The 288,358-nt window shown below is 38.2% G+C and overlaps 1 protein-coding gene and 1 long non-coding RNA gene across 2 annotated transcripts; both read right to left on the minus strand.

The window, feature by feature from the left end:
* Positions 1-63,965: 63,965 nt before the first annotated feature.
* LOC142108472 (uncharacterized) lies at positions 63,966-68,505 on the minus strand. The gene is made up of 5 exons (XM_075192156.1): positions 67,731-68,505; positions 67,323-67,467; positions 65,664-65,830; positions 64,822-65,028; positions 63,966-64,128 (listed from the first exon to the last, which is right to left on the minus strand). The coding sequence occupies exons 1-5, from the start codon at positions 67,745-67,747 to the stop codon at positions 64,023-64,025; spliced, it is 642 nt and encodes a 213-aa protein (XP_075048257.1). The 5' UTR covers positions 67,748-68,505; the 3' UTR covers positions 63,966-64,022.
* A 3,694-nt stretch (positions 68,506-72,199) lies between these two features.
* Positions 72,200-181,321, minus strand: LOC142108876 (uncharacterized). The gene is made up of 3 exons (XR_012680240.1): positions 181,127-181,321; positions 165,161-165,246; positions 72,200-72,357 (listed from the first exon to the last, which is right to left on the minus strand). It is a non-coding gene; the product is annotated as an uncharacterized LOC142108876 (long non-coding RNA).
* Between the last annotated feature and the right edge of the window lie 107,037 nt (positions 181,322-288,358).

Genomic DNA, 288,358 nt, shown 5'->3' on the forward strand with positions numbered 1-288,358 from the left:
AGCAGTCAGTGGAACTTCACACACACACACACACACACACACATGTATTCCAGGCCATTTATTCGAAATCAGTCAACATGCACCTGGTTGCCTTAATTTGAGAATTACGGTTCTAAAAAGATAAAACTTTTCTTGTAACTTAGATATAAGTGAAATTGTCAAACTCTTGCACAAAAGAATCCCCTCATTTCACATTTAGCCATCAAATGTAGCACATTGACATCAGAATTCGTGCTCAAGTGATGAAATTGCTGTTTTCATCCCAGCTTTTTTCACTCTATAGAGTTAGATTATAAGGGGTAGAATTATCAAACTTTCTAAAAAGGAAGAGTGAAGGAGTTGTCCATAGCACCCAATCAGATTCTAGCCAGTGGCGCAACTACCTTCGGTGCAGTAGGTGCGGGGATAATGGGGCCCGCTGCTCGGGGAACTAGCGAGCTGCGGGCCCCAGTTTCCTCCTCCCCACTTTCCTGCTCTGGGGCTCACAGCTCTCTAGTTCCGCCTCTAGCTATCATTTTCTAGTAGGTATCAGATGAATGCTAGCTAGAATCTGATTGATAGGAATAAATCTTCCCCTAAATTACATCAAATGTGAATTTACAGATACAGGGTGAAATGCTATTGCGCTGAATGGCGACGCCAAAGGTGGTTGTATCCACGGAATTTGGCGCCTTAGTGAAATAGTTTGTTCTGCAACAAAACTGATTTGAGCAAACTTTTGCCTCAATTTTGTTTATCGCTACAGTGACTTAAGTTTTAAGATGAACTTCATGGAGTTTTTTTTTTTATAAACAATCAGTCTATATATCAGGTCCATCTTTGAGCTGTTGAACCTTAATTTTGCTGAACAAAAGTAACAAAACATGAGGAAATCTGCCAAGAAACCCCATTCTTTCTTGTCCTCCATTATCCTTTAATTACAGAGCAAGAATTGAATCCTTTCATTGACAAGATAATTTTCCATTAAACCTAAAAATATTCTGCTATTTAGGGTACTGATTCTTCCCATTGTCTGTGTGATGAAAGACCATTTAAACACAATGTTTATGTAATGCTCACATTAATACAATACAATTCCTTGCGGGAAAATGATCAAAGTGCTTTTGGATGTGAAAAAAAAGTAAATGTAATGGCAATAACACAAGCATTATAGTGATGTAAAATATGAATAATAATGTTGTGAGAAAATTTCAGTCGTTTCCAGAGGAGCTTGACAGGTTTGCATTGATTTAACATATTCATTTTTTGTTTTAAACAATAAAAAACTAAAGGCACGCTGAATTTATCTATTAGATGAACTGAAACCCAATGATCTCTTTAAATGAATAGTCCACTTATGTAATTTTTTTAAAATAATGATAAACATTGAATACCGAAGAGTTCATTTTTTGCAAATAGAGCTCACTGCCTATCTTTTTTTAGATTCTTAGAGACACACTCTATATGTAAGATGAAGTTCTACCGGTGGATGGGCTCTGCCCAGTGTCAGCTGACTGGAATTCAATATCATGAAAACTTGAATGAATAAGAGTTTCTCTGGAGAACAATATATATCATATGTCACTGGCTGGCCAAAAAGGTTAGATATAGTTATCCAGTGTGGAAGTCAAATAATTGGATGAAGTAAACTAAATTGATTAATATTGTTTTACTTTGCGATTGTGATAAGTACGCCATGTGTAATGACGCAATCGCACGTCTTATTAACACACACATTTACATTCACACTTACACTTGTAAATAATACACATTTATTAAGGTTCCAATCCACATTTGTTTATTAGCAAAATGTATTAGAGATTATTTATACATAGATAAAACTATAGTAAAGGTATTTATGGTTTAGGTCCTCTAAAAGGTAAAGAGTTTGTCTCATATTAAAGCTTATTTCACCAGCATTAGCCCGATTTCGAAAGAGTAGCGATCGCATCTAGCAGTCACAAATTATAAGCAATATGAGATTAATACTCAAAAGTACTTTGTTTATGGGTCAGTTTAAACTGGTTATTCGGCGGGAAGACATGTGGGCAACTGTTGGAGTAAGTTGCCCCGCACCTTCGGAAACGATCAAATGAACTGACCTATGACCAGCAGTCTACTGGAACATTGTTAACACTGGACCAATGAAGACCTCTCTTAGTGTTATCTGTGTATATTCTGTGACATCATCACTGTTTATGCTAATTCAAACTGCATATAAGCTCCCTGGGCCAGTGTTTTCTTTCTCTCTTCCTGACAACAGCCAACATGACTGTATCTGAACCTGGGCCCAGGGGAAGCGCATGCATAATGTATTCAGTTTATAATTTCCTGCTTATTGTTATATTTTATTTGATTTATTGTCTATGCATTATCTTGCTTTGCTGTCATCCTGCTCTGTTTGGCTATTAAATCTATTTGTGCGGTGGAACCACAATAATCGCTTTGGACAATGTTTATTGGTAGAGGTAAAACAAACATTAAACCAGTTTGGCTGTTTTCAAACAAAATGTCCAAGGTTGCCATGTTTCTGAGATAAAAATGATGGAACTTAGACAGGGAAGTCTAAAAATCAGATATTTACATGTTCACTGGGTCTTTTGTCACCAACAATGAATGCAATATATATCTTTTAAATATTGTCCCCAATGAGAGGCCAAACTGGCCACTGATTTGCTAATTCCATGGTTATGGAATGCATGTGGTCAGTTTTGCTTTATTTCTGGGTATATATTGTTTAAAAACCTTTAATTAATGTAAGATAATTCAAGATAAACTGAACCTGACATTTAGTCAATCTCACAATTAACCAACCAATAAGATACGTAAGAAATGGTGCAAACATTGTCCCCCCATTTCCCACTAATTAGTTGCCTGCTTAATCAGGTTGATTTCTGAGGCTCCTGGTATCATTATTTTAGTGGTGGATGGTACTAGTGAGTACGTTCATGTGTGGGTGTTTTTTGTTTCTTTTTGTGGGGTATTACATCAGCAGATGATATTAGATGCTTATTTCTACATATTATTAACTTTTGCAGTACTTTAAACTAGAGATGTGCACAACCCTCATGTTTTGGTTTTAGTTTTGGTTTTAGTTTTTGGTTTGGGCTCTAAAACCATCTTTGTGTTTTGGTTGTGGTTTTTGGCCAAAAATCCTCATGTGTTTTGGTTTGGTTTTTGTAACAAAACAGGTACAATTGTGTAATTGTGAGTTGATTTTCTTCCTACATTAGTATTTATATAATTAACATTAATTTACAGCCATTTACATTTCTAATGACCACCTCACAACTGTCAAAAGTTTCACTAATATTGGCCAAAGGCTGCAGCGAGCTGGCTGGCTAAAAATAGTGGCAGAGCAACAACACAAACACGTGGCAGTTTAATAAAAGATATGATACCTATGAAACACAGTGGCAGAGAACTGGCTGATTGGATGGTCATTTTAGAAAAGTGGATAGACCAAGGTGGGTCTCACCCAGTAGTGAAATAGTGGGAGAAAGACCACGGACACAATATTTTCTCCGTTAGACAGCATGTGTGACACATTGTGGAGAGGTAGATAATAAAAAAAGCTCATTAGATGGATAGCAGCATCAATAGACAAGAGGTCCGCGAGTCACAGTCTAGTCAGGTCTAGTCCCACAGACCAATTCTGCTGTTCCATGACCATAGAAGGCAGCAACTAACACACAAGGATATTTGGACTGACAGTATTTTAGCTGTACTATTTATCATTTATGGTCAATCTTTTTCTTAGTTTCCTTCATTCATCGTTGCTGATTATTTGTGCTTTTAGCACAATTCTGAGTTCCCCGCTGATTCTTATTCAATTATTACTTGGCACAAATAGAGTTTGGAGTCAGCTTGGAATTTTCATTTCTATAAAATGTATTTCCTGTCATTTTTATTTTAACTATTAAATTTCAGAGCTCCATTGTCCCCATAAAATAATAAAAGTAAAAAAATTGGTTACATAATTCGTACATAGTGAGCAGAACGTACTGATGCGCCTGAATACTTGGATTTTTACATGACTAGTTTTATATGGGTGACAGCATGTGTCTGTTTTAAGATTTCTACAGTGACTGATTCATGTTTCCTGTCTCTTCCTTCTGCTGTCTCTTCTCTTTCAAACCATTCCACACCACCAGTAGCTGCACAGAAACGCCAGTTGCCAGTGGCTGCTTTTTTATTGGCGGTTGATAATGCTGCTACCTTACAGTAGTCACACACATTTCCCAGACCACCAATTACAATTGTTATTCCTCTACCTTATGTATCACATGTTCCCCTACACCTCTTAGAACGTAAGCGCATTTGGGCAGAACCATCTTTACCATTAAATTGGACTGGTAGGCCAAAACTTGGAATGACCTACTGAGCAGTTGTCCTGCCCAGAACTCGCTACTGGAATCCCTTTCCAGCTATTGCGCCAATCAAAATGAACAAGAAATACTTTTGTTGCTAAAAGAAAGCATATATCATGGAGTTCTATGAAACAGTAACAGAGGAATCTGGGACAAAATGACATTCCTTCTATCTCATTTACCAGTACCTTTCAAATAAATAAATCAGGCCCACAGTTTGATCAAGCTGATCGACACTCATGTCAACTGATGAGATCAATGTCCAATTTGGCAAAACACATAGGCTTCCATTGCCAGTTAGCCTTAGTTATATAATAAATTGCTGGGCTGAGTAGTAGATAGTAGATAGATAGATATGAGACAGATAGAGAGATAGATATGAGCTAGATAGATAGATAGATAGATGATAAATTAATAAATAGATAGATAGATAGATATGAGATAGATAGAGAGATAGATATGTGCTAGATAGATAGATAGATAGATAGATAAATAGATATGAGATAGATAGATAGATAGATAGATAGATATGAGATAGATAGATAGAAAGATAGAGAGATATGAGCTAGATAGATAGATACATAGATGGATAGATAGATAGATATAGGATAGATAGATAGATAGAAAGATACATATGAGCTAGTTAGATAGATAGATAGATAGATAGATATGAGATAGATAGAGAGATAGATATGTGCTAGATAGATAGATATGAGAAAGATAGATAGATATATAGATATGAGATAGATAGATAGAAAGATAGAGAGATATGAGCTAGATAGATAGATAGATAGATAGATACAGGATAGATATTAGATTGATAGATAGATAGATAGATAGATGTAAATGGCATATACACTATTTATAAACCTCCAACTGTATGAATGTAAAATAAATATAAGGATAACAATATTCTTATTGCATTTATTACTAAATACATTTGGATTTTCAGGCTATAGGTGTGACAATGGAATAAACATGTAGGTCCATCTGACACCTGAACTGATTCCTAACAGAGAAGTCAGAATCAGAATTACTAAGTTACAATATTTAATATATAAGTTATTTGTTCTCTGCCATTGAATCCATGTACTGTAACAATATCGTAATGGAAATATTTCAGAATAGACATTCCAGTCCTGGAACATTTGAAATGACATATAATAAGGAATGAAAGTCAGCCTATACAGAGGAGCATGACAGTCTACAAAAGAAGTCAAGTAGGTGAATGTCCGGAGGCTTTTCTTCCAACCAGCATGGGGCAGAGCTGCTTCCAATCTATATGTAGACATGTAGTCAATAATGTTATCTCTAAGTGTGTCAGTGACATGGTAATTATTTTTGTAGCTCAGCAGGGGTGTGAAAAAGCACTTCAATGATAAAACTCTGAGCACTCAATTCTCAGATGTTGGGGGTTGTAAACATTTTTTGAAGTCACTTGCTAACCATGGTGGACCCATGTATGACTGGTCTTTGGTCCTAACACTAAACAATATTTTTTTTTTTTCTTTTTCGAAAAATGCACGTTCGATGTTTACGTGCATTATAAAGCATTGTATCTGGGAAATAGTTAGATTTATGAATTGTGCACCATACGTAAATAAATGTAAGCCTTTTCCCATATGAGACAGCTACAGACATCAGAAATGTACATACACACACCCCAAAAAGAGTCGTAGTTTGAGGAACTATCGGCAGTTGGACATTGAATCGGTGGTGAATTCATCCACACTACTTGATTGGAAGGTGATTGGAATGAGATTATTAAACAGTACAATCAACCAAAAGAAACGACAATCGGCATTTTGGAACAATTTTCATCCATTGTGTGATTATACACACTAACACGACATCCTACCAAATGGTCCTATGTCTGCTGATAGGCCTGATTATTGGCTGAGAAAGCTCTATTGTGTACCTAGCCTAATGCTGGGTACACACTACAGGTTTTTCACCCGATTAATATGCCAATTACCCAGAAAATCAATGTAAGATCATAATTATCATCAGCTATATATATAGTGTCACTGATTCTGCAGCGCTGTAACAGAGAACTCACTCACATCAGTACCTGCCCCATTGGAGCTTACAGCCTAAAGTCCCTAACATACACACACACAGACCGAGAGAGACTAAGGTCAGTTTAATACCAGCCAATTAACCTACCAGTATGTTTTCAGAGTGTGGGAGGAAACCCACGCAAACAAGGGTAGAACATACAAACTCCTCACAGATAAGGCCATGGTCAGGAATCTAACTCATGACCCCAGTGCTGTGAGGCCGAAGTACTAACCACTGAGCCACTGTGCTGCCCCAAGGTCCATTGTTGTATTAGTTTGTACGCTCCAATGATCATATTTTATTATACCATTATTTTCAACCAATAGTTATGATAGATGAAGAGCACAGATCTGAAGGTAAATCTTGTAAAACGCGTATAGACTGTGCACATGAATCGGCTGCTGATCGGGACTTTCAGTCGTTGGTAAAATCATTAACGATATTGCATCGGGAGAATTTTTCTTTAGTGTGTACCCAGCTTAAAGTCTACCTCAATATGACAAAACGGTGATTACTGCTGCTGCTGCAGCTGCTGGGGTTACTGCAATCCAAAATTTTAGCACTCCAACAAGACAAGTGAATATAAAACAGCGCTAGAAATAGTATTGACAAATTACGAAGAAACTAAACATGAGTCAAAGTTAATCACAAAAACTATAATTTTTCTTTTTTTTTTGCGACTAACTTTGACTTATTTTAGTTATTTCTTCATTTCCTAGAGTTATTACTAGCAATGTTTATTTTTACTTGTCTATACATTATGAAATTTGCCCAGTGCTGAATTAATAATAAATGTATTTGATGCAATAATGTGCCTGATTCATCAAGGAAAGTTAAGTAAAAAAATTAAGTAAGTTTTCACCTGGACAAAACCTTGTTACAATGCAAGGGGTGCAAATTAGCTTTCTATTTTGCACATAAGTTAAATCATGTCTCTTTTTTCATGTAGCTCACAAATATCAACTTTAAATTTCAGTGTATAAATAAGTTATCAAGTATGTGTGTGCTACATGAAAAAACAGACAGTATTTAACTTATGTGCAAAATAGAAAACTAATTTGCACCCCTTGCATTGTAACATGGTTTTGTCCAGGAAACTACTTACTCAATTTTGTACTTAACTTTCCTTAATGAATCAGGCCCAATTGCTTTAGTATATATATATATATATATATATATAAAAATCTTCCTAAATTTCTCTTTAGAGCCCCAGTTGTTGAATCATGGAATAATATATTTACATACCATAAAATAATGTACATCATGTCCAATCCAGATTCTGCTTGATTTGTTCCTGGTGCCCATCTGCTGAAGCCTCGTTGAGATCATGGTCCACAGGCCGTACAGATTGCTGTCTGTTGAATTCAACGGTGCATGATCCTGCAACATAAAGATCAGCCGTACACTGTGGCTAAAGCTGACTTGACATCTGGATGGGATGACACTGGCACTGTTTTAAGCATACATATTCCATCCATGCAGGCATTAGATGTATTCAGCACAGGGAAAACCGAAATCCGACAAACAAAATTATAGTAATCAGCAATTAAAAATAAATTAAATATATTATTTTCTGCATAAGAGAGCTATCATCAAGATTATTGTTTTAAATGATAGCAAAATTAAATATGATTGCGCTCTCTGTTTTCAATAACCTGGAAAATTCACATATAGTTCTGCTGTCCAAGAAGTGGTTTATCCTGGTACCTTAAGCTCTCCACTGTGGATAAAGAAAGAATTTAGGGAAATGTAAGTTTCTTTTAAGCTAAGTGGTTAGTGGATAGTGAACCGGTTAATAACTCTTTTTTTTGTGCCAAACTTGAATTCACCTCTGATAGGGGTCCCGGTTCTTTCTGTTGCAGACAGGTAAAGGTATTAAAAACATTGGAAACAAAATCTAATCAAAGGTATACAGTCCCTCCCCCCCCCAAAAAAAAATAGCAGACTGACAAAAACAATAAGTGTTATGAAGGGGGGGGTGACTTCTACTCAATATTTATGTCTAGTACAAACTGCGGAAAAGCGTTATTAGTCCCTTTAAAATAACTCAAATAATCATTCTGGTAGCTCTTTTTTATTTAGACCTTCTAAGTTTGAGATCAGTAAAATTGCAGCACATATGTATGCAAATTAGGTTTCCACTGATTCGTGGAGAAAACATTTATTTGTAGTTCCACTTTTGCTTCATCATCGTAAATTCATACTATGTAGAATTTATAGGCTAGGAATAGAGGTGGGACAATAATGGTCAATTCATTCTGCGGTGTGATGTGGTTCAGGTAGGACTTGGGTTCACTTAAATTTCAATGCATGGCAAATGTGGACTTTCTTCCCCTGTCCTTCAGTGAAATATCAAATTGTAAATCTAGCTGACTTATTTGAAGGTCAACATTTACTGCCTTTTAATATCTTGAAAATTATGGATGACATTCCACAGGCAGGCTTTTATAAATGCATTATATTAACCACTGGCTGATATCCTTTCAGTTCCCTGTTAATTGGACTAACGCTACCTATGAGCAATGCCGCATACCGCAAGACTTAAGGAAAGGAAGCATCTCCATCTGTTATATGTTTTTACTGGTACCAGGACATTTTGAATAGTTAACTTTTATGGCTATATAGGGACAGTACTATATTTAGACTTACTGCTAAGACCTGTGAAGCAAGGTCACCTTTGAGCTAGCTGCTACATGCACAAATAATATAGAGAGCTGCAAAAAACCACTATGTATGACCTTTGTTGGAGAAACTGTGGTCAACCCTATTCCGCCATACTTGTCAGTGATGTATTAATAATAAGTTCTTTTTAGGTTAGGTTATTTTTTGGTGGATATGACATGAACATTCTGGGGCTGTTGCAAAGTTGGAGGCAAAATAGGAGTAAATTACTCTTAATAAAAAAAGAGCACAGAAAAATAAAGTATGTCCATCAGCATGCAGAGCTGTACACATCTTGAGATGCATCCGTCTCTGCAACATATGTGCCTGGTTTATGACAAGTCATCATCATCATCTCCTACAGCAGGTAAGATCATACTTGCCAAGTTTGGCAGCAGGTTCTACTGGAAGGGGGCTCCGTTCTGGGGGTGTGGCTATGTGAATCGCATCTTTAGGCCCAGCCCCTCTGCTAAACTTTACCAATTTTGGCCAATTACAGCAGGGGGCAGGGCCATTTAGACCCACTCACCCCCACTTCACCAATGAAAAGGGCAGGCTGCCCTGCTCTCCCAGGTGACCAGGAGAACTCCCAAAAATTGATGAGTCTCCCGCACATTTCAGGAGGGTAGGCAACTATGGGTTAGATATGTATCCTAACAGGCATCTATGTGTGTTTCTGCAGGCCTGCATGAGACGCATTTTCACAAATACGTCTTTACTGTAGTCGGCCAACGTTAGAATGTCCCTTCCCTCCCCCGTCCTACCTTTCCACGTGCAAACGGGAGTAAGTACCTGAATCATATAAGTCTGCATAGGTGCATATGCATTCTGGGCGTGCACAGACTAATTTCACGCAAGTTACGCTTTGCAAATTGACGTACGTCCCACTCTCCATCATTCCTTAAGTGCAACATACAATTATATTCATTCTCTTTAAACACTGTAGTTATGTATACTATTGAACCATTCTTATAAACTTCAAATATATTTAGTTTCCAGATTTTTTCTTTTCCCAATGCACACAGCTCAGTTTTCCCAGACGCTAATATCTTAAAAGTTAATGACTATTTTTTTGGCTCTGAATTTGCCACCCAAGCACTTTGCCATGGCATTTAAAAAGAAGCCATTTCTAATTGTATTTATTTAGGGGCCAATTGTTCTCTGATTTAGTCCAAATCTCTAAGCCTTTCATTAAGTTTTTGAGGATCGCTTGCCAAATTTATATTATGCGAGGAAGCAAGAGAATCTCTCTAATGTAATGACATTTTCTGCAGCTGCAGTTCAAAATAAAATGACAAAATACAGATTGCATCTAGCAGTTTGTTGCTTAACTAGAGATAAACGTATGAAAAATATAAAGTTGTTTATTAAAGTAATAGAAAGTTAATAACCATATTGATCACAAATTAAAACAGTGATTATTTCTCAAACTCTAGTCTAACTAAATGTGCTCTTTGTGTTTGAAACAGTTATTTTTAGCTCAGGCCTGTAAAGCCCCCTGTATTTTTAAGCATGGGACTTTTTGTCTATAGTGGCAGGAAGCTGCACTCTTTTACTTAACCCTTGCTATACCAGCAAGCAGCAATGGCTTTTATCCCACTCTACAAATACCCCCTGTCATAACAGCAATGAGTCCTGAATTGTTAGCACAAGGGGCTCAGTATATAAAGCATAGAGGGGGGCTACATAAGTTTTACATATTTATAACATCACACGTCTATTTTTCTTCTAACACAACCACTTTAAAAAGGAACTCAACCCAAAACTGAATATTTAGTATTTGATGAGATTCCCTATGCTAAGTTGACATTAGTCAATTGCTGCTTATCTATACATCTACTACCACTGGCCTCATAGGCAAACTGAGGGGGGGTTTCCTAGTGCCTGTAAACCCCCCTCCAAGCCTGGGGCACTGTATAATTGAGGTGGCTGGACCCTGCTCCGACTTTGCACGGCTCTGCTTGAAAAGGGAGAACTGAGTGCACCTAACAGTAGTGCACGCAGCATTGCCCATGTATATTATGGGATAGGAAGAGTTGGAGAGCATCCAAGCACTGTTTAAAATTATAGCCACGCCCCCATGCATGCTTGTCACGCCCACCGGCGGCATGGTGTGGAATAACCCCTCTACAAATCCTGCGTTTGCCCCTGGGCCTATTTCAATCAAGCAGCGATGTTGTCAATGCCCCTCCCATTTGAACTTCCGATTCATAGGCCATGGAAAGTTTACAAGGGAGGAGCATACACTTCTGCCTACTTGGAACAGGAAAACAATAGAATAAATAGAACATTGCATCATGCGTAAAGACTTCTGGAAATGGGAGATCAACACAACTCTAATTAGTATAATTCTACATTTTATCTTTACATAGTGAACATCACTCAATACAAACGTTTATGTTCTTTATTAATTATGATTAATACCGGGAAGTCATACTTTCTCTACTCTCCTTTTCTGACCACAGGTGATATAGGGGGTGCGGCCATATTTCCGACAAAGGAAATCTTCGGCAGTTATCCTGTCAACATGAAAATGTCGGCAAGCTAAATACCAACACTTGCAATCTGGTGACAGCTTCGAAACTGTGGACAGTGTCAACAATCACAATGTTGACAGTCACAATGCCGACAGTCACAATGCCGACAATAAAAGAACAATGCTGCCGGCACTTATCAGTTATAAAAAAAACCACATCCAAATCTGTGCTGATAGTGGGTTCAGCAGGCGCGTAGCCATCAGACCCACCGACATTGCTCTTTTAATGTTGACATTGTAACTGTGGACACTGTGAATGTCAACGATCACAATGTCGATATTTTGAAGCTGTCACCAGAATGGAAGTGTCGGCATTTAGCCTGTCGACATTTTGTACCCAACCCTGATATAGACAGTCATAATGGATCTGAAAACAACAATGTGATGCACAGTGCACGTATGTCTCTAAACAGTAAAGAGAATAAGATGACGCATTTCATTTGTCACATATGTGCATTGGAAAGTTTTAGTCATATTGGTTAATGTGTACAATTAAATGCACTTTCCCCCAAAAAGTCAAGATGAAATAAAAGAAAGACTACTGGCACCACTGATGTGTAAAAATGTCATCATTTTGAAGGCCTAGGTCATTTTTTTGGACCCTCAATAAATAAATAAAAGCCCCTCTATATATTCGCTATTCAACAGTGAAGCTCTTCCCAATTCACTCAGATTTTCCCATCAACAGGAGCTAAATTCTGCTTCCCTGAAGTCCCCACTACCTCTATGTGCTAAGTAATATTACTATTGATAATACTAAGCTAGCAATGGTACAAATGCTATAAAAATCGATATGTCATATATTTGGTTGTTACTGGAATGCAGATCTACTCCGTATGATAATTAGAGATGCTCAGGCTTGGTTTTCTGAAAACCGAATCCCACCCGAACTTAGGGGATCCGAGTAGGCTGGCGAGCTATCTCAGTACTTTCGCGCATCCTCGGATCTGAGCCAAGGCAAAACGTCATCATTGCATTTCGGATCTCGTTGGTTTTAGATTCCATAGGTACCTTCCTCCCCAGGAGATCCAGTGCCATTGCTCACACAGACACAAGAGTAGCAGTGTTCTTGCCACTCTCCAGTCTCCAGTGCCATTGCTCAGTGCCATTGCTCACACAGAAACAGGGGTAGGAGTGTTCTTGTCACTCTCCATTATCCAGTGACATTGCTCAGTGCCATTGCTCACACAGAAACAGGGGTATCAGTGTTTTTGTCACTCTCCAGTCTCCAGTGCCCTTGCTCAGTTCCATTGCTCATACAGAAACAGGAAGGGTAGCAGTGTTCTTGACACTTAACAAAAATTGACTGGGAATGACTGAAATTAATGTTATTGAGGTTAATGATAAAGTAGCAACAAAAAAAGAACCAAATTATGGGATTTTAGCAAAAAAAAAACATAGGGATTTCAGAAAAAAAATAGGGATCCAAAACCAAAACACGCGAGATCGGTTTTGCCAAAACCAAAACACGAAGTTAATCCAGATCCAAAACCAAAACCAAAACCAAAACACAGGGGACAGTGAACATCTCTAATGATAATTAGCTCTTTCTAGATGAAGTCACATGACATTTACATTAAATAATGTATATAATATAGTGTGTGTTTTTAAAAAACAGATAGAAGACACTGCAGAAATACATTTTTTACATATGTGCTTTGTTTTGTATTGTGTTGCTTTATCACATGAGTTATGTAATTGCATAATATACTATATGTACTGTAAAAGGATATAGATTTTTTTGAAAAAAAAATATACTGCTTTATCTCAAGAGGTTTAATCCATGCAGCTGCTTCCAAGTGAAAAACTGTAAAATATAAACAGGTCAATACTAACATGAATCACATACACGGAAGGTAAAACTCATGGGGCTGGAATCTATGTCAGTATTTATACAGAGAGAATGTAGACAGAATATTTCCCTTTAAAATTGATACCATATATTTATTAATCATATATGGTACCAATTTTAAAGTGACCTCTTCAGCTCTCCAGTAATCCTATGTTTATATGGATTAACATGTTTATGATTCTATTTTTGATTTATGTTTGAATGTAAGCATTGTTACATAAAATAATATCTAGTATACAATGGTTACTGTACAAATTACTAATTTGGTTATCCTAATGAAAGTTACCAGATATAAGCCGACAGTTAACAGGTCCTTTGGGTCTTTAATAATTGAAAACACACAATTGGATTACCAACTTTAAAACAAAAATAATGTTCTTCAGTTGAAAATAAGATTGTAGAGCATTCTGCTGCCATATGGTTGAAATACAGTATATTTTACTGCTGTTTTAACATATCTGCTGTCGGAAGTAGGAATAACAACTGACCTTTACCAAGTGAATTTTATATAGGAATCACACACAGATTAACACTGACTGAATTAAGCATATGGCTACAACATCTAGTCAGTGTTCCTAAAGGAAATAAGGTGCTTCAGGGCTTTGTTCTGATATGAGACTATATAGGACCTCCAAAATACAAATGCATTGCTAGCAATATAAAATATGCACCTACTTTGTCACAGCAACAGTGATATTCCCTAAATACAAATCACATCTTCACTTTTCACTTTTTTCCCACCGAATCCATTGTATAATACTTTTACTAACACACAAGGACAACAACAAAATTACACCAACATACATCTCTTCGCTTGCCTCAAAATATCTTCCAACTTGACCCCTCCATTCTGTGCAGATCACTGGGCTGCTGTTATAGCTCTATTGTTATCAAATAAATGTTTTATCTCTGGCTTCAATACAAAAGCTAATTTAAAAATACAGTTTGAATATAAGAAAAAACCCTATTAATGTACATTGTTCATTTTATTATTTCTCTTGTTTTTATAGATTTTTGTAAACCAACATTTAAATGACATTTTTTAGCAAACTTCACTTGTTACAATATCAGTGTGATTAGGGAGACTAAAGCTTTAAACTCTATACTCCATCATCTATTCTAAAAGAAGAAAGAAGAAGAAGAAAAAGAAGAGGAAGAAGAAGAAGAAGAAGAAGAAAGAAGAAAGAAGAAAGAAGAAAGAGGAAGAAAGAAGAAAGAAGAAGTAAGAAGAAAGAAGAATATGCAGAAAGAAGAAGAAGAAAAAGAATAAATTCTTACTGCAGTAATGATGCTTATCAGTATTAGTTCCTTGTTATTTTTACTTGTATGCATTCACTCTTTTGTTTTGTGTCACACTTATAAAACATTTCTTTATTTTATTCATTACTGTGTTTAAATTCCTGAATGGGTGAGTAAGACCTGTCTCTATGCTTAAACCTGGGATTCCACCACCCTTGCTCATCTCATGAAGAGGTTGTGACATTAATAATATCATAACTATAATTAGCATTCTACTTTGACACAACCTGCACTAACTATTGTCATGTGTCACCGATAGCTCTGTGTCCTTGTGTCCACCTATGGTCTAGTTGTTGACTTCATAACAATGCATCATGTGACATAACTCTTTTTGCCCTTACCTCCCTTGTTAGCCTATCTTTTCACATTATGTATAATTAATACGTGTTTACATCTTGATAACTTGCACCGTGACATGAAAAAATATTTTTGAATGAATTATCATTTTATGCAAAAATATTAAATTTTTATTTTTTTCCCAATACATCTCAGTTGGTTCTTTGATCTATAGCACAGGCACAAAATGGGCATTTTAAGTTGTGTCACATTAAAATCTTGTTTTATGTTATTGAAAGTGTCAGTGTGACTTCAGAGTATTGTTATCCTTAAAATAAGAAACAAATCTTTTCACACACCATGTTATAGCCCAAGGGATTGTTTGGAGCCTTCGAACCAGTAACGCTTATATGAATTCTAAGCCCCATTGTCCACTTCCTCTTCCCCAGTGGACACCCTTCAAAACTGTCTATATTCATACAGTGAAGTGTTAAACATATTTAGTATGCACAAACTATGACACAAAATGTGTATGTCAACTGGACATTTCTTCTACTGTGAGAATTGTCTTTTGTTTTTCATTTGTTTGACTGTTCGTTTAATGTTTTAAGAAGTCTAAAAAATGGGATTTTGTTGACAAAACATCACTGTTTTATCTGTTTTACTCTTGCCTTACATTTTCCCTAATGCTGTTTTATTTTTTTTTCATCTGGATAACAGAAGTGTGTAAAGTGTATCTCAATTAAAAAAGCAAAGAATAAGCCGATGGGACCATGCAAATTAGGGACAGCATGCTCACAATCATCTAAAATCTAATATTTCTCAGTGAGTACATTAAAATAATCTAGGTTTATATATTTACCAACCCAATTATAATTGTATTTTTTATTTTAATAAATACTTTAATAAATATGTTACAGTTTTGATATAACAAATTCTAATAGTATAAACACCATCATGAAACAATTATTGAGCTTGATGAATCCGATAGTACTTTGAGTGCCAGAGCTATATTTTATTTTATTTAAAAAAAAAAAACATAACTGGGAAAAAAGATTAAATTACAGTTTTAAAAGTTATACAAAAAACAGAGAGAGCAGAGGACAATTTAGTCAGCTTGCATTCTTGTCACATTCTGAAGCAGATACATCCAGCTTAAAGATTTATAGCAGTGCAGAGATTAATATACTCACTATCATTCTCTGCCAGAAAACTTGGACCCAGATCAGCAAACTAACAGTTGGTCTGTACCAGTCTTTAGAGGAGAGAATTGTAACATGATATATAATATTTTTTATTTAATATTATTTATTCAATATAATATTATCACTATCATTATTTTCCCATCATGCATTGTTACTCTGTCTCCTATCTTAACTCAAATGTATGTAAGGTAATTGCCAGGAAAAAAAAAGCAGAACAGATCACGGATGTGTGTCCTATGTGGAAATAAATGGTAAAAAATTAAATAAGGTAAAAATAAATATACTACTACTAATAATAATCATCATCACCATCAACACAACCACCATCATCATCCTTACCATCATGAGGTAATGAATTGTAAGGGTTCTTGAAAATTCTTTGTGTTAGAATATTTAATTTCAGTAGACCTACACTGGATCTAATGATGATAGATTGCAGATGACAAAATAAAGGGCCAAGGAGGAACACATGGGTCCTCTAAGTGTTGGCTTGGATTAGTGCCTTTGCAGGAAACATTTCCGTATTATTTTCTGAACGTTACTTCTGTGCAGCACATTTATTTGAGTGATAATTTGTCTAGGACAGTGATGGGCAAACATTTTCAGGAGCGGGCCAAATAAAAAAGAAAAACTTTAGGCGGGCCAATATAATTTATTAAAAAACGAAAATATCGAAATATATAATACAAATGTTTTGAATGGGACGGGAGGGTGTTATATAGCAGTGTTACCTCTATAAGTGCCACGATCGTACAGACACAGAACTTATTTCAGCCGGTTGTTGCAGATCCGTCTTTCTGGTGAGCCACTAACTGACAACACAGCAGCCAATCGAAATCCACCTTAGTGTATGGCCCAGCCCATCTCTTCTCACATGACTTTCAGCCATTAGGGGGCGGGCAGGTGTTTGAGTGATTGACATACGAAGTGTGCTTTTAGGAAGGAGGATGAAGTGTAATGGAGGAAATAGCTGGGAAGGCATAAAAATGAAGGTTCTGACACACAGGGTCGGCCCTAATAATTTTATGCATATTTTAATGAAATTTTTTAAAATATTGGCGGGCCGGATAGAACCTCTAAATGGGCCGAATCTGGCCCACGGGCCATAGTTTGCCCATCACTGGTCTAGAATATGAACCCACTCTGCTTCTAGAAACTGGTGCTGGTGAAATGTAAGGCGAGGAGTCTAATGTGAACCATCATTTTCTCCAGGGACTCTAGGAAGGGAGTTAAAGATTTTGCTGTGAGCAACCCTTAAGTCGTGGTCCCCAGGACTACTCTCACTAGGCAGCAGTTGACTATATAGAAAGAGGAAACAGAAAGGAGACAGGAATTGTAGTGGATATACTGGCCAAGGCTGGGCAGGGAGAAATCTTTCAGGAAAGTATACTTTTTGGGGTATTGTTTTAAGATCTTTTAGTGATTTTGTGTGGTCTTAGTAATGTAGCAACAATGAGAAATGTGGTGTTTGTAAGGGTGACTCTTTTAAATTTTTGATACCTCGCAATTAATAAATACACTTTTCAGATAACGATAGTTTCATGGGATCTGAATATTAAATGTAAAAACTAGCTTGGCATTGAAGAAGTCTTAGAAGGCCAAATGCATGATATTTTTACCTTATACTTTCTTTTCACTGGTGGGAAAATTATGTTTAAGTTTATCATATTATGTTTATTCACTTGTTTTGCCATTGCAGTACGTGGGAAAATAAAACATTATTAGTATAACTAACACTAGTTTTGTTCATTTCATTGAGAAAGTTGTGTCTGGTTTTTTTTCTGTATAATTGCCAGGGCAATTATAAAATGTATTACATTTCTGCTTTATTAGCTAACCTGAATTAAAATGAATTATATTATCATAAAACATGATTGGTGTGAATACATGTATAATCCATTGTGGAAGATCATAATTATTTTGTCAACCTCTGACATCAAAACATGACATCATAAAAGATAATATATTTCAATATGCTGTTCATTTTAAGGCATACATCATCCATGCCAGAGAGTGGCACAGATAAAATGTTTTACATTTCTCTCTAAACTGTGTTTGGACAATACTTACAACTTCCCTGCTTTGTTCGCTACTTCCTCCACCAAAGTGACCTCAGCAAGAGTTTGTATTGAGACTAATAGATCCTGTCCATTTGTTGGGCTTCTACTACAACTCCAGTAAATGAACCAGCCAAGCAATATCCAGCTCAGTTCACTTATTTTATAAATTGATAGCTTCTCTATTCTCTTTACTCACTTTTTTCAACTCAAAGAAAGTTAGCTTGGGGTGAGAAGTGGGATTAACATTAAATTCAGATGCAAGCGGGGTTATACAAATACTTTGTTTCTGGACCATGAATGTCCACATATTTTACAGGACCTTTGAAACACAAATGTTTAAACTTACGACTACTTACATATCTTACATGGATGTTTAAAAATGTACAGTAGTTTTCATGGATTGTACTTTTTAGTTCTGTGCTGCTTAGTGTCCTTTTTAGAACTGCACAGAATATGAGAATTGATCTCTAATTTCTTAACTTTTAATATAGTTTTATTTTGTTTAACTGTTTTTACGTTAATATCTACAGATCTACAGTTGAATTATGCAACAATACAACATTATAAATTAATAAATGATACACAACAACACAAGAAACCGCTATGGCTAGTAATGCATTCATCTTTACAAAAGATCAAGATAGGGAAGCATGACTTTAACTAGCAGATGCTTGCAACAAACAGTGGCAAACAATATGTAATATTGTAAAGATCGTGACCCTGAAAAGCATGAAGGTCAGTATAGGGGTCAGAAGTCTCTTGTAACTCAATTCCTGAAGCAATTATTTCTTGATTATATGTATAGCTGAGCGAATCTATACAAAAGAACAGAGATGACTTTCCTTGTTAAAAACTAAATGTGGATAAAAATGACAATAACAGCAAATGAAAATAAGTTTTTTTTTCTTCCTTTTTTTATTCTTCACAAAAGCAGAAACAACAACAAATAAGAAACTAAAGAAGGTGATTCAATAAAGCATATTCTAAAAAAACCATAGCAGACAATTAAGCTGGGTGCACACTACAGAAAATTACAGCAGATGCAATTATTTTTGCCAGTGTCTCATAATCCACTTTTCTCTTCCCAAATATATGTTTATTGTAGAGGAAGCAATAATCAGGGAATTTGGTTGTGTCTTGGTATGTAAATGTGATGTGGACTGGGCACACAATATTTAAAACTAAAACACTGCGCTGAAAAAATAGACAGTAGATATGGTAGAAATAACGATGCCTCAATACGGATGTACTAGCATTAATTAATGCCTTTAATAAGAACACATGCAGATACGATGCATACAAATAACTAAAACTTGCTAATTAGCCCTATTTCTTAAACCAGGCATTAATTAATAAGAGCAATATCAATATCCACCTGCCTAGATGGTAACACCGTATACGATGTAATAATCTGTACAATACTAGCAGAGAGGAAATTTTCCTGACTATATTCAAATGCAACTTCAAAGTGTGCAGTGCACTTTAGGAACATAGTCCCATAGAAAATAGCTGTTGTGTAGTACTGTAGTGCGCAGTAGGCCTTAATTCTGGAATGATCAGCTCGTTAGCAAACACCAGCACTGATAAACCTCTGTACGGTCCACAATTGGCATGCAGATAGTAACACAATACCTTCACTCGGTGGCTACCTTTCAATAACAGCTTCTGGTCGTACACTTCATAAGTTGTAGTATCAAAATATACGCTTCTCACACTAATTGGATGAAATCTTTTCTTCATGTCCAATTTCACAGACGCGTTTCACCTCTAAAGGAGACCTTTTCAAAGAGTACGTTTGAGGTCTTGCCAACATTCTATTATATATCAAAGTAACCAATAGGAATATGACTTAGCTGTTCGGAACAATTAGTTATCACCTGCAAAGCAAGTGGGTTTTTCTACTTTTGAAGGCTGACATCCTAATCGTATGTCATACAGCAAAATAATATGCTTCTGTATACCTACATAAAAATATCCACATATTAAAAACATAAAATAGTAGACACATAAAATTTAACATAGATATATTTATGTATAAATATGTGCAAATACTTTCCTGTTGTTGAAATATATACTTTAACATTAAGGGGGGTATTCAATTGTTTGCAAGATCGGGAAAATACTTGCGCTCTAAAAATATCACTGGTAATACGGTAATATTGCGCGTAAATACCGTTAATACAGTAATTTACTCGCTGGATTTCAGGGAGCTGCGAGCTGAAATCCAGCGAGATATTACCGTATTAACGGTATTAGTTTTAGAGTGCGAGTATTTTCCCGATCTCAGTAAACAATTGAATACCCCCCATAATGTATATATCAGATATATTTTTTTATCCATTCTGCAGGGTAATCAATAATAAAGCCTCTTAGGAGATAAATATTTTTAACTATCATGTATATAACAATTAATAAAACATATTGAAGGTAAAATATAAACCATTAGTCAAATAAATAACAATGAAAAGAAAATACTGCTATAAAAATATTTATAAACTTATATTGCTGCCATATCTCTACTGTCATTGAGCCTCCTCATACAACGACTGCAGGAGGAAGCACAAGGTGATTGGATTTTGTTCTCTGTATCTATCACAGACACTGTGCACTTCCTTCTTGGCTATCTGAGGAGACTTGAGGAGGTACGTGGTCTGTGACCTTATTCATAGAATAATTGCCAGTGTTCCTGCGTTAATATGAGTAAAATGTAAATTTTCATTTCATGGATATAAGTAGTGAACAGAAGGGCGTTGAAGAGTTATAGCGAGAGCTTGAAACAAAATCCTTTTTTCCACTCATCCCTTCACCCTAACCAGAGGAACCGCAGAGAATCCAAACCTCTGGAGATACTCTAAACTTAGCATTCTGGGAAATATTGGATATAGACAGCTGTGTGAGTTTGTCAAAGGACAGTTGATAGGATACCCTTTATCGCATTAACATTTTGCAGAAACAAGATTCAGAGCTAGTGTAATTTCTTCATTTTATATAGTTCTGGGAACTAAACTTTTCAGTTTACATGCCTCTATGTTTTTTTGTTTGTTTTTTATTAAGCAAGATTCAAGGACATTAATCATTGCAGCAGACTGCATTATCATTGGTAGTAGGATTATCTCTTTGATAACTGTGATACAGGGTTGTGAGATAACTAAAACATAACAAGATCAAATGTAGCCACCATAATGCAGTTATACTACAATGTACTGTGCTATGCCCCTCAAACACTTTCAAATCTTAATAAATTGTTTTGCAGATACTCTGGTTGTTTCAGGAATGTAGAGTTAGATTTAATAGTTAGTTGCTTTCTGATACTTCTGGATGATTTCAATTTTTAATATTATTCTATTGTTATTTTTTTATTATCCTTTATTGATAAAACACTAACATATTACACAGGGCTGTACATTGAGGGAATCATGATACAAACAGATTACATACAATGACATGAAACACAAGGTAAAGATGGTCCTACCCAAATGAGCTTACAATCTAAGGCTGGGTACATACTACAGTGTTTTCAGCCAAGTATCAGGCCAATCAAACAGTAAATGACCGTTCATTAGTGTGTATACTGCAACGATGAGAAATTATCGCTCCAAAACACATTGTATCGTTTCATTTGATTTTTAAACCGATCTATAAAATTTCATTCAACAATGGAACGATGTTGTTCCAATTCTGCAGTGTGTAAGCACCCAGGACCGGCAGTGTCCATAGATCTCTATGGAGTGTGTAGAGTCACCATCTTTTCAGCTGATGATCATGACTGATGAAGAGCACAGATCTGAAGGTCAACCGTGTAAAACGTGTTTAGTGTGTACACAGGAATCGGCTTGCGGGACTTTTTTTTTTCCAATCGTTGGAAAATCATTAAAGATGTTGCATCGGGAAAAAAATTGTATAGTGTGTACCCAGCCTATACTTAATAATGGTTACTTCTTGGACTGACCTGTGTTCACCCCTCACTCACCAGTATTATAAATATTTTGTAAAACATTTCCATACGGAATGTTGTTGAGACCCTCATGCCCACCCTGCTCTAGCCCTCTTTGTGTATATAGTACATGTTGTATTACATACTTTGAACTTAACACCATATAGTGTTTCTGGAATTTTTATATATTTTCAATTGTTTCATAATCCTTCTGAAAGTGAGGTACCCAGAAACACATAAAAAAATCTCCTAACTAGAACTCAATGGACCTGTCTCCCACCTATCCCTCTGTCTAGGTTTTCTGTATGCATGGTTTACTTTGTATAAAATTGTCTTAAGTAATCATATGTCGTCCTTCTCTGCTGTAGTTTTAGAAATTATATTTGCATCCATGCAATGCTCTGATTCAGAATTATTTCTTCCCAGATTCATTTTTTTTTAATTTTGTAGCAGTTACCACTGTTTGTCCATTCCTTAAATGGAATATTAAAGCTTTTATCATGTTATCTAACCATATCGGAATGTCAATCCTGTTACAAATCTTTCTGTCACCTTTAAAAAGGCTTCCTTTACCTATCAATTCACTGTGTCACTGCACACAGTTTGTTACTGGTCTCTACTAAGAAAGCAAACCAACAGCCTATCTTTCAGCCAATTACTAATGTTCACAATAGATTTAAAATTGACATAGTACTATTCCCATCAGAATTGTCTCCATGCCCTGAACTGCTTAAACACAAACTATCATGCTTACACTGTATTCACCAGAAGGATGTATACACTCTTAACCTTTATGGTACATGCTATTAAGTAGCCTGGCTGTTTCTGTCTATGCTATAGATAACACTATCAGCTAATTAATGATAATACTAAGTACTGTACCTTTTGTTTGCAGAATACTGTAAAGCGAAAGGCCATTGAGACCAAGTATAATACAGTAAACTGCAGTAAAAAAAGCTGAAGCATCAACATTAAAACAGAATTCTTTTTATTTTTTCCTGCAAAATGTTATCCACAAAAAATAGTCATCAGCTATACCACTGACAGGCCACCAGATACACTTTGGGGCTGCATGAGCAGCCCTCTAAATTAAAAAGGGCCGTACATTACCCCTATCTCTGTAATAAGTTAAAACAATAGATCTAATTAAATATATATATATATATATATATATATATATATCTAATATATAAATGCTTAGTGGCGTCTGTCTGTGTGTGTGTGGGAAAAAAAAAACCAAGTTGCAGCGCCACCTGCTGGGCAGAGTTATACACTCACCTACTAAATTCTTAGTGTGTGTGGGAAAAAAAAATCAAAAAGGGCTGAAATTTGGTAGGGCTCAAACTCATTTTCGTGAGGTAATTTTACCTCATGAACACACATGTGTAGAGGCGTGTGTTAGTGTGTGTGTGTGTGTGTGTGTGGAAAAAACTATTTTCTCAGAAAGGGCTCATCCAATTGACCTGAAATTTGGTATACTGACATTATTTGACAAAAAAATTAGAATAGTCAAGTCAGTTAACTTCCATCATCCCCCCTTCCCCCCGTGGGAGGGGTAGTAAAGGCTAAATTTACGAGTTGAGGGGTCAAACTCATTTTCGTGAGGTAATTTTACCTCATGAACACACATTAAAAAGGGCACTTGCGTCGGGAAGTAACGCTCTTCCCCTGAGGAGGCCTGGGCTAGGCCCAAATGCATGACAAGAACCTTTTTAAGACCTTAAGTATCTTGATTTGACTAGAATGCATGAGTATCATGCACGGGTTAACTTGTATATATATATATATATATATATATATTGTAGAAAGTGGAACCTTTTGTTGAAACACTTCTTCCTTTTACTTTGTTTTAATGGCAGGATGGCAATTTATCTGACACAATAGAGATTCCATGCAGATTCTTTTAAACACTAACTAAACAGAAACCAGCTCTCTAGACACCAGCCGACTTATTTAGCATCGGTCACCCTGAACAATGACACCAACAGGTGTTTCTACCTGACACTCCTCCCACTGCCTTAGCTTGATGGGCAGGTGGCACTCCTACCTTAAAGGGAGTTCTCATCAGCTGCTTCTCTTTGATTACTCCTACTGCAGACAGGCCCCGTAGTTGTATATATATGTTTGCATATTAAAATTATTATAATAATTATTATACTTATCTGCTGTAACATATCAGCAGGAATTTTAAACAAGAGTTTCAAGCTATAACAATCGAATTTGACAATAAAAGAAAAAGACGGTGGGGGTACAGGTGAAGGATTGGAGGTGATATGCGACTATCACTGATCTATACACTTCAAGAGCTTATGTTTAAATAAATGATACAATGTTGAGTGTATTGTCCCTTTAAGGATAGCATTTAATGCAACTTCAGCACTGGGCTTATTTCAATTCTCTTGTTATCTCATTGAGACAGTGGGCAAATTGTTCTGTCTTTTGGTATCTTGGAAACCAAAAACAGTTGGTGAAACTTTACCTTACCATTCTGTTTTTGTAAAGACAGGTTTGCACTTGTTCCAGGCTGATTGATTGGTCCATTGATTGATGACTTGTTTAAACCTAGGGCAGCCCCCAAATAATTCCCTCACTCAGGATTCCTGTGAAACCGAGAATAGATGTCCGACTTCAAAACAATGAAATATTGCCTACAAGACAAATAGTGGCATAAAAAAATAAGTTGGGGGATTAAATGTCACTGGCTGGCAGACAAATATTCCAAACAGAACATACTGGTAACCTTTTGATACATTTTATCTATGTTGTTTAAAAGGCTTACAGTGCCTAGACTTGGCTTTATGTGTCTGATGTATTTTATGCAGGGATGAATCTCTCATAAAAAATGATGGGTGTGCCACGGCAAATGTCATTGTTATAAGGACCGTGTCTAATCATAAAGCAGAGTCCTGCAGAGACAAGGATGGATAACTCAGATATTCTGGCAGCTTGTCAAATGATACTGACACCTGGGCTCCGATACACTTTCACAAAACATTATCAGCTTAAACAAGAGGGAAAATAAACATAATGTACTTATTGCCTATCATAAAATGCTTCTTTCTGTCACTATGTCACTTTTTACCATATCCACTATTTAAAGAATTGTACTTGTGAACCTGCATTCTGCACTTGTTACTTTGTATATTGTCCTTGTTTGCCTCCCAATACCCAGATTGTTAGCTCTTTGGGATGCAGGCATCAAACCAAATTATATTTATTTAAATAGAACTTGTTATTTCCATTATGTAGCGTTTATTTCTTGTAATTAAATAAATGTATGCATTTGTACATACAGTAGATGTTATAAAATTAGAAAAAAACACCTATATGGCCAACATGACAAGACACATTTTCTGCATTCTGTCGTACATTATATAAGATGAAAAAACTTACTCTGCCAATATGAATGAAGCGACTCAATTGTGCCCCCCTTATCAGTAGAGGCAATGTAGAGTATCTCATCTAGGAAGATAGGGTGGTGTTTACGGTATTTTACAGTTCTACAAGCCCCAGCATACCAATGTAGTTGACTAAGTGGTTAGTACTTCTGCCTCACAGCACTGGGGTCATGAGTTCGATTCCCCACCATGGCCTTATCTATGTCGAGTTTGTATGTTCTCCCCGTGTATGCGTGGGTTTCCTCCGGGTGCTCCGGTTCCCTCCCACACTCCAAAAAACATACTGGTAGGTTAATTGGCTGTTACAAATTATTGACCCTAGTCTGTCTGTCTGTCTGTCTGTGTGTGTGTGTGTTAGGGAATTTAGACTGTAAGCCCCAATGAGGCAGGGACTGATGTGAGTGAGTTCTCTGTACAGCGCTGCGGAATTAGTGGCGCTATATAAATAAATGATGATGATGATGATGTAGTTTATGGTTGCCAGGGCTTGCTGGGGTCAGTAGTGCCACAAGAAAAAATGCTGAAATATCTAATCTAACCATTTATCACCTGAACACTCACTGGTAAGAAGTTAGGAGGAGTCCCAATGCTTTCAGTATGGGGATGATTTTTGCTCAAATTCAAAGTTCCAATCATCGTCATCAACTTGACTATGATGACTGGTTTCTCTTCCTCATGATGATATGCGTAAAACATGTCTTCATACAATAAATACATTTAACTTAATGCATTTCACAACTGTGTGTTTGATGTAAAATGCGTCTATCTGTAGATGAAGCCCCCAATGAAGAGGATTAATATTGCCAACAAAGTATTGTGAAAGCATAGTGACACTAAAATATATACATTTGAAACCCTACCGTAAGGTGTGAGAAGATTTTTTTGTAGATTCTTAAGGTTGTAAATAACAAACTTGTCCCACGTATCAAAAGCAATACCTGGTCAGATGGATCAGAAGTTATTAAGTCTCCTAAGATTACCAAAATATCATGACCTGCTCCTTATCTTGTCTCTGGTAACCACCTCTCACTCGCGCCTACAAGACTTCTCTCGTGCTGCTGCCAACTTATGAAATTCCCTGTCATGCCCAATTAGACTTTCCCACAGCCTTCAAGCCTTTAGACATTCTCTAAAAACCCATCTCTTTTTTACAGGTGACCTTATCCCCTATAACACTATTCACACTAATGCACCCTCACAACTGTCTAGTGTCCACTCTGAGCCACACTCACTCCTCTTGTTTCAGCTGTGCCCTCTTCCACTTAGAATGTGAGCTGTCTAATGAGCAGGGTCCTCCATACCCTTTGTTTTCATGTCTGCGTTTATATTGTCTTCCTTGTGTGTCTTTGTTTTATATATGTTCTGTTTTCTCTACTATATGGCGCACTTCATAAATCTACAAAAATAATAATAATAATAATTACACAGAATGTTGAGCCTATAAATTACTCAGTACCTGCCAACAATGTCCATTTTACACAGGAAACATCATCATCATCACCATTTATTTATATAGCGCCACTGATTCTGCAGCGCTGTACAGAGAACTCATTCACATCAGTCTCTGCCCCATTGGAGCTTACAGTCTAAATTCGCTAACATACACACAGACAGACAGAGACTAGGGTCAATTTTTGATAGCAGCCAATTAACCTACTAGTATGTTTTTGGAGTGTGGGAGGAAACTGGAGCACCCGGAGGAAACCCACTCAAACACGGGGAGAACATACAAACTCCACACAGATAAGGCCATGGTCGGGAATTGAACTCATGACCCCAGTGCTGTGAGGCAGAAGTACTAACCACTTAGCCACATTGTTCTACTGCATTTTTCACTGTGTTTCTTCTCATCTGAATGAATCTATAGGAAATTAAATAATTGATTCTTGTTGCCTGATTAAATAAGTGAGGAAAAGAGTAGTAGGATATGAATAGATTGATCGTATAGACAGAAATTCATGGGTACCTGACAGACATTTACAGTTTTACATTGACATGTGGTTTTGAACTTTATCAAGTAATTGCAATATGAAAATATGTGTGAAATACAAGACCGGCCAATTACTGGATATACCTGGTCATGTGGAAGTTGACATATCTCAGCTCAGATTATTAAATGTAAGCATTTTCTTGCATCTTCTGGATTTCAGTAGGAATTGCTTGCTTTATTAACTTGCTGGAAAAGTGTTTTTTTTTTTTCAAATATAGGAACTACAACTGGAAATAAGACATTAGCATATGGAACAGCGCACACAGTGCACGAGCTTCAAGCACCAGGAATTACAGTCAGCTTCATTAACGATTTACAAAGTATGATACATTTGACGGATTTAATGTTAGTCAGTGGCAGAAACTTCTACAGTCTGCTGATTGCTTTCTGAAACATGTGCCTGCAGAATGAAGATCCCTGTTTCATCCTGTGTCATATAGAATCATTATGTATCTAGCAAACTATAGTACTTAAGATAGATCCAAAAATGATAGAAATATATATATATATATTTGTGCTTGTCATCTAAAACATGTGGAACTTCATGAATGTTTGATTCTTGTCCCTGTATCACTTCCAAAGTTACAGTAGCAAATAGCACCAAATATACATGCAAATACTAATGTTGTGTATTTAATCGCTTGTAATAAGTGTTTTGGCACAATTATGTATAGAATTCTTTCTGGAATTTCAGACTGAGCTGTGAGTGAGACAATGCAAGGAATGACTCTGATTTGCACCTCCGACCACTAGAGGTCTCTGTATTTATAAACTTGCCCTTAAATTTGCCTTTTTTTCAAGATGGCCAGTATGGAATTAATGAGAATCTAACTTGGATCCTGTTTCCTGCTTGGACTTAAATTAGGCATTTCCTGGATCAGACATCTGCATGCTCAGCACTTGCTACTTGCATCCATGACTACTCGCTTGTTTACCAACCCGACAAATATCTGACTACCAGCTTATGTACCGACACAGGAAATGTCTGGAAGAACGATTTGCAAGGAAAATCAATCTTTCCGCTACTTGCAAAATATATTGTAGGAGTTTGAGTCTGACTTTGGAAAAACCAGTAAGGAGGAAATTGCAATAGTCGATGCATGAGATGATGAGTGCATGAATTAAAGTTTTTGCAGTATCTTGTGTGAGATATGTGTGTATTCTGTAAATGTTTTTTAAGATGCATGTAACATGATTTAGATATAGAGTTGATTTGGGGAACAAAGGATTGTTGTGAGTCAAAGATCACACCTAGGCAGTTTCTGTTGGTGGGTGGGAATATTATTAATTCAGTTTTGGAAAGATTGAGTTGGTGAGAGAGGACATTTGAGGCAAAGTGATTGAAAGATAGTCAGTAACGCGAGACAACACAGATGGTGAGAGATCAGGAGAGGATACATAGATTTGTGTATCATCCACATAGAGATGATGCTGAAATGCAAAGGAGCTTATTAGTTTTCCGAGAGAAGTGGTGTAGATACAGGACCTAGTACTGAGCCTTGTGGTACTCCAACTGATAAAGGAAGCGGAGCAGAGGTGGATCCAAAGAAATTAGCACTGAACGAGCGATTAGATAGGTAGGATGAGAACCAGGATAGGACAGTGCCTTCAAGACCTAGGGATTGTAGTGTTTGTATGAGGAGAGAGTGGTCAACAGTGTCAAATGCAGCAGAGAGATCCTGGAGAATTAAAAGAGAGTAATGGCCTTTAGTTTTAGCTGTAATGAAATCATTGACAATCTTGGTCAGCGCAGTCTCTGTGGAGTGTTGAGAGCGAAAGCCTGACTAAAGAGGATCCAATGGGTTTTTTGCTATGTAAGTATGTGAACCTAACCCATCGAAACACAGGGAGAATATACAAACTCCACTCAGATAAGGCCATGGTTAGGAATAAAACTCATTACCCCTGTGCTGTGAGGCAGAAGTGCTAACCACTGAGCCACCGTGCTGCCTATTCAAACAGCTTAAAGAAGTTGATGATGATGATGACTGCCACATCTTTGCTCCAGAAGCATCTATCTATATGTCAGACATGCTGATAATGATGACTGCCATGTCAATGCCCCCAGCTGCTTCTTTTCACTCTTAAGATGAGTGCAACTCAAAGCACAAATGTAAAAACGGCAAGTGTGCAGACACATTTGACGTGTGCGCAAAAAGTGCATCTTTGCATCCGACTCTGACTGAGGTCCATAATGTTTTATACTACTTACGCCGAATCATTCCCAAGCACCAAAAAAAAAAAAAAATTACGAATGTGCCCTAATTTCATATCTGAGCTTTTGTTCTGTGGACAAAGGAAGTACCGAGTACCTGGAGAATCTGAGATACCACTTTCTTTTTATATTACTTACTTAATTTTAATGTAACTCAGTAAATCAGTGGGAAAACCAATCAGAGGAAGTTATGGATGCATGTCTTTATCAATGTAATTAGTATATACAATTGTATTAATATCATTTTTGCAAGTATCTCTTTGCTGATTACAGATTTGCAGCTTGATTGTTAGAGCACTTATATTGTTAGCTAGTTCTCTTGATTACGGGATAATCCTTAATTACATTCTGAACTGGGGCTTGTTACAAAAAGACCAACAAATAGAGGTCTGTTTGTGAGAGAACCAAAGACACTTTTCTTGCCTGTCACAATATTTCTCTGTGCTTGTTAAATTAAAGCCATTATATTTACTTTTGCATCTGTGTTGTTCCCCCCTGATGCAGTACCATTCCCCTCTGACGCTGCGCCATTCCCCACTGATGCTGCGCCATTCACCTTTGGCGCTGAGCCATTCCCCTCTGATGCTGCGTCATTCCCCACTGACGCTGCGCCATTCCCCACTGATGCTGCGCCATTCACCTCTGGCGCTGGGCCATTCCCCTCTGACGCTGCGTCATTCCCCACTGACACTGCGCCATTCCCCCCTGACGCAGCGCCATTCCCCCCTGACGCAGTGCCATTCCCCTATGATGCTGTGCTATTCACCTCTGGCACTGGGCCATTCCCTTCTGATGCTGCGTCATTCCCCTCTGACACTGCGCCATTCCCCACTGACGCTGCGCCATTCATCATCATCATCACCATTTATTTATATAGCGCCACTGATTCCGGAGCGCTGTACAGAGAACTCATTCACATCAGTCCCTGCCCCATTGGAGCTTACAGTCTAAATTCCCAAACATACACACAGACAGAAAGAGACTAGGATCAATTTTGATAGCAGCCAATTAACCTACTGGAATGTTTTTGGTGTGTGGGAGGTAACAGGAGCACCCGGAGGAAACCCCACGCAAACACAGGGAGAATATACAAACTCCACACAGATAAAGCCATGGACGGGAATTGAACTCATGACCCCAGCGCTGTAAGGCAGAAGTGATAACCACTGAGCCACCGTGCTGCCCATTCCCCCTGACCCTGCACAATCCCCCTCTGTCGCTGTGCCATTCATCTCTGTATCTGTAACATGTGCTCTAATTGGTTATATTAGCTATGGATGACAAAACTGACATTGTTACAACTTACATTGTTGATATCTGCAATAGATCCACTATACTGCTTAACTGAACTCTCCAAGATAAAATCTCTGTTGTAACCAGATTCTCAATCTTAAGAATCATCTCCTCCTCGCCCCTTTATTTGACACCTTAATTTATGACATCAGTTACTTAAATTGACGAACCAATTGAAAAGAGGGATGTTGTGAAATATCAAGGAATTAATTGAGCACAGGCAGCTGTCGTAATAGATTGAGAAAGTTTGGGAAAAGATCATTTTGTGCTGATTATAAATTGTCACTTTCCATATACCTTCAGTGGAAGAACAGAGACATTAAATAACAATTTGATAACATATAATGAAAAGTTGCTGAATTAAAATGTTAATGGGTTGACCGCTTAGTTGTTTTACAAGGGATACATGTGAATTTTACAGGATCCCAACTAAGATCAGTTGACGTTTTAAGTTGAAGTTCTTATCTCACTTCCCACCTGTGCAGCTGTCCCTCTAATTCTGCAGCTCTAGATCTGTTATTTGGCATTCCGGGACTCAACATAATTTACTACATTTAATTCAAAAACTTGTATGGATTCACAGATCAAAAAAGATGGAATATATCTATTTTGGACACCCATCATAATTGGGTGTGCCTCTAGCTGTAGTCTACAATGTAATTCGGTGTATAGTCGTCATTCAGACAAGTTTTAAAGAGTACCATTAGGCATAAACAAAAACCTCCATATATTGTATATACTATACAACAAGACATGGTTTCATTATATATCATACTGCAAACAAGAGCAATACAGCTTTACGAAACTAGTCTTAGTTTAGTAGTTGAATGATTTTTTAGCCTATACCAGTGGTTCCCAAACTGTGCGCCTAGGCTCCCTGGGGTGCCTCGGCCAGGGCCAGTGGTAAGCAAGGCGGGGGACTACTTGGTGAATATTTTGGCTTAGGGGTGCCTTGAAAAAAATTTGGAGACCCTAAGGGTGCCTTGAACTGAAAAAATTTGGAATCCACTGGCCTATACTCTTATCTGTTCATATCTGCTCATTCAAGTAAATACGACTATGAGGTTCTATATAAAAGAAAACTGCTCCAGCTTTATAAACTTACATAATTTCAACTATGCATGAAAAGGAACATTGCACTCATTTGCTGGGGCTGGCTGGGCTAAGGGGAGGCAAGGGGGCATCTGTCCTCGGGCTGGTACCATAGTGGGCTGCATTGGACTGCATTTTTTCTTTAAAAAAATGTTCCTAATAGGCTACTAAGTCGAGTCCCACCCCCCTGGGCTAAAATGTGCCACCCAGCCCTTGCTCCCTTGTCTGATCTTTTGGCGCTTGCTGGACATTTTGTCTTGTCAAATTAGAGATGGTGCATGCTTTGTTATACATCGCTCATTTATATTTAACAGTAAAATATGCATCAGCCATTATTATCAATTTTTTCCCGAGCCGTTCGTTCAGAGAAGAAGCTGATAATGATGACTGCTGCATATTTGGATATATCTATACATTAGGCATAAGGTGATAATGAGTTCTATTTTTGGAGCAACCTCCCTGGGAATTCCTTTGCCTGGCGTGACTGCGGCTGTGTTGCTTTGTATAAATCATCAGAAAAGACACAAAATTGTTGGCACTGGAAAATGCCTCAAGTTAGCAAACAGCTTAGTCAGTGTCATTAACATGTATGTTTCATTTGTAAATATGTCCTTTGAGAGATATAGGCATAAAAACATGCAGGCTGTTTCCAGCATCATGCAAGGCATGATCACTCTAAATAACAGCTGTGTGGATACTTATATACATTTTAAGCTTTGCAAATTCCCATTTTGTCAATTTACAATCTCCCTAAAATATATGCATAGCGTTTCCTGTGAGAACGCTGATGTTTAAATTTGTCTAATTGTTCATTTATATCACTACATAAATTCACACTCGAGACTTAAGATTGCATGATCAACACTTGGCCGATTTATATTTTACCAGCTCCCAGATCCTGCAACCCAGCAACTTAGAGATAAATGACTCTAATTCCCGGGGCATGTGTTCATGATCATTCAATGCACTCAAATGATCAGTGTTAGCTTGTGTTCTCCATAGATGCATCCTTTGCAGATTCTGTGATATTTTGTTGTATACAAACATGAACTTTTAAGATAAAGATGTAATTGTTATGTCTGATTTTCATTAAAGAGAAAGTAGTCAAAGGGCATTGCAACAGGATTAACACAGTTGGATCAAGGGTTGGAAGCCAAAATATTTTTCGAGCAATCACCACCACGTTATCTCCTTGTCAAAAAAACCATATAAACAAATAGATAATAATACATTTTTCCTATTTATTTCAGGTCTGAAAATATATTATACACCTACAAAAGAAAACTCACTGACGGTAATAACTATGGATAAAAGCTATACACACTACAGCCCTGATTTTAGAGATGGATGCAAGCATGTAAAAATGCAACTTGTGTAAATTTTGTTGCACTGCTCATGCACACAACTTGCATCTATAATTTGGGTTGCATGTATCCTGCTCTTGCAGCACCTTGTGCAAGGAGAATAGGATTAGGGGCATTCAGGTGTGACTTCAGTAGGGGAGCCCAGACTTAAGTCAACTTATGCCCCTTGGAGATATGTCCAATTCTGACTTAGAAGCATTTTTATAATATACCTTTTGTGACATGTATCTTTGTACAAACCATAGGCCTGGTGCAGGTTCGGAAGTTGATGATGATGACGATGGACGTCTTTTGCAACGGATGCATCCGTGCTCACACATTTTAAGTTGCGTGCCTCTCAATATACAGCTGCAGAAACTTTAGCGTGCGGATGCATTTTCGTGTCTAGGCAGGAGTTAAAATTTTATGTCAGTCTAAATCAGGCCCTTAAAACAATATCTTAATTTAGAATTGTTTGTCGGGAGTTAATAGGATTTGAGTCCACTCATAACTCTTCTTTACTATGTTGCCTTTTTCTTACCACCCTTTGACTTTTAGTGAAGTTAAATGACAACATTCTTCAGGAACTAAATTGAAAGATTTTATAAAAAGAGTATTGTGTTATATTAACAACAAACTACCAGTGATGCATCCACATTTATTATTACAAAGTATTCCCTACCTAAGTGCATGAAAGTTAGAGGAATGCAAACCCATGGGAAAGGAATTCCCAACACAGTAAGAGGTGAACTTTCTTTCACTAGTTCGTCTTTGCTCCTAGCTATCATCTACTTTGCCATTACTGCCTGGTGTAGAGCATGTCTGCAGTGTGAGATCAACTTTTAATTGGGTGATCAAAGTAAAGTTTTGGACAGCTGTAAATTTGGACATTAAAATGTGCAATAGGACATGAGAGTGCGTACCAGAGGGGGTGTGGTCAGCCCATGGAAGGGCGCTAGTTAAGTTGGAAAGGGGCCAAGCACTAGTGTGCCTCCACCCCCCATTCCTCCTTCTAATGCTGTGCACACCAATGCCCATGGCATGTGGCTCACCCTTCGTGCTGCCATGCATTGCCTGGTATACAATACAGAGTGCATTCTATTGACTTATACAGAATACAGAGTGCATTCTAGTGACCGATATACTGTAAAGTGAAAATCCTATTGACCTTTATACCATACAGAGAGAATTCTAGTAATATCTACAATATGGAAAGCATTCTGTTGACTGCTATACAATACAAGGAGCCTCATCTACTTTCCATCCTTTTTTCTCTCTTGGTCCATGTTTCCATAAAGCTCCTATCCACTCACTGTTGCACAGAGAAGTTACCCCCTTGATCCCATACCTTCCAACACCTGCCTTATAGAATGATTCCTCCACTTCATTCAGGAGTTTTAGGCTTCTGGGCCATGCAAAGATATGAGCGTTTGACATTACAGATATGCTCATAGTACCTTCAGCTTCCCAATGATCATAGGCATGCTCGTAGAGCTGAATAGGACTGTAACCTCCACAAACGTAAGTCCAGAGCAAAAGAGAAGGACAACGCACCAATGGAGATCTGTCTGCACAAGTAAAGGAAGTAAAAAGAGCCCAGGTATTGGTGGTGCAGTGTGCAATAGCATAAGTGCTCGGCACTAATGCCCCAGTTCTCAGGGTGTACTGGCACTTGGCGCAATCTCATCCTTTGCTGATGCCCTTTTTCAAAATATGTAGCATTGGATGCTTCATGATTTTCTTACATTTACTTACAACAGTCCCCTTTCTTTACCTTTCCTGACACTGAGATGAGAGTATGGAGGATATTATTATTTATTATTTTTATTTACATATTGCACAGTGCTTTATGGAGCATGCATAAGCAAATACATCAGAACTTGTCCTAAGAACACACATAGGGATAATTTCAATTGTCAGAGGAGAATTAATCTACTACTGTTTTTGGACTGTGGGAGGAAACCCACGCAAACACAACGCTATCTGTAAACACCCTACAGATAGCGCCCTGGCTTCAGCACAGTGAGGCAGCAATGCTGAACGTTGATGCCAAAAGATAATAGACTATACAAGTTGAAATAGAGATTAGCTAGAGTGCAGTGTAATTTTGCAGAAACCAAACTTAACTCTGTTTTTCAGGAGTGCAAAGTTTTGGTGATTACAATTTTCAAATTCGCCCTTTCTGTGGAACGACCATTCCGAACTATATTTGTAAATTCACATTTTGTGGAATCCAGGGTCCAATAATTCTCCTCGGTGGTTGAGTTTGAACTCCACACAAACACATATGATCAAGAAAATTCGCACAGAACACTTACATCCAAATTCTGCCATAGAAATGTGTAAAATTCTGCAATCAGAACCAGCCTAATATTCTTTGGACAGCTTTGAAAATTTTGCTCAACTCTATAAAGTATGAAGATCAATGAGCACAGGTAGGAACTTAACTCAGGTCTTGTCATGTAAGCCCCCTCCCACATGATAGGTGCTATTAATTAATCACTGTCTCGTTAAATCTAATTTAGTGAGAACTTCCCATCAATGAGCATGAAAGTGAATGAAAAAGAAAATTAAGCCACCACCAATGTGTACTTAATAGAAGGGAGTCTGAGATAAGAGAACTGGAGAAATAGAAGGGAACATCTGCAAGTTGACAAGGGGATTCCGAACGACTTCTTTGTTTTGAAAGAGATAAAAGTGACAATAAGTAGGGTTTATTGTGTCGTCTGAATTTTGTGCTTCTTTATTTATATTTTGGATTTGTCAGAAGGTATAAAAGTCATGTTTTTGTTCTAGGGCTACTTACACTTGGAGGCCCAGTGGTGGTGGTGATTAAGATGGGCACCTGGCCCCATCCATCCATAAATGGCCCCGGCTAAGATGGGTTATAGACTACTTGGACTAATAGCTTTCTATTGGTCCATGTGATCACACTATCTTTTTGTGAATCAGTGCACAGCCTGGGCAAGTGGTCCAAACAAGCACCACTTGGGCCACAAGAAGTGACTGCACTTGGGTCCAAGACTCCTCTCATCTGTCCTAATTATTAGTCCAGGTCATTACTGCCTACACATTCAGCACACAGATCTTCTGCTGCTAGTTGGCCATTCTGCTATCCTCTGATTGGCTAATAATCAGGGAACACATGAAAGAACAGGAGATGAAGATTGAATACAATAAAGTATTCAGACCAGAGACAGAACTAGCGAGCTGTGGACCCCGGTGCAGGGAGCCAGGGAGGAAGGAATTGGGTCCTCCGACTCTGCATCTGCCATGCAGCTGGCCCCATTTATCTTGATGGGCCCCCGTGCCCTGCACCTGCCGTACCAATGATAGTTCCGCCATTGATTTAGACCCCAGTCAAATGCACTGTTGAAATAATTTTATTAAATTACTTGCCCTTTTTCGACTTTAAATGATTTCAATGATAGTTATGAACTGGCTACCAAGATTGTACAGCATATTCAAGGCATTGTATTACTAACACTTTATAGTTACACTATCCTACATTTAGGGCTGGATTTACTAAGCTGCGGGTTTGAAAAAGTGGGGATGTTGCTTATGGCAACCAATAAGATTCTAGCTTTCATTTATTTAGTACATTCTACAAAATGACAGCTAGAATCTGATTGGTTGCTATAGGCAACATCCCCACTTTTTCAAACCCGCAGCTTAGTAAATCTAGCCCATAGTCTGTACTGATTTTAATAAAGGTTAAACTCTTGTCGGCAAATTAAATTTGCATACTTGTGTATAATAGTGTCCCCAGGTTCCTCTCAACCAAGGTTACATTCAATTACATTTTCCATGCTGTTGGTGTAACAAACTCATTTTTAAAAGGCAGGATGGTATTAATTCAATTTAAGTGGACTATAATTACTACTAACTATAAAAACAATGTAAACATACACATTATGCAATAATTAATAAAATGATCTGTTGTACACATATGGGTTCTCTCTTAGGAGATACACCACGAATATCATTTGACCTACATCTAAAATTGAATATCGTATACGTATAATTGCATATGACAGTGGAGAGAATTTGATATATTTATGTTTAGGTTGTGAAATAGTTAATGTAATAATGATATAATAAATCTATGTTCGAAAAACAAGTGTATTTTTCTACTTAAATAGCAACAGACATGTGGCGAAACAGAGATAGTTGATGGGAACATATGTTTTGTTCCTACTATATTGTTACAGAACGTTGTATCAGTGCGAGAGTTTTTAAACCTTTTATTTCTATGTGGATATTCTATAACAGAATCTTGAGAATGTCTTTGTTGGACCTACAATACAATTTTACAGTATACTTTATTAAAGTCTTTATGAGGGATGTAAACACATCCTTTTGTTAAATCTTTTTTGTGTGCTTTCGTAGGAAAATAGATATTTCTATAGACGTTGCCCACTCTTTTCAAACAAGATAATAAACTACTTTATTAATGTGGATTCTTGAAGAAATTGCATTTAAGGCTTTCGTTTAGAGAAGGCCACAGTTTTGCAGCCAGACTTTGAGTAATTGTGTCCTAGCGTGTATTTTGACTTAACGTGTAAAAAAATATATATATGTTAAAAAAGGGTGCCCTTCCTAAAAAGTAATAGGACAGCACTATGGCTTAGTGGTTAGCACTTCTGCCTCACAGCGCTGGGGTCATGAGTTCAATTCCTGACCATGGCCTTATCGGTGTGGAGTTTGTATGTTTTCCGCATGTTTGTGTGGGTTTCCTCCGGGTGCTCCAGTTTTCTCCCACACTCCAAAAACATACTAGTAGGTTAATTGGCTGCTATCAAAATTGACCCTAGTCTCTCTCTCTAATCGTCTAGTCTCTCTCCATAAAACGTGTCATTTTATTTTAGTGCCAAGTACACCATGCTCACATTTTGCTGATTAGCATAAGAGAAGTGGCAGAAAAAAAGGTGATATAATATAACATTCTAGAAGACTCAGTTCAATAAAGGATGATGCTGAAGACGAAAAATGGCAATTACCACTACTCCTACATCTCCCCTCTACACAAGGGCGTTACTAGACATTGGTGGGCCCCCAAGTACAGCCCAAGGGTGAAAGAAGCACATAGGGCTTTGAGAAATTGTATCACAACTTACCACTATGGTCAGCAGGAAACTCTGTTAATGTTTTGACCGTGGTTTGATGAGGAGGGAGATTATGTAAATCTAATCAGCCCCAGATTAACTCTCCCACAGTGCCTCTAGTGATAGAGCATGTGTTTGCATGCTCTTATCTATGCTTGGATGTCAATCAACGATACGTAAGCCTATAATATTACATTTCAACATATGCTATTCCAATGAAAAGAAAAAAGAAAAAGTGGGAAAACTTTTTATGGAAGGGGAGGTACTACAGCATCATTACAGAACACTTGTTTTAAAATTATAACCAGTATTGCTAGGATAGATGGGTTTGATGACACCTGTAACTCCTTATCTTCAAAAACAACATATAAAAGTTTATAAAGGGTTAATAAGTGAACCAGACCTGTAGTTGCCAATACCATCTGCAGGTTTCTGGAACAGCCACTGGTATAAATGTCTTTCTTCATTCATGTACAATATTAATGCTAATAGCACTGATGGTAGCAGTTGTTCCCATCATCATAATTTATTTATATAGCGCCACTAATTCCACAGCGCTGAACAGAGAACCACTCACATCAGTCCCTGCCCCATTGGAGCTTACAGTCTAAATTCCCTACTATAAACACACTCACACACAGACAGACAGACAGACAGACTAGGGTCAATTTTGATAGCAGCCAATTCACCTACCAGTATGTTTTCTTTGGAGTGTGGGAGGAAACCGGAGCACCCGGAGGTAACCCACGCAAACACAGGGAGAACATACAAACTCCACACAGATAAGGCCATGGTCGGGAATCGACCCCAGTGCTGTGAGGCAGAAGTGCTAACCTCTAGGCCACTGTGCTGCCATAAACTGCAGATAGTCAGTGAACAATGCAGGTGTTCCAGGGAAGTCAATTATCACAACATCCAGTTGGATCTCTCCTTACTCTGCTCCCCTCCTCCAGCAAATATGAAGCAAGAGACTGTTGCATCTGGGATTGGCAGCTGTGATTTGTGGAAGTGAGTCTGTGTGATCTGGTGAGGCAGGCGTTGAGTCTCTCTTGGAACTGAGCAAGGTCTCCTGGGGACCCTTGAAACATTGGCTATGGGTTCCAGTCATCCCACATTATACCCATGAAAAGATTAAACTAACATAGGAACTCTTAATTTTTTTTGCACAAACATGAACTATGTTATGTTGGCAATCTCTAAAGATTAATAAATGTAGTTAGTGGAAGTCAGTCCATGGAGAAATCAAGAAAACAGTCTCTATCCAGTTATCACTTCAGTTATAGCTCATCTAACATTACGAGGAGCAAATTGTGGCAAAGGAGAAGTTATTTTAATGGTGATCAAATGATGCAATAGGATTTGGAGATATTATTGGAAAATATTCTAAACAATCAGCTTCAGTAAGTGAGCATCAATGTCCTCAGGAGATGTTACATCTTCTATCACTGTAACAAGGTCAACAGCAAGTCAATGTTTTCTCAGATTCCTCTAAAATCATGGGTCAGGTCAATGTTCCTATGGTAACATTTGTGCTCAATTTTATTTAATGCTCTACTGTGGGTACATTTATTAAATTAAATTATTATTGTAAATCTTCATTGCATATTCATCCTCTACAAATACACATTATTTACATGCAAGATTTATGATCTATTTCTATAATCCTGATTAAAAGGAGAAGAACACATTATTTTTGCAGAGAGAAATTTGTTTGTCTGAATATTGTTTATTTATTAACATAAGTAGAAGCTTGCTCGGCAAAGGGGAATCTGAATATCAATAAACGCCAATGGAAAAGTGGTCCCAATGACAACCATATCAATAACAATAAAAAGTTAAATGTTTGGACATAAATGAATTTACAAATAAATAACTTTCAGACAAAGTGCTTGCAATCATTTTGTTTTATGTATTAAGTGTGCTAAAAATATATCCTAAAGAGCAACATTTCAATAAAATTGTTCCAGTTTGTGGTTTCATTGCATAGTGTGAGAGTTAGCTATATTTTTTAAAGGGATTTTTCACCGTATAATAAAACCTGTTACTTAACCTGTTATTTTAGTTGGTATAAAGGGGTTGATGCAAAACGAATAATATGCCTGTTTGCATAGCGTAATTGTGAAAATTACGTAAAAGTGTGAAGCCACTCTACGCATGCTCAGAAAGAGGACAAATACACATGTTTGCATGGAGACTTGCTGACATCTGACGCTTGCGAATCTTATGATATAGGTGAAACGTCTGTATGTATCGTATGAAACAAAGATTCTCCAATGCTATTGCTGTGGTTCCAAAGCACAAGAGCTTTATTCACAAAATAGATTATAGGGCAAAGTATCGCATGCATATATCGGCACGGCACCAAAATAAGCTTGTATCAGAATGCTCTGGTTTCCAGAGAAGAGTTGAACAACTTATACATTGTACAGTCATAAAAAGCAGTGATATCGCAAAGATACACAGTTACAGTATTCAGGTCCACATTCATAGGTCAATGGGTCATGACCTCCCAAGAACTCAATGCCCTATTGGCTGATTCTTCTGGTCGTTGTTCCTTGAGATGGGGGCCATCTTTCCATGTACGGCCAGGTGTCCTTCTTCAGACTTCTTCCCCTGGACTTGTATAAGCTTGTTCTTTTATGACATCTCTGCAGTTGTTATTTGGTATATGAAAACTAATATTAATTATAATTAGCTTTTGCAATGTGCGAACGCTTCTTAAATACTAACAGAAATGTCCACATGCAATTGCGAACAGAATGAGACCAAAATCAATGTAATTAACTTGTTGGAAACATTAATTAGCTTTTTCACCACATTATATTTTACATTGACTGAAATAAATAGATTAAGCTTATTTGCATGTTGCTGTTTACTAAAATAATTGTTCGATTGCGTACTAATCACATCGCAACTGATATCAGTGTACAAAAAATTGCAGATTACCACTTTCATCCAATTATTAAACTTCAACATAGGTCAATTACAGTAACAGAGTTTTCATGCAAATTAATCTCATGCACACTAGCGCCATGATCATAAGCTTGTTTATTTGCATATACTCCTGTTAGTAGGTGTATGTTTTGTTATTTTTTTATTTTTTAAAAAAACAATTGCTGCTTTTATTTATACTAGAGTAGTATTATTTAGACTTATATCAAGTCTAATAGTAAATGTGTAGTTTGCTATCAAAACAAATATTAACAAACTTTTCTTATGCTTATGACCTGGTTCTGTATATGCTTATGTAGGTGTATTTATGCCTGATATACACTTGATCCTCCAACTCAGCATATGGGCGTAAATACACTATTTTTATGTCTGCATTGCTTAGCGTAGTTAACGGCCATCTTGCGGCCAACTCAGCAATCACACCAATTGTAAAGTGAAAGACAAATCACCATCCCTGACGAAGTCCTATAACCACGGCGAAATGCGTTGGACCTTTCATACCATTGGAAAGCCAGAGCAGGAAACATATGTCCTCTCGCTGGATACTCGTTTCCTGCAAAGTGCTGCAGCCCTATGACAAAAAAAGAGCGAAGAAAATTCACCCCAAACTGAACCCACCACTCCTGCTTTTCCCTATACAAACAAATAGGCCCTTCTAAGGGATAACTATCTACATTCATAGCTGAATAGTACTACCTACTCCAGTACTTTCAACAACACCGCCCTTTACTGAACAGAAGCTATATACATTTCCCCAAGTAGCTATAACTAAGCTTTAAACATCACACACTGCTACATTCAGTGACCTTGGATTGCAATAAACATCCCACTCATAAGTGCTGTAGACCCCCAACCATCTATAAACATTAAAGCTATAAATATTGGAAAAGAGCTAACACTCATTGCTGTTCTAAGAGCAGTCTCCCACACACACAAGTGCTATAAACCCACAATTATCTATAAACATTTACAGCTCTAAGTAAAATGAGAGCTAACACTCTCCGCTCTTCTAAGAGCAGTCTCCCAACCTATTCACAGTGCTATAAACTTCCCAAACTGCTAACCTTCTTTATGTCATCCTAGGTACCTCCCCATACCAAGTAATAGTGTACGAAGGGAGATGAGTGACCCGAAAAAGGTAAGTACTCCCTCTATTCCATATCACCACCCCACCCCCATTTTTCATCTCTTTAGTTGGTATTTTTTTGCCCTATAAGGATAAAGTATATTTCAATAATCTGTAACTACACCCTCTGCAGAAAGAGTATTTATGACAAACACAATTTTCTGGCTCTGTAAGAATAAGTTTTCTGATGACATGCCACACTTATCGCAGTAATTAAAAATCAACAATCAAGCAACTGAAAGCCATTCACTGCAGTATACTATCATCATCATCATCATCCTTTATTTATTTATATAGGGTCACTAATTCTGCAGCACTGTACAGAGAACTCACTCACATCATCATCATCATTTATTTATTTATATAGCGCCACTAATTCCGCAGTGCTGTACAGAGAACTCAATCACATCAGTCCCTGCCCCATTGGAGCTTACAGTCTAAATTCCCTAGTATAGACACACACAAACAGAGAGGGAGACAGACATACAGGGAGACACTAGGGTCAATTTTTGATAGCAGCCAATTAACCTACCAGTATGTTTTTGGAGTGTGGGAGGAAACCGGAGCACCCGGAGGAAACCCACGCAAACACAGGGAGACCATACAAACTCCACACAGATAAGGCCATGGTCAGGAATTGAACTCATGACCACAGTGCTGTGAGGCAGAAGTGCTAACCACTAGGCCACTGTGCTGCCCACTTCAACACAGATATTATAAAACATGGACAAACTGTACAATGAGACAGACACAGTCATGTATATAAGTGCATCAGTGAAAGTGTTTAATATTCAGGGCTATGAATAAAAGATTCACTTAACCAACACTGAGAGATAGAACCAGGAAGGATTAATGTGAAATTGGATAAATAGCACTGTTATAAGGTTATGGTCATGTGATGATCACCCTAATCACTCTAATAGACTTCTTTTGTTCCTATTTCAAATCGAAACTCATCTTGAGATACACTTGAATTTGAATGCGGTTGGAGCGATGCTCAAGTTCCCCTGCTCTTTTTTTTAAACGCAACTTGCGTTTGTACAAGACTCATTGCAATTCAAACTTCACAAGGCAGAAACTCAACACTCAAGCTAGAAAATAATATAATCTTCATCAGTATTTCAAATGTATATTCAGCAATAAAAAAAAACTATTTAGGTGAACTATATTATGTTCTGTATTACGCAAGAAGCATAGGCAAACCGAGGGGGGGGGGGGTTCCTAGTGCCTGGAAACCCCCCTCCAAGCCTGAGTCACTGTATAATTGAGGTGACTGGACCCTGCCCCTGCTTCACATGGCGGTGCTTGAAAAGGAAGAGCTGCGTGCACCTAACAGTAGCGCACGCAGCATTGCCCATGTATATGATGGGGATAGTAAGAGTTGGAGAGCAGCCAAGCACTGTCTAAAATTATAGCCACGCCACCATGCATGCTGGTCGCGCCCACTGGCGGTGTGGTGTGGGAACCACCCTCTACAAATCCCCCTGAGAAGTTTTACATTTTAATTTTTGTTTTCACAATGATAGGTGTTTTTGCCATTTTCAGTGGCAGTTCCTTACCCAAGTCAGCAATTCCTATTTAATTACATTCAAATCCTTTGGTAAATTATATTTTTCCATCTATTAAGTATGCTTTTTGGGGTAAAATCCTAGGGCTGGAGAACAGACCATTACTAAGGTGCTAGGAGTCATGAACACCCTGTTCTGCTATTTTGGTGGAGGGACAATTACCTTCGAAAGGACTGTTTGGGAGGAGTCCTTCTTTACAGTTACTGCATTAAATTGTAGTTTTCTCATCTGCATATTTTTAGCTAATTGGACTGTGAGTAATTTTTTTCAGCAGAAACAGACCAATACTCAGCAGAATTTATTTATCTTTCTCTCTTACAAACTTACCATTATAATGTCTATTTTTTGCACACATCTGCATCTAGACCTATCGTTCAAAGGAAACATTTTGTTTATCATGCAGATCCCAATGCTGCCTAAATGCTACACAGCGCACACTTAGTCTGAAATAAAATAAAGAAATGAAACATCATTATACCTGATAGGGCAAGGTTTGTATATATTATAGAGAACAGTAAAATTGAGTTTTTAAATATTAATGAGTACATTCATACATTATTAAACATAATATGCACTTATTTGTATGCAAAATATAGATTTGTAGATTTAGATATTCCTTTTTGTGCACGCAGACTCTCCAGCAACTTTTGATTAGATTACAATAATATCTTCATACTTTTAGAAGTTATTGCTGAGGATTAAATTAATGGAGGAAATAAAATAAAGATCACATGACCTTTGCACACCTCTTGTTCTTCGTTCAATAGTTAGATTGTAAGCTCTACAGACATAGGACCTCCTACTCATACAATTCTGTGTCCATTTTAAACCCAATACTCTTTTCATTTTATTTATGAATTATTTTTCTCGCTATAGAACAGCTACAGTATTATCAAAACTGTATATTTTAAGACAATGTTAAATGTTAGAACAATATAACCTTTAAAAGCATTTTTTATGGCTAAAATTTAGCAGAATACAATAGGTGCTTTATATTTAAGAATTTCTGGCTTTTTCGGTTTTACCAGGAAGTGTCAGAAAAACCCCAGACTCCCCTGCAGAACTCAGTGATCTTCCACACTATTCACCAGTATTATGGCGAGTTTGAATCCCACAACCGCTGATGCACTAGAAACCAGGTGTGATTAAAGGAGAAGCACATCTGCATACTGTCCCTGATCACCGCTAACTGCATTTCTATAAAGGCTCTAGGGGGAGATCCCATGGAAATCCTGGGTAATTTCCAACAAAAGGATTTGGTCCCCCATAGACTCTGATAAAACTCCAGTTAGTGGTGATGATGAACCGCTAAGCAGATGGACTGATCAGGAAAGTGTTGACGTAACCACCTTAAGGGCCTTAAATACATAATACACAGGACTAAAGAAGGATTATTTCTCTTTAATATAATGCTCCCTCTGGCTACTTCAAGATCATATAGATAATAATGCCAAAAGAAGAGCAGAATGATTGACTAAAATTGAGGATGTCTAATGAGTTCCTGAAAGGACTAGGGACCATGGTTCTATAATACACCACATAATCCTGTCCCTAAGATCAGTATTGATTGCTAAAGATCACTATATTACCTCTCCTTGAAGACATTAATTTGGTCACCGCTAAGTGACTTTTTTTCAAAGTAAACAATCTGAGTCTATCATTATGATTTAACCTCTGTATTCCTTTTATTAATAAGATAGACTCTCACTGGACCTTCTCAAGTTCTTTCTTTCTTATAAAGGTGTTCAAACTGTATCCCATATTTGAGATGTAGTCTAACAAGGGATTGTTTTGTGCCTCATGTGAATCTATGCCCTGTTTTCTGCATCCCTGGATTTTAGTAGCTCTTGCAGCAGCTACCTGACACTTGGTGCCGATACTCAACTTAATAACTACAAGTACACCTAAATGTTTTCCTATTTCAGATCTCCCCAACTACATTTCATTTAATGTATATTACCACAGACTAAATGTATATTACCACAGCCTAAAAGTATTACTTTACGTATTTCTATTTTGAACCTCATCTGCCATTTCTCTGTTCAACTCATTATTTAATCCAATATACTTTTATAGTGATCTAATGTCCTTCTCTGACTTACAAACCTTAGTGTCACCTGCAAATATGGACATCTTAGGTCTGATTCATCTGGTGGTAATCTTATTTCCTATACCCAAAATACTGACATTAAGAACACTGACACAAAAATGTCTACACTGAAAATACTAACAAGCAGGAGAGACCTAACGTTGTAAACACTGACAGGCAATAAGTCAGGACAGCCTAAATACCTACATGTAAGTAATCCCGACACATAAATTACTGATAATGTGAATGCCAACAGTCACACTGCCAGCATTAAGACGGCAATGCGAGCGGGTCCGACCCGCAGGCTGTATACTGTTAAAAACAGAACAATTTAAAAAAATATATAATTTTTTTTTTGGACAGCAACAGGACCTTTGGAATATTTTGGTCTGTTTTGGTTATGGTTTCAAGGCTTATTGGATTGAAAGCTTAGAAGATTGGGTCCCATACATATGAAGTATACAGGGTTTCATTATTTTTAAGAAATATGTGTGGCTAAAAATAGGTTGTTGTGATTTATTTTAGGGGAACTGCATTCCAACTCTCCAACATATTCACCAAGGAGATCTTCCAATTGCATGGACTCCCCCTGGAAGTCTCCAAACCAATCCAATTTGTGGAAAAGTTTCACCTCAGGTAGAGAACAAACTGAATGGGCTAACCAGTCACTAGTTCCTTTAGTGCTTTATTTTTGGTGTCTAGACTGACTGGTTCCGACTATTCCTGTTAGCAGAATTCTCAAAGATCAATCTGGTTCAAAGGTTTGTGGGAGTATTACCCTTCTTCTTTAATAAAAGATTCACCCAGTGGTTATCTCTTCATTACATATGTTTGTTTTGTGAATCTGAAAGAAGCACAACTGAGAAAATGCCTGTTTATATTGCTGTGAGGGGAAAAAACTGTTCTGCATGTTTTTTACATCATTATTTTTTTTTAATGTTTGTGTGAGAACAATATTGTTTTAAAGTCTTTCCTTTAAATATAAAGGATGCAAATTAGATAGGACAAAAAATAGCAGCTTTTAGTTCATAGATGATTAAACTGCAGTTTGTTTCAGTAAAAGGATGTGGCAGATAAGAGATTTTGGGCTCTGCTAGGCATGTTAGTGACAGTGAGAAAGTTCTGCAACATCACCCACAGCTCTCCTCGGTGCAGAGCTTTTCACAGACAGCAATTTCTGTGAGAGGTCTGAGAAAAAATAGTAATATGCCATAGTATTGTATTTTGCATGGAGAAAAGAAAGTTTTTTATAGATGTGTTTTTAAAGAAGTGTTTAAAAATGTAAAATAAATACAGCCATCATAGCACAAAGAACACACATGCAATCAGAGGTATAAAAGGGAGGAGTACACCCAGCCTTTCAGTGAAGTTAAAGAATAAAGAAACCCACTCATCAAGATGTTGAGCCTGATTCATTAAGGATCTTAACTTAAGAAACTTCTTATTTAAGTCTGCTGGACAAAACCATGTTACAATGCAAGGGGTGCAAATTAGTATTCTGTTTTGCACATAAGTTAAATACTGACTGTTTTTTCAGGTAGCACACAAATATCAACTTTAAATTTCAGTGTACAAATAAGCTATCAAGTATTTATGTGCACCATGAAAAAACAGTCAGTATTTAACTTATGTGCCAAACAGAATACTAATTTGCACCCCTTGCATTGTAACATGGTTTTGTCCAGGAGACTTAAATAAGAAGTTTCTTAAGTTACAATCCTTAATGAATCAGGCCCGTTATGTAGTTATTAACATATTGAGTTTTATGCACCCCCTTTAGAACAGGGCAAAAACACCAATTGTTATGGCAATTTATCAAGAAACTCACAAACTATTAACTCAGGATTGATGAAAAGCATATTTCTTTGTTTATTTCATTCAAGACACATATATGTGGATGCCTAGCTCAGTAATGAGCAGACACACCGCTTATTACGCATGCATAACATTTTATTTCCTATATGATATCACAGGGAAAAAGATAAGGACAATGATTACAATTGGTTAAAGCTACCTCCATTACTATTAGAAACAGTTACATTATACACTTAGAACCAAAGAGAAAGCTTCTCCAGAAAAATCAGCATCTTATCTTGAGTAGATGGTTTCACAAGGTCTAAAAAGGAATGCACCCTTCATAGACTTGGATAGACGTACAGAGACAAGATAGATTTACAGAGCATGAAGTTTAACAAAATATTTTTAGCCATCTTTATTTCATCCAGCAAACCATTTATTTCCATTAATTTCACTCTCAACTGACTATCGGATCCAAGACCTCCAGGTACTGTTTCAGCCACTACAGGGGAGACTAGAGATGGTGGCAGCCAACACAAACACAATAGAAGGCGATAAATGAGTCAACTTTGTGTACTCAGTGGTTGACAGTGGAACATAATACCCTCTCTGAAGGTAAATCCAACGTACATTGAACTATACTCACCCATCAAGAAGGTCAGAAATTTGTGTGCAATTGTTTAAATGAGTAAACTAGCCAGAATAAAGTGCACTTGTTGCTTTGATTTATGTATCGTGATCCAAATCGAAATAATAAGCCAGCTGTAAACCACATTTGTATTGTCTTAAAAAAAATGCTTAATTAATTATTGTATTTACTTTGTTTGCTTTAAATATGTTAGCCCTTATCCTGTTTCAGTAAGTAGAAGAAAAGAGGCACAGAAGTTCTGCAGTACCCTCATTGGATGAAAAGGAAGAGGTCACAGTAAATTTGGCAGACAGAAAAACACATCAGGCCTGATTCATTAAGGATCTTAACTTGAGAAACTTCTTATTTCAGTCTCCTGGACAAAACCATGTTACAATGCAAGGGGTGCAAATTAGCATTCTGTTTTGCACCTAAGTTAAATACTGACTGTTTTTTCATGTAACACACAAATACTTGATAGCTTATTTGTACACTAAAATTTAAAGTTGATATGTGTGTGCTACATGAAAAAACAGTCAGTATTTAACTTATGTGCAAAACAGAATGCTAATTTGCACCCCTTGCATTGTAACATGGTTTTGTCCAGGAGACTGAAATAAGAAGTTTCTTAAGTTACGATCCTTAATGAATCAGGCCCATCTTTCTTAAATATAACTATGTGATTTGACAAAGAAATTTAAGGCTTACTTTGTATTTTTTTACACCTTATAAAAACTGGGACCAGAATTATGTGTACAGACAATATCAAACATATATAACATATCTAAATTAACATATCTAAAATAATTTATGATTTTACATTTTTGTACAGTAGGTTTTACAGAGTTTTTAGGGCAGCACGGTAACACAGTGATTATCACTGCTGCCTTTCAGTGCTGCAGAAATGGGTTAGATTCAATTGGGTTGTATGTTCTCCATGTGCGTTTGTGTGTTGGGGAATAAAGGATGTAAGCTTCAACGGGGACTGTTGTGAATTATTACATATACGATGTACAGCACAATATAATTGGCACTATATCAGTAAACACTAATAATACATTGTTTACATTGTTTACTACAAAAGCCTCTGTAAAAAGAAACACCCCACCTACTGTAATTGATGCATGTACAATATAGTGAAATATTATTCAGCAAATGTAATCTGGATTTAATGCTCCTATCTTCCTGCAACCTCCTCTCCTTTCCTGTTTATCCATTTAATTATGTTTTACGTTATGCACTGGAAGATTAAGCATTAAAATATATAATATTCAGCAATCCAATTATGGGAATAAAATGGATTGCTACCTGAAACCATTATTTACTAAATCATTCTTCAAACAAGCAATTTGTTTTCACAAATCAACAGCTAAGTATTTGCATAAATGAGGCTAGTTATCTAGATGACCTCCACTTTAAGGAAGGATTAGATTGGGAACAGTACAAAATGTTAAATGTTAGGAAGTGTATATTTACAATGCAATAAGTTGAATCTGAAATAAATTTTGTAGTATTATGCAAATGCAAAGAGATGATCTCATAGTTAATGGGATGTGTTGTTTAATAAATAAATTGACTTACGAACTTTTTTCAAAGTGGATCTTAATAGTTAGAAGACAAAACTTTTCATGTTAGGTTGCTCTGCACTTCTTCATTTGATGGCCTGGCTTGTAAATTTGTCTCATCATACTTGTAGCAAAGGGATTATGTGTTCTGATATGATATTGCTTTCATTATGAGTATATGTTAATGCTTTAGTACACTTTATGAATTACTGTACTACATTATATGTATTTTTTATATTTTATTTCAAGTGTGGAACTCAGATTTTTTAAAAGAACACTTTCACCAAAATTGGGTATAATTTATATAAAAAATTTTTTAAAGGAAGGCATAAAATTGTGCACTCTCATGTACACAATTCTATATTATTAATTGAAGCTAAAACATCATTAATTTTCACCCTCCAGTGTTAATGCACTTTTCACTGTGCTGCAAAACAGTAGTGTGTTATCACTAGTTCTCTGACATTGCTGTCTGTAATCTTGGAAGTCCGAGACTCCAAATCTATCAAATGAAGGCAAGCAGATTGCTCATGATGGGAGTCATGTCGTGTTGGCCACAATTTACACTTGCAACTAAGGCTGGGTACACCCTACAGGATTTTTCAGCGGATTATTGGGCCAATCACACGATAAACAACCGTTCGGCCTGATATCGCATTAGTACTCTCCAGTGATGAACGATTATTGTTCCACAGCACACCGTGATCGTTTGATGATTTGATTTGATTTGATTTGATTTAAAAATCTCGTTCAATGATGGATCTATGTCGTTCCAGTTCTGCAGTGTATGCACTCCCGACTGGCAGTGTCCATATATCTCTATGGAGTGTCCAGAGTCACAATCTTTTCAGCCGATGGTTATGGCAGATCAAGAGCTCAGTTCTGATGGTAAATCCCAATCAATATGCTGATCGGGACTGTTTTCTTCAGTCATTGGTAAATCATTAACGATATCACAAAGGGAGAAATTTTCTGTAGTGGTACCCGGGCTAATTTTGAAATAATTATGTGTCAGTTAAAAATAAAATGTTTATGGTTTAAGTGATTGAATTTAGAAATGGATATCACCAATTGAGACTGAGACCCTTAATGCCCCAATTAGAACTTATTATAAACCAGAAGAAAGATTAAGATATCCAGCACATCATTTTTGTACAAATGTACCTGTCTGACTGCTGTACACGTTCATTCCTCCTTTTGGATGTGTCATCATGCAGACATTCTGCACATTTCTTTTAAATATTGCTCACTGTGAAAACTGTTCTCTGAAAACATTTATTTACATGGATATTTTTTTTGAGACAGCAGTTATTTAGCTCCTCAGTATGATGATTCACCTAAAGCAGTGTTGCTTAACTCCAGTCCTCATGCACCCACAACAGTTTATGTTTTGAAGATTTCTGTTTGTGGAAGCAGGTGGGATAATTACTGACCCAGCCAAGTAGACTAAATCACCTGTTCATGGTTAACGAAATCCTGAAAACATGAGCAGTTGGGGGTGTATGAGGACTGGAGTTAAGAAACACTGACCTAAAGTGATGCTAAAACTATAAACTGATGCACAAAGTATAACTATGATAAAGCATTGTAATATACTTAGCAAAATGACATGACGATTGGGTAAAAAAAAATAAAAAAAATTATATTTTAAGATCTTCAATAAATCTCATTGATTTCATCAGAAAGAAAGAGAATAATTGAAGTATCAATATGATGATTTATTAAGTTTGTAGCTAACTTAGCAAACATCTACCAGGTTTAGCTATTTTCTTCAACAGTAGCTAGCCTATTTCAACCCATTTAGAAAACATTACTGTGTCATTAATGCCACCTTTTTAACCCCCCCCCCAAAAAAAACCATTCCATTGCAAAATATCTCTCATTGAAGCCAATGGAGTCAGTGCTTTTTACGGGCAAACTACTGCCATTGAAGTCAAAGGGGAGAGAACTGTTTATGTCAACAGAGCATGTGTCGGGCAGCACGGTGGCTAAGTGGTTAGCACTTCTGCCTCACAGCACTGGGGTTGTGAGTTCAATTCCCAACCATGGCCTTATCTGTGAGGAGTTTGTATGTTCTCCCCGTGTTTGCGTGGGTTTCCTCAGGGTGTTCCGGTTTCCTCCCACATTCGAAAGGCATACTGGTAGGTTAATTGACTGCTATCAAATTGACCCTAGTCTGTCTTTTTGTGTGTGTGTATGTTAGCAAATTTAGACTGTAAGCTCCAATGGGTCAGGGACTGATGTGAATGTGTTCTCTGTCTGGAATCAGTGGCGCTATATAAAAAAATGGTGATGATGTGTCAGTGTAATAAAAAGTATTGTGTTTATCTTTAGTTAATGATTTATATATTTGTGGAAAATGGCTGCTACTTTTTCCTAATTTTCAAAATGTTTACTTGGGTACATCTTTGACAACCAACTTTACACCTATAGGGGCCGTGAAAAGTTTTTTCATGCAGAACTCTTCAAATGATTTAAATGATTTCAATCAATTACATGGAAAAGTTTATTGACATGTTTTAAATAGTCAAAGAAGGTAAACAGTTTTATGGGTGGCAAACAGTGAACAGAATAAAAAGCCAAAATTTGACGTTTTCAATCCTTAATAGTCTATTAAAAGACAAAAGTGGAGAATTGGATAATATAAAGCCTGGGCATTATCAGACAGAGATAAGTAAATTGTGTGTGTTGCAATCCATCTCTTTTCATGCTCATTGAGGTTTCTACACAACAGCACAAAATAGCAGTCATTTTAGGAAAAACTCTTTCATGTGGAATATTCCAATCTGCTTCTCTTCTAATTCATGATGAGCCATGTTCCACTTTATAGAAAGTCACCACAATTCTCAAGTTAAAATGATCTGAAATGTGTACTAAACTGTGCTTCTTTAAGCAGAATAGACTTGAGAGTGCAAAAGGTTACTCCACATAGGAAATCAGTAATGGACCAAAACAGCTCATTTGCTAGCATATTATAGGAATATAAACTTTCAAGGATGAATAATTACCAATATGGATGTGTGAGCACCTATTCATAGAGAGGAGAATCTCACACTTTTGTTGCTGTTTTACTGTAGTCAACAGTTATATCTAGAGGGCTTTGTGTTGTAGATGTAGTAATGTTCTGACTGCCTGCAGTTAGATTTAATCCTGTGATTGCTTAAATGTTGTTGAAATGCTCTGATTGGATGTTAGGGTTTGTAAAGATACCGAGTTTTCTGGCCCAATTATACCCACTTCACACTGGCTGGCCACCCAGGGGTGCCTTACTATACCAAGGGGTGCCTTACTATACCAAGGAAGCCTACCCAGTACCTTCTAGGATTTGTATAGTCACTCAGGCAAATACAGTTACAAAGTAGAACAATACATTTATTGGAATAAAAACAATCACTAGAATATTATGTACACACAATAAATAAATACCAGGCAGGTTTACCCAATCATCTGTCTCTTACACCAGTAGCTTAAGGAGCTACAGTCACCTGGCTGTTCAGACTTGACGACCCATGCATCTGCCAATTTATTTTACTAGAGCCACCAGCCACCCTGCAGCTTCCAGATATCAATTCCCAGAATGAACATCACCTCCGCCCCCTGGAGTGGCTTCTTATATCTAAGGTACCTTTTCCACGGTCTTTTCACCTCCCTGGGCAAATCTCTTGGTCTCTTGTTGTTAAACATTGATGAGTCCTGGACTAGGGGTTTGGAAAGGGGAGTGGAGATGAGCTGTACATCCACAGAAATTCCTCTGTTAGATTGTAGACCAAATGTCTGGAGTAGTCTAGTGAGAACAATGGATACTAATTAGCCTTCACACTCACCAGTATCTTGCAACCTGATCCCTAACCCTATACCCCCTGGCTTCGCTTTAAGGACAATGTATGACAGCATCCATGCAATATCAACAAGATACAATAAACAATATACATATTTACAATGAGATACAATGTCTATTTATCCACATGTAATTAGATACTGCAGTTGTACTCTGTTGAGCTGTAGAGAACAAAAGCGAGGGCTATAAAAAGTACTTTCTACAATCCACATTATGTGAGAAAAGAGTGACAGGCTGGTTAAAGTGTTTTCAAACTTGCTTTGTCACAGGGTTCTATGTTGTATTTATTTTATTGAGTGCAAGATGCTCTAGGCTAGTGAACATTTAAATACAGCAATTTGACAAAAGTTGAGCTCTGCTTATGTTCTTATTTTTGGACAATACCAGTTGAGATAATGAAACATACAGAACCACTTCAAGTCTTCACCTGTAGCAGTCCCTTTTCTTGTTGAGCGTGATATGCTTGCGAATACTCAGTTTCACCAAGGAATTGACTCATAGTAGTAGGGGCTTTCAAGGTATAAAAATGTACAGAACACAGATGGAGGTGATAGGAAAAACAGAGACGTTATCTGATGAAATTACATCTCAAGAGCTTAAACCAGAGTCCAATAAATAATCCTGGGACAGGGGCAGGCAGCATAGCTGCACTGATATCTCTGTATTTAAAGCGCCAATGGCAGGACCATAAGTTGTAAATAAAATATTAAATTGATGGGGTGTCCTGACAGTGGCGTTTTAAATACAGAGATATCAGTGCGGCTATGAGCAGTGACGTGAATTTAAACTGGCGGAATTTGCAGCAATCGGGATGTAGCATAAAAATCTCGGCTACCTAAACTTTTTTTTTTATTTTAAGTCAATTTTTTCTTTTCTTAGGCATTCTTCCAATCGGACTTATTGTTGTCGGTATTGTGGTAGTCATTAAAATGACTACCACCGGTTATAAGTAACATCTTACTATATAGGGTAGTTAGTGTCAGTGGCTGATCTTGCTGGTTGTGGGGCTTCATATTAATATTATGATGTTCTTGAAGTGTATACCTTGATACTTAACTGTGGAGGGAAGAAAGATGGGGGGGAAGCTGAGTCATTAAGGCACATATCTCTCTTTTTTGTGCGTTTCATACACAATTTCCTTCTGCGCACAACAAGGACACTTGGCCGTCAACGAAACCAAGTCCGCTTCATATGGCAACGCAAATGACAGTTACGACGGCCTGAGATTTCAGGGAGGGAACAGACCGGGGAAGGGGCGTGTGCCTGTACTCAATGTGGGCGTGGTAAACTCAAGCGAATGCTGCCATGTCGGAATGAAGTGTGTGAAAATTTCTTGTTTTTCTGCCGTATCTCTTGCCCCAGCTAAGGGTCTAGTCTAAGTCCTGGGTTAGTATCGTATGCTATAACATGTCTCTGCAATCAGGAGCAAGTGTAAAAATTATTATAATTTTATTTTACTTACAGTAGACATTAAGGACAGCCTAACCATAATGCTTTTCATGGGGAAAAAAATATATAATTTTTTTTTTTATTCAATTTACATTTCTAAATGACTACATTATTAACAGGTAACAATAATTAATTAATATATATTTTTTTTGTGCGTTTCTTTTGAGATTTCATATTACACATACGTATTGTCCGCATCCTGCAGTGTCTGGTATAATACAGCAGAGTGAACCTACACCCATAGTCATCCCCACACGTATATTGAGATCTGTTCCTTGCTGACTCAGAGAGTATGCAGAGCCGATTTATGGGTCGTTGAGAACAACTGCACGATGCGCTCAGTATGCTGCCTTAATGACTCTGGCCCATTGTATATTGCTAATTGCATTGTGTTGCCAACAGATAACTGACAGTTACGTATTCCATTACAGAACACATTAAGTTATGTGACACAGGTTAAATGACTGCTCTCCAAATATAAGTAAAGACGACACTAGTCACCAAATATAATGACATATTGTACAGTATATAAAATATATATTTTTTAAAATCTGTGCATGACAGAACCATGTAAAACTATCTATTTATTTCACATCCTCCCATTCCCAGTTACAGGACTTTTTCGGGCTGCACCCACTTTGTGGAATTCCCTCCCTCGCACAGTAAGACTTTCCTCTAGTCTTCAAACCTTCAAGCGTTCTCTGAAAACCCACCTCTTCAGAGAAGCTTATAATATTCCTCAACCACCATCTTAATCTCCCTAGGTTACCCTATTACAACCCTCTACACAGCTAACACAAGACAACAACCCTCTGATCAACATTGCTGTGTAACTGATCACACAGCCCACTCAATACTTTTTTACCTTTGCATTCAGGCTGGTCCAATGTGCAATATGATGTAGCACGTGCCCTTGTGTTTTTAACTCCCATTGTCCCATTGTAAGCTTGCGAGCAAGGCCTACTTACCTCTCTGTCTGTATGTATTGCCCAGTATTGTTTTATTAATGGGCAGCACAGTGACTAAGTGGTTAGCACTTCTGCCCCACAGCGCTGGGGTCTGTGTGGAGGTTGTATGTTCTCCTCTGTGTTTGCCTGAGTTTACTCTGGGTGCTCCGGTTTCCTCCCACACTCCAAAAAAACATACTAGTAGGTTAATTGGCTGCTATCAAAAATTGACCCTAGTCTCTCTCTCTCTCTCTCTCTCTGTCTGTCTGTCTGTGTGTGTGTGTGTGTTGGGGAATTTAGACTGTAAGCTCCAATGGGGGCAGGGACTGATGTGAGTGAGTTCTCTGTACAGCGCTGCGGAATCAGTGGCACTATATAAATAAATGGTGACGATGATGATGATGATGATGATTAATGTTTGTTCCCAATTGTAAAGCACTACGGAATTTGCTGGCGCTATATAAATAAATGTTGATAAATGTTGATGATGATGATTGCTATAACGCATATATATGTTTCCTTGCGTGCATTAGAAGGGCATTTTAAGCCAACTCAAAACATTTGTCATATATAAAATGATTTAGCTTGCAGTCTTGTAATTTTATAAAGTAACATAATTCTTAAATGACTTTTGATATCCATAAAAGATATAGATATAGATATAGCTGTATTAAACCCTGTAACAAACACATACAGTCAAAGCTTTGCTATAAACAACTACAGCTAGCATAAAAGCTCTTTAATGTTGTATCCAAAAATAACTTTTGAAACCACTAATTGCATTTTCTCTTATATATCATTCTATGGTTTTAAAAAACAAACAAACTGTGAGTGTTTTTGTTGTACACATCACTCATAGATGTACTGGTAATTATCCTTACGTAAAGTTTTTGTAGTAATTAATTGAATGGCACACAGCGTTCCAATTGCCACATGAGATCTTGTAAGTCTGCAGCATTATTGATTTGGCCGGCAAAGTATGAGAAGGCCACTACCAATATTGGCAGAGGCATATTTCTGCTGCTAGTCCTTTTTGTGCTCAAACAGCTCATTCCTTTGTTTGCTAGACTGAACTGGAATGAAAGAACATGAGTTGAATATTTCATGTTGTGCAGATATGTATTATTCATAATCAAACTCTTCAGAAAGGAAAAGATAAGAAGGAGTTTGTGAAAGCTTTAAATGAAGTATTCTCTATCGTTAGCAGAGAGGGAGCCGATAGATTCCTTTGGCTATATTACTCGGCGTATTACAAAAGGAAATGCTAAAATAACAGGATATGACTAATGGAAAAGAGCGTTCAACGGAGATCCTTAAAATCATCTGTGGCGTTATAAAAATAAAAGCAATTAATATTTTAAGAAAACAAAATATTTGCTATAGGAGATCAAAATAAAGACCTATTTATAACTTAGTGTGTGCTGATTATTTTGTGTGTTTTAGATGGGAAGTATAGATGGAAGAAATGTAATTTAGACTTAGGATGTGACGTGAAGCCGCGCAGACATGATAAATTCGTTGGTCTGCACTAACCCCACCCATTTTATAACGTTATTGTGTGGATACAACACAGTTAGTGTTAGGTTGGTGCAATCGGTACAATTAGTGGCGTGCACTTTTTTGTGTCATAACCTTACTCCAACTCTAACTTCTTAATATACGGTATATTGTTGTGTTCTTGATTACACTATAGAATTAATAAAGTCTCACAAAGTTCTTGATGCATGAACATATTTAAAAAAACATATTTAAAATAAAAATACATATTTAAAAAAAAACTACAAATTGCTACGTCCTTTGTACATTTAGGAGGATAAACTCTATCTGGACAAATATTCAATATGACGAAGCACTTACCCTTGTGTATCATCATCATCATCACCATTTATTTATTTAGCGCCACTAATTCCGCAGCGCTGTACAGAAAACTCGTTCACATCAGTCCCTGCCCTATTGGAGCTTACAGTCTAAATTCCCAGACACACAGACAGAGAGAGACAGAGAGAGACCAGGGTCAATTTTGAGAGCAGCCAATTAACCTACTAGTATGTTTTTGGAGTGTGGGAGGAAACCGGACCAAACCCACGCAAACACGGAGAGAACATACAAACTCCACACAGATAAGGCCATGGTCGGGAATTGAACTCATGACCCCAGCGCTGTGAGGCAGAAGTGCTAACCACTGAGCCACCGTGCTGTATCAAACCATTGTCCTATAGATTGTAAGCTTGCGAGCAGGGCCCTCTTACCTCTACGTATGTATGTATTACCCCCTATTGTTTTATTACTGATTGTTCCCAATTGTAAAGCGCTACGGAATCTGCTGGTGCTATATATACAAATGTTATTGATGATGATGATGATATTTGCACAGCTGAAGGGTTAAGCCAATCGAATGATCACATGCCCACACTTTCCTCTTAGACCTACCAACCAGAATACAACAAAATTTGCCGGCAATGCGATAATATAAAAACAACAGTTCTAAAAGTGAGGAAGAAAATGTATTATTTTTATTTTATAATTTGGCAAAACATTTAATAAAACATATTTGTAATTCTTGCTTATTTCATAGTTTTATGGACATAGCGTGATACGTAAAGTAGTGTGACAATGGTAACAACATCCCTGTCTGGTAGTGTTAGTCTGTATTCTTTTATTACAGGGGCAAAATAAATAGATAAATACATTAATAGCTGCGCTGGCCGCCAATATACAGCAAAACCCCAAACTAATAACAAACTACTGGTCATTGGACTGGGTGGTTATTCTCAATCTTTATAAATTTATGAAAAATGTGCAGGCGTTGGCAGCAAAATAAAAATGTTGTGGAAGTCATAAAGGAACACAATAGACACTGAAAATATACCTGAAAACTGACCTTTGCTCCAAAAAAAATGTTAGCATTTCACTTCGACCATCAAAATTAGGAAAGTAGTAGAAAATGTGACATAACTCTCTTGATTGTAATCACGTTCAGATTTTTATTGCATATGACATGTTTTTGGAGGACCAGGATAGAACATATGACCCAGCACAATAACATGTTTTCCATTGAGCTCAATGATCCATCAGTTTGAGCATTATACTCTGTTGTGGCGTTACAGACTTATAGGGCCTGTGTGATACCCCAAAACCTGAGTACCCTGAGGTGTATCTATATGTAAATATGTGTGTACTTATGGCTGTGTTCCTGTATCTTCCTGTTTAGATGTGGTTACATTTGTTACTTGTTATAAGTGTTTTTAAAGATATAAAAAAAAGATCTCTTGAAGGAGAAGTGACAGTTGGGGGTGGTTGGTGGTTGCCGGGGATGACAGTTGGGAGTGGTTGGTGGTTGCCAGGGGTGACAGTTGGGAGTGGTTGGTGGTTGCCAGGGGTGACAGTTGGGAGTGGTTGGTGGTTGCCGGGGGTGACAGTTGGGAGTGGTTGGTGGTTGCCGGGGGTGACAGTTGGGAGTGGTTGGTGTTTGTCGGGAATGACAGCTGGGAGTGGTTGGTGTTTGTCGGGAATGACAGTTGGGAGTGGTTGGTGTTTGTCGGGAATGACAGTTGTGAGTGGTTGGTGGTTCCCGGGGGCGACAGTTGGGTGTAGTTGGTGGTTGCCGGGGATGACAGTTGGGAGTGGTTGGTGGTTGCCGGGGGTGACAGTTGGGAGTGGTTGGTGTTTGTCGGGTTTGACAGTTGGGAGTGGTTGGTGGTTGCCGGGGGGTGACAGTTGGGAGTGGTTGGTGGTTGCCAGGGGGTGACAGTTGGGAGTGGTTGTTGGTTGCCGGGGGTAACAGTTGGGAGTGGTTGGTGGTTGTCGGGGATGACAGTTGGGAGTGGTTGATGGTTGCCGGGGGTGACAGTTGTGAGTGGTTGGTGGTTGCCAGGGGTGACAGTGGGGGGTGGTTGGTGGTTGCCGGGGGTGACAGAGAGAGGAGTGTGATACTCAGGACCGCTGTGAGAGATCCCTGTGTCTGGATAGACTGAGAGAGAAAAATAGGGACAGAATGAAAATCAGACTAAGTGATATATAAGCAGAATAAAAGTGAAGAAAGTATAAGAAGAGAAGAAGTGAGCAAAACAGAGGCTGAGTAAAAAGGAAAGTGCTGATAATAAATAATCAGTAGAGAGATCTGTGAATACACAACAGAGACTGAGCTATGTACTGAGGACAGTGGGAGAGGACAGAGACAAGTTGGAGTTGTACAATAACAGTTATACAGACACAGATCAGTATAACTCCCCCCATTACATCACTGACACTGAGAACATCAGCAGTTACTTAGACACGTTACTGATCCCTATATACTATATACTGATCCCTATATACTATATACTGATCCCTATATACTATATACTGATCCCTATATACTATATACTGATCCCTATATACTGATCCCTATATACTATATACTGATCCCTATATACTATATACTGATCCCTATATACCTGAACTGCTGACTATAAAGAAACAGTTTTTCAGACAAAATACAGAAATATTGGTTTTCCAAAATCTTCTTGTGAAGGTCTACAACCACTTAATAAAGTGACTATTTAAAAAGTACAACAGGATAATAAAAGAAATTTATGGACCCCAACCACGTGCACCACTTCTACAAATAGTTATTGAAATATTTAATGTAGGTCTTATTGTTGTATTGAGAAATGAAGTTATATATTAATGTTATCTAATTATATATATTATATATATGAAGATTAATAATTTATTCTGGTAGAAACATCCATAGACATAGAACTCCAATCAGATATCAGTGTTATTAGTATGGCAAATTTAAAGTTTTGTCAATTGTAAATAGTTTTAAAGTGATAAGATATTGTTTACAGATAATTGTGCGCTTCTAAAATAGATATCAGAAAACTCCTTAATAATAAAAGGAAATTAGTTCAGAATACACTTGTGTCATTTTAAATCTATCTGGATAAATCTCATTACCTCTCTGGTGCATAGAAAATCTGAAGTGTTGAAACCAGAAAGAGAACTATCTAATACTGGTAAGATGCAATTTTAATGTAATACTCTAAATAACACCACACGGGGTATTACACCTGCTTCATTAAGGTGCGTAAATGATGTCATGTGTCATATTTTGCATAAAAGCGCACAGCGCATGCCCTGAAATGAACCATATGCCAAAAACAACCAATTTATGACAGATAGAGAGAGAGATAGAGACTAGGGTCAATTTTGATAGCAATCAATTAGCCTACTAGTATGTTTTTGGAGTGTGTGAGGAAACCGGAGCACCTGGAGGAAACTCATGCAAAACACGGGGAGAACATACAAACTCCACACAGATAAGGCCATGGTCAGAAAACGAACCCATGACCCCAGTGCTGTGAGCCAGAAGTTCTAACCACTGAGCAGGGCCATCTTAACAACATTATGGGCCCCCGGGCAAAGCAGTGCACCGGGGCCCCTAGATATAGATATAGATATATACAGATACAGATATAGATATATAGAGATATAGATAGATAGAGGTACTTGCTCAGTGACCCTTGTAGGGTTTTTTTGCAGGTTTTTATCTTTTGCAGGATTATTTATTCTCATTAAGAGCCGTGCCTATGGGGTCCCCTTGCCCGTGGGGCCCCCGGGCAGCTGCCCATCGTGCCCAATGGAAAAGATGGCCCTGCCACTGAGCCACCATGCTGCCCTAGATGTCTATTAGCTGCTATCTTTTGGGGAGTATTTGCCGCTAAATGCTCGCTGCATGCAAGTAAAACTCCACCCAGTCACAAAGCATAACAATGACCATGTTAAAATTAAGATTGAACATATGTTTATATTTAGTGTAGTACTGGTCAGAACTGGAAGACTTAGACGTGAGTTAGTCAGCTTAACATGTATTGCAATATGTGGAACTCACATTCCCTGCATAGCTTGAAGTAGCTAGAATAGAAATAATAATGTATTAGGTGAGTAAATACTTTGGGCAGAGCATAATAATTTATATCCCTTTTTTTGCGCGTTAGTTCCACCTTGCGCTGATATGACTCCGCTGTGTGTTGCGTTTTCCCTGCCCATAACAGTGCTACTGTGCATTGCTGCAGACATGTCCCATCCATCCAAGACATATTAAAGAATTAATAACCTTCGGACAACTTTAATGTATTGACTTATATGTGCCCTCTGCAATTAGTACTACACACATTGCTTTATCTTTCTAGTTTCCTAATGTGCCCTGGGATGCAAATCAACTTTGCCATCCTCTATGCATGGGACACAACTCTACTCAGAATACCCTTTAGGTCATATCCCAGGGAAAGTAAAATAAACAACTATAACTGCCTTAAAAACATGGATACAAAGTACAGAGGCTCTAGACTTAAAAAGGTTGAATAAGACCATGCACACGCCAATAAATGAAAGTTGTTTGCACTGTCCTCTTGTGCTACACGTCTTCCCCACTCGTCTTCCACTTCTCCTCTGTTCACACCATTCCTTCCTCTTCTTCTGGATGTGGTAGGTAGCGCTGGTGGCTGTAGATCAGAAGTGATGTGAATGAACAAGGGCACTGCCATGTCCAGCACAGCGTAACTGATCCTGAGGATGGTAGGTAAGCACAGTGTTACGCTGATAAACCTTATGGGCCTTTTCTCATTTCAGAGGGTTCTGGAGATAATACTGATATGGTCGGCGGTTACCCCGACGGGAGGTAAGATTGCCTTTGCACAGAGAAGCCTAATTATCACAAAATGCCTGTTCTGTTATCGCCCTCTGATGATGAAAATCATTTTTTAAAAAAAGCTTTATACTTTATACTTAGACTACTCTGTAATCTTTTTCTTTTTATTTTAAAAAATATTTTTCATCAATAATTTAATATTTGTATATTTCTCTATCTATATACTTTTAGACAATAGCGCCCCCCTATCTGAAGTGCTCCAAAGCCTTAATGTACATTGCTGACGATAAAACACTCTTTCCCTCCTCCGTCACGACTTCAGGTGTAAGTACCAAATAGTCGCAGGTCTGAGTAGCTACAGTTGCAAATCGTCACTTTCTGAGCATGCGCGGTGTGAAAAACTGCAAAGATGCGCTATGCCTGCAGTCGTACGTCTCACTCTGCATCAGGTCCGTGGTGTCCTATATTGGGCAACTGCTTTAACATGTGACAAATAGAGAAAATGTTGTGTTTAACAGATAGAACAGGTCTGTAAATTGTGTAGTGTTAGCAGATACAAGACCTTCGTCTGATTTGTACCTAAAGCAATGGTTTACTTAATTAAAAAGAAATATTCATAATGATAATGAACACGGCTTAATAGATGGGTGGTGTAAATGGAAGAGAGACACATGGAAGGTAATATGATGCACTTTAATAGGGTGCAATTCAGTTAATTGTATCCAGTGCCTCTGGCCATACAGCACAGCTTCAGATGTTCTTATTTCTTGATGTTATCAACCTTTTCTGCCTTCACGGCGATCAGTGTTAATTTGCCCACGGGTTTGTTCTGGGATGGCTCATACCCAGGCCAGTGTATGCCGGATCTAAAACAAGGACTTAAAATTAGTGAGAGGAACAAGATAGAAGATCAATGACAATTCATAGTGTTTTATGTGTTGAGGGAACTTCGTTCAGTGTATATTCCTTGGTAAAGCTAAGCCAGACGTCCGCCATTTCTTCCAGCTAATCTGGTGACTGTTCTTTTATAGTCTATGGAAAATGTTTCCATGTTCCATAAGAAATCGGCCGTGTGGCAGCTGTCACCCATATTAATGGATAGTAGTTTAAGACAAACGCCACAATAAGTATAATAAGAAACATACACATTAATATTAGTAATGCTATTAATTAAATAAAGAAATGACATGAAACATATCTAGAATATATAATTACACTAGTTACTTTTACATAATGCTTATTATTTTGTGATGCTATTCTCCTTGATATACATAGCTTTATATCAGGAGGGGGCAACCATGAGGTTCTCTTGATGTTGGCTGCAGCGTGTTCTGCAATCTGTGGTTCCACAACAGCCAGAAAACCTATTTTACATGTTCTGATACTAGCACTGCAAGTGAAATGAGGCTACATGTGCAGTCCCATTGAATCGTGCTGGGATAGATAACTGCAATGAGGAAACACATTTTCTGTGTTCTATGACTACAGGAAAGGTCTCGTTGTATTTGCTTTGCTCTGATACTTTTTCAGTTCTCCCCTATTCTCTATGTTGCACTTACTGCACTTTTTGCCATTTAAATTCATCTATGCGCTTTTGCCTCATCTCAGGCTCCAGGGAAACCCTCCTCTTGTTCAAGTCATCCAACATGTCCCTGTATCGCATCCAGTTTAGTGGTGGCTGGCTTGTTTGCGTGATATTGATGTTTGGCTTGCTCTTTAGGTGTTTTTGTTTTTTTATTACCACCTTTTGTTCTTTTTGATGGTCTCTGGCATGAAAAAAATGTGAGAGAGGACAATAAGATGACCTGTACACAAACATGAATACTCTGTCACACCTGCTCATTACATCCTCCCATTCCCGGTTACAGGACTTTTTTCGGGCTGCACCCACTCTATAGAATTCTCTCCCTCGCACAGTAAGACTCTCCTCTGGTCTACAAACTTTCAAGCGTTCTCTGAAAACCTACCTCTTCAGACAAGCTTATAATATTCCTCAGCCACCCTCTTAACCCCGCTACCTTTAGCCTGTTACACAATTTCACACAAGACACCTACCCCCTGACCAACATTGTTGTGTGACGGGATCATTTAGCTTATGAGTCACTTTTACCTTTGCAGTCTGGCTGGGCCAAATTGCAAAATGTAGACTTAACCTCATGTGTCAATCTCCCATTGCCCCATAGATTGTAAGCTTGCAAGCAGGGCCTTCTCCCCTCTTTCTCTGTTTTACCCAGTTTGTTTATTAGTTTATTATGTTTGTCCCCAATTGTAAAGCGCTACGGAATATGTTGGCGCTATATAAATAAATTATGATGATGATGATAAGATGACCTGTACAGAAACATGAATACTCTGTCACACCTGCTGTTATCTGGCTTAGAAAAGATCCAGTCCTCCATACCTTAACATCCTGTCCCGTACAGCCTGAGCCCTCTCCGCCTGCTGGGCGAGGAAACGTGCTTTACGGGCAGCGCAATCCTTACTGGCCTTCTCTAGAGCGGTGTTCCTCTCTTTTAGCAGACGGGCCATCTGCTCAGCCTGCTCACGGTTGCGTGGTCTAAAAGGTAACTGGAAAATATAAGACATTAGCCAAACGGAAGTATCAGTTCTTCAGACAACCACATGATGGAATTCTAAACTCACTACTATTAAATGCTTCATGATGGGGGAAAGAACCCTCTACTGGTTTGATGCAGGAAATTTCCAAATAGTTATATTTTATGCAATATATAAACATTGCCTTTTACCCAAACTTTGACAGTGAATGGGTTTCTGCTGTATATTTCTCTAACTAACCATTCTTCTTTCATTTCTGCTAAATGTTGGGGTTTTTACATTATAATTTAATTAGCAGCATGCTTTGGTACGAAAAAACACCTATGTAATGACAGTCCATGGTAATTATTATTATTCCATGAGCAGTAGTTCTTGACAAAGTAAAATCTTGCTACTTTTATTACCATTTATTTTGGCGCAATTACGTTTTTGTTTAATTCTGTGTGTTGTGGGGGAGGGGGTTGTTTCTGTGTTTTTTAATGAGAGAATGGAAAACTGTCAGACAGTTCAGCAATGTTTTGTAACAGAGGGAGAGGATCCAGGGCTAGATGAAGGAGAGGTGCTTCATGTATTGTGAGCAGGTCTGATGGAGGACGAAAGGAGTGAAGCAGAGAAGCAGTAAATATTGCTGTAACACAGTGGACTTAGTCGCTGTGACACTGATGAGATATGTTTGATAACTAGCAATGTCAGAATGTGACAAAGAACAATATCTTTCACAGCAGATTATTTCAGCCACACATTCTATTGCAGCTCCATAGTAGTATATTACCTCTCCACCTCTTAACATATAACTGAAGCTCCTCCCCTTTCCTAACATATCTACAAGCAAGCTATCATGCAGAATCCCAGCAGCTCCAAAGTTTGAGGAATGCAAAAGCAAAGTAGATGTTTGTGACAGGAGGATAATGTAAATTAAACATGACCTGCAAAGTGCTGCATAATATGTAAGCACTATATAAAGATAATAATTTTAAACATCTAAAAAGTAGCAAATACTACCAAGGAGAATGGACTGCTTAGAACGGACAGCATGTTAAAGGCTATGGAGCCCGTCTTACTGGTACAATGAAAGTGGTAGGGAGAGTTTTAAACTAATCTCTAAGGACATTATCCAAATGAGTGACTCCTATTAATGAGAACAAACTTCTGAGATGCATAAAAAAGAACTAGGGTGGGGCCTTCCACCATCGTTAGGGCTCATCAGTGCAGGACCAGATTTCCTGCTCAGCATATGAACCTATGAACCTCTGTAGGTATAATTATGTCTCAGCACAGACGTGTGCCATGTTCTAAAAATCAAGTGAGGAAAGACTGATCCAATCAATCTATGTCTATGGAATTTTCTAGGAGTTCATTTTCCTGAATAGGAGCAGCTAATTTTTATATTGTCTCCAGTGACTTATATAGAGTAGAATGCTACTGTATGATGTTCATTATCTCTTATTATCACAGTGACTTTGTGTCAAAACTCTCTGCAACCATTTTAAGAATGGATACTTACAGTGGGGTCTGTCTTCACCACTTCTATGTATGGTATTGTCACTTCATACTGTCCTTTGTAAGTTGCTAGTGCCGCGTTCACTATACGGCTTTCCTCTTCCGCACTCATGATTGGTGGCAATACGCAGTGGTACCCACCGGGAGGACTGCAAATGAAGAAAATATGTTTTATGTTATATACAGTCAAGGTAGAATCCAAATGACTCTATGGGCACAGGTCAGATCATGACTTCTAATGTTACAGGCTCAGGCTTTTCTCCAAACCTTCCAGCATTGTACAATATAAAAACCGGGACTAAAGACAAACAGGGAATACAGAATAGGTCGTATCCAGTTCTGCTCAGACCACACCAATGTGGGTGTGGCCACACTCTTAATCTGTCAATCATGTTAATCATGTGGCACTTACGTGAGTTTCTGCAGCATGGATTGCGTAATTACACGGGAGCTGCGGTTTCTGCACCAATTTAGTCCCGTGTGAGCCCACGGCTCCAACTCAACTTTCTGTGAAGGCAGATAAGCTGCATTTTAATACATTTATCTCGGATTTAGCAAATCAAAAATTGGTCATGATGGGATGAACGCACGACAGAAGTACTAAGAGTACATCACCTACTGATCACAGCATAGAGTACATATGTTAATGAAAAGAACAAGACATGTTATCTGTAGGGAAAAGACAGAGGCAAAGTTATGTAGAGCGTCTTAAGTGGAGAATTAACATCACTTACCACTGTATCGGACATGTGAACCTCGGAATCAGACATCAACAAATATTATTAGTTTCTTCTCCACTGAGGATAGAAATATATCTGACAAAGTTTAGCCTGTGATGAGCCTGTTTTATTGGCCCTTGGCATATTGTGATGTCATCAGTCCATGTCATCAGTGCATGAGAGGGAAAAGGCTTACTTTACAATACGGTGCAATTATCAAACATGTGATTTAACCCATATCAACTAGTCAGATATGAGTGATGGTCAGTTTAGTGGAAGTCTGACTAGTGGAATTAAATGTGTGATTATTAATTGCGGGTCCCAATATTCTTGTGGTTGTTGCCTGATGCTATAAGCCCTGATACAAATGGGTGAATTTCCTGCACCTGTGCACCAGTCATTACAGTCTCTGTTGGTGTAATGGTCAATTGTCTGAATACTTTTGTCCATATAGTGTGTATATATATATATATATATATATATATATATATATATATATATATATATATATATATACCATCAAACCCGGCAATATATACTGTATTATTTATACTATCCTAGCGCCTAACCCTGCAATATATATTGTAACTATAATCTATATACTGCCATATACTATTTACTGTGCCTATCTAACACTGTACTATATCTGTACTGTGCCTATCTAACGCTGTACTATATCTGTACTGTGTCTTTCTAACGCTGTACTATATCTGTACTGTGCCTATCTAACGCTGTACTATATCTGTACTGTGTCTTTCTAACGCTGTACTATATCTGTACTGTGCCTATCTAACGCTGTACTATATCTGTACTGTGCCTATCTAACGCTGTACTATATCTGTACTGTGCCTATCTAACGCTGTACTATATCTGTACTGTGCCTATCTAACGCTGTACTATATCTGTACTGTGCCTATCTAACGCTGTACTATATCTGTACTGTGCCTATCTAACGCTGTACTATATGTGTACTGTGCCTATCTAACGCTGTACTATATCTATTAGAGATGGTCACTGACCCCCGTGTTTTGGTTTTGGTTTTGGATCTGGATTACCTTCGTGTTTTGGTTTTAGTTTCGGTTTTGGCAAAACTGCCCTTGCGTGTTTTGGTTTCGGTTTTGTTTGCTTTTGTTTTGCAATTTGTAAAAAAATTTATTTTTTTGGGGGCTAAAATAACATAATCTAGGTATTATTTTGTACCTACATTATTATTAACCTCACTAACACTAATTTCCAGTCATTTCCATTCAATTTTTACCACCTCATAGGTCACAATATGATTTTCATATACTTTAAAAAAAAATTGCTGCAGTTCTTGCCAGTGATATGAAAAATACTATTGTCATGCCTGGGCATAAGACCAAAAATCCACCTCTTAAGTGAGCAATTATTTTTACACAAATCCTGACAACAGCTGTCTAGCCATTTGTAGTGTTTTTAAAGCTACACTCAGTAGAGGTAGGGAGCTTAACCAGCCTCGGACTGGCCCGCCGGACAGCCGGTCAATCCACCGGTAGGCCCAGCGGGGTTGAAGCTCCGCCCCCTCCGTTGTTAGGGCGGAGCTTGATGTTGAACTTTGTTTAGATGGCGGCGGCGGTCACATCTCCTGTAACCACACTACCGCGCAGATGCAGAGAGCCCAGGCGCGGTAGTGTGTTTTTCAGCAGTTTGAGCAGGGGAGGAGGACGTCCTGATATCAACATACTGATCCAAGGTCAGTTTGGTCATCATAGGTTCATGCAACACTGGACGCAATAGACCACGCCCCCTCTGACGCTGCAGAGTTTCCCCGGGTTATCTGAAGCCCAGCCAGTTTGATCGTGGCTGGGATACAGAAGCTGGATACTGCCGTTTGATCGAGGAAACATATGGACTGAAAGATACCTTTTTAACATACAAAATGTGAGTGTTTTTAACCCCATGTTTTAACTTAATAAATAGAGAACGTAAAACACCATGAGATCTTTCTCTGTTCTCTCCCTGGTCTCCCATATGTGCACTCTGGTGAGGAGAAGAAACAGGTTTAGAGGGGAGTAAAAGTACATCGTGGTGGTGCTTTTTGAAGCAAGAGGACACATTATTCAAATACTGTATGGAATAGAAAAGGTCACATTGATGTAAGTTTACCATCTGGGACATCGGTATAGGTGGAACTAGAAGACCAACATCCTTTAATGACTTTGGGACCGTTTTCCCCTTGACTTATTCATTGACCCAATCCTTGTGTTTCTTTACCCTTCCCCCATTTGCGCCCGTCCTTTGATATTTATATTCTCTTTCATACAACACTGGCAGCATACCAGCATATATGGAATAAATGTGACAGGCTTTGGATGGGCTGTATTCTGTTCATTTTTTTGTTTTTTAAAATTTCCCTTCTCAACAAGCATTCATTGGTGAAGTACGCAACCGTAGTAGCACTGATGCTGTGTGTATGGTCTTTGACGAGTGGCATATTCTGTAAGAGTCCTTAAAAAATAATTATAACAAAGAGTCATTTTAATAATCAGACTGTGTATACAAGATCTGGCAAATGAAGGGTGCTTTTCATGTAGTCTAGTATTCCAATTGCATCCAGTTGAAAATATAATCATTCAGGGTTGTATAATATGTTGGTCTATATTGTATGTTAGTGTAGAAAGGCACATGCATAGGAGAACATAATTATATTTATATATTTTTCCTTTTGCCTATTGTGCATTCTTTTTGATGGTTGTCCTGTTTAGAATTTAGGGGTGATATAGTGAAAGTATTATAGGCATATATCAACCGTATTTAAAATGAAATTAGATGGATTTCACTGAGATTAGTTGAGAATTACAATCACTTGTTTTTTTATGAATTGACTTTTATTCCAGGACATGTCACAGCAACAACAGGTTGGTAACCATTGTACTAAAAAATTAATTGTGCAGTTTATGTCTTCTAATTGATGATGTTATTATTTGGTTTGTGTAGCCCTTGTAATGGCTTTTAATAAGCTCAATACATGATGGGCAATAACAACATATGAGGCGAGGGTTGGAGGTAACCAAATGATGCACTTATCATAAGTAACTGTCTTGGTGCATTAGGAGACGACAGGAGCTGGTACTGGAGTTTCTTCCAAACCACAAGTGTTTTATTAATGGGTCCCATGTAGTTCCCTACCAGTAGAATGGGCAGGGTCTAATGCAAAAGGTGCACATTTAAAATAGTGCTATAAGTTGTCCTCCATAGCCTGACCACACCCCCTTTACTGGCCACACCCACTCCTAAAGTTGGCCACACCCCAATATAGTGGGCCCCTATCACTGAATTCCCCCGGTGGGCCCTTCATGCCCCAGTCCGACACTGAGCTTAACCATCTAGGATCCTCATCCATGTTACCTCATTTTTCAGTGAGTTCATGGAAAGCTGTTGGGAAAATCAGAAACTTAGGTTAAAAAAAATAACAACAAGCCGTCCAGCATCATCTACCTCCCTTCTCTCATCTACATCCCAGCACCTGCAATCTTCCCCCCCAACACCTTCATAATCAATATCCCAGAAGCAACAATTTACAGTTAAACAATCCTTTGCAAGAGGAAGCAAGTATGAAACCTGTCACCCAGTCGCAAAGCAGATCACAGACGCCCTGGGTACTACGCTAGTATTAGATCTGCGTCCAATGTCCACTATTAATACAGTTGGTTTAAGACATTTAATTGAGGTGTTCTGTCCCTGTTAGCAAATGTCATCACTATACCATTTTACTGGAAAAGCTATTACTCACCTGTACCGGAAGGTTCCTAAAAATTTAATTATTGGGCTACAAAATGGCATTCTACCCACTGTACACTTAACCACAGATATGTGGACAATCGGAACTAGGCAAACTAAAGATTATATTACTGTGACAGCCCACTGGGTTGGTCATTCGCCTTCACCAGCAGGGACAGCAGCAGCACGTACACAAGTACGTCACATTTTTCAGAAGTAGGCTACTCTGTGTATCAGCGGCTTTACTAAGAGGCATACAGCTAACAATCTGTTCCAAAAGCTAAGGGATGCCATTGAAACATGGCTAATCCTGCTTGGACTCTCCTGAGGATATGTCATTTCTGATAATGACACCAATATTGTTCAAGCATTACAGCGGGGTTGAATTCCATCACATTTCCTGTTTTACTCAACTTGGCGTTACTGAACTTTTAAAAAATGACATGCAGGAGATGCTGTTTGTGTCCCAAAAAATTTAGGGTCAATTTCCGGTTTCTGCAACAGCATGTAGGAGAATGCAGCAGCTGCAAGAAGACTAGCATTTGAGGGGAATGTACTTTAGTCCAGCGAAGTAGTCACCTGTGAAGAGAGTGCAGACACGGTTAGCTTGAGTCAAGTGATTGCCTTAATAATACATTTTGACAAGGAGCTACAGAAATTTAACGTATGAAATAAAACAAAGTAAATGTGCTAACTATATTTTAATTGTAGATTAAATACTTAATTTGCTTCACCAGAATACAAGAGCTAGCAACATCTTGTAAGGACCTCTTCTCCTTCAGTTTCTCTGGCAACTGCTTGTTGGAAAAAAAATATGCTTTCCCAGGACACCCAGTGGTGATGCAGATGAGTCCGCACAACATTTTGATATTTGCTCTGCTGTAAAAGAATTACCCAAAAATTGGGACAGCTCTGCCCTAAAATGAACTACTAATTCCATTTGGAAGGCCATTATCGGCAATTACATCATAGTACCCAGACTTCTGTGATGGTGGGAAGAATTAGTATTGTTTGAGGAAGATTAGCACTAAACCCTGCCACCTCTCCTGTTTCTGAGTGAGCTATGGCACAATAAAATGTAATTGCAGATTTAGACCAAGACTGTCAGCCCTATTATTTCTATTTCAGAAATTACAATTAGCAATGGAGCAATGGATCACTTCTCTTTGGGTGTTACCTATATAACACAGTAGAATTTGCCTGCAAATTCTACAGACAAGCCTGCTTGTCTTCCTCTTCATCAATGACTCTTAACAATTGAGCACTCGTCTTTGGGTGTATATTACACCCAAACTTTATTAATGCAAATTAGGAAAAATACAGTTTAATCCCTGCTAGACCCTCCACCATCCTTTGCATGTTAATAGTAGGATTGGTTGCAGTTATGGGCAAGGTCACACATTTTTTGGTCAAATCTTTCAAACCAGACCAGGGGGTAAATGTATCAAGCTGAGAGTTTCCCAGCGGGTTTGAAAAACCAATCAGATTCTAGCTATCATTTATTTAGAACATTCTACAAAATGATAGCTAGAATCTGATTGGTTGCTACAGGCAACATCTCCACTTTTCAAACCTGCCGGAAAACTCTCAGCTTGATACATTTACCCCCAGATGTCAAATGGTTGTAGTTTGCCACCAGCGTCATCCCTGCTTGTGTTTGGAAAGTGCAATTTGGTGCCAGAACCTCACGTGCCAGGACTGCTGCCACTGGTGCTACACTGCTGCCACTGGTGCAGGACTTACACAATCAACAGCATCCTCATCAGCACCCTCGTCTGCTACCCAAATCTCCCCCTCATCCTTTTCTAATTCCAAAGTGTCATCCTCACTTGGTGTATCACCGGCTACACTTGGGCCGTTCAGGCACACATCGCAGAAATACAGAAAGGGCCCTTCTTTATGGGTACACTATCAGAATGGTCACGATTACACATCCCACTCGTGGATGGACTCTCCTCAGGGATTGGTGTAATTTCTGATTCTGAGCATACATTTTCCTCTAATGCCTTCTGTCTTCTTGCAACTCGGCCTTCACACGTAACAGTACTTGTGCACCACTTTTAGACTCCAAATCACTTGGACTTGCTTGCTCATGAGTGACTTTACAAGAAGAAGGTTCCGTAACATTTTTAGATCTGGCAGTAATAGAGAAAGGCGAAGGCCTCATTCTTTCTTTGCCACTGCGTGTGTAGAATGGCATGTTGGCAATTTTATTTTTCTCGCCATTTAACTTTTCATCAGTTACAGCTCTTTTTCTCTTCAACACGGTTACATTTTTTTTTTGTGTTTTTTTCCCTGACTTAAAAAGACTATGTACTTTTACATAAGCTTTACCAGATGACGTACAGGGAAGACTACCATCAGGACTGGTGCCAGCACCTGCTTGCTGATCCAGCTCATATGTGGACTGCTTTGAATCCATTTTAATGAGCGCAAACCACTTGTAGTGCAAAATATTAAATAGATAGTGCTGCTAGATAAGACTTTCAGCACCAGAAAAATTGTTGTTTCACACTGGGGAATATGGGACACCCCAAAGCACTTGTAGTGCAAAATATTAAATAGATAGTGCTGCTAGATAAGACTTTCAGCACCAGAAAAATTGTTGTTTCACACTGGGGAATATGGGACACTATGGGCAAAACCATTTTCTGTTCAGTCCGGTGGCGGAGCCCTGAAGAGAGGACGTCAAGGAACGTCCAGCAAAGAAGACGGCGGTGGAAATGGCAGAGAGTCCTTGTAAGGTTTAGGAGCTACCTTGACACTAGAAGACAACAGAGGAGGCACCCCTCGGAAAGAAGAAAGAAGATGCCAGACAGAAGAAGAAGAAGACTCCAGCGGTAGAGAACCCTTGTAAGGGCTAAGAGAATCCCCGCCAAGAAGACAGCAAAGAGCAGTGCGCTGAAGTCGAGAAGAGGTCTGGAAGATCCGAAGACGATGGGGACCAGTTTAGTATCCTGCGCAGAGCAGGTAAATATAATTGCTCCTTGTTAGGTTGGACACAAGGTCAGTGGCGCAATTAAGGCACTAGGCCCATGGGCAAGTAGTCGGCATAAGGCCCTGCCCATTTAGGTAGTAGGTAGGGTTTACTTTGGAAAAGGAACATAGTTTATCTGGGCAAAAGGCCCATAGGAAAAGCTGGATGCAAGGGCCATAGTTAGTTGGGGCACAAGGCCCATAGTATAGAAGGGTGCAAGGCCCATAGTTTAGGAGGGCGCAAGGCCCATAGTTTAGGAGGGTGCAAAGCCCTGACTGTTAGCAGGGCACCATGCCCTTATAGTTATAGTACGGCACGAGGCCCTTATAGGTATAGCAGGGCATCAGGCCCTTGTTAGTTGTTTAGTAAGCGATATGACCTATGTAGTTATGTGGACACTAGGTCCTATTTGGATAAGAGGACACTAGGCCCTGTGTGACGAGGTGGACATTAGGCCCCTGATGCAGTGGGACATTTGGTCCCTTGCTGGGGAGTTTAAGCAGTAGGCTGTTGAGAGTGGTATACGAGGCCCCTCTATCCGGTCCGGAAGGGTACCAAAAGTCCTGAGTCCCCAAAGTAAAAGGCCTGGAGACTGGGAGTTCCAGTCCGCAGGCAGAGGCTTGCAGCACAGCTAGGTGCGGGCAGATTCCGGTGATCATATTTGAGGTGGCCACAGCAGGTAGGATACCGAACCATATGCTGTTGTAGTTTTCTGTGCCACCTGTCTGTCCCCTTCAGTATATTCTTCTGTAGGATCTAGATGGGACCTCAGCAAAGTCTGTGCGAAGATGAAGAGCGACTATAGTGGGTCTGTGCGGAAAGTAGGTGGTCCATCGTGAACAAGGTAGGACATTCTGTGTGCGTCTGTTCCGTTCCCCGCAGGCATCACACCTGAGTCAAGTCATACCCCTAATTAAACTACTGGAAAAGCAGCTGGAGAAGCTGAAGGCGGAGATGATACTTGGCGATTCTGCAAAGTATGTCAGTTTTGTATTTTAAATCTTTTTTTATTGTTTTTAAAAAGGAAAAACAACAATAATAAGGACATTGAATATATAAATTTTCCATAAGTCAATTAATCATATTACCAATGACAACATCATCATAACTTATTGAGTTAAACATATAATGATATATTGATAGTGATATCATAAACAATAAATGCGTTAACTTGCGAGAGGAGAAATCCAGCTTAAAATGTGTTTGAGTATTTCAATCAAAATAGGTATATTATGTCTATAATGATACTATTATGATGGATAAGAATAAAGGATATACGATAAAAAGAAAAAAGTTTAATATGGAGAATTGGACCCAAGGGTTTGCAGCATCTTGACATTGGATCACTATATTTTGGCAACCATGCCAATAGATTTAATATGCTCTGGTCATTCATGTATCTATCCTATGTCTGTATTGGCATCAGCACTGTTCTAATGCAGTTTCCGTATCTCGTCTGCAGACACATTTCAGAAGGCTGTCACTAGAGGGAGCTCTTTACTTGTTTCCCTTTTCTGCAATGAATTTGGAAGTTTATACTTGTTTCCAATTCAAATGAGCTCATTTGAATTATTTTAGGATCCCTGTATAAATTTATTGAACATGTTTTTTTTGTGTGTGTTTGCACATACTTTTACAAGTCAATCCCCCATGCTCTGTATACACAGTTGCTCGATGAAGCTTGTGTATTAAATCATAAGACAGTAATCATATTTACAGAGGATTAAATCAACACATCTGCCTTTTCAACAATTTTGGTTTCAACTTTTCTAGCAAGAAAGAAATTTATCCTCACATTACAAACACTGGGGTCTGCTTCGCACAGCTCAACGATAGCAGTAAATAGACTTGTAACTCGATAACGTGTTAATGTGATATTGATTCAAATGGAACATGTTTATCATATTTTTTAACATGTGCAATAGATGTATTAACACTTCTAATAGCCAAAGTGGGTTTCTTATTAGAGGGCCATATCAAGGTGGAGGCCAATGAGGCAATTATCTTAAGCCCCAAGCAGCCCAAGGCTTTCCTTGATTGATAAAAAGCCAACACATTTTCAGTCAATACAATCATAGGGGTATACTTACTATGCAGATCTACCGATTCCCGGCGCTTTGAAGGCCTTTTTACCAACGGCACTTTTATTAAAGACAAAGGCCGTTGGGTTTTGTCTTTAATAAATTTCCTGTTTAAAGGAAATACCTTCAAAGCGACAGGAATTGGCTGATAGTAAGTATACTTCATAATGTAGGTAAATTAGAGGAAGTGTAACTCCTGCCATACTGTGATGTCCTATATAAGCAATTAATAACTCAACTGGTGAACATCAATGCAAAACAATATTAGAATATACTGAAAGCTATAAAAAGCCACTAAAAACAAAAGCTCAAAATAAAACACGGTAAATATAATTATTTTGAATGTATATTGTGTGGGTGAAACCAATCTTTAAAGAGGAAAATATAAGAGAACACTTTAAAGGAATAGTATAGAAAATAATTCAGCGCTCCCTAAATAGTGAAATTAGTAACTTGCAGCCACTTGGAGTAGAGAGGTAATGGGATAGCTCATGCCCTTGATAGATAGAAACAAAGATACACTCCCTGGGCACATAAAGTGGAGTAAGCAAAGTACAATAAAATTGCAGTTTTAATATAATAGTCACAAAAAACAAATGGGTTGCAACCCTGGTAAATACACAATGTAATACACAAATATGCATGCATATGCTCCAATAGGTATGCTGAAAAACCGTCATCAAATGGATTAAAGCAAGATCTCTAATCCCTGAAGAAGTCCTAGGGCGAAACGCATTGCATAGTGTTGCATAGTGATGCGAGACATGATTATGTGAATTGTGGAATTAAGCCCCAGGACGGAGGGTGCCAACTCCTCCGGGACTCCACAAAAGTCGTGAGAGTGTGCAGTTATGTATTAGGCATTACTTATTTTTAATGTCATTTTTCCATGGGGGGAAAACTTTCAAGAGGAGTCATGTGACACTTTTTCTTATTGTCTCCTGAGGAGAAATGGAAGACAAATCTATTAAATGGCCAACAAAAGTGGGATTCTCTGTTTCGTAAAACACTTGGAGGATTTGAGTCCAAGTGAAGGAAAGTTGATTGTTTATCAATATTGGACATCATAACTAACTATTTGGTGCTGATGTGTTGTAATCCATTACATTGGCATACATAGAGTTAATCAATACTAAACCTAAATACTGTACACTAGAACATTGATATGATACATTGTATTCTATACATCTCATTTCCTGTTTCACTTAATCAAAAAAGTAAATTTATTGAACCTATGTGAACACAGTTCTGGTGACAATATACTTACTACTGCGATATATATATATATATACATATGGCAGTAGTAAGATATAGCAGATATCTATCTATCTATCTATCTATCTATCTATCTTTATTTATTTATTTAGGGAAACCAATATAACTAGATATCATGCACTGCAGAGTTTTTTGCTGCCTTACAAATAAACGGTGATCATATTGGTTTTATAATGTTAATGTGAGTCTAAAGTTATCTTCTTAGCAGTTTAGCGAGATAAGCAGTCAACACATTTAAAAAAATGCATTCATCATTTCATTGCTAATGAATCCATTGGTTGTGAACGCATGTAGTTTTTATGAAACCCTGCTCACCAATTAAATCCAATTAGAAAGATTGTTAGCACTTCGCTTCCACTGAAACCAGTAGGTATACATGTGACATACATACATGATGTATTGCAGACTGTACACTATGGTCTACTCCATCTGTCTTGTAATATTGAGATATAAAGTGTAAGGCAGGCAAACTTCATCTCCCTACAATTCAGTTTTCTCATGATTTGTGTATTCTATTTCCTAATCAGTGGCGTGACACCTTTCTTGAACTGTTTGCAGGTAGAGATGTTGTTGCACTATAAAATGTGACGTGCTCATAATAAATTAACAGTGAGCATTTATTATTATTTATTTATATAATGCCACTATATTATGCAGCACACTGTAGATAATATTTGTCATTCACATCAGTCCCTGACCCATTTGAGCTAACAGTCTAAATTCCCTAACACACATACAAACTAGGGAATATTAATTCAGCAGTAAATAAACCTCATGTATGTCTTTAGCATGTAGGAGGAAACCAGAGCACTCTGAGAAAATACCTGCAAACAAGGGGAGAACATACACAGATATGGCCATGGTCGGGAATCGAACTCATGACCCCAGTGCCGTGAGGCAGCAGGGCTAACCCGTGTACCATCACTCTACTCGCGTTCATTTATCTTTACCTGTTTCAGGACTGACGATGACAAGAAGAGACTCGTGTCTATTTTTTGCATCCACATTTATTCAGATTTATGAACAGACATTTGTGTGCACGCCTCCTTTTTTTCATAGGACTCAATGATCCGGTATGATGCAGCCTTCCTCTACCGGAAGAAAAACCATTGATACGTTTACTTCAACTTTCTTAGCCAGTCAGGAATTTAAAGGCCTGGCTAGGTAAAACTTAAATTTGGCTTTCAGAAAGCATCTGCCACAATCTCAAATTAATTTCTAACTTGTGCTTACTGTAGTACATTATTGGATTTTGCATTAATCACAGCTAACAAAAAACAGATGGCTAATAAAAGGGAGAGAGAAGTTTTAAAACACAGCAAAGAAAAGTAAAACAGTGTCGGTTTAGAAGACACATCTGCAAAAGTGGTGTAAAGTGTTTAAAAAATGCCAAACGGCGAATATTCTTCCTCTGCACATCATCTACCCCATAAGATAACTACTTAATACCTGAAATTAGTAATGGACACAGATTTCAATATTGGCGTACTGAGGTCTTCATCATCATTTATTTATATAGCGCCAGCAGATTCCGTAGCGCTTTACAATTGGGAACAAACATTAATAAAACAATACTGGGTAATACATACAGACAGAGAGGTAAGAGGGCACTGCTCGCAAGCTTACAATCTATGGGACAATGGGGGTTTGAAACACAAGGTCACGTGCTACATCATATTGCACATTGAACTAGCTAGAATGCAAAAGTAAAAAGTATTGAGTGGGCTGTGTGATCAGTCACACAGCAATGTTGGTCATAGGGTTGTTGTCTTGTGTTAGCTGTGAAGGGGTTGGCATCAGGGTAACCTAGGGAGATTGAGAGGGTGGTAGAGGAATATTATAAGCTTGCCTGAAGAGGTGGGTTTTCAGAGAATGCTTGAAGCTTTGAAGACTAGAGGAATGTCTTACTGTGCGAGGGAGGGAATTACAAAAAGTGAGTGCAGCCCGAAAAAAGTCTTCTTTCCTGGGAATGGGAGGATGTGATGAGAATGGAAGAGAAACAAGGATCTTGTACAGACAGGAGGTGTCGAGTTGGGAGTCACAGCGGGGCCATCTTAACAACATTATGGGCCCCAGGGCTAAGCAGTGCACTGGGGCCCCTACCTACACAACCACTCACAGGAATAAAAAATGTAATTATCAATAAATTTAAGCTTATATTTATTGTTACCTGCAACAAATTCAATGTTTAAACATTAAAAAAATACTGTACTTTCGCTAGACCACTTTTCCAAGATAACATCGACTAAAATGCATTTAGCCTATTTTTCCCATAATGATGTTTTCATAAATAACCAGAGGATCTAATATTGCTACTGTCAAATAAAGATATTTTTGGTAGATCTCTAAGACACAAGAGTTTAACTTGAGCAAAATGGGCCTAAAAGCTGAAGGGCTCAGCTATGATAAAATACAGAATGCACCAAAAGGATTAAATAGTTATCTGATGAAAAGTAAAGAGAAAATGGAAAAAAATAATGTGTGGATGAAATGAGGAATTGTCTCAGTTGAAATCTTTCAATTGTATTTTGAATGTGAATTAACAAATCATTTAGGCCAATTTGTGGACTTTTAATTAGCATCCACTACTAGATATACCCAATTACTTATAGGGATTATAGAAGGCAGAAAGTAGTGAATTCACTATTACATTATTTTAATCATTACCATCCACTGTATAATTGAAGGTAATGTTAGTTCCAGAAGTTTTTCGTAAAACCTATACATACATAATCATTTGTTTTTTAAATATCAGCGTCACTGATTTTAATGCTCAGTGTCCTTTGAACTGAAAAATCAAATCCCCCTTAACTTTCCTTTCAATCACCTTGTTCTCCAATCCCCTTCTCTACTTTTTTCTGAATCCTTGCTGAGTCCCTGTCGCTTGTTGCTAGTTCTCTGTTCTCGTGCGGCGTGTAGCTCCTCCGTGCTGTGCTCTTCAATGAAAATGTCGGGCGTGACGTCATTCACTGCGAGCACAACACGGAGGAGGGACCCAGGGAGGGAGCCGAATCGCCACCTGACCTTGTATAAATGATGGTGGTAAAGCAAGCAATGCAAGTCAGCTAACCATCTTATACTTATACAACCAAATATAGGGATTGCCAACTAACCCAGAATACCAGACCCTAACTTACAGAGTAATATATATCCATAGCTATCACTACCAATAAAGATTATGAAATGCGATCATTGTGCTTCCAAAGCACAAAGGTTTTATTCACATAGTTTGGTATGCATATGCATAGCACTAACACAAGCTTCTATCAGAACACTCTGGTTTCCAAAGCCAGAGGTGAACAATTTATACACAGTACAGTTGTAAAAAGCAGTGACATCACAAAGATACACAGTTACAGTATTAAGGTATTCATTCATAGGTCGAAGGGTCTTGACCTCCAAAGTAATCGATGTGGCATTGGTGGATTCCTCTGGTCATTGTTCCTTGAGATTGCCAGGTGTCTTTTTCTCAGGCTCCCAAACATAGACCCGTATAAACTGTTTTTTATGATCCATGTGTACTGGCTATTTGGTGTATGAAAAAGTGTGCAAAGTGCGAACGCTACATAAATAAGACTGTAAACATTCTCATGCAATTGTGAACAAAATGATACCAAACACAATGTAATTTAGATGTTGGAAACATTAATTAACTTCTTCACCACTTTATATTTTTATATTAAAAGATAGAAAATACATGAAACGTATTTGAATGTTATGATAATAATCACATTTCGTTTGAATTGCATCACAACTGATTACAGTGTACAGAAATTGTTGATTGCCACCTTCGTCCAATTATTTAACCTCAACAGAGTCATAGAGACTACACCCCTTCTGGCCTAACAAGGGCACGTTCTCTGAAACGCTGCCCCATGCCTTTGCAGAAAGGATCCTAGTAGAAACATAGATCGAAGGAGTAAGAATTCAAACATTAGACATAAATAAACCAGATATATTGTTACAGGGCGGGATGGAGGAATTTCTTTAAGCAAAAGTGGGAGAACTTCCTGTTCCTGGCTCCTATATAGGCTTGTTTGCCACTCCCAGTGGCAGCCTATTGGATATAATTCCAAAACAACTCAAGGTAAACTATAACCCCTGAAGGTAAGTGCAATGGAAGCCTAGAAGCCTGACGTTTAAATGCATTCATCCCTATGCAGGTCTTCACGTATCATTTAATACAATATATCCTGGAATGAATCCCTGTTATTAAACTTTAAACAGATGTTTCTCTGATATATATCTCACTGTGTGAAATTCACGTCTTTCTATTGCAATGTGTTTTTTTAACACCTTCTCTGCAGGAAAGCCTGAAATCTTGAGCTCTCTAATAATGAAGGGATTAGCATAGCATTATTACAACTGCTGTACATGTAACCTGGGGTGTCTCACTGTTGCGTTCGATGATCAAATGTTACTATGGCAACGTGCACAGTGATAAGTCAGTATCATAGTGGCTTAAAAGTACTACAGACAGTGAATAATATATTTGCTTTAATGCAGTGATTTGCTGATAGATAGAGGTGAAAGTGTTTTGAGTCAGTTCGTTCTCTGGGACTATTAACATTGTAATGCTTATTTGCTAAAAAGACACAGCAGAGATTTGGAATAACCTATAGCAAGTATTAGCTTCAATCACTCTAAAGTAAGTCAGACTATTGCTAGTTTCTGTCATATAAGGGTTGTATCACATGTGCATTATTTACCCCATAAAGTGTCGTGATGAGCAAATTATGGTATCCAAATTAATTCACAATTCTGTCATTTAAACAAGTGATTTAACACCTAACTAAATTAAAAAGCTGATTATTTTGGTGCACCTTGTCAATGTATTTTCGCTTCAGGTTTTTATACATAAACATTGCTGTTAAAAAGCAACATTTTCTTTTATTTTTGACAAATTACATTTTAAGAAACAATTTGCTCTGAATACTGATTTTTTTTTTCCAGCTCAAACTTCACAAATTAATTAACCAGCTGAAACTCAAAAGAAAATCAAAATTCAATTAATTAATTGCTTATACTCCAAAAGGTTTCTGACAGCGATCAGTATGTCTGTAGCGCTCAATTTCTTATTAAAACAAAACAAAAACAATACTTATTAAATGCAAAATAAAATTTAATATCTAGAGGGAATTGTATGAAACTGCCACACATTGCCTGCGATTTCACCGGATGCAAACCTGCATTTTGACATGCTGTGGGTACAGACGGTGGCACTGTAGGCATAGAACGAAAGACTTCTATGCCACGGTGAAGGGGCCATAGGAATTCGGAATACTGGCTCCATTTCTTTTGACCCTAACACTGTCTTTGGTGCTGCAGAGGTAAATTAAGTGCTTATTCCAATTGTTGTTGAGTCCTCACCATAGATGGGAATGTGTACTGATGCTGGCCTTGCTGATCCAAAGCCTGAGCTTGATTGTGCAGCATGGCTTTAGTGGCGATCCCTTTCTTTGTGTGGGAGTTCTTTATCCAACATAGCGGCACAGAGTGTGGCTCAGAGATTGTCACATTCTGCATCTACAACACCCAAATGCAATGAGAAAGGCAAGAAAACCACCTGTGACTAGTGGCTCAAAATGCACCAAGACAGTCCTAAGTCCTGAGTCCGGTTGTGACACCTTTGCTTCATTAGACTGTACTCTGTGTCTGAGTAACAGAGTCAGGATCTCTTCTGCTGTACCTATGAGAAGGCTCAGATACTTACCTACCGAGCATTGTACTAAGTGTTGGTGCCATTGCTGGATATGACAAACCTGACCCTTCATCTAGAGATGCCACTGTTCCTCCCTTACAGTTCCCATCACCACCAACACAAAGTATACAGGGCCAAAGAGGAATTGAAAGTGACAGTAGGAGGAGGAGAAAGGGAATTTTCGCATGCCTGGATTCACCAGTGTGTAATGTGCACACTGGTATTCACATGTTATTGCTGCTGTAGCAAAGTTCATCCAGATGTGCACTGTTCAGTTTTGCACCATAATTAGTGTGTGGACCATTCTTCTGTACGTCTTCAGTTGAAGCTATAGGTGGTCATCTGAAGGTCTCTACAAGCACCTAAGTTGTTTTTGTCTATGTCTCTTCTTCCCATATCTCAAAATTCACCATCCAAGGTTCATCTTAGATGAAACTAGATTCTTCCTCTTGTCACGAGCCGCGGCAGTACTCACAGCCGCCGCGGCTTGCTTCCTGTCCTCCCCGGCGTCCCGGCCATCACCATGACGACCGGGGCGTCACTTCCTCCCAACTCCCCGCCGTTGTCTGGGCAACGGCCGGACGCTACTCCAGCATGGCGTCCCGGCAGCCGGGCGCGCACTCGCATATTGTGATTAGTAGATTCAGCTTGTGGGCTGAATTAGCAGGCATTAGCCTGCAGGTGTGTGTGACAGGGCTAAGCCCTGACTGGTGTTTAGTGCAGCAGGCAATTAGCCTGCAAGTGTGCACTGTCCAGGGGCAAGCCCTGATTGGTCCATCTGGGTACTTAAGGCAATGAGGTCTGCTGCCTCATTGCCGGTTATAGCTTCTGATGCCAGTCTGCTGACCTGCTCTGTGCCTTGTTCCTGTCTGTTGAACATTCTGCTGATTACCCGTGTATGACCCCTTTGCCTGGATTTGGACCTTGCCTGTGTATCTCGTGACCCTGACCTCTGGCATGTTTACCAACCTTCCTGTGTGCTCGTGACCCTTGACCTCGGCCTGTTCATTGGAATTGCTATCTGCTGCCGGCCCTTGACCTTTGCTTGGACTTCACTTCATTTACCTGGGTTCTCCCCAGCCAGTACACACTTCACGACCCTCTGTCAGTCTGCAGCCCAGCCTGTCCCCACCACTAGGGGCTCCAGTGAACACCTGACTGGCAGAGTAGATTCCGGGTTGTGTTGTACCGGCTGGAGGGGTTCCTAACACCTCCATTGAAATTTGCTGTCCTACTTTACTTTGTTTCCTTGCTGATATTGTTGGTGATGATCTGTTAGGAGTTCCTATTGGATATTATAATATTAATTTGCTGCTGGTATTAAGAATACAATGTGAGAAAATGTGCAATTTTATCTTGTTTAGGATTGTGATGTGATGTATATTATTATTTTATAATATTTTTCTGGGTTTTACACTTGCCTTTACTTCCTTTAAACTTGTCTATCACCAATTTCAATATTGTGCCAGCTTTTGGTGCTTCCCCATACACTTTTATTCCAGCTAGTTTCTAATGTCCTGCTATATTTGTTCCGTTTGCCTCTGTTATACCATCTGCATAAAGTCAAAATCCTTTCTCTATGTAAATTCCAATATTTTGCCACACTCTTATAATTTTACTTTATTTAATCTATTCATCATCATCATCATCATCATCATCATCATTTATTTATATAACACCACTAATTCTGCAGCACTGTACAGAGAACTCACTCACATCAGTCCCTGCCCCATTGAAGCTTCCAGTCTAAATTCCAGACAGAAAGACAGACAGAAAGACAGAGAGGGAGAGACTAGGGTCAATTTAGATAGCAGCCAATTAAGCTACCAGTATGTTTTTTGGAGTGTGGGAGGAAACCGGAGCACCCAGAGGAAACCCACGCAAACACAGGGAGAACATACAAACTCCACACAGATAAGGACATGTGCTGCCCACACAGTGGAGCATCAATTCATGCTTAATAAATAGGTCTGATCATTTTAGTTGTAGTGTTAAAATGGAGTGTAGAAGGTACCTAAGAATACAATACATGTTATAATTTAAAACTTCAGTGATTTAGAAACAAAATTCCCTACATAAATGTATTTAAAGACCAGCAATATTGCAAAAAATGGTTCAACAACATTTATGTGAAGACCATACCATTGTTGACATTTCAGAGCTAAATTTAAGATCTTTGTTTTAATTTGAGCAGATTGCTCAGCCCTGGGGATCCCTGTTTATTCGGTCATGACCTTACTGGCTACCGCTCCACAGCACATTCTTAATTAACTGCACAAACAACTGAGGTCAGCACTTATTTGAAGGGCACTAGCAGTAGGCATAGGTGCCCTGTGATTTGCCATTGTCTAGGATCTGAGCAGGCACCACCCAACAACCTGGAAGTTTTGTGACATGGCTGTTGTTGAATTGTTGTTGTTAATAATGCTGCACAAGCATATTGGAGGTGGCGTTTCATCTGGTGTTGTGCCTCCCATTTGCTATGTGTGCAATGGCAATTTCTTCCTAACCTGAAGTATATGCAACATGTTCTAGGCTGTGTAGGATAGGATCAGTGAATGTAAGAACAGATTTTGCATTCCAATAATAAAAAAGTCACCATATGCCGCTGTGATAAATGAACGGATGATAAGCATTCACTTAAAAAAATAAAACTACAGTGATTTTTAAAATTGGCAGCTAATCGACATAACCACATTTAGAATATGGCAGAATTAGTTATCTTTGAGTAAATTAAACTTGATTTCAGAACAGAGCTAGGGAGGGAGATCAGAGGCGCGAGTGGCTTCGCCAGAGTCCTGCAGAAATTTTTCTATGGGGTCTGGTAATGTTCCACCCCTCCACCTAATCAATTCCAAATTGTATTGCTTATGTATCTATAGTATGTTGTTGTGAATTGTCAGTAATAAATTCATCATCATCATCAACATTTATTTATATAGCGCCAGAAAATTCCGTAGTGCTTTACAATTGGGAACAAAACATTAATAAAACAATACTGGGTAATACATACAGGCAGAGAGGTAAGAGAACCCTGATAGCAAGCTTACAATCTATGGGACAATGGGAGCTAGAAACACAAGGGCATGTGCTACGTCATATTGCACACTGGACCAGCTGGAAGGCAAAGGTAAAAGTATTGAGTTAGCTGTGTGATCAGTCACACAGCAATGTTGGTCAGAAGGTTGTTGTCTTGTGTTAGCTGAGTAGAGGTTGGCAATAGGGTAACCTAGGGAGATTAAGATGGTGGTTGAGGAATATCACAAGCTTGCCTGAAGAGGTATGTTTTACTAAATTGCTGTATGTTGTGAGCCCTTTATAAAATGTAAGGATTATAAACAGGTGTATTAACTCCTGTAAATTATATCTGTATATGCAGTAAAATCTGATGTTATCTCTTATAATTACTGAGTTCTGATGTAATCACTGAGCATTCATTCTTAAGCTCCATTGTGACTTCTAATATTTATATAATTTACACTAGGGAGTGAATTATCCCATATACAATATATGTTATCTTCATTTTTTACTTTTTTAGTAGTCAAAAGTAGATTACTTTTCATCAGTCTTGTCAGTGATGATGGCCCCGCAGGATCCACTGGGTCAATAAGAATTTTGAGTTGCTATACTGCTGCATGTATGAATGATGGAGAGACCCGAGGCAATGGTAAAACCACGTGATCAGTAATACATGGATACACTTATTTGATGTGTTTGTGTCCAATTTAAGAAGACACACATTATGAAGAAGCAATGCACTATGGGATTTATATATGTTTATTTATGATCTTCCAGTCTTCTGCCCTTTGCATCCAGACATGAGTGATCGGACAAGCATTGTGATTGAATGTACGCTTGCTCACACAGGACCGTACGGCATGAAATGCATTAATGCATGAGCACAACTGGAAAGACACTGACTGCCGAGGATATAAAGTGCGTATATGAAATTTTATAATATAATATCATGTTGTTATATGTACTATAATTTTTTATGCATTCATGTTCTACTTTAAGGTGTTTCATTTGAACCACTCTTTTTCTGCTTAGAATAAGCTAAATGTGAACGTAAAGTGTTGCCAAAATATAATATACTTTAATAGTAAATATCTCATTAATTACTATATTACAAAAGCAACCTTGGTCTTGTGTCTTTCATCTGCTACATTATGAATGCACACGTTATGCCATACAAAAAGCTTTTGCAAGTATTTCTGTGCTGCAACAAGGGATTTGTTAAGAAGGGAATGTCATAAAATAAAAATATATATATATATATCGCTTGTTCTAAAGCAGGTCTGTCCAACCTGCGGACCTCCAGGTGTTGTGACACTACAAGTCCCAGCATGCTTTGCCAGTAGACAACCAGTTGATAGCTGGAAGGGCATGCTGGGATTTGTAGTTTCACAACACCTGGAGGGCCGCAGGTTGGACAGGCCTGTTCTAAAGGGAACAAAGCTAGAAGTAGAGTCAATGGAATTCCACCAGTTCGATCACTGCGATCATATTTGAGGTGCAATAATAATTAGATTCAAATTCAAATTAGTACGTGCTGTTTACAGTTTGTGTTTTCCGATTGTTTTTGAGGTTCATGTTCCATGTTTGTGTTAAAATTTTCGTTTCATTACTTTTAAACTGTTTAAGTAATATTTGAAATTAATAAATGTATGATTGTAAAGTATTTTAACTTTTTTAAATCCAACCTCGTACAATACTGTGCCAAAGTTCATCGTCTACGAGGTTCACCATCTGATGTTTGCAATTAAAATAAAAATGTATCAAATTTAACTCAAACGTGTTCAAGCCAGTTTGCTTATTTTCTAAAATGTTCTTGAATTTAATTTGATATTTTTAATTAATATAAAATTCAGGAAATTTACGGACAGTATTTACATTTTGATATGCAACTGGTTTGAGCATCTCCAGCTAGAACTGAAGATGTTTAAGGTCATATTTTCTCCCTTTGCCAGTTTGTACTTTTCAAATAATTTTGTAGAATGGGACTTATTTCCCAGCAAACACCACTGAGGATAAATATTTCAATCAAAAATGTATTTACACCCTACCTATTGATGTGTTCATTTTATTGCTCACCTTGAAGCTTGCAAAATAGCTTTTCCATGTGCCTCTACTTCATGTAGGTCTGGAGTCACCTGTAAATCTGAGCATGTATTTCAAACTGATGTAGTCACTGGGATTAGTAGGCTTTTTTTTGGTATGCCTGGTTTTCCTTCTCAGCCCGAGACTTGGAAGCATCAACCAAGCTCAGGGCTCGTGCAGAGACAACAGTCACTACTTGTCTGATCATACTGAATAGCTGTCTAGCATAATGTGAAGAGAAAGCAGGAATACATCAGTGAGATTGAGAAACAATATCTTCAGGAGCAAAAAGGGGTAGGTCATACTCTAATATGAGAGGAATATTGGTGCTACACTGATTCCAAAACAATAGTTTTCCAATATGACCTTGCATCATGTGTCACTTATGCTAACACTTTTATTTTACCATCGAGGACATCCTTGTACACATATTTGCTGTTTCAACCAAAAATAAAGGCTTTTTTAATCAAATTTTTACTGAAATTGAACTAGGAGTCCAATATTGTGATAAATGTAGAGGTATAGTGTAGTTTCTAGATCTCCTTTGCCCCCTTATCTTCCAGATTGAAACTCTGATTTCTAATCTGCTGTAGAATCCTCAACACAATCGACAGATAAAGTGAAACCAAAAATGAACCAAATCAGAAGAAGTAGCCATGTATGTGCACAGACTTGTGTGTGTGCAGTTTGTATGAATAGAATATGTGCCCAACTTCTTCCGTCAACAGAACACCTTAGTTTCTGTCAACCTAATTTAGGATGGAAGACTGCAGGTCGTAAGCATCTGAACATGGACAGGACATGCACAGGAAAATGTCAGAACTCTTTGTAATAATAATAATAATAATAAACAATAATAATGAGAAATGGTTTACATGTATTTGTAAAAAGATGTGTTTTCGTGTTGATTCAGCCTGCTTGATGTGTGTTTGGTACTAGAATTATCAGGTCATCGCATAGTTCTCCAATGCATTCAGCTTGTAGTAAACATATTGGGTCTGAGTCATTAAGGAACGTAGCTGCTGATTTTGCGCGAAATCACTGCACAAAAGAACGCGGCCACATCCAAGTCATCTTCAAGCTTAAACGACACTTACTACAGCCTACAATTTTGGTGAGGGAGCGAGGTAAGGAATGGGCGGATGCACGTAGACGATGTACAGTAAGGGCGTTCCCGTACAGCCACGTCCCAACCACACCTGGGCGCACACAGAAGTAGGCTGGTTTTCTGCCGTATCTCTTGCTCCAGCTGGGGGTCTAGTCTAAGTCCTGAGTCCTATATACGTCAGTATCCTGTGCATGCTATAACATGTGTTTGCAGTCAGAAACAACTGTAAAAATGTCTGTTATGTACAGCAGACATTAAGTACACCCTAATAAATGTTTTTCAACAAAAAAAAACATTTTTTTTAAAAAAATTCCATGTATAATCATAAATGACTATAATATTAACATGTAACAGTTATATATATATATATATATATATATATATATATATATAGTTTTCTATGCGTTCTTTTGAGATTTTGTCCTGCAGTGTGTGGTTTAGTACAGCAGAGTAAACCTACAGCCGTAGTCATCACCACACGTATCATGAGATCCGCTCCTGAGATCCGCTCCTTGTTGATTTCGGAAGTATGCAGAGCAGAGTTATGTGCGGTTTAAAATAAACGCATCCTGTGCTCAGTATGTGTGTTTTAATCTCATAGATTGTAAACTTGCAAGCAGGGCCCTCTTACCTCTCTGTCTGTATGTATTACCCAGTATTGTTTTATTAATGTTTGTTCCCAATTGTAAAGCGCTACGGAATTTGCTGGCGCTATATAAATAAATGATGATGATGACTCAGGTCCATTGAATGTTAAAATACAAGGGGTGAAAATCAGTTTTCTATTGTGCACATAAGTTAAATACTGGCTGTTTTTTCATATAGCACACAAACATCAGCTTTAAATTTCAGTGTACAGATAAAGCTATCAAGTATTTGTGTGCTACATGAAAAAAAAAGCCAGTATTTAACTTATGTGCAAAATAGAAAACTAATTTTCACCCCTTGTATTTTAACATGGTTTTGTCCGGGAGACTTAGTGCAAGTAAGAAATTTCTTGCTTACGTTTCTTAATAAATCAGGCCATATAACATTAAATAATGCAAGTGGGTATGAGGACTTAAACTGACATTGCATTACTGTTAACTCTGGCTATGGTTATTCTAAATCAACCACTGGCTAAAATGTCTAATCGTTGCCTGATAGATCAGATGGTTTATTTGTAAATTAGTTTTAGATTAGATTAGCAAGGGATAGACTTTAAAGTACTTTATAATCAATAACACTTCAGATTACCTTTCATTTACAAAGTGGAATACGGCTCAGCCAGTGGAATGTGGTAGATAGGTTTAACAGATTGAAATGTGTAGGTTGATAGGATGAATTATTTAGCTTAAGTCCAGTTTATTATCTAGGGTAATATAACGTTTTAGTCATTCCCATTGCTATTTTTAGCAACGATACGTGTGCGAGTTTACAACTAACACAAATTTGTTTACATGGAAATCAGTTGTTTCAAATAAAGGACATTATATATAGCGGGTGAAAGAAAAATCGAAGTTCATTATAATGCTAACAGCCATGCTATTCAAACAACGCTCTGTCTTGTTGAGTAGCATCAACTTGAGATTTTAAAAACTATTGCAATCAAATTATAGTTAATTATGTTCTCTGAACTAGATACATTTTAATGTCTATGTATAACTTTCCAAGATCAGACTGAAATTCACTTATAAACATAATGGGCCTGATTCATTAAGGAAAGGAAAGCAAAAAAATGAGTAACTTTGTATCTTGGCAAAACCATGCTGCAATGCAAGGGGTCCAAATTAGTTTATTATTTTGCAAATAAGGAAAATACTGGCTGTTTTTTTCATTTAGCACACAAATACTTGATAGCTTTATTTTTACACTGAAATTTAAAGTTGATCTAGGACATGCCCTACCCCAACTATAAATCTGTCCACACAATTTAAATTGACCTCTCCCTCCAATGTAACAAGGTTTTGCCAAGGTGCAAACTTACTCATTTTTTTTGCTTTCCTTTCCTTAATGAATCATTATTTGGTATCTCTGCCATTCATTAATTTACAACTACACTTTCCAAATTTTTAAGGACTCCAGTAGTGTACGTATTGTATTAATTATACTTACCCTACCAGTGACTCCAGTGAAGATTATGTTATCAGTAAAATCATTTTAGACATCACCTCCCTGCTCCTAACAGTTATACCAATGATCTGACTGATCAACATGAACAACATACCAGCACAACCAGGATTTCTGTGACAGTATTTCTCAAACCCAGTCCCCTAACAGTGCAGGTTTTCCAGATGACAAGTGAAATAATTATACCACCTGTGGATCTGTTACAATGTGTCAGTCAGTAATGAATACACCTGTGCTAAAGCAAGGAGATATGGAAAACCTGCACTGCTTGGGGTCCTGAGGGCCAGTTTTGAGAAACACTGCTCTATGCTGGAGACAGTTATTCATCCATTCACAGAATGAGCAAACTTGTCTACTACACTTCTAGACTCTGAATCACCTTATACCTGAATTAAGCCACAGGTTTGCTGAATTTAACAAGCTGAAGTTAAGATCAAATTTGCAGAGAAGACAGAGTGGGATATCTATGCAGAGTGTAGTTGTACATTGAATGGACAGGACACAAGTCTATATTTATTTTGCAACAATTATTTTAACAGACTAAATTCCTCAAGTGGGCTAAGGCTGGGTATACACTACAGGTTTTCACCTGATTACCAGGCCAATCACACAATAAACGACCGTTTGGCCCCAAACCGCATTATTGTGTAGGCTCCAATGATGAACAATTATCGTTTCAAAGCACATTGTATCGTCTCACTTGATTCTATAAATGTATTAAAAATCTCGTTCAATGATGGAACAATGTTGTTCCAGTTCTGCAGTGTGTAAGCACTCAGGACCGGCAGTGTCCATAGAATTTTATGGAGATTCCAGAGTCAGGGTCTTTTAAGCCGATGGTTATGACAGGTGAAGAGCACAGATCTGAAGGTAAATCTTGTAAAACGTGTAATGTATACACATGAATCGGCTGCTGATCGAGACTTTCAGTCAGTGGTACAATCATTAACGATATCGCATTGGGAGAAATTTTCTGTAGTGTGTACCCAGCCTTAGACTAGGTTCAGTTTGCCAAACTTCTGCCTTGTTACCACAGTCTAAGTTTAGCAAATATTTCTGGAAATAAATCTTGCTGAGTATATCTATTACAAGAAATATATGAAGCTTCTTAGAAAACTAATATGAAAAGTTGGCCACAAGGGCACTTTACATGGGACAAAATCATACAGCACCGTTTCCTGGTTGTTCCATTAGATGCAAAATCTCTGAAACCAAGTGGGAGGTATTGGAAGAGAAAGGAGTCAGCTACCAATCCAACAACATTGCAAGAACTGGCTGATATTGTGTGCTGTGTTCAACACACAAACATTCACAGCACCTCAGATTCTATCTCTAGAAATTTTCATTCTGACCTACAGGAATGTGGAATTTAAATGGAACCTAAAGATAAGGAACTAAATAGGGAATGCTGAAAAAGTGATAGAGATTAAGGTTTAGTCATACTTGCCAAGTCTCCCTGAATGTCAGGGAGACTCCCTGAAATAGGGGTGATCTCCCTCACTCCCTGAAGAGTCTGGCATTCTCCCTGATGCTGAGCTAGTACAAGACGTGGTTGGCTTCGGCCATCTGTGGCATGATGACACTGTTCAGAAATTGTGTCCTATGTCCATGTAGTGATGCCTATGGAGGTGGCCATTTTCATGGAGACCAAGATTTAATCAAAGACTGACAGGTAAGACAACATGACTTCAGTAATGGAGATAGAAATGTAAAAGACACTTCAGTCTCTAGAGATTCATTAGCTGCTTTTCTTTAACGCATAGTTGCCTACTCTTCCGGAATCTCCAGGAGACTCCCGCATTTCTGGGAGACCTCCCAGGAGAGCAGGGCAACCTCCCGGTTCTCGCCCCCGGAAAATATAAGTGGCGGGGCTTAATGACGCAAAAATTGCATCATCTTAGCCATGCCCCCTGTTGTAATTGGCCAAAATTGTGACAATCAGGAAATGTTGGCAAGTATGATTTTAGTGTGCACCAATACCCTCAGAAAAATTAGATGAACAATGTAGTATTAGAACTTATTACATAATAAAAATGAAAAAAAATAGTAATAAAACCCCAGTACTACCTTCATGTGACAGATCAAATGCAGCCTTCACAACCCAAAAGTATGTGATTCAATCAGGATGCAGAAAACCTTTCACAAAAATGTAGCTGCTTATGGTAAACACCCAGGAGAAGGGTACAACATACTTAATAATCAAAGTGGAAATTTAAAAGTGCTGGTATGGAAAATGTAAGTTAATGGAATTTGATAGATATAAAAAGAAGGCAGTAGTAGAAGTGACGGTGTGGCATACCACCGTACACCGTCCAACTTTAAACATTGCTGCATAAATTCTTAGTTTGGGAGAAAGAGGGTGGAATTGAGATGAAGAAAACAAATATTGGGGCACTGGTGCATTGTGGGGGATTTGGATTGACTTTCATTCAATGTAACATCGACACAAATGCATGACATTCAAACCAAATGCACATGTGTGTGAAGAAAGACAGAACAAATATTTTTTTTTTTACTTTTTGTTAACATTTAAATTTGTAGGTATTTAATTTTGCAAACCCCATTTATTTCTTTTTAAAGAGAATTGCATTCCAGTGAATGGAAAAGTAATAGCTAAATCAAAACATAATTTAATAAAATTGAATGCTATATGTTTAAATGGAATGCTAAAATATTTAACTTTTTTTGTAGAAATACAACCTGCTGCTATGTATCATACACGATAATTCACCCCCTGTTGTGAAAGACATAGTAATGTACTTAGTAAGGTCTCACAATGAAGAAAGTCCTTCAGGTTTGATGTAATATACGTTTCAGCTGTGCTGAGCAAGTGGAAAGTGAAACACTACCTAATATCACTGCTACAAAACATCCAACACTCCACCGAGTCCTGTTACCTTCCATCTCAAGCACCTTTCTTGGACACGACTTACTGATCTGCTAGAAGACCAAACCTTGACTCTCATTTAGCTTCTCAGTATGTCCGATCTGTTCATCTGTATTACCATGTTGTTGTAACCACACTATGCTAACTGCTTTCCATGTCTATCCACACTGCACCATACTCCTCTCCACACTGCCCTCCTAGCTCTTCCCCGTTGTTCCCTCTCATCCCCATTCTCCCACCCCAATATCCTCACCTTCTTCAACCTACTCTATTTCCACTTCAACCCACCCTCCTGCCAGTGCAACTGTGCAGCCTCCACCTACTCTGCTCCCACCTGGACTGCTAAAAGGAATGTCCTTTTAGTACCTATTGTTTCTCACTACCCCCTCCCTCTAGAATGTAAGCTCTCACAGGAAGGGTCCTCGACCTAATGTCTGGCGTGCATCCAGTCTATATTTTCCTTGTTTGTCCCTATCATGTCTGATGCTGAATTGTTTTTGCACGTCATGCGATTTATTTCGTTAATTGCATCCATGCATGTATTATTCTGCTCTATACCCATGTAATTGTTAAATCTGCTGTTTTCATGCATGTCTTATTTGTACTACTATGTCAGGCGCTACGGAATCTGTGGCGCCATACAAATGAACAATAATAATAATAACAATGCCCAATTGAAATAGTTGCTAATTATTCCACCTTGTGATTGGCGGGTGGGAAAATCCCTGACCCCATAAAAGGCAGTCAGTTTAATTCCCTGGTTCAATCATCCCAGTCATCCCAATAATGCAACTGAATAGTTATAGATAGAGACAGCATTTTAATAAAACCATCAAATCCACATCCAAATTTTAAATGCAGTAAAAAATTGTCCATGACCACTTCTGTTGTCAAAGAATTTCATAATCCGACTGACTTTACACTGGGTAAGTCTTTTCTATGCTGATGTCATCTTAAAACTCTGCACCTCTATATAACAAGCGCACTGGAACGGCAGACTTATTGACCTTTGACATATCTATATTGTACGCAGTAGTTTGGTTATCTCTCTTATAATCTTTATTTATAACGTAACCTCTCCATTCCCTTAAGTGATAATTCTCCCCACATCTCGGTTCTGTGCCCTATATATATATATATATATATATATACATACAAGTTAACCCGTGCATGATACTCATGCATTCTACTCAAATCAAGCTACTTAAGGTGTTAAAAAGGTCCTTGTCATGCATTTGGGCCATAGCCCAGGCCTCAACCACCAACCACTCCCCACTGTCACCCCCGGCAACCACCAACCACTCCCAACTGTCACTTCTCCTTCAAGAAATATATATATATATTTTTTTAAATCTTTATAAACACTTTTAACAATTAACAAATTAAATTAACAAATTAAAAACATCTTAGTATACCAAATTTCAGCCCTTTCTGAATTTTTTTTACCACACACACTAAGAATTTAGTAGGTCAGTGTATAACTCCGCCCAGCAGGTGGCACTGCAGCTTGTTTTTTTTTCCCACAGACAGACAGACTAACACACGCCACTAGACATTTATATATTAGATATATATGGTACTATCCAACTAATTATTATTATTATCATTATTATTATTATTATTATTATTATTATTAATATTATTTCAGAGGATAAGTACATTTTATATGATAATAAAGCTACTATGTATATGTATCTTGCTATGTACACAGTGGAAAAGGTTTTGCTAATACATCGTGACGCCACTACTAAGATGAAATGGAAAGTTAAATTGCAGTTATAAAAATCAGAACATTGTGGGTAAGTTTAATCATAAATGTTAAAGTAAAAAAAAAAAAAATTGAAAGAGTCCTCTGTAGGTTAACGCTTCCCTGGGGCAGATCAAAGTTGCATGACAGTCATTTATGTATTCCATACCCAAAGTTTAGAATGACCTTGCCAAAGAGGACACTTGCGATTCCTGCATGAGAATCGAGGAGCCCATTAAAATTCCACTTGAAACTGCATATTTCCACTTCTTAAGATGATGTCGAAGTCATTTACAAGACTAACATTAGTGCTCCAATACCAAAATCTCTGTATTTTACTGTAATTTTGAATGAATGAATGAATACATTGAATTATTACTTAGACTAGACATTAAAATGACAATGGCGCTATACTCGTGCGCTGAAATTCATACAAGAAAAAAACAATAGGTAATATATACACATGGTATGATATCATTTCCCATTCATTGATTTAAAGCCCTTCATTTCAACAAGCTTTATTTATAAGTAATTGTCTTTTTTTTAATATTTGCAGGGTATTTTCATTGTAAATGTAAAGATCTGATCTAAAACATCCCATCTGCTTCAGTGACTGGATATCTATCATGGTGCGACAATGACTTGTGTGTAGATAACCTGCTGTAAAACCACTTATTAACAAAGATCACAGATTGACATTTTAAGGGAATATCCTTGTTATCCTGATCGGCTCAGCACTCGGCAGAAGAAAGTCTGGTAAAGCGCCCGCAGTTCGCATTTGTCATTCATTGCAAGATTCACCATTTGTGTTCACCATTTGCATTGAAGTTAACATTTTTTAAATAAAAAAACAATATTTAAATCATATTTTTTAATTAATAAAAAATGTCTTTTTTTTTTTGTTAAAACCAAACTGCCGACGTTACTGTGTTTGAAATGTTCACTTCAAGATTAGCCATTCACCATTTGTGTTTGAGGTTCACCGTTTGCAAAAAAAAAAAAAGCAAAAGGCAAAATAAATTTAACCCCAACGCGCTTGAGCTGTCAAACCGGATCAGGAATCGAAACGCGACTGGTTCAAGCTTTTCTATAGTTGGGGTTCAGATGCTGGCAGCGTTTCTGCTTTTACAACACTCTAAGTGGAACATAATAATTTTGCTACAATATATCACTCCACTAAAATATTCTGAAGGGTATGAGGTTTAGGGGAGGGTCCAAAGAGGTATGGGAGGAGCTAAGTCAGTGCACTAGGCATGCTCGCCAGATTTTTAAAGTAGACATGTTCATGATCGAAGGTGTGTTTTTTGAGTGAAAGAGATTGTTTCTGCAAATTATTAGATGCTGGATTATTCATGAGATTTGAGACTGCAGGGAGGTTTGCTTTTGTGAATTATTTTAATATGTAATTGATACGAATATATATCAAAATAATTTTGCTATAAGTCACACAAACCATCAGAAATAACAAATATACATGACAAAAAGACGCTTAGCCTCTGATCATTTCTTTTTTAATTTCTGTTTGATTCGGGGACAAGATTAGCAAACTAAGTACATTAAAATGTATCTATTGGCTCAATATTACTTACCATATATACTCGTGTATAAGCCGAGTTTTTCAGCACATTTTTGTGTGCTGAAAAAGGCCCCCTCGGCTTATACACGGGTGAACTTCCTGGTGTCCGGTCCCGCAGCTGTTAAGTTCCGCAGTGGAACGCATGTGAGTTCCCCTGACAGGAAGTTTTGCATTTGGAACGCAAACTTGCGTTTCAAATGCCGAACTTCCTGTTGGTGGAACGCACATGCGTTCCACTGCGGGGTGAAATATATGCCGAATGGATTAAGACTGATCTCGGAGATTCATCACGACATGGTATCGTATTGCATATGTATCTATTACCAGTTGAAGTGTCACACTATCTCCCTGTGTAGAGATTGATCTGCTATCTCCAGAGTATTTCATATTCGGTTCACTCAATTGAAACGTGTTTGTGTCTATGTATTTGTTCAACATTACCGAAGTATTGCAATACCGGAATGTGCAGAAATTGATCTGCTTACTCTACGAGAATTACCATTTGGTTTAACAAATTGAGACTTGATTGTCCCCCTATTATTACCGGAACAGTGTTATACCATCCTTATGCACAGAGAACCAGTAGTTTGAATTCACGGGTTTTTGATTGAGCAATACATTCAGTTCTTTCAAGCACTTCCTGGACCCAATGATTGTATGAGGACTTCCACTTTCAGAGTTACACCCACTTCACAGAATTCAGGGTGTTTGCGTTCCAAACACCATCAGCGCTCACTTGAGCATTTGAGACATTATCGATTTGTAGTCTCCTGAGGAGTGCTTATTGGCCATAAATTATATCTTCACTGCGTATGAGACTACTACAGAACGCTGACGCCTATTCATAGCATTAAACTGAAAAACACACATGATATAAAAATGTGTACAACAAAAATGCATATACAGATGTAAATAAAAAAAAACATAATAATGAATAAATCGAAAAAAATTACCAGTAGCTCCTGCATTTCCCACCCTAGGCTTATACTCGAGTCAATAAGTTTTACCTGTTTTTGGTGGTAAAATTAGGTGCCTCGGCTTATATTCGGGTCGACTTATACTCGAGTATATACGGTATTTAAGTGTTTTCATTCTTAGTCCATTTTTGGGGGAAGTGTCATATTTTGTATACTACCCCAAAATATATATATTTTTTTCAGGACAGATAGCCCATTCCTTTCATGGCTGAGAAAATATATATTTTTAAAGTATGGACATTTTATGGGGGAGAAAACGGGGCAATAATTTAACAAGTGGGATTATGAAGGTTGCTTAGTACAGAGTTGGGTTTAACACCCCAATCCTCATGTGATTGATGTCACTACTTTTTACAGTTGGGGAAGGGGGGGGGGTGCTGTTACTTCCAATGAGTCTGTAATTTCCTACTTGTTTCCAATCCCCTCCTTACGTCACGACAATGCCTATGTCACATGCAGCTCTGGTGTCACAAACACCATCAAGCGAGTAGACCGGTCAATGCGCTCTTCACCACTGGGGTGAACATGCCAGTGATCTGACTGGCTATGTTATTATTTATATTATTATTATTATTATTATTATTACTATTTTTATTAACATTTATTGATATAGTCCAGGCCTACTCTGCAGCCCTTTTATTGGGTGGTAGCCACTATGACTATACCGATATGTCCGACACTGTTTAGTGCGACATGAAAATTCCGAAGCCTAACAGGGCGACATGACAGAAATTCAGACTTACCATTACACACACACACACAAGATTTCCGACAGAGCCTTAATAAACTGCGACAACAGAAAAGGGCGACAGTTAAAATTTACGTCACTTCAAAACGCAACTCTGACATTTCCGGTGTTAAAGCGGCAATGCACGGACCCGATGCAGATTAATCTAATCTAAGGGTTAGGTATACGGTTAGGGTTAGGATTGGGGTCAAGCACCAGGTCCGTGCATTGCCGCTTTAAAACCAGAAATTTTAGAGTCGCGTTTTGAAGTGATGTAAATTTCAACGGTCGCCCTTTTCTGAAGTCACAGTTTATTCAAGGCCTGTCGGAAATGCAGGGTATGTGTGTAAGGGTAAGTCTGAATATCTGCCATGTCTCCCTGTTAGGCTTCGGAATTTTAAAGTCACACTAAACAGTGTCGGACGTATCAGTATCGGAAAAGCCTATCCCACCCTTTTGATCTGCTGGCTGGTAAACAGTTTATACACATACGTGGACAAGATCAAAATTGAATACAATAAGGTACTTAGACCCTAGTCAACACAAACTAAAAAAAAAATCACTTTTATTCCTTAGCCACTTCCACAAAAAAAGTTCAGCCATGAAATACACCACTCTATTAACTTAACTCTGCTTCTTTATGCCACAGGGGGATAGCAATCTCTGTGAGATTACTTTACCTGTCTGTATAATTGGCAACTAGGTTTCGAGAACACCCAATTTCCATTATCAGGTGAGACAGATGGCTACTGTTTCACTGACGTTCTGAGCAGTGGCCACCAGCAAAAAAAAAAAAGTCAACTCGAATATTTATTTTTTAGTGTAACTGTATTGTCTATTACGAAATAATATTTATGGAAATTTTGCAGGCTCATTACCTAGTTTCTTGCTTGCTGAGCATGGACAAAATGATCACTCTACAACTGATATAATTTTAATAAACAGCATGAAATGGGGCCGTGTACACCAAAGACGACTGCATTCCTCCGTATAATACAAGCGTTGTGTTGTGCCGTGGAGTCACGCGCCTGTGTGAGTAAATTAGGACTTCATAGAAAAGTGATTGGTTATCTCAGAAACAATTTTTTTTTCCATCCAAATATGCAAATTGTGCATGTTTCACTTTGACATCCTGTTTTCCTAATAATTGATTGTACATTTCAAGCATTTTTATTTCCACAAATTGAATTGGACCCAAGCAATAAAATGTATTTTTTAATGAAATTTTGAATAACCTGTAACATTCATTTTGCTATTTTCAGCTACAGTAACCTTTTCAATTCCATCTGCACCATTAGAGAAAATATGTAGTGAAGGACACACATTAATGTTGCAAAAATGGATTATTGCTTTCTTTATTTAAAAATAGCAAAATAATATTTAGTATGCAATGTATTTAAATCTGCTCTTCCATCTAGTAGAGACACTTTTCAGATTTGCGTGATGTTGCCACTAATACCAGATTGCACCTGGAGGGGCACTAGCAAACAACTTGTGATTGGTTGCTTGCGATTGCTCAGTTGGCACTGATTGGTGCTTTTTTTGTTCCTCGGACAAATATTATGCTTTTGCTCTCATGTTTAAGCAAACCTTCTTATTTTTGTACAGGGAGTTGTTTCTGATGTGTTTAGAGAGGTTTTTTAAGTTTTTTGATGGCTAAAATAAATGAGTTTGTTTCACATAAAAAAAAAATGGATAGAAACATAGGTGCAAGTGGAACGCAAGTGTTTGTGACGTGTGCCCGGTGTAACTCGGGTACATATGCTACCGGTTTAGACCTACATGGATCTTAAGATGCGTGCAGCTCAGCATTTAGGCATAGATATGCTATTTTTACATCCGGCTTTTTTGAGCATAAATTGTGCCCGATTTTCAATCAAATCTGCATCAAGCCCTAAGTGTTTAAGTTGAAAGGGTTGTAAATCTTTATACAACACAGGCTAAATAGACATATCTTAGTGGGCTCTGCCTTCCATAAGCCCCAGGACAGGACACACCAGCAATCCAATCAGGATTTAGGATGGAGGTGTATATTAAATACAGTTCCTGATTGGATTGGTGGTATTCCCTGTCCATTTAGCACCTACATTCTCTCTTCATTTATGAAAAGGTAGTTTGAATCTCCCTCCCAGTTTTTAAAGTTAGCACTAATCACACAGCTGTCAGCGCTGGAAGTAAGTTATCTGGTAATGTTGGGTGAAAGGCCGAGCCCACCAAGATATGTCTAGTTTGTCTGCTAGCCACTGAGTCTACCCATACTTGCCAACTTTTCAAAGCTGGCTTCTGGGAGATGCGCATGTGTGGGCGGGGCTTGACAAATTGCATCATTTGGCCCTGCCCCCTCAATGCAAAGTGGGCAGATGCAGCAGAATGCCCTAATGTCCTGAGAGTCCGGGAAACTTACCTGGAATTCAGGAGTCTCCCGGACATTACGGGAGAGTGGGCAAATATGAGCCTACCCCTGTTACATACTGAATCCCCCCTCAGCCTTATCTTCTCATGTGAGAATGGGAGGAAATGTGGGAATCATATGGAAAAAAAAGTAAGGGTGGTGTGACGGGGTTTAAGGGTGGGGAACATGTGTGACAAGGAGGAGTGGGGCAAATGTGACACGGGGAGTACAGAGGGTCATGTGTGACAATGGGAGGCATAAACGGGAGGACACATAGGCAAACCGAGGGGGTTTCCTAGTGCCTGGAAACCCTCCCCCCCTCCAACCCTGGGGCACTGTATAATTGAGGTGACTGGACCCTGCCCCTGCTTCACACAGCTCTGCTTGAAAAGGGAGAGCTCCGTGCACCAAACAGTAGTGCACGCAGCATTGCCCATGTATATTATGGGGATAGGGAGAGTTGGAGAGTAGCCAAGCACTGTCTAATATTATAGCCACGCCCCCCATGCATACTGGTCACGCCCACTGGCAGCATGGTGTGGAAACCCCCCTCTACAAATCCTGCATTTTTCCCTGGGACATAATGTGAACCAGGACTAAGAGCAGCATGATGCTTCAGGACCACGCCAGTCTAAACTAAATGTTAAACATACATTATGTGACGCACCTGCAATAATGTACATGTGATATGTAGTCAAGACCGTTCATCCAATATTGCTTCCACATGCTCTCAAATCACACCTCAATTCAATGTAATAATTGTGACTTTTTGAACTAAAACTCAGTACTGGCGCTGCAAGTTGTCAAGATAGACATTCTGTAGGATCAGCAGATGCCCTCCTGTGTCTTTTGTGGTGTCATCTGGCAAGTAATAAGGTCAATGACCTTGTCACTTGAGTGTAATTGTACTTTCAGCGAGCTTGTCATCCCCTCTCCCTGCGCGCAGGGGTATAGAAGAAGGATCGTTAAATGTCCTGGCTGGTTCTAAATTTTTCCAGTTTGCAGCAGTCAGTAATCACGTCTGTTCTTCCTCATTCTTTCTGCATCTGCTATGCGCATCACGCTCAGCTTTACCATTTACTGTGCGTGTGAATGTCAGGTGGATGGAAACTGTCCTCTCTATGACATATTGATGACAGTGATCAGAATTTCTTTGTTTTTAATCATCAATATTTATATTTCTGCAATTACCTCCAGACACTTGTCAGTGTTACAATGTCATTGTTTTCCTAAATTTACAATGACATTTTAAGGACTATATTTCACATCACAAACATTTTTATAGAGGAAACAAGTGTACTAAACTGACACAGTATATTGCAGTACAGCAGAGTTTTTGTTTGATTGTCATACAACCCTGTTTAGTCAGTGGATGCCATTTAAGACACATTAACATCCTTTTTTTCCTTTGTATTTGGTTAATTTAAACACTGAGTTCAATATTCATGCTATAAGACAGTGATGGGTAGCCTTAAACCCTTCAGGGGCCGCATGGTGTGGTCCTCTAACCTTCAACAGAGCCGCAGGTTACCCTTAATCTCAGTAATAAATTAAAACAATACATTTAATCCAAAAAGGAGGTACCTATCTCTAATAATACATCAGCAGGCATATCAAACAAGTGTTACAAGCTAGACCAAACATATATGACTATAAGAAGCTGAGGGCCACAGGTGAAGGCTCGGAGGGCCACATGCGACCCTAGTGCCTCTTGTTTCCCTTCACTGCTGTAAGACATATGGAGGTAAATGTATCAAGCTGAGAGTTTTCCGGCGGGTTTAAAAAACCAATCAGATTCCAGCTATCATTTATTTAGTACATTCTACAAACTGACAGCTAGAATCTGATTGGTTGCTATAGGCAACATCTCCACTTTTCAAACTCGCCGGAAAACTCTCAGCTTGATACATTTACCCCATGGGGTTATTTATTAACAGCGGAAATTCATGACAACCAATCAGACAATCAGATTTATTTTCATTGTGCTACTTGCACTAAATTGATCAAATAACTGTCGATAAACAAAGGGTGCAAATTTGTATCTGGACTTGAGGTGCGAAAACACTTTTTTTTTGCATGGTGCATAAACAAATATTGGGCTGCTGTATTTTAAAGTTGAGCTAGGAAGCCCCCCATCCCAACTATAACTCTGCCAATATAGTTTAAAATTGCCCCCTCAACTCCCCCCCCCACAACATTATTTTGCTGAGGATTGACTTCTACCTATAAATGAGGCCATTTGAATCGAAATTATTGTCATACCTAAATATTTGATGCAACTGATTCATTAAAATTGAGTCCTACAAGTACAGAGGAGCAAGAACAACTACCTTGATGCACCTAGAAATATAGCTCACTAGAGAGGTTACTATTGATCATAGATTATATACAAGCGGTGGGCAACTGGCAGCCCGCAGGCCACCAGTGGCCCGTTGAGCCTTCATCTGCGCCACTGTCAGGCACCGCCTCCGCACTGACTCTGATCAGGACCCTCCCCCCTCGCTTCCGGGTTGCTGGGCACGCATGAGCGGTCTCCCACGCTTTCCGTTGCTGGGCAATGGGACGTCTAGCGCTTCCACTCGGCGGTCAGCGTCCCTGAATGCCACAACTCTGCCTCCTATCAGGGGAGACTTAGGGGTATTTTAGGTAGTCTCTGGCACCATCAGAGTGCCAGAGTTTTTGGTTTCACCTTGCTCCAGCTATTGCCTGCATCTGTTCCTGACTGTGTTCTGACCCGGCTTCTTTCTGACCTTTTGTTTGGATTTCGCCTTGTACCTTGCCTCCAGCTCTAGTGTCCTGATACTTGACCCGTCTCTGACTATTCTTCGGACTCTCCTTTTGTACCTCGCTGCCCGTTGGTTCTGACCCGGTTTGATTGATTACGCTTATTCCACTCTGTTCCGACGCTGGTGGCCGTCTTGTAGAACCACCTCCTGCGCTCCCCTTGCAGTGAAGCCCAAACTCCCTTGTGGGGGCCCTTAGTGCATACCGGGGGTCCGTTACACTCTGCGCCTCCCCGTGGCTGCACCAATACCAGCTAGTAACCAGTATGTGACAGCCTCAAACCCAGCTGGTTGCTCTCGGCCTTATCAGAATGGGGGCAACTGACTTCTGCATCACGTGACCTCCATTGCACAGTGCAGGGTGGTCTAGCAGCATAACCGGAAGAGGAGGTTGGAGGACTGTACATTTGGCTCTCCACCTTTTTTCCCGTTGCCTTTCTGTTCTATACTATAGTTAGTGTTCAACAATCAGGTGTGAGGTGAAGCTGCCTTTGGTTAGTGCAAATCTCTCTTCAATGCATGTGCATCTAAAAACATCTTCCAAGCATGTTTCACCAGATAATTTGGCTTGTTTAGATGTTGGGATATATAACAGATTCCCTAAGTTGACATACATGTTAAGTAGACTTTACTAAGTGACACAGCAGTATTTGTCAATGCAACCACTTTAGGTGCTCTGTAAATCACTGTAAAGTGGGCTGATTGCTCAATTACCCATTTCATTGCTCTGATGTTTCCACAGGTCATGGCTTCGAGTTGCTAGGCAGCATATAGAGACATAGACATAAACTCACCAGCTGACAAATGGAGATACAGTCTATTGATTGGGGGTGTATTAAGTTAATTTAATGTGCAAAATAATCTAGCCTTTTCAACCTCTATACAGAAGGATGTCTTTAGCACAGTTCAAAAGAATATGTGAAGTCTTGTTATAAAATGGAAAAAAAGTAATTTATCAATAAGTTTAATAGGAATGGGCTGCATGTTTAGTTTTGGCATGGAGACTATCTATTGATCCAAGAATCCCCTACAGATTTCAGATATGTTCTCGCTATATAGGATGCCTATCCCCCACCAAGACAAGCTGATATCATGGCTTCACTAAGTGGAATATGTTGGTTTTATGACCGTGGATTTACCTAAAGTGTTTTACAACATTCCCATGAATGAAGATGACAAAAATAGCACTGCATTTATGACACCTGTTGGATTGTTTAAATATTAACAGAATTATAAAATAATTATGCAACAGTCCTACAACCTGCACAATAACATATATTTTTGGTAACCAGAACGATTTAAGCTCGCTGTGCTATCTGGATGATTTATTAACAGAATTAAAATGGCCTTTAATCAATTATTTGAGCACAACCTGAAATCAGCATTGAATAATTAGAAGTTGTTGAGGCAATCTGTCATTTTTATTCGGGTCATTCTGTTACACAAGAAGTGATCGCAGTTGATCCAGTAAAAGTTGCTGTAGTGACTATTGTTACCAAAAATGGCTTAATGGATGGAAATGGGCGATAGACAAAACCCATGAAATTAAAAGATAAGATCATTTTTGGGATTGGGAAATATTAAAACTGTTAATACAAACAGATCTACAGACACACGGAACACGGAGGAATAAGCAAAAAAAGTAAGTTATTTTCTACTAAGCTTCACCCAGCACACTGGACTAAAGAATTGCCAGAACATCCAGATTTTGGTAATCCATTCATTCTGTCCACAGGTGCCTCTATAAATGGACCGATTCTACTCAGTCAGACATCTGAATCTGCAACAAAAGCTTAATCGTGGCTTTTACTAGCAAAGCCATAACAAACTCTGGGGAGAGTGTGACAAATTTAGCAATGTCGTGACTTCTCACTCCCAGGCCGCATGTGACGTGAGCGGCTCTGGAAGGGTTACCGCCACTCAGACATTTTAAATACTAGTGGATTTATTTTAGAATATCTTATCAACTATTTTTTATTTTTTAATTAATTAGGACAAAGTTGTTGAGTTGATGTGTCTTTTTTTGACATTTCAGAGAAATTATTAATGGAAAGGGATCCTGTATAATGCTATTTGGAATTCGTCCGTGATGTAAAAAAATAAATTAAAAAAATAAACAAATATATATATACAGGTTAACCCGTGCATGATACTCATGCATTCTAGTCAAATCAAGCTACTTAAGGTGTTAAAAAGGTTCTTGTCATGCATTTGGGCCTAGCCCAGGCCTCCTCAGGGGAAGAGCGTTACTTCCCGACGCAACGCCCTTTTTTAACGTGGTTTTGTCCACATGTCACCACCTCATCATTTTTCTCCATCACCTCATCCTTCATCTTCATCGCCACATCCTTCATCAAGCTACTTAAGGTGTTAAAAACTCCCCACTGTCACCCCCGGCAACCACCAACCACTCCCAACTGTCACTTCTCCTTCAAGAAATATATAGGTCACTGTATAACTCTGCCCAGCAGGTGGCGCTGCAGCTTGTTTTTTTTTTTTCACACACGCCACTAGGCATTTATATAGTAGATATATATATATATATATATATATATATATATGAATGTGTGAAAAAAGTAGGTTAATACTCTTCATAGTCACTGTTCATATTTTTCAGACACATGATCCAAAGAGTGGGAAGGTGCAGTTAGTGCATTGAAATTGTTATTTTACGTGTGCATTCCTTTCCGTTGCACATAACAAATGGCGAATTATTGGAAATTGAATCTGGTATTCAAATTGTATCTACTACATCAAGTTTTTGATCAGAGACACTTCCGTGGAAGACATAGCTTTTGCTGAAATGCAGGATGAATGTACTAAACTATGGTGCAGCACGGTGGCTTAGTGGTTAGCACTTCTGCCTCACAGTACTGGGGTCACAAGTTCAATTCCCGACCATGGGCTTATCTGTGTGGAGTTTGTATGTTCTCCCCGTGTTTACGTGGGTTTCCTCCCACACTCCATACTAGTAGGTTAATTGGCTGCTATTAAATTAACCCTATTTTCTCTCTCTCTCTGTCTGTGTGTGTGTGTTTCTGGATGGGAATTTAGACTGTAAGCTCCAATGTGGCAGGGACTGGCAGCGCTGTGGAATTAGCGGCGCTATTTAAATAGCTGCTGCTGATGATGAACTAAATATTCTTATTTGTTTTTGGAGATTGAAGTAATGAGACCACAAATAATTTCTAAAGAAGAGGACTTGTAAGAATTTGTTAAAAAGACTTGTTTAGCCCAATGAAGCTATTAATGAGGATTCATCTGACTCTGTTGCTGTTTCCCGTGCCGTTAAATATATTACCGTTATTACGGTAATTCTAAGCCAGATTTCAGCTCGCAGCTCCAGCGTTAAAGGTACCGTAATAACGGTATTTACGCGCACTATTACCGTAATGACGGTAATAGTGCGCACGTCGCGTTACTTTTACATGTAACGCCAATAAGTGAATATGCCCCTTAGGCACAATGCAGAACATTGGAACCTCAAAATTGTACCCAAAGCAAATCGGCAAACTGAAGCACCTCAGTCATCACATCGGAGAGACTGGTCAGTTATGACAGATTCTATTATTGATAAAGAGAAACATTACATCTGTTTATCAGTTTATTAGGTATAAGTAAAATCACTTTATAAGAAAAGGACTTATTTATGGTATTCAGGCTGGTTGTGATGCGATCTGGTTCAATCATTATTATTATTATTATTATTTAAAAACTGCTTTCATATTATGCACTATGTACACTAAATAATTCATGATACAAACAAATTGGACCAGAGTCATTAAGGAGAGTAAAGCATAAAAAAGGAGTAACTTTGCACCTGGGCAAAACCATGTTGATTTGGAGGGGGAGGTAAGTTTAATACGTGGTGACAGATTTATAGATGGGGTTGAGCATGTCCTAGATCAACTTTCAATTGCAGTATAAAAATAAAGCTATCAAGTATTTGTGTGCTAGATGGAAAAACAGTCAGTATTTAACTTATATGCAAAATAATAAACTAATTTGCACCCCTTGCATTGTAACATGGTTTATCCAGGAGAATATTTAGTCCGTTTTTTTTTGCCTTACTTTCCTTAATGACTCAGGCCCATTGTGTACAACAACTGAGTCAGAAGGTAAAGATAACCCTGCTTAAATGATCTTACAAGAGGTATTGGAAACAGTTGATACATAAGGTAGAGGAATATGAATTGCAGCTAGTGGTAGAGAAAGTGTGTGAGGCTGTAAGATAGAAGCATTATCAGCAACCGATGTTTAAGAAGCCATTGATGAATGATATTTGTGAGCTGCTACCAGTGGTGTAGTATGGTTGAAATCAGGGCAGACAGTGGAAATTAGATGCATGAAAGGTAAACTACTCTTGTAGAAATCTTAATATTGTCAGCTGCTGGCAGCCATGGGCTGTTTTTCACTATTTATATAAACAGAATGTCCTTTCTGTTCTGGTTCTACAGAAGGCTTTCACTTTGGTCCTTACTTGTGTTCATCTGCAAGCTCAGAGTAGCAGTATGCTTTGCATCTGTCTTTGGCATCACGCTCCGTGCTGGATACAGAGTCGGAATACTTCTTTACCTTGTTCACAGAAGTTGTGTCAACAGCTGCTGTTACCAAGGAGACCACATAAATGATCAAAGGAGGAACAGAGATGGCAACAGCAATTACAGCTCTGGGATCAGCATCGGAAATTAGATGGCATTACTGTAGTACTTCAATACATCCATGCTCTTGGTGTGATGATACTTCTCGGTACCCCCTTGGAACGTCCCACTGCCTTCAAAACAATTTTAACTAATTGTTTTATATCTGTGAGAAGCTTGTACAGGAGGTGGAACAGAGAACTGATCAAAAGCGCAGCTGTTTCATATAAAATAATATTTATTATATATATATATATATATATATATAATTAAAGATTACATTTGCTCCATTCATTCAGCCAAGTGGAAGAATACAGAGGAAGTGCATACTGCATAAAAAAATGTTTATGTTTCAATGGCAATTATAATTATGCCTATGGCCAATAAGTATATAAGTGTATAATTAAGAGTGTACTGACAGAGATGAGGACTTTAACATGCACATTAAAGTCTTGAAAGTGGCTTAGCAAGGTTAGTGACAGCTTATTTTCATGCCTTCTGGTTGTGAAAGCGTTAAGTTGTCAACTGAGTCCAGAGAAACAGTCAACATTTTGCCCATAGCAACCAATCGAATTCTAGCTATTATTTATTGAGCACATACCAGAAAGTGATCGCTATAATCTGATTGGCTACTATGGGTACCACCTCCGCTTTTAATTTTTTGAAGGTTTGATAAATCTATACCATAATATTTGTTACTTTAGAATTTAATTCGATCATCGTTATTTTAAATTCATTCTATCTACAGATAATCATGACATAGGAAAATAATATTTTGCTTCTTTTTTTCAAATGTACTAAACTTTATTACAAATTTATTCTTGCTGGAAAATTAGATGTTTGTTTCACCATAAAGTACCATTTGGTCATGATTTAATTCATTGTTCTTTTCAACAGTGCATTTGTAATATGCAAGCTATGAGATGCGCTAAATCAAAGATACAAATACTTCCACAAGATCAATACTGTACAGAGTCCTCGTTCCTTTATTGTGCTTTGGTGACCTTAAGATGTCATAAATGAATTATAGTGAATTCACTGCTCAGTGGTGGAAATCACTAACTCATTATGTGTTGTCAATTTATACTCTTTGTTGTAGAAGACATCACCACAAAACTGATGTACAGTACCGATAGATGATTCAGGATTCAGCTCGCGAAAGAATGAGGCTTATCTGCTTAAAATATAGTTAGTCTTAAGAACATATTGCTGTATGTCTTAAATAACTAAGCAATCTTTAATATAAACAAATAAATGGTTAAACAGCATGTTTTCATTTTAAAAGAATATTCGGAATTTGCTATTGCTAACATTTTACTTGCTCATAAAGTACATTTTTATCTATATTTTTAACAAGTCCACTTTCTAAATAATACCTTATGATGGAGCTTCCTGCATTTCACTTTGCATATTCATTCAAAATCTCAAAAATAGTCAAAAGGTCAAACCAAACTGTTTCTTAATAGACTATAATACTGTCCAAGTTTACAGAATCTTTATTCATATGTGAATTTGAATAAAACTCCAATGGTGACTTAATTCTTAAGAAAACAATTGTTCAAGCTGTGTGTTTTATGAAGAACCCATGAGAACATCCACAAAATCTTATGAGAACCAGAGTTACCATATTTGAGACCCAATTTAGAGAAAACTGAAATGCAGTTAATTTTTGCACACATGACTTGTACATGACTATTGAATAACAATGCTAGTTAATTATAAGTACTAACTAAACTTACTGCAAAAGTGTGGTACCTCAGTACCGACAAATACACATTTAGATTCCTAGACAATTTCCCATTCACAGGTACAATTAAGCTGGGTACACACTACAGAAATTTCCACCAACTTTTTATGCCGAGCGATTTTACATGCGATCGCTGGTCCGATCGCTCGGTCCATGGACTGCATACACACTAGCCTTGTTTAGGACGATAAAGGGAAGAGCGAACGTCCCGTTAGCGACTTTTTACAGCCATGTTGTCGTGAGCAATGACTGTAATTTCGTACTCACTGTTGTGGATCGGTCGGAAGTTTATACACACTACACAGCGGAAACGAGATTGGAACGAAAATATTAAACGGTACGACCAACCAAATCAGGCGACAATTGTCCATTTGGGCAGACTTTCGACCATCATGTCACTGCACACACTGACCCGACTTTTGAACGAGTGGTCGTATGTCGGCTGATTGTGACGATTATTGGATGAAAACCGTGCAGTTCTCTGACCTATTCAAAAGAGTATGTTGAACTGGTCATCTAATCTCAATATCCCAGCCAATTCCACACTCCCAGTGATACAATGTATTAACATGTGGGGTACTCAATCGCCATTTTGGGACATGTCACTCACCTGGCATAATTTAAACACTCTTTTTTTAAAATATACATAATTTTACTGATAATGGTTCCTCATGGCATATAAGCAGGCGCATAGTACTAACGATATGCCAGGGCGACAAAATTGATAAAGGGTATGGAGTCATTAAGTTATGAGGGAAGGTTAGCCAGTTTAGGCATGTTTACTTTAGAAAAGAGGCATCTAAGGGGAGATATGATTACTATGTACAAATACATTAAGGGTCAATACAGAGAACTTTCATGGGAACTTTTTACCCCAAGGACTATACACAGGACACGTGGTCACCCCCTAAGGTTAGAGGAGAGGAAATTTCACAACCAGCAAAGGAAGGGGTTCTTTACAGAAAGGGCAGTCAAGATATGGAATTCATTGCCAGGGAAGGTTGTGATGGCAGATTCAATAGATATGTTTAAGAAAGGGTTAGACAAATTTTTAGCGGAAAGGTGTATCCAGGGATACAACCGTTAATTAAAATATAGGAAAGTAGTGGATATAGGCTAAAGATAGGACTGCAATATTGGGTCTGGGGGGATTTTCACAATTGAAACAGATTGGTGGTTGCTTACTCTGGATCAATTTCAAATATAAGTGCAGGATCGCATGAGATTCAAAATAGGTTGAACTTGATGGACTGGTGTCTTTTTTCAACCTCATCAACTATGTTACTATGTTACATGTAGGTTAGGGTTCATGACAGATGATTTTTAATAATGTATTTATTTAGCTTTTCATCACCATCAGCTATTTATATAGCGCCACTAATTCCGCAGAGCTGTACAGAGAACTTATTCACATCAGTCCCTGCCCCATTGGAGCTTACAGTCTAAACTCCCCACAAACACAGACCGAGAGAGACTATGGTTAACTTAATAGTAGCCAATTAATAACTCAACTGGTAAACATCAATGCAAAACAATATTAGAATATACTGCAAGCTATAAAAATCCACTAAAAACAAAAGCTCAAAATAAATAAATATAATTATTTTAAATGTATATTGTGTGGGCGATACCAAACATATCGATAAAGATCTTTAAAGTGGAAAATATCAGGGAACACTTTAAAGGAATAAGCTGCTTGAAAGGTATGGTCATCATATTAGGTTATACTCATCCTCATCATCATCATCATTTATTTATATAGCGCCACTAATTCCGCAGCACTGTACAGAGAACTCACTCACATCTGCCCCTGCCCCATTGAAGCTTGCAATCTAAATTCCCTAACACACACACACACACACAGTCTAGCAGAATAGGGTCAATTTGTTAGCAGTTACCTACCAGTATGTTTTTTTGGGAGTGTGGGGGGAAACTGGAGCACCCGGAGGAAACCCATGCAAATTCCATGTATATAAGGCACTGGAATCGAACTCATGACTCCAGTGCTGTGAGGCAGAAGTGCTATGTTAACCACCGAGCCAACATGCTGTCCATACAAAGCCCTTGCTTTCCTCACAGCCAAACTTTGCCAACCCTTCATTAATTGAAACATATGTATTTTCTCCTAATTTTCTGCTTGTTTGATCCTTTGTTATATTACATTTAACTCCTGAAAGTAATGGGATATGAGTATCTTTTTTTTAAAGGACTCCAAGAGCTTCTTCTCCCCGCTGACCAGTAGGAGACGGGACTGCACAAACCATGCACTGACATTTAAAGGAGAAAGAAGAGTAGGTAGGGCTGGGTTACCGGGATTGTCTGTAACAATACAGAACACTCTGAAACTTTCGTACAAACAGCACTGGGTTTTGAATGCTGTTGTCACACAAGAATAACTGCACATTGCTGGACTTCAGGAGGTGACGGTTCATGGAGCAACGTGATTTCCATCGTCTTGATGACATTTAAAAACATTAATCTTCCAGGTGACATTGCTTGATAGGATGTGACTGCCACATAAGGCGATTCTGAACATAATTTTTGTGAAGGGGTTAATGTGCACTAATATTGGCATAGAAAACCATAGAAAGAGGTATTGATGAGTTGAGTATATGCATAATGAGTATACAAAGAAGTATAAGTAATAATATACATTTTATTAACATCTAAAAAGTAGACTAATTTTCATGGCCCTTATCTATATTGTATAATTAGGTCTAGCTGGCATTCAAACAAAATGCAAAATACCAAACATAAAGGTATTTATAGCCATGTTAGTCCAATTATATTACTATGCAAAGTAGTAACATTGTAGTATTTGGTGGCAATTTTATATTTATATTAGTGGTAGTTTTGTTTGGACTAATGGTTCATCTTTCAAGACAAGCTTTCGAGAATTCCATACTCTGTCAGGTCAAGCGCACAAAGAGAGAGGACCTCTTGAAAGGTTGTATTCATACATGTACTATAAAGAATTTAACATTGAAAATTACACCAAATACATTATCAGTCACTCACACAGTCATCAGTCTAGTATAACAATTTTTTTAATGTAAAAGTCTAAATTAGTGGTATTTACCTTGTTAGTAGATCTATTAATGTTTGTGGCTTTTAAATTGCACTCAACTCCGATTAAAACGTTTGTTGTAGTTTTTTTCAAGGGAGGAAAAGGACTTTTTAGCAGAATTACTAGGCACAACCCTGAGGTCCATAAACAGCATATGATAAGAAGTGACATGTCACAGGAAATAGTCATTGTAAATTATAAACAAAAAAAGGAAGTGATCAAGATTTGAATGTTCTAGATAAAGCCGTGTGGTCTCTGTGGTTTGCAGGTATTAAAGCTTTCTCCGACATAATAACTCTACCAGCTGAAAATAGAAGTACCACTCCCTACTGATTTCTGAGCCTATAGCTACTACGATTGATTAGCAATAATCCAGATTCGAAGCTGTGGAGAAAAATAGTGGTAATTAAGGTTGTAGGTAATGAATAAGAAAAATTAAAACAGTAAGAGTCTGGGTCAAATGGATACATTCTTTCTTTAACTGTATACCTAAAAGCACAGTAATTGAGGATAAAATCCATTTCTCTTCAGCTACTCTGTCTTGTTAATAATATAATTTTGGAGAAATTAAGCAAAGAAAAAGCCTCTTGTCCAAGTGATGTTTTCCATCTAGCCACGGAGCATATTTTTTTCACATATGCAATGTGTGAAGGCTCATAAATAATTGCTACTTCATAAAAACAATAAGTACTTTTGATGTGTCAGTTTCCATGGAAACATTGCAATTAAATGTGTACTGAAAGCAAAGTAAATTGTACTTGTAGATATGCTTACCAAATTTCCCTGTCTATTATGCCAGCAGATTATTTTCACCTTAGACATTATACTTCTTTTTGGAATAAGAACAGATTAGTGTGCTTAATTCACTGAAGTCAAGGTAAACTTAGAGGAGGGGGGGGGGGAGACTTACTAAAACATGCACCTAAAATATGCACAAAACTCTTGTCAGCTTGACACTAAACGGTAATAGATCCTTAAGCGATTAGTCACTATAGGAGACAACATCTGTCCCACCTCGGACTCTGAATTATGAGCAAGTTGGGCTATTATTAATTTGAGGTTGTGTCACTTCTGTAAAGGATTTATTTCTTGACGGAAAACATTCTTTAGGTTAAAACTGTCAACTATCATGGTCATCTTCTTTATGCTAAATAGCGATAGATTATCAAATTTAAGTGAAATATAACATGAACAACAATAGTCATTATTATTATTATTATTATTTTTACTCAAATGTATAATAATAATGCAAGTTTTAATATATAAATTTTAAACAAAGAGTGGGTGTGTGGGGGCGGGGATCAAAGAATTGTGCCGTTACCAGTGGCGGATCCAGGGGGGGGGGGGGGGGGGCGATCGGGGCAGACACTTGATTGTGTTTTAAACACAATCAGAGCAGCCGGGCAGAACACTGTCCCTGCCTGTCACGGCTGGACGGACCTGCACATACTGTGCAGCCGTCGGCAGCCTAAGATGTTAGAAAGGGGCGGGGCCTAAATCCCCCCCCTAAATTGCCCCGGGTACAGCATTTTTCTAGATCCGCCCCTGGCCATTACCCCCGCCCCCAATGCTGTCACCACCCTTTTCGACCAATAAAACTAGGGGACGGGGCCACAATGACGCGTTCATGACACAAATAAGCACCGCCCCCTACATTTACTTTTCCACAGCCGGTCGGGAATCGGGAGAATAGCTCTCTCTCCCAGGAGACTCCTGAAATCTGGGTCAGTCTCCCGGATATTCCGGGAGAGTTGGCAAGCATGTGCTAGACATTGCATGCTGGCAATACCCATCTCTTCATGTACAACAGGTTACAGCACTAGACCTGCGTGCGTTGGGGCTCCGGCATTCCAATGCTGGTGTATCATTGTGCTTGAAGAAACCATTATGGAGCAGAACACCATTCAACTGCTGCCCAGTGCTATAATTTGAGCCCAGTTGGTATCACCAGTTCAGTGGCTGCTCATAGTTATGGAGTCACACTGTCCTCATCTGTGATATCGCATAAAAATAAAACCTATAAATAAACATAGTCTTGATGAAACGCTTCATAAAATACAGCCCCGCAGCTTGTATTTCGTAGGTGGCGGCAGGTGGGTAGGCTGCCCGGAGATATCAGAATTCTGTATAGTTAGATTGGTACAACAGGTTAATCAGAATCAGAATGTATTCAGGCTCCAGCAGACGAACAGAGAGGGAAACAGCAATGACAGTTGATCTCAATGGGTCCAGAGGTAAGAAAATGGGCTTAATTCATTCTTGAGCGTAAGTTCCTCTACGTGTCGTTTTGAACTTTACACAAGTGAACGCAAATGATACTTACAACAGCCTATGACTTTAGAGGCGTGATGGGGCGGGAAGGGGCGGTCTTACGTAGGCAATGTGCCGTAAAGGCGGGCCGAGAACCAGCGGACACAGGTTCAAGGACTGTGTTTCTCGAAAGTATGTTTTTCTTAGCTGTATTATTTGCACCAGCTATAGCTCAGGTGTAAGTGCCAACTGACAGTGATGACTGGCACAGCATAGTCTTTGCATTAAAAACTACACATATACGTGCCACTAGGAAGCAAAGAAAATGTTTACGTAAGGAAGACTGACTATATAAATGCATTGTATGCACATTGCTCATTAAGAACATCCTTATTTATGTATTTCATGTAAAAAACAATTGAAAAATAATTTTAAACTCATATTTTTATTATTGATTACAATATTATTTTTTTGGTACTTTTTTCATAACTTTTTTTTGCATGTGTTTTGACAGGACTTTATATAGCACATATGCAAGTGCGTTTTCTGCACTGTGTTCTGTCTGTTGACATATAGCAAGTACTGTTTAGGCAGAACATCCATATTCAAATGGAAACTTATCTTGAGATCTGCTTGGGCTTGAACATGGGCTCACATACGCTCAAGTTTCTTGCTAAAACCATGTTACAAATACAACTTGTGTGCAGGTTACATACGAAGATGAATCAGGCCCAATATATTAATATGCTCCAACATAAGCTTGGATGTATTTGGCATCCAAGCTAACGTGGGGAGGGCAGATCTGGATTTTATTGAACCTACAGACTCTCCTTTACACAAGTAAACCTTGGGGGGTTTGTGTGACTAGAAGTTCAGTGTGCCACGGAAGGAGGGTAGCAGTCACAAATGCAAAGTATATTTGTAATTTAAAAGTGGGGAACCACTTACGGATGATGCACAGGAACCTGTCACTGACAGGGCACTTGTTGTGCACAGGGAAGAGGGCATTGAAGGGACGTTTATATAAAGTGGGAGGAGAGCAACAGGTTAAACACTTTTGATAAATTCATGTCATACTCATTGATAAATGCCATGACTATGATACTGATAATGCTTAATCCATTATGAGTATTGTGCAATAGTATATTGTATAGTATAGTATAGTATAGTATATACTTTAGTATATACATCATCATCATCATCATTATTTATTTATATAGTGCCACTAATTCTGCAGCGCTGTACAGAGAACTCATTCACATCAGTCCCTGCCCCATTGGAGCTTACAGTCTAAATTCCCTAATATAGACACACACTGAAACACAGACAGGCAGACACAGACAGAAAGAGAGGGAGACACTAGGGTAAATTTTGATAGCAGCCAATTAACCTACCAGTATACAGGGTGATTCAAAAGTCGCAGTACACCCTTTTATTTCAAAAACTCTACAGGAAATTGGGAAACCTGAATACTCCAGTAAGGTATGGGTGACGTGGTCTATCTTTTACGGTATGTACCAAACATGGGGGCGCCATCTTGAAATTGGCCAATCGGCCCAATTCCTGTAGAGTTTTTGAAATAAAAGGGGTGTACTGCGACTTTTGAATCACCCTGTATTTCTGGAGTGTGGGAGGAAACCGGAGCATCTGGAGGAAACCCACGCAAACACGAGGAAAACATACAAACTTCACACAGATAAGGCCATGGTCGGGAATCGAACTCATGACCCCAGTGCTGCGAGGCAGAAGTGCTAACCAGGGATAAGCCCCTTTAGCTACTCCCTGATTAGATATCTTATCATATATTCCAACAGTCATACAATATATCACTTTTATTTTGTCAGGAAATCGCTCCTGAACCCCTTTATCTGTTACAAACCGCCCTCTGCACATTTGTGACTTGGAAGCTTATTGTAAGGGAACACATAGGATTCCAAACCCAAAACTCACACTCACCTCTCTCTAAGGCTATAGATTTCGCTGGTCCATTTTCCCAACACAGACGCACGCTCCACACCTCTCCGCAACTGCCACCAGCTACGAATAAGGCCCGTAGCAAACCTATGACTTAATCACCCAATTGTGCACACTCTGTGCCCTGGTAGCTAAACAGTTAACCCTTCACACACTGGTTTCTAAAGAGTTAATCCAGCCAAGCAATCTGTCTCTTCTAAACAGGCAATGAATTTGTTTAGAGCAATAAGGACAGAACTATTACATTTTAGATTTAATATACAAAAAGTACAGTGCTTACAGATAATAAAAACAATTAGATAAAGATTTGACGTACAAGTAAAAAATTGCAAACAGTTATAAAAACAAATGGGATGAAAGTATAGAGCATCACTTACATATAATAATCTGTATGCCTGGGGCAGGAAGAAAAGATGGACAGTCCTTCAATTAGATTGATTTCCCAAGAAGCTGACAGTTTGTCCCTTCAAAAGACAGGTTTTTAAGCAAAATGAAATGGGATGGTCTTCACAGGGGCAGCATTTAATGCTAATCGGGGGTTGTGGCCTGGGACACTTTTTTAATCACCATTTACATGCTGCCTTATTTACTAACCAATTCTAATATGTGATCTAATTTTTCTGTAGAGCGTAACATCAATCCAATTTTATCATTAATAAATCCCCTATGACTCTGTCCATCTTTTGATATCAAACACGCCTAAATACAGTGCATTCGCAGAGCTTACACTAATTTCCTTCATTTCTCTGTGGGGCAGAATTCTTAACTCAACGTATGAGCTGCCCTTCATCATGCTACTTAGGAATATGTGGTTGATCACTACTTTTATTGATTTTTAAGTGGCATATTTTAAAACTGAATTATTTTTGTCTATATCACATATAGCCTATGTCAACACATGACCTCTTTGAGCCAGACCACATGCTGAGCGGTACCTAAACATCTATTCAGTTGTCACAACCAGGCTATATCTCACCCCGGGAGCATTTTGAAGCTGCCCCCAGGTGACACTTCTATCTTCTCACACTGGGATGTGCAAAGCCATCCAATAAATTTACATCAGACTCTCTGACTTCACATTTTACACTTTAACTAAACTTATCAATGGATTCATTTGATATAACCTATTTACACTGCAGTTATGATTTATCCCTTATAAATAACTGCAAGCTCTCTATGTTCACGATACCTTCCCTTTTTTAAGAGATGGCATGGGGATTGACTGACAGGTCACTGCCCAAGCCATCTCCCACAGATTCCACCTGGTTCAAATGGAATAGCTGTTAACTGGGTCTCAGTATATATTGTAATTTAATTGGCAAGATTCTTCCAAGACTGGTAGAATAAACACAACAGAGTATGACGGATGTACACGCTCATGTAGTATTTATGAAACTGTGTTTGCAAACCAATCTTTGTTTCCTGAATAACCATCTGCTTAAAACTTGTCTAACCACAAACCTGGGTTTCCATTAATGTATTCTCTTATGTTCCATATCTTAAAGGAAATATGGATTAAAAATAGCCTATCATTGTTTTCAAAGCAATTTTGCACATACAAAAAAGAAGAGATCAGAAATTAAAGTAACCGCTTCCCTGTAGGTAGAAATTACCACACGTTGGCTTTTATTATTTATGCAAAGCTTTGCAGCTGAACATGTCAGCCTCCTCCTATCTCAGATCACTTGCCCTGATATCGCCACTGAAAACGTCCTTTGATTTAAAAGAAGTGCCAAAACTGACACACTTAAATCTAGGAGAGACACTTAGCTACAGCATCATAGAGCGAAGTAATACCCAGACGCAATGAATTAATGTTTTATGCCAATGCATGAAAAGGCTTTTTCATCTCCCTGGTAATGTCACTTCATTTCGTTAGCTGCAATCAGTCTAGTTCCAAATTATTTTGTCATAATCTTTGTGCACAGATCGTGGCTAAAAGAATATCTCAGCATATTGCAAGGCTTAGCTGTGGGCAAGTTTAAATGCGTAGAAAATCTAGAACAGATTTAGGTGCCTGATTGGTAAAGAGCAGGGTCATTCCGATTATTAGGCGAGGTAAGAACCCTTCCTTGGGTAACTAATCTTAAGGCTATAGAGACAAGTTGTCACCTCATTTTTTGGCTCAGGTCCAGTTTACTACATTTCCAGTATATCTATTGCAGGAGTCGCATATATTGCAGTCAATGTATGATAAGTTCCCCAGTAACTGACATCAGGGGGTAAATGTATCAAGCTGCGGATTTCAAAAAGTGGAGATGTTGCCTATAACAACCAATCAGATTCTAGCTATCATTTTGTAGAAAAATAAATGATAACTAGAATTTGATTGGTTGCTATAGACATCTCCACTTTTTTAAACCCGCAGCTTGATAAATTTACCCCCAGGAGTATAGATATTGGAGACATCTTCATTCTCCGTACCTCTTCTAATCCCACTGTCAGTCACTTTTTATGCACTCTAAGTGAACGTGTCATACTAGCTCCGTATAGAGCAGAAACAGTTCATTTTTTTTTGCACAGTGATAGCTAATCTGGATCTTCTTACACCCAGTTTGCTTCTGCAAAGTGGCCCTGGTGATCATGTGATCACTGGAGCAGTACCGCATTATGTACACAGTGCTGTGCATAATCAACCAAGTGGTCAGGAACCATTCATAATGGTTGGCTGTCTGTCTAGGGTGTTGGGCTGTCATTGCTATATACCGACTTCTGTCAAAGATATTTTATAATTATTTATTATTACCATTTATTTATATAGCGCCACTAATTCCACAGCGCTGTACAGAGAACTCATTCACATCAGTCCCTGCCCCATTGGAGCTTACAGTCTAAATTCCCTAACATACAGACACGGACAGAGACACACGGATAGAGAGTGAGACAGACAGACACACACTGACTAGTATCAATTTTGTTAGCAGCTAATTAACCTACCAGTAGGTTTTTGGAGTGTGGGGGGAAACTAGAGCACCCGGAGGAAACCCACGCAAACACGGGGAGAACATACAAACTCCTCACAGATAAAGCCATGTGAGCCACCGTGCTATATGGCTAACAGAAGTCTGGAAACAAGTGGGAAAAGCATTAAACTATTTCTATATCTTCAGTTAGAGTCCAGAAGTGATTCTATGTGTAGTATTACTTTATTACTCACTATTTATATAGCGCCAAAATATTACGCAGCTTTTTACAACGAATGTTTAATCATTCTTATCAGTCACATATAAGAGACTAGTTAATGTTGTACAACATGCTAAATAGATTGTGCTGCGGAAACCTTGTGGCGCCTAACAAATAAATGATAATAATAATTTTGTACTTGTTTTATTTATTTGCCATCAAATGTTGCCTAAACCTCTATTGTTGTCAATGTTGTTGGGTTTTTTTCTTTTTAGAAAATGTGGTTGTATTTATTTTATGTTAATTGCTGTCATTTGTCACATAACCTGCTCCTCCAATCAGCAGCCAGTTTTCATTTAATGCGGCTTTATTACGGTTGAGCAATACCACAGGAGATTGTCTGAGGTCATGGGCTATATACAGTATATCTACTGGAAACATGCTAGATATACATCATATGATAGGGATCACAGGAGAAGGAAACCACCAAAGCACTAGTATAGGGAAGGTAGAGAATTTAGTAGACAATAAGTGTGAGTCCCACATATTTTGCTGAGAAGTAGCGTTCTATGGGAGAGATTTAATGCAACGTGATTTGCCTCCATAGTAGTCCTTTGAGACACTCCAAGGTGATGCCCAACCTGAATTTTCTACTAATTTTTCCTAGCTTGCCATAGAGGGGCGCAGGAAGATGAACGGAGATTCCTTACCGCAATAGATGACAACTAGAGCAGTCGGACATTGCTTTGAAACGAATCCCCCCAAATGACCAGAATAACATGTTTCATTAAACATCAATCTAGCAACATCAATTTATATATAAGAAATATTTTTCTAAAGTTCATTTCTGAAAATCAAACCCAACTAACAAACACCATTTGACACCTGTGAAGAAAATATCCACTCTAGTCGGATTCAAGGCGATTCTGAGCTAACTCTTAATTTAAGACATTTTAACAAGACCGTGTTCTGAAAGGGCCATTTTTGGATAGAAGTCAGTGAAGCCAGGAAACATAATTAGGTTTTTAAAATGCCCACTAATGAATTTAACATAATCATGCCATGGAGTGATTTTTGAGGTGTTATCTAGTAACGCTAATCATTCCAATTTAATTTGTAGTAAATAAGAAAACTGTGTAATCTCAGCAGAGGTTCGACACACAGTGAGTAGGTAAATTAAATGGGTAATGTGAAAAGCAATAGAGAAAAATTAATCAGTTATTTTCTACATTCAAATACATTTTGTTTATCTGCATTTAACCGCTGTTAGATATAAATTGGAGTCCGTTAATAGTTGAGAACATCGGTAATGATGATTATATAAGCATTCACTCAAATGAAAAAGTACACAGTATAAAAGTGTATCGAAAATATTCCTTGCTTAGAATAAAATCATTTTGCACTAAAATATAATATTGGATATATGCACGGACTACAGTAAAAAGAAAACGCAAACATATTCCACATTGGGAGAAATTGTAAAATGACTGTATTGAAATAGTCGGTATAGCTTACAAGTATAGGTCCTTAAAAAAAATACTATATTGAAAAATAATTTATTTGTTAAGCTGACAAGGGATGGTCATTTTATCTCCACTAACTCTATAAACCTTTTGTACAGCCCTTTAGGCTGTTATGTTGTTTGTCACTGTATGTACAAATTTATCATTTAAATTCAAATCTGCAATTAAAAATCCTGCCATATTGTTGTTTACATTTTTGAATTGATTCAAATTGTTTTTTTGTAGTTTCTTCAAAAAGCATTGTGGGGACTAGGAAAGTAACTGAATATTGTTTAAAGCCTTTGCCGAAAAAGAAATTGAAAGCTAAGGACAGCTGCTTATAAAAGTAAATTTCACTGATAGTTCAAAAGGTAAGAGCTACAAACATATGCAGGTTCTGGCAAACTAGTAAATCCAAACTATAGTACAGCATTCACTGTGATTTTTTTCCTTCCTGCAGCTAATTCAATGATTTAGAGTATATGTCCACTTTTTTGGGTGAATTTTTGTTTTTTTAACTGCTATACTGTTTTGCGTACACTCTCCAGTAGATTATTTCGAATTCTCCTTCTAGTCTTTTTCACAACATGGGATTTGCATACAGTCTCCCCCATTGCTGTGACATGTGATTGAGATCACTAGCTATGAAAAACAGTAGTGGAACTGTCATGGGTGCATGGATTGCTCCCGCTTTGGGACCCAATGGTGAAGGGGAGTTTCCCCCCCCCACTTCATGAGGTCCCTGCATACCCCCAGACTATGCCAGCACTCCCCTTGGCCCCCTTCTCTATTCTGAACAAGCAGCACATAGTCTTGTTCTGGGTGGTGCAGTAGACTGATCCCATCCATAGATAGAAGTTCTTTCGCGGCATGTTGCTGCCGTCTTTGTTTTACACTTTTCATCTTAGTTATGTACTTAGTTTTACATCTCTGGTCTTAAATATATTGTCCTACCATTGCTCTCTACTATGTGTATATGACCTCATAATGTTTACTGCACTTTTAGGAAAATGGGCAATATGCTAACTACCTTCTACCTGTTTTATTACTGGTGCAATGCTTATATTATTATAATGGTTATTTTTTCATTTGCTATCTTCTTAAATGCTTAAAAGGGGTTTTCCAACTTCCTAAAATGCTCTTTTAATTTAATCCCTCCCACAAAATAGCCCTTTAATGGGGTTACTGAGGAACCCTCAAGATTCACCAACTTAAGCAGAATACCGATACATAAAATTACTGAAAACTCCCACTGGCCAACTTATTTAAAGGAAATGGAAACCCAGTCTAACATCAGATTGCAGAGATGGAAATGATAGTAAACTCTGTGGCCATCCATTCTGAAATCAGCTATCACTCGTAGCCCTTTCTTAGGTTCTCTCTGCTGAATTGAAAAAAACATCACGGGGTAAATGTATCAAGCTGCGGGTTTGAAAAGTGGAGATGTTGCCTATAGCAACCAATCATATTCTAGTTAATTTATTTAGTACATACTACAAAATGATAGCTAGAATCGGATTGGTTGCTATAGGCAACATCTCCACTTTTCAAACCCGCCGGAAACTCGCAGCTTGATACATTTACCCCCGGAAGTCTCAGCGGGGTACCCACCAAAACACTAGTGTGGCGAAGGGTGATTTTTAAGAGAAAAAAAAAGTCTAAAAAATTTGGAGAACTCCTTTACTAAACTTTTTAGTTAAATGTAAAATATTATACAACATATATTCTTGCAAAACTAGCACAGTAGTCTTAAATGCAGCACTGATGTGAACTGAGCTCTGGCATATTCTGGTAATCAATATAAAATTATTATATAACAGACACACTGATTTAGGAAATAATTTATCATCTGCTTTTTGGATGAGAAATTAAAAGTATAATCAATAACAGGATTAAACAGGAAACCGGAGAACAAATGCCTTTTTTTCCCAACATAGACTCGGTTTTGTAATAGACAATCCAAAAATATTGATTTGGTATTACAGTAATGGTTAACAAAATGAAAATCAATAATTTTATTTCCTGTAGCACATTTGAAACCTATTTCTTAGGATGAGCCATGCAAACTCGGTATATATGGAGAATAATGTGTAGAAAAAAGATGCAATTTAGAAAAGAAGTATCAGCAGGACTAAGGATATTCATTTCTATGCTGTGATGGACAAATATAGATATTTGATAGAACCACTCTCTGGCCTTCATCCATGAACATAGGGTAAACTGTGTCATTTGCTGAAAATGTAAAGCAATCTGGATTCTGTCTATTAGTATCTAGCAAAAAAAAAAGAACGAAAATGGTTATGACCTCTCTAATAAGAAATTATTATCTTGACATAGTAATTTGTCTGTGAAGCAACTGTGCAATAGGTTTCAATGGCTGTGAACTTGCAAACTTAGTTGTGACTTTACGCCATTTTATCTGATACAATGTTGTCCTCAACAGTAATGCATAGCAGTAATATGGTGCAAAAATTAACTCCATATGCTATAAATATTATTATCACTTTTATCTTTAAAATAAAGTTGTGCTATTTTTTATTATAAAATATGGATTTTTATGGAAAAAATGGAATTAATTTATGGGCAATTTCCTTCCACTTTATGCTCTTTTCACTTTTATAGATATCACTGATTCTAGAACATAGTTTCCACTCATCGGATTGTAAAAACTAGGCAAAATTTTGTCCAGTAGAAAAAAATAAAATAAAACACAGAATCGTAATCAGTAAAGACTTAATGCCTCTATAAACTACACATGACCTCAATGATCAATAGGGGATCATTGATCAGTAACTGATATAGAATGGAGCTATCATAATTGGACAGGTAGGGTAAGTCAGGAGGTACACACTGATACCCCATTCACACTGCCTCCAAATTCCAGGATTTTGCCGGGCTACCCCCGGCAACCTGGGTCGAGGCTTTAGTGTGAATGGGTCAAGGGCTAATTCACGGATCGGCTGACCCAGGTCTCTTGGATGGTTATTTGAGGCTTTAGTGTGAATGGGGGATATCTCTTTGTAATATATGATTGACAATTTGCGATATCTCTGCAATATATGGCTGACAATTGGAGAGTTATCTCTTTGTGATACATGATTGGCAGGGGCTGGCTGGGGAAGGGAGCAGAGGTTCATTTGCCCAAACCCCCGGAACGGTCCCATAGCGGACTACCTTGGGTTGGGTCATTGGGTTACCTGAATTTTTATTTTCTTTTAAATGTTCCTAATATGCTCGATAGGCCCATTGGCACTCTTCATGAAGTGGCCTGAGTTCTATCCATGAGATGCTGCATCCTCGTGAATTGAAAGGCTACTTCATCATCATCATCATCATTTATTTATATAGCGATAGCAAATTCTGTAGCGCTTGCTCAGGGTTATTAATATAGCTCACAAAATACACACCTAAGCGACAATTTCACTTTAAAGGGTTTTTCAACTGTTCTTTATTTTTCTTATTCCCTGTTCCTCGTAGGACAGTGTTTCCCAAACACAGTCCTCAAGTACCCCTAACAGTGCAGGTTTTCCAGGTGACAAGGGAAATGATTATGGTACCTTTCTTTCAAAATGTGTCAGTCAGTAATGAATACACCTGTGCTCCAGCAACAAGATATGGAAAACATGCACTGTTAGGGGAACTGGGTTTGGGAAACACTGTCCTAGGGTAGCTTTTTTTGCTACAAGCGCTAGCCTATACTTGAGTATTGACATACAATACTGATTGCTGGCCACAGCTCCTGAGTCCTGGCTGTTCGCTATTCTACCTAAAACATTTATCAAAATCCCCATGTTTTGCATTCCCCATGCCCTCCTGCCAGGTTTAATTGATTATAATTTGCTATACTATGATTGCCCATTATAGTATGATTGCTCATTTTAGTATGGCTTATTATAATGGGCATAAAGTAATCAGTTCTAGCTGGCTGGAGACAGGGAAGAATCCTGGCAAATGTTGTTAAGAAAGGGTTTGAGTTTAGTTCTGGCCGTGAACCAGAAAAGACACCTGAAAAGTTTGGTTAGCCATGGAACATTTAACTTCTATCATATGCGTGTTTCTGGAAATATTTCTCAGCCTACATCTCACAAGTCACAATAGGATTACAGCAGAGCTTAGAGCTATAATATATTGTATTATTACATCCACAACAAATGTATGAACTAAGCTAACAGTACCACTGATAACAGTACCTTATCATAATACTAAATGTGCCAGGGGAGTCGACATTGAGAAGTTCTATGGAGTTCTAAATTCAGAAATGCAAAAGCTATGGCACAATAGTCTGTTCTTCTGCAGCATAAAGATTTAATGAAACAAGTGGATGCAAATGATCAATCCCTGGGTGATGTCAACAGAAAACTGCCAATTATCACAGCCGACAGCTCGTAGTACAACCCGACATTGAAAACATCTGCAGCTTTGTTCTTGTAGCTTGCAATGTAGATTAGATTTCTTAAAACATTCCAAAGGAAAACCCTGTGGAATAATCGTATTTATCCATTTAAAAGCCCGGTGGAAGATTTTCTCGGCTCCTATTGTGTCTACCGGCGTCTCTGTAAGTGATGTTGGTGTGAAGGTTACACTTCTATATAGTTTACATGCAATGAGAGATTGTCTTCCTATTTCTAAACGTAAAGTCAGTGGGGGAAGATGTTTAACAGTAATTAAACTAAAGAAACTAGACCTACCATATTAATATGTTGCAGAGAGAGTTGCGCTGTTTATCTTGAAAGTTGGAACTGTCTGTTTACTCAGAAAATATTTAAAAATTTGCTCAGTGCATTCTGCCGGTGATAAAATTAGTTACATACATAGTTACTGACTTAGTTAAATTAACTTTCATTTAGAAACAATAATTGCTATTGTGTTCTTTTCACTTTTCTTTGCATTTTTACAAGTAACACTATTCTATATAATATACTATAATACTATATAACACTTTTCTATATAATATAATCAGAAAATTTCCAATGCAATCTAATTATCCTTGCTCTAAGTATATACAGTGCAGCCCACTTTCAGAGAATTTATCATGGCCAGTCTAGTTAATAAAGGTTGACGTAAGTCTTTGTAGGACAATTGCAACGCACAATGCTTTGCGTTTGTACCCGTACGCCAAGTTGGCCCTCACTCTTCTCTCAGGATTTTAGTGCAAGGGACTTTTCTAATCATTCCCTCTATTATACGATATAAGGCTTCCTATAGAGTCTTTTAACAGATATAAAGGCAGGAAATCTGCTGTGTATTGGAAAAAAAATATCCCCCATGTTCACAACTTTATCTAAAATATGTTAAGTTCCTGAAATATCTAGTGTCTAGTGGCCTTCAAAATATTTATTCATGTAACTGAAGAGATTAGAGATAAAGTTATCTTTTTCCAGCAATTATGTCACAGTGTACACCAGACTTCCTCTCTATAACTTTAGCAAAGGTTTTTGAGGGGAGCCGCCTAGGCTAAAATGACTGATGCCAAGGAACAGTAGCGGAACAACATATATAAGTACAATATCAAGCATTTCAAGTTCTGCAAAGGCACGGTTGCTTTTCATAGATATTTGCGGATATATGAAGATGCCTTTGAATACAGTGGCAGCACAGTAGCTTAGTGGTTAGCACTTCTGCCTAACAGCAGTGGGGTCATGAGTTTGATTCCCGACCATGGCCTTATCTGTGTGGAGTTTGTATGTTCTCCCCGCGTTTGCGTGGGTTTCCTCTGGGTGCTCCAGTTTCCTCCCACACTCCAAAAAATATACTGGTAGGTTAATTGGCTGCTATCAAAATTGACCCTAGTCTCTGCCTGTGTGTGTGCCAGTATGTGTATATTAGGGAATTTAGACTGTCAGCTCCCATTGGACAAGGACTGATGTGAGTGAGTTCTCTGTACATTGCTGCGGAATTAGTGGCGCTATATAAATAACATGATGACGATACAGTATCAACATTTTTCTTTTATTCATCTTATTATTTATTTATAGTTTGCCACAGATTCCGTAGCACCGCACAAATACAGATAAGGCTAACACATAAACACATAAAAACTATAGGGGCTGACACAGAATGTAGCAAAGGACATGACAAGGACATACAGGAAGACAGTCAGCAGACAGACTTGAGTCAGTAGGGAGAGAGGACCCTGCCTGATAGAGCTCACATTCTAGAGGGAGGGGAAGGTAGAGACAATAGGTGCAACTGTAATATAATGGAGATGGTGGGCAAAGGAAGAGGAGGTGGTGGACAAGATAGTCAACAAGGGGATGGATAAGCGAGCATTAAGAGGTAAGTTTTGAAGGAGTGTTTGAATAATTGTAGGTTGGGAAAGCAGCGGATGGCCCTTGATTTATTCTATTAAACCATTTAGCCAGCTCAAAAAACCCAAACAGTTTTTTTTGCAATTAGTATGTTGAGATATATATATGGATGTGCTAAATTTAGAATCTAGAAATATGTAACAATCTAGAACATTTTAACTTATTTTATTTATTAATTGTTGTAAATATTCAGTATGTGCTCATCTTCAATAAAACATTTTTTTTGCATATTTTAAGCATTTTTAGATTTTGTTTAATATTCATCTCTATTCACTTGTATGGAAATCTGAGGAATAATGCTGACAACGGCAGAAAAGCATTTTTCCTCTATAAGACCATGCATGGACAATGATGCACTGATAATTGTACAGGCTCTTGTGTACGACTAAACAAATAAAATCATGATTAAGCATTTTTGCAATGGGGAAAGCATTGTTTGTGTGGAGATGAGCTGTTAAACTGTTTTGCGCTTGAATAAAATGCATAAAATAGTTACGCTTTCCTTTACATTAGAAACAAAATAGCTCATAGATTTAATTAGATATAGGGTTCACGCTAGCAAAATAATATTATTTATTGGTATTTATCCTCTGGAGGCTAAACTATGCTACCGTATGTTCAACTTGTTTTTTTTTTCTCTTTAAACAACAAACTCCAAAACCACTAATTAGGCAACAATATGTTGCTCTTCCAGTCTCTGACACTCATCTTTGCTGCACGTCATCCTAATAAAAATACATTATTATTTTTTTAAATTATGTCTAGCATGTCCAATTTATTTATATAATGTTGACATTATATAGCATTAACTATAGCATTTAGAACTTGAATATAATTATTTTTCTAAAATTATCTAATCACACATTTAACAATAAAGAACATCCAGATCACATTATGCACAGTTCTAAGTAATTATTTTTAATGATCACTTATTCCTTTTATTGTTGAAAAAGTAATTAAGTTTAATATTATTTTACTGAATGAAACATTTTATTTAAAAAAGTATTTTTTTAACTTTGCACTATAATATTTTATGTTTAGCACAAGTTTTCTTTCTTTGATATTATTACTATTATTGTTATTATTATTATTATTATTATTATTATTATTATTATTATTATTATTATTAATGCAAGTGTTGCTACTATTGTTATTAAAATAGATCAAAGACCGTGTATTACTGGGCTGAATAATATACAGTCTGGGAGACTTCTGAATTTCGTGTAGTTCTCCCAGATTCCTGGGAAAGTAGACCAGCCTTCCGAGTCCCACACAACTGTCATCAGAAGTGGGCAGGGCCTTGATGATGCAAATTGATATCATCATCATCAACAACATTTATTTATATAGCACCAGCAAAATCCTTAGCGCTTTACAATTGGGAGCAAACATTAATAAAACAATACCGGGTAATACAGACAGACAGAGAGGTAAGAGAACCCTGCTCGCAAGCTTACAATCTATGGGACAATGAGAGTTTGAAACACAAGGGCACGTGCTACATCATATAAATTATGTCATCGCGGCTCCACCTCCACTACACGATGACGCAAGTTGCAATATTGCGCAGTATTGTCACGGTCATGATTACAAAGATTGAATCATCTCACCTCCCCCACATTTGTCCCTTGGACTAGCTCTCTAGGATCTCCCAAAAGAGTGGTTCACAAAGTAGGCAACTATGGCTTATTCTTAACTAAAAAGGTCCACCATGTTCTCTATCACTTCTCTGTAGTAGCAGCTCAGTATGTTAGGAGGGGATAACCAAGCAGACAGAGTTTAAGTGACAGATTTGCAGGCTTGCTGTGAAGAAATGCACAGGGGTAGTTATGTCAAAGTAACTAGGTGACTGCAGTCTCACACTTTTGATCTGTATGAGATCCAATTTGGACACTGTCCTAACGATCATCATCATGATAAACATTTATTTATATAGTGCCAGCAAATTCCGTAGGGTTGTACACTTGGGAACAGACATGAGAATTTCAATTTGGTGCTTGTAATGTCCTCTTATCAATATGGTAACGCCAGGCAAAACTAACAGTAAATTGAGGACACAGAAACAGAATAGATAGCGCAGTACCACAGTCAGAAAATCAACCATCAAATTTGTTAGCAATCAACAATCATGGTCAATAATGGTTATTAAGAAATAAATAATGGGTACAGCCACAAATACTGGAGAAGTTCGAGTTCATCTAAAAACAGAAACTGAAAATCTAATTGGTAAATAAATCAAGTCTAACGAAAAAAAGGGTCTGTAATATATAAATAGCTAAAGATGTAAAAATAGTATATGACTGCAAAGATAATTTCTGAAACATTTTGTCTTATCTCAAAGTATTCTCAGTTGTAAGCCAAAAGTGGTTTCAGAAAGAGTCCCTTGAAAGAAAATCACTTGATACACAAAGGTTTAAGGATAAAAAAGAATAAAATATTTGGTAAGAAGGCAACTTGATTCTGAAAAAAATTAATGGATCTCTGAGTTTAATGCTACTAGTAGAGACCCACACTGTGTACACAAACTGTAAAATAGGTATTGTACTGGTCTACAAAGTTTGTCTGAGAAAAAGTTTTTGTGACCAAGTGATTTGTGGAGGGTCTCTCAAGTATCTGTCTAAACTGAAAATTGCTAATGGTTGTATCGATAACAGGGACTCCTGAAGGAAATTAAGGTGGGTGGTGAAATACTGTGAATTTCTACAATTTCTGCATTGAATTGTGAATGGGAGAAAGGTGGTTTTATCTAAGGCACAGGAAAGGGGTTTTTACGGTAAGGGTGTTTAAGCTGTGGAATTCCTTACGATATCATCTAGTAATGACAACAAAATACTAATAGAATTAAGCAATTCATTGGATGTCTGTCTTATGAGAAATTACATGTGTATTTATAATTAGTAGAAGATATTATTAGAGATGCTCACTGACCCCTGTGAACTGGTTTTGGTTTTGGATCTGGATTAGCTTCGTGTTTTGGTTTTGGCTTTGGCAAAACCACCTTCGTGTGTTTTGGTTTTTGTTTTGGATTTTTTAGAAAAAAATCCTAAAATATGCTAAAATCACATAATTTAGCTTCCCCCCCCCCCATTATTATAAACCTTAATAACACTAATTTCATGTCATTTGCAGTCAATTTTGACCACCTCACAGATCACAATATTTTCACACACTTTCAAACAAAGACTGCCGCGACCTGGCTGGGTGGTAGACAGAGCAATGACACAAACAAACGGCAGTTCCGAGCACATCTAGGACATATTGGTACGCAGCAGTGGTAGAAAAGAAAAATGGGGGTCCGCCCTCCCTCCCACCCCTCGCTATGCTGGATCCTGAAAAGGAATCCAAAACTTGCGAGATTCGACGTCGCAATGACATTTTGCCTCGTTTTTGATTCCAAGGGCCGACTCAGCTCGGTACTCGGATTCCCTAAGTTCGGGTGTGTTCGGTTCTCGAGGAACCCAGCCTGAGCATCTCTAGATATTATAGGGGAAATTGATCCAGGGAATGTAGTCAATTGTCATTGTTGGGGTTAGGAAAGAATTTTCCACTGTGAGGCTACTAAATTGGCAAATGTTAAATGTCAAACGTCTGTCGTTTTTCAACTCTGTACTAACGATATTATCAGGCATTGCTACTTCTGAAGATAATAGTGGAGCTTATTTTTATTGGTAGTAATACTGGTTAATACTTTATATATTACTGGAATTCAATGATACTGTTGACTTATCACCAAGAATTATTTTACATCTGTACTTAGCCTTGAGCAACAAATGTATTGCTGCATGTATTCTGCATTGCTACTGCTGTTGCTGGCATATTACTAGTTAACCACAAATACTGGGTGTGATACTGACACTACTAATGCTGTAGGAAATCAACTATGTTAGTTACTTGACAGCAGATACTTAATTGCTGGACAGACAGCTGTGGGAATTAATAGTGGCCTGGGGTGTTAAAACTGATAGCAAGCCTGTGGCTGAGGTCTCTTGGGACCCTAGCATCACCCCAGGCTAAAAGGAAACTGTCAGTCTACATGTATATATATTGTGATATCACATCACCTGTACAGTGTTTCTCGTTGCCTAGTTTTGTGGAGCGGTGGAAAAATGTAATTTAATTTTGCATAGTGAGATGATTGAAATAAAATAAAATGATAAAGATGTCTAATTTTTAGGGATGTTTTATGCTGTGTGGTTGAGTTCATGGACATATATTCCCTGTAAAATACTTGAATTTTGTTAATTTAACTGGTGGCTGGATTGCAACTGCAACTTCCAAATTACCTTTTGCTACTCCAAGTGCTTAATTACCTGCAACGGGTAGTGGTAGAGTGCAGCCTGGGGGAGGCTTGCATCCTAACCCTCACTTGCAGTCATTGTTGTATCTGGAAGTTGTGCTGTTTTTGAGGAAGAGACAGCACCATGGGATGACAAACTGGCAAAGCCAATTTTTCGCATGATAACTCAATTTACTGTGCCACTGTCAATTCTGCCTAAGGCAATAATGGCATTTGAAATAATAATCCCTGCTGTTGAGACAGAGAGTGATGCTGTGGACATTGATTGGGAGGTTTCTCTAGAATATTTGTATCTCAAGTGTGAGGCTGTTGCTAGTACTGTTGTATCTCTGACCAGTGACACATTGACTGGTGAAGGAGCTGAAAGCGTTAGAGACATTGATTCCATTCCCTCTGATATAACAATGTTTTTGGTGTTGCAGAGGTGGATGAAGCACGGGTTCCCCCTACTGTTCACATCTCAGCATGGATGGGTGTGTGTATTTCACAGGCTGGCCTTCCCCAGAAGCCACTTACTTTGTGTGGGAGTTCCTCTATCTGCTACATGGCAGTATAGTTTGTAACTTTGAGATTGTCACCTGCCTCATCTGTAATCCTTCAGTGTGATGGGACAGATCAGGACGTCACAGTTGTAATAGTTGCACCCTGACAAATATATGCAGAAGGCTAATGAATTGCTATAGACGGTCCAGTCCTGACACCTCTGTTTTCTTAGCGTATGCTCTGTGACCAAGAAGAGGAGATAGCATTTCTCCTGTTGCACCTCAGCGGAGGGTGAGCTCCTTACTTGTTGGCATAGGTGTCAACCCATTATAGACAACCCTTTATAGACAACCCTTTATAGACAACCCTTTATAAGTTTTTGAATGAGTCACTAAATGCAACAAACGTGATCAGTACTCATAGCGATCAAGAGGTTTCTAACGCCTTTTTTCCTACAGATTGTAAGCTTGCCTCTTTGTCTGTCTGCTGCCAAGTCTTGTTTTATTTCTGTGTTTCAAATTGTAAATTGCTGCAGAGTAGGCTAGCGATCCATTAAATTACAAGACTAGTGCGAATTTATTCTTTACATAAATTTCAGCACATGATAATAAGCTTTTAACATTTTGAAATTCAAAAAATGCCATTGCTACATATTTTTTAAATAACATTCACAAACTGATTGTAGCACGATAAGCAGAATCGCGGTCATTAACTTTATCCTGCCTTATGGATAAAATATAGCACTTGCATGCATGCTGTTTAATCAGTCTCTTTAAGGCATTACATTGATTACAGTATATGACCTATGCAAGCGAGGGATTTAAAATCGGGCAAAAGATGAAAGAAAAAAGTAGGAATTGTAACTGCTACCGGCATCTGCTTTTTTTGGTCCACTAAAAGACAAAAAAAGAAAAATTCAAGAGGGAAAATCTAATAATTAATGGTAAATATGTAATACAATGAGCACAGAATTTATCAGACATTACTGAACTGTGTTGGCTTTTGACAAATTCTTCATTTTGTGATTTTTTTTTTTGGCCTAAGGTAGAATGTCATTATCTGTTTTACCTGAAAATAATGTTCAGGCTCCAATAAGAAAATTAAAATGTAATTAAGTCTGAGCTTTTAATTATATGTGCAAATTGATTTAAAACTCCCCAGTGATACACCTACCACTATGATTTCATCATCCATATTCAGCCCGGTAATTTCTGAATGTTTCAAAGTAAATGAATTATGACACAAGTCTGGGAGTTCGGCAGTTAGACTTGTTATTCTACATCTGGCTGTACACATGACCGGAATTCTGAGAGCTTTGCACTTCACAAGTCGTAACCATTGTCACGAATATCAGGATAAATTGGAGGGGGAGGTAAATTTAAAATGTGGGGACAGATTTATAGTTGGGGTAGGGCCTGTCCTAGATTAACTTTAAATTTCAGTGTATATATAAAACTATCAAGTATTTGTGTGCTACATGAAAAACAGACAGTATTTAACTTATGTGCAAAATAATAAACTAATATGCACCCCTTACATTTCAATATGGTTTGTCCCGGAGAGCATTTACTCCTTTTTTTGCCTTACTCTCCTTAATGACTCAGGCCCGCAGAGTTAAAAACACACCAGGGTTATGGTTGAACTCATTTTGTTTCTATTTTAGAATCATATGAATACTAGAGTGACGACTGCTGAATTTTCATAATTTCCTAATTCTACCAAATCCAAGCACATATTACAATGATAGAGTGCGTTACATGAAAAAACAGTCAGTATTTAACTTATGTGCAAACCAGAACACTCCTTTGCACCCCTTCCATTGTAACATGGTTTGTCCAAGAGACTGAAATAAGGATCCTCTTCATTTAAGATCCTTAATGAATCAGGCCCTAAGTGATTAACCTAAAATATTGCTCATTGGCAGTGAGGGAACATTTGGGCCGGTGTTGGACTGGGACATGAAGGACGAATAAAAAGAGTATGACCTGCTATAAGAAGGGGCGTAGCCATCGATTAGACATGACATTTTTGGCGCAATAGTGTAATGGAGAAAAAAAATTATACCTTGCAAATAAGGCCAATTTCATCTGTACGATGTAAAATTATGGATATTCTTGAACTTAGGTATAATTGGTAGATATAGATAACTAAAATGTACACATAATAAACTTAATTATAATGGCCCTATTTTATTTAATTATAGCAGTTTGCCCTAATTTTGAAAAAGTGGAAATGTTGCCTACAGCAACCAATCAGATTCTAGTTATCACATATTCAGTACATTCTACAAAATGACAGCTAGAATCTGATTGGTTGCTATAGGCGACATCTCCACTTTTTCATACGGCAGTTTAGTAAATAAGAGAGATTAGAATCATTTTTCTTGAACTAAAAATAAAAAAGACAGACTGAGAATAGTGCAAGGGGACAGTATTACAAGCAATGTACTGCTTTGTATACACACATCATGATATCTCCTTTCCACAAATCACTCTGCTCGTTCCTTTCAACCACCTGTCTTCAATTCTAAAGGGTCATTCAAAGGATTTCTTGTGAAGCTTTAACACGTTAACTAACGACAATGCAAAACCCTTCCCAATTACTTACCATTGTTGTATCTGCCTATATCTACGCTAGCACATGCAAGTCGTATATATATTCCAAAGCTGCACAATATCCATTGCTTATTAAGTCTAATATTACAGCATGATACAAGACACGTTATGTATACATTCCTAGAGGATTCTTATAATCTGAAAACGCAGAAAGACGAAGGGCACTGAGATCACAAAGTCAATTGCAATTACAGTATATCTTTTGGTCCCCCGAGTCACACTCACTCTGCCACAGAGCTTCTCTATAAGGCACGACAATTAAGCAATTTCAATAAACATCACATACAGTTCTTGACTGTGCTACACAAACGATTAATACTCTGGATCCGAGACCTCGAGACAGGACTGTAATGACTTCCATTGATTTTCTTGTCCACAGTAAAATAGCAATCCAGGAAATTTTAATTCACGATAAGAAAACACAGAATGTGGTCACTTAAAGTGAACAGCATTTAAAAATAGATAAATATATATTTGAATGTAGAATACATGAAGATGCATATACGAAATGCTTGCTGATACCCTTATACATGCACATAGACCATATTTTTTTTTGGGTGTGGGGTTCTTTCAAATTGAAACCCAAGCTTATTTAATCCAAATGTAAAATCACTGAACAGTTGTTGTTTTCTCGCCATGTCAAGAGAGCTCTAAGCAAGTGAAATGCAATAATTACTGATCGTTTGACTTATAGGGCAGGTCTAATTGAGCATAAAATGCTCTGTTTAATAAGTTCAATTTATGCTAATGTTGTCTGGCTATTTTCCACTTTATAAATACTGTAAAAATGCTATGATTCATACTGTCCCACACATTGTCAAAAAGGAAAATTTACATTGGGCCTGATTCATTAAGAAAAGTAGAGCTAAAAAAAAATAAGTAACTTTGCACCTTGGCAAAACCATGTTGCATTGGAGGGGGAGGCAAATTTAAAATGTGACGGCAGATTTATGATTGGAGCAAGGCATGTTCTAGATCAGTGTTAGCTAACCTGTGATAGTCCATGTGTTGTGAAACTACAAGTCCCAGCAAACCCTTCCAGCAATAAGCTGCTGTATATATTGGCAAAGCATGCTGGGACTTGTAGTTTCACAACACCTGGACTGTCACAGGTTAGCCAACACTGTTCTAGATCAACTTTAACTTTCAATGTACAAATAAAGCTATCAAGCTTTATGTGCTACATGCAAGAACAGCCAGTATTTACCTTATGTCCAAAGTAATAATCTAGGGCCTGATTCATTAAGGATCTTAACTTAAGAAACTTCTTATTTAAGTCTCCTGGACGAAACCATGTTACAATGCAAGGGGTGCAAATTAGTATTCTGTTTTGCACATAAGTTAAATACTGACTGTTTTTTCATGTAGCACACAAATATCAACTTTAAATTTCGAAGTACAAATAAGCTATCAAGTATTTGTGTGCTACATGAAAAAACAGTCAGTATTTAACTTATGTGCAAAACAGAAAACTAATTTGCACCCCTTGCATTGTAACATGGTTTTGTCCAGGAGAAAACGTACTAATTTTTGCCTTACTTTCCTTAATGAATCAGGTCCCGTGTGTTTAAGTCATACCCCGGGGTTACAGTTTTATATATGAATACGTAACAAAATGTCAATCAAAGACTTAGAAGCAGGCAAACCACCTAGGCAACAAGGGAGGAGGTCAGGTGAGAGATTTCGGCATGCCTAATGGGTTAGTTAACAAGGGACATCAAGCAGTGACCTCTTGCAAGATGCCAAGAAGCGTAATCCTTCTTACTTCTTGGCTTTCACAACCCCTAATTATTTTTGTTTCTATTGCCGGTTAGTAAATGTGGGTGACAGGTTAAAGCAAGCGAGTGGTGAGGAAGAGTTGTTGTCACTGTAGGTTGTCTATGAAGAGAAGTCATCACTAGTCAACAGAGGCCTAAGCACCTAGAGCAAATGATGTAGCATCGGGACTCACATGTGGAGGAGCTGGTGTAAGGGTTTGTGAAATCCTGCTATCCTTTTGGGTGCAGGAAGAGAAAAGGAGCCCCATTCCCACTTGGGGCTAGATTTACTATCTGCGGGTTTGAAAAAGTGGAGATGTTGCCTATAGTGACCAATCAGATTCTAGTTAGCATTCATTTATTACATTCTACAAAATGACAGCTTGAATAAAATTGGTTGCTATAGGCAACACCTACACTTTTTCAAACCTGCCGTTTAGTAAATATACCCCTTGGTGTGAGTTTGAGTGGTCTTGCAGATTCACATTTATACCGCTACACATTTTCCGTAATTGAAGTTGGCATTTTGAAAAAAAAAGTGTCTCATCTCAAACATATATAATAATATTTCATAGTATAAGCTGCAAATAAATCACATATTATTTCAGCCATCTCTTGCTAGGAAGCAAATGTTTCCTTACTTGATTATGTTTATCAGGTGTTTTGTCTCAACAAGTTTGAATGTAGCACTTGATTGAGTAGAGGTACCCATGATTTGGGATACGTGAACCATTATGAGAATTGTTTCTTGAACTAGTTTATTAAATCTACACAAAAGTTTGAAAACTCATGAGAAAGTCTATAAGATTTGGCAAGTTTTAAAGATTCAGCCACAGTGTGAGCTGCTCGAACAGTTTTAGGGCTGTTTGAAATATCTGTTACCTTTTTGACATAGGTGTGACACATTCATTGAACAGTCATTGAACATGATTGACATACGAGTTTGTAGACCATTAAACAAATTCAACACCCGGTTGATATTTTAAATTAAATTCCAGAATTTTGGTTGACTGCAAAATGTACCATCCTCAAATTTTGAGTGTGTGGGCAACAAGTTCTACACTTTTAAACCAATTCAGTTGGATTGAATTTTAAAATTTACTCCGACAGTTTCAGCATTGCTACCCATGATTCTAATGATTGCTTCCTTGATTTATGAATACTGCAACTCCATATGACTTACATAAGACCTTCAGGGGCAAACACAGGATTTGCAGAGGGGGGTTTACACACCACGCGACCAGTGGGCGTGACCAGCATGCATGGGGGCGTGGCTATAATATTAGACAGTGCTTGGCTGCTCTCCAACTCTCCCTATCCCCATAATGAACATGGGCAATGCTGCGTGCACTACTGTTAGGTGCACGCAACTCTCCCTTTTCAAGCAGAGCCGTGTGAAGCGGGGGCAGGGTACAGCCACCTGAATTATACAGTGCCCCAGGATTGGAGGGGGGTTTCCGAAAGAAAAAAAAACCCAGAGAGCCGCCGCGCATGCGCCGTGGACGCTTCTTTGATAGCGCCGCGGCTACTGTATAGTACAGTGCAGCCGAAACGGTGCTGCCGCGCATGCGCCCGCGCATCTCTCTAGGGTTTTGTTTTTTTTCGGGTGTGGAGGAAACCCCCTTCCTGAAAAATTCTCTGTGCGCCCCTGGTCATAGAAGCTTGAATAAAACCCCACTCTTTCATCTAATAACAGTTCCACTCTTCCTTTACATGACACAACTAGTGGAAAAATGCATTCTTATAAAATATATTACTAATATTGACTATGTCTGATATACATGAATACAAAAGACTTTCAACTGAACACATGCAAAGACAGAGGGAGAATTGCTCAGAATCCTCTCAATAGGCCAGACCTAATGATTGACATATAAGGTAAAACTTTTACTGCCATTTTTAGCACTACACAAGCGCTTGCACTAACTCACTGCAGGATGTATTTTTATAAATAGAATACTAATATTCTGATGAAAAGCACAGTAGGAATCTTCCTTTTACAATCTTGCATTTGCCCATGCTGGGTCTTAGAGACATGGCTACAACTGAGCTACACTGTTTATATCATCCAGCATATGCCTTTAATTGAGCTAAAAGTACAACTGTGCTAAAGCCATATTTCTTCTAGCGAACAGTAACTGTTTCTGAGATATACTTATTCCTAAACTGTAAATTCTCCTGCGATATACTTGCTATGAAGCTACACTACATATTGCTTGCTGTGAAACACTTTATCTTTTCCATTGCCAAAACTGGAGTTACATTGTATATTACTATGGTTTGGAGATTGCTGTGTATTATAGTTAATGACTCACAGATTTATTTATGATGCTAATATACTGCAGGAAACAGAATTTGGTGCATAGCATAACAAATGGAAAAAGGAAACACTTTTGCTGTAAAAGAGCAGAATAAAAATGGGGGTAATAGTCAAGATTATTGTCTATTATAACAAAGTATGTAATAGTTTAAATGTAATGTCTGTTGAGTGTTATAAACTAACATGAAAGCATCCGTCCCAACATTGCAGGAAAGGAAATAGGAAAATATCTACTCTGACATGCCCGGACGGATAGGGTAGAGGTCTTCACCTTTAGCAGCCGCCTTTCCCATAGAGATTTATGTGCTCACGGGTACTCAGATGCCCCCAGGTCTTAAGCTCAGAGTATTAAAAGCTAAAAGATGGAATCGGGGGGCACTAGCCCGGACTGGAGCGGGTGGTCAGTGGCAGGCCGAGGTCAGGGGTCTGAAGCAGACAGACAAATCAATATCCAAGCAGAGGTCAGGGTCACAAGCGAAACAGCGAAGTCCAGACTACAAGCCAAAAGGTCAGGGCAACAGGCAAACAGGTAAGGTCCAAGGTACAGGCAAGGGTCACAACAGAAGATCAGGCAGACAGGAATCCAACAGCAGGTCAGCAATAGCACAAGACTGGAAACACTATAACTGGCAGGGAGGCTAAGCCCTCCCTTCCTTAAATACAGAAAAGACCAATCAGGGCCCTGCCCTACAAGTATCCTCAGAGACTATTTAATAAATGAATTGCCAGATTAACCAGCCTGCAGGCTGATTACTAATATACACACGCGCCTGGCTGCCCAGCGTTGCAGGGACACAGCGCTGCTCAGAAGGTGTCCTGACCGTTGCCGTGGAGACGGTTGGGACGACAGGAACCGGACGTGATATCCCGTCACTGCGGCTCGTGACAATTGGTGGGTATGTTTTTGATTAAAATGCTATCCTCTGATAAGAGCTCTAGAGGTCACGGCCCTACATTGCATCCCTCTCGGGGTTTTATCTAGTGTTTTTAAGTGTACATAGATATTTATTTTCTTTTATGAACATGTATTCATCATACTTTTACATTACAGGAGTAACATTGACCACGTACATTTAAACTAGAGATGTTCGCTGACCCCTTTGTTTTGGTTTTGGTTTTGGATCTGGATTAACTTCGTGTTTTTGTTTTGGTTTTGGCAAAACCGCCCACACGTGTTTTTGGTTTGGTTTTGGATCCCATTTTTCTTTTTAAATCCCTATTTTTTTCTAAAATCACATAATTTGGCCCTTTTTTTGTTCCTACATTATTATTAACTTCAATAACATTAATGTCCAGTCATTTCCAGTCAAGTTTTGCAAACGCTTCTTAAAACTCACCTGTTCATCAGAGCATACCCGCCCTCTTCCTATTTCCTCCCCAACTGGTTCGCCATCACAATACCTAACCCTTATTTCTTGACACCCCCTTTTGTGTCAGCCCTTCCCTTCTAGATTGGAATCTTTCACAAGCAGGGTCCTCCTTCTTATTGTCTTCTCACCTCCCACCCATATTATGCTTACCCATCCCTCACGCTCTCTAAGTCACCTATTGCTCCCTTTTTATGTCTTATGGCCTTTACTTTGCACTTATGCCTCTGTTTTTGTTTTTTGTTTGCTGTATCATGGTGTAATAGTTCTACTGTCTGTACTCTGTTGTGGAACTTGTTTAATGTATCATATGTCATGTGTGCTCTACTTCCCCACCGTATGGTGCTGCAGATTTTTATAGCGCCTTATAACTGAACAATATGAATAATAATAATAATAATAATAATAGCAAATGCAGAATTGTGAATATAATACAATCAATAGAGTTGGGTTACAAACAGGATACGTAAAACAAGTAATTTTGATGCCTATATTTAATCATTAGATGTCAGACCTGCTTTAATACCCAACACTCTATCTTCACAGAACCACTAAATCCCAAATTGACATTTTTAGATATGAACCATCAAGTTAAAATATATTGTTCAGTCCTAAAATGACATTACACTGCAGGTTTGTTGAAAAGTAAAGTACTATATTGTGTTGTACATGCTGTGCCTTGCTGTGTCTGTCAGAGAACTGAATATGATGGTGGTTCTAAGGACAATTCATTCTGTACTTAGATGTAACATTTCCAAATATAAATGCATAATATAAAAGTTTCTTTGTTAATGAAAGAAAAAAATATATGACATAAGAATTGTACAAGTAAAAGTCTCTCAGCCTCCACAAGCCCTAGATACAGGCTTGATGTGCCTAATGCTGCATCCAATCCTGCTGCTGACCATGTAATACATATACCTAGCGGACAAAACAATAGTTGTGCAATTCCGATAAGAGAAAATGCAGTATATTGGTGCCTTTGTTATAAACATTGAGAACACACAATAATTTGGATATTGCAATATTTAATATTGGGCTTGTATGCTGGATATCAAAGTTATTTGCAGGCTGGCGCTACTATTAGGCAGCTTTAGGCAGCTGCATAGGGCGCCGTACCTTTGGGGGCACCACCCATCCCCTAACCAATGACGGCACAAACATAAAATAACATTTATAAAATATTAAGTCACACAGGTGCCGGCACGGCTTTGCCAAGTTCCGCGTCTGCGCTATTTTTCCATCGCACTTCATCTGAAGGATGAATGATACGGTCTCGTTGCTGGTGGCCGGGTGTCTCAGGCAGTTCTCACTTTGATTGGCTGGAGTTCGCACTGTCAGGGCATTGGTGACCTGTGATTGGTAAACTTGCCGCTCATGATCCCTCTGCTCTCAGTGCATCCGTTCAATCAGCGATGGATTCAGGATGTGCCACGGAGCAGGGGCAGCTTCGCCAGCTGCTGTAATGTAGTGTGGCTGGACTGTATGAGCTGAAACTATTGCAGTAGGAGCAGCAGGTGAGCTCAGGAGCATGGAACCGGTAATAAATAGAAGTGAGAGAGGGTGAGGGGGAATTAAATGTAAACCAGGGCTCCAGAACTGAGTTATACTTATTTGTCTTACCTTGAAGTAGGCAAGGGATGCGCTCCATAGAGGCAGCAAACCCAATGTAGCACAGTGGCCTAGTGGTTAGCACATCTGCCTCACAGCACTGGGGTCATGAGTTTGATTCCAGACCATGGCCTTATCTGTGTGGAGTTTGTATGTTCTCCCCGTGTTTGCGTGGGTTTCCTCCCACACTCCAAAAACATACTAGTAGGTTAATTGGCTGCTATCAAAATTGACCCTAGTCTGTCTGTCTGTCTGTATGTGTGTGTATGTTAGGGAAATTAGACTGTAAGCTGCAATGGGGCAGGAACTGATGTGAGTGAGTTCTCTGTACAGCGCTGCAAAATCAGTGGCGCTATATAAATAAATGATGATGATGATCCTGATAAATATATTTCATGGAAAAGAAATAAAATATTAATTAATGTCACCTGTTAATAATAAAAGAGTTTGTGATAAAACAGTAGAAAAACAAAAAAAAGTGTTTTTTTGATTTTTTTTCTGTGCATTCTTTTGAGATATTATATTCCACACAGGTATTGGATGTACCCTGCACCATCTTGTATAGCAGAGCAGAGCAGACCTGCCCCCAAATTCATCAGCACACTTATCTTCAGATCCGTTCCTTGCTGAATTCGGAAGTGCACCAAGCCGATTTCCATGGCTTGCAAAACAAACGCACGTTGCGTTCAGTATGCGTGTCTTGATGAATCAGGTTCTTAAAAATTGCAATCTCAATAATGGCAGTCCACGTGACAGCGGCAAATGCTGGAGACCTCCCTGGTGAACCTCACTTATGACAAAATACTAGGGAGGAGGTGCAAAATAATAAAAATAAAGTGAATGTGTGTATATATTGAAGCATTTTTATACAGAGAAATAAATTGTAAAGTGTAAATATATTTAAAGTGAATTGAATATTGTGGGGTATATGAGATTTTAAAAAGTCTTACAGGGCCTAAGTCATTAAGGAAAGTAAGGGGAAAAAAGGAGTAAATGTTCTCTGGCACAAACCATATGTACAATGCAAGGGGTGCAAATTAGTTTATTATTTTTTACATAACTTAAATACTGGCTGTTTTTTTAAATTAGCACACAAATGCTTGACAGCTTTATTGTTACACTGAAATTTAAAGTTGATCTAGGACATGCCCTACCCCAACTATAAATCTTTCCCCACATTTTAAATTTACCTCCCCCTCCAATGCAACATGGTTTTGCCCAGGTGTAAAGTTACTATTTTTGATGCTTTGCTCTCCTTAATGACTCAGGCCCACAGTGTTTAATACATAAAGACATGTATGCCTGACTTTAATTCAGAGTAATTAGGTTAGAAACATAAGGGGCACAGGACTTAAAGAGGAGACTATAGAGTAGATAAAATTATTAAGAGTTAAACAAAAAAATAATAAAATGTAATTAACATTTTTCTTTCACATTCCTGTCAATTTAAATAATTATAGTTAATTGATCATTTTCCACTAAAATGAGCTAATCAATGCATTTGCTGTAGATCCCTTTTGATAACAGAGGAAGAACAATTGACACTCTACTAAATTCATGAATTGCTAAATAGCAGAAACATTTTTTTCCTCAGAATTTCACGGCTGTTCAAAACACATCACGTTAATAATTTCAGAGCTACTCCAGTGAATTTAGCTGAAGGATGTGAAAGTATAAGAGCGGATCCCATGGATTGTTCAATGCTTTCAAGAACAATTACATTTGACAAGTGTAAAAAGACATACCGCGGAGCTGATGTACTTGTCTACATTGTCGACGCAAATCACGCAGCATGAAAATGCATAAGAACTGTCATTGCTCTCCAAGCGAAAAAACAAATATGTATCTGCAGTATATCGTTACCTTCTGTCAACTCTTAGTTTCATTATCTTTTAATTAATAAATGTAACTTTTATCCAGAGAATGAACAAAAAATTTATTGATCCCATCATCATCACCATCATTTATTTATTTGGCACCAGCAAATTGTAAAGCACGGTAGCTTAGTGGTTAGCACTTCTGCCTCACAGCGCTGGGGTCATGAGTTTGATTCCCGACAATGGCCTTATCTGTGTGGAGTTTGTATGTTCTCCCCGTGTTTGCGTGGGTTTCCTCCTGGTGCTCCGGTTTCCTCCCACACTCCAAAAACATACTGGGAGGTTAATTGGTTGCTATCAAATTGACCCTAGTCTGTCTGTCTGTGTGTGTGTGTGTGTGTGAGGGAATTTAGACTGTAAGCTCCAATGGGGCAGGGACTGATGTGAGTGAATTCTCTGTACAGCGCTGCGGAATTAGTGGCGCTATATAAATAAAGGATCATCATCAAGATTTATTTATATAGCACCAGCAAATTCTGCAATGCTTTACAATTGGGGTCAAACAGTAGTACACAATACTGGGTAAAGCAGACAACAAGGTAAGAGGGTCCTGCTCGCAAGCTTGCAATCTATAGGTCAATGGTTGTCGGATACATGAGGTCAAATCTACATACTGCATATTGGTCAAGCCAGATTTCAAACAATAAAAAGTGATTCGTATGCTATGTGATCCAGTCACACAGCAATGTTGGTCTGGGGTCAGAGGGTTGTTGTCTTGTGTGAACTGTGTAAAGGGTGGTTATAGGGTAACCTAGCGAATAGGGAGGTTAAGAGGTTGATAGAGGAATATTATAAGCTTGCCTGAAGAGGTGGGTTTTCAGAGAACGCTTGAAAGTTTGTAGAGTAGAGGAAAGTCTTATGGTGCGAGGGAGGGAATTCCACAAAGTGGGTGCAGCTTGAAAAAAGTCCTGTAACCGGGAATGGGAGGAAGTGATGAGAGACGCAGATCTTGTGCAGAACGGATGTGTCGAGTTGGGAGATATTTTGAGACAAGTGAGGAGATGTATGTTGGTGCAGTTTTGTTGATCTCATTATTATAATATCTATCTAAATGATACGTTGCAATCTGTCCTCAAATTAGTTATCAGTGGAGGCTTATTGAGAATGTCATATGATCTTTCATAATGTTCGATTGAGGGGGCTGTTCATTATGCTTTATGAGACAAACATTGCATAGCATCGGTAAGGAGGCTGTAAATTGTTCTCACCTATTGTTAAAATTAATCAGTTTATCAATAATATTTCAAAGAACATTCTTTAGTTTTTAAAGTGACAGTTTTTCAAAAGTAGCAAGTCTTTAACTTGTAGGTGGTTATGATAAACTGACTATCCTTAATTATTGCTGTCCTGGGTATCTCCATTATTGTACTCAAATACCCACATGACCTACAGGTCCCTAGTGCCAGACAAATCTGTAGCCATTTAGAGCATTGAACATTCACAATGCAAATTTTAGTAGGACCAATACTTTATATGTCTGTAGCACGACTTTATAAAACACATTTTATATACGCAACTTGTTGTCTATCAGGCGGGCGGATTGCAGAAAGCGACCCAATATCCAAATTGTAAATACAATTATCATGAAATAGAACTAATGAATTGTTCAGACCATATAAGCACTTTATATAATCATAGGTTATTATTAACAATTGGTTAATATTCTATTACATCACAATTAAACCTATTTATATAAATTGTCTATTAACTAGGATTTTCTATTGTATTCTAAAGAGACCATTACATTAAAATGCGACAAAATAAAGCAAATTTAATTAGAGAAAGGTCTTTTTTTGCCAAAAAATACACCCCAAACTGTTGTGTTGCAGGCATCGATTAACATGCTGAATGCGTAATGTTAATTAAAACCTAATTGTAGCAAATATGAATTTTGGTTTCCATCCAGAGCTAAGAGTTTCCAGCTGCATTCGATTTGCACAACATTCTGTAAACTTAGTGAAATTATCTCAAAGGCTGCACATTTTGTAGGAGGACACTTGTCTCCAGCCAATGATCTTATATCCAAAGCACATGCTGTATCCACAAAATCTACTGTCGCGCTGCCAAAAGAGAGCAACTCTGATGGCGCATTTTGTCAGCAAAAGCATCTCTAGATGTAGTTAAGGGAGGAGCTCGAGCAGTTATTTTTTACAACTGTGCTATAACTCTCCTTTACTAAAAGTGGTTGAGACAAGATTGATTTTTATAAGTCATCGTTACAGAGATTTTAGAAATAAAGTATTTACAAAAATCTGTATATCTGGAATAAATGTGTTAAACTATACTGGAAACTTTGCAATAGTATAATCACAATTGCAATCTTATATCTTCATAATATCAAGTTTGCAGATTTGTAGTTTAATACACAATTGGATTTGTCTAGATCAGCCCGTGAAGGAAAATATATATATGAGTGTGAATGCTGTGAGCTCGCTTAATAGGTGTTATTTGGCTGTCAGTGTACATGAAATATAGCTTATAAGTCTTTGTTATACGTGTGAAAGCTTTAATTAGATAATTATATATAAAGCGTATAATATATAATTAGCATGTAACATATATTAGAGAAGATGCATAGATGCTAAAAATATGTTTGCTACAATTTGAATATAGTTTACACCGCTGGTCAGGAACTGTGCATATATTCACCCCTGGCAATGTTGGTATGACTCCTCGTTCAGAATGCTAACATGACATTAACCTGGCTCTTTATATTATCCCTGCCAGTAAATCTTCGCTTACACAGAATAAGAGGGTCAATTTAAGGCATAACAGTACATGGTAGCATGGGCTGAGTGGCCGTAATTTGCGCTCTAGATGCCAAATGAGTTGGGTGCTTCACTGGTATAACTGTTATTGGAACATCCGTGTCATGCAGTTCCTCTGTTCCACCAGAGGGGCTGCTGTTCTGGACTTTGTGTACTTCTCTTGCGGACTTTGTGGACGTTTTTACCTGTGAGGGGCTTAATCTTCTTTCTCCCCTGATTACCTGTACCTGACACCCTGCTCTATTTTCCTGCCTCTTGCTCTCTTCATGGTGGGTCATTGCTTGTTTTCTCCTATGGACAGAGTGTTGTTCTGATCTCCAGCTTGCTCCAGCCTTCTGTTCTAGTGTCCCACCAGTTGGTTCCTGTTTTCCTGCTTCTCTTCAGATTCCTTATCCTGGCTGATTGCTATTTAACATAGAAACATTTTATGGCAAATAAGAACCACTTGGCCCATCTAGTCTGCCCATATTTTAACCTATGGTAACCTCAAACCCTATTTGATCCTCAGTCCTTTATAAGGATATCCTTATGCCTATCCCAAGCATGTTTATATTGCTCTACTGTATTATCCTCTACCACCTCTGATGGGAGGCTATTCCACTTATCCACTACCCTTTCTGTGAATTACTTTTTCCTCACATTTCCACTGAACCTACTTCCCCCCAGTGTCAGTCCATTTCCTCATGTTCTAATACTTCTCTTCCCCCCAGTGTCAGTGCATGTCCTCATGTTCTAATACTTTTCCTCCCCAGTGTCAGTGCATGTCCTCGTGTTCTAATACTTCTCTTCCCCCCAGTGTCAGTACATGTCCTCGTGTTCTAATACTTCTCTTCCCCCCAGTGTCAGTACATGTCCTCGTGTTCTAATACTTCTCTTCCCCCCAGTGTCAGTACATGTCCTCGTGTTCTAATACTTCTCTTCCCCCCAGTGTCAGTGCATGTCCTCGTGTTCTTATACTTCTCTACCCCCTAGTGTCAGTACATGTCCTCGTGTTCTAATACTTCTCTTCCCCCCAGTGTCAGTACATGTCCTCGTGTTCTAATACTTTTCTTCCCCCCAGTGTCAGTACATGTCCTCGTGTTTTAATACTTCTCTTCCCCCCAGTGTCAATGCATGTCCTCGTGTTGTAATACTTCTCTTCCCCCCAGTGTCAGTACATGTCCTCGTGTTCTAATACCTCTCTTTCCCCCAGTTTCAGTACAAGTCCTCGTGTTCTAATACTTCTCTTCCCCCCAGTGTCAGTACATGTCCTCGTGTTCTAATACTTCTCTTTCCCCCCGAGTGTCAGTGCATGTCCTCGTGTTCTAATACTTCTCTTCCCCCCAGTGTCAGTACATGTCCTCGTGTTCTAATACTTCTCCTCCCCAGTGTCAGTACATGTCCTCGTGTTCTAATACTTCTCCTCCCCAGTGTCAGTACATGTCCTCGTGTTCTAATACTTCTCCTCCCCAGTGTCAGTCCATTTCCTTGTGTTCTAATACTTCTCTTCCCCCCAGTGTCAGTACATGTCCTCGTGTTCTAATACCTCTCTTCCCCCCAGTGTCAGTACATGTCCTCATGTTCTAATACTTCTCTTCCCCCCAGTGTCAGTACATGTCCTCGTGTTCTAATACTTCTCTTTCCCCCCGAGTGTCAGTGCATGTCCTCGTGTTCTAATACCTCTCTTCCCCCCAGTGTCAGTACATGTCCTCGTGTTCTAATACTTCTCTTCCACCCAGTGTCAGTACATGTCCTCGTGTTCTTATACTTCTCTTCCCCCCAGTGTCAGTACATGTCCTCGTGTTCTAATACTTCTCTTTCCCCCCGAGTGTCAGTGCATGTCCTCGTGTTCTAATACTTCTCTTCCCCCCAGTGTCAATGCATGTCCTCGTGTTCTAATACTTCTCTTCCCCCCAGTGTCAGTACATGTCCTCGTGTTCTAATACTTCTCCTCCCCAGTGTCAGTACATGTCCTCGTGTTCTAATACTTCTCCTCCCCAGTGTCAGTCCATTTCCTTGTGTTCTAATACTTCTCTTCCCCCCAGTGTCAGTACATGTCCTCGTGTTCTAATACCTCTCTTCCCCCCAGTGTCAGTACATGTCCTCGTGTTCTAATACTTCTCTTCCACCCAGTGTCAGTACATGTCCTCGTGTTCTAATACTTCTCTTCCCCCCAGTGTCAGTACATGTCCTCGTGTTCTAATACTTCTCCTCCCCAGTGTCAGTACATGTGCTTGTGTTCTAATACTTCTCTTCCCCCCAGTGTCAGTCCATTTCCTCGTGTTCTAATACTTCTCTTCCCCCCAGTGTCAGTACATGTCCTCGTGTTCTAATACCTCTCTTCCCCCCAGTGTCAGTACATGTCCTCGTGTTCTAATACTTCTCTTCCACCCAGTGTCAGTACATGTCCTCGTGTTCTTATACTTCTCTTCCCCCCAGTGTCAGTACATGTCCTCGTGTTCTAATACTTCTCTTTCCCCCCGAGTGTCAGTGCATGTCCTCGTGTTCTATTACTTCTCTTCCCCCCAGTGTCAGTACATGTCCTCGTGTTCTAATACTTCTCTTCCCTCCAGTGTCAGTACATGTCCTCGTGTTCTAATACTTCTCTTCCCCCCAGTGTCAATGCATGTCCTCGTGTTCTAATACTTCTCTTCCCCCCAGTGTCAGTACATGTCCTCCTGTTCTAATACTTCTCCTCCCCAGTGTCAGTACATGTCCTCGTGTTCTAATACTTCTCCTCCCCAGTGTCAGTCCATTTCCTTGTGTTCTAATACTTCTCTTCCCCCCAGTGTCAGTACATGTCCTCGTGTTCTAATACCTCTCTTCCCCCCAGTGTCAGTACATGTCCTCGTGTTCTAATACTTCTCTTCCACCCAGTGTCAGTACATGTCCTCGTGTTCTAATACTTCTCTTCCCCCCAGTGTCAGTACATGTCCTCGTGTTCTAATACTTCTCCTCCCCAGTGTCAGTACATGTGCTCGTGTTCTAATACTTCTCTTCCCCCCAGTGTCAGTCCATTTCCTCGTGTTCTAATACTTCTCTTCCCCCCAGTGTCAGTACATGTCCTCGTGTTCTAATACTTCTCTTCTCCCCAGTGTCAGTGCATGTCCTCGTGTTCTAATACTTCTCTTCCCCCCAGTGTCAGTGCATGTCCTCGTGTTCTAATACTTCTCTTCCCCCCAGTGTCAGTGCATGTCCTCGCATTTTAATACTTCTCTTCCTTTGTTGAATGTTTCCCTCCACTACCTTGTTATAACCCTCGATGTATTTCACTGGATTATATTTCACTGGATTATTTTACCATTCCACCTTCCAGCTTTTTACCAAGTGAGTCTGCCACTACATATTATGATTTCAAGTTGAGTTTACTTGCACTTCAGTGACTTTTACCTCTATGTTATTGTGGCTGTTATTATCTTTATTCTATATGGCACTGCTTGCTGTGCACCATGGTTTGTTACTCTCCAGCCTAAAGGCTCTGCTATACTGCCTCATGTCTGTTAGCTGTAATAAACGTTACTAGTATTGCGCCTAGTTTTGGCTCCTTTAGCTTTTTCAGAACAAATAATACCCAGCCTATCAGTAAGAGGCAGCTCTATAATCATGTGATCAAATACATGGACGATCTCCAAGCTCCTCTGTCTGGTACTTCTAATATGTAACGAAAGAGATGGGGGGGTGAAGAACACCAAGGGGGTGATTAATAACTGGGGAGGTCGAACAATACCCAGATATATACAAAACCTGCGCTGCCAAACAATTAAAAAAAAAAAATTCAATTTGCATGCCGTGGTGAGTTATTTAATCATGTTATGAAATAACTAATTACCCCCATCTGTTTAATACAATGTCTGGGAAACTCGGAGCGGGACCTGGCTGACGGGAGGTCAGACACCTTCTACTAACAGGGATGGAAGAGGGTTACAGTCTCCAGAGGCCATAGCAACTTGCAACACTACTGCAACTGTGCCGAGGGCATAGATCCTATTAGTAGGCCCTCCAAGCATTTACAACAACTTTGGGCAACTATCGCGGGATCAAAAAATAAAATAAAAAAATTAAAACTTCAGTATTGCTTAACGGGTTTATTTTTGTTAGAAATCTGGGAAATGAGACTACAATTATTTTTATTTTTTTAATTTTTTGCAATAGATCTATGTTAAATAAAATACAGTTTAGTAGTGTGGTGTGGTTAGGGATGAATGACACATTTGGCATGTACTGAAATCAGTGATCAATCTGAACAAAAGCAGCTGTACCTCTGGCCCTCTTTACTCAGAAATTACAGTATATCTGGTGCCAAATGGTGCACAGTGCATGTGTCAAGTCTACAGTGGGGAGATGGGAAATAGTTTTTGGTAACTTCTCATTACGTGACCAACAATGTAACCAGCCACTTACGGATTAAATTTTTACTTCAGCTGGGTGAACAGTTGTTTGCTAGTTGTATCATGTCATGCGTTAACCCCCTCAGGAACCTCATGAATTATATACTTGTTTGATACTGTACTAAAAGCTGATCAATATGCAATGATATCTGTGAGAGTAGTCTAAACTAATGTGATATCTGAGCAGTGGTTCTATTCAGAGCCACCAATTGGAATCTCAGGCCCCTGCATAGCAAATTCTTTGGGCCTCTTCCACAGGCGCCAAAGGGGGCATGACCACACCAGGTTGGTTACTCCCTCCATTGCACAGGCAGGCCTTGGCCCCGGTACATGATACCTGCTACCCCTTCCCCCTCTTGGCAGCCCTAGTTTCAAAAGGTTGTGCCAGGTTGGCAACCAGTCACCATTTAAAGTAAAACAATAAATGTATTGATTTATATTCAGCGCGTCAATTACAATTGCAGCTGAAAGATTCTCAAGACAACTGTACACTAGTTGACAAATAGGAGAAATAGTAAAGATGATAGAGACATTTTCAGCGCTATTGGTATCACACAAAACAAAAAAGAAGCACAGCAAAACATTCACATAGGAAGATAACTGTACTAATACTAAAGAAATAAAAATAACATACATAGCATAATTTAACTGTATATTCCCATAGTATATGACATCACACACTTCCAACAAGAACTCTTGTATAAAAACTCCCACGTTGTTCCTTATACCATATTGGAATATGGGAAATGGAGAAAATTTCAATCTTCAAACATCCCGTCCTCACACAAGGAGATAAATTTACAGTTTATAATCCCTCAAGACTCACGTAGCGGGTACTTGTGAAGAAAGTTCAGACGACCTAACTCCTCATTATATACACGGGTCAATTGAGTATCAAGAGGTCATAAAAAAATACAATAAAGAAATCTAGTGCAGTGTATTTTAAAATACTCAAAATTTAATATAATAATGCACACACTAAACATAAAAAGGTCACAGGAAAAAGGAGATGCTTTTGCTTATACCGAAAAACAGAAGAAATTCACACGAATATAATAGATATAGGTTCAGTACCATAGACAGATGGAATTTTTGCTATGATGTTAAATTTCGGAATTAACTGCCGATCCTCCTGTCATCCAACTACCGACGCTTTTCGACTATGGATAAGTCTTTTTCAAGGTCACCATTTGATAAAGATGCGCAAAAGACCATTGCTGTTCAAGTTTAATAGCCAATAATTTTAGGTGACCCATCTTCATTTGTATCTAAAACTCATCATCATGTTTAGGAAAATTCTCTGATACAATGTACACCCCACTTATACAAATGTTGATGTTAGTTTGTGCATTGGTGAAGGGGGTGCCCATTCAGTGCCCATATTTGGCAAAATAATTATCCTCAAACCCCTGAGTGACAGATGATGCTGTGCTTTATCTGGTAGCATATTAATATACTGTCCGAGGCTTGACAATCCCCTCAGTCACAGGTCCTCGATACTTATATCTGCTTACTTGACTGATAAGTTATGCTTGTTTACTTTATTTGTTACATTATAATTGAGATTATACAGTAAAAAGAAGCAGAAAGGCACTTTGTTCTAAGAGGACACAGTTTAATGCTCTGCTCTATTCCACTCCAGGTTCCCTCTACCATATCCTCCATAAAGGATCCATGGATTGTGAATAGCTTCATGTTCACTTAAACCCACAAGGAGGGTAACACTCGCTGCATAACAAGTCTGTCAGCTGAATTCCTTCAGCCCTTTCACATTCCCAGCACATCGCTTACTGGACTAAGTCCAACGACAAGAGAATGAATGCTTGGCAGTTTGTGAATGTATGTTTATCTGGCTTTATTCTGAGAGAGTAACAGCCAGAAAAGCCAGTAAACCGTTTCCTACAGTAGCAGAAATCATTTCTTACCCAATTTCACACTGATTTACTCAGAAAGAGAATCCTACTGCTATACCTAAAGTAAAGCATTGTTCAGTCTCACAAACACTACATCGCAGATAAGCATGTAAATTAATTGTTTTCTGGTTGCTCGTTGACTTCATATTTTGAAGGTGAAATTAATAGGTTTTTATACAAACGATCTATATACTTTGTATCACAAAGAAACATGAAAAGAGGCTGGTACAATGACTGTTGCTGATATTTTTTTTTTGCACAACATTTTTATTATGGCTCACATATAAAGTAATGAAATATGTATACTCAAACTGGAGAAACAATAATGTAACAGGAAATATCCCAACTAAATGTATTCTGCAGCCCAACTTATAACTCCTCACTGTTCTCCCACCCTTTGAGCACCAATTGAAAGTAGACATGCTACTATTTGCATATATAATTAAGTGGAGGTCGTCATTAACAAATACTGAAAACATATTTGTTAATGACCGGTAAGAAACCTCTTTGGATATTGCTTTGTATGACTTGCCAGTCCTACATATATCTCTCCGGTATCAGAAGAAGGAGCTCTACTGGCCATTATTTTAATGCAAGGAGAAGACTTTATCATCAATTTCTTAGTATGCGAGGGTCCTTATAATCCCCATCATTAGTACACAAATAAGATCTACTCCTTTTTGAAGAGAATATAATTCTGGCACAAACAGCAGAGCAGCTGTTATATGAGGAGAACTTTGTTACCAACATTTTTGTAGTATATTTTTTTTGTATGCATATGGATCCACTCCTATCTTTGAATGTGTTTTGGATTCATTATTTTGTCCTTGGATATGACACAATTTTTATAGACACCATTGGTATTTTTTTGCCCGGGCATGTTTCAACATATTTCACCAATTTTTAGGAATTTATGTGTATAAGTATGGGGATATCATTTTATGCCTGTTATTTTTATTTTTATTATCGCCATAGCATATCTTAGCTCTTATTGCTTTGTTTTAGTTCATTAAATCGAACCTTATTATTGGTCCGTACGCATTTATGTATGCAATTAGAAGGGCGTGGACATCATAGATTTTCCCAGCGCTCTACTGTGTGTATATATCTTTTCTGATTAAAGACCTGATGAATCGTGGTTAGAGCTGCAGGGTTTTTCTATGTGACACGCTTGCCACAGAGTGTATTATATTGGTCTGCTACCGCCGTGGGCGATTCCTTAGGGAATCTTGTTTCTGTTTGTTGCTATGGCAACAGCATCAGGACTACTGGACCTCAGAAACATTTTGTCCGAACCTGTTGTGCCTTGCTTGCGAGTGTCCCGGCAACTGCATCAGAACCACTAGCGAAACTACAACTTGGTAGTTGAATGTCTTTATGCAACTTGGATAAAGAATGGATAGTATTAAGTATTGCATTTGAGGTATAAAAGACACAGGGGTGCTGTGGAGGTTATTTTTGAAGTGTGGTGGTTATTTGGGGTGTTGTTTTAAAGTATTTACCAGATATAGTTGCAGCGGGCAGCACGGTGGCTAAGTGGTTAGCACTTCTGCCTCACAGCACTGGGTTCATGAGTACAATTCCCAACCATGGCCTTATCTGTGTGGAGTTTGAATGTTCTCCCCATGTTTTCGTAAGTTTCCTCCAGGTGCTCCGGTTTCGTCCCATACTCCAAAAACATACTGGTAGGTTAATTGGCTCCTAACAAATTGACCCTAGTCTGTGTGTGTATGTTAGAGAATTTAGACTGCAAGCTCCAATGGGGCAGGGACTGATGTGAGTGAGTTCTCTATACAGCGCTGCGGAATTAGTGGCGCTATATAAATAAATGGTGATGATTGATTATAGTTGTTTTTGCCATCTGTAAAGATACAGTTGTATCCTCTCTCTCTTTTCCCTGTGTGATCCCCTTTTGGGCTCCTGTCCTAATGTCCTTAGTATTCTGATAGGAGAACTTACACATATACATTCACATGTTTTCAGGAACTTATGAGAACATAATATATGTGTTTCCTCACTAAGGACTTTCTCCTGACGAAGTCCTTAGTGATGAAACGTGTAGAGGTGATCGTGGATACATTCTAAGAGCTGTATTGGTATGATGTCCTTATTTGGAGATTTGATGCCTACAGCCTTATGATTTATGCCTGAAATCCTTTATATTCTGGTACGTGCAATTTTACTGTTTTGAATAAAACATTTTACTTGGATATTACACCATGGAAGCGCCCCTGTCTGTTTGATGTTATATATATATATATATATATATATATATATATATGTATATATGTAGATAACAAGATGTAAACACTGGCGCTTAATGCAGTATTGTATATATGAAATAATGGAATTCAAACCCACATATACACCTCCTCCACATGAGGAGGCAGCCTTCCTTCAAAACTCTAGCTGGTGAGGCCGAAAATGGATATAATAGGATATAATATAATAGGTCCAACAATTGTTGGACACCAACCCAGAGACTTGTATTACATCCTTATGCCTATTTAATTTATGTATGTACCCACCTTGTTCAGTATAATCTGCTAACATCACCAATGCGCCCTCCTTCTGTTGTACCTATTAGAAACGTTGTGTATCGAGAGGTTTTAGAACAGTAAGACGATGGAGATTAAGGATGTGGCGATGAAGATGAAGGATGAGGTGATGGAGAAGAATGATGAGGTGGTGACATGTGGACAAATCCACGTTAAAAAAGGGCGCTTACGTCAGGAAGTAACGCTCTTCCCCTGAGGAGGCCTGGCCTAGCCCCAAATGCATGACAAGAACCTTTTTAACACCTTAAGTAGCTTGATTTGACTAGAATACATGAGTATCATGCATGGGTTAACTTGTTTATATATATATATATATATATATATATATATATATATATATATATATAATTTGTCTAGCGCTGCTCTCCACCTTTATATGTGTGTGTTAAAACACTAGGTGCCAGTAAAGAGCTACAACACAACAGATAAATGTACAAATATGCATTTGATGTAACTATATCTTACTATCTATATATAAAAGTCTAATGCTGTTCCTTACCTTGATAAATACACACTCAAAACACACAAACAAATTTGGTAAACTTTTTGCAAATGACTCTTTGTGTACTTGGCTATTCCTAATGACTAGTTTTTCCAATTTTTTGGGGGCTTATTTTGTTTGATTTATTTCGGTTTATGGTGTGGCAGTTACCATTTGCAATTCAAAATTTGCTTGATTTGCACTTAGTGGTAAATTAATAGGAATATGCTAATTAATTTAAGCAACAAAGTGTAACCTAAAAGGCAAATATCTGCTGCGGGAGTAACTGCACAGCAAGAATCAGCGAAAAAGACGGAGGGCAGAGCGGAATAAAGCCAGACGACAAACTATTACTGATGACCAAAGAGAACGCGAACGTGATCGTCATCGCTATGCAAATCTGACTCCTCAGCAAATTGTCTGTCACAGAGAAAACAATCAAAGGGCGATCAGGACATGGGTGATATTACGTCAATGCTTACAAAGTCAGCGAATAAGATGCCGCCTCATTCTTGACGTCGGTAACTTGCATGAAACAAATATTAATGCTCATAGCTGTGGTCCCATGAACAGTATTTGTGACTTTAGCCACAAGTCAAATTGGATGCAAAAGGGTCCAACATGATCTTACTCTTATTTTTTTTTCCATCATTTTGAAAGGCTTTTAACTAGTAAGTAATAATGATCAATTGATTTAGGTACAGCAACTTGAATACAGTATATTTTTTTACCAACCTCACATATTTGAGAGCGAAACTTGGAAGCTCAAGATGTATCAATAAATCCACGTTTTTAACATTACAGTTCATGTATTTTTGGATGGGGCTGTAGGGTGTGCGGGGGAGGGTGCAAAAAGGATTCCCCATACCCAAAGACATCAACGGATAGGTTAATGTGGCCGTTACGGTATTAGACAAGCATTGCAGTGTGCTGTTTATCCAAAACAATTGAGCTCCGACTGTGCATAGAAAATAAATAGAGATATTACTTACACCTTACACATATTTTGATTTTCGGAAAAAATATTTAGGAAGTTAACTGACCTTTATAAAATCCGGGTAAGTTGTACAGCCTTAGGTATATAAAGTACTTTATTAGAAAGTTTTGCTTTTCACTCGTGACTGCTGTAAGGTGTTTCTCAGCCCCAGCAGTCTGCTTAGCTGAGTTTAAATTCATACACTATAAGCTGCACACTGGATACTTTTTTGCTATGATAAAAAAATAAATATATATATATATATATATATACTCTTTAATTTAGAACAGGTGCTTGCTGAGCACACAAAACAATATATTCATGTAAATGGAATATGCTCCTGTTCTGTGCAAAAGAAACGAAGGTCAGCTGAAGAACATATTGAATAAGCTAAATTTATTTACATTTTTGCTTTAACTCCCTATGCCCATCTGTTGCCAGTCTCATTGTGTGCCCAGGGCTGTTGGGGCATTTCAGGTAGCTTTCTCTTGCATCCTTAATGTCGGGAATAAGAAAAACACTGCTGAGCCCTTTGCAGAATGTGAACGACACAAGTTTTGTGCTCCTGAGTGAAGTGCTTGTTGTTCATTTCTGTTTTCGCCAGAGGGGACAGTTAGATAGCAAAGGAGACCTTGGGTACTCTAAGCTCTCAAAAAAACAAGAACTGAATGGAATAAAAAAAAAAAAAATCATTCAATCTTTCGAAAAGAAAAAAAAAAACATTCCTTTCCCTTCTGTTATTTTGGAAAGCGACATATTTACGGCTCCTTTAACATTTTTTCTCCTGTGAGAGACGGCGGCCGGAGAGCCAGTTCAATTGCGGGAAATATTAAAACATTATTTAGCACCTGTTCCGCTAGTGTTGCATATTAAAAAAAAAAAAAAAGTAATTGTTCTTCAGAAATAGGCCCCTAAGATTTCCAGCTATAAAAAGCTACTGGTGACTCACTGAAAGCCTTGGCCACCAACAGCAGCTCAAGGGCTGACAGCAACCAAGCACAACTTGTAGCCTTCCATAGGCCTTGATGTTGTTTTCTTATTGCTCGGGGACATACAAGAAATATAAGAGAAATAAACTACCATACAGTGTACGAAACAAGCCTGCCAGGCATACATGATTTACTGACACACACGCACATGCAGTTTAATATATTTTGTGAATCGCAAATTCATATTACACGATTTTGCAACACTGAAATGTTTTTAAGGCGTGGAAATGGCTGTACACTGCTCCATAACGGAAGAAATGGTCCTAAAAATATTAGTTTAATCTCTTTATCTCATTTTAACAAGCTCACTCTGCAAAAGAAAATTTCGGCTTTGCACAGGTCTGCAGAATTAGAAGCAGCCCGTACTTAGCAAGGATCATCTTTACCGCGCAGAGCTACTGCCATCCGCCGGTGCAAACGCCGCCATCATGATGGCATATTTCCTTCTCTTGCGACATCAATGACGGAAAAGTTTGTGCAAATGTTTATTGCAAATGCACAAGCATGAAACAAAGTGTTGATTTGAACTGTGAATGCTAACATTAATGCACAAGTGAGACCATGATGACTTGTATGTGTATATCTACACCTAGATACCTATTTGTGCTAAGTATCATCATCATCATCATCACCATTTATTTATATAGCGCCACTGATTCCGCAGCGCTGTACAGAGAACTCACTCACATCAGTCCCTGCCCCATTGAAGCTTACAGTCTAAGTTCCCCAACATGCACACACAGACAGACAGAGAGATACTAGGGTCAATTTTGATAGCAGCCAATTAACCTACTAGTATGTTTTTGGAGTCTGGGAGGAAACCGGAGCACCCGGAGGAAACCCACGCAAACACGGGGAGAACATACAAACTCCTAACAGATAAGGCCATGGTCGGGAATTGAACTCATGACCCCAGTGCTGTAAAGTACAGGGAATAATGGTGTTTTACAGAGGTCAGTGTGTTGTAGTGAGGGTGTAATTTGTCTAAGGGCAAAATGGTTAAATATAAATAAGGCAGGTAATGCAACAATACTGTTTACAAATCTATGCAGCAAATGCAGCGCACATATGAATGAACAGTAGTCTGGGCTACTAAAATTCACTGTCACAGAGAACACCTAAAGGCTAATAATGTAATAATATGTTATATATTTTGGTTTTGGATCTGGATTAACTTTGTGTTTCAGTTTTACATAAACCACCCTCGCGTGTTTTGGTTTTGGATCCCAATTTTTTCTAAAATCCCAATTTTTTTTTGCTAAAATCACATAATTTGGCTCTTTTTTATCCCTACATTATTACTAACATAAATAATATTAATTTCCAATCATTTCCAGTCAATTGTTGTCAAGTGGCAAGAACACTGCTACCCCTGTTTCTGTATGAGCAATGGCACTGAGCAATGACCCTGGAGACTGGAGAGTGACAAGAACACTGCTACCTCTGTTTCTGTGTGAGCAATGGCACTGAGCAATGTCACTGGAGACTGGAGAGTGACAAGAACACTGCTACCCCTGTTTCTGTATGAGCAATGGCACTGAGCAATGACCCTGGAGACTAGAGAGTGACAAGAACACTGCTATCCCTGTCTGTGTGAGCAATGGCACTGAGCAATGGCACTGGAGCCTGGAGAGTGACAAGAACACTGTTACCCATGTTTCTGTGTGAGCAATGGCACTGAGCAATGTCACTAGAGACTGGAGAGTGACAAGAACACTGCTAATCCTTTTTCTGTGTGAGCAATGGTACTGAATCTCCTGGGGAAGGAGATATTTATGGAATCCAAAACCCCCGAGATCCGACAACGCAACAATGACGTTTTGCCTTGATTCAGATCCGAGTATGCTCAAATGTAACGAGTCGGCTCGCGAGCCTACTCGGATCCCCTAAATTCGGGTGGGTTCAGTTTTCAGAAAACCGAGCCTGAGCATCTCTACTTATAATGCTGTAGGCATGTGGCTGATTGACTTATTTACATACCATGCACTATGATTATCCTGATCCTTCAGTGGATGTTATTTGTTCTGCAGATTTTTGCCAAATCAGGACCCTTCTCTATTAATGGCGAAAAACATATTTTTTTTTAAAGATGGACTAGCTTAGTCCCAACCCTACTGACATAATTCTATGGCACGTCAGCTCTCAGATAGAGATGGAGAAATGTCATCTCCATAGCCTGTATTCTCAAACTACCCTCCCAAAGCGCCAGGTCTTCAAATGATTTCATAAAGATTGCCCAATGAACGATTTCAAAAAGATTTCCCAATGTCTTAAATTGCCTGTATCTACCCAAGAGTCAATCAAAAGGATCATCTATCCATTTAGCCACACGTGGCTTGATAAAATCAAGTGACAGTTGATCATTTGTCTCTTGGGTCAAACAGCCTGATCACTTTCAGCTCCAATGTAGGCCCTGACTGGTGGAGGAACATGACCATACACACAGATGCATATTCGTCATCTTCCGATAGTGTCATAAATCTAGCATCGCATGCTGCGATATTGGTCCAATTTCTCAATATCGCCTGTCACCTAACTACAGTATCACAAATTCGACATTGAGGAAGCTTGAAGTCCGAAGCAAATCTGTAACATGACTTATTTTTTCAGCAAAGTAATAAAACTGTACACTTTTGTTTATACAGATTTTCACTTTTATGTGCCACATTTTCCTGATTTACAGACAGTAAAAAGCGATTTAGACTTTTTCAAAACCACAAGAGATGGACTTTTAAAACTTACAATCAAATATATTTTTTCCGAGTTGATTTTTATTAATCACAGGGGAAATTTGAAGACAACCAACATATTATTTAACACTGCCCTAGATAAGAGAATAGGCAGAAAACAAAATAATATCCTTTGGAGATTTTTCTAAAGAGGTCGGAGTTGACGTGAGTTTTTTGCTTTTATAAATCTAATATCATCCCCAACCAAATAAAAATGTCAGATATTCGTATGTTGGTACTATTGAGATGCAATTACTGTAGGTATAATATCTATACCCCCCCCCCCAAACACACACACACACTGTCCCCCGAGCCTGGCAATTTAAATTTCCCAGCTTCCCCAGGCTTCCAACATTCAATTCTTGTGTCTTTCAGAATTCTGTAGACAGTGTGCACTGATAGAAATATTACCCCAAGGTGGCAGGGGCGCACGCAGGGGGGGTTTCTGGGTCCCATCCCCTCCACTAACGAAATGCCCCACATAGCAGCACTGTACTATATAGCAGCCACGGCGCTGTCAAAGAAGCGTCCGCGGCACTGCTGTATTATATACAGCACCACCGCGGACACTTCTTTGACAGCGCCGCGGCTGCTGTATAGTACAGTGCTGCCGAAATGGAGCTGCTGCTCTCTTGGTTTCTTTTTTTTTTGGGGGGGGGGGGGGGGGGGTAACCCCCCTAAAAATCTTGGGGGGGGTTAGATCAATCAAAGGAGCTCAACTATTTTTATCTTATTTTGAACTTGTGATGTCAGAATAAATAATTTCTCCTAATTCCACACGGAACACAGACACAGTTTCTAACAGAATTAAAATCAAATCAAATTGGTACTGGGCAAAAAATTATTTTTGACTTGTTAAGACATATACAGTGCAGAATGTGTTTTTTTTTTTTGACTGTTGACAGATGTAATTCCCTAATGAGTTTGCAGATCACCATATGTATGGATGATGCAAACCTAAGATATTTCAGATGCAATTTTAATGTTATTAATTATAACATTGAAAAATATGATAAAGAAGAAATAAATAATAGAAACATTTATAAGGCAAAATAGACCATACAAGCAATGTGGCGAGAAATTGGGTGGGCTTCAATGGTTGGTTTTACCCACTTATACAGGCGCGGGCTGGGAGATAACAGCCCGGGGGGGCGCACAGGCGGCCGCATCACATGACACGGGATGCTGCACTTATATAGGGATATATAATGATTGGTATCAAAAGCCAGCTGCTTGTCACTCTGCCATCATCATAACTGATCTTTCTTCTGTCTCATGCAACCATTAATGAATTAGCGCATCCTTTTATAGTTTAGTTCTAAAGGATAAAATTCCAAACATATAAACATATACTCAATTTTGTTTTCCACTGTAGCCTATTGCAGACAAAAGCTATATGTATATTGGTCTGATGTTATTCAGTGTGTCAGTGCTTATAGCAAATTTAACCTCCAAATATATACAGATATATTTTCAACCCTTTTCTTTTTTAGGTCATTGCAAATAAAGGCTATAAGGTCTTACAAAGGTTTTAGGGACAGGGGGCTCTTCTTAGTTCCTTCAACAGAAAACTAGAGGTAGATATGGCACATTTGGTAAAGCTTTACCCTGGCCACACAAAAATATATTAATAATAATGCACACCTCCTAGCAAAACATTATTTGTCACATAAACATGAGCATGTTCCTCCATTCCATCTTATAATTTATTTGGTCAATACAAAACCCAAAAACAGAGAATGAACACCGAGCATTGGCATGTTATTCTGCTTAAAGCCCCCTCCCTTAAATCCCCCTTCGACAGAAGTCATTGTACTTTGTGCTGATAGGTCTTATTACATGACATCCCTGCAACTCATCATGAATACGATAAACAGATGTATAGGAAGCTGACAATTGTGGGACACATTTAGACAGGCCATGTCATCAGCTAATAGGCAGATAGAGTACAATGAACAGAAAAAATACTACAATTGTACAGTACTTGAACTCTGAGAAATTGTGTGTTTTAGAAACTAAACATAAAGAGAGAGATGGTTTTCTCCAAGATGATTATGGTCCCTGTGTCCTTTGCCTCACCACCCACCCCAAAACATGGAACAAAATCAATCAGATAGCATCATGAAAGTCTAGTACAAAACATAATAATGTATTTGCCTTCTGAAATAAAGATACTGCACAAAAACAAGCATATAGCAAAAAGTTGAGAACAATTAACATTACCTACAGCTGATTGTTTTTTCTTCATTGAATAAAAGGACCTGTAAGTAGGTACAGAACCAGTGGTGGGTGAACCTTCAAATGCCAAACTGAAAAGACAAAAACACAGTCATTAGTTCTAACAAAAACCTTAGTAGATGTCCCCACAAGAAGTGCAATGTAATGCATTACCTACAAGTCAGTCTGACAGTGAATGTATGATATTGCACATACATATATAAGGCAAAGGGAATGTATTATATATATGTTTCAAGTTATATTTTCAGAGTTTTGTTTTTTATTTATGTGTCTAAGATGAGAAGCACATTCTTAGAGTAGGGCCAGTAACACAGGATCATGCCTTATCAGCATGCACTAAGCCAGTGGTTCCCAAACCTTTTCAGTTTGTGGAATCCTTAGAGTCTCCATAATTATTTCAAGGCAGCCCTTCACGTTCACACTGTGCCCCTTCATCTTCACATTGTGCCCCTTCATCCTCACTCTGTGCCCCTCCATCCACACACTGTGTGCCCATTCATCCTCACTCTGTGCCCATTCATCCTCACTCTGTGCCCCTCCATCCACACACTCTGTGCCCCTTCATCCACACACTGTGCCCCTTCATCCTCACACTGTGCCCCTTTATCCTCACACTGTGCCCCTTCATTCTCACACTGTGTGCCCATTCATCCTCACTCTGTGCCCATTCATCCTCACTCTGTGCCCCTTCATCCACACACTCTGTGCCCCTTTATCCACACACTCTGTGCCCCTTCATCAACACACTCTGTGCCCCTTCATCCTCACACTGTATGCCCATTCATCCTCACTCTGTGCCCCTTCATCCACACACTCTGTGCCCCTTTATCCACACACTCTGTGCCCCTTCATCAACACACTCTGTGCCCCTTCATCCTCACACTCTATGCCCATTCATCCTCACTCTGTGCCCCTCCATCCACACACTTTGTGCCCCTTCATCCACACACTCTGTGCCCCTTCATCCACACACTCTGTGCCCCATCATCCACATACTCTTTGCCCCTTCATCCACACACTCTGTCAGGGCCATCTTAACAACATTATGGGCCCCCGGGCAAAGCAGTGCACCTGGGCCCCTAGATATAGATATAGATATAGATATATAGATGTATACAGATACAGATACAGATATAGATATATAGAGATAGAGATAGAGAGATGTACTTGCTCAGTGAGCATTGTAGTTTTTTTTTTGCAGGTTTTTTTCTTTTGCAGGATTATTTATTCTAATTTAGAGCCGTGCCTATGGGGCCCCTTTGTCCGTGGGGCCCGAGGGCAGCTGCCCATCGTGCCCAATGGAAAAGATGGCCCTGCACTCTGTGCCCCTTTATCCTCACACTCTGTGCCCCTTTATCCTCACACTCTGTGCCCCTTCAACCTCACACTCTGTGACCCTTCAACCTCACACTGTTCCTCTTCATCCTCACTCTGCCCCCTCCTTCATTCTTTTGCCCCTCCATTGCTGTCTCCTATCACCATTTCCCCTCTGTTTCTTTACTTACCATACTTGATCTTCTTTCTTCTATTTCTTCTGTCTTCTCTTCTGTCTTCTTACCAATCCGGCCGTGCCTGGGACCCAGCATCCTCCTTTCTCCTGCTGCTCCTCACTGAATATATCGGACGTGATGACGTCACGCCCGACATTCAGTGAGAAGTGAGGAGGGAGGATGATTTTTTTTCCTGGCCGCGGCACCTCTGTGAGAGCAGCGCGGCACCCCTGGGAGCCGTGGGGCACACTTTGGGAACCGCTGCATTAAGCTGCACAACATCATCCCCAGATTTTAGTTACCAATTTCTCAGTTTACGTATAGAAACTAAATAAAGTTATCTTTAAATGGTGCAGTAATCACTGCAGATAACGCATGGCACACATTTAGGATTACAATTGAAAAACTCATAATCCTTAAATACAAGTGTTGACATTTGTGCATATTAAATTTATACCTCATACTAGATAATTTTATCTGACATTTTGATTTTAATCTTCAAAAGTGATGAAGATTGTTAATGAAAATTCGGTGCACATTTGAATTCATCAGTTACCATGACAACCAAGGCAAATGTTTTTTTGCGAACACAAAACAGGTGGCTGGAAATTCTACAATTAAACTGTTTGGAAACAGTGTTTAGTAAGGTTACGGAGATGCTTGGCTGTTTCACAATTTTCAGAAATAATTAAAATGTAAAACAATCAGTTGTTTGCTAAGAAAGAACTAGGGCCAGGCTGAGGCACATGCAAGGGAGGGAAATGTTTTGGATGAAGCTAACTGTCTTTTAATTGGCGTGTATCACACTGATTGCTATTTCCACATTTCCTTCCCCACTATCACAGGGTATAAGCCCCTGCCTGCTGTCATTTCAGTGCTGTCAATATGGAAATAACAATTAGCTGTAAAACAACGTAGGAGAGTGAAGACTGTAAAGAAGTCTTGGCACTCTTGGTGGGATTTGTAAATTTATCAAGGACTAATGTTGAAATGTATGCCACCAGCTTCCCATAAACCAATTGAACTACATCCGGTCTTCACCAAGAGCAGCCCCTATTTCCCATTGAACTCTATGTACTCTCTAGCACTCAGTTTCCACCAGGACTTTGCAATAGTTTATTTTGTGCATACAAACAGAATAGTAAAGACTAGGGGCCTGATTCATTAGTGATCTTATCTTCTGCAAAAGTTAAGATGCTTATTCTAAGAAGAAACAGGGAGATAAGATTGAAGTAAAGATGGATTTTTCATCTTAACTTAAGAAATTATTCACTTAAGCAGTGGATTTTGCTTCTTATCTCACTTTTCTGGGCATGCACAGAGTGGATTTGCTTAAGAGAAGCAAAAAATGGCAGATAAGATCACTAATGAATTGGGCCCTAAATCCCTATCTAGAAACATAGATCATTTCAGGTAAACAAATGAAGGAACCAGTAATATAAATAGCAATAGCAAGAATAGTCATAACCAATCCAACAATCAGGGCAGGTGGCAAACAGAATTGTTGGGGTCACAATCCAAGGTCAGGGCAGACAGCAGACACAGAATAGTCAGAACAAGCAGCGTCAGAGAGGATTTATGGATGAACGCAAATATTTGCAAGCCTAGATGGTGGAGTCTGCAGGAGTGCAGAAGTTTGCACCATTTAATTGCAGGAGTTTAGAGGATAAGAGTTGGTCCTTGCTGAGTGCAGGCTAAGCTCATGAGTACACTGCTTTGTAGTAACATACAAAAATGGGATTTCATTGTGTGAGATGAGATTATTTAAAGGAGAGAAAGAGTTGGAGAAGGCACTTTTAGGGGTGAGGTCCCTGCTTTGTGATAGGGAAGGCATACTTTTTCCTGTAAAAAACAAACCCTAAAAAAGGTTAAATCAATGAAGGGGTGGTCCTTTAGCCGGTTGGACCTTTAAAGTGATTTTTCTCTCTTTCAACCATATATATTTTAAAGTATATCCACAATTTTGATTGATTTTTGAGGAAAGTTCCAAATATGTGGAAGTGGACGTGCACTAGAGAACAAGTAGGTGCCACAACGCAAATTTAGCATTTTTAACAGTTCGTACCTTAAGAACTGTAACTTAACTGTACAACAGATCTATTTTAGTCTTATGTGCATAAAAATATACCACTTTATTTTAGGAGGGGGAGGGTGAAGCTCACTTAAACATTTTTTTTTTGTTTCTGTAATTTTTGTTTTTTAGAAACATAAATCACACATTTTGTGGTCAATTATGATGCTACGGCAAGCTTGAAAGAGGGTTTTGGCCAGATTAAAACGCTTTCTACGAGTCCCAGCTGAGTACTATCTATTGCTCTTTGCAGCCTTAAGCTGCCTTTAATCTCTCAGCTGTAAAGAGCTCTGATTGACTTTCCTGCCTATCTGCTACTATCCCACAGGCATATTGTATACTAAGGAAAATAATGTTAATTTCATTTTCAATAGGATGCAATCCAGAGAGGAATATTATATTATTCATGTTAAAAAAAGACCTTACATTTAATTTGTGCAAGTAGGAGAGATAAAAGTTAAAATGTTCTGTTCAATCATAACGAGGTAGAATACTTTAATGGCTAATTGCGTGGGCTGCCTGCAAAAATGACTTGTATTTCACATCTACTAAACATTAGAGATGGTACAATGTTTCTTTGTTTTAAGGTATGTTTGACTAGGGTCAGAGAACCTATTGTACTCATTATTCAAAAATGGTGACACAAATAAATTAGAGTACAGTAAATAAATGATGATGATGATGATTATTTCCGCTCAGAAAAATTCCTTCATATCCAAGTGTAGGTTTGTAGACGAAGCTCACAAACCAATAATAAACAAAATTAATGTAATATTTATTAAACTATCCATTATTTCTTATTAAAGAAAGACTGTCCTCAAAAATATGTATTATTATTTTTGTTTTTATTTATTTTTTAATTATAAGGCTCCACAAGGGTTCCCCAGTGTCGTACATGGCAAAATAACATAAGCACAAAAGTAGCATAATTAAATAAATAAATACATACAATAAATCTACATAATTACATTAACCCCTTCATCGCTGAGTCTTTTTTGCCACTTTTTGAATTGGTCACATTCCGACATCAATATCAGCGATTTGTTTGTGTGGAACCCACATTTTATTCTTAGTTTTTGTTTTATTTCAGAAGACTTTGAATTTTCAGATAATACTATTAGATTCCATGTATATCTTGTTACTGCAAATCAAATCTACTGTACCAAAAAATATAAAAAAAAATAAAATAAATGAATTTACCAGATAAGCCCCATCCTTCCCCATTGACCACCAACAAGACATCGCTATGACGAATGGGTAAGTGCGATTTGAACTTATTTGATCCCCCTGTGTGCTAAGGATGAGTTCCACTCGTCTTTAGCACTGAAGGGGTTAAAACCCACAAATTGACATAATTGCATAAGGAAAACACTATCATGTATAATTTCTAGTTACAGTACTTATGCATTTAGAATAAGAAGATAATAGTTGTTACATATTGTTTATACATTAAAATTACTTTTTTTATTAATACTTTATTGTTACAATAACATTTCTATTTACTAGAGATGCAGTGGTTATCCAAGTAGCATTTCTTATTTCTTACATAGCTTCATGATGAGATCAGTCTCATCCTATATATTATAATTGGACACCACTTGCTCCTTCCAGTTGCCCTCTGGTGGGTAACTTCAACTAATGTAATAAAAACATTTAAAAACACAAAAGTTACACATATAATCAAATCAGTCCTGTTGTCCCTTCACTCTCATGAAGGCATGAACAAAGCTCTACTATGAAAAGAAAACAATTAACATTTTATTTTTGTAATATTGATAATATGACACCACCCTACATTTAAAAATATATAAAACAGAAAAAAACAATTTGATAGTATTATTTTATCATATCTACTTGCAGATGAACATCTGTCTTTTATCATTTAGAGTAGTTGATGTATTTGCTTCTCTATAAGCGATATACAGTGGCCTATGGCAGCACAGTGGCCTAGTGGTTAGCACTTCTGCCTCACAGCACTGGGGTCATGAGTTAAATTCCCGAGCATGGCCTTATCTGTGTGGCGCTTGTATGTTCTCCCCGTGTTTGTGTGGGTTTCCTCCGGGAGCTCCGGTTTCCTCCCACACTCCAAAAAAACATACTGGTAGGTTAATTGGCTGCTATCAAAATTGGACCCAAGTCTATCCCTCTCTATCTGTCTGTCTGTGAGTGTGTGTATATATTAGGGAATTTAGACTGTAAGCTCCAATGGGGCAGGGACTGAAGTGAATGAGTTCTCTGTAAAGCGCTGCGGAATTAGTGGCGCTATATAAATTTATAATGATGATATAGAGTTTTTGTCATCTATTTAAAAATAAATTTAGTAACACATTGTATGAAGATGAAGAGATAACTAAAATTGTCATTAATGTAAAAGAGTTCTACTAGCAGCGAATCGCGTCATTTTGGCCCCACCCACTGCTGTGAAATGATGCAATACTGTCATCACATCACAGGGCGGGGCCAAAATTATGTGATCTGCTACACCATGCCACCCTCTACACACATACTTCTACTACCCTCTGGGATTCTAGCAATCATTTGTCTAATACATTTTTGAAAATGATAGCTAGAATCTGATTGGTTGCTTTGGGCAACACCTCTTACTTTTGCTTTTTAGAAGGACCAATTCATTTACCCCTAACTCTATAAACTAAATGAAACCGGGAGCAAAGCAGGATAAATGGCGGGTTTTTTTTTTTTATGCAACATGTAATAATAGATTACATGACATAAGAAGAAAAAAAAAACAACAAAACTACTGTTACTAACAAATTATCAAAGCGTCAGTTCTGCATCTTTGAACAAAAAAAAATCTGTCTCAGCAGAGCTTATTGTGCGTGAAGAATGGGTTAAAGAAACATATAGAACAGGATGTAATTAAATACGTGTTAGTATAAGTAATGTTAATTTGTGCAACTTTAAACTGGCTCCATGGGGAAATAACCAATTCAATGGGATCTTAACGTCAACGCATTTCGAGCATGTCATCTTGATAGTGTATCATCTCCAGAAATAGTTTATGTGCTTATTATGCCAGAAATAAATAAAAAAAAAAATCTAAAATGCAGCATTTACTTTGTACTCACAAACAGTGGCCAAAGGGAATATATTTAATATGAGAAAATGGATGACAGCTGGTAGCTTCCATTTGAGGATTGCTTGCAGTTTATTTTTGATACATTGGTATCTTGGCTCAGTCCCTACAGAAAGAGTGAAACTCAAGAAAATCATTTTACAAAAGTCAAAGTGACAGAACAATTATTGGTAATTTACAACAACTCTCTGAAGTGAGACAATATTTCTTTCCCCAAACAAGGATATTTTTTTTTTTTTGGCTACAAGACTTGCATTTTTCTATTAACTCCTTGACTGCTAGGTATACTTCCCATCAGGCCTGTTCCCGGCTGCAGCATAGGGGGAACGGCCATGTCACAAATGTTAAAAAAAAAAAAAAAAAAAAATTATCTATAATATAAATGTCTAGTGGCGTGTGTTAGTCTGTCTGTGTGTGTGTGTGTGTGTGTGTGTGTGTGTGTGTGTGTGTGGAAAAAATAAAACCAAGCTGCAGTGCCACCTGCTGGGTGGAGTTATACACTGACATACTAAATTCTTAGTGTGTGTGGAAAAAAATCAGAAAGGGCTGAAATTTGGTATACTAAGATGTTTTTAATTTGTTAATTTAATTTGTTAATTGTTAAAAGTGTTTATAAAGATTTAAAAAAATATATATATATTTCTTGAAGGAGAAGTGACAGTTGGGAGTGGTTGGTGGTTGCCAGGGGTGACAGTGGGGAGTGGTTGGTGGTTGCCGGGGGCTATGGCCCAAATGCATGACAAGAACCTTTTTAACACCTTAAGTAGCTTGATTTGACTAGAATGCATGAGTATTATGCACGGGTTAACTTGTATATATATATATATATATATATATATATATACACACACACACATACACACTATATATATTCATTCAATATATTCACACACATTATATGGTCAAAAGTATTTGGACTCTTGACCATTACACCAACAAGAACTGTAATGACATTGTGTTCAAATACATATACTTTAATATGGAGTTGGTCCCCTTTTGCAGCGATAGAAGCTTCAACTCTTCTTGGAAGACTTTTCACAAGATATTGGAGTGTTTCTGTGGGAATTTGTGCCCATTCATTCTGTTGAGCATTTATGATGTCAGGCACTGGACGAGAAGGCCTGGCTTGCCTTCTCCGTTCCAGTTCATCCCAGAAGTGTTCAATGGGGTTGAGGTCAGGGTTTTGTTCAGGCCAGTCAAGTTCTTCCACACCGAACTCATCAAACTATATCTTTGTAGTCCTTGCTTTGTGAACTAGGGCACAGTGATGCAATAGAAAAGGGTATTCCCCAAACCGTTTCCACAAAGTTGGAAGCATAGCATTGTCAAAATGACTTGGTATGCTGAATCATTAAGATTACCCTTCACTGGAAATAAGGGCCCTAGACCAAACCCTGAAAAACAGCCCCATACCATTATCCCTCCTCAATCAAACTAGACAGTTGGCATAATGCAGTCAGGCAGGTAACATTTTACCAAATCGAGACTCGCCCATCTGACTGTCAAACAGAGAAGCGTGAACACATTTCCACTGCTCCACAGTCCAGTGTCGGTGTGCTTTACACCACTCCATCCGACGCTTGGTATTGGTCTTAGTGATGTGAGGCTGCATGCAGCTGCTCAGCTATGGAAGCCCATTTCATTAAGCTCCCAATGCACAGTTTTTGTGCTTACATTAATGCCAGTGGAAGTTCGGAACTCTTCAGCTATGGAATCCGCAGAGTGATGGCGACTTGTATGCACCATCCGCCTTAGCAGTCGCTGACCTCGCTCTGTGATTTTACATATTTTTCCACTTTGTGGCTGAGTTGCTGTTGTTCCTTGTACTTTCTAATAATATCCCTTACAGTTGGACTATCCAGCAAGGATGAAATTTCACAAACTGTCTTATTGCAAAGGTGGCATCCTATCACAGTACCACGCTTGAAGTCCCTGAAGTCTTCAGATCCACCCATTTTGTATCACAAATGTTTGCAAATGGAGACTGCATGGCTGGTGCTTGGTTTTATACACCTCAGCTAACGGGTCTGATTGAAACACCTCAATATTAAACATTAACCAAAGCTGGAAAGAGGGAGTCCCACTCAGATCATATTCAACACTTACCTTTCAAACAGTCTATCTTATCGCCAGTGTCAGGTTGCTAGGCAACCAAGGTGCAATGTTGACTGGTGTTTGGTGGTCACATGATTGCATTGCACTTAGTGCTTTTGGGGAAGTCAGATGACTGGCTCCCTGGTCCATATAGGTTGGGGAAACTGCTGTTCTTACTCTTGCTCTGTGTACTGACCATTGACTTGTTTATAGTATTACTTTCCTCCCGTAATTAATGTTGGCTTGTTTATAGGAGTGCTCTTTGACCTTTGCCTGTACTGACCTTTGGCTTGTCATCTGCTTTATTCTCTGACTACTGCCTGTACTGGCTCTAGGCTTCTCTACTGTTACATGCTTTTGTGCAATTAGTAGCCAGTAATCCCACTGAGACATTCTGTACCCACCGTCGGTTTGGACTAGTCAGCTATTGCATTCTTCCAATCAAGATCTTAGCATTCTAGTCCACTACTGGAAATCCTTTTGTCTACAATACCCGTCTCCTATAGGCCTACACGGAGCCAACACACAGATAAATCTCTGCTACTACAAAATAGGTCTAGGGGCATCCAAGTATCAATAAGCATATTGCGCTTTCTAAATGGCATCTGTGATAGGTGAAGATCTTGTCAAGACTTATCTTGTGTCTGGTGTGTCCTAACACTCAAACAATTTTCTGACTTTCTTTTCCCATCCTCTTTGCAGTACACACAGTGACACAAATATGAATGAGTCCTCTTCTCTATTCAACCTTGTTCAATGAGTCAAGTCAGGAGGTCAAAACTGGAGATGTTAGTTTGGCAGGCCAGCTTGATACATGGGAAGTAAAACAGTAAAGGTAACTAGATTATAGGCATAGGGAGCACAATAATCCGGCAAAGACACCAGATTCAGAGCTTCCTTATATAAGGGAACAGTTTTCACTCATGTGGGCAAGTTGAGTGCCAATTCAGATGCAGGTACACTGCTTGTTGATTGCTTGTATTCTACTGCTGGATAAAATGTGCATAAGATTGTTGCATTTCACTACTGCATGCATGCGCATACACCGGTCATGACATTACCTTGAAAGGAGACAAATCGGAATGTGACCACGCATCTGATCATGTCATCTACTTCTCAAAACTTGCTCTGTTTTGGCACAACTGAATACTTAAAGGAGTATGAAGTTTATGAAGGGGGCATCTTGCAAAGAAAAAATCTACTATCCCAGATAAGGGCTGTGACAAAGTCTCAGCCAAAAACATTATATAATACATAATTACAATTTGTCCATTTGTTAGAGTATAAAAATTATATTATATATAAAAAAAATTATAGCGTTTAAAAAATAAAATAAAATAATTATTTATAAAGAATTCAGATCAACTCAGCAGATACAATGGAATGGAATAACAATCACAATCCATGCAATTACAAAAGTGTTACTCGTAAACAAATTGAAACAAACTAATTTTACCCCAAAAGCAGTCTTCCAATTAATTTAAACTGTTCATGGAGTTCATTGTTCGGAATTCGGAACTTCACAATGTCTCTGGAATTGCTCATTGCCAGGTGACCTGCACTGCAGGAATATAAAATGTAATTATGTTTTTGATGTACAAAAAAAAAAAAATACCCAGAGGCCCGGGAGAAATGTAAGAAACCAGTCTTAGTGAAAAGTGCTTCAACAGCAAATATTTGTGTTTCATTGAAAGTGTGAGGACACAGGGTTCTCAGACCACTCAGACAACCAGTTAGGTGAAAAAAATATAACTATATCATATTATGTAACAACACTCAGACATATATAATATATATATATATATATACACAAATATTGTGATTAACAAAATGCCAGAGGTGTACGGCAACGTAATGTTCAGCACTTTTGATCACTCCACCCAGGTATACGAATAAGTCACTATCTCAAGGATGCTGTCTGTCCAAACCAGCATAATACACAGGACCTTTTGCAGCTTCTTAGGCAGGCATGCTGCTCCACCAAATCTTTGGCTTCTTTCCCTCCAGGTAAGGAGAACGACAGCCCTACTAAAACAGCAGAGTTCACAGCAGCAATCCGATCCCTTTTAGCCAACCAACTTATTTCCTGAAGCAGGATTAAATTTATGGGATCTAGTGAAGTCAAAACTCCTAGTCATTTGAGGAAATCCACACACAGCTGCCCTGGTATCTGTCTTATATACCATTTTGGAACCCCTTCTCCGGGGTGCTATCGATTCACTCACTGTAGATGAAATTTTCCAAAGCATTGTCCGAGTTTTACAGTTATCCAGTAGTGACATAAGCTTTTAGAACAGGCAGAAGAGGTCTTCACCTATAGCTCCCGCCTTTCCCGTAGAGTTAGATGCACTCACAGGTAGTTGGATGCCCCCAGGACTTAACTCAAAGTAGTAAAAGCTTATAATCAGAAACTGGCAGTGCGAAGATATGAGGCAAAGAGAGGTACAACTCCCGGTGAGGAATAATCAGGGCCCAAGCAAAAGGTTGTGGGTCAGAATCAGGTTAGGATAGTCGCGAGTCAGGCCAATATTTCAGGGCTGGAAGCAGATGACGGTAGTCCAGAAGTACAAGCCAACTGGTCAGGGCAATCAGCAAACAAGCGAGGTCCAGGAAATAAGTCAAAGGTTCAAAGCAGAGAATCAATCAAGGGTTCATGGAACAAAGGAGCAGGTACAGCAATATTCAGGGCATGAATGCTATAACCATCAGGGAGGCTAAGCCCACACACCCCTGAGCCAGCACAGATGTGTTACGCTGACGGTCTGTTCACAAACTCACAGAACTAGTAGGCGGAGGTCTTCACCTTTAGCACCCGCCTTTCCCATAGAGCTTTATACGCTCACCGATACTCAGATGCCACCAGGACTTAACTCCAGATGTAGTGTAAGTTTGTAATACAAAACCGTAGTAGCAGGCCAGGAGGCAACCTAGATGGCAGCGGATGGTCAGACAAAAGCAGAGGTCAGAGCTCACTAGCAATACGGCGGGGTCCAAGGTACAGGCAAACAAACCAGGGTCACAGGCATGCAGGCAAGGTCCAATGTACAGGCAAACAAATCAGGGTCACAGGCATGCAGGCAAGGTCCAATGTACAGGCAAACAAATCAGGGTCACAGGCAAGCAGGCAAGGTCCAAGGTACAGGCAGGGATCATACACAGAATTTCTATCCAGAAGGAATACACCAAACAGCACAGGAGCAGGTTAGCAGACGGGGAATTGGAAGCTATAACCGGCAGTGAGGCTCAGACCTCACTGTCTTAAATAGTACTAAGAGCCAATCAGGACAGAGGAGAACTGGGCTGCCAATCAGCCTCAGGAGGCTGCTAATTAATACTAGCTAGAACTGGCATAGGTAATAACATAAACCAGGAAGCATGTGTAAAAATATAAATGAACCAGTTTAAATCATATGACAGCTCCCCCTGGAGTTGGAGGATGTCCCTATACCCTCTACATCTATGCCACAAGGATAATCCCAAAGAATAAAAACAGAGCATAGAAACTAGAGCACGCGCCCAGCTGCTAGATCACGCCACGATGCGGCGTACCGCCATGGCTCGTAACAAGGTGAGTGTGTCAAGTAATTACACTTGCACGCCCGACTCCTGTCAACAGCCTGAGCGAAAGCAAGCAACACATTCTAGAAACCGCCCGGGACGTGAGAACCGAAAGTGATGTCCCGGCTGCCAGGACCTCAAAGCTAATCACTCACAATGGCATTATCCAGCATATTTGAGTTAAATGTGACTATCCAGCAGACAGATATTTCAATACCAAACACATACAATTGTTCCCTGATTATAGAGAGAACACACCCTTCCTAAATATTGCAGGTTACTTTGTCTGAGGCTCAGGCATGGTCATGAATAAATCACATACTTAGTTGCATATACAAGTATATGTAGTAAACAAAGGACCCTTTGACTAGTTAGAACCAAGGGCAGGGAATCCTCCATTTCGCAGGAGTGTTAATGCAATTACTCTGAACAGTCTGAACAATGATCTAATCTGTGCAGCCAGTCTGGCAGAAATACATCTGAGATATTGAAAATAGATCATTTTAAGAGTTATAAGCAAAGTGGGAAATTAAAGGCTAAAAAGTCCATGTTTTTAAAATCAATATTAATGTGAGGAAATCGAGGTACAGCAATGATAGTTTAAAATTAACCCTTTGTTTCCTCACAGAAAGTTTAACAAAAACAAAGTAAGGCTGGGTTGCTTGGACATGTGGTCTCCAATTGAGCTGTGTTTGCCTTCATCATGGGTGGAAGAAAGAAAATATGTGTAGAAGGAGGAATAGGAAGTATCAGAGGTAGTGACCATTGCCTATGGGGAAAATATACTGCAGTGCTAAAACGGAACATGTAACTTACTAACTAAGTGGATCAATCAATCAAATGAAATATACTCAAGTCATTGGGGGGTGAGGTGATCAAATACATACAAAGAAGGAATGAACCACACGTGTTCCCTATAAATAGGTGTGTTTTGTGATTTTGTTTGCTGCATTTCATCTTTTAATACCTTGTTACCAAATTAAAAACTTCTTCAAGTAAGAAATTAGTGTGGTCTTTTATGAGAAACCATTTTATCAACCACCTCATTCTCAACATGATCTATTAACCACTCCCTTCCCAAATATCTATTAACCACTCCCTTCCCCAAAGATCTATAAACCACTTAATTTCCCAAAGATTGATTAGCCATTCCCTCACAAAAGCTATCAACCATTCCCTCCCCAAAGATCTATTAGCAACTCCTTTAAGCTAGGTACACACTACAACAAAAATATGCAATGAGCGATTGTCCAACGACATGAAAAAAAAAATCCCAATTAGCCTGCCGATTTATGTGTACACACTGTACATGATTACCTCCAGATGTCTGCTCTTCCTCTGTCATAACAATCATCTGAATGGTGACAGCAATTTCTGTCGAGCATGACAGGTTGTAAAACAGGCTGCACATGAGAGAGAGAAGAGGAGGAGAGGTACGGGCGAGGGAAGCTCCTGCATTCACCGTTATCTGGGCAGGGTAATTACTTGTTTTAACTTTAGTGCACCTTTCTTGTTAGCAACTCTCCTTCAAGACTGACCGGCAATATTTCAGTGAGAGGTTTCACTGCACATGTCTCTCCCCATTCCCTCCTCCCTGCCCTGCTGACAGGCTGAACCATTGTGCTGCAGTAAAGTCAAGCTTAGACCCCCCCCCCTCTGAAAAGTGATGCTACCCACACAGCACGGGACCAGCACACAGGGCACCATTAACCCTTCCTGCACCTCACAAAGCATGGACAGCCTCCTGCCCCCTGGACACCAACTGTCAAACGTCAGGTAAATAGCTAAATTATCGTTCCATTTCTGCAGAGTGCATACACATTGCAGAATTGGATGGACATTGTTTATAACTGAAAGACATTTTTTAAACAGTGCGACCAATCATCTCAAACGGTGATCTGTACTTTGGAACGATGATCGTTCATCGTTCCAGGGTACACACTACTGTGTTAGCGGGCCAATCAGTCGTTTATCGTCTGATTGGCCCAATAATTGGCTGTAAACAGTGTAGTGTGTACCCAGCCTTACTCTCAAGTTATATAAACCACACCCTTATCCAGACGATCTATCAACCACTCCCTTCCCAAAGATCTATTAACCACTTAATTCCCCAAAGATCTATTATCCACTCCCTTAAGCTGGGTACACACTGAAGAATTTTTCCACCCGACGTGCTATCTCAAACGATTATACCTACGACTGAAGGTCCGATCAGTCTGGTGATTCATCCATACACACTGACACGATTTACCTTCAGATCTGTGCTCTTCATCTGGTCCTCTAGTCCGGAGAATGACAGCACAATATTCATTCATTCACTACTGTCACATTGTCACACTGATTAAATCCGCCTTGTTATAGCTATCCACATGTCCTAACGAATTTCGTTAACTTCTGTGACCCTGAAACGAAATATTCTGTCTCAGAACGAACAAATGAATTATTCCTTCTACAGCACTCTCTACATTTATTCACTCAGACATTCAGTGCTAACATCGGCTGAAAAAAGCCAGACTCTGTAAACTCTATGGAGATGGTCAGCATGAGTGCATTCACACTACATGATCGTTAGGTGATTGATCGGAAAATATTGACCAACCAAATGAGGCGACAATCGTCCATTTGGGCAGACTGTCGACTATCGTGCCACTACACACACTGACCCGACTTTCGAACGAGCGGTCGTATGTAGACTGGTTGAGCCGATTATTGGACAAAAACCCTGTAGTGTGTACTCAGCTTTACTCACAAGATCTATCAACCACTCCCATCCATAAAGATCTGTAAATCACTCCCTTCTCAAGATTTATTAACCATTTAATTCCCCAAAGATCTATCAACCACTCCCTTCCCAAAGATCTATTAACCACTTAATTCCACAAAGATTTATCAACCATTCCCTTCCCCACAAAATCTATGTTTCATTGCATTTACCACCTAAACTCTATACTGTTACTTCGCTTCTGAATGACATTCTTTTTTTCAAAAGTCTAGATTCAATGACCTAGAGTGTGCCAATCAGGCATTCCATGCAAAAACCTCCGTACATTGTTCAGGTAATGCAAATTGGCAATATTCGCTTGAAACAATCTCTTCATTTCTGCACTGCTTCCATGTTCAAGGTAAGATGACACACAGGTATTGTACTACATCTGATAGAAATAACAGCACTCCTAGCGGTTAAAAAAATCAATTACGCGGTAGAACACTTGACTGACTTTTCCAATTAATAACTTATAAACAAAGGATCTCTTAAACATTGTATATGGTTTATTATGTACAACAAGAAGAACTCTACAAATGTGTATCGCTTTTAAATAAGTAATGTTTCAGTGTGAAATATATTACTTGTTTTGCAGCATTTGGGAGCTCTCCTAATAGCCAAAAGTAGGGCAGGCACTTGAATGTAAATTGTGAACTCATCGTAAACTGCATTTGATGTCTCAGAATAGAAGTGTCAGACTTACTGATCAGAAAGAGAAATGAAGACGACAAGAACGGCATGATTAAATTAAATTGTGGTGTAATCCACTTGGGAAAACAGATTTCACTTATGATCTGGGCCCTGGTTTCTGACAGTGCATTCAGACTTTTCAAACACATTCCAGAAATTGCAGTTTAAAAATGAATGATGTTTTACTTACCAAGCAATAAAGAATTCCATAGAGCTCGATGTGGCAGATGTACCAAATGCAATGAATACAAAAGCAGGAGATTTTGTGTATAATCATTTCCATCCTTTCTTTCTTGCATCCGTAATGGAAGATCCTGCAAACTAGAACGATCAGTAAAACCCACATCTACAGTAGTTTATTCCTGTCTTTCTTACATTACAACCATCTGTACAGGCTTTGAGCAACGTCTTAAAGAGGATCTGACATCCTAAAATAAAACTGCTTTGGAGACTTTGAATATTTAAAAAAAAGAATTTGTATAAATGACACTAAGGGAGGAATTAAATTCTCAGCGATATGCCATGGAGTGAAGGGTCTATGAAGACCGTCTGCAGCGATGTAGCTTCGTCACTCTTTCATTATACCCCATAGATGTGTGCAGGAAAATCAGCAATGTTCTAGGATACCCAAAAATGTGGTATCGGTAAATTGTGCGAGGCCTCTATGGAGCTTTGCGCATAATTGAATTTCCACCATAAAAGTTATTTATAACCCTGGAATGCAAATGATTTTCTTACTCTTTTGTAGTGTCCTGCATGGTTTACCATGTTTTAAAGGCGAATACAACCAGAGCCGCTATCAGAAGGGTACGCCTGACACAGCTTTGAGAGACCCGGACATATTAGGGAGCCTGGACAGACCCCACCGTCTGTCTGGGCCCCTTGGTCTGTCTGTCACTTAGTCTGACCGCCTGTCCCCCTCCGCAATGCTGCGGCTCCCGGTCACTAATAGACTGGTTGCGCGCGTGGCGCGGTGATATCATCACCGGGAGCCGCTGCATCGTGTGAACAACAGGTAAGTGAATTGGGCATTTATTATGATTTGGGGGTGGGGGAGTGGAGCATTTATTTTGATAGGGAGGAGGAGGGGAGCATTAATTATGATAGGATGGGGGGAGCGTAGAATTTATTCTGATGGCAGAGGGGGGAGGGAAGCATTTATTCTGATAGGGGAGGGAGGGTAGCATGATGATGGGGGGTGGAGCATTTATTCTGATAAGGGAGGGAGGGTAACAGAGCATTTGTTGTGATGGGGGTGGACTATTTATTCTGATAGAGCATGGGAGGAGCGAAGCATTTATTGTGATGAGGGGGTGAGAGGAGCATTTTCTTTGATCAGGGGAGTGACCAAAGCAATTACTGTGATTTGGGAGGGTGGGGGAGGCTTGTACTGTGATAAGGCAGGGGGTCATTTACTGTAATGAGCGAGGGAGGCCATGTACTGCCAGTACCTGTTTATGGAACAGTCTGACTAGGCTGCAGCCTAGGGAATAAGGCTTTTTGAGGTGCAAAATTGTGACAGGGAGAGGTGCAAACTTAAATAAATTTTAAAATATTAGAGAATAGTGGTTCTCCAAAGTAAAACAAGAAACATGAAGGAAAAATTTAATAAGTTTTTAATCTTGACGCAGTCTCATAGTTTAAAGGCAATGAGTCATCCTTGGATGGGCACTTGAGGATAAGCAAGTAGGAGAGACAAGGATTGTAACAGGCGCAGACATGACAGCCCCTGCCCCTTCCAAATCTTCACTCTCATTAGCATTTGCTCATTCCTCGCTCCGCTATACAGTTGTGATTTTAATGAAACAAAATGAGTGACAAGGATCGCTGTGACCCTTTCAAAACACTGGAACATAAACATTGGAGGAGGGTGAAGGAACCAGGATTTTAAAATAAGCACAAGTTAATTTTGTCTGTGTGTCTGGATTACATTACACAAGCGGCGGTTCCGTTCATTGCCGCCTTAAAACCGACAATCTCACTTTGTCCATTGGAATTTACGTTGTTATGAGTGGAGAGATTTTATAGAGTCGGAATTTACATGTGGCGGATACAAAGCTTGGGGACAATGTGGTATGTCTACTAGATAGTAAGTCTTTCTTTTCACATTATCACTTTGGTGGACATCAGACTTTTCACGTCAATTTAGCTTGTGTCGGCATTATTGGTGCTGTAAATAAGTTCCTCACCCTTACATAGAACTACTGTCCATAGAAGAAGGTGCTTTGGAAAATTTGTTAAGCCTTGTAATTTAACATGCAAACTCGATGTGTTTTTCAAATACGTTTTCTCATGAACAATACAGATCGTGAGATCAGTTGATGTACGACCCACCTGGCAGAAATGATAGGTCTGCCAGGAAGGTGCTTCTGATCCTTGTGTAGTTTTGGGCACTGTGTACAGCGTTGGTGTATTAGGAAACCCCTGTTGTAAATCTTGAATTAATTTTTCTTCTAAGTGTCCACTCCTCTGAGCAGAAATCAGTATTGTATGCAGTTCTTTTTGTAATGTACTATTATTTACACTAAAATTGTGTGTCTGCCAAGTGTCTTTTAATTTCTTGTCTATAGTCCACTGTATTGTGGATGACTATGGTCATGACTTTATCTGCAGGATGAATGATGATGTCTTCATACTTGTCAAGATCTCTGAATGCTGTTCTTTCTTGTATAGTGAGATTGTGATAGATGGAGAAGCTTGTTGAAATGGTGTGACCGGATCATCAAGTTATCTGCTAAAGCTTTGAGAGGAGAGAATTGTGGATAAAAGGTTGACTTGGCACATTTGAGAAGAAAGCTATTCCATGGAGTCTCTACTGGAACCTTGGTGTGGTGTTGGTAACAGTCTTGTAAATGGAGTTTAGGGGACATTTTTTTGTAGATCCACATGCTATTCCGTGGCGCAACTTTGTGTGTGGTTTGTTAAAGGTGCTGTAAGAATTTGTTGTACATTTCAGTTTGTCTTACCTGGTTGGTTCTTTCTCATGCTCTCTCTCTGTGGTACCTTCAGGAGTTTGAATTTGTTGGCCTTTTTTTATTATTTTTGCAGTTGGTCTTATCAACGTGTCTGTAGGAAAGAGCTGTTCTCTGGCTTCTTGTCCGTGTGTTGCGTCTTTGGTATTTTGATGGTCCTGTTTTAATTCTCTTGGTGCACCTGTGGAAGAGAGAGGGAGAAAGGGTGGGGTGGAAATGGGTTTGGAGATAGGTTTGTAGGTTAAGCGGGTAATTAGACAATGTACCTTCTTAATGCTACTATATATGCAGCTAATTAGTCAATGGCTCTTTCGCCCTTGTGTCAGAGGTAGCTCTTGCGTTATAGTTCTTTTGTCTTTGGTATATTGCTAATCCGCTGTCTGGTTTAAGCGATTATAGTTCTGGTATAACTCTTGGTATGTATAGCAATATACTATTGTGATTATATCGCTTAGCTCATCTGACCATGAAGTAAGTGCTCATGGTCACATTATTTATTTTCGATTTAAAGATGCAGAGTTGGATGCAAAATGGGAGTAAATAACTTCTGAAAAAAAGAGCACAGGAAATAAGTATATTTCCACACATCATCATCATCTATTCACATAACGCTACTAATTCTGCAGCGCTGTAAATAGAACTCACATCAGTCCCTGCCCCATTGGGGCTTACAGTCTAAATTCCCTAATATACACACACACACATACAGACTGAGAGAGGCTAAGGTCAATTTGATAGCAGCCAAATAACCTGCTAGTATGTTTTTGGTGTGTGGGAGGAAACTGGACATTTGGAGGAAACCCACGCAAACACGGGGAGAACATACAAATGACCCCAGTGCTGTGTGGCAGAAGAACTAACCACTAAGCCACCTCACTGCCACACATATGCAGAGTCTTGCACATCTCAAGATGCATCTGTCTCCGCATCAGTAATATATGCGCCTGGTTTATGATAAGTCACTTTCATCAATGAGTATTTACACCTGACCTATAGTAGATGCAAAAGATTGATGTCCTAACAGGCATAGGTATACTTTAGTAGGTCTGCTTGAACTGTATTTATGTAAACATGCCTTTACTGTACTCAACTAACATTGTAATGTTCATTTCCTCCCCTGTCTCACCTCTTCTGGCACAGGCAGGTGTAAGTGCCAGATAGACATATGAGGGGTTGGGTATGATAAGTCGACAGTGAAAATGTCACAGTGAAAAGTCTACACCAAAATGTGTACAATAATACGGTCGACATTCACAATGTCTGCATGTTCAGAACGTCCACAGCAATATAAGGTCGACAGTCACAATGTCTACATGTTCACAAGGTCGATGCAGTTATAAGGTCGGCAGTCACAATGTCTACATGTTCAGAACGTCCACAGCAATATAAGGTCGGCAGTCACAATGTCTACATGTTCAGAACGTCCACAGCGTTATAAGGCCGACAGTCACAATGTCTATATGTTCAGAAGGTCGACACCGTTATAAAGTCGACAGTCCCAATGCCTACATGTTCAGAAGGTCAACACAGTTATAAGTTTGATAGTCACAATGACTACATGTTCAGAAGGTCCACACAGTTATAAGGTCGACAGTCACAATGTCTATATGTTCAGAAGGTCGACACAGTTATAAAGTCAACAGTCGCAATGCCTACATGTTCAGAAGCTTGACACAGTTATAAGATTGACAGTCACAATGTCTACATGTTCAGAAGGTCGAAAGTCACATAGTTAAAATGGCAACATGTAAACCTGCTGGCACTTGGGGAACCACAAGTAACCACTATATCCTGGCACTCAGGGCCCACAGGGATCTATAGTGCACCAATGAAAAATGTAAATTAAACACAGAAGCAAGTGCAAAAATGATTTTGATTGAAATAAAAATACCCCGGGGGGGTGGAAAGAAAGATATGCTACACAAACTGGCGTATATCCTTCTTGTCATCAACCTAACACTGCATACATTGATAAGATAAACATTTTACCTACAATTTAATATTCAGTGCTGTCTACAGGCTATGTAGTCTGAGTCAGAATGATTGACTGAGTATTGCAAGAGATATCACCATGCAAGACCTGAATGTGCTGAAAATCTCATGTTGAGGCAAGGTCGATATATGTAATATAAAATAGGCACATAATAATGAACTTGACATCTTATTTCTATGACACAGATTAACATTATCCTACATGTAGTATAGAATCTCAAAATATTTTCAAGATAGTGTACCTTCAAAATCACTAATGCTAAACTTTGTCAGAATATTTGATATTCCTCTGTACATTTCCAGCTAGAGCAGGAGTTTTCTATGTGGTGTTTTTGAAGTATCTAAGATTTAGCATTTTGTTCTTGGCAGTATATGAAGAAGTACAACTTGTCACTACTCCACTTGTACTTTGATATTAGCATGCAGTTTGATGTTGTCAGGGAACTCCATGATAACTTTCACTTTGAATTCCACATCAAAGTTGATGTTATTTGTAAGTCAACATCAAAGTTAATATCAGATAGAGAACTATCCTTGTTTGCTGCCTCTGCTATTTCCCCTTCACCTTAATGATCTCAGGATGTACTGTCCATCTGTCCAGAATCTTGTTTTGGAACTCGTTCAATATTATGATCTGTTATAAGGATTGTGCAGAATTATTATCACTGATTCCGTCTTAAAGGAACTACTAAACCACAACATTTAAGCTTTCAGTTACGGCGTATAGAGACGTTCAAATTAATAAAAGCGGTTTAATAATTAATCAAATTTGGACAGTTCGAAGATCTTGAACTTCTTTATGGTAATATCATGATTTTTGGGAAGGATCGCTTTGGTTTTGACTGCCACTGAATTCGCAACTAGCAGTTAAAACAAAATATATTAAAATTAACTCTGAAATGTCTGTTCAATCTTAAATGGCTAAATTTTATAGTAACATTTATAACTTTCATAACTTTTATAGTAACTTTTTTAGTTCAAACAGTGGACATTAATGTGTTTGACTTTCAAGTTCAACGTTTCCACGGAAAACTGTATATATAATAAATAATTGACACAAGCACGAACATGTTCAAACCTGCTTTCTATATCCACACATCTAAATTTGGGCTATTTTTGTAGCTTAGTGTACCGGCCCTAAAATAATAAACTGGTGATCTCTGAGAATGTCTTGTAACCCGGGAATGGGAGAAACCAATGAGTGCAGATGAGAGGCACAAATTCTGGGCATGAATGGAGAGGTCCAGGTGGGAGATATTTCGGAACAAGGGAAGAGATGTATGTTTGTGCACTTGTGTACGTTATAAGATTATTTTATAGTAGATTTGGTAAAATACAGGCAACCAATTTTTGCCAGGAAAATTAGTTTGCCTGCTGCATTCAAAACTGATTGTAGGCATGAAAGTGTGGTAAGAGGAAGACCAGTAAGTAGGGAATTGCAATGGTCAATGCTGACCGTTATGCACTGCATTAATTATTATTTTTTTTTGTATTGTGTGGATTTTCTGACAATGTTTCTTACATGTATGTAGCAAAATCTGGATAGAGATTGGATATGGGGAATCATGGATAATTCTGTCACCAGGATAACACCTAGGCAGTTAGCTTGAAGAGTAAGTTTTATTGTTTTGTGGTCAACAGACTTCAATATATATTACGTAGGTAACTTCTGTTGAATGGTTGAAAGCTTATTAGCTCAATATATAAACCAATATGTTTGAACGAAAAGTGAGTGCTCAACAGTGAGGTTCAGAAAATTTAAAGGCTAGAATTTTCCTTTGGATTTGCCAGTTACCAAATAATCAAATACCTTAGTCAGTACAATCGCCGACAAATGTTGGGAATGAAAGCATGACTGATGAGGGTTCAATGGGTTGTCTGAGAAAATAAATGTTTGAGGAGAGTGTAGGATGGAGAGAAAGAGAGAGAGAGAGAGAGAGGAGAGGGGGAGAGAGAGAAAGGGGGGGGAGAGGGAGAGAGAAAAGGGGGGAGAGGGAGAGAGAAAGGGGGGAGAGGGAGAGAGAGGGAGTGAGAGAGAAAGGGGGGGAGAGGGAGAGAGAGAGCGTAGGATGGGAAGAGAGAGAGAGGGAGAGAGAGAAAGAGAGAGTAGGATGGAGAGAGAGGGAGAGAGAGTGGGAGGGAGAGAGAGAGGGAGAGAGGGAGATAGGGAGAGAGAGGGAGAGAGGGAGATAGCAAGAGGGAGGGAGAGAGAGGGAGAGAGGGAGAGAGAGAAGGAGAGAGAAGGAGAGAGAGGGAGAGGGAGAAGGAGAGAGAAGGAGAGAGAGGAAGAGGGAGAGGGAGAGGGAGAGGGAGAGTGGGATGGGAAGAGAGAGAGAGTTCATTGTGCTTCTTTTAATATATTACGCTGTATATTCATCTTTTAATATAAGCATAATATTAAATAATCTCTGCCAGAAGGAGTCAGGTCACCCCTAAAGTAATTCCAAATATGACATATACAGTATAGGATTTATCTAAACAATTGTATCAAGTGGTAAGAAAATGTTACTGTATCAAGAGTCATTCAGTCAAATATAGGGGTCAACTCACATCTAAACAGTTTGAAGCAAAGATAGGCATCAACATAATATCAAAGTGAATCCTTATTTTCTTGTTGATCCTCAGTTCCAGATACAAAGGCAAAATAATAGCTCCACAAAACAATGCATGTTTTTCCTATTTTCATTTAAATGCAAGTCCGTAACATAGAATTTGTGAATGAGGACAAACTTGTTGACAACTAAACAAAACAGTGAATCTGAAAATAGGTCAATCATTCACCCCAGTAAGAAAGCGGACTTTAAATACACTATGCACTTACCAAGGCAACCAGGCATTGTTTGTCTACATGACTCTGTCGGGAATACTAAAAATTACAACTGCATGATTCATTGCGCATTAAACATTCCAAATATGGAATATGTGAATGCAAATGTCAGTCTGTTTAGACAAGCTTTAGCATTCACATACACGAGATGGATTTGCTGAATGAAAAAATGGCAAATAGAAAGCTATAAACTTTACTTTCAAGTGCAGACCTCGGGGCATCCAGAATCCTAGCATCTGAAGGTGTCACGCACTAGTACAGCGTTGTATGAGCTAAACTATGATCTACTGCACAGAAAACTAGGGAAGAAATAAGCAATTTGTTACTTTTCATAATTTATCGGATTTTGGCCTTTTCAGGGTAAGTTCTATGAAACGAAACAAAGGAAGTTTGAACGTAGAGGATTATAAGAGAAGTACAGGGGAAAATTGCTGTTTTAAATTGACATATTCTATTAAAATAACAAACTAAAACAATTTAATTTTAAACTATGATCTTTTTTTCAGCATTGCACTAAATGAATTTCCGTTCCAGCCACAAAAAAATAATAATATTGCAAATAGTTTAGTGAAACAAACAAAAGAGATTGTGCTTCTGTCAGCAGTGACACTAAAATGCCACAAACACGCACACAGTGTGGCAGGAACGCCGTTCATATTAAAATGATTATGGAGCTTTTATATTCCCCGTAGCAGTAAAATGTTAGCATAATAAAACCATAGTACTGAAATATAAGCCAAATAATATAATCGTAGTAAAATATCAGCATAATAAAATCATAGTAGTAAAAAATGAATATAATAAAATGTAAATAAACTTATTCATTTACTCAGATAGTTGTTTTAGCAACAAATCAGTACTTTGGCAGTCAACATTTTATTATCAATGTTGCTTGGTGCATTCATGACATTTCAGCATTTAAGAAATTATTAGCATAGACTTCTTCACGCCAGGGACCTGTAGGGATCAATTTCGGGCGTGACCACCATATACGGTGCTGCGGTAGCGCTCATGCGGTTGTGGTTGTTGCAAGTAGGAGCTCAAAAATAAGTAATTTTAGCTAACTGGGTTTGAAGACAAGAGAGAGGACGAGCATGCACTAGGTTAGTTACTGAATGAAGGTATCTAAAAAAAAAAAAATTATTTCCACATGCCAACATATTGAAGTTGCAGTACTATCCCCAGGGGAGGGCTGGCAAATTTAAGCCTGTGAGCAGCAAGACTTGACTCAGCAGCCTATATTAAAGGAAAAAAATGCAGGAAGGTAACTCACTATGGGACGGGCCTGGGGGGCAGATGCCCCCCCCCCCTGCCCCCAAACCCAGTCTGCCCCTGACTATATCCCTCTTTTGGTTTTTAAAGTATGAATGTTGGCTGATAGATCAAAGCACCTAAACTTCAGGCGGATTTGTCAAAACTGCTGGAGATTTAATTAAATCTTTGCAAATATATCCCTCAATGTAATAGACTGTACCATTGATGCAAGTCATACAGTATATGGATAGATAGATAGATAGATAGATAGATAGATAGATAGATAGATAGATATTAGATAGATAGATAGATAGATAGATAGACAGACAGACATAGACAGACAGATAGATGGATAGACAGACAGACAGATAGACAGATAGATAGATAGATAGATAGATAGATAGATAGATAGATATATGAGATAGATAGATAGATAGATAGATAGATAGATAGATAGATAGACAGAGAGATAGATAGATAGATAGATAGATAGATAGATAGATATTAGATAGATAGATAGATAGATAGACAGACAGACATAGACAGACAGATAGATGGATAGACAGACAGACAGATAGACAGACAGACAGATAGATAGATAGATAGATAGATAGATAGATAGATAGATAGATAGATAGATAGATATATGAGATAGATAGATAGATAGATAGATAGATAGATAGATAGATAGATAGATAGATAGATAGACAGAGAGATAGATAGATAAATATATATATATATATATATATTTGTGGAGTGAATCACGTCACTTTTGCCAAAATCCCGCTTCAGTGCGCCACGCCCCCTGCTCATGACGCTTGACCTTCCCCTCCCACTAAACAAGACAAAACGATAAGGGAGCCAGAATTGAACAAAACCATCATTAAGTCAGTAAGAGTAATGCAACTGTTTAATCAATTTAAATCATTTAATCTATGTTAATTAGTTTGAGGTATTTACAACAGTAATAAGGAAGGTTACATGAAATAGTATCTGTTGTCTACTCGCAATGGAGACAGCTATTTTGTGGCTTAAACCACATGCATGGGAACACAGTCTAAACATTCACTCGGAAGCAATGGCCGCCATTCCCATCAGTCACTTGGTTCAGTCCACAAAATGGCTACCATCACTGCTGGTAAAAGATAATAACTTTAATGGCAGAATTTCATGAGAGTTGATACTTAAATGAAGGCACAGTTTTATAAGCGGTAATTTTATGACAGGTTATCCAGTTAACTCAAGAAAATAAAATGCTGAATCACTAAAAAAATGCTAATAGTCCCCAATTGTTCTCGACTGCCTCAGAGGATATCTTTCAAGTGAAAATAGCTGCTCTAACAAGCCTTGAACAGCAAGAAAATGAACAACTGAATGAATAATGTATGGGAGATATATTGAATGTCAAAAGCCTCCTGTACGGAGTCGCTTATTCTTGAAAATACTGATTTATGCTAATATAAAATTCAATCTGCATTCCAACACAGGATTTACTATTAATCACAGTGCTATGAGAACATCTCAGTTCCTCTTATTCCAAACCATTTGTTCTCAGAGAGGGAATGTTATTATTGGCTATGATTGTGTTTGAAATTTTCTGAGCACAGCTTCAAAGGAACACGAGTGCAACAGGTAAGGAAAAATGTTTCAGCTAGATGTGAGTGGTGTAAAATATTAAATGTGCCTTATACAGGATCCACGGTAAAATACATAAATATGTAAAAATATATTCAGGGGCAGTTATGTCCCCCATAGGCCACAGTGGAGACCGTTACATGCTCCACCTACTTTTGTTTCAGAAAGCACATAATTCGGGTCTGCGCACGTCCGAATTCAAGAAGGAGCGGATCTTAAAATACGTGTGCTGGTGAGTGCGTGACGCTGCAGGATACGCCCAATACCTATGTGGAGTATAAATTCTCCAAAAAACGAACAGGAAAAAAATATATTGAATTAATGTCATCTGTTAACAATATAGTCATTAATGACAAAACATTTAAAACTTTTTTCCCATGAAATACATGTATTATGATGTTATTATTGTCATACCCCCTTCCCCACCCGCCCAGATGTGAGATAGATAGATAGATAGATAGAGAGATAGATGGTTATGTGATAGATAGATAGTTATGTGATAAATATATAGATAGTTATGTGATAGATAGATAGATAGATAGATAGATAGATAGTTATGTGATAGACAGACAGACAGATAGATAGATAGATAGATATATAGATAGATAGTTGTGTGATAGACAGACAGACAGATATGAGATAGATAGATAGACAGATAGATAGACAGTTATGAGATAGATAGATAGATAGATAGTTATGTGATAGATAGATAGATAGATAGATAGATAGATAGATAGATAGATAGATAGATAAATAGATAGATAGACAGTTATGAGATACATAGATAGATAGATATGAGATAGATATGAGATAGATAGATAGATAGATATGAGATAGATATGAGATAGATAGATAGATAGATAGATAGATAGATAGATAGATAGATAGATAGTTGTGTGATGGACAGACAGACAGATATGAGATAGATAGATAGATAGATAGACAGATAGATAGACAGTTATGAGATAGATAGATAGATAGATAGTTATGTGATAGATAGATAGATAAATAGATAGATAGACAGTTATGAGATACATAGATAGATAGATATGAGATAGATATGAGATAGATAGATAGATAGATATGAGATAGATGATAGATAGATAGATAGATAGATAGTTGTGTGATGGACAGACAGACAAATATGAGATAGATAGATAGATAGATAGATAGATAGATAGATAGATAGTTGTGTGATGGACAGACAGACAAATATGAGATAGATAGATAGATAGATAGATAGATAGATAGATAGATAGATAGATAGATAGAGACGTGAGTAGAAGTTATATATGCATGTGTTGCAATGATTCAAGACTATTTAGTATTGGGTTTACTCACCATTTACACACACAGAACATTCATATGTCTGTTTCTTTTCCGCATTCTGACAAGCTTCTACTGATTAATGAGCGCTATTATGGCTCAGGAAGCACGGTGTTCCAGGGTTTCATTGTTTTTTTTCAGTTTTGTCATATGCTATACAATGACATTTTTGAATGGTTTAATAATGGTCATTAGATTGGGCTCATAGGGACATGTTTACCGTCATTAATAATAACACTGTGCCCAATGGCAGCTGGAATAATGATTGTTGTGACTTTTTTTTTTATCCGGGACGTGTTTTGAAGAAAAATAACTGTGTGATTTATACGCATCATGAACCATTTAAAGCTAGATTCATTTCTCACAGAGCTAAATTCCTATTTATTTACAATTCTCAAGAACCAGATACGATCTGTGCAAACAAAGCCACCAAATATTTTAAGTGATATGCAAAATAATAATGCTGCAATTGGCTTAAGTCTCTGGGGTACTTTCAATACCAGACAAATAATTAAATTAAACTAAATTTCAAATCATTTATACTTAAATAGTAGTTTATAATGGGATTTTTCATATTGTTAAGTGCTTCATATAGAATTAGCAGTTTTATTTATCAAATTACGTGTTTTTTGTGTTCCATTTTGAAGTTTATCTAACACCCCTCAAATGGCCATAACCCAATGAATTCCAAATAATGTATAACGTTAATACAACACAGTGGCTCAGTGGTCATCACTTCTGTCTCACAGCACTGGGGTCATGAGTTCAATTCCCAACCATGGCCTTATCTGTGTGGAGTTTGTATGTTCTCCCCGTGTTTACGTGGTTTTCCTCCGGGTGCTCCGTTTTCCTCCCACACTCCAAAAACATACGAGTAGGTTAATTGGCTAAAGTGCCCTTAGTCTGTCTCTCTCTCTGTCTGTGTGTGTGTGTGTGTGTGTGTGTGTGTGTGTGTGTGTTAAGGATTTTCGACTGTAAGCTCCAATGGGGCAGGGACTGATGTGAGTGAGTTCTCTGTACAGCGCTGTGGAATTAGTGGCGCTATATAAATAACTGATGATGATGATAACAAGACCATTATTTGATGTCATTTGTAAATATGATCAGGTAGTAGGTTTAAAAATATGATAGAGAACAAGCAAAGCGAATACAATTACAAACCTTTAAGTTAGCTTAGACTGTATATAGGAGTAGCAAAAACCTTGTTCATCTTATAAGTTTGTGGTTAGAATGACTTCCTAAGATTACGGGTAAATGTAACAATCTGAGCATCTCTGGTGGGTTTGAAAAGCGGAGATGTTGCCTTTAGCAACCAATCAGATTGCAGTTATCACTTGCAGAATACACTAAATAAATGATAACTAGAATCTGATTGGTTGCTATAGGGAACATCTCCACTTTTCAAGCCCCCACCCAGAAACTCTCAGCTTGATACAATTACCCCCAGATCTTCCTTAAGCTGATGAAAGGTCCATTTGAGAGGAAGATATTTATTTGTGGATTTAACAGAATTTTAGATATCACTTGCTATTAAATGTAATGTAGTAAAACTGCATAAATACAAAGCAAAAGTTATTTTATAAGTATGAAAATAAGTACAGTACATTCTACATTCTAACCATAGTACAGCATGGTGTGAATCCTGGACAACCAATAGCTTCTGCTATTAGATAAACTGAATAGTTTAGTTGCGGCAAAAGTGGAGACCAATAAATTAAACAGGGTCTCTAATAAAAATGTCATATAATGTGTGTGTATATATATATATATATATATATATATATATATATATATATATATATATATATCTCCTTATATCTATATATTTGTGTATATATTTATATATATATGTGTATATATGTATTTATAGATATATGTATATATATATGCATATATATATATATATATATATATATATATATATATATATATATATAATTATATATATGTATGTATATATATATATATATATATATATATATATATATGTATATGTACAACATCAAACAGACAGGGGCGCTTCCATGGTGTAATATCCAAGTAAAATGTTTATTTCCAAACAATAGAATTGCACGTACCAGAACTTAGATGATTTCAGGCATAAAACAGTAAGCGTCTAATCTCCAATTGAGAACATCATACCAATGCCGCTCTCAAAGAATATCCACAGTCACCTGTACACGAGGTGATTGTTTGGAAATATATATTTTACTTGGATATTACATCATGGAAGCGTCCCTGTCTGTTTGAAGTTGTAGGTGTGTTGCGGTTTTCCCCGTGGAGATCGGGTGTTTGAAGGGAGTGACGCACAGAGTACGATCTGCTGGTGTTTGAAGTATCGTGGACTAATACATCAACCATGATTTAGCACGTTAAAGACTGAACTACCTACTGTCTGTGCGCACCGTTTTTGTTTTTATTATATATATATATATATATATATATATATATATATATATATATATATATATGTGTGTTCATATGCATATATATATAAATATATATAATATAATATAATATTTTACTTAAATATTTATATATATATATATATTCATATAGTGAAGTAAGTGAATGATAGTTAAAAGGTAAAAAATATATAAATTAACAAGATTTTTTCCTAATGTGCTATTAAAAATATCCTTAACTCTCTCAAAGAACTATAAAAAAAATGTACTTACCTTTTACCTGTGACCCTTCAATGTTTGTTGACATTCTCGGAGTTGACAAGATACATTTAAAAAAAAAAAATGCTTCATTTTCCATTCTGGGTGTGGAGTTTTGCAAGTTTTTCTTTTTAATGTGGCCTTCAGAATTCCGTGTAGAATTTTCCCGCTCAGCACATCTCCTGGCTGCTCCATGTAGGAGGGTGAAATGTTTGCCTTTCGAGCATCAAACTGGCCATATGTGTCAACCTCTGTGGTGTGATCCTGACAATCCTTCATCTAGAGATTCCACCAATTCTCCCACCACGGTGACTATCTTCTTCAGCACAGAGAAAAAATAAAATAATATCTTTGGGTGGACATTTCCTTTTATCTGTAAAACATAGCACATACAAATGTCATCTACCTCATTGCAAAGTATTCTATATTGTTAAACATGTCAACATTTTTTGTGCATTGTCTATTGACGGAGGAAACAAGAGGCATTCTGAGGTGCATTTGAAAATAAAAGCCTTGAGACCCTCACAATTGCTTGATGCTTCTCAAACTCAGCTGTTTTCATGGGAAGTAGAGAATGAAGCTTTCAACACTGTGAACTGTAGTCTCTCATTTGATTACATCCAACAGGATATGAATGAGAAAGTGCATCAAGCACCTGATTGGGGAACCAAAGACCCTATCCAATCATGTGCCCTGTTCACTACCGTTCCCTTCTTGGAAGAAGTGATGATCCTTACTCCAGGCACTACAGAGCAGGTGCTTGTATTAGGTACCAATGAAGTTTCCACATGAAGAAAACTCACCTACATTCTTCACAGATGGTGACAACAGAAGATTGATTGTTCCAAAGTGGAGAAAAGAAAATCAGAGAAATCAAAAGTCTCTAACAGACAAAGAGATAGCTAGAAATCTACGCCCATAGATTATGAATAAATTGCAGTAATAAAATGTAATGAGCATCTCTTAATTCAGTCGTTTGCATGACAATTGCTCTATATCAATGTTTTTGAAAGTCATAATGAAAGAAATGTAGCCATGATTAAAACTGAACATTACTGCTCTGGGAACAATAAATTCACTAATGCCATACGCTATTTTGTATTCGCTTTAAAAAAAAAAGGCAATATTATTATCCAGAGTAATCAATGCATTTATATTTTTGTCAGATTAATGTCAGATTAATCCGAAATATAACGCAACATCTAAATAATAAAATGCCGAAAGTGGGTACTATACAGCCAAATTATAACTTAGAAACTGATTAGTTTAATGAAGAGTAAATAGAACATTTCAAATCTTAATATAATAGAAAACAATTAAAACTAATTTGTCTACGGTTTAAGGTTTGCTTTGAAATTGTCTTATTTTTCCTTTTAAACAGAAAACTTTAAATTTTACACGTGTTTTGCCATTAGCAAATATATAATATATATAATCATCAGACACAAGACGAGATCCACATTAAAAACACAAGTACAAGATGGAGAATGAGTACAAAAAGTGTTCTGCCCTAGTCAAACTAACTTAAACTTGCTGATTATATTATTTCTAATCCTTTGAGCAGGGGGAAATTCACCTTAACCACAGTCCAAGGATAGACTTAGCCCAAATCCTAAATCTGATGTATTGTTGTGTGTTTTACATACAGGGCCTGAGACATTAAGGAGCGCAAAGCATAAAAAAGGAGTAACTTTGCACTTGAGCAAAACCATGTTGCATTGGAGGGGGGGTAAATTTAAAATAGAGCTGCAAGCAGAAAGCCGGCGTTAAAGTACCGTTATAACGGTAATAGTGCGCAAGCCGCGTTACTTTTGACAGTAACTCGGCCAATTGAATATGCCCCTATGTGTTTGAAAGAGCCTGATAATGTCTATTGAAACACGTGGAACACACCCCTGAGAATCAGAGACCGCTTCTGATTGGCTGCTCATCTATTAAGTAGGCAGGCTTACCGGACTTCAGCTCATTTGCAGCGGGAGCTCCTTGAGAGCAGCCCAGACTCGGTTTTCTTTCACCCTTTGGAATACAGTGGATCAAGAAAAGAAGAAGTTTGTAGGTAAGTATTTACATCTTCCACTACACAACATAACATTTAACAGGCAAATATATTATAATTAAGGTAAATGGCCACTAATATTTACATTATACTTAAAGGAGGAGTTTTTACTTTTAATCATATTGGGGACAATATTACTTTTAATTAGCATGTAAGGGGGCACAATTTGGATTTTTATTCCCTGGTACTCACCGGCCAGAGGTACCAGGAGGAGACCAATTCTATTTAGCATTGGGACTGACATCGTAAGGTAAAAGCAGGAAAAATGGGAAAAAATCAGTTTGCCATCCATTCTGCATGACATTTACACATTACTGCATGACTGTATGATACTCATGTAAAAGGCAATCGTTTCACACAGGATGGGTTAATGCAATTTAGATGTGCGGGAAAAGAAATTAGATGGATGTTTGTTTTATTTTCTTATCTTTACTTTTTTTTCATTTTTCACATCCCCTAATTTAAACGTTCACGGTATTATCTATAAAGAGGTATAAACTGCATTGCAGCATTACGTGTCTGATTTATCTTTTCCCTGTTTTTAAACACATGTTTCTTCCCCATTACAAGACAATGAGCTCCGTAAAACACAATTGTTTCCTGTATTTGTCATCAGTGCCATCTATGTGTATAAATACACAGGCAATTCATTGTGATCCCAACTAGTGTATTTGCTTAAAGTGCTACAATCAGTATTCAGTGATTGCTCGTTGCCAATAAATGTTTCCAGGGACTCTTCAGTTATTCATACTGCAAGAAAACTAAATACTTTAGCAGAAATGAGTCAGTGTGTTCACAACAAGCTCATGTCAGTGGTAATGAACATGTCATCCAATACAGCAAACTCTAACCAAAGCTCCATCCCAGGGAAAGAGAAAATCTATAAACAATTCAAAATAATCTATTTTGGCCTTTTGGTTTGCAGCTGTAGGTTATGGCAGATAGACTGATGCGTCAATACTTAATAAACGCATCCATATTAGCTAAGGCCTGTAGGGCTATGAAGTGGTTGGCCTCTGTTAGCCCTCAATTGGATCAATATAGTTAATGGCATGGTGGGTCATGAGCGTTTTGCCTAAACTAGTAGGAAATGCCCTTTGAAGTATGAAAATATTTGGTAAGGATGGCTGGACTCCTGCTTTACCTTACCCTCCCTGGTGAGACCCTCTCTCTTGGATTAAATCCGCAGGCATCCCTGATAATGTTCTTCTTTTTTTATTGCTTTCTTTGTTTCATTGACAACATTGTTTGCATCTTCTCTTCTATAATGCTCCATATGTTTCTGCGTTGTATGCATTGTTGTATTCATGTTATCACTCACTGATACCTCTGTAACTAATGTCTTGTTTTACAGTCTTCTATTGCATAACACGTGAGGACTGTTTGTCGGCAGTTACCTATTTAACTGCCTATTTTTCTTTTTGTGTTTTGCTTGTAGAATCACTGTGAAAAATAAAAAAAACACCCTGGATTTAAAACAAAAATAATCTATATTGACGGGAATGATGGCGATGTTTTTGGAAAACAGTATAAAGATCCACCAAATTCTACAATTTATGGACAGAAAATGGAAGAAGCATGCTTAAACTGCTCTATAGTAATTCTGCCTGATTATGATTGCTTGGAAAGTTTCAAAATCGTCATAAGAACAATAAGTGCACTATGTAAAAAATTGACTGTACCACGATTGGTTGTAACATTATGTTGATTTAGAACAAAGAAATATTACACAAATAGTAGAAACTAGATTACATTCAGGTGCACATTTTTGCTGTAACTGTTACATTTTTCAACAAAACCCTCTTGAGATATGCTGACTTGAACACTTCGGATTTCCGATTCCGAAATGTGCTATCATGTGCTTAGATATCCAAAGTAAATAGTTTTTATGGGACGCAACGGCAGAGTATGAAAACAGGTAAAAATTAGCAATTGTCAAATAAGTTGTATAGAGCTCCATTTCAATTTGAGGAGTGAGAATATTAAAATGAGACAAAGGGGTAGAGTGTAAGCATTTTTAGGGAAGTCCTTGCATTGCACACAGTCATTTTGATTCCTCAAAAGCACTTGCATTTTATTTAAATTTCAATTCAATTTTACTCAATTTATTTAAATTGAGTTCAAACCTGGTAGAGATCACTTATACCTATAATTGGTAACACGTTGCACCCTCCATTTACACTTCTGCAGAGAACCACATTATAGGTGCATTTTGCACAGTATAATAAAAAGCTAAAAATACTCAGAATTTCTACATGTTATAAAAGAGCCCTGATGTCCCTCCATAGATAAGGCTAACCAGGTTATTTTATAAGTCAAAATGTAGACATATTTTATTCAATCAAATTATGGTTCTAAAGTAGTAGAAGGATACATTTTGATGTGATTTTTAAACTTTTACAAAGTGCACATATTCAGATTTTTCTCGGGTCTGCTAACTTAGGCACAATATTAGCTTATGGAGGTGTCTGCAGAGATCAGAAAGTAGATTTGCACCCTGATCTGCTCGGTCCAGATAGGCATCTGCAAATTGGAGCAAAATACAGACTGATGCACCGGTATAAATTGCAATGCATGACATTTGGTGCAATTCACAAATTTTGAGTCGTAATTTGGAAGAATCAATGCAGATACATTTTCTCGGGTTTCATACATTTCTGGTAGTCACTTACTAAAGTTATTTAATCTTTTTCTAATCAGCATTGTCCTTGCGATTTATGTGTTCCAAAGCACAAGCAATTTATTTAGCAAAAAGCAAGAAAAGGTTGAGCAGTTCCATAAACAAGTAAAATACAGTACAATATAGCCGATCCATGATACATATTAAAGATGTTACATTAAAGCAGGAAAGTATAAAACACAAAACACATTACATCTTCCTTATAGGGTTCACCCAGGATCAATGAATGCTCTCACGTTGCCAGGATCAAAAAGAAAGAACAAAAGCCAGCATGCTTGTATATACTTGTACAGATAACAATTAGTGAGGTCTTCATTGGTCCATGGTTAATTATATTCCAGTTCCTTGCAAGTTATAGGTCAGTTCATTTGACCCTTACAAAGGGTGAGGGGAAACTTCCCCCACCCTATTGTTCCCATGATTTGACTCTGAATGACCAGTTCAAACTGACCCACACGAAAGTATTTTTGAGCATTAATCTCATACTGCTTGTATCTTGCGATAGCTAGATGCGATTGCTATTCCGTCCACACCGGGTTATTGCTGGTGAAATAAGCTTTAATATGAGATCAAACTCTTTACCTTTTAAAACACCTGAACCATAAATAGCTTTACTACAGTATATATATATATATATATATATATATATATATATATATATATATATATATATATATATATATATGCATAAATAAACAATTTAATACATTTTACTAATAAATGAATGTGGATTGGAACCTTAATAAATTTGAAATATGTATAAGTGAATGTGTAAGTGCGAGTGTATGCGTGCGTTATTTATCGTGCGATTGCGTAATGACATGTGTGGTGTACTGAATGCAATCGCACGGTAAAACAATATTAATCAATATACTTTCTTCCAATTATACGACTTCGACACACCAGGAAAAAGAGAAAGCTGCTGAGACACAAGAGTACTCAAACAAGATGAGTCAGAGCCATATAACTATAGAAAGAAAATATTTCGGTAGAAGCAATGATCATTTTGAAGATGCTCCGACAAAGGCAAAATCACACTATGGGACTCTTCACACTTATCATGAGCAAGGTCAATGTGGGTGCCCCCTCTCTCAATGTGCAGACACGATGAGATGTGGACAATTATGTATGTTGAGAGGCGTGCGATTGCAGAGATACATGAGCAACTGAACACTAAAAGCACTAAAAGCACCAATTAATGTGAATGCCATGCAGCTCCAAGCTGTGTGGTCATATTATAACTTCTATTATATTTTAAGTGTATGTATGAACCCAATGCACACAATAGTCTGACATTCCCGACAGCAGACCATTCCATAACTAAATTCCTGACAGCGAAAAACTAATAGAAACCTGTTTAAAAAGAAAAATAATATTTAATGGTTTTCTTTGAATGTAGAGGACACATTCATTGCTTACCTTGGTCTATATTCTGTATTCTTGGTATTGGGATTATTATTTTCTTTAACAGAGCGCTGTTTCTATGAAACCTGAAAATAAAATGTATAGGTTCCAACACAGTATATTACAAACATACAATACGATTTATTTTTCGTTCTTGCTCCGTGCTATGATTGTGTTACCTTCTTGTAGAGATGTTTTGTTGCTGTTATCATCCATTCTACAGTATTTTGCTGTGGACCATGACATAAAATACAGCAAATTGCCATGCGCTTACGGTAAAAGAGGTGCTTAAGGGACTCAGCACTTTGTCTCTTACCCTATCAAATTTCCATAAAAAATTGGTTAAAAAATGTCATCCCACTTCTAGACCCAAAGGGCCTGATTCATAGCCAAACATAAGTCCATTTGTGTGCCACATCTTGCACAAATTTGCTGTGCACATTTGTCAGAGGGGGTCTTAAGCCAATGAACGCAACTGCATGTGATTCATATCTGAAAACAAAGGCAATAGAGAGACTATAAAAACTCATTGTGTAGATACATTATGCGTTAAGAACATCCAAATTTATGTAAAAAAGGCAACTATTTGTATTAATGATTGTAGTATTAATAGTTGTTCATATTTTTGCTAAAATATTTCTTGTAAAATGCTCCCAAAAACACTCTGTTCTGTCTGTTAACATATAGAATGTAACGTTTAGAAAGTGCATTCTTACACCCGGATTCAAATCGAAACACATCTTGAAATCCACACAGATTTGAATATGAGTGGGATTACGTTTAAGTTCCCTGCTTCTTCTATCCACAACTTACACGCGTGCAAGTTGGGTTCAGACATTAATCAGACGCAAAAAGTATATTTCATCTTCTGACCATAATTCATCAGATTCATTCCCAACAGACCATTACTAGACATCTTCACTATCTGTGTGCATTTAAACACTGATTTTAATATATATACATATATATATATATATATAGATATATATATATATATAATTTTATATGTAATAATTTATCAGTTCCTCTTGTGTTTTGTAGCCCAGATTTTCACATTAATAAATACCAAAGCTAGAAAAAAACGAGAATAATAGATTTTGCCTTAAACCTAGCATACCTGTGCCATCAATGAACAGACTTTAGTGGGGTGATACTAGCTCCATTCAGTGGTATATGAACTCAATAAAATGAATGTATTCGCCACTGCTGTTCTGTTTAGATCAAATACAAAGAAAATTATACGGCTCAAAAGGTTTATTAAAGAATTAACTATTCATTGAGCGATTTGGTCATATTTTCTCATAAAAAAATAAAATTATTTAAATGGTATAAATAATTAAAATGGCGAAGGTTAAATAAAACACAGCACAGACATATGGCTTACGAGTTAACCTTTTGTCAAAGTCAACCCATTCGCTCGGAGGATACATAGCGACATATTAAGCCACATATTACCCTAGAAACATGAATAAATTCACATCTTCACTTTACTAGGTAGAAATAAATGAAAGTGTTTAAAGCCAAACAAACACTAATAAATAGTTTATTCATATGTTGTATAACATTTTATATAAGACATTTTTCAATGTATTTACTCTGTAAACAGGTTCTAATTAGAATGCTGGTAATGTTTTAAACATCATTTGCTAAAATTAAAATCTGGATAAGAAACAGGCAAAGTATAAGCTTTACTATTAAACCCAAAGCTTACATTTTATTGTTATTATTAAAAGGCAATTTTATCGAAAGCACAAATGTTGCTTAATAAAAATAACACACAAAATAAATTAACTTGAGAAGTCCTATAGAACAAGGTCAGGAAGACATAATGTATGTTAAAAATGTCACAGTAGTTATATGCTGCAAATCCCAGGACCATAGACCTGACACAAACCAAAGCAAATCAGTGCTTCAAAACCACCTCCATACACATATATCTTCCTAAAAATTAATTTAAGCCATAATCAGATTGGTTAAAGAGAAATATCAAATTATTGTGCATAAATAGACAGATAGTTATAGTCAGATATGGAAAATTGTGATTGATTCCTTGAAAGGGCAGCACGGTGGCTCAGTGGTTAGCACTTCTGCCTCACCTCACAGCGCTGGGGTCATGAGTTCAATTCCCGACCATGGCCTTATCTGTGAGGAGTTTGTATGTTCTCCCTGTGTTTGCGTGGGTTTCCTCCGGGTGCTCCGGTTTCCTCTCACACTCCAAAAACATACTAGTAGGTTAATTGGCTCCTATCAAAAATTGATCCTAGTCTCTCGCTATCTGTCTGTTTGTGTATGTTAGGGAATTTAGACTGTAAGCTCCAATGGGGCAGGGACTGATGTGAGTGAGTTCTCTGTACAGCGCTGCGGAATCAGTGGCGCTATATAAATAAATGGTGATGAAAGGGTGGTTATTATTTTGGCATGGAATTGAAAATAGCATTGTAGTTTCAGTAGCATAGAAATGAGCTGAAGTTTGGCTTAAAGTACTTGAGGTCCTTAAAATATTGCTTTGAGACCCAGTATCTTCTGTCTACAGCCTTACTGTATGACAACCAAGTTCCCTTGTACCAGTTGATAGTGCCATCACATGACTAGTTTGTGCTGTTGAGGAGGCTGTTCACTCCACTATCTCTTGATTTGTGGATTCCCACATGCGTCCATTCAACAACATGACACTATCCTTGTCAAATGAAGCCCTAACCTCACTAACAATTGCACAATTGTCCCCTTCAATATCAGCTCATCCCCTGCTGCTGTGAACATTACAATGGTCTAATCGGATACAGATTATTTTATCACTCAGTACCTCAAAGCTTAGAAAAGACTGAAGATGAAAAATAATATAACACACTAGTGAAATGCATCTTAAAAATGATTGAAAAGAGGAAACATGAGAATTTACAAGCTTGGAAATACAAGGAAGTCTGTTTTAAATATTGTAAACTGTATGTAGACTTCTTAAATTATTCTTAAATGATCCTGGTCATTCCGTAAATATGTTCAATTTATAGGGAATGCCTTATTGTTACAACTTGTCCTTCTGGATATTTTACAACTATATGGAACAGCTAATAAAGTTTGATCATTGTGGTGATTAGATCAATCTATGTAACAATGTTAGGACTTTTAAATGTACATCTACTGTCCTATTAATTTATTAATGGATTCGGGTAGTGAGCTGAGCTTGTATCAACAACCCTATGGTCCCAAAGCCACTGCCAAATGTCTGTGTCCTTGGCATCCACGGTACTGTTGAGACATGTGGTTGTGCCTGTCAATGTTAATGGACAACTTGTCAAAGTGGTTGATGCCATGGTCCAAAAATTACCATATTCTTGGACTCTAGGCCATGGTTTTCCATTTTTTGCAGAAATAAATAGAAACTCAACCATTTATTCTTGAGTGGTTTGGCCATGACCAGGCAAATAGTTTTAGTTTTAGTTCCCCACAAGAGAGAAAACACTTTGGCCTATACAACAATATTGAGTCTGTTGGTTCTGGGAAGTACAAAGTTTGGCAACCAGGTTAAAGGAAAAGGGAACAGATATACCATGTAAATCTTCTTAAACCTTAGCACAGTTGTTAGCAAAAGTCGGATGCCGATAGAGGTTAGTCTCTCTGTTGTGCAAGTCAAAATGTTAGAGTTAGATGTCAAGAAGAGATGAAGGAGAACTTTCAACCCACTCAGGCTGAGGAAAAATGCTTAGCCTACAGAAGCTGTACTATAAAATATACTGCTGATTCTTCAAGGAGAAGTTAATGACTAAAAGCTACAAAAAACAGATGCTGTTCAATGCCAAGGCAGATGCTCTCTTTCAAATATAAGCGCCCTTCTTGGGTTCCACGTCACTCTCTTGCTTCTCTGGATTCTTTTAATAAAACAGAAGAACTACTTCTAGAAAAGACCTTGCTGGATTGGTTTAGGTCACAGTGTCACAATATGTATATATAGTCACAATCTAAAAATGTAATAATTAAAGGTGATCTAATACAATGGATGAGTTTTTTTAAAGAATGTTTACATACTATTATGAAAATGTTTGAACAGTAATCTCTACGAGCTGTCAAATAGCATATTCTTTATAGGAAACCATAAGACATTATCATCAGTTATTTATATAGCGCCACTAATTCCGCAGCGCTGTACAGAGAACTCATTCACATCAGACCCTGCCCCATTGGAGCTTGCACTCTAAATTCCCTAATTTACACACAAAGACAGAGAGAGAGAGACTATAGCCAATTTAATAGCAGCCAATTAACCTACCAGTATGTTTTTGGAGTGTGGGAGGAACCTGCAGTAACCGGAGGAAACCCACGCAAACACAGGGAGAACATACAAACTCCACACAGATAAGGCCATGGTCGGGAATCAAACTCATGACCCCAGTGCAGTGAGGTAGAAGTGCTAACCACTGAGCCACAGTGCTGCCCATGGTTCATTATGGTTCAAAATAAAGGTAGCAGTCTACAAAATGACTATACAAGCCTCATACAGAGAGCCAGGGAAGACCTTTAGTGGATCAAAGTAATAATCTTAACACACATATATGATTGCAATAGTTTATAGTTTAACCCAGAGGTCCTTTCTGATAATGCACATCAGGGGGTAAATGTATCAATCTCCGGTTTCTTACACTCGCGGGAGTTCGGCAAGATGACAGCTAAAATTTAAAGCGGCGCTGCCTTGTAAAGGTAAGTTTCCCAACTCGCCGAACTCCCGCGAGTCAAAGAAACCGGAGATTGATACATTTACCCCCAGGTGTTCCTATTCTTCTTAAAATTTGGGGGGTCTGTTGGTTAAGGAGAGAATAACTTTTGTATTTTTTACTGTTCCCAAGCAAAGTATTCTACTTTTTGATAGTAACTCCAGACTTACGAAGAAGAATGATTGGCTGAGCTCCTCTGTGGAAGTGAAATCATCAGATATGCACGCAATAATAAGTGAGTGGCAAGACCAGCGTTGAGTCTTTTAAAGTTTATAAGAAATGAGCTTATTTAACAAATGCCCAAACAAACAGCAATTCCGGCACTGCCCTTGAACTTAAATTGTTTCAGTTGAAAACGCGGCTAATTGTTCTGTTTATATTCTAGTGGATCACAATACGCTGCAAGTGCAATAGGGTTATTCGTATGCCTTTACCTTTTTCTGTCCATGCGTTATTGGACTATGTTGTCTCTGATAATCTTTTTAAAAGAATATATACATCATTGCCATCAAAATAATTTTTTTGTTGTTGCTAGCATTAGTTGATTTTCTATGATCGCTTGAAGGAGTATTTGCATTTTATAAACATATCATGTATTAACCTTTTTTTCTCCAAATATTTTGTTTTCTTGCTCTAGTAAGCTCTTAAACGTATTAAAAAGTGTTTCTTGACTTTGAGTGACTTTTGCAAGTTAAAAAAAAAATATTCTAATTGTTAATGTGGATCTAGTACTGTTGTGAACAAATAATTGCCTCTTTCTTGATAATTAGAATGGTCTTGCCATATGATACACAAAACAACATTGGTCTGTGGCAAAGTTGCTAAATCACCATCTAAAACAGTGATGGGCAAACTACGGCCCACTTAGAGGTTCTATCCGGCCCGCCAATATTTTAAAAAATTTCATTAAAATATGCATGAATTTATTAGGGCCGACCCTGTGTGTCAGAACCTTCATTTTTATGCCTTCCCAGCTATTTCCTCCATTACACTTCATCCTCCTTCCTAAAAGGACACTTCGTATGTCAATCATTCAAACACTTGCCCGCCCCCTAATGGCTGAAAGTCATGTGAGAAGAGATGGGCTGGGCCATATACTAAGGCGGATTTCGATTGGCTGCTGTGTTGTCAGTTAGTGGCTCTCCAGAAAGACGGATCTGCAACAACCAGCTGAAATAAGTGCTGTGTCTGTATTATTATTATATATTTCGATATTGGAGTTTTTTAATAAATTATATTGGCCCGCCTAAAGTTTTTCTTTTTTATTTGGCCCGCTCCTCAAAAAGTTTGCCCATCACTGATCTAAAACATCATCACTATAAGGTTATACACGCATGTATTCCTCCTGTTTGAAAAGTGAAAATAATGGAGCAATCTCACCCAGTTCCACGTGATAGCTTTTAGGGAGAAAACTCCCATTCTTATTGTCAGCACAGCCGAAAACTTTTCCATTTCCATAGTACTCCAGATGAAGTTGGGATAAAAATATCAATGTATAAGAAGTATGTACAGATTCTATGTCCATACTTTATAAAAAGTGGACTGGCCATTTATTTTTAATTACAGACTTATAACTCAGGATACAGCTCTTTAAGAGGTCTGATTATACAAAACAAATCTGAGTCTGTTAATCTGCAATACTAAGTGTATGCAGTATCTACACTTAGATCTGCCTTTTTTATGTTCCAGGTATCTAGGATATTAGAGTTCGTGCATTTTGTGTATTGTGATTTTAGTATTCATTGAGAGTTGTAAACGGTCATAACTGTTTGTGTTCTTACTATTATTATTAGGTGATTATTGCTTATTCAGGAAATAAACATTTTTTTATCAATATGTTGGGTCCCCGGAGCACCTTTCATTAGACAGTTATGTGTGATTATTTGTTTAAGGATTGGCACCCTTAAGCAACATGGGGCCATAGATTTAGTAAAATTGGTCCCTGGAGTATAAGCGCATAAGAGTTTGTATTTTATTGTTTTATTCTTGCCTACCAACAGTGCATATTCCTCTATCATCCTCACTGTCATGTTCACTTTGAGCGCATATACAGTTTAAAAATGTATTTATTTGTGAATGTTGCATTTGAGAGGCTTGTAGTCACACAGCTTAATTATTGAACAGGATTATTACAACATTACAGAGTCATTGTTAACTTTCTTTATTCGTTTTATTGTTCAAGCATCAAGTACAATTTGTTATATCTGTTAGATCTCATGTACACTGTAAAATTAGAAAAACTATTAATATTGCAAGATTATTTCTTCAACCGCACTAAATAAACTGTTGAAATGTGCACTAATATTCATTTCCATTGATGATATACTTCATATGTCTCAGTAATTGTCCAAGAATCTTTGTAATATAAGGTTAAGCACATGGCAGGAGATACATGATATGTATCCCGTGGTCATGTACTTGACCTTATTATGCATGAGAATTAAAATGTATTCAATTTATATCTATGGTTGAGATTTGCTGCAGCCAATACAACTGATAACACATATCACTCTAAAATATGAAGAAATAATGCTGACAGAATTAGCAGCCAAGATTAAGCAACATATTATTGTATTAGAGGCTTTCCAAGAACAGATAGAGTACTTTAAATACATTTAGTGAAATAGTTTAGTCTGACTTGGAGAAATATGGAAAAAATAATTATTAACAAAAGGAAAATATAATCTGAGACCTAGATGACCATCAAAATAATGTCTACTGTCATTATTCATGTCTCTGTTTTGATACTGTTTAAATCATCACTATCAATGTTCATATTTGTAATAATATTAATATTATAAGCAACATCAAGTAACACAAATAACAAGTAGCATGCAGAATACTTACATGGCACAAAGCATAGAACAAATAGAAAGTACTAAAGAACAGCTGCCAGTAAAATGAGTTGCAAAGTACGAGAGAGGTGGAGAATAGAGTAAGGAAGGGAACAGACTAGTAGGACCCCAGCAGGAAGCAGTCCAATGCCCAGGAGGAAGGGCAGAGGAGGAAGGGTAAAGGAGGAAGGGTAAATGAGTAAGGGTAGAGGTGGAAGGGCAGAGGAGGAAAAACAGAGGAGGAAGGGTAGAGGCGAAAGGTTAGAAGAGAAAGGGCAGAGGAGGAAGGGCAGAGGAGGAAAAGCAGAGGAGGAAGGGCAGAAGAGGAAGGGTAGAGGTGAAAGGGCAGAGGAGGAAAAACAGAGGAGGAAGGGTAGAGGAGGAAGGGTAGAGGAGGAAGGGCAGAGGAGGAAAACCAGAGGAGGAAGGGTAGAGCAGAAAGGGTAGAGGAGGAAAGGTTATAAACACTGAAGTCAGCGTCTAGAACATTGGAAAGCACAAGAAAATAGAGACCTGCTCTTCAGAGTTTACAATCTAGATGGAAGGGGCAGACATAAAGTGGTTGCACAGAGGGAGGAGTCAGTGAGGGGGGTGGCAGTAGGGAATGTGTTAGGTTGATGACTGGTAGAATTTTACGAAGAGATAGGTTTTGATGGTGTGTTTGAAGCCTTGGAGATCAGTGTAATAGCCAGATTGGACATGAAGGTGAGTCCCAAATTTGGGGAGCACCATAGGTGAAGTGTTAGACATGGGAGTGAGAAGAGGCAATCAGAGGGGAGAGGAGGTGGTGATTGTTGATAGATCGGAGAGGGCAGGAGGAAGTGTGGAAGAAAATTATGCTGTAGATGTAAGGAAGGGAGGAAAGGGTGTTGGCTTTATAGGTGAGTTTGAGGAGTTTGAACTGGATTCTTTAGAGAATAGGGAGCCAATGTAATCAATGGCAGAGAGGGGAGGCAGACACAAAGCGATGAGAAAGGAAGATAAGAAGCAGTGGCATTGAGGATAGATTGAAGTGGGTAAAGGCAGATGAGAGGGAGGCCAGAGAGGAAATGCAATAATGGAAGCAAGTGATAACACGAGATAACAAGACCCTGAGAATGTTGGTTGCGTCCAGGGTATGGACTGATCCTGAAGATGTTTTGCAAGTGGAAACCATATGATTGGGGGAAGGGATGACTATGGGGAGTGAAGAATATGGAGGGTTTTTTAAATCTACATTACGTTTTTTACTTTTTTACTTTGTAAAAACATATATCAAACAACATACAGATAGGTTTGACCAATATAAATCAATGCTTGTACCTTTTCCAACCTGACATTTGTGAACCAATTTGGCTGCCATGACACACTGGTAAACTTTACAGACGTCTCCAAGCCGAAGCTATATTTGAAGTGTACATAAAATGTAGATGCTAATTTACATACGTGCTGCATGCTATTTTATGTTCTTATTTTCCAGCGCTCTAATTTTTATTTTCAGGACAAAATAGTCTAAGTTCTGAAAACCTTTCTTACTACCTTCTGCTCAATTAAAACGATTATGTAGAAGGTTTCCATCTCGAAATACGGATAAGACACTTGCCCGAAGAAAGAAATATATGTGTAACACAATGTGAAGTCTGATATTGATTGCTCATAGATGCCAGCATTTCCGTAATGAGATGACGATGTTGAATAGACAGGTTGGATTTCCTTAAGCCTTTACAACGAGTGAATTTGCAAATGTTGTGTTACAGTATGTCAGTGCAGGAACGTAGCATGTAGCAATCTGTTTTGATTGAAACATTATACTAATAACACATTTCAAAAACGTTCGTGTCAAACCACAAGCACCTATTAAACTGTCTGAATTTGCTATTTGCCCTGATTACAATAACTCAGAAATGAGATTTCTTGCAGCTTTAGGTCTTTTCAACCAAGCAATACATATATTCACTAGGATTAAGAAATGCAAAAGATTTAAGTTCATTTACTAAGTGCAAGTGCATTACTGTGATTGCACATGATTAATGTTATTATATATGTTACCCCTCTATGGCAGGTGGATGGTGCTTTTGCATTCAAAGGGTGGTCAAGCTGTTTGCACAGACAGCAATAAATCTGGTGATGGATATTTAGGGTGGACCCTGGGGGGTTATTACTTTACCATATATGTCGTGTGCAGGAACTTTAGAAGCTGCTGAGTGCTGGCAAATTATAGCCCGGGGCAAGATTCAACTCAGCATGTTATTTGGAACATTTTAAAAGAAAAAAAAATGCAGGTGGCCCAGACCAAGGTAACCCACTATGGGACTTGTCCAGGGGGCAGATGCCCCCCTGCCCACCAGTTCAGCCTGCCACTGATTGAAAGGGTAACTAGGTGATGGTACCCTAGATGCTCCTCCCACTCAGAATGCCACCATCCCCCTATCTGAACGCTTTAGCCATGTGTTTCTTACCTGTGTAGGATGAGCGTGGGGTGGGGTTGGGGCAACAGACAGAGGAGGGGAATTACACTCTCAGTGCTGCTGCCAGCTATTGTGTGTCAACAGGTTTCAGGAGAGAAGCATGGAACATGTTGGGAACTTGTAAGAAGGAAGTCGACTGCAACCTAAATGCTACAGGATTGATGACCTTCAAAATCTTAAGTGGACCAATAAACCAAAGTCGAAGATTGAAGGTGGACAATCAGACATTGTATCCGGGTCTACTTCTGTCATTGGCCATCTTGTTCCATGTGGAAAACTTATTTTAAGTTTCATTTACTTGAGTCCAAATACTGAGAAGTTCCAAAAAAGAGAGTCCACCACTGGTACATCTGAGTATGGAACCTCGGGAAGGGTAGGTAACTTGGGATGGTAGCCGTACAGTACAAAGAAAGGAGAGTTGGAGATGACCTCATGGTAGTGATTATTGTGGGTGAATTCCGCCCATGGAATTAGATCCACCCAGCTGCTTTGATTGGCAGAAACGAATACGCAAAGAAATTTGTAGGTGGTAGGCTGAATAAAAATTGAGTTTGATGCCAATAATCTTACAAAAGGCTCTCCAGAATTTAGATATGAACTGAGTACCTCGGTCGGATACAATCTCCTGAGGACATCCATGCAAATAGAAGATTGCCCTGAGGAAATGGTCAGCTAAGCTACAGGAGGAGGGAAGACCCTTGAGGGGTACAAAATGGGCGACTCTGGAAAAATGATCTACGATGACCAATATGACAGTGCAGGATTTGGAGATTTTGAAGTTGGTAGATCTGTGATAAAATGCATGAAAGCAAGCCATTGTCTTTCTTTTTAACAAAGAAGAAACCGGCACCAGCCAGTGAGGAAAATCTTGGATGTTCTAGATTTTATCAAATATATTCTGCCATAGCGTTGGTCTCAGGGATGGAAAGTGGGTACACTCGACCCCTAGGAGGAGATTTACCAGGCTGGAATTCAATTTTGCAATCCCAGACTCTGTGTGGAGGGAAAGCGGTTGCCCTTTGTTCACAGAAGACATTGGAAAAAGCCTGATACTGGGGGGGTAGAGATAATTCTGGACAATGGTCTGATTTAGACAGAAGAAGTGGGGGAAACACTTTCTGGATACAATGAGAAAGGCCGTAGGAGCCCCAGGAAATAATCTGAGCATCGTGCCAATCTAATACGGGAGAATGCAGGCAAAGCCACGGAAGCCCTAATAACACTGGATTGATGGCCCAGGAGATAGCAAAAAAGGAAAGGTCCTCCCTATGAAGGGATCCAATTTGCATAGTTAAGGGAACTGTACAAACCTGAATGGCACCACCTGAGATTCTACTTCCATCAATGGCAGTAAGGTGCAGAGGTTGTTCTAGTGGTATAGTGGGAAGGGCTAAACGACCAACCGTGGAAGCTGACATGAAATCACCCACTGCACCCGAGTCCACAAATACTGAAAGAGTAATAGTTTTGGGACCGTGAGTGAGCAGAACCAAGAAGCCAAAGGTGTCATTAGAAGAAAAAGCTGGAGAGGCACTAAAAGAACCTAATGAGACCTCTCCTGAACCCATTAGGCCCTGTTGTTTCCAAGTATTTTTAGGGCAGTTACTCAGAATGTGACTGGGGTCACCGCAATACATACAAAGTTTATTCATGACTCTTCTCTCTCTCTCCTCACTAGAGAGACAGAACTGACCTAATGGCATGGGTTCCTCCGGCGGAGCGACGGGAGTCTGGAAATTGGACACAGAATTGCTTATCAAAAATCCTCTTGAATGTGGCCAGAAAGTTAGCACAGTTGTGAAGTAGAGGATCATTCTGCTCCCATAGGGCTGATACCAATGCGAGGGCTTGGCCAGACAACAGTGAAACAATATAGGCCACCTTAGCCTTTTCGCTTGGAAAGTTTCCGGCACATTGAATAAGAAATCCTCTGCAGGACTCAGGATCCCCATCAAATTTAGGAGGGTTAGGAATACATAACGGAGACACAGGTGGGACTGTATCCACTGGTGGAACAGACTGCCCAGGTGCCGCCAATGTTCCCTGAAGTAAATCCAGACAGGTGGAGAATCTATGGAAAAACTTCATTAAATGTTCCAGATTAGTTTCCTGCTTCCCAACTCTCCCAATCAGGTGTTGCAAGAGATGCCGGAGAGAGGGATTGTCTGCAGGATCCATCGAGGTAGGGTCAGAGCAAACTGTAACAATTATCATTTGTCTAAATGCAGAGAGCCCTGAATTAATGGATGCACGTGTTAGCCTGGTTTAGTGCTGGGCGAACAGAGGTGCGGAGTCTAACGGGTCCTCCGGTCTTCACCAAGAACCGCCGCCAGGCAGGATAGACTTTAGCGGCCGGGAACACACAGGTCACATGCCTCCAGTCGCTAGGCGCAACTCAGCGGAGAGAAAGAGATATCCAAAAGCAGGTCAGCTAGCTGAGGACTGGTACACTAGTGGTAGCAAGGTACAAAATCAGGATCCGAGAAAGAGAGGTCAAAACATGCAAGGACTGGTACATGAGGGGTTAACAGGCAGAAGCACTTTCCAAGAAGGATTCGCAACTAAAACCAAGATCAGCAGCAATACAGCATAACAGGGAGTCAGTGGGGGCATGGAAACCTGTTGCTCTGACACTGCTAGAGTGTCAGACTGGGCTTTATATACACTGCAGAATATATCGCCTCTCAGCCACAATCATGCGACCACCCAAACCAGGAACTGCTGATCTAACACAGAGGGAATCTGGAGTACATGTGTTTGAGCTGGTAAGATTGTCATATTTCCACACAATATGAGACTTTTAATGTTTCTGTTGTATATTTACACTTAAGGAAGCAAAATTAAATACCAAAATGCCATCTTGGGTATGTTTTGGGCTAATGCTAGTGTTCAAGTGCCAGGGATTTGACTAAAGCTGTCAGTACACTGTCAGATATGGCTGCTTGAACAGATATGGTAGTTCATTGATCAGTCCATAAAACTGAATCGGATATGGCTGCAAGGAACTCCTGCACTCTGGACGGTTGACTGGTAACGCTATATACAAGCCTATATACTGCACCAGCTTGCCATAGTTTCCTTACTGTTAAATCAATGCCAATCCTTTGTGATTCGATTTTCATTAGATAAGACTGTGCCTTTATTGGTCATAGATGCTACGAAATCAGTCTGATTTGGTCAACCCTTTCTAACTGCTGGGCCATTTGTAAACAGTCATTATGAAGAAACAAAAACACCCAATAAAGATGGCCAGAGTGTCAGTCTGTAGACCTGTAGTCAGTTGAAGCCTAGGAGGTTCAGATTTGGAGCCAGGAACCACATTCTTTGGTTCCTGCCCATGATTTCGACATACAACGTTCACACTGAGCAATGTATCTCTAATATGCACTAGATAACACATCATGACATAATTAGACATCCTCTCAGTAGATACTCAGGATAGGGAGAAGCAGCCTTGCACACTAGACATAATATATAGCCTAAATGCCAGATATTAGATCCAGTTTAAATTCAATCTGAATGTTCCGCCAAATCTGTGTTTTCCTTTTAAACAACTAGGTAAACATTTAATATACAAATAAAAATTTAAATAGATGGATAAAAAATGCACTGTTTCTTTCCTCCCACTATAACTGCATCAAAAATGTTATTAAAATATACCTATGCGATAACCCTCTACACGGAAAATGCACTAATTGATCATTCGTCAATATCTAAAAAAAAAAACAATATTTCCATATTCTTGTGATATTTCTCAGTGCATTAAAATTAAATTAAAACATATTTATTCCAATATGCTAGCAACAGGAATTAGTATTGATCCAGTAAATAAAAACAATATAATATTTGTTTGGGCAGAGTAAAAAAATAAGTTAAAATTGGTCTGGTCATTGAGGTACAGAGTGCCTCTAAACATTAATGGATTAAGTTATTTTTTTACTATAATTTGACTTAAGATATTTTAGGATTACACAATTTTTAGGGGCCCTACTAGGAAAGAAAAAACTCACTTCTTAAATTATGTACTGTAAGTCTGTGAAATAGGTAGGCACTATCACCACTCAGAGATGCGTTGTATAAAGATGTAGAGCCATACATACACTTTACAGTATTAAAACACAATTTGATCAATAGGGGCACAATTCCACTGAAGTTTATGGCTGGAATTTAATTTTAATTTTTAGAGAGCTTACTCTAATTAATACATTCAAACATGCAGCGAATCTGTTTTTTTTTGTTAAATGACATTTCTGCTGTCATTTCCATACCGCACTATGGTAATTAAAACAAATTCTGACACCACAACTAAGCAATAATAAGAAAGTTGCTCCCAGTAGGTTAAAGATATAATTATTATCTCTTTGTGTTATACATTTCATTTACAAGCCCAACTAAACACTGATTTATTGTTACAAATAGGAAAGCCACAGTCCGTGCAATTATTTACTAGTCCAGGAAGAGATATCAAGGGCTTCAAGATTGCGATCTTCTTTCAACTTAGCGCTTATAAAAAATAAAGGGGCACAAACACTGGAAGAGAAATAGAGAATTAGATAGAGAACATGAGCACAAGGATGGAGTTAATTAATAATATTTGGACTTGCTGAAATTTTGTTACCTGCTAGGTTAAATCATTGACAGCCTGGTGCCACCGCTGTGCTGGAAATTACTGTATTTAGTTTCTGATCAGCTGCTGGACTGAAAGGAAAAACTAAGCTTTTTGTTGTTAAGTGACTTAACAGATGTTACAAGACAATGTGACCTAGAGCTTAGATGGAGAAAAGATTTACAACACAGAATGCAGATAGATAGATAGATAGATAGATAGATAGATAGATAGATAGATAGATAGATAGATAGATAGATAGATAGATAGACAGACAGGCAGGCAGACAGATAGATAGATAGATAGATATCACATGGATAGATAGATAGATAGATATATAGATATGACATAGATAGATAGATAGATAGATAGATAGATAGATAGATAGATAGATAGATAGATATCACATGGATAGATAGATAGTTAGATAGATATCACATGGATAGATAGACAGATATGACATAGATAGATAGATAGATAGATAGATAGATAGATAGATAGATATGACATAGACAGATAGATAGATAGATAGATAGATAGATAGATAGATAGATATGACATAGATAGATAGATAGATAGATAGATATGAAATAGATAGATAGATAGATAGATATGACATAGATAGATAGATAGATAGATAGATAGATAGATAGATATCACATATAGAGATAGATAGATAGATAGATAGATATGACATAGATATATATATATATATATATATATAGATAGATAGATAGATAGATAGAAAGAAATATTTGATGATGATGATCATGATAACATAAAAAATAATAATAACATGTATTCTATTTTTCCTTTTTTTTTCCGGTTAACCTAGTCTTTCCATCGGTATTCAGCATTATACCACCCATCGCCTCTCACTTTGTTGAGGCAGGTGTACAAGTTTAATTAACGTCTTTTCCAGGCAAAAATATCTGACATCTAGATAGGCCCATCTCCTCTAATGTAAATATATACTCAGCCGTTGACATTCTCCTTCCTCACATTCGTACCACGAGCACAGGTAGTAAAATTGACATATAATGCCATACTGCGATGCAAATGTCATATCCGTATTTAAGGTTGCATTAATGCTACTTTTATAGAGGTCATAGGAACAATGTGAATGACATACATATTGAAATGTCACTGTCTGCAGGCGGGTAGGGCTACTGATCCTATTTCTGGTTAGAGTTTCATTTGAATATAATTCTTTTGATGTATTTGTGATGTGCAACATTGGGAATATGGCAAATTTCAAGATGAATATTGAGTAGGAGTTTAACATTTTTTATTCTTATTGAAAGCTTCCAACAAAATATCTGTCCACTAAATAGCCTTAGGCACTAATTGAATTATTGGGTTCTAAGACGACCACATTTTGCTGCTAATGTAGGTAAATTGACCCAAGAAGCCATGTTTAACGCTAAAACCAGAATGATGTCTGAGAACGATCTGAACATACCCAGTAACCTGACGGGTAGATAACCAGTGTTAGTCTGTGCGTGGTCATCTGTTGACCAAAATGGACCTCAAATGATCCAGTCACTTGTCTCTTAGTTATGAGATCCACAAGATGCTTAATTTAATATATATATATATATATATATATATATATATATATATATATATATATATATATATATATATATATATATAGCGCTGGGGACATGAGTTCGATTCCCAACCATGGCCATATCTGTGTGGAGTTTGTATGTCCTCACCGTGTTTGCGTGGGTTTCCTCTGGGAGCTCCGGTTTCCTCCCACACTCCAAAAGCATAGTGGGTAGGTTAATTGGCTGCAATCAAAATTGACCCTAGTCTCTCTCTCTCTCTCTGTCTGTCTGTCTGTGTGTATGTTAGGGAATTTAGACTGTAAGCTACAATGGGGCAGGGACTGATGATAAAGCGCTACGGAATGTGTTGGCGCTATATAAATAAATGTTGATGATGATGATGATGTGAATAAGTTCTCTGTACAGCGGAGAGAGAGAACATATTGCATGGTGTTGTATAGAGCATTTTTAATCACATCATTTGGAGGTAATAGAAAATCTTTGCCTGGCACCTTGTAGTTGAAGGTTATCATTGCAAAAATTTAACCAATGGTGTATTTGGAACGAGCCGTCTAAAGGCTGGTGGCCATAACCCAGTGGTAGACAATGGATTAGCAGACAGGTGGGCAAATATACAAATGATAACATTTTGTTCCAATTTCTTTTGCATTATTCTGTATATCATTTCCAAAACAGCATTGGTTACTGATTATTATCATTATTTATATTATTATTAATAATAAAAATAAATATGAGTAGAGACAAAATTAAAAGCTCAAACTGTATACCATAACATTTATTAGGCTACACAGAAGTAAATTGCTTCTCATAAACTCTGCAACATGTTTTCATGAATTTTAAAGAAAACCTTGTAACGAGCATTAAGAGGCATCTTAAACAAGCACTTCAGTTAAGTTGTTCATTTTATATCCTAGCCATTAACAGAGGCGCAAAAGGTGTCCTGCAACGGGATGTGTTTAATGAGGTATGTGGTGTGATTAATTCTTTTTTTCAGTCAATTTAAATTTCAGCAACAACTTTGATTTGGTAAATAGGAGAGTTTCTTCATGTTTGCTAATGATCGGTGCAAAGTTATTAATCACTAGGAGTTTTATATTGCATATCAATTAATCAGTGGCGATGCATGGAAAAGCCAGGATTGCTGATAACGATCCTATATTATTGTAATAAGAGATATGCTGTATGAAGTATTTTTCTGGTGCCTATATGGGTGGGGGTGCAAAAGACTGTTAGATCACTGTACCAAAAAAGTAAAAAAATAAACACAATAATATAATAAATTATATCTCAATAAACAACTGCAGACTTCCAGAGTTCATCACTTTATTAGAAGTTTTTCTTATTTCGTAATTCAGCAACGTCCAAATAGAAAAAGACCCTTCTCCCAGAACCCAGTAAACATAACCCTCATTCTGCACACTGTCATTAACTGGTGTTAAATGATTAAAAACCCAACACATCCCATTCACTGGTCAGTGTGGAAAAATGAATGTCTGAAGGGTGAAAGGGAATCCCAGGGACTCCCGGATTTAATCATTTAGTTCCAGTTGATATTATTGTGTGAAAATTGTTTTTCTATGGGTATTTTTATTCCAGTTTTGACATTGTTGGATCAAGAAAAGAGAGTCTGGAGGGAGTCTGGAGGCTTTTCATTCAAAAAAAGTGTATTTAAAATATTAAGAAAGAAAGAAAGAAATAAGATAGATAGATAGATAGATAGATAGATAGATAGATAGATAGATAGATAGATATGGCATAAAAAGATAGATAGATAGATATGACATACATAGATAAATAGATAGATTAATGGATAAATAGATAGATATATAGATAGATAGATAGATAAATAGATAGATAGATAGATAGATAGACAGATAGATAGATAGATATGACAAACATAGATAAATAGATAGATAGATGAATGGATGGATAGATAGATAGATATGGCATAGAGAGATAGATAGATAGATAGATAGATAGATAGATAGATAGATAGATATGACATACATAGATAAATAGATAGATTAATAGATAAATAGATAGATAGATAGATTAATGGATAAATAGATAGATAGATAGATAGATATGATATAGATAGATAGATAGATAGATAGATAGATAGATAGATAGATAGATATGACAAACATAGATAAATAGATAGATAGATGAATGGATGGATATATAGATAGATATATAGATAGATAGATAGATAGATAGATAGTTAGAGAGACAGATAGATATGACATAGATAGATAGATAGATAGATAGATAGATAGATAGATACATAGGTAGATATGATATAGATAGATATGAGATAGATAGATAGATAGATAGATAGATAGATAGACAAACAGACAGACAGACAGATAGATAGACTACAGTAGACAGGTGTATCTGGATGATATTAGCCTGGTATGATTTCTGGGGAGTCTTAGTGGCTCAGACTAGGAATCCTGCAGCTGCACAGCTCAGCTATTTGGACAGACCAGGACAGATGTTGTTTTTGATGCTTTGTTTACACCCATATCTCCAAGTATTTCATTTGCTTTCCTGCCACATGAACATTAAGGCGACTCACGAGCCAGACTGCTCATTATTTCAGCATAAATATGTATTATTCTTGTTGTGTTTGCCAGTATAAAGCAGCGCCAAATACAGACACAGGTTCATAATCAACACAATTCCAGCCAAGTCTGCACGTACTCTGCAACATTCACATAACACTCACTTGATTTTTATTTATTTTTACAAAAGAAGTAGGAAAAGAGACTTAAGGTCCCAAAATACTGAAAACAAACAAATATCTCTCTTAAATATAGATATAATTAGAGTGTAAAAAAAACCAGCACAATTTAGAAATTGGAATTTGTTATACCAAGTAATAATTAATGAATTGCAACAAATAAAGGAAACCAACAAATGTTTATCTGCAAGCTAGGAGCATATGTCCTATGTTGTGTGGGAGAGTGATATAAACACAATGCAGGTGCTTTTAGGATTTATGTCACATGTAAAGTATTGATTTGTAACTGCTTTGCTTAAAACTATTGGTGGCAGCTGGGTAAGGTGCCATCATTAGGCAGGAGAGTATGGTGACATCCCTTAGCCCCGACCTCGGCTATGCAGTGTTGCAATTTGTAGCATCATCCAGCAGAGGGGGTGTGTGGTTAACTATTACCGTCATTAAGACTGGTCTTCGCCCATTTCAATAGTGAAGTGGTTGAGATCTGGGAGGGAGGCCTGCTCCTCATGGAGGCTTGGGGGTATATTTACTAAACTGCGGGTTTGAAAAAGTGGAGATGTTGCCTATAGCAACCAGTCAGATTCTAGCTGTCATTTTGTAGAATGTACTATATAAATGATAACTAGAATCTGATTGGTTGCTTTAGGTAACATCTCCACTTTTTCAAACCCACAGTTTGGCAAATATACCCCTCGGACACTCCCTGAGATTCGTGAGTCACCTAAAGCACTCAGGAAGAGTAGGTGAGTACGGTAATCGCTTGGAACAATCAATCAAAATTGTGCCAAAACACTTTAAAACTGATTATGCGTTTGGGTTTAATAAGTGTTTATTGCTCATTTTCAAAAAGAACATAGATATTACTAACTACAATGAAAAATTAAGGGAAACGAAACGGTAATAGAGGCAAGAGAAAGGAAATAACACGTTCACTACGAAAAGATAAATGACACTTCATTAACCTGCTACAAGTATTATCTAGCTTTCACTAGACAAATAAAAGCTCATTTCTGATTGGTTGCTATGGTTCAGTGCAAAGTTTGCACCTAAGTGCAATGCTACAAAGTGAGCCCTATACACTTTTCTTTAATTTTCCTTTTGAATGCTATAATGACACTATCCAGGAAGCATGTGAATGAAGTCAGCTTACAACACCCATTTTTTTGCATTTAAAATACCAGGTCATCCATGTAGCCCAGCATGCACCCTCTATATATACCACCTTACGAATCTCGTTCAGTGCCAGTATAGTTCATTCAAACATTTATAGGTGCAAATTCCCAAAAGTCCTATTTGTTCAGAAGCTTCAGTCATTTGCATAATGTCAAATTAAGTATTCAGAAATGAATAATTTAATATTGCAATAAATTCCTGAAGATGAAATACAGAACTGGGGAAACATGAGCCAGATTGGAGCACTAGGTAAGTCTAGACATGAATTCAGGTAGTATTTTAATTATATTCAAGCAAAACAAAATATAGCGGTATACCAGACTTCTGGGTTCCAGTACAAACTTTTTGCAATGGACACACAATAAAGTTACATAGGCTTATCTACAATTATTTTATTAAATGTATATTAATGATATTACAGGACAGAGCAGCAAATATTATAATCATACCCAGAGCAGCCCTGGCATGATAAATTGCAGTAGTACTGCATTATCATCACCATTTATTTATATAGTGCTACTAATTCCGTAGCGATGTAAAGAGAACTCATTCACATCAGTCCCTGCCCCATTGGAGCTTACAGTCTAAATTACCTAACACACACGTACACACAGATATAGAGAGAGAGAAACTGGGGTCAATTTAATAGCAGCCAATTAACCTACTAGTATGTTTTTGGAGTATTGGAGGAAACTGGAGCACCCAGAGGAAACCCACACAAACACGGGGAGAACACACAGACTCCGCACAGATAAGGCCATGGTTGGGAATTAAACTCATGACCCCAGTGCTGTGAGGCAGAAGTGCTAACCACTGAGCCACCGTGCTGCCCTTGAATCACTTTGACTTTCAGCGATACATACTGATTGGTACAGCTGTTTAATAATATATAAATCCCATAGTTTCACATAACCAGCGTATTTAATGCCCGCACATGGAGTACCAGCTGCTGACATTAAAGAGAAGGAGCCAGCAGCTTCTCATATGTGAGGCTTCCATGTCCGCTTTATGCTGGCAGTTTGGCACTTGGCTACGATGTCACAGCCAAACTCTCAGTCTGAAGATTCTGCTCCCCCTGCTAAAGGGGAGCAGCGGGAGTGGGAACGCAATGCTAGGGGGTTGAGGTGAGGCCTCCAGGACTTGTGCCAGCCCCTGTATTAATGACCTTCCTTTCTTCAACACAGAAGTTTTTTTGCCCCTCTTGTTCTACTCTCCCAAATGCCCTCTGCTGAAGCTAATAGGTCTGGCAATAAAATTGTTTGATTTGAATAAACTTGGAAGACGGTGTCACAATGGGTGCTTTTCAACCCCAGGTTTTTCCAGCAAAAACATTAATAGTATTTTTTAAGCTGTAGCGGCTCATTCAGTGACAAATTCAATCTCCCTGCCCCATGGTTATGTTTAAGCTGGAAAATGCTGCAGGAGTGTGTGTCATTCTTCTGGGTATTTTCATTGAAAATAATGCACAATGGAACAAGTATATGAGCGGCTTCTGAATACTGTGTCTGATTTCTTGGAAAAAATATATCTTGATCTGTGAATTATCTAAAGGTCATTTATTTATTTATATAAATGAGAGCTTGGTACTCTTTTTGCTAGCTGTGCCTGATCTCTTCTATTGACGGCGGTGGCATTACAGTGGGTGCAAGTGGCATAGCCATAAAGGGCCACAGAAGTGCAGCAACGGCGAGGCCAGTCATGCACAGTTACGCCTCTGCCTATTGATATTTGTTATGCAAAGATACATAATCCCCATGCAGCTGCAGTGTCTTGCCTTTGTGATTTTATATATATATATATATATATATATATATATATATATATATATATATATATATGTATATATATAAATCATAGTGAAAAGTAAACCATTGTATCTGATTTACACAGTACAAATACAATACGATGGAAGACATGTTTAGTTAGTCATAGCTAGTAATATTAATGGGGTTGCACTGTGCACTGCAGTCTTTATATAGTAGAACACAGATGGTGCATTGAGAAGAATCAGTTCCTGCAGCTGTGTCACAGACATCCTGAGCACTTAACATATCAGATCAGAATGTGATGAAAACACTTTGTTATACATGTAGCAATCTGTGCAATATCACAGCAATATGTTACTGTATTAACTGTAAAGCACATGAGTGTTACGGTAATCTGAAGAAAAATCTATTTAGTAATTAATGGAGTGTTCTATTACAGAACCGCCTGTTCCAAGAAAACTATAACATTTGAGTGTAAGCTCTGCAGCCAGTTAATCTCCGGCTGTCCTGTGTGATGCTAGAAATGTTTTATATGTATTGTACTTTACATAAACTACTTAATTGAGATGAATGTCTGTGCGCTCGCCCTAATTCTGTACGACAGATCCATTTACATATGATGTGCTGCGAAGAAAGTGCGCGACTAGTGGAGAGAGATAATGATTGGAACCTACAACCGGTACAGTCATACAGGACGGCGCGACTCAGCGCATTATATAGACAGCGCAAGTGTTACAACTTTGCCTGTTATTTGTATCTAGCAGCAGTACCTTATACCACCAGAGGTGCTGCTGTTCTGTTCCTGAACTTTTCTACATGCCTGAAGGAGTTAATTACCTTGCATTATGCCTAATTAGAACTGCACCTGTCGCACTGCTTTAAATACCTGCCTCAAGCTGTGCTCTGTGCAGTTCATCCTTGTATACCTGGCTGCTGCTTGTGTTCCCCCTGTTCCAGTTTGATTCTGCTGATATTTGATCTCCCGTTGTGACCTTGGCCTGTTTACCGTTTAAGCTTGTCTGCTTGTGACCCCGAACCTTGCCTGAATACTGGATACTGCTTGACCTATCGTTACCTTTGACCTTGGCCTGATTACTGGACTATGCAAGTTTGCTTGTGACATTTACTTTGCCTGGACTCTGTTTGCTTCCTGGACAAGACTTTTGCATCCTGGAATTGGGCAACTCACCCTTCTTATCCCTGCATTCAAACTATATTAGCATTCTGTGGAACCTGTTATTTCTGTGTACCTTCCTGGCACACCTGTTCATGTTTATGTTGGGAGTTATACCTGTTTATGAAAACCTGCATGTTCCTGGAACTGAATCCTTGCTTATATATTTTGCTTATACCTGTTTATGAAAACCTGCATGTTCCTGGAACTGAATCCTTGCTTATATATTTTGCTGGAATGAAGACATTTGTATTACACTTCTGTGGCTGCTTGCTGAGTTTACTAGGAATCGTAACAACAAGCAATATTTGTGCAAATTGCACGAGACCGCCAAAAACAACTTTTGTGCTGCACTGTCAACTAATCTTCTGCACTCTGGTTTTGCCTAATTAATTTTTATTTCTGGAATATAAATGGACCATAGCAAATTTGCACTTGGGCACAAGAGCACGCTGGCCACAAGTAAATTGTGAGCCCCATAAAGAAATAATAGGTGTTGCCCTGTCATAATTAATTAATGCCCCAATCAACAGTCAACTAATATTGCCCTCTTAACTTAATTCTAAAATAATATTGCCCCTTTAATTTAATTAAAGATTAATTGACTCCCTAGGTTAATTATAAATTAATTTTGCCCCCATAATCACTATATAATGCTTGCCCCATAATTCATAAGTTAACGGTGCCTCCTCTAATGTTATGAATGGCAAGAAAGCTCATACAGAATGTTGCTTGAGCCACCTAGCTGGTCTAAAATGGTTGTTTTTCCGTTGACTTCTGTAATTTTTTTCTGTTGATTTTGACGAAACCTGTGGCGGTTTTGACTGCCACACATGGCCAGTGATTTGAGTTTGGACCTTTCAGGCCACTGAGTTTCTGGCAGGTTTTAAAAGTGGAGATGTTGCTGTCATGCTTCATTCAGAGATACAGCTCAGGAGCCAGGAATGAGGTGAAAACACACAATGTTTATTGTTGTAAGTACAACCTGATGGTGAAGTAATGAGCAAACAGGAAAATGCAGAAATAAATACCAGGTATATGGCTGATACAGGTAAGCGGTGATATGGAGAGATCCCAGGTAGCAGGTAAACCACAAGTACAGCAGGAAGAGAGCAACAGCAGCATGAGACAACAGCAAGTAACAACAGCAGCTTTAGACAAAAGAGTGTAACAACAATAACCAGCAATGTATATTGAGCGTGACAGGTTTAAGAAGGGACACACCCAGGTGCAAGAGATAATTACAGAGCAGGTTAACCCCTGATACAAACAAGTAAGGCACAATAGCAGCACCTCTGGTGAATAGAGGTACTGCCAATATACATACATAATAAGGACCAAAAGGCAGGAGCTGCCAGGCAAAGCAGCATAGAATGCAAAAGCTTGCAGGCAGATCCTGACAGTTGCCTATAGCAACCAATCAGATTCTAGTTATCATTTATTTAATACATTCTACAAAATAACAGCTAGAATCTGATTGGTTTCTAAAGGCAATATCTCCACTTTTCAAACCCGCTGGAAACTCGCAGCTTGATACATTTGCCCCCAGGAGTTTTGGAGATGAAAATGACAGGCGATGTGCGGCTGTTTCAAAATCACCCTCAAAAAAATCGCAGCTTCATACATTTTGGAGGGGGAACGACCTAACTCAACTTTAAATTGCAGTGTAAAAATAAAGCTGTCAGTATTTTATCTGCATGCAAAAATAAATAAATAAATAAATACATGCATTTTCACCCTTTGACTTGCAACATGGGGGTAAATGTATCAAGCTGAGAGTTTTCCGGCGGGTTTGAAAAACCAATCAGATTCTAGCTGTCAATTATTTAGTACATTCTAATAAAATGACAGCTGTAATATGATTGGTTGCTATAGGCAACATCTCCAGTTTTGAAACTTGCCGGAAAACTCTCAGCTTGATACATTTACCCCATGGTCTGTCCAGGAACATATTTGCTCCTTTTTCTACGTTCTCCTAAGTCTACATAAGGCCCATAGTTTTCAGAGCAAAGGAAAAAGAAATAGCAACACATCAGCATCTTTATTGGTCCTCTGTTTCTAGATATAACTTCTTATATCACTCTCACCCTTTGCCACTTACGTTCATACTTATATTTGCCACTCCATGACTTTCAGTCCTTTCTCTCTGAGATGAAGTGATTATAACACTGGTGCATGAAAATTAAAATAATTGCCTATTTATTACAGCGTACCCTTGGCTTTTCTGCGATGCTAATAGTGAAGTACCTGTAAGTGGTTTCTTTGTTCTTTTTTTTATATAACACTTAAATGTAAAACAAATGTAAGAAAAGACTGTTCTCTCAAACAACACACTTAAGCATGGAAAACAAAAAACTATATCCAGCCGAGTGGTGTATTCTGTCTTTATCACAGGTTGATGAATCACGGAGAGAGAGAGGACATTAATAATGTTTCATCGCAGATAATAGATGTATTTCCATGAATCATTAACTCCGAAAGGAGCAGGGTGAACATTGTAAATTGTATTATTATTCATTATGGTTCTGTAGTATTATGCATAAAGAACATTATTTTTTTGACTTACTTTGTCTATTTATTTGTCTGTTCGGTTGCTGTTAGTAAAGGTATTTTCCTTCATCAGATAACTTTGATTTTCCATTCCATTCTGCCATTTTTATTAAATCTGTTGCTTTATCTTTATGATTCTGTCTTCTTCAGCCATATCTTTCTATCATCTGACAGAATGACTTATTACCCATTGATAATGCACAAACCAGGGTTTCTAGATACAATTGTATCAAATGCAGAGAGCACAGGAGAGTGGTGTCATATCCCGGGCAGGAAAAGTAAACAAAACTTTGACAGGTGATACAAAGAAAAGGCTGAAAGGTACAGCAGGAAATCAGACAGCTATAACATTGCATTTAGTAATTGTTATAAGAGGGAATTTTAACAATCAATAAATGGTTAAGAACATACCACCATATTCTATTGTATATACATAATGGGGTATATTTACTAAACTACGGGTTTGAAAAAGTGGAGATGTTGCCTATAGCAACCAATCAGATTCTAGCTGTCAATGATTTAGTAGATTCTACAAAATGACAGCTAGAATCTGATTGGTTGCTATAGGCAACATCTCCACTTTTTCAAACCAGCAAGTTTAGTAGATATAACCCAATGACTCGTAGAACTGTTTAGCAAAAGCAAAACAAATATGCTTTCTTTGTGCTCTCATCCACTTAGGAGAAGAATATCTCTATGTGCTATATTCTCTCCTGGACTAGTTTCCTTCATACCCTCTGATCGTTGACCCGGCTTGGGGGAGAGCACAATACATTCTAAAGCTCATTTTGGAGGCTGAATTGAGAAGGGAGGGCGCTGTCATGTGCTTTCTTCCAGGGGCACGGGGTTAAAGAGGAACCCCATTTTTTTTGCTAAACACAGCACATCCAATGTTCACAAATAACCCAAAAATATGTTGAACACCCGTGTGCTCCAGTGGTGGAAGTGGGTGTATACGGTGGTACATCATACTGCCACTTCTCCTTCTGCCTTCATTGTAACACTATCACATTCCATTCACTTACACTTTCCATATCGCCACTTCTAAATTTCAACTTCGATTAATCGCTACATGTGTATGTTGAGTCAGTGGTATCTCAAGTTAGTGTAGTATAGATGTAGCAGTATTTGCACCAGGCACATGTTAACGTATAAGTGTGTATGCCGAACAATAGTTTATAGCTGCAGCTTGACAGTGTTATCAGTAAATGCTTAAGTCACATTACCCTATTTGTATACAATATAACAACGTAGAGAAGTACCATATACACAAGAGAGAATAGCGTCTTCACAGTTTTTAATAGATGCAATAGTAGCATTTTCAATATGAAATGCAAACACCTCCACATCTGTTGTTAACCTCTTTAAAAATCAAAGGCCAATCTTCTCACCTGTAGAAGTCCGACTGAAAACGTCAATTAAAAAATGTGAATAGAGAGCCGTTACTTTTAAAGGTACCGTTACAGGAAAAAGAAAATTCACCCTCTTTCAAATATATATATTTTTTTACATATTAGGACGTAATTAACAATCATCTTATCCTCACAAAGTCCTAAAATTTGGCAAGTCCAAACTCAAGTGACAAATTATCTATAAAAACACAGACACAGATTTTTTTTGCCTCGTACTTCTGGAGCATTTGCAGTTTTTAAAAGACACGTCTGACCCTCCGTATTTGTGATTAATATAGGGGAAAATCATGAGATTTGCACCAATACAGTTTCTTCCGCTAAGTTTATATGAAACTTTATTTTTAGATCCTGAAGCCTGAAGATGTTATTCATTAAGTATAAATGCACCAACTGCAAGCACATATATATATAGAAATAAATAACATTAGGTGCTTCACAGTGTAAAGGAAGTGGCTGTGCTATATAACTAAAATTGAAGCTACATAATTAGTACTGACAGAAGTGTACTGAGGTCATTGGTACATTCATTAGACCATATGTTTCAGGCTCATAAAGTTCTGCAGCCCACGAGCTGAGAGGTTATAGTCTTCTATATTTTTATTCCGCTTGTCTCACTCCCTGACAGAAACCTTTACTACAGAACAATGCTGGTTCATTAAAAAATTGATTAGGATAAATAAACTTACTTTTGGATCTGGTTGTTAATTTCCTTTCAAGTGGCAAAAGTAAAGTAGAGATTACTTCTGATTCCATAAGACGATCAGTAATGTTTTAATGATCTAAAATTAGGATTTATTCGACTGAAGCTATCCTCTAGATCAGTGGTAAGGGAACAGGGGTAAATTACCCCAAATGGGGTAAAAATGAAATTCCTGGGGGTAATACTGCCGATTCACATGCTGTCAGTTGGATTGTAGACCCCTTTAAATGTGAAATTGCTGTTGTACCAGAAGAGCCTCTAGGGTTGGCAGAGGCACTTCTTGAGCTTCGATGCAATAATGAAGCAAGTATTGCAATTGAAAACAAAGCAGATCTGTCTTATTTTTGGATGTCAACAGCTGCAAAGACATTCAAAGGAGGCAGTCAAAAAGTTGTTGCCATTTGCAACAACCTACCTTTGCGAACAAGGATTTTCCACTCTAACAAACATAAAAACAAAGCAGAGAAATCGATTGGACGCTGAAGACTGTATCCAAATTGCTCTGACATCAAAATGCCCCAATATTGATGCTCTCGTATCAAATATGAAGCAACATTATTTCTCCAAAACCTGAAGTTTTGAAGTTGAAGCTTTCAAAGAAATTTTAAATAGATTCAATAAAATTTTGAATTCCAATAATTAATAATATATGATTTCCTTCCTTTCAAATCAAGGGGGTAACGTTGGAGTATCTAAATATATTTGGGGGTAAAAGGTAAAAAAGTTCCCTGACCCCTGCTCTAGATGATAGATGGTAATATAATATAGGCGATTCATAGTGCGTGTATCAAGTCAAGAAAGGAAACACAAATATATATGCTACTCTTATCCAGTGACACAAGATTTTCACTTTTTTCTCCACACTTAGGGGTATATTTATTAAACTGCGGGATTGAAACAGTGGAGATGTTGCCAATAGCAACCAATCAGATTTTAGCTGTCATTTTGTAGAATGTACTAAAATGATAACTAGAATCTGATTGGTTGCTATAGGCAACATCTCCACTTTTGCAAACCCGCAGTTTAGTAAATATACCCCTTAGAGTCTCATGTAGAACTGGACGCAGGTGTAAATTGCATCCGTAAAAAAGACACATTTTAAACATGTATGGGGACAGCGGTAACCTCCATTAATGGGCTTAAGACTGGAGGCATCTTATTTTTCCAATATAAATCCTTTATTAAATAGCAAAACTTGGTGAAAGAGCCTTATGCTGGCGGCAATTTTGACTCTTTGCCGCTCAATAAAGAGAACCCCAAAAGTAAATTTAGCACAGTTTCTCCACAATGCCCATACACACCCCCTTACTTCCGTCATTTCTCCTGTTGTAAAGAGCTGCAAGTGGACTTAAACGTAAGATGCATCTACATATTGGCATAACCATAACTAGTGCTTTGCAGAGAAGTAAAACGCATTAAACGCTGCATACTGCACGCTGCGCCCAACTCTACAGTTGCCCCTTGTTGCAAAGTACAATTTGTCATTTCCAATATAAACGCCTGGAAAATATCTGGTAGAAAACTCTGGGCACCGTGAATTAACATTCTGTTGTTCAAAATAACACAACACAAACACAACAACAAGAGTAACAAAACTAACTAACACATGAGATAATGTATTTCCTACTGTGAATTGTAACAATATTAGTTTCACAGAGACATGGTCATCGTATGAATTTTCAAAAATTCTTTAGTATTCCTTATGAAGCTCACAGATTAGAAGTGATAACGCCGACATTCATACAGACAATAAACACAAATATAACTAACTTAGAAATAAAGCATGATGGCAAAAAAAATCTAGAAGTCCATCATCATCATCATCACCATTTATTTATATAGCGCCACTAATTCCGCAGCGCTGTACAGAGAACTCATTCACATCAGTCCCTGCCCCATTGGAGCTTACAGTCTAAATTCCCTAATATAGACACACACTCACACACACAGACAGAGACTAGGGTCAATTTTTGATAGCAGCCAATTAACCTATCATTATGTTTTTTGGAGTGTGGGAGGAAACCGGAGCACCCGGAGGAAACCCACGCAAACACAGGGAGAACATACAAACTCCACACAGATAAGGCCACGGTCGGGAATCGAACTCATGACCCTAGTGCTGTGAGGCAGAAGTGCTGACCACTAGGCCACAGTGCTGCCCAAAGTCCATCTAGTCTGCCATTTTTTTGTGTTAAAATGCAAATGACAACTGTGCTTCCTACTTTACTAATCTCTGTAAAAGGTATTTGGAATTGAGAAAAATGTTAGATAAAATATATAGGGGAAAAAATCCTAGTGGTAAAATAACTGTTATAAAAAATAATTCATAAAGTGACTACAAATAACAGTACGGTGATAAAATGAAGTAGTAAGAGTTTGTGGATGTTAATAATAAATAATTCATAATATAATTCAATACATAATTCACCATGATAAGAAATTCATATATAAAGAAGGTGAGATTCAGAAAGAGATATGCTGCAAAGTTCAGGCAAAATGTATAATTAAATATAGGAGGAATTTCCTAATTGGAATGTTCCACTGACAGATGTCAACAGATGTCAACACTGGACATGGATAACTAAGGGGAAGGAGCGGAACGCTAGTCTGGTGCAATTCTGGCTATGTTTAAGTAGGTTACAAAAATAGTACACAATGAGGAAGACATTATTATATAATAATACAAGCATGACCGGCTCATTTTTATGTTGAAGCCAAAAGACGTCAATATACAATATGCCAACACGGTTGACTGAAAAGCTAGAGCCGATTGAGAACTTGGCAAACTTTAGAAGGAACGGAAACTCATGATAGACATCTCACTTCAGGACAAAGCAACGTATTTCAGAGCACTATGACTCTCTAGGATTGGTAGCAATGTACAAGTGTGATAATTAAATAGTTCATTTAATCCATTAAAAGTAAAATAACATAACGTCAGAAATAATAAAAAAGTATTTAAGCTCAAGGTGAGGTCTTACCAGTGGTAATATAACCTCCCTCTTCCTGCTACTAATACTTCGTCCCACTAATAGAAAACACTATAAGCTAACTTAAAACTATACATCCATGGGCCTTTCTACTTAGGTCTTACAGTAGGATATATATTTCCCCTCTAATGTAGGTGAGCCCTATGAGTTTTCAACAGTAAATCCAGAGCAAATAATTAGCTAGTTAGGTAGTCTGCAATTGTTTTTTAAACATATCCACCTTCTTTAGTGTTTAGTCTCTATTTGTTTTTCCCTTTCACCAATATATATATATATATATATATATATATATATATATATATACATATAAATAATGTTTTGCTATCTGTTTTTTATTGTCTGGGCAAAATGTTCTTCTGTTTGCACTTCAGCGTGATTTACTGTGTGTTTAGTCTCTTTTAGACTGGATTCATGTGGATTACTATAATCATCTGATTGGGTCAATCTTTATTTCTATATTTTGTTTATATAGTTTTTTACCTTTTTCCTTGGATAGCCATATAACCTCTTGTTTTCTCATACTTTTACTAAGATATCTGGCACAAAGTTATTGATAATTACTATTTTGTTACTATTTGTCACTGGTGTTATATTCTATTTAGTGATTCGCACTTTACCAGATATTTGTAATTCGATAAATCAGTATTAGTCCTTTTTGAAATCCATTGTTCTGACACATTTCTGCTTTATTGACTTTAAATTCGGACCCTAAATTCTCTCCAACAGAAACATATCAAACTACATCTCCGTTTGTGACAACTAAATTAAGAATTGCTTTCTTGCACATTGGTTCCCTAAGCGTTTGACACCTGCCCCACACAAGCAATCCAAATGTTTCTACTCCTGGTTGATTTAGTAACTGATGGATTCCTGTTTACATCAGACATATTGAAATATCCCACAATTATTATCTCATATTTCATTGATCTCAGTGATTTCCTCTACTAATGATCCATCCAATTCCTCAGCTTATCCTGGCAGTCTACAGATTGTTCCAATTCGAAAAAACCTCTCTCATCGTTTTCTAAAGTCACCATAATCCTATCTGCACTCATTACAAATATCTCATTACCAATATCAATTTATTGTCATATTTTTATTTTGCTCTACAACTGATTACCTTTAGAAGCTATTTTATCTGTCTTCCTTCTCATGCCAGAATGACCAGCCTTAAGTCTATGGCACTTGTATGCAAATTAGAAGGAGGGGTCAGACTCACCAGCCCTTCAATCGAGTCAACATAATTACTGCTGTGATTTAGTGAGAGAATGAAAAGTTAATAACAGTTCATTTCTAATTTAACGCACTTGTTCGTTTATTTGCAAAGCGTAAGACATCTTTATATGTGTAATTCAACCTACGTCTAATTATATAAACATATGTATGTACTGGTTCATCTGCACAACCAGGGTGTGTAATTGTAGTTGTGTTTTACGCCGTTTTACATATCCTGGATTTGAAAGATTATTCAAATACACCTCTATATTCCTTACACGCCATGAATACAGATGTTTTGGGTGAGTACAGTATATAAAGTTTTACTTTTTACACTAATTGATGGGGTGTTAAGCACCATACAGCAGTAGGAATCATTTCTACTTTGCATTCAATCTGCTTTTCAGCACCACGGTCAGTTCCCGAGTCAGCAGCTTTATGATAAAATACTGTGGCAAGTTCTTATCAGAGTGTTGAAGAACTTGTGGAAATACTAGAAAAGAAATGCATTTATCTACTTATGTTATTGCCATTAACAAAGCTAAGTATGTGTATGCCAACATATGACAACGATACAGTCGTGTTCTCTACCACAAGTATTTGATTGCAATGAAAAGAAAAGGAAAAAAAATAACTGGGGTGCATAATCAAATATAATAGTGGTAGATGGTATCTGGAAATAAACTGATTTCTTCTAGACTGCATCTATCTTCCCAGCATCATATTCACATTTATAAAAAGACATGAAGGAAAAAAAATATAATGTCATTCTGTTGACATTAATATTTTTAAAACAATCACCATAAAAAATAAACCGTGGTAAGTGGGGTGAATTCGTTTTTCATTTATGATTGTTTTGAAGTGGCTTATGGGTTGGTAAGAAGTTTATTGAGCTGCACTAAGAGGAGCGCTAAAAGAAAATTCTTTAACGCTATATATTATTATTTCTTATAATGCATAACTTTCAAGTTAAAGCAAAGCTTTTTGCTTATATATATTGATGACACTTACAATCGGAACACTTAGCAGATCACATGAATACATCATGTTTTTTGGCAGCATAACTCACCTTATCATACCAATCACTTGGTAGTATCTCACTGGGCTTAGGAGCAGACATTCATACATGTTGGAGCTGTCAATCTCTTCCTCTCTACTTCCTGTCTTCTATTAAGCAGCTTTAGAGTAACTGTCTTGAGCTGCTCCTTAACTCTGCTGTTCACACCTATTCAAGACGGGAAGAAACTTCCTCCTGGCTGATACACAACCAAGGCCCTAACTAGGCTGTGCGAGAGGGGCGACTCAGTGCGCAACACTAAAGGGGGGTGCAGTTTATGAATATTTTAGGTTCATTTGGTTAAAATTGAGGGCTAGGGGGCGTCAGTGTTCCCTCTTGCCCCAGGCAATAAAATTTTAAGTTACAGCTCTGTACACCACCATCAAACTGATGCACTTCTGTGCCTTCAGATTGTGACTGTCTCCTTAACAGCAATATGAAAACAGATAATTATAGTTACATGGGTACCTCTCTGACTGTGCACACACACTCTTATATCCGACATATGGATTAGTTTAGCAATTACACCAGTATAACCAATTCTTTTAGTGGTGAAAATCTATTTGATGAAGCACACACATTTATCCACTATACTGTTCTTACATAATTGGTTAATGCTTTGGAAACCGATAAAAGATCAATAACCCCTAATGTTCCTTGTTTTTCTTGCATCATACATCACACTGGGGTTTATATAAGCTTGGGCTAAACATTTCAGGCCTGAGTTATTAAGGCAGCATACTGAGCGCATTGTGCTGTTGTTCTCAATGGCCTCGTAAATCGGCTCTGCATACTCCCAGAGTCAGCAAGGTGCGGATCTCATGATATGTGTGGTGTTGACTATGGATGTAGGTTCACTCTGCTGTATTAGACCAGACACTGTAGGATGCGTACAATACGTATGTGGAATATGAAATCTCAAAAGAATGCACAGAAAAAAATAATTAATCAATTAATGTTACCTGTCAATAATATAGTCATTTATAATTAGAAATGGAAATTGTATAAAAACAAATTCTTATGTATTTTTTTCCATTAAAAAACATTAGGGTTAGGCTGTCCTTAACGTCTGCTTTACATAAAATACATTTTTACAGTTGCTCCTGAATGTAGACTCATGTTATATCATGCATATGATACTGATCCAGGACTAGCCCCTTAGCTGGTGCAAGAGATACTGCAGAAAAACAATAAACTTTCACACACGCAGAGCTTCATTCCGACGTGGCTGCATTCGTCTGAGCTTGCCATGCCCACATAAGGAGACACGCCCCCTCCCCGTCCTGTACACTCCCTGAAATCACAGACCAACATTACTGTCATTTGCGTTGGCATATGCAGCGGACTTGCTTTTGTTGACGGACGAGTGTCCTCGTTCTGGGTTTGCGCTGAAGGGAATTGCGTGCGATACGCATATAAATCAGAGATACGTTCCTTAATGACTCAGGCCTCTCATGTCAGCTTTATTGCACTTGACTGAGTCAGGTACATAGGCAGGAATGGATTTTCCATGTTGTATCGTAGAGTGCCAATGGATTGGTCGCAGGGGCACTCAGCCGTGATCCAACATTGCAGTTGTTTAAGGAAAATCCTCGATGTAGGGTACCGTAGTACCCGGACATGTTGTCAGTCGAACATCGCACTGATGATCAGTGGCACGTTGTGGACAAATTAAGTTCCCCCAAAAGATCTTCAAAAAAATGATTGCTTAGTTCTGCAGCACATGTTTTGCCCCCAACAAGAGAGTAATTGTTTAAATTCCAACCAGGACAAATATTTCAGAGAACACGTGCCCACTCATTCACTTGTCATTTAATTCACTTCATTAACACCACAAAACACCAGGATTTTGATTGAAACTGACACAGGCACTGGGCGCCTAGAAGGTAGATACACTTGGACAACTTTGTATTGAAAAGATATAGATGGTGACTTAAAGGCACGGAATATAAATCAAGTGCTTAAGTGTTTGCACTAACAAGGAATAGAATTGCAGTCTCAATGGCTGATCCCCTTTCTACGGCTTACTGGGTTTTGATTTGAATTGACAGTGACAATAAGCTCGGAATAAGGTATTTGCAAAAAGGCATATGTCTTAAAAAGTCCTCTGTCATTTTATATATCCTTACTGCAAAGCAGCATACGCAATGCAGCATATGTCAGCTAAGACGGTGGTAGGGGCATGGAACTTCTATGCACAGATGTAATACAGTACGACTTTAAAAACACATTAGTAGGCATAAAAATGGTCACAATAAAAAAATAAATTATGAACTGCAAAATATATACGGACATTAAGCACGTTATGGCCACAAATTTATTCATCTATTTCCCTCATAATAAGCTATTTGGTTTGTCCTCCTAATCTGTTAATGTAATCATAAGAGTGTGGGGACATCAAGATGTCTTTATTACATGTCGTTTGTTTGTATGTGTTAATGTGCACAATACTGGATAAAGTGTACTTGGAAACTGCAGTCGGTGTCACATTGAAAGTGTAAGCCGAAGCGATGGTGTATCAAAAACAAAGGGGCAGACTGGTTCTGGTATTGCAATATGCAGACTCAAAGCTTGCAAGTTCCGTTTCTCTCTCTTGTAAAACACAGTCTGTTAAGCAGTAAGAGGTGGGTTTCTAAATCGGTAACACTGTACAATGACATCACTGCTCAGCAAATTTGAAAATTTAGAACAGCAAAGTCTAATATTTACTTAACTAGCCCCGGATGTGATGAAAGCACAAGGGGCCTGATTCATTAAGAATCTTAAATGAAGAGGATTCTTATTTCAGTCTCCTGGACAAAACCATGTTACAATGAAGGGGTGCAAATGAGTGTTCTGTTTTGCACATAAGTTAAATACTGACTGTTTTTTCATGTAGCACACACATATCAAATTTAAATTTCAGTGTACAAATAAGCTATCAAGTATTTGTGTGCTACATGAAAAAGCAGTCAATATTTAACTTATGTGCAAAACAGAACACTCATTTGCACCCCTTGCATTGTAACATGGTTTTGTCCAGGAGACTGAAATAAGAATCCTCTTCATTTAAGATTCTTAATGAATCAGGCCCAAGTTCTTTATTGAGCAGGTTTAAATCAGAAAATATATGAAATAATATGAAACAAATATTGCTGATACTGCACAGGGATTTCTGAGTAAAACTGGCAGCAAAGGAATACAGCGGATATAGGTAGAATGGCTGAGTGGAGAGAAACCCAGTGTAGTGATGTCAGCAGCAGTATGTGAAAGTCCCAGAGCACAGGAGAAGCAGGAGAACACAACTATAAGGAATAGCAACAAAACAACAATGACCCGCACAGGTAATAGAAAGAGGCAGGTATAAATAGAGCACCACCAGGTGCAGGAGATAATTGGTGCAACAGGGTTAACCCCTAGTAATGAGAAGGAAAAGGCACAATATGAGCACCTCTGGTGAACAGAGGTACTGCCAAATAAACATTTAATGTAACAAGTCCAAAAGTCCTGCAGGCAATAGCTGCCAATAAAAAGCAGCATTCAAATGCAAAAAGCTGCAGGCAGATTCTGACACAGCTCTAGTGCTTTTACATAAGCAGTGGGGCTCTGGCTAACCTTTTACCCCAAGGGCTTTGGTTATGCCACTGGGTCAAGGTTTGGTTACCACCATTTCCAAGGGCATGTAAAAACATATTTTCTGGCAAGATGCTCTGTGATCCTCCACTAAACATCCCCCTAAATGTATCTTCTCCAACCAATTAATCTAATATTTATTTAAAAAATCTTGTATTTGCACATTGATACATAACATGGAACATTCATGCGCCTAGCCAAAACTTGGGAAGGAACATCTCAATCTGCCCAGCTGTGAAATTGTGCACCTCCACAGACCACACCACCTTTAATCCCATGTGTGATCCCATACAAAATGGGGGTGTTCATGCAAGAATAGGTGCTTGGACTTTTGGAAATCACTATAAATTCTTTTAGCCTCTTGTTACTATTATTATTTCTTGTTATTATTAGTAACATTTCCTGCTATAGCACATGCATACACCGCAGCACTTTACAATTCAGAAGAAGCACAATAATAACAAAACTAGGTATTAATGGATAGAAAAAGTGTCACAGATTACACATTATTATTATTGTTATTACTAATAATCTTTATTCATAGGGTGTCACATGTGGTCCACAGGGCCGTATAGAGGGCAAACAGCAAATAACACTACAGCTCTCAACACAACTACTGATAGCCTGGATGGGTATTGGAGTGCAAGGGGTATATTCAGCTCAAGCTGAAACCTGTCCCATTACCGTTGGCGCAACTAACAGGTTTAGAGCCACTGTAAGAGGTACAAAGACAATGGATTGCAGTCAAGGGGCATAGAGCCCAAGGGGGAGGTGCACAGTGTAGCTGGTGAGCAAAAGTTATAGGTAATGAGAACAGAAGGGAAGAGGGCCCTGATCGCTAGAGCTTACAATCTAAAGGGAAAGGGGCAGACAAATTCTTGAAACATAGGGGGAGCCAATGTAAGGGGATCTGAGGGCAAGGAGCAAAAGTGGGAGAGGAGGAGGATGAAAGAGGGTGACATATACTACATGGTGAAATGGTTAAGCAGAGGATTGGTAGGCTTTTATGAATAGGTGGGTTTTCGATGGATGACCACTTGAAGCATCTAACATTGGTTAGATAATAATAGAACCAAGTGCTAGGTGGAGTTATACAACATAGAAATAAAAGCTGTGCTTGTCTTGATTACACATAAAACAATAAAACATGAGCCATTGCATCATCTAAAATAAAAAAGTTTTATAAAAACAGAGAGAAAATGAATCTGTATTTACTTCTTTAAATAAGATGATTTAAAATAATTGTTATAGTTTTAATGAAATTAAGAATATACATTTTTTTTTGGTGTAATCAGCTGACTGATAATAATGAATGACTGAAATTGTTTAAATACCAAACTTTATATGGATAATATATACCTCTGAAGAAACCATTGTTGCAGAGAAACGCGTAAGGTTTTAATGCTTGTATTACACTGGTGACCAAGCAGTTTATTGTGAACCCAAACACAGTGGTACAAAAATTAAAGGAAATGAAGATTGATATTATGTAATGCAATTGATACCTCTGAAAGAGACTACTGATTTCACTGGGACTCATAGGTTCCGGAACCTATAAATTATCTGAATTAAGCAGCGGGAGATTATGAGTGCATGAATTAAAGTTTTTGCTCTGTCTTGTGTGAGATACATGTATGTTATGTAAATGTTTCTCAGATGTATATAACAGAGTTTGGATACAGATTTGGGGGGAGCAAAGGTCAGTTCTATGTCAAGGATGAAAACTAAGGCAGCGAGATTGACGGTTAGAGTGTATTACCATGTGGTCAACAGATATAGAGATGTTGGGTAATAAGCTTCTATTGGTTGGTGGTGGGAATATTATAAGCTCCGTTTTTGAAATATTGAGTTTGAGGTGGAGAGAACATCCAAGATGGGATAGTAGAAAGATATTCAGTAATGCAGCATCTACAAAGATTGTGAGAGATCTGGAGAGTATAAGTAACACAGAGATCACACTGAAATCCAAAGGAGCTTATTAGTTTTTCAAGAAAAGTATAGACAGGGAAAAGCAGAAGACCTAAGGCTAAGACTGATAGAGGAACTGAAGACGAGGTTGAGGTGGATCCATAGAAATTAACAATGAAAGAGCGGTTTGATAAGTAGGATGATAACCTGGACAGGAGACCTAAGAAATGTAGCGTTTGTTATCAGATATGAGTGGTAAACAGTGTCAACTGCAACAGAGAGGTCCAGGAAAATTTGAAGCAAGTCATGGCTTTAATGTTTAGCGTTGATAAAATCATTGATCACCTTAGTCTGTGCAATCTCTGCGGAGTGTTGGGAAAACCTGACTGGATACAATGTTATAGATTGTGTGGGGAAAGGAAACATGTTGGGTGAGTGTAGGCATGCTCTTAGAGGGCATGGGAGTTGAACTGTGGGATGGTATTTTTAGAGACAGTTTAAGTTAGAATTTCAGAACAGAGTTAAAATTCCCATGCTTGAATAATGATAGAAAAATAACAGTAGAGAGAGAGAGAGAGAGATTATAGATGTTAGATAAGGCTGGGATGAGTACAGGAGACAGCAATCAAGTAATTAGTGAGGGTACAGAGTCAAGTGGAGAGGTAGTAGGGTAGAAGGGGAAGAGGATGCCACTTCATGTCAATCTTGCCCTTGAAGTAGGAAGAAACAACTTAGGTGGCGATGGTGTCACTGAAGGTTTGGTGCCAGAGGGTCGAAAAGAGCTTTACATTTTTTTTAATAGGCATTTGGAGCTAGAAGAATTAGTGGAGGTGAGAAATTGGAAGTATTTATTTTTGCAGTACCCAGAGCATTTTGTTAGGAGTGGTAGATAGCAGGATATTTGGGAAAGTCTTAATGTTTTCTACAGATGCACAATGAGGTCTTCAATGTCAAATAAGTCAAAGAGCAAACTCATGATTCCAACTAGAGATGAGCGAATCTGCTGCACAATTTCACACAAAGCAAATTTTGGAGAAAAACAGACCATGGCACAAAGGTGCGAGGAATTGGGACAATGAGTGGTATAATGTGCACCAGTCTACAAAACAATTAAAAATTAATTAAGTCCCAAGAGAGAAGACAAAATGCACCAAAATATTCTGGATGGGGAGCTGAAAAAAATGAAAGTAAAAGTTTAGGCTAATAGCAATGCAATCAGCCTGTTACACATACTGTTCTGTACATTATTATCCTAATATGGCATTCATACTTTACTCATACATTATTCTATTCTTCAGATCTTTACGATTTAACTTATATTTCATGCATTGTAAATTGCATCAAACCCAGCTCAATTACCAATCTGTACATCTGATTACTGCGTCATTAACTATAGATGTTGTGAAAAGATGTTAATTGCCAGCTTCACCTAATTAGCTAATGGTTAAAAAGATTCAAACAATGGACGTTTTACATAAATAATGTAACTGAGACTGCTTTTTGTGCGTAAAATTCACTGAAACGTTGCAAAAACAGTGTAAATTTAATAAACAATTACAGGGATTCCAATATCTTTTCTTGCCCAGTCTAATTAATTTAACACGTTTGCTGTCAGAGGGATGCAGGACATTTTGAACGCCAGGTGGCATCGCAATATTTCAAGATTTTGAAATACAACCTACTCAGTTTCTTTCACAATTGACCTAATTCTTCTAAACACATTACAGTTTGTATTCATTTGTATGAATACTTCTTTCCTTCCTTTATGGCTTTCTAGATGGAGCATTAATGGACGGAAAGCAAGGTAAATATTTAATAGCACTAGTGACCATTGATCCCTATCTACTATTTTCATGGCCAGTGGTACTAATAAGCCCAATGCACGGGAAGTGAAGCAGAATATTCTATTGGACCAACAATCAGAAAAGTTCACATGTCTTTTAAAAAAATCTATAATATTTCTGAGCAATGCATCGTAACTTAACCCATTGCTTCTCTTACTGTAGCAGGGGAAGAAATTTGTTTCTTGTTTAGCCTTGCTAGAGGAAATGTATTACTTCTTAAGGTATATATCTGATATAATAAGCCTTTGTGGATGGAAGCCTTTTGTGCATTGTGATGTGGGGAAATGGCTTGTTTGGGCTTTGTGGTGTTTTGTGTGAATGTATACCCTGAACTGTCTGAATAAAGGTCCATGTGTTAATCAGGCCTTTTGATGTGTGAGGCCTTTTGAAGACAGGAAGGGTCAATTAAGATCTTGCTACTAGATTTCCTGTGTCTAAAAACAAGATGCAGGAAATCATTGAATTTGTAAGATATCACAGATAAGTGTAAATATTGTTAGCTTTGCAGTGCATGTAAATCTATGTTTTGGTAAACAGGTTACATCCTGATTCTAAAAATAGCCTGTGTCCAAATCTGTAAAAAAAATCACTGTCCTGTACACTGAAATGCATCATTCTGATGTTCCATCTGATCTGACCACTGATACCTTTAATCAGTGGAACTGTCCTTGTTAGGACACCTGAGCGAAATAAAACCACTGTTTGCTTCAAAAAAAATAATAAAAAAAAATACATATTTACATTTGGGTGCACGGAATAAAGCCACAATCTACGTTATGTATCATAATACCGCACAGATCTTACTCTTTATTCCAAATCAATGTAATTTAAAAGATTAGTTCCAAACCAAAACAGTGATTTAAATTTGGAGTAGCTGGCATAGGTTCTGCCAAATTATGGTCTCGATTCTAAATATCTGGGTAGGCTGGCCAAATAGTTTGGCAACCCACACCAACTCATCACTAATTTTTGGACATATTTCTGATGTGTGAAAAGGTAAAATGTATTAAAAGTATATTTACCTGCGAATATTGCTAAACAAAGTTTTGATCACTGACTATATAAACGCATTGTGAGATCTTAAAAAATAATAATGGGTCTGGTCCCTGAGCTACAAAAAAAGAATTGTGGTTAGTGTTTGGTTAATAGTCCAAAAACAAATTAGAAGGAATTCTAAGGTTCAATTATTTTAATGTTGCTCAAAGAAAAGTTTCAAATAGCTCAATACAATGTTGCCAGTTTTTTTGTACTGTTTATGCCATAGTTGTACTGCTCTTTTAAATCCTAGGCAATATTTATTCCCTATGAAAATAAGTTCAGCTATCATCTTCTGCTTTTTTTTTTTATAACCTTTATTTATTTTTCAGGCGATCTGTGTTCCTATTTCTTCTTCCTGAAGCGAAATAAACCATGCACCGTATTTTGCGATTTTAGTAGACTTTACAAATCCTACTGAGATTATGCAAATATCATTTAAATCCACATTCTAACAACTCAATAAGAGACCTGAGATAGCAGTTTTACATTTTACTTATTTTTTTTTTTCGCTTTTCCAAGACTGAGAATAAGTCATGGTGCTCTTCAATATTCAGATGCTTTAGACCTTTTGCAAATAGAACTAATAAAAAGGAAAATAACTAAATAAAAAATGTTAAAGCTGGGTGTATTAAAGGGGTTATACCCATACACTCGAAGTGAGTGACATTTTAAAAGCTTGTCTACAAATGATGTACCTTGTTTCACACTTGGCCATGAAATTTTGCACATTTGGATGCATGGATTTTGTCCCTTAGTGTCACCATTCTTCCCCCATCCACACCACACATGAAGAAACCATCATCGCTCAGGCTTTATTCAGTCTGTGGAATGTAAATTTATAAATTTTGTAATTAAGTAAAATCAGAACAACTGCAAAACAGTCAAATTTGCTGCAATCTTGTTTTGACACACTTTTTGCCAGAACATTGCTCGCCAACGTACGTTTGCAAAGCATTAGGCTTAGCTGCCCCTACTTATGTTTCATTTCTTAATTCTCCATATGTTCTTCACCAGACTTCACAAACAGTCTCCTCTTCTCTTAGGCAGAAAGTGAACAGTCAGTTCTTGATGCTTGTGTGTTAGAAGCAGGAAAAATGGACAAGTGTAAGGATCTGAGCGACTTTGATAATTGTAAATTGAGATGGCTAGATGGCTGGGTCATAGCATCTCCTACCGACGACAGGGTCATGGGCGTCCAAGGTTCATTGAAACCTTGGGTCCTGGCATTCATGTGGATGTTACTTTGACACGTGCCACCTACCTAAACACTGCTGCAGACCAAGTGTTTACTTCATGGCAGCGGTATTCCCTGATGTCGGTGACTTTTTCCAGCAGGAAATGCGCCCTGCCACACTGCACAAATTGTTCACAAATGGTTTGAGGAACATGATATGATATGCCTGATATACATGATATACCTTGAACATGTTCAAGGTGTTGACTTGCCCTCCAAATTCCCCAGATCTCAGTCCTATCGAGCATCTTTGGGATGTGTTGGAAAAACAAGTCCGAGCCATGGAGGCCCCACCTCACAACTTACAGGACTTAAAGGATCTGCTGCTAACGTCTTGGTGCCAGATATCACAGGACACCTTCAGAGGTGATGTGGAGTCCATGCCTTGATGTTTCAGAGATGTTTTGGCGGTATGAGGGGTGCCTACACAATATTAGGCATGTGGTGGTAAATACTGTATATGGCATCACCATGGCATAATCAAAATTTAGGGGAAGGCCTGCCAATGCTTGTCCATCCTCCCGAGAAACCCGTTCTGTTCTTCTGAGCATGCACAGTGAAGTCCCATCTGCTCAATAAGAAATCCTCTGCTTTGCCGGGCCCCATCGCATTTACTGTAGTGATGGTGCTTTTACTTTCTACCGCAACAGCTCTATAATGACGCTGTCATAGCCTTACACTTTATAGAAAGTGATGTATAAGCCTCTAGTAATGTTATCACAGATAGTTCTAGTTATTTTACTGCTCAAACAAATTTTAAAATGTTGCATCCCTCCCAACCAAATAACCCAAATAATGGAATTTTCATTGGGCCAGACTGAAAGTATAATAGAGATTATCAATCCGATGTACTGCATTCCCTCTAGTATCATGTACTATTGTTTTCAAAGGTAGCTTTTAAATTGGGTAAATCAAACACTGTATATGACCAATCGTGACTCATGATAACTGTGCAGCTTTACTGTTTGCATTTTTGTTTTCTTTTTTAACTACGATAACTTGACGTAAATTATTTCATGTTTTTTAAAGTTAACATCAATAGACTAATTTTGACCATTTTTATTGCAGTTGAAAACTGAATGGGAAAATCAGAAGCTGGCTACAATCTGACTGTGAAAAAGAGCGCAGTTGTGGTGGGTTTTAAATGCACGTAAATCAGGCACAAACACATCATTATTCAACAAGGAACGGATATTAAGATACATCTCTCGTTGAATACAGGTCTAGGTATCCTCTGGTCTAACAAACAAGGCACTGCAGGATACGTTCAATACATAAGTTGAATATAAAGTACCAAAAGAACGCACAGAAGAAAAAAAATCAATTAATGTCACTTTTTAATAATATAGGCATTTAATGACAAAACATTTAATATGTTTTGTTCCATAAAATACATTTATTGGGATGTTATTAATGTGTACTGTACAGAAAATTAATTTTTACAGTTGCTCCTGATTACAAACACATGTTCTAGCTGTATACACAGCCTTCATCACTAGTAATCGGAACTTACACCAGACCTGTAGCTGGTGCAAGTGATACGACAGAAAAACACATACCTGAGAGATGCCCAGAGCTTGAGCCGGAGGCTGTTGTGTGTGATCAAGCTTGGCACGTCCTTACTGTACATTGACTATGTACATAAGCCCAGTCCCCACCCCGTTCTCCACATGAAATTGTAGACTGTAGTAAGGGCGCTGGAAGATGAATTAGATGTTGCTGATTTCACTGCTGTATGGTCCGGTATGGCAAGCATCAGCATTTACGTTCCTTAATGAATCACGTCCTCTCTATTCAGTTACTTGTCTTCACATCAAAGTTCACTTGGTTCAATAGTTAACATTCATTCATGGATGGACTGTCACTCTCTACTTCTTTTCCCTCCTTTTGCACTGTAACTTTTGGGTAACTGATCTTTGTTTCCCCATTACCCCACTTGCAGGTATATAAGATTTTCTCTTTTCTTCTCTTTAAATAAAAAAATCAGATGAGCAGGTTTTCAAAATATAATATTTCTATAGTTTATTAAAAAGATATTATGCATAGATACAGCCATACTGGAGGAAGCAGACATACGCCCAGGGTCTCAAATGCCAATTGACCATCTATATTTGATTAAGTCATACATTTGTAGAGATGATACTCCTTGTTTCTTTAAAACACACCTTCCCAGCTTACATCACTGCTGGCACTCTAAGTCTCTATAATTAAAGTGACATGTTCTTTTGGACGGGTCATCTTGACCTTATATGGAACCAATATTTCTTTGGCCATATCCGGCTATTGTGAAATACTGGAAACTTACTAAAAACATGTCTCTTGTTATGTAATTTCAGTATTGTGCAATATGTGTTTTTCCGTTCTCTTAAAGCACAGAAACAAAATTCAAGTTCATTGGTTCATCCTATTGAACTAATTGGTAATATAGGGTTTTTGTTAATAATTACTTTGACACAGGATTCCTCTCTGCAATGTCTCTCACTATACCTCTCACTATACCAAATGGTCCCAAGTATTTGGTATTATGCATTATTGCAGCTTCCATTGACCCCGGAAAATTTGTTAGAACCAGACTATGAGAGGTCTTCACCTATAGTTCACCGCCTTCCCATAGAGAGAGATATTCTATCAGGTAGTCGGATGCCCCAGGACTGGAGCTCGGGGTATCAATTTATCACGAATGCCAGGTAGTGAAGGTATATGGAGACTTGTGGGGTTTGGCGAACTGAGAGCATACAACAGGTAGCAGACAAGAGATAACCAGAGGGAAGGCAGATGCTTGAGGCAGGCAGCGTACAAGCATAGCTGTAGACGAGTCGAGGCAGGCAGCGAGCAAGAATGGGCCAGTTAACAAAGCCAAAGGGTCTAGATGGGCAGCAGACAAGGAATAACCAAGAACAAGCAGGGTCAGGCAACAGGTAATACAACAATATAGAGTCAGCAACTGCAGGCAAACTAGGTGGAGGCACAACTCTATAACCAGCAGGGATGCCTCCCTACTATTTAAAGTATAGAGGGACAATCAGAACTTCTCTCCAGAACTAGCCCCCTTCCAAAGGAAAATTGCAATCATGTGATCTCTAGGCAACTACGGCATCCTGGCTGCTAAGCTGGTGGCATTCGGTACAGAAGAAGAGACTGAGCCATCCCGATTAGCATGACGGTTTGTTACATGGACTTCACTTCACGTTAATGTGCTTCTCCGTCTTGACACCTCACTCAGAACCTGTATATGAAGCAGTAAAGCTGGGAGAATTCTCTACACTCCAACTGAAATAGCTGCTTCATTCCCACTGCAGTACAACAAAACCAGCAGGCCAGACCTCTTTCATAGCAAAAACCTTTTACATTGGACTCTGACTTCCTAGTCCATGCAAGAAGCTGTTCACTAATCACTACTGCGTCACTATGAATCAATAATGTGTTAAAATAATTCACACATTAAGAAAAGCAATAACCACATTCCGGTGCTAAACATTTTAACAGGGGTTGATGCAGAGTTGGCGGCAAAACTGGAGTAAATTACTCTTAAAAAAAAATAGAGCAAAAACCCCCATATACACGTCTTCTGGTGCGCCTGCCTCTCCATCGACAACATATGCCCCTGGTTATGATATGCTGTCATCATCATCATCATCATCAGAGAGTGTTCATACCTGCACTATAGCTGGTGTAAAAGACACTCCTCCTAAGAGGCTTATATGCATGCTTCTGCAGGTCTGCATGAGCGGCATTAGCGCAAATCTGCTTTGCATAAGGCAAGCGTAGAGCGATTTCATGCAAGATATGCTCCGCAAACAGATGTACGCCTCTAACTGTAACAGCTCTTATATCTCTATTTTTACATCCTAAACAACCACCTTAGCTAGCTAAATGTAGGCTACTGTCCTCTTAACAGCCATTCTAAGCACTCAGTAACTCCTCAAGCATATCCTACAATAGACTAACCAAAGGAACTCTGGTGAGCATCTATAATATAAATGTCTAGTGGCATGTGTTAGTCTGTCTGTGTGTGTGTGGAAAAAATAAAACCAAGCTGCAGCGCCACCTGCTGGGCGGAGTTATACACTGACCTACTAAATTCTTAGTGTGTGTGTAAAAAAAAATTCAGGAAGGGCTGAAATTTGGTATACTAAGATGTTTTTAATTTGTTAATTTAATTTGTTAATTGTCAAAAGTGTTTATAAAGATTTAAAAAAAATATATATATATTTCTTAAAGGAGAAGTGACAGTTGGGAGTGGTTGGTGGTTGCCGGGGGTGACAGTGGGGAGTGGTTGGTGGTTGAGGCCTGGGCTATGGCCCAAATGCATGACAAGAACCTTTTTAACACCTTAAGTAGCTTGATTTGACTAGAATGCATGAGTATCATGCACGGGTTAACTTGTAGAAAATATATTTCAAATACCAAATCCTCCCATGGAAACCTCAAAGGTCTGTTTTCCTAGTAGGTAATTCATACAAAGCAACCTTTAAGTTTTAGTGGTTCTTTAAAACAAAGAACTGATCTCCAGAATTCTGACATTCAGATCTGTAGTTCTAAACTTCCTTATCCAAGTGTAAAGAGGTTAAATGTATGAATGATAGAAGATTACAAACTGAGGATACAATTCAGTACAGCACGTGCCTTTGTATTTGCCTTTTCAAACATTCCCTCTGTGCCACAGAAACATGCAAGCGTTATTTCTTTATTAACATATATCTATAGCGAGATTTTCCCTCCTCCTGTTTTATGCTTAGTAATTATTCCCGCGTTTTACATAGAAAAGTTAATTTAGTGCAGCTCATCATGTCATCAGTTTTTTTCCCCCTCCGAGTTGTGCACTAATGAGAACATTAGTTTCTGTCAAATAGGGACAACTACAGAGAGATATCAATTTATCCTTTAGAAAGTTATTGCAAATGTGAGTCCATTTTCTCACTTATATCACCAATTAATTGTAAAATGTATTTTTACAGACCCCTCCCTGAGAGGCTCTGTTGCTTGGCAACGTTATGACGGTTGTCATAAGCCAAAGTGGTACAGTCAAAGGCCTCATGGTCTAAGATATATCACATTACTGAAAGTTGCGCTTTAGACAGAATTATACGAAGGGACTGAACAGATCACATTGAGGTCTACTGCTTTGGAACCAGAAAATCTGGACGCCACAAAATAAAATATGGAGAATTCCTTCCAAGCATGTATCTTTCTTAAGGCCAATCTCCAGGTATTCATTTACATATTACATATTTTTTCTAGAATGCACCATTCTTCCGTGACACTAATGGTATTTGGGGTAATGGGACTTTTAAAAGAGCCCAGCACTTGAGCTCAAAAACTTTTCACTGATGTCATGAAAACAGAATCAGTTGTCTGTGTCCACCACCATTTGATGTTGATCTGGAACTGATTATCCAATAGGCTGACTAGGCTGACTTAGGGGAGCAAAGAGTTTTGGGGGGCAGGGGACTCAGAAAATGCTTGTGGGGACAAAATTTTAACAGAAAGAGGTATCAACTGAAATGAATATTAAAATATAAGTATTACGGCTAGTGTCCCAAACATAAACTCCTAGAACAGGCAGTAGAGGTCTTCGCCTATAGCAGTTGCCTTTCCGTAGAGCAAGTCTTGCTCACAGGTACTTGGATGCCCCCAAGTCTTAACTTTAGGAGCTTATGTTTAGTGACCGTAGTGTAGGTGGTAGAAGTACATCCCAAAGAAGGAATAGACTTAGCTACTGGCCGCAGTCTGGGAGTCAGATGTGATGAAGGTGGCTGGCAGACAGATGTTATCCAGAGACCAGGCAATGGTCTGGGCTACAGGCAGACAGGCATGTCGGCAAACAGGCAAAGGTCCAGGCAACAGGCTAAACAGGCTTGGTCAGGTTAACAGGTAGGGTGAAACAGCAGCCAATCAATCAGGATATAGAAGTATAGCAACGTGAAGGAGGAAAGCAGAAGTGAACACTGAAGCTGTAACTGGCAGGAAGGTTAAGTTCTCCCTGCCTTAAATACAATGATGAGCCGATCAGAGAAGGAGGAAAGCAACAGCCCCATACTACACAGGAGGCAGTAATTAAAAGCATCTGCAGAGCTCGCCGTGCGCCCAGCTGATGTTAACGGCCGTGACGTGTCAACGGAAGTGACGTCCCGGTCGTCATGGAGACGTCTGGGACGGGAGTGAAAGGCAAGCAGCAAGCCATGGTGGCTGGAAGCACCGTCATGGCTCATGACAATAAGAGAATAGTTGTTCTCCAGTGTAAAAAGAAAACATGAAAGAAAAATGTAGTAAAGATTTTAATTTTGGCAAAACTTGAAGACCATGAGTCATCCTTGGGAGGGCATTTGCGGAAAAGCGAATAGGAAAGACAAGGATGACAACAGACTTGACAGCCCTGGGTGCAATGCATAAGCTAAGAAAATAAACAAAATATGCAGATATAGAAGCTGAGAAATGCGTTGAATCCCACTGCCCATTGCGTTTCACTCTCACAAGGGGTTAGTCACAGATAGTACTTTCACTAAGAACCAGTGAACTTGAAATGTGTTAGGGTGGTTTGTGCAATTGCATTTCTATGAATAAAATGCTCTTACCTTTTTCTATTACCACAACACATTGTCTATTCTCTACTTTATTTCCCTGAAGACAGTTGTGATGGGACTGGGACACCACTGGGTGAGCAAGAGCAGAAGGAGTGGTCCATTGTAGATAATGACATTAAGCTTGCAGAGAGGCACATCGTAGACTTGCAGCAAGCATCTGGCACATGTAAGCTTAGTGCAGAGTTGTAGACATGCATATTAATATTGTATACATGTCTATTCACACTCGACAAAAAAACAACATACCTTTTTTAACTGAATTTGCTTTCTCAATTTTGTGCCCGCTTAAGACAAATATTTTCTTTTCAGGGACCTACTTAGCTTTACCGCATTAGCATTTCAATTATTATGCAGGATTACCATAGCACTATTACTAATTGAGGACTGTGTAAAGTTTTCTACACGTTTAACATTATTTGCTTGGCTATGCTATTTATTGAGAATTTAATTAAACCTGAACTTCGTTTGTGATTAACATATAGGAAATCAATTTTTAGGGATCTGTACGTGTTTTAGACATTTGTACTTTTCACGTGAACTTTCGTTAAGCTCAGATTAATTTATAAGTGAACACTGTTATTGTCATTAGACTCAATATATGTTCAATGTTTTTATAAAGTGTTCCCTCTATGTGACAAAAGGACTAAGGTGACTATTTATTAAAGATTCAAGGAGAGTGTCTGTACTGTTTTACTAAAATAAAGCTCTTTGCTATTATATACCAATTTTAAATAAGTGGATTACAATGTATTATACATGCTTCCCAACTGTCTCGAATTCAGCAGGATAGTCCAGAGGTTGGAAATGTTGGGGGGGAAGAAAGATGTCTATTGGGCAGCCTAGCACCTTACAGCGCTAAGCAGCCCTCTAGGGGTGTGGCAACAACCATTTGTGATGTGCCCACGCCTCCATTGTTATGTGGCCACGCCTCCTGCCTGCGGTATGTTTGTCCCATGGGTCGTAAGATTGTGGGAATTAGAACCAATGGGCAGCCTAGAGCTCCCCCACCGTGATGGAGTTATGCCTCCTGTCCCGCTGCTGGTGATTGACTGTTGGGAGGTATGATTCTATGAGCATTCACTAGACATTTATGTCTGTGAAAATAGGATCATTGTAAACCAGGCCTGGACAACTTGTAGCTCTTCAGGTGTTGTCAGCTGATAGCCAACTGGTAGCTGGCAGGGTATGCTGGGACTTGTAATTTGTCAACACCTGGAGAGCCACAGGTCATCCAGGCCTGCAGTAGACCCACATAAAAGTAGGTATTGCTGACGTCTTACTTCTGTTTCCTTACGCACAACACTTAAGTTGCAAAACAAATATGCAAGCTTGATTTTAAATTAAATATAGAAGGTTTCACCAGACAAACATTGAAATATTTACTTTATGTGTTAAGTTTTGCAGAATTCCAATTACAGAATAAATTGAATAGTAAACTGTTCGCAGTTTCTCACACTCACTGAAATACGTGTGTTCATGCATTGCCGCTGATGGCAAAAACTTCTCGGAACCAGAACTTATATTTTGCTTTCTGAAGCAGCTCCTTATTTTCTACAAGATGTAAATATTGGAAAGTTATTTAGAATTTTGAAATCAAAATTAACTAACTGTACTGAAAAGTAATGTAATACTTCATGCGGTAACAATAATATTTATAAGCATAGTGGAAACAATGTTATACCTCAACTATAAATTAATGCATGGAAACAATAATTCATTTTCCGAGAGTTTGAAAATATTCTTATTTTCTGTTTCATGATCTATATTAATCAGTGTTGCAATAAAAAATATGTCTCATTGTTTGATACTTTGAATGCACTTGTCCTTACGTATAGAGTAATGTATGCTATACACTATTGCTGTTAGTTCATTGTCTGCATCTTCAGCATAATCTTCAATCTGGATTCACCATCGTTGACAATATTACTTTGTATTCACCTACCATTAATACATATATCTGTCCATCATCAACATCATTTTCGCTGTCCTGTTCACCACAAGCACCAATGTGGTTTGAAGATGAACACATTTGGGAACTGTGTGTTAAAGAAGGTTCTGTCTTCGTCCTCATGCACTTGCTGTATAAATCTTGATGATTACTTCTGACTTATCTTCCAAACTTAGTAATTGTAAAGATTAGTGGCTTAATTCTTAAACTTTAGTTTGCCATCAAAAGTTGTAGACACTGTTGAGAAGAATGAGGATTATACAATGATGAAGATGATGATGATGATAGTGTTGGAGATGAGGAACTTGTGTCGACAATGTTGTTGGATCTTGAGAGTCAACCAGTAGAGCCGTGAAAGCTATTTATTGCTCCTGCCCTAGAAAGTTGACCCCCTATACGTTGTGGCATGAACTAGGGTATATATTGTTTAGAAAATCTGATTATTTAGCTGGCACGGCTTTATTTTAAAAATATTGATGATTTGGTTGTGTCGATAGAGACAATCAATTCATCACCGTTCCTCCCCTTCAGTAATACAGCTGTCTCCTAAAACTGATGTAGGGTTTCCTTTCCAACTGACATATACCTAATTATTAGACAAGGGAGCAATGGGGCTATAAAGTGTATTTTAAACTTGTCAACACCACACTCTCACATATATATCTTCCTTTTGCTTGTTCTAACTTGATGATTTGTTATTCGTCAATACTGTATAACCCATGCCATGAGTTGGAGATAATACACAGATTATACCAACTTGTAAGATGCTATTTCTTGAGTGATCATTTTGGCTAAATGGATGTATAAAGACATGCTCTGTGGTGTGTTTTGGTTTAATTTTTCCTCTATATATGAATTCCATCCATTGTCGGTGAAAGCTGTGACTGCTTTGCAATTACTCTCTATACTCAGAAATAGATAACTGTGTGCACTTCAGAACATTCAATTTCTGCATTATAATTTGCTTCTCTATCTACATCTACTACAATGTCATTGACTCTATTGACACAGATAGTACTTATGGAGAATTGGCACTCCAGTTTTTATTTTGGGAATCGGCTCCTGGATTAATAAGCCAGGTCTTCAGTGAAAATAATTTGTCATTAAGTCACTCCCAAATCAGACTATGTTGCCTTTCTAAATGTCATATCAGGGCTGACGTTTGCAGATCTGTTTATGGCCTCAGATGATGTTTTGTACACATATTACGCACTTGCCCATTGATACGTTGGGGTAAATGTATCAAGCTGCGAGTTTCCGGCGGGTTTGAAAAGTGGAGATGTTGCCTATTGCAACCAATCAGATTCTAGCTGTCATTTATTTAGTACATTCTACATAATGACAGTAGAATCTGATTGGTTGCTATAGGCAACATCTCCACATTTTAAAGCCACCAGAAACTTAAAACTTGATACATTTAACTTTGTCAGTTTTAGATAGTTTTTGCCAAATGAACTTTCCTCTTCCAGGATGCTGGCTTACATTCTTATAGCAATCATCATTACTTGACACGCCTATTCATTGTTTTTATTTTTGGAATATTTAGTGGAAGATCGATTGCTCTACTGAGGAGCTACTACCAACATTTCAAAACCCAAAATGAAAATCATTGTTTACATTTGACACAATTTTTTGATCTCATCCTCAAGCTTGGTGCTACAGATAACTCATTAGTACTTCTTATTTTATTATTTCTATGGAAAGTGCAACTAACAGAATTTCTTCATCATCATCATCATAATCATCATCATTATTTATTTATTTATATTGTTTGTAGAACTGTGATGTTCATTATGCCCAGTTATATGACCACATTCTCCACCTTGCAGTGATTCGCTGATCTTGTTTATCACACGTTATTAATGCGTCATCCTCATCTGAACACTGATGAGCATCACACTGCCTTAATTCTTCATCTTCTTTTAATTGTCCATGTGTACCGTTAATCTCTAGTACCTCATCTAGTGCTGCAAACTGTCACTTAGACTGCACTGTAATCTAAAATTTCCATCATTTTTACTGCTGTTAAAGGTCCTCCACATTGTGACTAAATGAAAAAGACATCAAACTAATATTTGAAAAACAATCTGGTGTCAATGGAACTGGCAACACTTTTTCTGTTCTTCTTTTCTTCTCTCAGGTGCTTGTCCTTTTCCTTAAGCCAAAATAAAGGCATTTGTGCAACGAGCCAAGAACTGCTCACGTTAGTAGTGTATTGAATCTATGTGACCATTTCTACCAGTGCTTCTCAGCTGTTGACGGTGTCGAATCTAAATCAGATTGTTCACCTGTAAGTGTCAGTCTATCAGTTATGAGCTCATCAGCTGGAGAGAATTAAATACACTGCATGGTTTGGGTGTACAATAAACTCAGCTTTATTAGTAACAAGTCCATATCTATATAGCAAAAATCACGTATTACAGAAAACTACGTCCCAAAAGGTTTTAACCACTCATGCTCCCTTTACACAGATGTTAATACATTCTCTCATTATCACACAGGAAAACTCCCCAGGGGGGGTTAGCTTATCTCCTGTCTCCTATGTCCAAGGTTATAAGCATAGTCTTGCAATTAATGAATTACTCCTACAAACCAGCTGCATCTAATCAGTCTTTAAGCTATAACAGAACAAAATGGCTATAAGGCAACAAGATGGCGTCACCTTAGCAAAATCACATTTCTCAACGTTGTATCTTAAATTCTGAAATGCAAACTTGTACCTGGACACTTTTGCTTGTTATTCTGTGAGAATAAATATGATTTTTTTTAACTTAAAACAAAACAGGAAACACGCAATTTTATACTAAGCAAAGCGACACCTGAATCAATATATTTGGTATTTAATTTACAGTTTGAATTAGATTTAAGTGCCACTCCAGAACGGGTGATCTTCAATGGGTTCCGTCAAGGTTTCCAGCTCAGCACTTTTTGACAAAAATGCCCTTTACAGAATTTATAATCAAGTTTAATTAGCAATTAGTTGTCAAATCACCTGGGGCTTTTTCTTTTTTCACCCACACTCAAAAGTATATTTTAGAATATTAGCACAATGCTTAATACAATGTAATCATTTCCTGACATTAAGACCTTACAAAAATACTGTTCAAAGACAGGAAGTGCTGGTAGGAGGTAAAGGAATGAATGTTCTAATATCTGTTTGTACTGTGTGTCAGGGTATCACATATATTGTATATAATATGTATATTAGAAAAACAGTGATCCTGCAAGGGTCATTTAAAAAGCTACAAATGTTATGATGTTTAAGGGGATATACATTGGGTACACTGTAACAACCTCCACAAATTATAATTGTAATCTTTAATCAGCTAGCATACCCTGCTTCAACCAATGGTAACACATGTAATTAAACCTATCATTGGACATCCAGCAAAGTCTCGAAAGCTTGGCATGTGCAAAATGTTTGCTAAGCTTACTGATTCTTAAATCTACTTACTATAACAATATTTCATTAATTTGGTATAAGCTACTATAATTGGAGGATACCTTGGTAAAATGGGAGCAGACTGTTGTGTATTGGATGAAATGGGTCATGTTGGAAGGTGATTTATGGATGTCATGTCTAAATGTGACCTTTCACTTTGGTTAAATCTACCACAGCTACTTGTAACACAAATAACATTACTAAATTTGCTACCAACTCATATTTGGGTGGCTTTGAGAAGATTGAAGAAACAGCTGGCGCCTCAAGCATCTACATATTCCCAGGAAATCAGTTGGGATAGATAAAATGTGGGACAACTCACCCAAGGGTAGAAGTTATACAAATATTGGTAATGTGCTTGTTTTCCAGGCCATCGTACTCTCTCTAATGCAACGTTTTATTTTTGTCATGACTACAAATTCCAATCTATAAATCTTGTTTGTCATTTTCAATTTAAGCGACGCAGCTGCACTGATATTTATAATAGCCACTTAACATGCACTTTATGAGCAAAATGAATGAAAAGCCTGGGGGCAGCGCTGTATACAACCCATTTCCATAAGAAGAATCCATATCATTTCTCTTCCTCTGTAATCTTTCCTGACATTCTAATGTTTGGTCACCAAATTGATTAACATGAAATGAATGCAAAATGCCGAATTATATCAAATGACAACAAAAGGGAAGTTCAGAAAATGGATGAGGAAGGTTCTCATGGAACAATTTGTGGGTAATTTGTATCTTCTTATTTGCATGTAGTCTGACAGCAAAGATAACTACAAAGTGCCAAATCCATCATTTTATGCTGCAATAACTAATAAAATCTGGTACCTAATGCACTACTAGAAGTGCTTTGGGTAACTAGGAGTAAACTTAGCTATCCAAATTTGACCATAACGTCTAAGGACATCTTGGAAGGTGCATGTAAGCTCGCATCATAACAAAGTTATTGAACTTAGGCAGAACCTTTTACCCGATTGATTTATTTATGTTATACGTTAATAAATATCTACTGTGATTGGCTGGAGGCCTCAGCGACAGGGCAAAAAGTATGTCCCAGGATCATATGTGAGAGTCATGTTATAAGATGAACTCCTGCACTGGGACACTCTCTTCAGCCAGATACATCCTACTGCTGCCAAGACCTGTTGCCAAGACCGCATACCAATGGTGATAAATATATCAAGCCAAATTAACAATATATAGTGATATTTGAATATTAAATTAAGAATATGAGGACCATGTAATTCAGTAAGGATAAAAATGAGACAGGGACAAAAAAAATATCGGGACATCTTTAAAACAGAGACTGGTCCTGGATAGAGGACAGTTGGTAACTATGTTGTAACAGGAATGATTAATTCATCGTACTGTGTTTCATCAGAATCACATGGCAATTTAAGACAAGCAAATATGCATGGCCATATGTTTGCTGCAGAGTAACAAAATTTATATTGCACACTCATCTCCCAGTTCAAAGGAACAAGAGTTTGCTGAAACGCTACCTCCAAATTATTGTTTCTGCGCATCAGTGCAGATTTGCAGAATCTTATTGCAATCATGTTCATGAACATGCAAATAAGATGACATTCTTTGCTGTCTCTGTTATACTTTCTTGACTTACCTTTTCCAATTTCTACGTCTTCTAGAATTCTAGAATCCCTGACTTTAATGAATACATCTTGGATGAAATTTCCTAAGTTTAAAGCTTATACCCATCACAAGACATGAGCTAATATGACCTCTGGTCTGTCATTGACAATGATTTTTGGCTATTTTCTGGTCATCAGGTCTACCCTGTGCCAATTGCTGCTTAGAAGGGCAAATCTGTGGGCCACAAACTGTTCATCAATTCCTTGCACGGAGCCCTAGTGAATACCAGACAATCATTTAGACTTTATTGCCTAGGTGAGCCAGGGGCGGATCTAGACAACTGCTTTACCCGGGCGATTTTAGGGGGGGGGGGGGGGGGCGATTTAGGTCCCGCCCCCTTTCTGATTTCTAAGACTGCCGGCAGCTGCACACTATGTGCAGGTCCGCTCGGCAGTGACAGTGTGCTGCCCTGCTGCTCTGATTGTGTTTAAAACACAATCAGAGCAGCCGGGCAGCACACTGTCACTGCTGAACAGACCTGCACAGTGTGCAGCTGTCGGCATCAAGCCCCTACTAGGGGGGGCGATCGCCCCCCCTGGATCCAATATTAATTCCAATATAAGAGAGTTTCAAAGTAGTACAATATACTGCAACAGGAATTTGCCTTGTAAATGCACTTTTTCCTGTTGAAATAACAAGGTAGGCAAATATTTAGATATTATATTTTAGTATGGCATTCAATTTCAGAAATACCCTTCTTCTTCTTCCAACAGATACCAAAATAAGAGAGGGAGCATTTGAGGTGTGTATTTTATATTATTATTGCAATAGAAAATAGTATGCATTGTAAACATCTATTTTTCACTCAAATGCTACAGTATGCTTGGTTCAAAATATTGAAATATACTCTGGCCGCATAGAACCAGGTGATTGCTTGTCTTATAGATGCCCGCTGCACTGAAATATACACTGTGATCGCTGTTTTTATAGATTATTGGAATGTATTTTATCTTTATATACCTGCAACCTTTTCTATCTGTTTGTCAAGTCTTATAAACTTTCTTTTTCCACTGGAAAATTGCACTAGATCTCTTAGGTCTGGTGACAGAAAGAAAACAACAAATTAAAACCCACTTAATTGCAATACTCACAAATAGATTCATATCTAAACTATGGGCTAGATTTACTAAGCTGCGGGTTTGAAAAAGTGGGGATGTTGCCTATAGCAACCAATCAGATTCTAGCTTTCATTTATTTAGTACCTTATACAAAATGATAGCTAGAATCTGATTGGTTGCTATAGGCAACATCCCCACTTTTTCAAACCCGCAGCTTAGTAAATCTAGCCCTATGTGTTCATTGTGACCGGGACAATGATAGTGGTGGACTGATATGTGTTCATGGCAGCCAAGGACAAACCCAGGCTAATATAGTTTGTCTTTCTGTGTTTACAGACTTTGAAAGTCTTTGTTCACTCAAATACATATTGCAGTAGGTGTGGTTCAAAAATGCCACTTGTAAATATCCATGCCGCCACTTCTAAACTTCTACGTCGATCACTAAAACCAAGGTAGATAAAGGAAAGTGTGCACCTGAGATGTTTACAGTTTATGGTGTCATTTAGTGTTAAAAAGTACAGGAAAAAAAACAAAAGGAGCACAGGCAACTGAAGCCCAGATATGAACGAAATTGTGGTAAAATGTTCTGCAAATTGCGTTTCGTGGCAAAACAGGTCATTTTTCAAAGGTATGACGTGCCAGCGATACAATCTGTTAATTTTACTTCCTCTGCATCGTTCAGTGGAACGCCATTCTGCGCTGTATTCTTAATTTGCATTATTATTACGAATTGAGTTGAGACAATGATGGTCTATTCATTCCAATGTGTAGTATGGTTGTACTTGGAATGGACGTGGTCAAATGTGAAACAAGGCAAAAACTTCACTACACAGTTTGGAAAATCTTGCCAACGGGAAAATACAAGAAGACGGCCAATGTGATATATGTCGGCGTGATAGTTCAACTAAGAAGCCTGCTGGGGATAGAATACAGCTATGATGTTTCAGGAAATTCTAAAGGGTATTTAATAATAATAATAATAATAATAATAATAATAATAATATTAATAATAATAATAATAATGTAACTGGAAATTGTTCTTGTATGGCAGATAAATGCTGAGGTAGAGATTTAATAGAGGTGGGTACTTCAAACTTATTTCATTAGTAAGTCATTTAATTTAATTACACTTTGACAAACAAAGCATACAGCTCTATTTATATAAAGAAATACAATTCAGAATATATAGTATTTTTTAATGTATTATCAAGTGTTATTTGGCTCATGTACTTTGAAGTTGGTCTCCATTCCCTGTAAATGTCACACACCACATGTACCAGGGAACTAGAGGAAGACTGTAATGAAAGTAGACTTGTATGTCAACCGTGATAGTAATTATGCTAATAATCTATGGTTGCTAAACTTGATTTATTCAGTTATACAATGAATATTAATGTGCCTTAGTCTGGCATTTCATATCTTTTACATTTCAGTAGAATTGTTTTATTTTCTGTGCTTACAACAGGAAGATAAGTGTATGATCCAAACTCGTCTTTGTTGTAAGCTTTAATTCATGTTTTGAGTGGATATCATTTGTCAGTTTTCAACACAATGGTAACACATTATCACTTTAATATATATTAAGACCTCTTGTAGTTTGTATTGTTAGATTTTTTTCACGAGTTAATGTTTGTGGAGACATCTCAGTTTTTAAAGACATAAAATGTGTCTCTGATATACATGTCCATGTATATTATTTCAAGGAAGGGCATGTCATTTTACAAGTCATTGCTGGTGAGGTCTTTGGAAGATGCTAACTTCAGCCTGCAAAGATAATTGCTAATTGTAGCTTTAAGGGGTTTTTCACTTCTACCTTGGGCAGCACGGTGGCTCAGTGGTAAGCACTTCTGCCTCACATCACTGGGGTCATGAGTTCGATTCCCAACCATGGCCTTATCTTTGTGGAGTTTGTATGTTCTCCCCGTGTTCGCGTGGGTTTCCTCCGGGTGCTCCGGTTTCCTCCCACACTCCAAAAACATACTGGTAGGTTAATTGGCTGCTATTAAATTGCGTATAGTCTCTCTCAATCTGTGTGTGTGTAAATAAGATTGTAAACTCCAATGAGGCAGGGACTGATGTGAATGAATTCTCTGTACAGTGCTGCAGAATTAGTGGCGCTATATAAATAGATGATGATGATGATGATACCTTTTTTGTAGATCTCTGATGTGCTAATAGTTTGGTAGATGTCCTTCTATTGGTTTACCTTCTGTTTGCTGTATAAGACAGGTTCATGATTCGTTCTTTTAGTGGTATCTTTTCTGATCAAATATATGTAATGATCTATGAGCACTAGAAAATGTAAAAACACAATACACATCTAAGAATAAGAGTAACGTACTGATCAATCAGGATCCATATAGAGGTTACAAGAGTAGATCTTTAGAACCTGCCTACCAGATGCAGTAAGTTATTGGCACAGCAATTCCTTGACGCTCTTCTAGTAAGTTATCACCAAAGCCATTGCCCATTGCCAGTCCACCAGATCTGTTAAGAGATTGCGGAAATAAATTCTACTTTGCCAATCCACTAGGTTCACAACCAAGAATAGATCACCAGATCAGACTCTCACTGTCACATCACTATATTCACTACTAGATCACTCAACACTTTTCTCATGATCAATTCATTAGGTCCAGCAAGACATTGCTGGATTGTAGGCTTCACTGTTCCTCCGTTCGGTCAGTCCCTACATCAGTTGCCTATATTTTACCAAATCCAGTATAAGATATGTCTAACATACAAAGCCACTAGGAAAACTATACCAGCATGTGGTACTTTTTCTCAAAGTATCTCCCAACTCGACCCCTCCGCTCTGCCCAAGATCTGCGCCTCTTATCCACACTTATTACTTGTTCACATTCCTATGACTTTTCTTGGGCTGCACACTCTGTTGAATTCCTTTCTTTATAGAACAACACTTTCCCTTACACTTTTCTTTAGGTAAGTTTATCAAATTTCCAAAATATCTTCTTAACCTCCCTAGGCTATGCTACCTGACTACCAACCATCTATACAGCTTACACAAAACATTTAATCTATTTCTACCATCAAACAGTCTATTGACCCTTAAACCTACATATCAGCGTGGCTTGATCATATAGCCCCAACAAGCACTTTATCCCATTGCAATCAGATTGGATCAATATGCAATCTGGGGCACATGACATAATGGGTCTGATTCAGAGGAAGCGCAAAAACGGCAGTAACTCTTAAAGAAAAACAAGCAGGGATAAAAAGCTTATTTACACCCATATTTAGAGCCATACGAATCTCGAGACGCATAAGTACGTACTTGCATCTTCCCATTAGCAAATGCAAAACATATACCTGGTAGCAGTCGTATATGCGTGTTTCTGCGCACATTTACATGAACACACCTTAACTGTACTCAGACTAGATTACAACGACTCTTCACTCCCCTTGTCTCGCCTCTCCAAGTGCAGGTGGGTGTAAGTGCCAGAAACGCGCAGGTCTGCATAGGAGCATATGCGATGCGTCTGCTTTCTGGATATTGAAAGTGTGTTTTCACGCAAGATGTGCTACACAAACTGACATACGCCCCACTCCCAATATATCAATCTCTTATCTGCCTATAGACTGTAAACTTGTGAGCCTCTCACCTCTTTATCTGTCTGATAATGCCCAGTCTTACCCAATGCAAAAGCAGTGCTAATTAATCTGGTACTGCAGAAATAAATGTAAATAATAATAATAATAATAATAATAATAATAATAATAATAATAATAATAATATTTGTAACTCCATTCAATCACGGGAGAAGATTCCCTGTTACAATTCCTTAAATGTGGCTCCTGGTCCTAATGGTGCAACCTAAATACAGAATTTAAAATTAAACAAACGCTGTAATCATTGGGTTAAAGAAAACATGTTTAAAACAGAGGGCAATAAGCTGAAACAGTCAAGCATACGTTGCGTGAATGCAATATATATTTGTATTTTTCCCTGTTCCGTTTTAATATACCAGTAAGTTTGGACCAAGTGATTTAATAGGAAGTTGATTTATCGAACGCGATTTTCTGTTTAATTCTGCACGTTTACACTAACAGCCGTTGAGAGATGTCAGGGGATACTAAGTAGATTAGAGAATGGGTTGAATGTAGCAGGAAATGTAAAGTATGGCATTTTCTCTTTCTATTTTTTTAAGCTCTGTGTTGCGCTACTGTTTAGCATTCTGTTTTCGATGGAAGAAATCAATAGACAGCATTGCTACACCTCTTGTTGTTTAGAGCAATTAACGGTGTGTAGCACAGGACAGATCTGTTTTTATGTGAAAAAAAGGGCATACTGCAAGAAATATGTACAATGTTCCTATAAATGTGATAACACAATGACAAGCAGGTCTAGTTTAACTGTGCACGTTTTATACCTGCTCTGCCCCTTAAAGGTGTAGTCAACCCAAAATTGAATTTTCAGTTTTAGATGGAATCCCATAAGTTAAACTTAAATGAAAATTATTGCTTACCTGTGTTCTTGCGATCACCCTGATCCGACGAATTCCGTCAGCGGGTTGCTGAGGTTGTCTAAATGATTTTGCAGCATCACAAGTTGACCTAATTTTTGGTCATTTAGGGGTACATTTCTCAAACTGAAAAGTGGAGGTGTTGCCCATAGCAACCAATCAGATTCTAGCTATCAAGTATCTAGTACATTCTAGAGAACGATAGCTAGAATCTGTGGTCACTATGGGCAACACCTACACTTTTCCTTTTTACAAAGTTTGAGATATCTACCCCTTAAAGTCAGTGGTGTAGGAACCAGGGGGGCAGAGGGGGCAGTTGCCCCTCTATGTTTTTTGTTAGGTGGACAAAGACTGTGTTTTGCCCCCAATGAACTGCTACTAAAAAGCCTTCATGCTACTTTCTGAAATCATGGTATTTGTTCAAAACTTGTGAAACTTTTTTAAATGAAAGATTGTCTTAGTATAACTACCAAATGTTCTATAATATAGATTGCCTTAGTATAGATGCAATATGCTTTTGAAGTGTGGGAGGAAACTGGAGCACCCGGAGGAAACCCACGCAAAACACGGGAAGAACATGCAAACTCCTCACAGATAAGGCCATGGTCAGGAATTGAACTCGTGACCCCAGTGCTGTGAAGCACATCCATTCAGCCTATATGATAACTTGTCTTTATTAACATGATAACAAAAGCCAATTTTTGCATAGATCCATCTTTCTCAAATTGATGAGTGGATCTGGGTAGGACATGGGAACCTTAATGACTGTTTGGAAACAATAAATGCAGAGTTTCACATTACTTATGTCTTTGCAATTACCATATGGTAAAAGAAACAGAAAGTCAAACCCTTTCATTCCGTGACCTTGTATAAACATTCTGACAGTGCTTTATTAGTAAAACATGAATAACTGTCACTGGAATTAAACTACAGAGGCAGAAAAGGATGAACAGACATATTCTGCAGTCATTTGTATTGTGACCGACTTCCCTGATTCGATTGACATGGATTGCAGCAGAATGTTCAGCTTCAAAGTGGTTTATGTGAGCACTGTCCTGCCGTACTTTAAATGTGAATTGTGGAGTTTGTGGATTTGAATTATTTGAAATTGTTTAATCGAAACTGCAGCAGCCATTTGTTAGCATTGAATATTTGCCATCAGCAAACAAATGTCTCGAGCGCTGTAGCTCAAAGCCTGGTCTCCAATGCAGTTCCAGAAAGTCATTAAATTTTGAAAACCGCTTATGCCTTAACGCTCACTTCGATGATATATTGAGATATTATCACTCAGAAATGATAAATCAGCCCAATAACAGAGCATTCAGCCACTGGCATGGTGTGTCCTTGTCAGTACAGAATAGTTTTTATTTGCGGAGAATGCTGTATTGCTTTGCTCTTTAGAAAATAAACTATTGTATTGCTTTATGGAAGAGATAATGCAGTATAAATCATATTTTCATCTATCTGGTACAGTCTGCTTTCTTTGTGAAAGGCATTAGGCAGTAATCCTAATCTTTTGGTCTTGCGTATTCTTAGTTAATGTTTGACTTGCTGTGTAAACTTCTGAAAGCCACATTAATTTTTTTTTTTCCCCATTTTATTACACGGAGGAATACTTTCTGCTTCTGTTCTGGCCTCTAAACCATTTTTAAAATAAAATATAACTTTGTTAGATTTTATATCTCTGTCCACGATTTTATTAAGATAACCACAGCCAAAATGATAAACATCCAGAGGTTATATTTACTGAACTTCGGGTTTGGGAGAGTGGAGATGTTGCCTATAGCAACCAATCAGATTCTAACTGTCATTATGTAGAATGCACTAAATAAATGAAAGCTAGAATCTGATTGGTTGCTATGGGCAACATCCACATTTTTTTCAAACCCGCAGATTTGTAAAAATACTGGTCTAACCATTCCTGGATTTTGAGATGTGACTCTCTAGACCATTTAATTGCGCGGTCTGCCTCCTCGCTCCAAGGCACTATTCTCGACTAAGGGCCAGACAATGGGTTTGATTCAAGCTCGATAGCATGGCCAGAAATGGGCCTTATGCTAATGAATGCAATTGCATGCAAGTCATGTCTGAACGCAAATGACACAGCGCCTAAAGCTTAAGAGGCAGAACAGGAGGGGTGCTAAGTGGTTAGCACTTCTGCCTCACAGCACTGGGGTCATGAGTTCCATTCCTGACTATGGCCTTATCTGTGTGGAATTTGTATGTTCTCCCCATGTTTGCGTGGGTTTCCTCCGGGTGCTCCGGTTTCCTCCCACACTCCAAAAACATACTGGTAGGTTAATTGGCTACTAACAAATTGACCCTAGTCTGTGTGTGTGTCTGTCTGTGTGTGTGTGTGTTAGGGAATTTAGACTGTAAGCTCCAATGGGACAGGGACTGATATGAGTGAGTTCTCTGTACAGCGCTGCGGAATTAGTGGCGCTATATAAATACATTTTAAACTGTATCACACGAGATGTTCCTTGGTTTTATCCCTTCATTTCATGTGCTGAGAGGATAAACAGGGTGTCCATCGTTTCTGGGAGGTATTTCATTGGATCAAAGACATCTGTGTGAGGCGCATGATCGAGTTTTGTCTCGTAAGCACATACCCTTAAGAAGTCTTCTCCAAAGATTGACGGTACTGTTGGATTTCTATTATGGACATATATCACTGTTATAATGCTGTTTTGGTGACAGGATTTATCTTCATTAGTGTATACCATCTATACGATGTTTGTGTATATGTTTTTTTACATATCTTATGGGTCATATTGAAGAGTGGATACACATAGAACGGAAAAGCACCATTCCCTGAATAAGGTGAAGCATATGTATGGATTTATTGACATTCTCTTTATACATGTACTTTTGTTGTGAAGTTTAGTGGCATTCACAGTCACATACTAAGCTGCAGATCTGAGTGGAGCGCCAAAGTAAACTCTTACTATATTTTGATAAATAAATTTTGATGATGATAGTAATGTGCCATCTCAGTAACCACTTTTACACGGTTACATTGACCTACCACCGTTCAGTTGCTAGGCATCATTTATGGATGCTAGTGATTTGTATTGCTGGGTACACACTACAGGAATTTACCAACAACAGCGATTTTACCAACGACAGTAGTAAAAAAAAATATTCCCGATCAGCATGCCGATTCCTGTGTATACACTATACGCGCTGTACACGATTACCTTCAGATCTGTGGTCTTCATCTGTCATAACCATCGGCTGCAATTCATCCAGGAAGGTCCAGACAAGGCAAAGTGACAGCTGTCCCGAGTTTTGGTGTCAGTGGGTAGTCAGGGGTTCATTTATATCATCATCAACATCATCATCGACATTTATTTATATAGCGCCAGCAAATTCCGTAACGCTTTACAATTTATATCCAAAGTGATGTTTGAAATTTATAGCCAATTGCTGATTTATTATCCGGGAATGGTGGGAAGAATTCTATTGGCTCTTGGTGTCACGTGTAAACCCAACTTTATTCACTTGACAGTCCCTAGGTCACCTCCGTCTTGCAGCCGATTAAGCTGATAAAGAAGGTGCACAGTTCCACTGGTAAGTACATCAGAACCCCTGGATACCAGATAAATCGTCGTTAAGATTCTGCAGAATGAATGCACACTGCAGAATTGGAACAACATCATTCCATCATTGAATGAGATTCCTAAAGTAAACTAAAAATATGATGTGCTTTGGAACTATAATCGTTCCTCGAAGCAGGGTACACATTATTGTGATATTGGGCCAACTGGTCGTTTATCATCTGATTGACCCGATAACTGGCTGAAAACACAATAGTGTGTACCCAGTCTAAGTGTTTGAACTGATCTAAAGATCGAAGTGGGAACAATGGTTTATACAAGCACAGAATGCAGGAAAGACCCGGTTACAGGAGATTATGAATAGAGGAGGGATATAAGTATATAAAGTATAATATAGTTTCACAGACAACTATGTGAGTGTCATTAAGAAAAGTTCTCACTTTAAAGTGCACCTTTATATTAATGAGAATGCATCCTATCAATTGACTAGGAACCAGTGGCATCACTGTCACTGCTTCCATCTCTTACATGAGCCCTCCTGTTAATCTTATTGATGTGTTATAGTTCTCTCACAACTTTACCTATGACATGATGAGATACTGATTACTAGTGAATCAAATAGCTGCATTTTCATGGTGTGACCACTTGTGCTTATTACGACAACGTTCGTATTATAAGGCCTATGGCTTTATCAATTTATATGCTCATATAACTCCTTGGTGACTTCTAATAGTAAAACATATTAATGTAGGAAGCCCCATAGGGGCATACAATATATTTTATATACAGAGTGGCATTTATATATCGCTGCGCAGATAGCTACTTGAAGACCTGTTGGTTCTAGGATGACCTTAATAACTTTATGTCCTATTTTTCACCCTATAAATCCATAGGCATGTGAACTTCATATCGAACTGCATATACTGTACTCTACCAAAAACTGTGCACCAACTCCTTATTTAAGTCAATTTGTCATTGTCAACTATAATAGAATATCTCATTCCTCCCTACGTCTGTATTGAATGCATTGTTTCATCGGCCTATTCATATCCTTCTTCTCACAATAGCAATACACAACCAGTAAGAAATAGAAATAACATTGCATTATTTGACCTGATTTACTGAAGTGAAAAATGTGTGTGTCTTTTTTTCAAATTGCATGAATTAAAGCCAAGTGTTGCAAAATTGCTGCCAACTTTCAACAACTGTTCTCCATTCTTTTAATTTATCAATCACTCACTGAAAGCTTGTCCGAATTGTCGGTTTTGCTGATTTGGAACCTTTTGCTTAGAGTAGAATTTCCCACGTGAGTTTCATGAGAGACACAACAAACGTCAGCGGGCCAACATGGGCGTTAGACCAGGCTTTTTAGTAATGCAATGGAAAAGTTAATGCAAACACATTCACATGTGCTCTTGCAGCTGGCAAACTGTAACAGGTTGAGAAGCTGTATATGTTTGTTAAATATTCTCAGCATTCTTTTTGCAAATAATGCCTACTTTAAAGGGACGTTAACCTTTATTTGTGTATTGTCTAGGAGAGTAAATGTGAACATATTGGGCCTGAGTCATTAAGGAAATTAAAGCAAAAAAAATGAGTAACTTTGAGCCTTGGCAAAACCCTGTTGCACTGGAGGGGGAGGCAAATTTAAAATGTGGGTACAGATTTATAGTTGGAGTAAGGCATGTTCTAGTTCAACTTTAAATAGTGTACAAATAAAGCTATCAGGTATTTGTGTGCTACATGAAAAAACAGCCAGTATTTAACTAATGTGCAAAATAATAAACTAATTTGCACCACTTGCATTTTTTTTGCTTTCCTGTCCTTAATGAATCAGGCCCATTGTTGTTTTTTATGTTCTTTGTTCGGAAAAGACGTTCCTGAGGGTCATTAATAAAAGCATCAAAAATGTGCAGCATGGTGGCTTAGTGGTTAGCACTTATGCCTCACAGCGCTGGGGTCATGAGTTTGATTCCCGACCATGCCCTTATTATCTGTGTAGAGTTTGTATATTCTCCCTGTGTTTGCGTGGGTTTCCTCCAGGTGCTAGGGTTTTCTCCCACACTCCAAAAACATACTGGTAGATTAATTGGCTGCTATCAAAATTGACCCTAGTCTCTCTCTCTCTCTCTGTGTCTGAGTGTGTGTGCTAGGAAATTTACACTGTAAGCTCCAATGGGGCAGGGACTGATGTGAATGAGATCTCTGTACAGCGCTGCGGAATTAGTGGCGCTATATAAATAAATAGATAATGATGATAATCATGTGGAGCCGCACTGACATTTCATTGGTGAAAATGCATTTATTTGTCTGCTGATTGCATTCCAAAGCGCACGTCCACTTCCCGCTACTTAGAAAGGCCCCTGAAAAAGATGAATAACTCTAGCTTTGCAGGTTTGTAGGTTTGCAGATCTATCTTAAAATGTTCATGGTGAAAACCGTAAAAGCATCACATCAAAGCCCAACCTCTGGCTTCCATTGGGGAGTGGCGAGCAGTACTGCACATGACAGCAACCTGCTTCAAATGTCTCCAGCGAAAGATAAGCCTTGAATGGAACTAACCGCACTTTGGGGTCTATTTATAACCCCAGCATGGTAGCCCTCAATAGGTACATTAAGAAGTACACTATTCTTCTTTATAACACACATTTTTTCCTAATTAACACTAAGGTGATGACATCAGATCTCACTGGGACTAAAGCTTATTCCAAAAAGCAAGCCCTTAAAACCTTCATGTAAAGAGAGCATCTTACGCCACGATGCTACGAAGTCAAATTCAACTCTAGATGCTTCCAGCCCCGCACCAGTCGCATAGGTGCCAGGTTTAGATCAGGTGCACTTACTTATAGACAAAAACAATTAAACCCAACCCGATCGTAAGCACAAAATACGTTATGATAGCGAAAAATGCATTCGCTATTAAAACTCTATAATACGACAGTTATAATCTTCCTTCTTTTGTATGAATAACAGCAGCAAAAAATGAAATCTAAAATATGCCCACAAATTCCTATGATACAGGCACAAGTCATGTGGAAAGCACCTATCAGCTTCAGAGGTGAATCCGCAATCAGCCAATCAGAAGCGGCTCGTCAGTGCTGGCAACAGCTACCATCATCGTGTAGTTGTACCTACCTGCCTGTGATACGGCTACTGACAGGTATATATGCACCTCCCTGCATCACCCTTACTGTACCCATTCTGCGTTTGCATACCCTTTCGGTCCTCAATTTAGCTTCTCCAAGAGTGAGGAAGATCAAGTGTCAGATCTGCATACGGATGGTGGCGTACACCTTTATTGCGGGCATGCGCAGTGCAATTTGCGCATTTTACACTAAGCAAACAGGTGACCACTCAACTCAGCATCAGCCCCATTGCACCTAGATATTATTTACATGTATTTATGCATATATTAGTTATACTATTGTACTACTATACTTTATGCATGTACTCTTTTTTTTTTTTTTTGCGCCAACAATGGAAACTATGGTGACTGTAGACTGACTTATGGGACAGTTTTATCTGTATTTGATCTACTTCTTTGTTACATAAAATAAGAGGAAACTGCATATCAATCTGTGGCTCATTGTAAATATTCCGTGGGCTTCAGTTTAGATTTATTGTACTTTAGAGTACACTGAATGAGCCGTTCACTGGATTAGCATTTCAGGCTGAGAAAATGATACGGTCTGGCATTTGCAGGAACTGCAAATAGATTCAACATATTCTGTTGCCAGGGTTGAGTTGCAGGAACAGGTATAAATCAGAGATACACAGATAGGAAACATTGTTGTCGTGCATTGACAGCATCTCTATTCTTCGAGGATATTTGGCCAAGATTATTTACTTTCAATGGGGGTATAGGTAAATATGTCTAAGGCCTGGGGGGCAACATTGGAGCCCACTGTCAAAAATCTAATAATTAGATGAAAGAAAGTATATTGATTAGTATTGTTTTACTGTGCGATTGCGATCAGTACGCCACGTGTCATGATGCAATTGCATGATAAATAATGCACGCATACACTCGCACTTATACATTCACTTGTATATAGTTAATTTTTAAAATAGTTCCAATCCACAGTCGTTTATAAACAGGTGTTATTTAGTTTATAGTTAAATATTATAAGGTTATATGTACATGTTAGTGAGAGCTAAGGTTCAGGTCACAGGAAACATGTCATGTCTGGTATCATTCTAATCCCCTATTTTTCACAGACGTCCGGTTCACTCGCCGGAAGGATCGCTCCTTGCGTATGTTAGTTATGGATGATAGGGAATAAATGATTAGAATGGTATTGTCTGTGTAATGCTAATAGACCAGTTTAAACTAGTTCTTGGCAGGGAAGATTAGTATTTATCCTCTGGAGAGCTGACCCCCACCCTTGGAAAGTTAACCCCCACCCTTGGAGGGTGTAGTTTTAACTGACCTATGAACTGCATTACACTGGACCTTCCTGAAGCCTTAACCTATGGAAACTTGCCAAGTCATCTGTATTGTATTTACTGCAACACCAAATGTATATATATTGCTCCCTGGAATCAGCTTACAGTCACTCTGACCACAGTCTTCAGGACTGAAGGACTGTATATCTGGATCCAGAAGAGCGCAGCACCGCTCAGCACCGCGCAGCACCGTGCAGCGCATGTATCGTACTCCACACAGATAAGGCCATGGTTGAGAATCAAACTCATTACCCTAGTGCTATGAGGTTGAAGTGTTAACCACTAAGCAACCGTGTCAGTTAAATATGGAAGCTACATTCTGTGTCTGGCCTTATACCAGGAATCAAAATTTCTTTAAAAGACTTGAGTTCAACTGATGTGGGCAGGAAATTTCCAATCGGTTTTGTATATGCGTCGACACTGTTACAAGGAACTCCTAAGATGTCATTAGGATTTCAATGGGTAAAAGAAAGCCATCGGAAAAGAATACTTGTTACGATAAGTTTCACTGCGCCGTTTTGCACAGGTGCAAAATTACCCCGCTACAATCTTCCAGTGTTGCCTTTTTCTCACTGTTCCACAGAATTGCATTCAACGCTATATTCGTTCATTTGCATTTTGCGCTATTTGCAGTCTATGAATAGAGCTGGGTCGATGATGGTCATTTCATTATACTATGTCGTGTGCTAAGGGTAGGACTGGTAATACTTAAGGCCATTTAAAATTGCGCCAAAACATCCAAAATTTCATAGTCAAATGTGAAATTAGTCAAATGTCATCTCTACATACATGACATTGTCTCCTCAACAAAACAACACTAAGGCCATTTAAATATACACTAAGGCCATTTAGATATACCCGGAGGGGCGACACGAAAAGTTGATAAGTGTGCTTATAGATCACGTGCAACCTGGATCTTTCAATATTTTGGAATGGACAGTCATAATTAAATCCAGTTTGCTCTGAATCTAACAATGATGCCATTAGTGGAGAAAGATACAAATGTGAATAGGAAAATAAATTTTAAAAAAAATACAAAATGATCAAAAAACATTGAATATTTATTTATAGTCCCTTTTACCATCTCACGTCTTATATATTTGGCACTCTTATGATTTGGGAGAAGTTTTATGTTTTGGCTAAATTATTAGGGTTGTTCAAATTATTTAAAAGTAACTTTGAGAACTGTTCTCACGATGGACATTTATAAAAAAAAATTAAATTGAAAAATAAATGTGCAGATAAATAATAATTGTAACAATTCTAGGTAATATCTTACTAGGATAAGGAAGAAATACAACTGCTGCACAGCACTATATTCATTAAACATTAATGCATTTTTATTTCACAAACGCAACCAGATGCTTAACATAAAAAAAAAAAAAATGGAAAAGAAAAATAAAGTTTTGCCTTTGTTTCTCAATGGGAGTTGAAAGTACTCTCAATGTCATTGTAAAAATACAACTACTGTCAAATATCTTCTTTTCTCTCCAAGATCTCATGAGAGGAGGTTAGAATTTGTACTTATTTTTTTTTCTAAAAATTTCCCTTTCAAGAAAAAACTGTACTTTAAGAAGAGAGAACTGAGCTCAGTTTAACTTCATATCAAAGATGAACAGGGTCAATCACGTACTAAATTTCCAATCATAAAGCATGAAAATAAGTGCTGCCATTTTCATATATTACTTTGATAAATTAAATACCTTGTTGAATTTGTTAAATAGCAATAAGCCCGGTATTAAATAATAATAGCTATCAAAGTGTGTGCATTAATTAACTAAATAAATAGCATAACCGAAATCACCTGAAACATACAGTATATATGCCCCATATCTTTGCTCTGAGCCAAAATGTCTAGAAATCTGTATTGGGAAAGAGAGGGCAAACCTCCGCTATCTGTGTAGACACTTCTATCACAAGGATGCACACAGTTGAAGTAACATGTTACAAGTGACTGGAGCAATGGTTTGGATATCAACGTACGTCGCTATAAATTGTACATAGTAAATGACTATACCATAGTTAAGTATAGACTGGAATTCCCGAATAAATCAGGACAAGGACATCAAGGAGAGAATTCAAAGGTCTAATTAATTTAAAGACGCCACTATCAAATGTTAGCCTGTAAAAGTGATAATTATACTGAGCACTATAAGAGGTGGTAATGATTAGTTGCTCATATACAGTTTATATATAGAGTTTATAGAAAAAGAAAATATACTGAGAATTACATAGATAAAAAATGCATCTAATAAGTAGAAAAATAATGGTCAAAACATACTCCACGAGGACACCCCCACATACCATCAGTAAGTCAGGAACGCTTATGCCATCCACTGTATGGTGCACCCCCACATGCCATGATGGATACAGGTTACCCTCACTGTCATTGCTGGGGTAAGACTCCTCACATGCCATCACTGAGCCAGGAGCCCTAATGCCATCTTCTGTCATTTGCCCCCCACATGCCAACACTGATCCAAGTTGGTCCCACCAGCCAATGCTGGGTCAAACTTCCCCACATACCATCCACTGTAAGGTGCCCACCACATGCCTTCAATGAGCAGGTAAGGAGATCTCCCAACATGCCATCCCTAAGCTAACCAGGTGCCCCCCAAAATGTCATCACTGAGCCAACAAGGCGTCCCTAAACCTTTCATCACTGAAATGGCCATCATGGCCAGGTGCCTTTCTGTATGCCATAACTGAGCCAGTCAGGAGCCCGTACATGTCAGGAGAGTTACCCATAGGACACTCACCAATTTTTGCTGGCTGTCTGTGTTCCCGCAGTGGCAGCCGTTTTTGGTTCTGAGCGGCTGGCGATTGGCATCCTGTTCTCTATAGCAGACTCTATTCTGCAGGCAATACTTCCTTCTTAAAGTGGCAAGAAGGAAGACGTCACATGACATAACCGGCAGCATGTCCCTTCCTTGCTCATACTCACTGTAGTCGGTGGCTCCCTGTGACTGCCGAGTGAGCGCACTCACCTGGCAGGGAGAGACAGGCTATGTCTGCGATATGAACTACACTCGGGCACTAAGCAGGGTGCACAGGCCAAGTGATGACACTGGTCAAACACATCATAAAATGTAGCAAATATTCATTATATCAATGAAGCACAATATGTTATATATTATTTAGCATTTGTATCTAGTATTTTCAATGTAGTTGTACAGTTGGTGTTCTGAAAGATTGTATATGCGAACATCAATCCAATATTCAGAGTAAAGTGAGTAGAGCAGTAATACAACAGATAGAAGAAATGCGTAGTATTGACTACTGCTTTGGAGGAAGTTAAAATTGCTACTAGAGGTTGTGAAATTATTATTATTATTATTATTATTATTAATTTTTATTTATAAGGCGCCACAAGGCGTCCGCAGCGCCGTACAGAGACAAACAAATTACAATACAATGGGAGACAGCACAGTACAGTAAACAGTAAGCACAGCAACTCAGTAAGCTCAATGCACAGCTAGAGAGGGCGGGGAAGGGGGAGGGAGGATCAGCAAACGACGGGGCCCAAGAAGGAGGGCGCGGAAAACAGGGAGACCCCCACGGGGGAGGAGGGAGCGAGAGTGGATGTGGGGTGGAGGACCCTTGAGGAGGAGGGCTAAGTAGCTGGAGAGCAGAGTTAGAAGTGGTGAAAACAGGAGGAGAGATGGCCCTGCTCAGAGGAGCGTACAATCTAAGGGGAGGGGTGGACAGACAGAGAGACGCAGGGGAGAGAGGGAGAGTAGGGGGACGGAGGCAGAAGATAAGGTAGGAAGTTATATATTTTTATATATATATATATATATATATATATATAAAATGTTTATATTTTTTATTTGAAAAAAATCATTGGATAAATTTCCTTGGGGAAAATCCCGGTTTAAATAGGGAAGCACAAAATAAAGCATATATTATAATTCTGTAATCTTAATTGATACAATCTATTATTTAATACTGATAATATTTGTCAAACATAGATATAATCGTAAGAAATAGTACAATGCATTTCAGAATATTATTTATAATTTTGTTTACTGCAACAGTCTTTAATACATTGATTTTATTGAGCAGTGTTCTTTATAAATAGCTGTTGTCATGGGATATATTTTCTGCCTTAAAAAATAGTGTTTTAACTGCCAAAACCACTTTTTGAATGTAGCATCAATAAACTATTTTGTTTTAGCTAAAGTGTAGTCCTTATGAAATGCTTCATCCTTTTCCGTGACCTTATCTGTCACAGAACAAATAAGTGTGTTTCATGGCATATAGTGCAGTCCATTTCCCCTTCTTCGGAGTCTCTATGAAACATCTACAGCATCTACTTAGATAATTATCATTTAATGAAAAAAGTAAAATGGAGTAAAACTTCAAACAGAATATATATTGTACAGATTAAAATCTAAACTCTATATTGAAAATCGTTTAAGGGATACATATTATTTGCCTATTTCACAATGAATAATGCAATTTGGTAAATTAAAATGGCTTGTCCCAATTTGCTTAGCGAGCTTCAGATGTTGGAATATTACTTTATCAATAAATGCAATCAGCATATAGTACTGGAATTTCACACCGTATGGTCCTGTGTGAAGCAATGAAGTTGTTTCCTTTACCGTCATACAGAGCTTAGTGCTGCTGGAACACAATTCACAAACGGCAGAGTAGAATTCAGGGTACCTTATTTTCAGTGTCAGTTTTTGACTGTATTCCAAAAATATACTAGTAGGTTAATTGGCTGCTATCAAATTGATCCTAGTCCCTGTCTGTCTGTCTGTCTGTGTATGTTAGGGAATTTAGACTATAAGCTCCAATGGGGCAGGGGCTGATGTGAGTGAGTTCTCTGTACAGCGCTGCGGAATTAGTAGCGCTATATAAATAGCTGCTGATGATGATGATAGCAATGTGATCTCTCTCAGCTGAAGATGTTTAGAAAGTATTTTATTAAAAGTGGTTCTCAAAGTGCCTATGATTGATGCTAGAGAATTACTGACTGTTTGTGCACCTTGCTATTGTAAAAACAGTTTTATTAATAAAATACTAAAGCAAGAGATGGTTTATTAAAGATGAGTGAATTGATCCGTCGAACTTCTAGGAATATCGTTAATTTGGTAAATTTTTAAGTTGGCCTCATCTGGATGAGATCCCACTATTAAAATATGCCCCCTGTAGAATCATAGCAATGACAGTAACGTTTGTGTCAAGGAGCCAATAGCAACACAACAGTTACTGTCACATGATCAAGACCTTAAAAAAGTATCAAGGATCGAGGTTCAACTTAGGTCTGTCATTCACAGCTCTGAAATTTTATTAATGTCACAGCAACACTCACAATACTGTTTATATTACAGTGTAACACAGTGTATACACATGGATGTACGAAGCCCTAGAAAGTCTCTTTGCCACTGTTCAGATGAATTTAAACTGAACATCTGCATATGATAGCAAAACTGTGTTTCTTTTTGAATTCTTCTTGCGCATTTTCTCTGAATCTCTGTGTCTCAGTTCCGATTTGCCCGGCTCACTTCCTATCAGCCATCTACAAACTCAGTAGGAGCAACAGGCAACAGGGAGGGTGCATGAAAGTTAGAAAGTTAATTTAATTTTTTCTATTGTTTTAAAGTTTATTTTTAAATAAGAGGAGGGGAAAAAGAAGCCAAAATAGACCCTCTCTAAAGTATAAATACAGCCATAAAGCTATATTATCATATATATTCATCATCACCATTTATTTATATAGCGCCACTGATTCCGCAGCGCTGTACAGAGAACTCACACACATCAGTCCCTGCCCCATTGGGGCTTACAGTCTAAATTCCCTAACATACACACACAGATAGAAAGACTAGGGTCAATTTTGAGAGCAGCCAATTAACCTACTAGTATGTTTTTCTTTTTGGAGTGTGGGAGGAAACTGGAGCACCCGGAGGAAACCCACACAAACTTCACACAGATAAGGCCATGGTTGGGAATTGAACTCATGACCCCAGCGATGTGAGGTACAAGTGCTAACCACTGAGCCACCGTGCTGCCCCCAAAAAAAGATGGAGTGCAGTGGAATGTGTTATGATTAAGATTAATAAGTGTCAAACTTATAATGAGAACAAGTGGGATTTCAAAGTTCGACTTTGTAATTCAGTTTAAAAATGAAAAATTACGTAAACTAGAAAATATTGCCTCTTCTGCCAGTTCAACCTTCAATAGCTATATGTTATAATGTTTTTGAAAGAAAAAAAATCAAACAGTGAACATTACTGTGTTTGAATTCCAATTTATAATTTGAATTTACATTTGCATAGAAATAAAATTAAATTTTTATTTGATGTAGCCACTTAAGACTGAACTTGTCTGATTCTGGTTGAAAATGCTCAAGCCAGTTTGCCTTGCTCAAAGTTAGTTGCAATGTAAAGTTTCAGAATTTATTGAAACTTTTCAATCTTCAGAACTGGTTCTACAAACTGGATTAAGAAACACTGCACAATAATTTAGAGCGTTCCTAGTCTCCAGTGGATACCTATCTTTGTACAGATATGCAAAAAGTTGAATTTAGAAAAAAGTAGAAAGTTGCAAGACACAGTAATTATAACAGACGATTAGTTATATTTTGCATGTTGGTTGTTCAATTATCTATTTAAGAGACAATTGTCACAATGTCACGTTACATTTCACAATCTACAGTACATTTATTCCAGCTATGTTTATAATATAAAAAAATACTGTTTAGTGAGCCTGATAATCAGTTATTTTACATGACATCTGCAGAGGTTAATATCTTTGTACGTTGTTGGACATTAAATAGACCGATTAAGATCTTGAATCTTTGTGATTATAGGAGTTAGTTCCACCACTGGAATAATAAATTGACCCGGAGTTCCTGAGGACAAGCCCTTGTTATAAAATTATAAGAACTGGAAATAAGTCATTATGTTTGCTACTCAAAACATACAGTAGTTTACAAAAATTTGCATTTGATTGGAGTCAAGCACTTTATTCTATTACATCTTACTCTTCTGCTCAGACAGGATGTCATCCGTGTATTGGATGTGCAAAGCTAAATGTCTTGGCTTTGCATCCTTGCACTTAGACGATCCGTCCAGCACACAGGGTGTTAGTTTTTCCCTTTCTGGAAATATCTCTGCAAACTAAAAGTGTGCCTTGATGTGTGAACAGTGGAACAAATCTAAAGAGTTGTATACATAGGTGGATACTCCATTATACAACCAAGGCTAAGGACCCTGTGGCCGCTGAGGGGCCTAGATTGCCCTACTCCAATTTTATGCATCATCTTTTTGACTAATGGAGTGGAGACGGGAGTCCAAACCAGTATGTTGCTTATGACCCCATGCTGTCTTGATCAAGCTCTGTTAGTGAACAGCACATTCAATATCCAACCTCCTACTAGATAAATCCTGATAGTGATGGGACATTAGGACTGACTTTAGTTCATGTGCTACTTTGTGTTTGACGTTTCGATTTACATTGGCCAAAGTGCACATGGAAATTCACTTCTCCACCAAGGTGCTACTGGAAAGAACGAGAAGAGTCAAATTAAAAGTCTCAAGACACCCGATCTCTGCAAGCTCAGAGCTGTTGCAAAATCATTTTTTTTGTCCATTGGAAATGGATATGTGCCAAAAAAATGTGCCCCTCCACCTCTTTATCTTGTATTAATAAACTTGTTCTATAAGATGAAATGTCACCAAAAACAAATTGCACTAGTGCCCCTTCCCTGTGTTTTCTAAGGAATAGCCCCACTCCTCCTTCTCCTTCCCATCAACCGGTGTAAATGTCAACTTCTCAGGAATCACCACCTTGCTGTGTAAATCTATGCACTTTGGCAGAATTCTAGCAGTATGGAACCAACAAAGAGGATTATAAGCTGCTTCTTGGCTGTTTGGTGCCAATGATCTCCAGAGTATTTATGGTATTTAAGTTGATTAGTACAGGACAAAACAAAAAGAAATTTGTCAGCGCTTATCCTTTAAACTGCATATCTGTGTGTGTCTAGCAAAATGAAAACATGAGGTATTAGTTCATATTTTGATCAAAAGACTTAAGCCTGCATCCCAACGTCAAGGGTACCTCTTTATATGCAGGTCCTACACTGACCTATATGCTTTAAACACCAATAAAATGCAGTTAAAATCAGATGCACTCACCTCCCAGGTATAGGGGTTTACATCTAGCAAAGGCTGGCTTCTGAGCCACACCCAAATGTGCCTTAAATAGGCTTGATGGACAGCTGCTATGACAAAAAGGCAATATTTTGAAACAAAACCAGAGGAAAATAAGCCCACGCTCGGCATATCCCACAAATTGCCTTTTTGTCATAGCAGCTGTCCATCAAGCCTATTTAAGGCACATTTTAACTGCATTTTAATAGTGTTTAAAGCATATAGGTCAGTGTAGGACCTGCTTATAATGAGGTACCCTTGATGTTGGGATGCAGGCTTAAGTCTTTTGATCAAAATATGAACTAATACCTCATGTTTTCATTTTGCTAGACACACACAGATATGCAGTTTAAAGGATAAGCGCTGACAAATGTCTTTTTGTTTTGTATACATATATGGACATTTATATTGCCACGCAGCTGGTACCACATACAATATGGGATATACCGAGCGCGGGCTTATTGCCAAGCAGCTGGTACCATATATAATGTGGGATATGCCGAGCGCGGGCTTATTTTTCTCTAGTACATGACAAGGCAGTAACCTGTCGACTCATATAACTACGTTAGTGAGGACATGACTGCATGTTACAGAGTCAGTAACGTGGAGGAGAATGGAGACAAGTAGGAAGCCACAGACTAAGGGCTAGATTTACTAAGCTGCGGGTTTGAAAAAGTGGTGATGTTGCCTATAGCATCCAATCAGATTCTAGCTTTCATTTTTGTAGTACCTTCTACAATATAACAGCTAGAATCTGATTGGTTGCTATAGTTAACATCCCCACTTTTTCAAACCCGCAGCTTAGTAAATCTAGCCCTAAGAGTTAGATACGGGAAGGAGCAGGGTACCCAATAGCACACAGTAATGATCTGAGGCCACAACCATAATTAGAGCGATGTAGGAGGTGGGGGAGTACATGCGCAACCACAAATTGTGTGTAAATGTGCAAAAAAAAGTGTAAGTCATCACAAGAAAGTCATATGTTGCCTGACTTTCACTGCATTTGTAAATGGCAAATGAAAACTTAGATGCTTCCGTTGCTGAAGCAAGTTAGTTACTCCAAGCTCTGTTCCTTCCCAAATCCTTGTAATGTATTATTATTATTATTATTAATATTTATTTATAAGGCGCCACAAGGCATCTGCAGCGCCGTACAGAGACAAACAAAATCACAATACAATGGGAGACAGCACAGTACAGTAAACACAGCAACTCAGTATGCTCAATGCACAGCTAGAGAGGACGGGGAAGGGGGAGGGAGGATCCGCAAATGACGGGGCCCAAGAAGGAGGGCGCGGAAGACAGGGAGACCCCCAGGGGGGAGGAGGGAGCGAGAGTGGACGTGGGGTGGAGGACCCTCGAGGAGGAGGGCTAAGTAGCTGGAGAGCAGAGTTAGAAGTGGTGGAAACAGGAGGAGAGATGGCCCTGCTCAGAGGAGAGTACAATCTAAGGGGAGGGGTGGACAGACAGAGAGACGCAGGGGAGAGAGGGAGAGTAGGGGGACAGAGGCAGAAGATAAGGTAGGAAGTTAAGTGGGAGACAGAAAGGCTTTAAGAAAAAGGTGGGTTTTTAGGGCCCGTTTGAAGCTGGACAGATTAGGGGAAGTTCTGATGGAGGGAGGGAGCTTGTTCCAGTGGAGGGGGGCAGCGCGGGCGAAGTTTTGGATACGCGCGTGGGAGGAGGTTATAAGGGGGGAAGAGAGGCGACGGTCAGAGGCAGAACGGAGAGGGCGGGATGGAGCATGAATAGAGAGGAGGGTGGAGATGTAGGGCGCAGTGGAGTTGGCGAGGGCCTTGTAGGTGAGTGTGAGGAGCTTAAAGAGGATTCTGAAGGGGAATGGGAGCCAGTGAAGGGCTAGGTAGAGGGGGGAGACAAAAGAGGAGCGGCGAGAGAGGAAAATAAGCCTAGCTGCAGCGTTAAGGACGGATCGAAGGGCATCGAGATGAAAGTGGGGGAGGCCAGTGAGGAGGAGGTTGCAGTAGTCCAGGCGGGAGATGATCAGAGAGTGGATAAGGCATTTGGTGGCATCTTGGGAGAGGAAGGGCCGGATGCGAGCGATGTTGCGCAGCTGGAAGCGGCAGGATTTAGCAAGAGAGAGGATGTGGGGGCCAAAGGAGAGAGAGGAGTCGAGGATGACACCAAGGCAGCGAAGTTGGGGGACAGGGGAGATAGAGGTGTTGTCGACAGTGATGGAGAGGTCAGAAGGGGATGGGGTATGAGAGGGAGGAAAAACTATGAGCTCAGTTTTGGCAAGGTTAAGTTTGAGGAATCGAGAGGACATGCAGGAGGAGATGGCAGAGAGGCAAGCGGACACCCTAGAGAGGAGGGAGGGAGAGAGATCAGGAGAGGAGAGGTATAGTTGAGTGTCGTCAGTGTAAAGGTGGTAGCTGAAGCCGAAGGAGCTGATGAGTTCACCCAGGGAGGAGGTGTATAGAGAGAAGAGTAAGGGTCCCAGAACAGAGCCCTGAGGGACCCCGACTGGAAGGGTGGGTGGGGGGGAGAGAGACCCAGAGGTGGTGACAGAGAAGGAACGGTGAGTAAGGTAAGAGGTGAACCAGGACAGGACTGGGCCGGAGAGGCCGAAAGACTGGAGGGTGTGAAGGAGGAGGGGGTGGTCAACGGTGTCAATGTATAAACAAATTATCCAATTTTTTTGCACCATGCAAAAGTACAGCTTGATCACCCAAAAATAAGACAGTAAGTTTACTAACGCGTTCAGCAAACACTACTTCCTACACAATCTTCATAAAGTGATCATGAAAATCCTCTCAGTGGCTCTAATAAATAATATAAATTTTACTTTAAATGCATTATTTTCCATTTATTTGGTAAAAAGGTCATTATTTAATGGTGATCATTGTTTGAAAGTTTCCACACCACCCACATAAGCAACTTTGACAGAGCTATTCAAACATATTAAAGTTTAAAATAACAGTTACATTTTTTTTATGAAAAATAATTCTGGATAACAACAGCTGAGTGAATGCAAGCATAGAAGGAAGTGAATAGATACACACTTACATAACAATATTTTTTATATATATTTATATAGGAAAACCCACGCAAACATCCAAAGAAATAATTGAAGTGTTAATGGGTCGTGCTCTATGAATATGAATGTTTTTTAGAGGTGAACCAGAACTGTAAGCAAGTTTTGTCATACTCAAACAATGAGTTATTTTTGCAAAAAAAAAAATCTTGACATGAAAGGAACATTGTACTGAAATAATGCTTATTTTAAATAGCTGTAGATCATTTACCATTTAGAAATAAAAATGTCCAAATGTACCTACTGAATCTGCAAATGTCTACTGTGTGCATACACCGGTGCGTGACTTATTCTTCATTTTGAAGTGCATAGGTGAAGATACTGTTTGACAATATGAGGGAGAGAGTTGCATAATAGTATTGAGCATGTTGGCAAAAAAAATTAAAAATGCTGTATTTGATTATTTCCCAAACTATGGGGATCTTAGTCATAGGACCGACCCAAACCCTCCACACACACACACACACACGTCATGGTTGCACTATTTGAGGAAGGGAGTGTATTACAAAAAAATCATACTACAATTTGTTCAAATGTTTTTACGCACAATAGCGCACATTCAATTGAGAAAAGCATCCGCTCAAGGGGCCTGATTCATTAAGGATCTTAACTTAAGAAACTTCTTATTTAAGTCTCCTGTACAAAACCATGTTACAATGCAAGGGGTGCAAATTAGTATTCTGTTTTGCACATAAGTTAAATACTGACTGTTTTTTCATGTAGCACACAAATATCAACTTTAAATTTCAGTGCACAAATAAGCTATCAAGTATTTGTGTGCTACATGAAAAAACAGTCAGTATTTAACTTATGGGCAAAACAGAATACTAATGTACACCCCTTGCATTGTAACATGGTTTTGTCCAGGAGACTTAAATAAGAAGTTTCTTAAGTTAAGGTCCTTAATGAATCAGGCCCAAGGTGTCTCTGAAACGGCCGCGAGACAGTTTGCATGGATTTTTTTCTTAATTTGTTTTTTATTTTGCAGAAATCTCACTCATTTTCGCTCACACCCCATATAGGTACGAGCAAAAATGAGCATTAATTTTTACCATACTTGCGGTAAAAAATTCGCAGCCAATTGAATTCCCCAAAATTAATAAGATATCTGTGTATTTAAGCTATTTATTTCTGCTAACATACTGCTAACAAATTTCGTGCAGAGTCTTTGTAAACCCACTCAAATAAGTTGGGCGAGATTCTTCAAAGTAAGTTGATTTTGACTTAACAAAACACTTTGTACTTTTGATGTCAACAATTTTGTGTTGCTGCACATGGATTTCTGTGGCAAGATTCATCGTTATGCGCTGGATGATAGATGTGCTCATTCATGCTGTCTAATAACATTTATGCATGTACCTTAACACCAAAGTTAATTTGGCAAGATTTTGTTATGCTTAGAATTTATTAAAATGAGTTTCATTGACTTAGTGCCAATTTAAAACACTGCTATAGATGTGGCTATATTAGAGCCAGGAGGCACCCACATTGTTCCCTGCATCAGAATAAGGTCCAGGGTGATATAGATGCCCTTTGTCTATAAAGACTCCAATAACATCTTCTGTTTTATATTTAATTATATATTTGTATTTACTTTATTACTTTTGTAAGGAACACTGAAGGTGACATAGAATGCAACTGCAAAGGATCATAATTCTGCATAGGGGATGGTTATTTCCCACAGAAATGAGGTTGCAAAAAATAGGAAATTTCCTATTTTTTTGCAACCTATTGCAATACATTCTGTGTCCCCCAACTCTGCAGCAGATGAAAGGAGCACACAAGCACCTATCATCCTTTGGCTAGAAGGAGACCAGGTAGGGTCTCCACCACTAGGCTGGGTGCCATTAATATACCTCGGTAGGGTAGCATGCCAAACCCATAGGTTTGTAAAAGACAGGGGCAGGCTGTGCTAGGGGTCAGGGGGGCACCTGCCCCCTAGGCCTGTCCCATAGTGGGCTACCTTAGGCTGGGTCATTGGGCCTACTGCATTATTTCCCTTTAAAAAATGTGGGGCAGCACAGTGGCCTAGTGGTTAGCACTTCAGCCTCACAGCACTGGGGTCATGAGTTTGATTCCGACCATGGCCTTATCTGTGTGGAGTTTGTATGTTCTCCCTGTGTATGCGTGGGTTTCCTCCGGGTGCTCCAGTTTCCTCCCACACTCCAAAAAACATACTGGTAGGTTAATTGGCTGCTATCAAAAAAATTGACCCTAGTCTCTGTCTGTCCTTTTCTGTCTGTTTGTGTGTGTGAGTGTGTGTCTATATTAGGGAATTTAGACTGTAAGCTCCAATGGGGCAGGGACTGATGTGAGTGAGCTCTCTGTTCAGCGCTGCGATATGAGTGGCGCTATATAAATAAATGATGATGATAATAATCGAGTCTTGTTCCACCCTAAGGCTAAAATTTGCCAGCCCTACCCTGGTAAGAGGATACTTTAAAGTTAAACATGTAAGAGGTGTATAAGAAAAAACGCAGAGATATTCAATAAATGTTCTGAAACAATGTATGGTGTGTGAAAAATATTAATGTTGCCTATTTTATGCTTAAAGCCTACTAAAAGCAAAAGGAAAGGTGTGTGTGTATGCCATCTTAAGTAAGAATTAATTATAAAATGCTTCTGAGTAAACAGCTTCTGCCTAAAATACTCATATGTAACAGTGGAATGCATTTTAATAAGCTTCACATTATCTTTTGCAGATAGAAAACAATGTTAATACATTCATGCCTCATCAGCATGCATTTCATTAATGCTCATTTAATAGCCGGCCAACCCCACTGCAATCACAGACTCAAATAAAGAGGCAGATGAAATTTCATGCTCACTGTGATGGTACAAAAAAAAATGAATTTGCTTTCAGAGAGCTGTTTTCTCAATGTGATATAGATGATATAAACATAACATAATGGATGATTTTCAGACTTGTATTATAACTCCAGCATTGAAAATGAAAGTGCAATTAAAATAACTGTTGGACATTAAGGTTTATCGAGAATAATGTTACGAAATATCGTAAATATATATATACATTATAAATATGCCCAGTTTGATATCTGTCCCATTCCTTTGCTGATTGTTGACTGCAAGACACAGAGTACAAAACCAAAAAGCAAAGGAATTTAGAGCTAAAATTGAAAGCAAATAAATGTCTATACTTTTTATGGCTAACACAGTTTTAAAAAAAGATCCTGCTTTAGAAAGCTATTTTTAATGGCTTTGCATCATATCATCATCATCATCATCATAGTAATTATAATTATGCAAATAATAAGAATTATCATTATTATTATTACTTTATTTATAAATGGCCAAGCAATCTAAAAGGTTATATAATCAGAATTTTGAGCTAACAAATTAAGTTTGCAGCATTGGTCATTTACTTGTTAAGAAAACTGAAGCTTCCTGGTAAACAGAGATCGGTAGCACAAACAGCAAAGTGTTATTGTCCATAAGTTGGTAAACAGATGTAGGAAAAATACAAAGTGTATAAAAATAAAATTAGATTTTAGAAAAATCAAATAAATATGAACAGGTGTATAAAAGAGTATTTTAGGTCATGTCAATAATTCTAAGGTGACTCCTAGTTGATATCTTCACCAAATTAAACCAAATTGGACACATTTAACTACAGTGGAAAGGTAAATAGAGGATAAAAATAACACTGTGCACTCTAATATGATAACTTTTTCATTACAAGGGCTGCACATTTTTGTGGCATTAATTACTGTCTACAGAATTTGACATCTTGAACTGAGAGTGAATTGAAACAGGATCAGAGCAGCCAAACTAATTAGATGATCTTCTCTATAGCACTGACCATTCCCCTCTTTTGAAGGACAACCCAGATAAAAAGCTGTCAAATTCTGTGGGTGACATAAAACAGCGCTTATGTGAACAAAGCTGGGACGAAACGAGGGGTTGTTTTCAAATTACTCTGTCCCTGTAATATGGACTAAAGAACTGGTACTTTTATAGTCCTGTCTTACGTACCCCAGATCCCTAGGATGCTATGAAGTGAACAATGTCCCATCACTTGAAGGTTGAGCTTACCCCATAGTCATAAAAGGTGTTATCTTGTTCATTGGTGCGGATTTTATATATTACAATGTTGGGATTTCCTGTAACTTGTGTTTCTATGGCTAGGTACACACTGAAGATATTTCCGACTGACAACGATTGTACCTACGACCGAAGGTCCAACCGGTCGGGCAATTCATCCATACACACTGACACGATTTACTTTCAGATCTGTGCTCTTCATCTGGTCCTCTAGTCATTTAGAGAATGACAGCACAATAGTCATTCATTCATTCCTGTCACACTGATTAAAACCGCCATGTTATAGCTATCCTCATGTCATAACGCATTTCGTTAGCTTCTGTGTCTCTGAAACGAAATATTAAGTTTCAGAACGAATGAACAAACTATCCCATCTAGCACTCTCTACAATTAGTCACCAGAACATGTTCATTGCCGGCATCGGCTGAAAAGACCATGACTCTGTAAACTCTATGGAGATCGTGAGTGCATACACACTACACGATTGGAAGGGGATTGGAACAAGATTATTAAACAGTATGCTTCAGCATTCCACACTGTTTGTAAATTCAAATTTCACCAAATTGAAGTCCCTCAGTTGGGAGCAGTTGAAGCCCCTCAGCCAGGAGCATTTGAAGCCCCTCAGCTGGGAGCTGTTGAGGCCCTTCAGCCAGAACCAGTTGAGGCCCTCCAGCCAGGCGCAGTTGAAGCCTCTCATCCAGGAGCAGTTGAAGCCTCTCAGCCAGGAGCAGTTGACACTTTACAGCCATTAGCAGTTGAAGTTCTCTGGCCATTAGCAGCTGACTTCAATTCACAGAGATGCGCAGCTGAGTGCCTACGGGACAGTCATAAAAGAACTTGGCCATGTAACATCACAGATTTTTCCTCGCATCCCATAGAGATGCGCAGGAAAATCTGCAATGTTCAGGTACCATAGAAATGAGCGCAGTCGGACATTGAAAGACAACCAATGGCTTATGGCAGGGAATTCAATTCCCCGCTATGAGTAGAGCTGTTATGATGACTGACATATCATTCGGCACTGTAATGTGTGATAGGACTGGGAACACTTAATACCAAATTCCACCAAAAAAGGTGAAATTCAGAGGTGCAGCAAATATTTTGCAAAGCAGTTGTGAAAATGTTATATATGTTTATCTCTACAAGATGCTATGTATACGCTTCACTGTCTCACATTTCCAATTTTTTTAATGCATTCATTTATACACACATTCTTCTATTTTAACAGAGTTATTTAATTATCACTAAGTATATCACATGTTCAGAGAGAAACTTATTATCCCCCTCTCAGCTGAAATCATTAAATAATCCAGTAAATCTCCAGATAAGAAAGAAGACATTGAGGGCAACTCAAGAGCTTAATTGGTTAATCACCAGTAGGACAAACATATGTTCCCTTTAGAGGAGACAAAACATACTGTGAAATTCATTTTTGGACTAGACAGAGTTGGGAGGTCACTTTGAGCACAAGCTGTTGGAACTCATGAAAGTATATTATTTTCTTGAGAGAGAGAGAAGCATCTGTTCTAGATAGATAGAAAATAAATAAAAATGAAAAAAATAAAAACTGACAAAGTGA

Source organism: Mixophyes fleayi, chromosome 12 (assembly GCF_038048845.1).
Source record: "Mixophyes fleayi isolate aMixFle1 chromosome 12, aMixFle1.hap1, whole genome shotgun sequence".
In the NCBI taxonomy this organism is placed as follows: Eukaryota; Metazoa; Chordata; class Amphibia; order Anura; family Limnodynastidae; genus Mixophyes; species Mixophyes fleayi.

Bases quoted from the DNA above. Each gene is read 5' to 3' on its own strand.
- LOC142108472 (XM_075192156.1), bottom strand. The intron at 65,029-65,663 runs GTATGGAGGACT...TTTTCATGCCAG, and splicing joins GTACGGGACAGGATGTTAAG to AGACCATCAAAAAGAACAAA. The intron at 64,129-64,821 runs GTAAGTGCAACA...TCCTTGTTTTAG, and splicing joins TTTAAATGGCAAAAAGTGCA to ATCCGGCATACACTGGCCTG.